General features: G+C 54.5%; 6 protein-coding genes, 4 long non-coding RNA genes and 1 pseudogene across 27 annotated transcripts; 6 read left to right on the forward strand and 5 right to left on the reverse strand.

Moving 5' to 3' along the window:
- Window positions 1–2,431: 2,431 nt before the first annotated feature.
- TINAGL1 (tubulointerstitial nephritis antigen like 1) lies at window positions 2,432–12,630 on the forward strand. 2 transcript variants are annotated; one of them, XM_042996657.1, is made up of 13 exons: window positions 2,433–2,709; window positions 2,837–2,888; window positions 3,391–3,714; window positions 4,721–4,784; window positions 8,431–8,523; window positions 8,717–8,831; window positions 9,952–10,075; window positions 10,169–10,319; window positions 10,446–10,635; window positions 10,737–10,782; window positions 11,053–11,176; window positions 11,950–11,995; window positions 12,093–12,630. In XM_042996657.1, the coding sequence occupies exons 1-13, from the start codon at window positions 2,656–2,658 to the stop codon at window positions 12,231–12,233; spliced, it is 1,524 nt and encodes a 507-aa protein (XP_042852591.1). In that variant the 5' UTR covers window positions 2,433–2,655; the 3' UTR covers window positions 12,234–12,630. The 2 variants fall into 2 exon arrangements, with proteins under 2 accessions (XP_042852592.1, XP_042852591.1); XM_042996658.1 differs by lacking the exon at window positions 3,391–3,714 and having other exon boundaries at window positions 2,432–2,709.
- Window positions 12,631–31,786: 19,156 nt separating this feature from the next.
- LOC102962674 lies at window positions 31,787–32,201 on the forward strand (annotated as a pseudogene).
- Window positions 32,202–42,058: 9,857 nt separating this feature from the next.
- On the forward strand, window positions 42,059–49,553 carry HCRTR1 (hypocretin receptor 1). Its single transcript, XM_007092400.3, has 7 exons — window positions 42,059–42,278; window positions 42,515–42,693; window positions 43,920–44,163; window positions 44,605–44,720; window positions 45,882–46,108; window positions 46,905–47,026; window positions 48,722–49,553. The coding sequence occupies exons 1-7, from the start codon at window positions 42,068–42,070 to the stop codon at window positions 48,910–48,912; spliced, it is 1,290 nt and encodes a 429-aa protein (XP_007092462.2). The 5' UTR covers window positions 42,059–42,067; the 3' UTR covers window positions 48,913–49,553.
- Window positions 49,554–51,791: 2,238 nt separating this feature from the next.
- Window positions 51,792–67,674, reverse strand: PEF1 (penta-EF-hand domain containing 1). Its single transcript, XM_007092399.3, has 5 exons — window positions 67,600–67,674; window positions 58,372–58,672; window positions 55,099–55,254; window positions 54,468–54,611; window positions 51,792–52,800 (listed from the first exon to the last, which is right to left on the reverse strand). Exons 1-5 carry the CDS (start codon window positions 67,621–67,623, stop codon window positions 52,571–52,573), a joined length of 855 nt encoding a protein of 284 aa, XP_007092461.2. The 5' UTR covers window positions 67,624–67,674; the 3' UTR covers window positions 51,792–52,570.
- A 91-nt stretch (window positions 67,675–67,765) lies between these two features.
- LOC122241136 lies at window positions 67,766–73,040 on the forward strand. Of its 2 annotated transcripts, none has more exons than XR_006221120.1 (3): window positions 67,766–68,142; window positions 70,326–70,649; window positions 72,058–73,040. It is a non-coding gene; the product is annotated as an uncharacterized LOC122241136 (long non-coding RNA). The 2 variants fall into 2 exon arrangements; XR_006221121.1 differs by having other exon boundaries at window positions 70,326–70,523.
- An 834-nt stretch (window positions 73,041–73,874) lies between these two features.
- COL16A1 (collagen type XVI alpha 1 chain) lies at window positions 73,875–123,365 on the reverse strand. 5 transcript variants are annotated; one of them, XM_042996248.1, is made up of 72 exons: window positions 123,095–123,365; window positions 121,395–121,501; window positions 119,353–119,427; window positions 119,126–119,243; window positions 118,143–118,266; window positions 117,553–117,819; window positions 116,849–116,929; window positions 116,556–116,681; window positions 115,712–115,765; window positions 115,385–115,411; window positions 114,815–114,850; window positions 113,766–113,792; window positions 112,584–112,646; window positions 112,300–112,341; window positions 112,148–112,192; window positions 112,014–112,049; window positions 111,556–111,618; window positions 111,157–111,201; window positions 110,976–111,071; window positions 110,757–110,795; window positions 110,233–110,277; window positions 110,036–110,071; window positions 109,440–109,550; window positions 108,997–109,032; window positions 108,734–108,769; window positions 108,546–108,656; window positions 108,141–108,185; window positions 106,328–106,363; window positions 106,123–106,167; window positions 105,690–105,821; window positions 104,877–104,912; window positions 104,567–104,674; window positions 104,124–104,246; window positions 103,963–104,016; window positions 103,724–103,765; window positions 103,362–103,397; window positions 103,217–103,270; window positions 102,977–103,045; window positions 100,848–100,892; window positions 100,730–100,756; window positions 100,237–100,296; window positions 100,004–100,051; window positions 99,818–99,871; window positions 96,456–96,509; window positions 96,183–96,215; window positions 94,146–94,262; window positions 94,020–94,061; window positions 93,842–93,928; window positions 93,006–93,050; window positions 92,071–92,115; window positions 90,285–90,338; window positions 89,654–89,707; window positions 89,074–89,127; window positions 87,413–87,457; window positions 87,245–87,298; window positions 86,872–86,907; window positions 86,462–86,524; window positions 84,100–84,171; window positions 83,940–83,993; window positions 83,277–83,321; window positions 83,016–83,060; window positions 82,640–82,693; window positions 82,159–82,212; window positions 80,006–80,056; window positions 79,609–79,698; window positions 78,081–78,116; window positions 77,654–77,698; window positions 76,530–76,718; window positions 76,080–76,146; window positions 75,203–75,379; window positions 74,947–75,024; window positions 73,875–74,248 (listed from the first exon to the last, which is right to left on the reverse strand). In XM_042996248.1, exons 2-72 carry the CDS (start codon window positions 121,465–121,467, stop codon window positions 74,046–74,048), a joined length of 4,869 nt encoding a protein of 1,622 aa, XP_042852182.1. In that variant the 5' UTR covers window positions 121,468–121,501; window positions 123,095–123,365; the 3' UTR covers window positions 73,875–74,045. The 5 variants fall into 5 exon arrangements, with proteins under 5 accessions (XP_042852182.1, XP_042852183.1, XP_042852185.1 ...); XM_042996249.1 differs by lacking the exon at window positions 103,362–103,397; XM_042996251.1 differs by lacking the exon at window positions 100,004–100,051.
- A 21,746-nt stretch (window positions 123,366–145,111) lies between these two features.
- On the reverse strand, window positions 145,112–181,393 carry ADGRB2 (adhesion G protein-coupled receptor B2). Of its 9 annotated transcripts, none has more exons than XM_042996742.1 (31): window positions 181,299–181,393; window positions 173,554–174,364; window positions 162,665–162,748; window positions 162,248–162,412; window positions 160,886–161,050; window positions 160,094–160,258; window positions 159,843–160,010; window positions 159,664–159,765; window positions 159,398–159,504; window positions 158,415–158,609; window positions 158,186–158,254; window positions 158,000–158,108; window positions 157,349–157,679; window positions 156,915–157,020; window positions 156,688–156,731; window positions 156,297–156,423; window positions 155,693–155,796; window positions 155,489–155,591; window positions 154,610–154,760; window positions 154,350–154,419; window positions 153,893–153,959; window positions 153,667–153,752; window positions 153,275–153,373; window positions 151,053–151,224; window positions 150,659–150,754; window positions 150,246–150,285; window positions 148,988–149,607; window positions 146,613–146,648; window positions 146,149–146,244; window positions 145,993–146,049; window positions 145,112–145,580 (listed from the first exon to the last, which is right to left on the reverse strand). In XM_042996742.1, exons 2-31 carry the CDS (start codon window positions 174,347–174,349, stop codon window positions 145,395–145,397), a joined length of 4,716 nt encoding a protein of 1,571 aa, XP_042852676.1. In that variant the 5' UTR covers window positions 174,350–174,364; window positions 181,299–181,393; the 3' UTR covers window positions 145,112–145,394. The 9 variants fall into 9 exon arrangements, with proteins under 9 accessions (XP_042852676.1, XP_042852672.1, XP_042852675.1 ...); XM_042996738.1 differs by having other exon boundaries at window positions 146,149–146,247; window positions 181,299–181,392; XM_042996741.1 differs by lacking the exon at window positions 181,299–181,393 and adding an exon at window positions 178,682–178,741 and having other exon boundaries at window positions 146,149–146,247.
- Window positions 181,394–204,573: 23,180 nt separating this feature from the next.
- Window positions 204,574–205,749, reverse strand: LOC122241141. Its single transcript, XR_006221128.1, has 3 exons — window positions 205,345–205,749; window positions 205,108–205,254; window positions 204,574–204,725 (listed from the first exon to the last, which is right to left on the reverse strand). It is a non-coding gene; the product is annotated as an uncharacterized LOC122241141 (long non-coding RNA).
- A 1,727-nt stretch (window positions 205,750–207,476) lies between these two features.
- Window positions 207,477–210,690, forward strand: LOC122241260. The gene is made up of 5 exons (XR_006221296.1): window positions 207,477–207,521; window positions 208,089–208,235; window positions 208,901–208,975; window positions 209,786–209,866; window positions 210,582–210,690. It is a non-coding gene; the product is annotated as an uncharacterized LOC122241260 (long non-coding RNA).
- SPOCD1 (SPOC domain containing 1) lies at window positions 207,515–230,442 on the reverse strand. 4 transcript variants are annotated; one of them, XM_042996778.1, is made up of 16 exons: window positions 230,372–230,442; window positions 228,420–229,799; window positions 218,427–218,468; window positions 217,486–217,662; window positions 216,764–216,805; window positions 216,580–216,640; window positions 216,216–216,306; window positions 215,315–215,474; window positions 215,077–215,193; window positions 213,416–213,541; window positions 211,192–211,324; window positions 210,812–210,962; window positions 210,369–210,504; window positions 209,645–209,734; window positions 209,173–209,359; window positions 207,515–208,200 (listed from the first exon to the last, which is right to left on the reverse strand). In XM_042996778.1, the coding sequence occupies exons 2-16, from the start codon at window positions 229,758–229,760 to the stop codon at window positions 207,536–207,538; spliced, it is 3,519 nt and encodes a 1,172-aa protein (XP_042852712.1). In that variant the 5' UTR covers window positions 229,761–229,799; window positions 230,372–230,442; the 3' UTR covers window positions 207,515–207,535. The 4 variants fall into 4 exon arrangements, with proteins under 4 accessions (XP_042852712.1, XP_042852710.1, XP_042852711.1 ...); XM_042996776.1 differs by lacking the exon at window positions 230,372–230,442 and having other exon boundaries at window positions 228,420–230,122; XM_042996777.1 differs by lacking the exons at window positions 218,427–218,468; window positions 230,372–230,442 and having other exon boundaries at window positions 228,420–230,122.
- LOC122241261 lies at window positions 225,872–229,212 on the forward strand. Its single transcript, XR_006221297.1, has 3 exons — window positions 225,872–226,179; window positions 228,135–228,267; window positions 229,142–229,212. It is a non-coding gene; the product is annotated as an uncharacterized LOC122241261 (long non-coding RNA).
- Window positions 230,443–264,236: the final 33,794 nt, after the last annotated feature.

Genomic DNA, 264,236 nt, shown 5'->3' on the forward strand with positions numbered 1-264,236 from the left:
ACCACAATGGGCCACAAGGGACCCCCCGGCCCTAGCCGGAGTGTCATTTGGGACCCAAACATCTGAGTCCCCAAGCCTCAAGGAGTGGGCCCTTGGCCACAGACCTGGGTTCAGTAGAGCACAATGGTCTTCTCAGGAGGTTCTGCTCAGCCTCTGGAGGAGAACGACCCATTCTGAGCACCCAGAGCAGCTGTGTGGTGGCAGCCGCGGTGCAGGGGGAGGTAAGCACTGGACTGGGGACAGGAGAGGAGGCTTGGGCCTCTGCCCTGCTGTGTGAGCTTAGGCACGTCACTGTCCCTTTTTACTTACACCTCCCTTTGTAGAAAGAGAAGAGCATGAAAGGGCCTCTAAGGAGCATTTGGGTCCAGATAGGAAACCAAGGCCGAGAAAAAGGGCAGTGTCTGCCCAGGATCATAAGTGAGGGAGGACAGAGTTATCATCAAGCCCAGGTGGCCTGCCTCCCAGAAGGCAGAAGGGCCCAGAGGGTAAGTCCTGCTGTGACTCCTCACAGCATCCCATGCCTATTGCTCTGCCCCAGTCCCTTGGACCAGAATAAGACAGACAATGAGTCCCCAGAAAGGAGGGGGGCCATGGAAAAGGAAAGTGGGGCTGGAGCCCCCACCCTAGCCCTGCCCTTTTCCTCTTCTCTTTGGCCAAGGAACCCACGGAGTCACAAGATTCCATTTGGGATGGGCTTAGTGCCAACATCAGTGATGACAAGGGACACCCCCCTCCCCAAGCCCTGTTCTTGACTCTGCGATCTTCCTTTGCTCTGTGCTCCCGCTTCCTATGCACAGACAGGCAAGAACAACAGGCAGAGAGCCAAAACTTGCAAACAGACACAGATACACAGACACTTAGCGAGACAGACACCTAGGAGATAGGCGGGCAGAGACAATGACAGTCACACAGTTATACATACAGACACACAAGCCAACAAACACACAGACACTGGCAAAGAATACACTGACCGACAGATAGCCACACACATGACCGGCACAGAGGTCACATCCAGACGGACACACAGACAACAGCACACAGGTAACAGAGAGACAAGCGGACGCAGAGACGTACTCAAGCAGAACACCCGACGAACACACACACACACACACACACACACAGCAAAGGCTCACACGGGGTGGGGGGGGACCTACAGGGGAGTGATTTGGAGCAGAGGACAAGCAGGTGCTCCAGGACCACGCCCCAGCCCCCAGCCCCAGAACCAAACTGAACTTGATCCACAAAGGTAGGCACTCGGGGTATGAGCTCTTCTGAAGGCAGCCTCCACCCCCACCCCGAGGATGTGGCCTTCACCAGTGCCTGCCGAGGGGCCTGCCTTGCAGTCAGATGAATGGAGGATAGACGGGAGAAGGGACTTCCCAACCAGGAGTGTGTCGGGACTTGTGGACAGTGACTAAGGGTGACTGGAGGGAAAGGGGTGAGGTGGTGACAGGTAGGGAGTCTGCATTCTGGCCGTGTGACCTCGGGCAGGTTTTCTTCTGAGCCTCAGTTTCCCACTAGGCTTTGGGAAACTGAGTCCCACTAGACTCCCAGGTCCCTGCAGGGAGCAGACAGGCCAGCTCCTGGTGTGTCCGTGCTAGTGCTGGGGCCCCAGGACATTGCTCCCTCCCCCCACCACCCCTGCAACATGGTGACTCGCTGCCCAGTGCCCCCTGGCAGGGGGTAACCCAGTCACAGATGGCCGTTGTCCTGGTCCCCCCACCCCCACCCCCAGGAGCTGGCCAGCTGAGGACATCCCCAGGCTGGGGGAGGGGTGTGGAGTGGTCAGAGAGAGGGCAAAGGGAATCCCCATGCCTGATGCTTCCCTCCCCCCGCCCCCTGCCCCAGGGGCTGGTGTGAGATGCCCGTCTGGGGGTGAAGAATCTGTCCAGGTGTAGTTTTTCATCTTTTCTGCTGTTGGAGTCCCCTGGCCCGGACCCAACTGGTTGGCAGAGGGGCTTGCGCAACAGAGAGGTAAAAGGTGAAGGCGGGCATGGCGGGACAGAAGCCCCATTGTTTGGGGCCCAGGCCGGCCCGGGCAAAGGAAGGGTTTATCCCCGGGCAGGAAGGGGGGCTCCGCGGGGGGGCACCAGCTGCCAGGGCTCTTGCCCTTGGGCCCCGGAGGGGGGCAGGTGCCAAGCAGGATGCCCTCGGGGTTGATAGAGGGGGCAGTGGTTGGCAAGGCGCCTGGGCAGCCTGGGGAGGGCAGGCCCAAAGAAGAATTGTGGGCAGGGAGGCGGCCCCCACACCACACCCACCCCACCCCCTGGAAGGATGAGCCTCCAAGGCCCCTAGAGCAGGGTCCTCAACCGTCCTCCTCTGGATTCCAATCATTCCTGGGAACGGAGGCGGCTTGGGGCGGTCCCAAGCCTGGGGGGCACGGGAGTGCATGGCTGTTTTTAATACTGAAGGGTCAGAGGGGTCTCAGAGATGTTTGCTGTCCCCACCCTCCCCATCATTTCCCAAAGTTGGGTCCAAAACTCGGAGCTCCGCTGCCCCCTCTCTCCCCTTCTTCGCGGCAGCCCCTCAGCCCTGCGGCGAGGCCCATTGGGAAGTCCTTACGGGTGTCAGACCAGGATCCTTTCTGCTTCGGTTGCAGTTCCGCCCCCGAAGGGCACGAACGGCTGCCGTCGGAGACCCGGCGAGGACAATCACATGCTCACCGTCCCTCTCACAGGTCCCCGCTCCCGAGTTACAGGGCTACTCCAGGTGCGGGGCCAGCCGGGGCCCCTCCCTCCCGCCTCCTGGGCCGGGGGGCGGCGCTGCGGGCGGGGCGGTGCAAAAAGCGGTCCCGCCCCGCACTCCTCGCTTGACTTTGAGTGTCCCGTGGTGGCAGGAGCCGGGAGGCCAGAGGCGCGTGGGGCAGCCCGGGCGCAGCCCGTCACCAGGTAGGGACGCTCCCCTGCGCTGGGGGCAGGGGGTGTGGGGTGTATTCAGAAGGAAGGAACAGAGAGGAGGGGGCAGGCGGAGGGACCGCGAGGGATGGCAGAGAAGGAGAGTGGAGGGGGGCACGGGGACGGACACAGAGGAACACAAGCTCAGGGGGTACCGGCGTCAGGAATGGAGGTTGAAAAGAGGGGCAGAGGGACCCCGATAGGAAAGGAGACCTCAGTCCGAGCTGTGGGTGTTGAGCCAGGGGCACCAAGAATGCCACAATCCCCACCTCCTGTCCTTGAAGGTTCCGGGGCAGGTCAGGGAGGGGCTCCATTTCTTGCCCTGTCCCCTTCCTTCCCGGGTCCTGCCTGAGGACGCAGGAATCAGGGTCTCTGACCCTGCTGAACCCCCTTGGACTCACAGCCCCAGGAAGCTGGGAGATCAGTCCCTGGGGTGCCAGGGAGTCTCTGCAGCCCGCCACCTCTGACCCCTGACATCTGCCCTCCCCGGGCCCAGGAGGCACCATGTGGCGATGTCCACTGGGGCTGCTGCTGTTTCTGCTGCTGGCCAGCGAGTTGACCCTGGGTGCCCGACGGGGTCGTGGGCGCGGGCGCCGGGAGCTAGCCCCGGGTCTGCACCTGCGGGGCATCCGGGATGCGGGCGGCCGGTACTGCGGGGGGCAGGACCTGTGCTGCCGGGGCCGTGCCGACGACTGCGCCCTGCCCTACCTGGGTGCCACCTGCTACTGTGACCTCTTCTGCAACCGCACCGTCTCCGACTGCTGCCCTGACTTCTGGGACTTCTGCCTCGGCGTGCCACCCCCCTTTCCCCCCATCCCAGGTGGGCACCAGACGGCCAGGAGGGTGGGTCGCCTTGTCAACCCCAGACTCAGCAAGGCTCAGGAGCGAGGCGGACGCACTGACATGTCCAGGGGAGGCTTTGTAGAATCTGGGAGAGCCCCCGCCCCGCTGTCTGTGGCTCTGGGACGTCCCCCTCTCCCCTCTGGTCTGACTTGAATCTCTCCAGCAAGACTGAAAGAGAGAAGATCCTTGGTCGGTGGGGTTCTAAGCTGGCCCAGGAGAAAGGCAGTCTCCTGCCCTTTCTCCCAGTCCTGTCTCCCTGCCAGATGTGGAAGGTGCTGGCCCCGCCTGCTGACTCACCCTCAGGCTGATAAAGCCTGGGGGTGGGGGGAGGTGGGGGGAGCTGGTCAGGCTCATCTCCGCCATTCCTCTGCCTTTGCTCAGGATGCCCTACCCTGAGATGGCTGGTCACACCTGGGAGGTGGGGCGAATGTCTTCCTTCCTTCAGCCCTGTCACCATCCTTTCCCACGCCCTTGCCCCTAGTCCCATAGGAGAATCACTTGAATCCCTTCCCCCAGTTCTGTGGGCCTGTGGGGGTGAGACCGAATACCTAGGTTGTCACATCCCGAAGTGCTGTGTTATCTTAGGGGAGTCGCTTGCCTTCTCTGGGCCTCGGTTTCCCCACGCCCCTCCCACTCCCCATCTCCAAGTTTCAACTCATGTAAATGGTAAAGGATCTAAGGAATGTGGTGGCTGGTATCCAAGTGAAGCAGGAGGGAGCCAAGCTGGGGGTCACTGAAGAACTTCCCAGGTAGCTGTTGGTATGTTACCCAGCAGGAGATGTCTTAGGAAGTTATAGTTTGACTTTAGTTTCAGTGAGGGCTGGGGTGTGTGTGTGTGTGTGCGTGTGTGTGTGTGTGTGTGTGTGTGCGTGTGTGTGTGTGTGTGGGAGGATTCCCAACACCTGACTTCTGAGGACCTGGCCACCCGAGCCCATAGTCTCTGGTCTTGATTCCACTTCTCTCCTCGTCTTCCCTCCCTCCAGGATGTACCCATGGGAGTCGCATCTATCCAATCTTAGGAACCTACTGGGACAACTGTAACCGTTGGTGAGTATGCGGAGCTTGAAGGGGGTTTGCCTTGTGGGCTCTATGGCCCGCAGACTTGGTTCAGACCCGATGCCTGTGGCTCCCGTGCCGGGGACAAGTCCTTTCCCTTCTCCGAGCCTCAGTTTCTTCGTCTGTAACATGAGAATTTTTACACCCATCCTATCAACTCCTAAAACAACACTCTAATAGCATTCCCCAGGGGTGGACAGCCATGGATGCCTGGCCCCAGGTGTGGCCCCTGAGCTGGGAGTGCTTCCCTGTCCCTGCTGGCTCGGGCTGGGCCACTCCCCTCCCAACCTTTCTCCATGTACGGGAGAATCTGGAGAAGGGGGCGTCAGGAAGGAAACCTCTGACTGTAGCATCCGCTGCCCTGGACGGGTTAGGATGAGGGTCAGGGACGGCTGAGCTGGTCGGCCGCCAACCTGCAGCAGGGCCTTCCCGGGAATGTGGCCCCTCCCCCGCCCTGCCTGTTCTGGTAGGAGGATGAAGGGTCAGGGGTGCTCCCCTACTCTAATCTGAGGCCTGAGGTGGGAAATGGGGAGGGGGTGGGTAGGAAGCCTTGAAGGCTTAATGGAAATGATGGGGACCCTGTGGCTCTGAGGAGGTGGCCCTGCACCCACGCCACACCACGCCCTCTTTGCCTGGGACTGCAGAGGCCCCAGGGAGGAGGACACTTTTTGGAATGCATTACGCATAAGCTGTTTCCATTGCCTCACTGGTGTGAGGGGTGCTGGGTCACAGGGGAGTGGGGACGAATAGGCTTCAGCATGTGTCCGCGTGAGAGAACGCGCGTGTGGGTATGGTGTGAGTGTGTGTGGACTGGGCGCGTGTGTTCAGAAACATGGAACGTGCCTGCGCGAGCCTGCCAGCTCCAGATAGGACGTCTCTGGGCATTGATGGGTTAACCTCTTTCCCACTCTTATCCCTGGGGCCTGGCCACCCTGGGCCCCTCTGGAATGCTGGGGCCTGCTGCCACCAGCCCAGTCTAGACCTGCTTGGGCAGCCCTGGGGGCAAAGAGGGAGGCGGCAGGAAAGGACTGACCAGCCCGAGGTCCCCTCACTGCACTTGGTGGCCCCCATTCCCTGTGCTCGGCACCTGAGTGAGGGTGTGGGGTCGTGTCTGCAGGCCTTCTAGGCTGTGTGAGCCCTCGAGGAATGCTTGGAGAGTCTGAGGAAGAAGAGAAGCCTGAGAGAGCCGCCTCCTACGCAGCCTCCTCCCTCTGTCCCGAAAGTGCCCCCGCCCCTCCCGGGGCCCAGGAGCCCAGCCATACTGGGTTTGTTCCCCTTGAGGCTCCTTAAAAGGCAACAGGGGAAGGAGGCAGTTCAGCCTCTTGTAATAGCAGAGTTATGAGCTTGTAAAAGCATTATAGAATTCATAGAATGCCCTGATCCGTCGACACCTATTTGTTAAAGACCTACTATGTGCCAGGCCCTGTGTCGGGCCAGGGAGGTGCAGCCAGATGTGGTAGACCGCCCTTGAGGTTGCACGGGAGCCTCCCGTCTAACAACGAAGGAGCCCACACACAAATAAACATATGACAGCCTGTGACAGGTGTGGCGGGGAAAGGGCATCATGGGGCGGAGGGGGGTCCTCGTGTAGAGTGGAGTAGGGGCAAGGGAAGATGGCTAGACAAGGAGGGAGCATGGGGGCCATAGCTCATGGGAGGCTAGGAGGTGGGACAGACCTCACTGCGGTTATGAGGTGGGGACAGAAGGCCCAAGGAGGTACAGGCCGCGCCCATGGGTCTCATAAGCCGTGCTGAGGGTTTTGTATTTTGTTCTAAGTGCCGGGGGAAGCCACTTGGAGGCACACAGCCTGATTTATGTCATTCAGAGATCTCTCGGGCTTCAGAGTGGCTAGGGAATGCACCATGGGGGTGGGTTGGGCGGGGGTGGGGGGTGTAGAGAGGCAGGGAGCCTGGGTAGGAAGGCATGGTCCGGGTGACAGGTGACAAGGGACTGGAGGAGGGTGGTAGCAGTGGAGGGGGGGGGGGGTGAGGGGCAGGTGAATTCAGAGCCGTCCACGATGTGCCATCCCAGGACCTGCTGATGCCGCCATCAGCAGGAAATGGGGGCATGCCATGGACCGCGGCGAGTTCTGGTTTGAACACCTGCGTGAATAAGGTGCCATTTCCTGAGCTGAGGATGTTAGGGAAGGAGCAGTTTCCGGGGAGGGCAGTGTGGGCCATTTTCAGTTTGAGATACACCCAGAGGAGATGTGAGGGGGCCAGGTGGATGGGAGTCTGAAACTCCAGAGACGGGGAGTCTAGGGTTCCTGGCCTGAGAACTAGAGTAGTAGGTAATGATTCTTGAGCACCTAAGATGGGCCAGGCCCTGTGCTAAATGCTTTATAAGCTTTACAAAACCCTGCCATTTAATTCCTGGAAGGTGGGACTAGTCATTTCCTCGTTTTATGGACAAAAACACTGAGGGAGAGAGTTCACCTGAGGTCACATGACTCGTCAGCCAGTTGGAACCCAAGACTTGAATTTCAGGACCCCTGCTCTTAGCCTCTTCACCACAGTGCCTCATTCACTCGTTCATCCAACAAATATTTATTGGGGGCCTACCATGTGCTAGGCTTTGGTTTCTAGGCTCTGAAGATCCCACACAATCCCTCCTCTCCAGGACCTGAGCGTCTGTGAGGAAGCAGGCATAAGCTGTACACATAACTCAAGATATAGCGTGCCAGATAGTGACGACGTGCTCAGGAGAAAATAAAACCTGGAAGCAGAATAGGAAGGTGGCCAGGGCAGGTGACGTGGGAATGGAGACTTGGAAGAAGTGAGAGTGAGCGTTGGGGATATGGGGAAAAGAGCAGCTCAAAGGCCCTGGGGCAGGAGCACGGCTGTCGTTGACCAATCAGTGGACCAGCCTGGCTGGAGCCCCAGGAGCCAGGACTCAGAGGAGGGGGTCACAGAGGAGACAGGAGGACAGATCACGCAGGGCCTTGTTAACACGGTCAGGACGCCGGCTCTTTCTCTGTGATGTCAAGCCAAGGGAGGGTTTTGGGCAGGGGGATGGCATGATACCACTTGGGTTGCACAGGGTCCTCTGGCAGCTGTAGTAAAAATATACCGAAGTGTGGGTGCAGGGCAGACATGGGGAGAACAGCGGAGAAGCTGCGGCAGAATCCAGGGGAAAGGTGATTGGCCCATGATGGCTGCAGGAGAGAACGAGACACGGTTTGGATCCCGAATGTGCTTTTAAGGGAAAGCCAACGGGATCTGCCAATGAATCAAATTAGCGTTGAGGGCAGGCATCAAGGGTGACTCCCAGGCTCCCGGCCTGAGGTTCGGGAAGGATGGAGTGGACGTTTTCCACAGACCGTGGGGCGAGCACGCATGGGAGTGGGAGGTCAGAAATTCGGCTTGGGATGTGTTCGGGTTGAGCTGCTGTTGGACACCCCAGTGGTGAGAGTGTGTCCTTGGATCTGGAGTTTAGGGAGAGATCCATCCAGGCAGCAGATACAAACCCGAGAGCTGTGCACTTGACGTTGACATCTGAAGCCACCAGGCTGAATGGGATCATCTAGGGATCTTCCCATCACTGCTGGCACAGAGCCTCAGGTCCACGTTGACTTCTGAGCCCCCCTCCCTTCGGAGGATGCCCAGCCCCCCCCCCCCCTTCATTTCTCCTCTTCTAGCACCTGCCAGGAGCAAGGGCGGTGGGAGTGTGACCAGGAGCCATGCCTGGTGGACGAAGACATGATCAACGCCATCAACCGGGGCAACTACGGGTGAGAGGCCCTGGAAATGCCCCCAGGTGGCACAGACACACATACGTTCCCCCCGAGATGTACGTGCTGCCAGGCACACCCAGATTTCACTCACGCGTAGGCTTGGCCAGGATGCGTCTCTCCTACCCATACGCACGGACCTCTAGGACCCTCAGCCCTGGCAGATCTGTGACTCCCACCCCTACTCTTTCAGATGGCGGGCTGGGAACCACAGTGCCTTCTGGGGCATGACCCTGGATGAAGGCATTCGCTACCGCCTGGGCACCATCCGCCCTTCTTCCTCTGTCACCAATATGAATGAGATTCACGTAAGTCCATCCTTGCCCACCATCCTGCCATCTCCCCATGGCCTGGGACCCCAGGAACCCTGGCACCCTGGGTCCTGTTCCTCCAAGGCCCTGGGCCTAGACCCCTCCAAGAGGCTGTGTGTCCCTGGACACACATCACTCCCCTTCTGCGGGTCTTCAGTTCCTGCCCATAACAAGATGTGCTGCCCAGAGAGAACTGATGCTCGGATTCTGAGTTCTGTGGTCCCAGCCCGAGTCCCTTCGTGGCCTGCCCAGCCTGGGAAAAATGCTATTCCTCCCAGTACAGCTGGGTCAGGGCCCAAGGGGCCAGGAGGTCACCTTGGTATTTTCGGAAGGGAGGGACAGATTGTCCTCTGGCTCCGGCTAGAGAGTAGGAATTCTCGGAAACAAATGCCGACTCAGTGGAACCCCGAGGGGGGAGGGGGCTTCTCCCCTCCTGCCAGTGGGACCCCCTCCGGGCAGAAGTGGGAACCATCCCCGGAATAGTCAAAGGGTGAGGAAGGGGAACCGCAGCAGGACGGGGCTGGGGCACATGCCACAGGATCTGTCCATCAGAGGCAGGCAAGGAGGAGGCAGTTTTGGCCAGAGTACCCCTCCCTGCAGAGGGACAGCAGCTCAAGGCTGGGGTGACCAGCCCCTGCCCCTGTCCTTACTCCCCTGGGCCTCTGCTATTTTCTGCCTCCTGCTGTTTGCTTTGGCAGCCTGCCTGGTCACAGGACCTTACTGCTTCTTCCCTCCCCTGCCCTTTAGGGCCCAAAGCCCAAGGTCCTGGTGGGAAGAAGGAAGTGTCAGATCAGAAGGTGCAGAGGAAGAATGAGGGAGTGGGGGTTGAGAAGGAAAAGTGGGTGACCCTGGCCTGGCCACTTCTCTGCTGGCCTCCATTCCCTCATCCGTAAAACAGGACTGGCCACCCCCACCTGACCCTGAGAACGCATCAAATGGTGCTTGGGTCTTCCCCTTGAGTCGATGTGGAGATTACTGGAATCGCTCGGCAGCAGGAATGCTCAAGATCGAACCGCAGAAGGCCCTAGACTCTTGGTGGCCCTTCAGTGCCAACGGGCCCCTGAAGTGTAGACGGGGGTAGAGGCAGGAGAAAGACGGAGTGACTTTTGCTTTGCAGACAGTTCTGGGCCCAGGGGAGGTGCTGCCCACAGCGTTCGAGGCCTCTGAGAAGTGGCCCAACCTGATCCATGGGCCTCTTGACCAGGGCAACTGTGCAGGCTCCTGGGCCTTCTCCACAGCAGGTATGTCCAAGGGTGGAGGCTGGGGCAGCAGGAAAGGAGGGCCAAGGCCTGAGCCCCCTGACGGCCCTTCTGCCTCCCCCCCTCCCCCACCAGCCGTGGCATCCGATCGCGTCTCAATCCATTCCCTGGGGCATATGGCACCTGTCCTGTCGCCCCAGAACCTGCTGTCTTGTAACACCCACAACCAGCAGGGTTGCCGTGGTGGGCGTCTCGATGGGGCCTGGTGGTTCCTGCGACGTCGAGGGTGAGCAGCAGAGGGCATGGGCAGGGAGGAGGATGTGAAGCGGGGGCCTCAGGAAGGCAACCCTCAGGAGGGGCCAGGGCCACACCCATCACATTCACCTCTCCTTGCTCCTTCCTCCTTCTCCAGGGTTGTGTCTGACCACTGCTACCCGTTCATGGGCAGTGAGCGGGACGAGGCTGGCCCCGCGCCCCGCTGTATGATGCACAGCCGGGCCATGGGTCGGGGCAAGCGCCAGGCCACTGCCCGATGCCCCAGTAGCCATGTCAATGCCAATGACATCTACCAGGTCACTCCTGCCTACCGCCTCGGCTCCAGCGTAAGTTTATACTTGGTTGAAGGGGCAGAGGCAGGAAGGCTGGCCAGAGGCTGGAGCCTCACGCCTGATCGACACTCTCCTCCCCACCCCCAACCCTCCAGGAGAAGGAGATCATGAAGGAACTGATGGAGAACGGCCCTGTCCAAGGTAAACGCCCCTCATCCTGCCCCCTGGTTCCAGAAGCTCGTGCCTGCTTGAGACTGAGCCCGGCATGGCAGCACAAGGGGCCTGTACAGCATTGGGTAGCAACTCCCCCTGGGGCTAGGAGTCAGTGGGACCTTGTCCCCTCCCCACGGGCAGCACCCTGGGCAGGGAGGGGGGTGGGGGGACACTTAGAGTCTTGGTATGGGTCTGGGCATGTGTCTCCAGACCTGTGCCGATGGGCTGAGCCGGGCCTACTTGGACCTCTGCCCACAGCTCTCATGGAGGTGCACGAGGACTTCTTCCTGTACCAGGGCGGCATTTACAGCCACACCCCAGTGAGCCTTGGGAGGCCAGAGCGATACCGCCGGCACGGGACCCACTCGGTCAAGATCACAGGGTGAGGGGCTTGGGGGGCAGAGAGGGGAGGGGGCCGCAGGGCTTGCACTGGGGGGCTCCGAGCCTACCTCGAATCCATCCCGTCTCTCTGCAAAGCCCCGCTTTGAAGAGGAGCAGACCAAGACATAAAAAGAGGAGAGGTTTGCCTCGCACCGAGAGTGGGGGCCTTTGAAGGTTTTCTAGGAACTGGTCCTCCCTTACACACTGTGATAAAATTCACTCCAGTGTAATACAGACAAGGATTCAAGGGTTGCTCAACCTCTCTCCATCTCAGCACCCACCCCAACTCTGCCTGACTCACGGACCCCCACCCCTGGTCTTCAGTTCCCCCACCTGATACACCCAAAGATGTTCGAGTCACTGATTTCAATTGTCCAACCAATGAAATGTACTTTGCAGTGGGAGTCTGGGGCCTCCAAGGAACCCCAACCTTGCGGTCCCTGGTACCCAACCCTCCCTGGCTTCCCAAGTGAGGAGAGAGGGCAGGCAGACCTGTGAAGTTGTGAGGTCCCAGGGACCTGGTCCCCAGGATGTGGGGCCCTGGAGGAGGGAGGCCCAAGTTCTCCCCCTTTCGGCTCACCCCTCCAGTTATTCCGCTGGTGCCCAACCCCACGTGGGCGTAGGCACACAGACTTTGAAAGGTGGGGACTGAGAGTAGAGAGAGGGTTAGAACCCCGCCCAAGCCTGGAAGGGAAAGTGCCCTGGGGTTCGAGCCCCTCAAGGCAGGTGGAATCAGCGCCCTCTCCCTCCCTGGCTCTGCCGCGCCCTCCTCAGGTGGGGACAGGAGACGCTGCCCGACGGAAGAACGCTCAAATACTGGGTGAGTCCCTGCGGGGGTGCCCTGCGGGCCGCTGCCTTCTCACCGCCCCCCACTCCCCCTGCCCGCCCCCCTCACCACCGCCCCTCCTCATCCCCAGACGGCGGCCAACTCGTGGGGCCCAGCCTGGGGCGAGAGGGGCCACTTCCGCATCGTGCGCGGCGCCAACGAGTGCGACATCGAGAGCTTCGTGCTGGGCGTCTGGGGCCGCGTGGGCATGGAGGACATGGCGCACCGCTGAGGCCCTGGCACCGCGCCGGGCTGGCCGGCGGAAGAGCCCCTGGGGGGGCGACGCTGCCCACCCCGCCCCGCCCGACGGAGCTCCGGGGGCGCAGGCGGGCGCCTGGGGTCTAATCCCCCTCGCGCAGGTTCCGCTGACGCAGCGCCCCGCCTGGGAGCCGCGGGCAGGCGAGGCTGGCGGAGCCCCCAGACCTCCCAGCGGGGACTGGGCAGGGCCTGGCCCGGGAGGAGCGGGCCTGCAGATCCCAGGCCCCGGGCACCCCCCCGGCTCAAGACCACGGAAGCCAGGACACCCCCAAGTCTCCAGCCCCACTACCCCATCCCACCCCTGTACTCTTATCCTCCAAAGATATTTATTTTTCTTCTCACGGTTTTAAAAATAAAAAGAGTACTGATAACTGGAGCACCTTGGAACTTTGGGGAGTGGAAAGCCAGGCAGGGGCTGGTGTGGCATACGGTCAGACAGCAGGAAGGAGGGCCTGAGGCCTTGCTGGTCGGCAGGGGTGGGGAGGCTAGAAATCTTAGTTGCCATTCGGCCCTATTTGTCAGTGGTCCTGGGCACGGACCCCTTGGAGGTGGGGCATGGATGGGATGGCCTCTGGCCCTCAGAGAGACATGGGCCCGTGGGAACCACCTTTCAGACGCTGAGTCAGCGCTGCCCGGTGGGGGGAGCCTGACCCACCAATCAGCAGAACTGGCGCCAGTGCCCAGCAGGCAAGGGGGGCACAGCCCCACAGAGGCTGGAGCCTCTGTCTCCGCAGATCAGCCTCTCCAAGCCACCCAGGCGAAGCCCCCCCCCCCCCCCACTGCCTCCTCCCCCTGCCCCTGGGCCACGCTGGACCTGCCTCTCTGAGTACTCTCCCTACCCCACCTCCCCAGGATCCCCGTATTTCTAGGCCAGGAGGACCCACTCCACCAGCCTCTTCACCAAAGCTTCTTCGGCCGGTGCCCAGGCTATTCCAGAGTCCTCACTGCCCCTCAGATGTCCTGTGCACAGGCAGAACCGTCAGGCATTTGCACATGCTGTGCCCCAGTCTAGATGCCCCTCCATTCCATCCTCCGCTTGTCCCTCTGCTGTTTCAAAGCCAACTCCACTGTACCCTCATTCAGGCAGTACCTGAAGGGGCTGCTGACGTGCCAGGTATTGTGCAAGGGACCCCAGCTTTCCCAAACCACCAACCCCACCCAGCATGGCCTAGACACCTCCTGCCTGGACTCATCTACACCCTGCCCTTTCACCCAGTATTTTCACTTCTCTGGGTGTCTACCTACCTCTTCTGTTATGCTGGAAGTTCCTTGAGAGCAGGAACTGGGTCGGGTTCATTGGGGGTCCTGGCACCCACACCTGTACCCTGGTATAAGGTGGCATTACGGTTTGTGGAATGGCTGAGTGGCGAGGCCCTGTTCTTTCTCCCTCCACTTGGCTCCCAAGACCCCCGCCCAGCCGGTCCCTCTGGGCGCTGGTGTCCCTTGCTTTCCAGGAGCCCAGGAGGGCTGCGCTTGGGGAGGGGGCTCCCGGAGGCAGCAATCGTCCTGGTCCCGACCGCAGCCGACCGAAAGGCAGGGGGAGCCTGAAGGGGGACAGCGGGAAGTCCTCCTCCGGGACAGGCAGCCCCTCGGGGCCGCGTCCCGGCATCACCTGAAAGGAATGCGGGGCTCCCGATAAGCGGCCGCCTTTGTCTCATTTCCTGTTTGCCAGGACGTCCCGAGCCGGCTCCCCTGGGCGGCCCGCCCGTCCGCAAGGAGCCAAAGCCGCCTTGGGGGGGTGGGGGGGGTGGCGGGCGGGGACGAGGGCGGGAGGGGAGTCCCGAGCGGGGCCCGAGGGGGCGCCCGCCCACCACCGCCTCCGCGGGGCCGGGACGCGCCCGGCTGCTCCCACCCCGCTGGAAAAACCCCCCGTCCAGCGCCCGCGCGGCCGGGCGAGGCTGGAATTTTCTGCAAGGACCTTTGGCGGAAGCAGAGCGGGGTGGGGAAGGGAGGGGAACAGGGGCGCGGCCGCGTCTCGGGCCTCCTCCGGCTGTGCCAACACGGGGTGGGCAGGCGATCTGCGGACCCGTGGCGGTCGGCCCAGCCCTTCCTCAGTTCTGTCCGCGGCCAGGGAGCCCCAGGGCCTCCCGGCCGCCCTGGAGCGGGAGAGGGTGCGGGTGCGGGTGGCGGAAGGGTGCTGGGGAGGGCTGAGCGAGTACCTCAGTAACCTCTGTCAGCCAGGGTGCCTGCCCTTGGGTAGTTCATAAAGAAATCCTGGCATCCCACTCCCTTGCTGTGTGTCGTCCTGAGGTTGGTCCCTTTCTCTCTCCGGGCCAAGGGCTTGGGTCTTGAGGCAGACCTGGGTTTGAACCCCTGCTCTGTTGGTTACACTCTCCATGCTTAATCTTGCCGTCTCAGAGCCTCTGGTTTTCTCTTTAGTGGGGATGATAGTATTCATCTCCTGGTGGTGTTGGTAGGATTACAGGAGACAAAACATGCCAAGCATGTAGCGCAATGCTTGGGACTTATGAAGGGCTCAACAAATGGTGACAGCTGTAATCATTTTAAGGGCATTGGACTTGATAATGCAGAGGCTTTTCATAATGAGCTAAGCATTTATTGAGTGCTTAACCACAGCTTTCTGCCAGCACATTGTTCTGAGTGCTTTACGTATACGATCTCATTTAATACTAGAAACAAACTCCTATTTCCTTACTTTGCAGATAAGGAACAGAAGCATAGAAGAATCTTGAAAGTTGGCCGATGCAGGATTCAAACCCAAGAGGGCTAAATCCTCCTACTAATCGGCTTGGCGTTAGTGGTACTGGCTGATTGGCAGTGATGGTCCGGTGTCCCTTCCCAGTCCTTTCCCTGCTTGGGAAACTCTTACCCGTCCTTAAAACCCCAGCTCAAACGCTCCTTTCCTGGCGTCCATGGTCTAGTCCACCATTCTCGGCACAGCCGGAGTACCTGTTGACAGCCTTTGCTCCTACACAGGAATGAGGCAGGACTATTTTTTTTTTTCTTAGTCCTGTCCTTTCCTATCCACTAAATGTTCTGCTTGGGCATTCATCCTGGTCTCCTGTGGGGCTCTGTGGGGTCCCGAGTCACCTGACTCTAGTCTCCCCGGAGCTGCTGACTTATATCGCTTCACGAGTACTGACGCCTCACATCTTCCTGGTGTCTTTGCCAAATCCTCATCCTTGCCTGGTGCCCATTAAGGGAAAGGAATCCATGCTTACCGAGCCTGCAGCAGGCCGGGCCTTGGGTTGGGCGCTTCACATGCTTTTAGCTCATTTGTTACTACGCACATCCCTGTGAGAAAGTATATCTTTAGAAATCGATGCCAACCGGAGAGGTGACTCTCAGAATGCAAGAGGGAGGCGAACTCCTAGATTGTGAGCAGAGCTGCTGGGCCGCAGCCCAAAACAGGGGCCCAGATACTGCTGGGTCTACCGACTGTCCCTCTCTCTCCTCTGCCTTTCCCTCTGCAGACGAACTGCCATGAGGAAGGACATGTGGCCAGTGATGATAGCTCCTGAGCTTTTCAGCCCACAGTGATTTTCTCAGTTTGGGTTCCAAACAAGACCGATGGAACAGGGAAGGCTTCTGATCAGCCTGGCTGTGGTCAGATGTCCACCTGTGGGCCAATCACTTGTGGCCAAGGGACAGGATCATAGGAGTGGGGACAGCCCTGGCTGAAACAGTGTTTGGAGCGGAGGAGATCCCCAAAAAAGGAGAGGGCTGCTGTTCCAGGGCAAGTGGGTGAAGCTGAGCAGATGGCAGAACAATGCCCACGGCAGCTAGGGACCACTGTTACTCCTACTTGACAGACAAGGAAGTCGAGGCTCAGGGAGGGGGGTGACTTGTAAGGTCACACAGCCGATAAATGGAGCTGGATACGGACCACACTGTCTTCCGGTGAATTTGTAGAGATCCTCTTTGCAGGTCAAAGAGTGAGGGATTCCTCCCACTGCCCACCCCCCCCAGCTTTTCCCCCACGACTCCCTGCTGAGCCCTGGGGGATTCCACCCACTTCCTGAAAATTCTGTGGTTCTGACCACAACCTGCAAGGCGGCCTCTTCCCAAGGTGAAGCAAGGCTGAGTCCAAGCAACCCTTGGAGGGTAGCATCCTCCTTCCTATTCCAAGGGTCGCAACAGGGTCCACCTCTCAATGCGACGACGAGATGGTTAACGGGAGTTTGCCACTTCATAGATCAGGGAGACGGCTGCCAAATGAGCCTTACTGGACATATGCGCTATAGGATGGTTATTACCCGCCCCCCCCCGCCCCCTCCCCCCTGTTTTACGGGGAGGAAACGCTGGGGGAAGGGAAGGGAAAGTGAAGTGTCCTCCCCAAGGACGCATTGCTAGGAACTGGTAGAGAACTTCAACTGTCAGTCTCCAAAGCCTGGGTTTTCCCTGCCCTCTGTCCTTGTGCACATGCAGCCGCCCTTCATCTTGTACCCAAGCAGGCTCTGTGGCCTCTAACTCTGCAGGGATGACTAGGGCCTGAAGTTTGGGGGCTCACAGAAGCTGGTGGTCGCGGCGTGCCTGGAGGGAGGGGGAGTCATGTGGGTTATGAACACCCAGGACGGCTTGGCTTGGGGCTGCAAGGAGGTGTGAGAGTCTGCAGAGCAGGAGCAAATCACTGCTCATCCTGGAAAGTCAAGTTCAAAAGCCGCCTCCTCAGGGGTACCTGGGTGGCTCGGTCAGAGTCAGCTCAGGTCATGATCTCATGGTTCGTGAGTCTGAGCCCCAGAGCATGGTCTCTGTCGTCAGGGCAAAGTGTGTTTCAGATCCTGTTGCCCTCTCGCTCTGCTCTTCCCCACTTGTTCTCTCTGAAAAATAAACTTTTTTTTTTTTTTAATTGAAAGCCTCCTCCTCTGAGAAGCCTTCCTGACTCTGTATGGTCAGCTCAGTCCTCTGAGCTCCTACCCCCACCCCACTTTGTCCAGCATAGTATGCTTTCCTGACTAGGCTTCTCAAACAGGGCTGCGCCTTGCCCTCTGTGCTCTTGGCATCCCTCCAACCTCTACTGGGCACAGAAGGGACACAGGAGCTGCTTGTTGGAAGAGTGGAGGAATGACTGAAGGAACAGATGACCCTGGCGGGGCCCAGATGCTTGGTCACCCTTGGCAACAGGGCCCCCTGGTGGCTGAATCCGTAGGTCGCCCTACCGCAGCCCAGAGAGATGAGGAAGAGATCCAAGCTGACTGTGTACCAATGTTAGACATACATTCCCTCATAACTGCTCTTTGAGGCCGGAGACTGACCCAAGGGGATAAAGAAGGAAGGGGCAGAACTGGGGATGGCTCTCAGTCTGTTGGCCTTCAGAGGCTTGTGGTTGCTGTGGCCCCCACTCTGCACCTGTTACCCACATGTTGTGCCCCAGCCTGTCCGCGAGAGGTTTTGGCTTTGAGGTTTCTCTCACCTGTGGCATCATCCCCCCCTCCTGCCTCCACTCAGGCTGCCCTGTCCCCCCCCCCATCCCCTGCCAGCATGCACACACACACACACACACACACACACTTCCCTTGGAAAGCCTCTAACTCAGAGCCGGACAGACCCAGGTTCAAATTCCACCTCCTCTAAATAAATTCCCTGAATCTCACTCTCCACTCTGATCTTCAGTTTCCCAGTCTGTACAATGGGAACAGGGACCTCTGTGAGACCTAAACTGAGAACTTCCCTAAGAATGAGGATATGAGGGAAACAAGCTGGGCCCACTGAGAGTTGGACAGAAGAAATTGATATGTAATGAATCAGAGTAGAGATGTCCAAAGTCATCTCAAAGGGCCAGGCTAGTGTACTCCTGCGGAAGCTGACAGGCATTAAGTGAAAGTATTGACCCACCTAAAGTAATAAAGCATCCTCAGACAAAGGTGAGTCCCCGTGACCCCAAGATACTGAGTTTGGCCAAGGAGAGACAGCTCTGGCTATTGAACCAGTGGCCAAGCTGGACAGGTGTTGAAATGGACAAGATGGGTGTTACTGATGGCTTTGAGTACTCCCTCCCCCACCCCACCCGCCCCTGCGCTATGACTCTCTGGAGACCTGGAGGCTGTGACTCTCTTAGCCTGGGGTTATGAACCCAGGGTCTCCGTCTCAATGGTCTTTGAGACCAGGCAGATCCAAGAGCGAGCCAGGAGTGTGAAAACAGGGAGTGGTGGCGCCTGTGTCCAGCACATGTTAGAGAGTGCGCCCTTGCCTAAAGGCATCCAGAATCAATGACTTAAACACACGATGCCAGCCTGCATCACTCAGGGTCCCAACAGGAAACGGATGGCATACTTTGATTAGGGGAATTGGGGCAGCATTTATTTTTAAAAGGACTAATGACAAAGCAGGGCGTAGGGGAGTCACAAGAGAGAGTACAAGAGCCTGGGGCAGCATTAGCAGCAGCAGCAAAGCTTTCACCCTTAAGCCTGCAGGGTCAAAGCCAGGGAGAGGTGACCTGTACTCGGATGGAAAGGGCTTCTAGAGCAGAGGAGACCTCAGAGAGAAGGAGCTGGGAAATAAACACCCCGATTCCACTCTCTTCCTTCCATCTCATCTCCTGCTGGGATCCCCATTTACCAAACCCCACAGGATGCCCCAGCTGTGGACTTTGAAATGAACAAAAAATACACTTCTCTCTTATTTTAAGCACTGTTTTTAGAGTCTTTGTCACATTGGTCCAATCCTAAGCAATACAATCGTAGAGGAAAACACCTGCCAGGAAGTTAGAATAATCGCGAATTTATATGTATCGTGAACTTATATTTATTTTGGTGAGACATATAAAGCGAATCTGGCAGGACTGTAAAGAGAAAGTAACGTATCTATAAACAAAGTGGGAAGTGTTAATTAAACTTTTGTAAAACCAATGGCTCAAGTAGCAAAGCATGAGTGAGGATACAGAAGTTTGAAGAATATAATTAAGGAGCTTCATCTACTGGGTAAACATAAACTTCTATTACAGCCCCCCAACACAGAATACTCACTGTTTTCAAGCTCAAGTGGAACATTAAAAAAAAATCACATACGTGGCATGAAGAAAGTCTACAATTTTTTCAAAAAATCAATATCACTGCCAAGTTCTCTAATCCCAATGTAATAAAATCAGAAACCAACAATAAAAGGTTGGCCAAGGAAATCCAATATGCTTTGTAACTTAAAAACTCATTTCTAAATAAGTCATGGGATAAGGAGAACATTATCATGGAAATTACAAGATATTTAAAACTAAATCACAATAAAGCTAAAGTGGAACTTGAAGGAAAAATTCTAGCCTGAAACGCATTTATTAAAGACAGGAAGGATTGACAACAATGAATTAAGTGTCTGACTTGAGACGAGGAAAAGGCCATCAGAAAACCCAAAGAGAGCAGAAGAAAGGAAATAATAAAGCAGGAAGGAACGCTATGGAAACCAACAGAAAGTTGAATTCTTTTAAAAAGACTTAGTAAATTCTTTTAAAAAGCTTCAGCAAAATAAACAAATTATTTGCACAAAATATACCATATTAGGAACAAAAAGGATAGGACTAGAGACGCAGTCAAGCTTTTAAAAAATCACTTTAAAACACCATGGAGAGTTCTGACGAGATGTCAAATTAAGATAATAGATAAAACACAGGAAATAAACCCAGAAAGAAAAAGTAGCTTGCAAGAAATGGAAAGCAAAAACATGATTAAGCGTGGGAAATTCAAATAAGAGTGGACTTAAGAAAAATTCTACAGGGGCGCCTGGGTGGCTCAGTCGGGTGAGCATCCAACTCTTGATTTCGGCTCAGGTCACGATCCCGGGGTCATGGGATTGAGCCCCAAGTTGGGCTCTACACTGAGCATGGAGCCTGCTTAAGATTCTCTCTCTCTCTCCCTCTGCCCCTCTCTCCTACTCCCGCACACACGCACTCTCTCTCTCCAAAATAAAATGTTTTAAAAAATTAAAATTTTACAGACATTTGGGGAATAAAATAAAGAACGTAAGACCAAAAAAAAAAAAAAAAACTGGGAACAATCAAATTATAGGCAGGAAGCTAAGATCAGGGTTCAAAAGTATTCTGACTAAGGTCCTTGATTGTTCTAGAAGAGGACATTGATTAACTTTAGACTTTGTTAAGTTGAAGTGGGCATGTTAAAAAATTTTAAGGATGACTAATGAAAGAACAGAAATAGAATGTATTCTAAACCTGCAGAGAGGAAACAAAGGGAATGAAGACAGTCCAGTTCGTCCACCTCCAGGCAGGAAATGACAAATAAAAGAAGAAAAGGAAAAGCTTGGTGTGGCTGTCAGTTTCCAAGATGGCCCCAATGATCCTGCCTCTTGGGACCCACACCCATGTGGAGTCCCCTCCCATAAGGTGCAGGTGGGACTTAGTGACTTGTTCCTGTGTGGTAAAATATGATAGAAGTGATGGTATGTCACTTGCAAACAGGGTTGGCCGTCTTGGGAGTATAACCCACGTTCTGACAAAGGGCACTGTCCTCACTAGGGCTCCATGCTTGGTTTAGTGCTCTGCTCTCACTGACTTGAAATTCCTACAAATTTAACAAGGGACCCCACGAGTTATGTAGCCAGTTTTGCTTCCAAGGTCAGGTTATCAGTAAGGTTGCCAGATAAAATTCAGGAAGTCCAGTCAGATTTAAATTTCGAATAAGCAATGAGTAAGTATTTAGTATAAATATGGCCCGTGCGAATATTGAAATATTAACTGAAATTTAAATTTAACTGTGCATCCTGTATTTGTATTGGCTAAATCTGGCAACTCAAGTAGAAGAGACCCACAGCTTTCATCCTGTTGCTCTCTCTGTGTGCTCTTTGTCTCTTTCGGATCACTCACTCTGGGGAAGCCATGTTACAACCATGGAGAAGTTCATGTGGCAAGGAACGGAAGCTTCCTGTCTCTGGCCACGGGAATGAACTTGGAAGCATATCCCCAACAGACCCTTCAGATGGCTGTAGCCCTGGCCGACAGCTTGACTGCGACCTCACAGATAGCCTGAGCCAGGATCGCGTAGCTACGTGGTTCCCAGATTCCAGACCCTGAGAAATTAGGAGGGATAATAAATGTTTGTTGTTTTGAAATGCTCTTTTTGGGGGGTCGTTTGTTACATAGCAATAGAGAACTATTGATCATACACGTGGTAAATGGAAAACACAAAAGAGGATTTAAAAATAACATTCTAAATGCTAGTAATCACAAAAAATGTAAATGGACTGGTTTCGGCAGTTGCTAGATTATCGTAGTGCAAGAAAACACATAATCTAGCTAGATGCCGCTCCTGAGAGACATCTAAAACAAAGCTACAGAAATATTGGGTATAACTGCCCATTGTTTGAGCAACAGTGTACCCCAAACCTTTTGCCCTTTGACACTGAATCCTGATTTGCTTTTTCTCTCAGGGAGGAGGCAGAGATCTGTTGGTCCAGGAGGAGTGTCTGTCCACCAGCCTCAGTTTATTTCCTGTGATGCCAAAGTACCAGCTGCAAAGGATGAATCACGATTTGGTCTCAGCCGATCATGGAATCTCATTTCTCTTGGTTAGCGATTAAGGAAAAGACGCTCAAGTGCCCCAGTTCTGGAAACTGGGATGTAAAGAGAAATCTGGAAGTGTTTCTTTCCTTTTCTCTTCTCCTGCCTGGCCCGTGGACACCAGTGCCTCAGAGTGCTGCAGCCTTCGTGCAATCTTGATGTGCAAAGGCGTCCAGGCTAACGCTAAAGAGAAGGAAACACAGGGGCGCCTGGGTGGCTCAGTCGGTTAAGGCGTCCGACTTCAGCTCAGGTCACGATCTCACCGTCCATGAGTTCGAGCCCCGCGTCGGGCTCTGGGCTGATGGCTCAGAGCCTGGAGCCTGCTTCTGATTCTGTGTCTCCCTCTCTCTCTCTGCCCCTCCCCTGTTCATGCTCTGTCTCTCTCTGTCTCAAAAATAAATAAACGTTAAAAAAAAAATAAAAAAAAAAAGAGAAGGAAACACAGAGCAAGCCTGGGTACTGAGGAAAACATACATCAGTTTGCTTCAGCCACTGTTGTTGGGTTTTGTTACTTGCAGCTAAAAGCATTTTTTTAACGTTTATTTTCAGAGAGAGAGAGAGAGAGAGAGAGAGAGAGAGAGGATGAGTGGGGGAGGGGCAGAGAGAGAAGGAGACAGAATCTGAAGTAGGCTACAGGCTCTGAGCCATCAGCACAGAGCCCGACTCGGGGCTCAAACCCACGAACTGCAAGATCATGACTGAGCTGAAGTCAGACATTCAACCAACAGAGCCACCCAGGTAGCCCCTAAAAGCATTTCTAATAAGCACAGGAGGCAAATACTAAGCCAAAAAAAGCTGGTGTAGCTTTATAAATCTCAGATGTAATGGACTAAAGGCATCATTATGGATAAGAGAGTCATGGTATAATGATTAACAAGAAAAAATTTTTAAAGAAAAATTCACCAGGGAGATATAATTCTGAGTTTCTTTGAAGCTAACAGCCTAGCCCTCAGATTACATAAGGCAGAGTCAACACACTTTTCTTATAAAGGGACAGATAGTAAATATTTTAGACATTGTAGACCATACAGCCTCTGTCTCAACTACTCAACTTTGCCATTGTAGTAAGAAAAAAGCCATAGATCATACATAAACAAAGGAACATGGCTGTGTTCCAATAAAACTTTATTTAAAAAAAATAAGGAGTGGGCCAAATTTGGTCCACAGACCATAGTCTGATGACCACTGATAGAAAGTGAAACTTGAGACAATTCAGAGAAAGATGGATGAATCCCTAATCCTCCTGAGGATCTTATCTTTCCTTTCTCCATAGTTACGAAGCCAAGTGGCCATAAGATTCGTAAATATGTAGAATATTTGAATAACACAATTAAGAAGTTTGGTCACAAAAATTGGCATTCTTTTCATGCAGTATGAGAATGTTTACAAAAATTGTTCCCATACTAGGTCATGAAGCAAGTCTTCCCACAAAGTGAACTGATGTCTCATAGGCCATTTTCTATGACCACAATCCACTAAAATGAGAAAACTATAACAAAAAGGTAAATTTTCATTGGAAAATTAAAATCAAACCAAAGGCTCAATGGGACAAAGAAAAAATACAAAATATAAGAACGGGCTGATGATGAAAGCAATACATTTTGAAATTTAAGTGCAGCGAAAACAACCCTTGAGGGGATGTGTATCCTCTTAAATGCCTATATTAAAGATTGCACCTTGGGGCACCTGGGTGGTGCAGTCGGTTAAGCGTCTGACTCTTCAGTTCGGCTCAAGTCATGATTCCAGAACCATGGGATCGAGCTCTGTGTCGGGCTCCACGTTGAGCATGAAGCCTGCTTGAGATTCTCTCTCTCTCTCTGTCTCTCTCTTTCTCTCTCTTTCTTTCTTTCCCTCTGCCCCTCCCCTGTTCATGCTTTCTCTCTCTCTCTCTCCCAAAAAAAAAAAAAGATTGCACCTTAATAAAGATTTCCCATTAGTGACCTAAGCATTCCACTTAGGACACCAGAAAGAGACAACATAATCATGTCTCCCCCCCCCCCGCCCCCCTTCCCCCACGCCCGTAGCAGGAAATAATAAAGATAAGAAAAAAACCAATGAAACAGAAAGCAAAGAACCAGCACGGATGATCGCCAAAGCAAATGACTTATAAAATAGGTACATTTGTAGTAAGCGTGGTTAAGAAAAAAGAGAGAAAGCCCAAATGAATAATGAAAAGAGGGAGTTACCTAGACAAAGATTTTTGCTGACCACGAGAAACAACTGTGCATCTAAATCAGAAAATGACGACGCGGTGTGTCTTTAAAAGATAACTTATCAAGACTGACATAAGAAATGGAAATGAAGGGGCACCTGGGTGGCTTAGTCGGTTAGCATCCAACTTCAGCTCAGGTCATGATCTCACAGTCTGTGAGTTCGAGCCCCCCGTCGGGCTCTGTGCTGACAGCTCAGAGCCTGGAGCCTGCTTCGAATTCTGTGTCTCCCTCTCTCTCTGCCCCTCCCCTGCTCATGCTCTGTCTCTCTCTGTCTCAAAAATAAATAAAAACATTTAAAAAAAACTTAAAAAAAAAAAAGAAATGGAAATGAAAAAGAAAACGTCACGTTAAAGAGACAGTTGTGTAGACTGTTCTCTCAAATCTCCCCTGGATCTATAGTGATCACATCCTTTTCATTCTTAATATTTACTTATTTGTTCCTTTTTATATGCAAATCAGCCTCGGAGGTTTGAGTATTTTTTTAATCTTTTCAAAGAACTCACCTAATCCTCTCCGCTGTGCCTTTGTTTTCTATTTTACTCATTTTTGTTTGCTCTCATCTTCATCATTTCTTCGCCCTGCTTTCATGGGGTTTAGTCTCTGGTTCTTTTTTATTTTCTAAGTGAGAGAAAGAATTTTTCAGCATCCCTGCCGTCGTCTCAGAGGTAACCGCTATTCTCCTTCTGTCACTGTAGATTAATTCTGTCTGCTTTTGAGTTTCACGCAAATAGAGTTATGGAGTATTTACTTTTTCCGGCTTCTTTCACTCAACAGTCATTCTGCGAGTTTCCCCCGTGTCGCCTGTCACAATTGTTATGCACGTGTGCTTGTGTCCGATGCGTTTTGGGATGTGGCATCCCACTGTCCGAATCTACTGCAACCTATTTATCCATTCAACGGTTGATGAGCATTCGGGCTGTCTCCAAAAGCGTGTTTTTAAACTTCCAGACATGTGGGAATTATTTATTGTTACAGATTCTTAAGTGGATTTTGGTGGGAGAATATGGTGTGCGTGACTGGTGTGTGAGACTTGCTGTGAGGCCGAGAATGTGCTCAATGTTTGTTAAACGTTCCACGTGTGCTTGGGAAGAATGAGTCTCAGTGTTGGACTCTCTTTAGGTCGGTAAGCTGGGCTTGTTCAGTGTGCGGTTCAAATCGCCCATACTTTTCATCATTCTTTTTCTGATTAGAAACAGCAGTCAATTGGCTCAGGTCACGATCTCGAGCCCCACACCATGATGGCTCAGAACCTGGAGCCTGTTTTGGATTCTGTCTTTCCCTCTCTTTCTGTCCCTCCCCTGCCTGCACTCTGTCTTTCTCTCTCTCTCTCAAAAATAAATAAACATTAAAAAAATTAAAAAAAAAAAAAAAGAAACAGCAGTCAATAATAAAGAGAGGTGTTGGGGCGCCTGGGTGGCGCAGTCGGTTAAGCGTCCGACTTCAGCCAGGTCACGATCTCGCGGTCCGTGAGTTCGAGCCCCGCGTCAGGCTCTGGGCTGATGGCTCGGAGCCTGGAGCCTGTTTCCGATTCTGTGTCTCCCTCTCTCTCTGCCCCTCCCCCGTTCATGCTCTGTGTCTCTCTGTCCCAAAAATAAAAAAAAAAAAAAATAATAATAATAATAATAAAGAGAGGTGTTTTAAACTACCCCGCTTAGAACCCTATATTGCTGACGTATTATTATTACTAACTTATTTAGCTTGTCTCTATCCTGGTACCTTTTGCTTTCTCTTTGTCTCACCTTTGCTTTGCATTTCATTCTCCTTCCTTGCTTTTTTATTTATTTTTTATTTTTATTTTATTTAAAAAAAATGTTCATTTATTTTTGAAAGAGAGAGGGAGAATCCCAAGCAGGCTCTGTGCTGTCAAGCCTTGGGGCTTGATCCCATGAACCGTGAGATCATGACCTGAGCCGAAATCGAGAGTCAAACACTTAAACGACTGAGCCACCCAGGTGCCCCCTTCCTTGCCTTTCTAAAAGTAGACTGGGTTTTTGTTTTCTTATTCCTTTTTCTGTCTGCTGGTTTGGAAGTCATTGACCCCATTCCTATTCTTAGAGTGGTTCTCTTAACATTTTGACCTTGTACCCTTAACACGGCTTATATTTAATATCCCATCCCTCTTGCCAAGCAGTACAATCACCTAGGAACACTAACCCCAGTATCGTCCCTTCCACCTGCACCCAACTTGCATTTCGGCCTGTCCTTTTCTCAGCCCACAAATTTGCCTTCCTGCTCAATATATCGTACGACGTGTGTTTAGATCTACCTACGTGTTTATCACTGTTTTTTTTTCTCAACACTCCTTCATCTCTGACTCGTCTTCTTCAATCATTTTTCTGCTCTCCAAGGTACATACTTGGAAGCGCTTTTAATGTAGGTCTATTGGTGATTTAAAAACATTTTTGAGGGGGCACCTGGATGGCTCAGTCGGTTAAGCGTCCGACTTCGGCTCAGGTCATGATCTCGCGGTTCGTGAGTTTGAACCTTGCGTGGAGCTCTGTGCTGATAGCTTGGAGCCTAGAGCCTGCTTGGATTTCTGTGTCTCCCTCTCTCTCTGCTCCTTCCCCACTCTCACTCTGCCTGTCTCTCTCTCTGTCTCAAAATGAATAAACATTAAAGAAAAACTTAAAAAAATTTTTTTTTTAATTTTGATATAATTGTATGGCTGGGGAGGACGGTGAATCTGAAACCATTTGAAGGCACTTGCAGGGTCCCCGTTCAATGCAGGAATCTCAGGCTCAGTTTCCCCAGCTTGCTCCCGGCCCCATCAGCACTCCTGTGGTGTTGAGTAGGCATCTACCTTAGGTAACACCTCCTCTGACTATGCACCCCTCAGAGCCCTGGGCTCAGCTCACAATATTGGCTTTGTCTCTTTAGAGATTTCACTTCCTAGAAATCTACCAGTAAAATTTTAAATTACACTTTTTTTTTTTTTCTCCAGCATCTGATTCTTTGGGATTGGGAGGCCTTTCAGAGCGTACCTAGCCTGCCAGGCTGCCAGACGCAGGTGTCCTTTCCATGCAAGCTTGTATAATTTTGCTCCTACCGTACATATCCGTGAACAGTTGATAGTACTGATTTGGACACAGTTTGGACAAATTCGCTAAAGTGTCAACAAATGTGCGCGTGAGGTTTTCACCGTGTGGGATGGAGGCAGAGTGGGGAGAGGACAGAGATGGGCCCCGAGCCTTGCCCTGGGCCTCGGAAATGTTAGGGGTAGCCTGTCAATCAGTAGTATCTCTCCAGCGCGTTCACCTTCACCGTCTACTTTGTAGCTCTGACAAGGTTGACTTGTACATTACTCTGTTGTTTCCAATCTTTCACTCTACCGTGGTGTTGTAATGAACATTCTTGTGTTTGTCAAGAGTTGCGATTTATTTCCAGAACTAAAGGGCTAGGTCGGGGAGTATGGCGCAGACACGCTGCACTTCACTAGATTTTGCCAGATTGCTCTTCAAAGTGGTTATGACTTAAACCCTTTTTGGCATTAACAAGAGTTCCCCTGTTCCACCTGTTCCCCAACACTTAATAGAGTCAGGCTGGAAATGTTTGCGTTACCAACCTGGGGAGTGAAATTCCAACTCATTATTGTTTTCATTGGCATTCTAAAAATTACAAGTAGGGTTCAACATCGTTTCACATGTATTTGTATTGTTTGCTTATTTATGTCTTACCCTTGTTTTTCTGTTGAGTGGTTTGTAACCTTTTCATTGATCTATAGAACTTCCGTTGTTTTAATCTTTGTTCATTTTTACTTTTTAATTTTTTTTAATGTTTATTTATGTTTGAGAGAAGGAGAGAGACAGAGGCGTGAGTGGGGGAGGGGCAGAGAGAGAGGGAGACACGGAATCTGAAGCAGGCTCCAGGCTCTGAGCTGTCAGCACAGAGCCCGATGCAGGGCTCGAACTCACACACATTGAGATCATGACTTGAGGTTGAAGTCAGTCACTTAACCGATTGAGCCACCTAGGCACCCCAATCTATAGAACTTCTTTATGCAACCTGAATATTAATGCTTTGTTGTGTACATTATATGTGTATCTTCTCCCAGCCTTGTGGCTTGGATTTTAATTTTCTTTATCATGTTTTTGTTATACAATACTTTGGAATTTTAATGTAGTCAAATCTATCTGTGTTTTCTTTATTGTTTATGCTTCTTAAACTTATTTAAGAAATCTTCATACCGTGAGGTCTAGAAAAGATTTTTCAAATATTTTTTAAAATGTTTATTTCTTTCTTTGGGGTGAGGGGAGGGTCAGAGACAGAGACTGAGACAGAATCCCAAGCAAGCTCCAGACTGTTGGCGAGGAGCCCGACTTGGGGCTTGCTCTCACAAACCGTGAGATTATAACCTGAGCCGAAATCAAGAGTCGGATGCCTAATTGACTGAGCCACCCAAGCACCCTAGAAAAGTTTTTTCTTTAGAAGTGTTAGGTTTTTTTTTTTCACATTTAATATCCCTCAGCATTGACTTTGGTGATCACAGGGATATAGGAGTGCAATTCTCTTTTTTCCACATGGAAAACCAAATTTCACACCACAATATATTGGAAAGAACTGTTTTAACTATCTTTTTTTTTTTTTTAAGTAGGCTTCATGCCCAGCACAGACCCCAGTGCGGGGCTTGCGGGGCTTGAACTCACGACCCTGAGATCAAGACTGGGATGCACCACCCAGGTGCCCCTCTTTTTTTTTTTAAGTAAACACTACCCCTAACATGGGGCTTGAACCCATGACCCTGAGATCAAGAGTTGTATGTTCTACCAACTGAGCCAGCCAGGCACCTCATGAAAGGAACTGGTTGGAATGCCACCCCTGACATATGTCAAACCTCCAGTCTGCACACTTCTGTCTCTGAACCCTCAATCCTGCCCCATTTATTTATTTGTACATCCTTCTGCCAATATCTCCCTGTGTCAATTACTTTAGTTAGTTGTATAAGTCCTGACATCTAGAGGGTGATTCTCCTCACTGTGATCATTTTCTTCAAAGTTGCCTGGCTACCCTTAGCTGTCCTTTCAGATGACTTTAGGATAATGTTTCCAAAAACATTAATTTAAAAGCCCCTTTAGTTAATCCTTTGACAGTGAAATAAATGTATAGATTAATTTGGGGAGAATTGACATCTTTACAGTCGAGTCCCTCCTTCTACAGGCGAATTCTACCTCTCCATCTATCTGTATCTTTTGAATGACCATCAATCAAGTTTTCTAATTTTCTCCATAAAAATCTTGCACATCTCTTAGATTTATTTGTAGGCACTGAAGAGTGTTTTGTGCCTTTTTAAATGGTACCATTTATAAATAACACTTTATGTCTGTTGCTGGCATTCAAAAGTGAGATGGCTGAACCATCCATCAAGAATGTAAAGGATCTGGGATTTTACCCCATCAGACTCTTCGCTACCACAGCATCAGGGATGCCACAGAAGACACGAGACTTACAGGTCAGAGACAAAGGACTTCATTACTCATGGCTCAACAAGAAGCATGTGCCTCATGTTTGAGCCAGCAGCTCTGCTCCTCTGGTTCCCCAAGTCCCACAGGGATGTTGCACATGCACTCAGTGGGTTTGCATATTCACTGAGGAACCCTGAGCTCAGGGAACCCAACTGTCTGATCTTTGCTGCAGACGGAGACATTATCTTCACTACACTGGCTAATAAGCAAATCTGCCTTCTCCTCCGGAGGAAGAGATTTGCTCTATATTCCAAAGATGGTCGACAAACAAACATCTTTGAAGAGATTGTCCAAAAAAAACCCCAAAAAACAAAAACAAAAGTCCCAAACCAAAGGTCAGTTAGTGTCTCTGTTGCAAAGCATCCAGAAATGCAACCGACCCAAGGAAACTCTCAGTATGAATCTTCTCGATAATTTTATTTTATTTTATTTTTTTTTTTTTATTTTTTTTTTTCAACATTTATTTATTTTTGGGACAGAGAGAGACAGAGCATGAACGGGGGAGGGGCAGAGAGAGAGGGAGACACAGAATGGGAAACAGGCTCCAGGCTCTGAGCCATCAGCCCAGAGCCTGACGCGGGGCTCGAACTCACGGACTGCGAGATCGTGACCTGGCTGAAGTCGGACGCCCAACCGACTGCGCCACCCAGGCGCCCCTCGATAATTTTAATAGCTGGTCTGTAGAATCTCTTCCACTTTCTAGGTAAACAATCATATGATCTACAAATATATGATGACCATTTTGTTTCTTCCTAGCACGGGTTTGGGAATCCAGTATAGCTCTGAACAGAAGCTGAGGTAGTAAACATCCTTTTTAGGTTACTGACTTTAAAGGAAATGCCTTTAAGTTTTTACCATCAAGTGATACATTTACTGCAGGTTTTAGAAAGATACTCCTTATCAATGTATCACATTAAGGAAGTTCCCTCCTATTTCTAGTTTGCCAAGAATTTTTATAAACAGCTTAATTTTATCAAATGCACTTTCTCCCATCTGTTTCATGTGATTGTAGGATTTTTTATGTCTTTTAATCTGTTAATGTTGAGCCTTAAAATAATAATTTTCTAATGTTGAAATTATTCTTGCATTCCTGGAATAAACCCAACTTGGTCCTTATGCATTTTTAAATGTATTGCTGTATTTAGTTTGACAACCTTCTTTTTAGGATGTTTGAATCTATGTCCAGAATTCATTGATCTAAGATCTTCTTGTCTGAAACTTCCTAGTCTCGGTTTAATATTACGTTTTTACTAGCTGCACAAAACACAATGGGTAATTTTCACTCTTTTTCTACTTTTTAGAGCAATTTGGATAAGATATGGACTGTCTGCTCTCTAAATATGTACCTGAGCCCAAGATACTTGATTGTTCTATCCACATGCCACTAAGAGTGGCCAGGAGAGGCATGGCTGAGCCTGTGAGCCACTCCCTGTGAAAGGAGGGCTCAACCTGCTTCCCCAGGCAGGGATGGAGGCTCAGTTAACAGCCCTCGCCCTAAGCTAAGGCCTTTACAGCCATCACTTTACATCACCAATAACAAAAGTGATACTTTGCCTTCCATAATTACTCTTTTCCTTTATTTCCTGGCATGTCGGAAACAAGCCAAGGAGGAGAGGCACTATTGAAAGGAGACCTCTTTGGAGGGCCTTGGCAGGAATGCAAAGAAAGCTCAGGCAATTGATTAACGGGTAACCGACATGATTATTAATTAAAGAAGTATTTCCCAAAGTATGGTACATGCACCATTGCTGTGAATGCTATTTGGTGGTAAATAAAACTTTTGTTATTTTTTTAATGTTTATTTATTTTTGAGAGAGAGACAGAGTGACAGAGTACGAATGAGGGAGGGGCAGAGAGAGAGGGAGACACAGAATCCGAAGTGGGCTTCAGGCTCTGAGCTGTCAACACAGAGCCCAACGCAGGGCTCGAACTCACAAGCCATGAGATCATAACCTGAGCCAAAGTCAGATGTTTAACTGACTGAGCCACCCAGGTGCCCCTAAACTTCTGTTGTCTTAAGAACTGGGCGTATAGGGGGCATCTGGCTGTTAAGCAACCGACTTCAGCTCAGGTAATCATCTCCTGGTTCATGAGTTCAAGTCCTGCGTGGGGCTCTGTGCTGACAGCTCAGAGCCTGGAGCTTGCTTCAGATTCTATGTCTCCCTCTCTCTGCACCTCCCCCACTCACACTCTGTCTCTAAAAAAAACACACACACACATAAAAAAAAGCTAGGAATATAGATTAGAAAATACAACTATATAATTACAAACAAGAGATACAACTCTAACATGAAACATGCAATTTGATAGGTATAACTAGCAGAGTCAGTTTCAGCAAAAGTCATACCATAAGTAAATATTCTGTCTGCCGTTGGCTTGAGTGGCTGGTGTTGAGATGGACAAGTTTGTGTAACCTGAAAATGTTGGGCCGATCCTGGCTGGACGCTACTCCAGTCATCATGAAGAACATTGGTGACGGCACCTCAGACTGTCCCTACAGCCACACTCTGGTGGCTGGAATTGCCTGTGATCCCTGCAAAGTGACAGCTGCCATAAGCAAGAAGAAAATCACCAAGAGGTCAAAGATCAAGTGTTTTGTGAAAGTTTAGAACTACAGTCACTTCATGCCCACAAGGTACTCTGTGGCTATCCCCTGGGACAAAACTGTCATCAACAAGGATGTCTTCAGAGACCCTGCTCTTAAATGCAAAGCCTGACAAGGGACCAAGGTCAAGGAGGAGGTACGAGAGGTACAAGGAGAGGAGAGGTACAAGACCAGCAAGAACAAATGGTTCTTCCAGAAGCTGTAGTTTTAGATCTGTTTCATTTCAGTCATTAAAAACACCAAAAAAAGAGAGAGTAAATATTAATACAGGTAGTAAGAAGATATGGCAAAAATAGAGATGCTGTTATGAGAATCACCAAAATTAGAAAATAATTCAAAGAAAGGCCTGTTTAACGAATAACAAGCCAGCCTCGGCCACCAACAATCCCCTGCAAACACATACACATCAGGAACACACAGAGAGGGGGTAGATTAAACAGTGAGAGAGAACTCCTTTCTAAAGAAATTGAGCAATTTTTTTCAAATGGACCAGAATTCCTATTCAGAGTGTTGGCGATCTAGAATAAATCCCTCCTTATGTTGGCCCCGGGGTGAGAACCTGGGTGCCGGCTTGCCTGTCTGCCTCCTTTCCACATGCCCTAAAGCGAAGCCTGTGGGTTGATGGCCCCACTCAGTAAGAGAAAGGACAAATTTAAAACCTTTTTCAGACATGCAAAGCTTCAGAAGATTTTCCTTCCATGCACCCCCCCCTTTAAAAATGTTATTTGAAGATATCCTCCAGCAAAACAGAGGTAAACACCAAGTAAGAGGTAACAGATTCACCAAACAGTAGAATTAACCCACAAGTGCAACGAATAGAAATACCAGAGGTCCATAAAGCCATCAGTCAAAATTAGAACAGGAAGTCCGGGTTTGGAGGAAAAAGCCTTTAAGAAGAAAATGGGCTTCATTCAACAAATAATGTAATTAAGACGCTGGAAGATTTTAGTGACCTGATTAAAAAGGCATATGTTTCTTTTCTCGAGAAGAAAAGAGAAAAGCAATTAGAAATTCCAGGAGAACAAAAACTCGTATAAGAAAGTCATGGTCCAGATATGAAGTGAATTAAAATATAGCATGACTTTGAGTATCTGAGGGAGTATAGGAAAATACATTTGAACTTGAAGCCTGGAGCATTTGCCTTCAAGCAGCATTTAAATCATAAGATTACCGTTCCTTCCCTCTGGGTCCCCGGATGCTAGTTAGCTCTGCAGAGAATAATGTTTACATAATCACAATATTTTTTAAAAACACTTTATTGATTTTCAATTTTTGAAATTCAGAGACAGACAACACACAAAACCAGAACATTTTAATTATGGATACAGAACTAGATGCAAATGTAGTGGTTTAGCAAGAAGATTTAGGAAGAGGGAGGGCAGGTGTGATAAAGGATGTCTCATCTTACACAGTGGGGAGTCAAGAGATACTTCATGAAATGAATGGCATAAGAAAGAAAAGCTGGAAAATGTGTATCCAACCGAACTCTGGAGGGAAGTTACCTTTCTGAACTTCTCATCTTTCATAGTTGGGCATGGTGCCAGGCACTGTGAGTTCAGTAACCAGCTCCCCTCCTTCCCTTCACAGAACCCCTGCGTTTCCCTGGACACTTGGCTATCCAGAGAAACAGGATATTTCCCAGGCTTCCTTGCAGCGACCTGGGATCAGGTGACCAAATTCAGACCAACTGGATGCAAACAGAACTGATGTGCCTCTCCATTAGCTGGAATACGGATGTGACTGGCCATCTCTGACCCAGGCCAAGAGTTTTGGGGTAAATAATAATAGCTAACACTTAGACATATTCTAACTACGTTTTCTAACAGGTCTTTTTTTTTGTAATTAAAAATTTTTTTAATGTTTATTTATTTTTGAGAGAGAGAGGGACAGAGCGGGAGCAGGGGAAGGGCAGAGAATCCAAAGCAGGGTCCAGGCTCTGAGCTGTCAGCACAGAGCCCAACATGGGGCTTGAACTCACAAACCAGGAGATAGTGATCTGAGCTGAAGTCAGATGCTTAACCAACTGAGCCACCCAGGCACCCCCTAGTCATGGTGGTTTTCTAGGTGCTTTAACCTAATGAGGATGTGTATTCATTACCTTATAGCTGCTCTAACAAAATACCACACACTTGCTGGTTCAGAACAACACGGATTTTTTTTCCCTTACAGATCTGGAGTTCTGAAGTTTAAAATCAAAGTGTCGTCTAAACTGCTGCTTTCTGGAGACTCAGGGGAGAATTTGTTCCCTTGTCTTTTCAGCTTCTAGTGGGTCACCTGCATTCCTTGGCTCCCAAGTCCTTTCTCAGGTCACTATGGTCTCTCATTTCCATCATTGCATCTCGTATTACGATTTCCATTTCCTGCCCCCTTCCTTTAAGGACCCTCGTGATTGCACAGGGCCCACCAGAGCAGTCCGGGATAATATCCCCAACTCGAGAGTCTTAATCACTTCTGCCAAGTTTGTTTTTTGTTTTGTTTTTGTTTTGTTTTTTTGCCATATAAGATAACGTTCACAATTTCTAGGGATTAGGGCATAGACATCTTTGGCAAAACATTATGCTCCCTCCCTCAGATTCGTAGATAGTATCCCCATTTTACGGATGGCGAAACCCAAGCACAAAGAAATTAAGTGGCACGCTCAGGGTGACACAGCAGCTCAGAAGTGGCAGACCCGTCACTTAAACTTGGACAGTCTGGCACCAGAACCTGTGCTCATGACCGTGACAACACTTCTACCCTGGCCGTACTCTGGCTTCCCGAAGACTGCAGAACCGTCTAGCCAGCGCTGGATGGCCGCGGAGAAAAAGAAACTTCCATTTCCTAAGGCACTGTCATTTGGGAGTCTTCGTTACAGGGGCTGTATTCTAATACCAGAGTCAATAGCTACTGTAGGTAATTGAAGGTAATGATTTTCCTTGATCTCATTCCTAGTGATTTGAGCCTTTGATGAGAAAAATGGGCTTTGTATTCATTGCAAATGTGTTTAAGTTGGAGGGCCCCGGTGTGGATCAATTCACATCACAACCTTGCTTAAACCCTTCAGGGACCCCGCTGCCTTTGGGATGGAGCCCAAGCCCCTCAGCCTAGATTCAGGTCAGCTTTTCTTTCATCCATCTTTCTGTTTCTTGCTGCTTTTCTTTTAGGGAGAACCCTTGGACCCCACTGGCATTGACAGTGGACCCAGAACAGACCTTTGGCCGTGTCTACCCCTCACTTTTGCTCACCTTACCCCCTCTCCCTGGAATCCCATCTTTCTTTCTCTCCCCCTCCTTTTTATTTATTTTTTTAATGTTTATTTATTTTTGAAAGAGAGAGAGAGCAGGGGAGGGGCAGAAAGAGACAGACACAGAATCCGAAGCAGGCTCCAGGCTCTGTGCTGGTAGCACAGAACCTGACGCGGGGCTCGAACTCACAAGCTGTGAGGTCATGCTCACCGACTGAGCCACCCAGGCACCCCTTCCACTCCCCGTCCTGCTCAGCATGTCCTACTCAAAGCCCATCTGTGAACTCCTAGTCATCCCTCAAGACCCAGCCCAAGTTGCCTCTGGAATATTTTTCTGTTTATCTTGGTCTTTCTCCTGTTAAAGATTTTCCTCAACTGTCTGGCAGTTCAGATCATGGTTAAACAAAACAAAACAAAACAACTCAGTCTATACACACACACACACACACACACACACACACATATGTACACACACCCTCCCAGAAAGATCAGGCTTCTCCTTTTCTTTTCCTTGTGCGTTCCTGGGTCAAAATAACCACATCAGCACACATTTACCATGATCATTGTTTGTAACTGATATTATTTATAATTTTAGGATTTAAGATCACTAGGAGGGTCCTGCACCAGTATGTGACTCAAAATAAAAGCAATACCAAATGACAAGAGAGCCATAAGGACATCTGACAAAACCCTGATTTTTCCCATGATGACCACTCTGATTTTTTTAAAATATTAAACTATTTAAAAAAATTTTTTTAACATTTATTTATTGTTGAGAGCCAGAGAGAGACAGAGTGCGAGCAGGGGAGGGGCAGAGAGAGAGGGAGACCCAGAATCCAAAGTGGGCTCCAGGCTCTGAGCTGTCAGCACAAAGCCTGACATGGGGCTCGAACCCATGGACCTCAGGATCATGACCTGAGCCACAGTCGGACGCTTAACCAACTGAGCCACCCAGGTGCCCCGATATTAAATTATTTTTAGATACTGTGTGTATGGAAGTATGAGTCTCTGTCTTGCCCGGCCACGGCTGCTCTGCCCCCTGCCTGTCCGCAGTGAATCCTTATGTGACTCTATATGGAAAACCTTCCTGTTTTTGCCCTTAGAACCCGTGAAACGAGGCCCAGAGAAGCAGCATTAGTTTCCTGGGGCTGCTATAACAGATTACTGCCGACCGAGCGGCTTAAAACAACACAGCTTTTTTTCTTGCCACATTTCTTTCTGGGGGCGAGAAGTCCAAATTGGGTCTAATGGGGCTAAAAGTAAGGGCTGAATTCCTTCTGGAGGCTCTAGGGGAGAATCTGTTCCTTGCCTTTGCCAGCTTCCAGAGGCCGCCTGCCTTCCTCGGCTTGCGGCCCCTCCCAGTGCTGGTATCACCCCAACCTCTGTTCTGTCACCACATCTGCTCCTTCTAACCCTCCCGCCTCCTATTACAAGGACACTTGTTATTCTCTTGGGCCCACCTGGATAACCCAGGCTAATTTCCCCATCTCAAGATCCTGAATTTAGTCCCATCTGGAAAGTCCCTTTTGCCTTGTAATGTGTCACAGGTGCCTGGGATCAGGATGCGGACATCTTTGGGGGCCACTACCCAGCCTGTCATAGAAGTGAAGTGACTAGTCCCGGATCACACAGCAGTAAGCAGCAGAGCTAGGAGTCTGACCCAAGTCTTTCTGGCCCAGCCCCTTCCCTCTTTGCCCCTGCCCTAACCTGAAGATGCTCTGTAGCTTGTGAAGTCACCAAGGATGCCTGGCTCTGGGTGGGCCTTGGGGCTCCTGCTCTCTCAGTGGATGTCCACCCCCTTCAAGCCATCCAAACCCTGAAGGAGGGCCAGCCCTTCCTGTGAAGAAGGGGCACAACTGAGCATCTGGCCTGGAGACATGAGCTCCCTGGGTCCTTCCCGTTGGCATGGCACTTTGCCAGGAGCTCCCAGAGGCCAGTGCTGTTGGGCCCGAGGACCGAACCCCACAGCCTCCTTAGTGGCCTGCCAGGCTCAGCGCTCAGAATCCCCCACTTGGGACCCACGGCCCCGCCCCTGCTGGCCCACCCCTCATCCCTGCACACACCTCTGCCTGTTTTCTGATTTCTGGTCTCCTAAGAGGCACCTCTGCCCTGCCCTGAGTGTTCCCATGCACAACCCAGGCCTCTGGCAGCATCAGCAAGTCAAAAACCCAATTACATTCCGATTATTCTAGTCCTAGCCCGACAGAGGTTACTGTAAGTCACGCTGGAATTGAGAGGGACGGGGAGGCAGACCTGGGGCCGGTGCCCGGGGATAGCACTTAAAGATGGATGTGACAGGGACCTGTGGCTCAGAGGTTCGGGATTAGATCAACAAGGCCGGGGATGGCTGGTTCCAGGAAAGAGGTCATGTGGCCGCCAGTTTGACAGACAGCTCAGGCAAAGCAAAGGCTTCAGGCCGGTCCTTCCTGGTCAGAGCGGGTGCCAGGGCTGAGTGCCCAGCCTGGAGATGGAGGGCATGAGGTCCCTGGATGCCTCCCCTGGGCACTGGTGCTTGGCCAGGAGTTGCCAGAGGCCAGTGCTATTGGGCCCGAGGACCAAAGCACCACAGCCCCTTGTGGGTCCTCCAGAGCGTCACTGGCCCCTCTGGGTATCGCAGGATTTTCTCTGAGCATCTGCCCAGGGGTCTCTCCCTCGTGCCCACCTTGGCCAAACAACTGGCCTCTCTCCTCAGGCCATGGCTGAAGGAGCCAGACTCAGGACCAGAGGGACCTGGGGGCTCAAAGCCTCCTCCCTGACCAGGGTCTGATAGGGAGAAATATTGTTGCCTGGGGGGTCAGCTTCACTTCTCCTCCTGTTCTGGGGAGGTGAAGGTCACTGACCTGTCCCCTGTGTTCCTCCAGCTCCCTTCCCACACACTCCTGATCCTTCCTCCTGGAAAGCAGCCATCTCTGGGGTCCCCAAGGAGGAACAGAGGATTGGCCTTTGGGATCCCTTTTAAGGGGAGCTGAGACTGGCTCTGTGAAGCTGAATTCTCAGCCACGAGTCCTTCCCCACGCCGACACGTGCACCCCATGTATAATGGTTTGGGGCACCTGGGGAGCCCCGTGCTCACTCCAGCCCAGGGGGTATGGGAGGTCCCGGACTATGGCATCCCAAGCTCTGGGCTGGGCTCTAAGCCTGGGCCGTGCTGGACTCCGCTGGGGCCCACTGCCTGGGTGGGTGTCTGCATGGGTCTCTACCTGTCGCATTACCAGCTGCACCTTGTCGTTGCTGCTGGTGTTTGAGTGTCCCCGCACGATCTGGCTCCCACCCCACGTCGTAGCCCCTCCCCAGTCCTTCCACAGCAAGCAATCACAGCTCTAGATGGGCGGGGGGGTGGGTAGCGTGGGGGATGAGATGAGTCATCGCTGTGGGGGCAGACATACCAAGCCCCACAAACACACAGTCGCGGTGCTGCGGACACAAAGGCATGTGCACACTCACGTTCCCACGCTCACAGGGGCACATGCCGGGAGGCCCGTGCTCCTCAGAGCCACAACTGCACATTCAGACACACAGAGAGACAGACACCCCCTCCACACACACACACACACACACACACACACACATTCCTTATGGACACAACTGCACAAAGTGAAGCCCCATACAGAAACATCCCACCCAGGTGACCCCCACGTCACCACCCCAGAGCCTGTTCTCCACTCACGCACACACTCAGAGACACAAACACACACACAGTCACATGTCAGGTTCTTCAGACACACACTCACAGCCCCAACTTCTAAATACAGAAACACACACACACATACACAGGCGCACACGCAGTCACACACACACACACACACACACACACGCGTGTGCACTTGCACCAGGCACTTCTGTCTCGAGTCCCCTCATCCATTCCCCTGACTCTGCCAGCACCCCAGGAAGGCAGGACAGAGCGCCAGAACCATAGGGATGCTATGACCCGGCACCCATCCTGCCCAGGGACAGTGCTGTGCCATGGGGTCAGCTTCACTTCTCCTCCTGTTCTGGGGAGGTGAAGGTCACTGACCTGTCCCCTGTGTTCCTCCAGCTCCCCTCTCACACACTCTGGGCCCTAATGGTCCATCTCTAGCTCCTCTGAGAAAGGACTTTGGCTGCCACAGGGAAGATGGAGGTTACATCTCAGGAATCATCTCCAGGGAGCGAAGGAGTGTGAGTCTCCTAAGGTGACAGAGAATGGTGGGATCTGATGTGTTAGGAAGGTCCTGTCCTGATGCAGGCACAGCCAAGGTGGCTGCCTGATGCCCAGGGGGTCACCCGTGGCCTACCTGTGGTTCCTGAAACGCCCAACCTCCATACATTTGCACCTGCTGTTTCCTCTACCTGGAACCCTCTCTGGGGCCACCACAATCCCCCTTGCAAGGCTACCTTCTCATTTTTCAGGTCCCCGTGTTCTCGCTCCAGGAAGTCTGTCCTGATACCCTGGCTGAAGCAGTCTGTCCTTCTGGGTCTCCTCACAGCAATCCTCGTGCGATAGCATATTTGCTGGCTTGGGAGCCTCCCACCCCCAGCCCGCCTGAGCGCCTCTGTCCGGCAAGGAGGTGGGTAAACCCAGAGAGAATCACAGGCCTGAACCCCACCTCTGCCTCTGCTGTGTGGCCTCGAGCAAGTCACTGAACCCAGTGAGTCCAGTGTCCTCATCCGGAAAATGGGGACAATAGCAACTACCTCCCCGGATTGGCCTGAAGAATAAGTGAGATCACGCATGGTGGGGCCCATGCAAGTGGCAGCTGTGTTTTTCTAGCTCATTGGCTGGCACACAGCTTAGTCCATGTTTGTTGAATTAGTCAGCCCCTCTGGCTTTCCTCTTCCTGCCCCCACCTACCATCCATCCATTTTGGGAGGGGGTTAAAGTAGGTACCAAGGAAAAGGATGGAGGGGGGCAGACAGAACGGGGCGGGGGGGGGGGCGCGCTGGGAGATGGACGAGGAGGGCGCTCACTGCAGCAGCTGCAGCCGGAGCCTGGCCGGGGGCGGTGCAGGCACCGACTCTCACTCCTGTGACCCACCTGTGCCATCATCCTCGCGAGCTAGCTGAGGCCGCGAGGAGAGTTGGCGCTGTGGCCCTCCGAAGCTGCCCAGGGCCCGCCAGCACACAGTAGGTGCGCTCTGAACGCCCAGGGACCGGAGGCGTAAATGCCGACTGAACGCGAACGTATGAATGAACGGACGGACGCGTGAATGGAGGTGGGATGGAAGCAAGAAGTGGCAGACGAGGAGGAACGAGCGTCTCCCCCGCCCTCCCAGTCTCGGGCTGAGCGACGTGAAGCCGAGACCGGCTGGGGGCTCCCCTCCCCGCCGGCCCCTCCCGCCCGGCCGCCCCCCCCCTCCCCGCGGCGCGCAGCCCGGCGGAGCCCGCGCCCAGCCAGAGCCCGCGTTGGAGCAGCGGCTCGCACCCAGCAGAGCGAGCCCAGGCAGCGCAGCCTTGGGAGGGGGCTTCCCCGGACCCCTCCCCCGGCCCGGGCCCCTGGAGCCCGACCTTCCGGGCAGGGAGGCGGAGTCCCCGGTGCAAAGTCCGGGGACCAGCAGCCGAGGACGCCAGGGTCCCGGAGCCAACAGGTGCGGGGCTTGGGGGATCCCCAGGCCCGGGGTGGGGGTTCCAAAGGACCCTCGGCGGGAGCCAGGAGTCTCGGGGCAAAACCTGGGTGCTGGGAGGCGGGGTCCCCAGTAGGCAGTGCCCTCCTCCCGGCAGGCTTCTGCAGAACCCTTAGCGCCCTCGCTCCCCCACCTACTCCCCGCAGCCTCCCACAGCGCCCGAGGTGCAGGGAGGTCCCGCTGAGGGAGTGGGCTCGCCGGCGCTGGGAGGGGGTACGAAGGAGCCCCCCCTCGCCCTCCCCCCAGCGGTCACCGGGGCCCGGCAACCCTCCCACACACGTCCGGGGTCGTCCCTGCCCAGCCTTGGGAAGGAGGGGTCTGAGCGAAAGAGGAGGGGCGGGGAGCGAGGCCCGATTTATGAATGGAGAGAGCGGCCTGCGCGCCGGCCCAGCGACCCCTGGCGGCCGTCGGGGCGCATCGCGGCCCCGGGGGTCTGAGGGGCCTGGCCGCTGAGCCTGGGGCTCTTCTCTGGCTTCCAGGGAGGTGGTCGGTTCCTCCCTACACCTCTCCCGTGTGTGTGTGTGTGTGTGTGTGTGTGTGTGTGTGTGTTTCCTAGCCGGGAGGGTCCAGGTCTGGCGGGCGGGGGGGCGGGCCCTGGGTCTCTAACGCGTCCCTTGACCATTTTTTCAACCAAAAAATTCAGGCCTGTGAACTGACTCAGGAGAGAACATTTGCCATCGGGATGGCTTCCCCTCACAAATCTATGGTGTTTGGTGGATTCAGACAGACCTGGCATAGTAGCTTGGTGACCTTGAGCAAGGGGCTCAACCCCTCTGAGCTGCTTCTGCAAAACAGGGTTCTCTAATGGTAGCCCCAGGCGACCCTGAAGCTGGCTCTCCCCGCCCCCCCCCCCCAGTGGGTAAAGCACTAGACATGCTCACCGTGGCCCTGTGAGGCAGGTGGTTATTACTCCTTTGGATAGATGGGGAAACCGAGGCTGAAAAGGGCGACGTAAGTTACCCAAGAGCAACTTGCATGGAATTGAGATGCGAGCCACATCTGTCTTTCTCCATCTATTTCGGGCTCACTGTAACCTAACAGCACTGTGAGAATTAAGAGGGAGCTTGTATGCTAATTGCCTGGCACACTCCTAATGTTCTTTCTTCTTTCCTCCCCTCCTTCCTTCAGGAGGTTTGGGGCTGGGACCCCAGAGACCTAGCTGCAAGGGAAGTGGGCTGAGGCCAGGCCAGGGCTCCCCTCCCTCTGCAGAGCCCAGGATGCCCCTCGGCTGCAGCAGCTTCTGAGCTCATGGAGCCCTCAGCCACCCCAGGGGCCCAGACGGGGACCCCCACTGGTGGTGGGGAACCTTCACCGTCACCGTCACCGGTGCCTCCTGACTACGAAGACGAGTTCCTGCGCTATCTGTGGCGCGATTACCTGTACCCGAAGCAGTACGAGTGGGTCCTCATCGCTGCCTACGTGGCTGTGTTCCTTGTGGCCCTGGTGGGCAACACGCTGGGTAGGTGTTTAGGTTCCTGTGGTGCTGCGGATTTCCCTTGGGGACTGGAAGGGGTCCTGGGCCTCACTTCTCTCTCTCCCCCTCCCCTACCTTCCCTTGGCTGGGTAGTGTGGGGGATGGTTTGGGTAGCGTGAGGCGGGGGGGTTGGTGGGGGAGAGACACTGGCTAGGATGGGCGTGGCTCTGCCCCTGGCTTCACCTCCTCCTCTTCTTCCCACCTCCCCACCTGCCCTGCAGTCTGCCTGGCCGTGTGGAGGAACCACCACATGAGGACGGTCACCAACTACTTCATTGTCAACCTGTCCCTGGCTGACGTGCTGGTGACAGCCATCTGCCTGCCAGCCAGCCTGCTGGTGGACATCACTGAGTCCTGGCTCTTCGGTCATGCCCTCTGCAAGGTCATCCCCTATCTCCAGGTGAGCTCTGCCCGGGTGCTGCTCGTCACCCCTCTGTCATCCCAAGTCCAGAAACCACGGCCTTGCCTAGACCTCAGTGACCCTCAGACTTGCCTTTCAGACAGGACACGGTGGCTCGGTTCCCCTGCACTGTCATTCTCTATTATCAGCAGGGACAGGCCATGAGGCCTGACACTTGAGGACACAGACACAGCCCCACACACTCCCCCTGCAGAGATCCCTTCCTGGTCACACCCGCAGACCCCCCCCCCCCACACACACAGCCACGTGTGGACACATGTACAGTCACCTCCAGGCGCCTGGGACACAGTGGAGGAAAGAGGCACAAGCCCGTGGTGACAGACGCAGATGCACGCTGAGCCTGTTCTTTGATTTCAAGGGGGCTGGTTTGCGGGGGTCGCTGGAAAGTATCCCCCCTCCCCTACCATCCCCGGCCAGGGCCTTCCCTCCCCCAGAGGTGGGAATCAGGATGTCCAGATGGGGTTGGTGGGGTGGAAAGAGGGCTGACCAGAGGCCAGAATGGCCCCTCAGCTGCACCCCTCGACCCTCTCCTCATACCCCAGAGGGCAGGGGGGTGCTCTCCTGGAGGCAGTGCCCACCTTCACCTCTGGCCTAGGCTTGTGTCTGCGTCCCAGGATGAGGCTCTTTCCTAACGGCCCGGGGAAGGGATGGCATCCTGGGCAGAGAGAAATGCCTCTCGGATTTCCATCGTTTTCAGGTCTTCTGCTCAATGGATTAACCCCGGCAACCCTGAGACTAAAGACAGGGTGGGGGGTGGGGGGAGCGGTGAGGACATTCACCTCAGGCAAATTATTTAACCTTTCTGTGCCTCAGTGTCGTCATCTGTGACACGGGGGTGCGAGTACACATCACGGGGTTGTGGTGAGGATAAAGAGAACAGTGGCATGGAGTAGTTTCCATGAGCGTAAGTTATTATTCATCGTAGAGGAGCACCCAGTAGGGGCCAGGTCTCGACCTGGACGTTTTCCATCCATGATTTCATGGATTCTCATAAGAATCCCTCCAGGTGGCTGACACGGTCCTGTCCTGCAGATGAGGCTCAGGGAGGGTGAGTGATCTACCCACATGCGCCCAGCCAGTGAGTGGCGCGGTCAGGACACGCACCACCCCTGGCTGCCTGGTATTTCGGGGCTCGGAGCCCCGTCCCTCACCCCGCGTCTGTGGGTGGCCCCCCAGAAGGCTGACATCCTGTCCCCATGGGGCAGGCCGTGTCTGTGTCAGTGGCAGTGCTGACTCTCAGCTTCATCGCCCTGGACCGCTGGTATGCCATCTGCCACCCGCTGTTGTTCAAGAGCACCGCCCGGCGTGCCCGTGGCTCCATCCTGGGTATCTGGGCTGTGTCACTGGCTGTCATGGTGCCCCAGGCCGCCGTCATGGAATGCCGCAGCGTGCTCCCCGAGCTAGCCAACCGCACCCGGCTCTTCTCGGTCTGTGATGAACACTGGGCAGGTAACGGCGGGAGCCTTGAGCAGGCATCGCTGAAGTGGGCACCTCTGGGGCACATACCCCTAGGGCAGGTGTCTGTCCGTGTACTTCTGGGGTGGGCTCCCCCAGGGTGGGTGTCTCCCAAAAGGACACCCTGGAGTAGCCTTCTACCGGCTACCCTCCCAGGGTGGGTATAACCCCTTCATGGATGCCATAGAACGGCCACCTACCAGGGATACCTCCAGGGTGGGTACCTCCTCGAGTCTAGACATCTGCTAGGAGTCCCTCCAGAATGGACACCCCCAGGCCGGGCAGCTGCGGGGTCTCTCTGCCACGGTGTCTGTATCAGGCCCTGCCACTTGCTTGGGCTCCATGGCTCTAGTTGGGGGAGGGTGGCATTGCTAAGCACGACAAGCTGGACGCTCCCACAGTGGGTCCAGCCCTTTTATCTCTTGACCCCTACAGATGACCTCTATCCCAAGATCTACCACAGTTGCTTCTTCATTGTCACCTACCTGGCCCCGCTGGGCCTCATGGCCATGGCCTATTTCCAGATCTTCCGCAAGCTCTGGGGCCGCCAGGTGAGGCCCACGCTGGTGTCACTGTCCGGGCTGGGAGGGGAAGGGGGTACTGGTCTAAGGGAATAGACAGTCCTGTGCTTTCGGGACATGCCATCCTGGCTGCAACCAGAGAGAGGCAAGGCCTAGGGACATGGCAAGGTCAAGGCCAAAGTGCTAGTGCCTCCCCTGGAACTGGATAGTGACTAATATCAGTTTCAGTATCTAATAGCTAATCATCGTTCTAGTAGCAGGAATGTCTTCACAACCATCTCAACTGACCAACAGCAGGTTCTGTCTGGGGTGGAGTGTGGGGGAGAGAATTGCTCAGAAGTTCCTGGCACCAGCAGGACCAAGTTCTGGGTCCCGTGCTTGGGCAATGAGAGGATACAGACCAGAACGTGACCAGCCCGCAGTCTGCCAGCACTTAACCATCCACCCCTAACAGCTTCCCAGTGAGGATGGCGAGAGTCACTGTGCTCATCTAATGGATGAGAAAACTGAGGCTCAGAGAAGGAAAGCGAGTCGATCGAGGAAGGTCACGTAACTCGCGGGTGGCTGAGCTGGCCCTAGACCCCCAGTTTCCTGAGCTGTAGCCCCGCGCCCCTCTGGTGGGGGGTGATCTAGGTGTCCAGTGGTATGAGACTTCAAGGGTATCTATGGCTGCTCCGGGAGCCTGCAACCCTCGTAGGCTTCCGGGCACTGACCTAGGCAGGGACTGTGCTCTGAGGTCCAGGCCATTCCGAGCTGCCCACCTGCTCACCCCTTGCCCAGGCCTCCCCACAGTCAGGCACAGGCCAGGGGGAGGCACAACTCACCCCCCGCCCTTACCCCCACAACAGGAGCTGATGATCTAGAGTCTTCTGCCTCTCTGAGTTTCAGTTGCGTCATTTTTACCTAAGGGCCAGTGACACCTTCCCAGAAGACACGTTGTGGGTGGGCTCACAACGAACTAATGGAAAGTGAAAGTGCATTGTTCACCCTCCAGTCCGGAGTGTCGGTCTTCGTCATGAATATTAGGTTTCTTCGCATGGCGGCGAGAGCATTTGTTCCCTTCGCCCACCTGCACCCTGCCCCAGGGTCCGCCCCGGGGGGGCGGGGGGGTGGGGTGCGGGACCCAGCAAAGGGGAAGGACTCTCCCCGGGAGCTCCGCCCACCGCCACCATGTCTGTGTGTGCTGGACAGATCCCTGGCACCACCTCGGCCCTGGTGAGGAACTGGAAGCGGCCCTCAGACCAGTCGGAGGACCAGGGACAGGGCCCCAGCACAGAGCCCCCGCCTCGGGCCCGGGCCTTCCTGGCCGAGGTGAAGCAGGTGCGAGCTCGCAGGAAGACGGCCAAGATGCTGATGGTGGTGCTGCTGGTGTTTGCCCTCTGCTACCTGCCCATCAGTGTCCTCAATGTCCTCAAGAGGTGAGAGCACAAGGGGGGGTGGGGGTGGGCCCGGAGGAAGGGGCTCTCTCTGCTTTGCCGGAAGACCGGCTCGGGCACTCACCCACGGTGTGGCCTTGGGGTGGGTCATCTCTCTTCTCCGAGCCTCCGAACCTCAAGTTCTCACCTGTATAACGTGAATAATAACAGTCCTGGCCTGCTAGGGCTATTGTGAAGATTCTTCCGTCTAGTCACCCAACCATCTGATCGCAGGGGCTGGGAACAGTGACCACAGGACAAAGTCCCTGCCCTCGTGGAGGCTACATCTAGCGGGAGAGAGAAATAAGTCTCTATTGTACTGGCAGGCAGTGAGACTACTATGAAGACAAATAAAATAGGGAAAGAGGATAGCGATGGTGACAGGAGTTGGTGCGCTTGTGTGTGTGTGTGTGTGTGTGTGTTTTAAGATATGATCTTTAAAAAAAAAAAAAAGCTCATCTGAGGAAATGACATCTGGCAGAGATCTGAAGGAAGGGAGAGACCGAGGGACGAGGCCCCACAGGCGTCTGGAGGGACAGGGCTCGAAGCGGAGGGAAGATGGGGCTTGGCACGTGAGGGGCCGCAGGGTGCAGGGAAGGAGCGCGGGCTGCTCGTCAGGAGCCGATCTCGGTACGAGTTTGTGCTTGGCGGCTTCCGGGCTGTGTGACCTTGGGCAAATCACTTTCCCTTTCTGAGCCTTGGTTTTCCTGTCTTTTAGATGAGGGTAGCGACTCCTGCCCCACCTGCACACATGCACACACATCTACCCCATTTCTGACTGTGGTCCCCTCGGCCCTAGGGTGTTTGGGATGTTCCGCCAAGCCAGTGACCGAGAGGCCGTCTACGCCTGCTTCACCTTCTCCCACTGGCTGGTCTATGCCAACAGCGCAGCCAATCCCATCATCTACAACTTCCTCAGTGGTGAGTGGGCTGGGGAGGCGGGGCGACCGAGGGTGGCAGCGGTGCCCAGGACAACAGGCTGCTAACCCCCAATCCAGGCTGAATAAAGGGATGGCCCCTGCTCCCTCCTGGGGATCGTCGTGAGCTTGCTCTGGGAACCCGCATCAGGAAAGACTCGGCCCTGCCCAGGAGCCCTGGTCTGAGTGGAAGGCGGGACTCACTCCCACCGGGGGCCCAGATCCAGTTGTACAGATTATGCAGAGCAGTGAGGGGGTGGGAAAGGCAGGGGCTAGGCCAGCTCACCTCCACCCCCGCCTGGTGCCTGCACAGCGGGACCTCCAGTCGGCTGGTCTGGCCAACACAGGCTCCAGAAGGAGCCAGGCCTGTGGGAAGAGGTGCCGGGAGTGCCTGCCTGGGAGGGTGACTGTGTAACCGAGTCATCGGGGGAAGGGAGGGTCACCAGCAGAGACGGCCCAGGGCCAGGAAAGGGTTTCCCTATGCCCAGCTAGACAGGTACAGGTAGAGTGGCCAGAATACAGAGGGGTTTTCCCTGGATCCACCTGCCCCCAAGACCAGCCACTTGTCCCCTCTGGAAGTCCCGGCGTCTCCACTCCCCCAGCCGTACCCCAGGCCACTCCCCTCTGCTGTCCTGCCCTCTGCACCCCTCGCTCGACCTCCCAGTCCCAGGATGGTAACACCTCCACCCTCGGACCCACCTGGGTTCAGCAGAAGAGTGGCTCACAAGACATCTGGCCCCAGAACTAGGCCTAACAAACTGGTCCAGATGGCTGTTCAAGCCTGGGCACAAGTAATCTTTGAGAAAAGGGTGAAAGGCTGAAGAAGGAGGGGTCAGGGGTCCGTACCACAACCCTCATTGAGATTGAAGAAGTATTCCCTGAGCTCAGAGGGGAGAACAGAAGAGATAAGGGCTGCGGCAGAGGCGGCAGCAGACTTCTTGCTGGGCATTTCCTGTCTGGGTTGCATTAACTGAGCACCTACTGTGTGCCCAGCCCTCCACTGGGGCCCCACAGAAGCATGGTCAAGGAGGTTTCTGCTCCGGACATAGTCTATTTCCCTGGTGTCCCTTGGCTGACCGAGGTGGCTGAGGTAGTCCCTCCTTCCCTACTCCGTCCTCCCCTTGAAGCGAAGGGCTCTGGAATGAGAACCAGGCCTGAACTCTGGCTGGGTGACCTCGGGCAAGTCTCTGCACCTCTATGCACCTCCCCTGTGAGGTCAGGATAAAAGCTGCCAGCCTCTCAGGGTGCTGGGATGAGAGGGGGGCGGCGGGGGAGGCAGGGGTGCCCGGCACCGTGCTTTGCGCAGGCTGCTGCTGTTCTTTCCATCACCATGGGGCACAGGTAGGGAAAGCCTAGCCCCGGCTGGGGGGCCTGAGCCCCTCCACCTACTCGCCAAGGAGGGCGGAGGTGGCCCCAGGCCCCCGAGCCAGACACCACGTTTTGAGCCCGGCTCAGAGCCAGAGCGCAGTCAAGGAATCAGATGAAAATTGCATTTCTCCTTGGGAACTGCTCCAGGGCCTCTGTCCTCACTCTCCCTGGCAGTGACGAGGTCGCCTTCGGGCTTTCTCCATCCCAGCTCAGCTCCGCCCTCCCGCCCCCTCACAGGCAGCTTGGCTGGAGCTGCGTGGGTGTCCCTGGGCCCAAGGCCCTTCCTGCTTCGTCCATCTCCTTATGGCTGTGTCTTCTGTCTCCAACCAAGGCAAATTCCGGGAGCAGTTTAAGGCCGCCTTCTCCTGCTGCCTGCCTGGCCTGGGTCCCTGCGGCTCTCCGAAGGCCCCCAGCCCCCGCTCCTCTGCCAGCCACAAGTCCTTTTCCTTGCACAGCCGGTGCTCCGTCTCCAAAGTCCCTGAGCACGTGGTGCTCACCAGTGTCACCACGGTGCTGCCCTGAGCGAGGGCTGCCCTGGTGGCGGCAGGGTGTGCAAGCCTTGGGCTTGCTCCTCTGGCTCCTGGGGGACCCACCTCCTCGTGGAGACTGCTGGATGCAGGGAGGAGGCTGGGGCTCCAGACCTGGTTTTCTGCCTGTTTAACTCTGGGCAAGTGACTTCCCTTCTCTGAACCCTGTCTCCTAAGCAGGATTGATGGGAGGATTAAGCATTCTCGAGAAAGCGGAAAGCCTTTTGTAGACTGGGAAGTGTCATGGATAGGATTATCATATTCCTCTCGAGTGGCTGTGCCCCACGGTACCATCCATCCCCATCGTCCTTCCGCAGCCTGGCCTTCCTCCCAAAGATCCCCCTCCCACCCAATCACAGGCCTTCCCTGGAGTCTGCTGTAAGGGTCCCGGCAGGCATTCCCATCTGGCCGAGTGGCTCCGGCTAAAGCCCAGTTGTTCTGAGGCCCGTGCGAACTAATCTGGGTCCATCCAGCCTTCTCCCAGCGGGAACAGAGCCCCGTCCTCACCAGGCGCCCGGTGCACACACCATAGACCGGACTCCGTTGGCTTTCTGGTGTGATAGAACACTCTCCATGTGGCCATTTGGCATGGAGGCCAGCAGCCTGAAGCAATTGTAATTAAAAGCCTGGCACTGAATGTTCCCTTTCCTTGTCATTGCACAAAATCTGTGCTGCCTAGGTGAGGAGAGAGAAGGTGGGGAAGCTTGGGGGAGGGGAGCAGACAGGCATTACTGGAATGCTAGTATCTGCTGACCGCTCCCACCCCCCACCCCCAACACACCGGATCCCAGAGGGGCTCCTAGCCAGGATTCGGAGCGCACGCGGTGCCGCCCCCTCAGGCGGTGCCAACCCTCCAGTGCCCAGGACCTGGATCCTTGACACATCTGTCTGCTTCTGGGCCTGGCGGCCTCTGGGAGGTAAGGGAGATGGCGGCAGCAGTGTGCGGGGCGGGGAGCGGTGGGCAGACAGCAGGGTTCACAGACTGATTTACTGCTACCTTCCCCTTCTTGGAAATCGGGCTCGCATTTACTTTCTCTGAACTCACAGGATAAAAAGAGAAAGCCGCAGACATGCTCCGTCTGCCACCAGGATGATTAGAGGGCTGCCAGAGGCCCCGATCCCCGTTGCCAGAGCAGGAAGTGGAGTGCGGTCTGAAGCACCGCTCTGCTGAGAGGGCGGGAGGCATCTGGCAGGGGCCGGCTCGGCCGTGCGCACCGCCGGCTCTGCTTAACTTGATTAATGGAGCTTCGGGCTCCCTCTGACCTCACCCGTCAAGAAATGGGGCGAAGGCACGGTCCTGCCAGGGGCCCAGCCCGGGAATGCTTTCGCACCCCTCCTCTTAGACATCACGCTTTCCAAGAGCAGGTGGAAGGTACGGCCTAAGTATGTCATCCACCCCTTGGATGACTCACCAACCTGGCGCTCGTGGCCATTTTCACAGATGTGCGGTCATTGCCAGGTGGGACGGGCTGCCCTCTCCTTCCGCACTCCCGCTGGCCTCAGGATCCAAAGCTGTGTGTGGAGTTTCGTGTAGCCGGGCTCGGAGGTCCAGTGGGCAGAGTGAGGTGTGAGGGCTGGACCCGAGCTCGGAACCACTTACCCACAGGGACCAACCCACGGGGACGAACCCAGGCCTGGGGCTCCTCGGCCCTGGCCTAGCACAAGGCTGACACTATGATTGGCACCATTCTAGAGGCAGGTTTCGGTAGACACTTGGCTCAGTGGGAGCAAAGAAACAACAGAAGCTTCCCCTAATGGCCTCATTTCTACTCTACCCTGCTGGCTGAACTCAGTCCCCTGGTGGGCCCGAGGCCTCCCTTTGGGGGGATTCGGATGAGCTGGAGAAAATTCAGAGGACCAGGATACCCAGGTGAGAGCTGCTGAAGCACCCGGGACCACCCAGCCCAGGGAAGGAAGGCCCGGGGAACACATGATGGCACGTTCCAGGTATCTAGAAGCTTGGCATGCAGAAAGGGGTGATACAGGTTCTGGGTGACCCAAGACAGAAAACCATAGTCATGGGTGGTGTTTTCAAGGTGGCAGGATTTGGAATCCCATCAGGAAGAAGTGCTGCTTGTCGAAGAGGAAGCTTGTTTCCTGGAAGGGCACTGAGCTGTCCCCGGAGGATGGCAAGCAGAGGCGGGACTCAGGGTGGGGCAACGGGGGATCTAGCCCCGGGTGGAGGCTGGTCTGGTGCCAGGATTCTAGCACATGGCAGCCCAGGGGACAACAGGGCTGAACTGGCTGAGCCCGGCAAACCTACTGGGCTCACTGAGCTGCTTCCCCCAAGCACCCAGTGCAGGGACAAGAGCTTTCTTATCTTCATCACCCAAAGCAAAAGGATTATCACACTGGTGCCCGTGATAAAGTCCCCCAACAAACCAGAATGTCTGGTGTCTTAGCTTTTGATTGAAATTCTGTCAGATCACTACAGACATTTGGTGTAGACTGGTTATCATGCTGATCTAAGGATCTAGCTGGCAAGCACAGATGTCTGTGCTTAATAAAAATGGGGGGAAAGTTATGACTTAATAAATGCAGTTTGTCTGCAAGATAAAACTAAGGCTTGAGATAATGAAAAAGCCATGCTGTGAAAAGTTTAGGGCGGCTGCCCGTAGCCTACCACGCCAGCCCTAAAACTGTTATCAAACACAGCTGGCTTCTTGAAGTGAACCCGGCCAGTCCCTACATTTCAACTTCACCCTGGCAAATGGCACCAGCCCCACGTGGGCCATGTCCCCCCGAGACACTTCTTTCTGCATGGTGTGGCCTACGCTATGTACTTACATATGCGGTGAACGAGGCAGAGACGAGTGGCTGAATGGGCACGCACACGGGGGTGTGAACTGGAGCCAGGAAGTGTGACGGAAAACGTGGAACTCCAGAGTTCTGTCCTTTTATTGAGCTTACAGTTTCACTGAACTTTTGGCCCCGAAAGAAAAAACACACAACTTAAAAAAACAGCATTGGCAGTGGGAGGTGACAACTGTCCCCTGGGGATTGAAGCCGAGCAGAGAATGGCAGGCAAGTGAGGGGTCCGAGCTGCAGAGGGGTAGCCTGGCCAAGGGTGCCCAGAGAGCAGGCGGTCCAAGCCCCCGAGCAGGGCCAGCAGCCAGGCAGCTACAAGACAACACACGTGGATTTGGGGGCACGGGGGTGGTGGGATCCAAGCCACTTGGTCCCGCGGACAAACCTCCCTCGTGCTTGGTCAGCTTCCACTTCGGAGAAACTGGGTTCATCTGACAAGACGGTATGGGTGAAGGGACTCAGGTGCCAATGGCATGAGGCTGATGATCACTTACCCCTGGTGTCAGGGCGGAGAAGTGACAGCTAGAGGCTAGAGCCCAGCGGACTGGACACTAACTGGCATCTTCTGCTCCTGGCACGAGGCTGGGCCATTGAAATACTCAGGGCTCCAAGGGCATTCAACGTCCAGTCCTCTCTTTGGCCACCTCCTGTGTGGCCTCAGCCTAGGTCCCCACTATTTGGTGACTGACACAAGACTCCCAGCCCTCTTCGGGAACAGCGCTGCATCAGGCAAGGGAGAATCTTTTTCTAGGAGGGACAGGAAAAGCGGAGAGGCCCGCATGCCTCTCCCGCTCTAAGGGGCCAGGAAAGGCCCCTGGTACACTCCACTCTACAGATGGGCTGGGTCATAGCATCCGAGAAGCTGTCATGGTGACGAAGTCCTCGAAGCTGAGCCGAATGGTGCCCTGTACAGCTGTGTCCTTCTCCCGGAAAGCCTCGGTCAGCACCTGCAGCTGGGTGCACACCTGGATGAAGCGGTCTAGCTGCATGGTGGGGTTGGCAGAGCGCGGGCAATAGCGGGAGACCAGGAGCTGGGTGAACTGGGGGCTCAGGTTGTAGCCCATTTGGGACAGAGCTGCAGGGGAGGGAGGGGCACAAAGAGCAGACACAAAACCTTACCACGAGCACCACCATCCACCAGCTCCGTGGAGCACGGCAGTGCAGGGGACTTGGAGGAGATGAGCGCCAAAACGGAGAGGACAGAGGTCCCTAGGGTCTGTCCAAGATGGTGGGAGCACAAAAGGGGCTCTAGCTGGATGGTGCCCTTAGCTGGAAAGCTCCCATCCCTTTCTCCAAATCTCCACTACTGTCTGTTCAGTCGGGCCCACGGGGTCCCAGAAGGACACGGGGCTAGCTCTTCTGTGACTCATGTGCATTACAGAAGGAAGCCCGTGCCCCCGGGACCAACCTTTCCGGGGCGGACATCAGAGGCGGTACGACAGAGTAGACCTGACAAAGGCCTGCTCCGTAGTCGAGACAGCCCTTCAGCAAGTTGCTTACCCTTGCTAAGCCCCTGTCTTATCATCCCTAAAATGGGAATAATACTTACCTTGTAGGTTCTAGTAAGGATTAAAGGAGGTGATCCTATAAAGCACTTGTCGCGGTGCCTGACACATAACAACGCATTGTTATTTGTTAAAAATAATCAAATCGTCTTCCTCTCCCCAGGCGAGGCTGCTGGGCAGTTCCAAGGTCACGGCCTGCGTGCCGCTCTCTGTCCCTCCACCTGGGAGGCTTCCTTTTTTCCTCTCTGCACATCTACCAGCCCAGGCTAAAAGCTCCCCTTTTGCTATGTGGCCCTTGGGGAAGTTGCCTAAACTAAGCCTCAGTTTTCTCACCTGTAAAGGGGCAATGATAAGAGATTCCTCACCTAAGAGTGGGGAACAATAAACAGTAGCTATTGCACAGGCAGAACAAGTGATGTAACATATCAGAAGCGCTTCATACAGTGCCTGGCACACAGCAAGCGCTCCAGAAGTACCGATTTTGGTGGAAACGTCACCCTCGCCAATATCCGTGACAGGACCCGGCATGATCAGTATAGGTCATCTCTGGTTCCTTCAACCAGGGCACAGACATGGTGAGCTCACCCCCACCCAGAGCTCCTCAGTCTGACTGAAATCCACAGTCAAGCAAGGAGGGGACCAGGTTCTCAGGAAGCCCTTTCCCCCTCCCAGGTGGCAAAGCTCCCTGTCAGATTCTTATCACCCCACTAACCACCCATCTTGTAGAGTCAGAAATGGAACCAGACCTGGAGCTACGGCCTCAGGCCATCTTACCCGAATGCAACTTTTAGCGTGGTCTGGATCCCAGGGTTGGGAAGGAAACTGCCTTCTAGCAGAGCTGGTAACAAAAACCACCTTTCTGAGTCCTTATACAGGGCTCTTTCCATTCTGCATGCTAGAAACTAGAGAGGAAAGAGCCACACAGGCCACACACACTGGTCTCAAAGTGACCTGGGCCACCGAGCTCCCATCCCCGAGGCTCCCTGCTGGCTGGTCTCTCTCATCTAGTGGTGCCAGGAGTCCAGCCCCGATCCCGGAACCAGGTGCCCTCTTGCCCTGGATCTTGGCTCAGTGTCCCAGCCTGATCACAGAAGGGATGGGGAAGGGACCCGTGCTGAGTTTTAGAGTGTAGGTGGACATGTGGGAGTCAGAGGCTAGAGAAAACCCCCTTCCCTGCATAGGGAGTAAATGGAAAAGTCTAGCTCTGCCTGTGCAGAGTCCCCACCGTGGCCCTCACCTTGCTGCAGCTCGGTGTAGCTGATGGAGCCCGAGCGGTCCCGGTCATACTGCTGGAAGAGGTTCTTCCACTGCTGGATGAACTTCCACAGAGCCGAGAAACCATAGATGTCGATGCGGCCTGACTTCGTCTTGTCAAACATGTCTTGGGTGGAGACGGGGTGGAGGGAAGAAAAGCTTCAAGACTGAGGGCCGAGGGTCCGCGGGTACAACCCAGGCCGGAGTAGGAGACTCCACAGAGCCACGGGCCCGAGGCCCAGATGCTTGCACCTGAGACATACTCTCATCAAGTGTTGACCAGCCCCTACCCTTGGCCACCCTCAGCTCTAGCCCTTCCAGAACTGCATATTCTCTGTACGCTTGGCAGCTGACCCCCTCTGTGCCATCTGCTACCAGGGCAGGGGGTCCCACTCTGCAGAACGGAAAACGGCATGTGACTCAGCAGGGTCCGGAACTTGAGAAAAGATCTCAGGGAAGGAGCTCTCAGTCTAGAGGATCTCACCTTGAACCCAACTTCCTGCCTGAAATCCTCCCTGGCAGGAAGATTTCTCCTCAGAATGGCTGCCCAGCCACCATCAGGTCTCAGGTGGCAATGCCCCAGCTCGAGCCCACGGGGAAGGGCTAGGACTCACTTATCATCATGAGGCACGTCTCGTCGTTGAACGAGGACCAGTTGGAGTTGACCAGAGCCTGCTTCAGCTCCTTGATGGAGATGTAGCCACTGTGATCAGAGTCTACGGACTGGAACCAGGAGTAAGCCTCAGGATCCACGTTGGGAGGAACACCACCTGCGGGAAGGGGTGCAAGCCAGAGGAATTAGTCACAGGTCTCAAGGCCAGTGTGAAGAAATACTGGGGAGGGCCGGCCTCGGTGCCTCGCTGGTGATGGGTTTTCCTTACCCACAAAGCCTCACAGGTCCACCGACCCCGTCTCCCCTTAAGCCAACAGCCTTGTTCTCATGGAAGAGGACCTTCGGTGCAGACTCAACGAGTATTTGCAGCCGGCTTCTACTCTGTGAACCTGCTGGGCTTTTCCTACAGTGTTCCAGTCATTTCTCTCTTTGATCTTAAGTTTCTAAGGAACAGGGACTTTCCGGCTGACTGAGAATTCTCTGCAAAGAAGGATTATCTCTTCCCCAAAGACCGGCAACCCAAAAACATTTGCTGAGCAGCTACCGGGCACAGCCCAGGGATGAATATTTTGACAGTCACAGCAGCAAGGGGCCCTCTGGTGTGGGAATCAGGTCCGATCCAGGTCTGATCTTCCTGGCACGGTGACAGCTGACATATTCTATCAGGAGTCACCAGAGTGTGCGTGGCCACAGAACTCTACCTCTTCTTGTTCCCCATCACCTCCAACGCGAGGACCCATCCCCAAACCTCCCTGGAGACATCTCTGACACCTCCTCACCCCCACACACCCAGAGAGAGCTGCCCGGTTCTGAGAGATCCACACACAGGTGCCTCCTCCCCGTTCCGACGCACCTGCACTGGTTCAGACACCTCTCACGTGGATTGTTGTAACAAACCAAAATGCCTAACCAACCCATCCTTACAGCTACTCTCTGCCACCCTGTCCCTTTACAGTAATCTCCAAAATTAACTCAGTTCTAACCCATTACCCCTCGCCTCAACTCAAACCTCTTTCAAGGCTCCCCACCGCCTGCAAAATAAAGTCCAGCATCCTTAACACAGCATGCCAGGCCCTCCCGCAACGTGGTCCATTCTTGCCTACCTCTCGCACTCTATCCCCCTCGCAGCTCTGTTCCAGCCCAGATGGAGCATTATATACTCACTCTTAGCCACCCCTGCTCATTCCCACAGCGGAGGCTTTGCTGCTCCCCGCCGTGTAACCCTCTCTCCCTCGTCTCTCTGCATCCATTTCCTGTCTCCCTGCAACACCCAAATAAAATGCCGTTCCTTCCATAAAGCCTTCCCTGTTCTTCCAACTCTGGACCGGCTTCCTTCCCCTCTCCTTTGTACTCCTTCTCTCTTGTTTTATTTTATTAGTTTTTAAAAACTTTATTTTTTTGAGAGACAGAGTGTGCACGAGTGGGAGAGGGACAGGGAGAGAGGGAGACAGAATCCCAAGCAGGCTCCGCACCATCAGCACAGAAGCTTGGATGCATGAACCGTGAGGTCATGACCTGAGCCAAAACCAAGAGTCGGATGCTTAACCGGCTGAGCCACCCAGGCGCCCCTGGATCAGGCTTTAGGAAGCGCTGTTCCAGGGAGTCACTAGCCGCACTGGAAAGGAGACAAAGGTGGCCACACGAGGGGAAGCCGCAGATGGTGAGCAGCGAAAGGTATGAGGCACATGTCTCCTCTCTCTGTGGCCCTAGAGATGATCTCTGGCCTCAGGCCCTATGGGGATAAGCCTCCCAGAGAGGGGCTCCTTCCCCTGCAGTGACCTCATGTGGGCTCACAGACGAGATTTCAAAAGGACGAGGGACTCCGCCATGAAGCTGCTGGGCTGAAAGCAAACAGCCAGAAGCTCTGAGCTCTGACAAGATAAATGCCACTGCCTCGGTGTTTAGAACCCCCAAGGTGTGAGCATCTCCCTCGGGGCCGCCCGCCTGGGAACGAGCGCGAAGATGCTGCAGCCGCCCAGCGGGGCCGCTCCCTGGAGGCCGTGCAGGTGTGCCAGGGCGGTTCTAGATGCCGTGCTGCTGGCTTGGTCTCCCGGGGGTAAGCGTTCTGTGAAGAGGCTGAGTCCGTGAGGACACAGGGACCCAGGCACTCCCCCTCCCTGACCCCCTGTCTGCGGCCACTTGGAAATTTGCACTGAGCCTGAGGCCGCCCACCAGGATTCTCTGCTTCCACTGGATCTCCAAGCCCCCCTCCCCCCGCCGCCCACCTTGTCCAGTACCTCACCTTCACTATCTTTGATCTTTATTCTCCCTGCGGCATTCTCCTGCCTGTCTCAGTACCTCCCAGTGGTAAGGCCCTCGTCACACGTGCTACCCCATTACATGCGGAATACCTCCTTGCTGAGATGTCCCCGAACGAGTCCTGTCACAGCACAGTGGGTACTAAGGCCTTCCCGCCGTGCCCAGCGTTCACCTGCACCTTCTCATCGAATCCTCATTAGTAATCTCGTCAGGTCGTGGCATTCACCCATTTTACGCGTGTGGACAAGGAGGCACAAACTTCACAATGAGGTGAAGTGATCTGGTCAGGTCAGTACGTGGTCTGGTATCAAAAGCCCGGGTTTTCAACTACTTCACTACCTTGCCTTTCTACACATAAGGGCCAATCTCCCTCCCCCAGAAATGGGTCCTCCCCGCGGTGCACTGCCTCCAGTTGTTTGGCGACTCCCCCGCCCCTCCCCTGTAAGAGTGCCGTACGCCCTCTCCACTGCCTGGTGGCTTGTGGAGCCCCTCCAGGAGAGGACTATCCGTTCCCATCCTACAGATGGTAGGTCAGGCTTGACCAGGGGCTGTGGTGGGGCCAACAGAACGCGGGTGGAAGAAGATGTGAAGAACTTCAGCGCAGGAACTTTAAGGGGCACTGTGCTTTCCTGCCAGCCCTCCCCATCTTTCCTGCCACATCCGCAACATATCTCAGGGGCTGCTCCTTCAGCCTGGACGTGGAAAGCACAGACATGTGGCTCAGAACCTCGGCAGCCAAATCCTCAGCCGCTGACACGTAAGCAAGAGTAAGTGAGTGCGAGCGAGCGATAGAAATACACGTCTCCTGTTGTCAGCCGAAGTGATTTTGGAGTTGTTGTTACCACAGCAAGTTAACTGACACGTTCCTTGTTCTGCTGTTGCAAGCTGGAGCCAGAAGCAAGATGCTAGGGAGCCAGAGACGAGACTGCCCGCACACCCACAGGAAGGGCAAGGACGGGCCCCAGATAACTCAGAACAAGGTCAGAGGCACCTGGAGTCCAAGATCCCTACTCACCTGGAGGAGGTCCCTGTCCGTAAGGCCCGGGATGCTGGGCACCGTAGGAATTCGGAGGAGGCTGGCCATAGGGACCCCCCGGGGCCGCACTACCATATAGTCCTCCTGGAGTCCCAGGATTGGGGTGTCCATAGGGCCCTCCACCAGCCGGCGGTCCATAAGGCCCCCCGGGGGCAGGACCCCCGCCGTAACTGCCACCAGGGGGTACCCCACCGCCATACTGCCCTCCACCGTGGGGGGGTCCGGGGTAGTAGCTACCCGGAGGGGCTCCGGGCGCTTGTCCTCCAGCTCCTGGGCAGCCCTGTAACAAGAGCAAAATATCCATCAGAATGATAAGGCCGGAAACCAGCCACAGTCTGGCACTTTACAGTTACAACGCACTGCCAATGCCATCGCCCTCTTGCAGCTGACCCCATAGGCAGGGCTGGAATCATGATCTCGCTGCTCAGACGGGCAACCTGAGGCTTCCAGAGAAGATAAAACTTAGCCAAGATCGTACTGTCCACGACCTGTGAAGTCAGGGCTTGCCCTCCTGGCTCCCCTTCCTATCACGCCGAGGGGCTCCGTGGGGGCTGGGATCGTGTCTGGTTTGCCACTCGTATCCCCAGCCCCCAGTGCCGAATGGATGGATGCTCGGTAAATATTTACTGAGCAAATGAGGAGGTGAATGAATCAAAATCCCAAATCCTCATCCTGTGCTACCTCCAGCCCTATGTGGCGAATTCACGGCGCAAATGTGATTTGCACCACACACCCCGACCCTCTTCGATCACAGACGCTGTATCGGCAGCATGGCTTCCTTATTCTAGAAGAGCCTGAGACACAAAAGCATCTCACTCGTGACTCTGGGAGACAGGCAGGGGAGACCCTACTCCTCAGGCACCATAGTGCGATCGGTAAGAGGCAAAAAAGACCAGTCTGACTTCAGGCTCTGCCATTTATGAACTGGACTCATGACTTACCCTCTCTAAGCCTCAATATCCTCTGCTCTAAGTGGAAATAAAAATAGCGCCTATCCCAGGTTGGTATGTGAACGAAATGACACCGATCATGTGAAGTGCCCGACACAGGCCCTGGCACTCAAAACACATTAACTATTAATAACAGCACCGTGCTAGGCAGGAGGAAAGCCAGGTCCAGAAAAATCACGCATAGACCACGTGGAGGGGCTGGGACCAGGACCTGGGTCTCCTGGCTGTTGAGCCCAGGCCACGTGTATGGTAGCACACATACAAGGGGGCGCTCCCTCTCTTGGCCACGTCCCCACACCACTAGCCAGGGACCCGCAAACTCCGAGTGTTCAGCTACAACTCCCTAAATGACAGAGGGCAGCCCCAGCACATCTGCAGACAGGCTGGGCTCAAAGGCATAGGGAGCGGCTGGGCCCAGCTCTGACGAGGGTACCATCTGGACGTGTTCTAGATAAACCTGTAACGCACACCAGTGGACTAGCTGCTGAGAGCCTGGACTTCCTCTTTTTACTGTGTTTGGTAGCTTCTGGGGCACCTTTCCTCAAGGCTAAGGCCAAATTCACACTTCATCTAAAGGAGGTCGGACTGCTCAAGGAAGGGAGGCTTCTTGAGGGAGGGCAGGAAGAGGTCCTTCCACCTTCCCCACTCGGCGTCGTGGGGGCTTTTCCACCCTGGAAACTGCCAGAGCTAGCAGCAAGGCTCCTTCACGGTGAAGTCACAGACCAATCTCAATTCCAAACTCTGCACTCACCAGCTGAGTTCTCACCGTGGGCCACTGGCTTAATCTCCCCGTGCCTGTTTCCTCACAAGTAAAATATAATAATCTCTCCCTCACTGGAAGGTTCTGCTGATTACAAGAAATACATGCAGCAGAATTTTGTCAGTTTAACTCTTAGCTAAAGACTCTTCTGATAAAATGTAATTTTAACAGATAAAAGAAAGTTGCTTTGGTAGAAGCGAGGTGGGGATTTCAGAGCCCCGACCATGCTGGCCCCCTCTCTTGTCAGATCCTGAGGGAGCTCTGTAGAAACCTTATGGTGACTCGAAAGACAGTCTGAAAACCACTAAAGGGGGGCGCATGGGTGGCTCAGTCGTTTGAGCGTCCAACTTTGGCTTAGGTCTCACGGTTCAAGGGTTCGAGCCCCGCACCAGGCTCTATGCTGACAGCTCAGAGCCTTCGGATTCTGCGTCTCCCTCTCTCTCTGTCCCTCCCCTGCTCTCACTCTGTCTCTCTCTCTCTCTCTCTCTCAAAACTAAACATTAAAAAAAAGAAAAAAAGAAAAAAAAGAAAACCACCAATGTAAGAAAAAAAGTTCTCACAATAGTGCCTGGCAAAAGCAAACGATCTATAAATCTTGGCTGTTGTTATTATTATATTAATTATCATCGGCAAAGCCCTGGACCAGATAAATTCTTGGGGGGCGTGTATAAAGAAGCAGAACAGTCTGAAGGAGCAGTTAACTGAACAGTTAACTGAAGAGGCATGGAAACATTCTCCAACATCTAACAAAACAGCAGAAGGAAACGGGTGCTGCGAATGGATGCATAAGCCATGCGTCATGGGACCAGAAAGGAAAGAGGGTGAGATCAGGGGAGTTTCCAGGAGAAAGCCGCATTCGAGCTGTGACAAAAAGAAGGGAGTTGGAGCAGTGTGATGGCAGGGGTGCCAGGAGGTGGTCATCTAACCTAACCCCTTCAGTTTACAGATGGGGTAACTAAGGAGAGGGGAAGGGAACCGCTCGAATCACACAAATCACAAGGAGCTGGAGGCAGAGGTGGAGGCAGACCACTCCCCACCACACTCGTGCCCAGTGACTCCCAATGCCTCCTGCTACAGTGCTCTTTCCTTAAACAATAGGGCACAGGATTCCGGCGTAGGATGAGAAAAGGGGTGGGGGCCCTGCAGAGACTGGGCGCACCCAAAGAACAGGCCAGACCAAGGCAGGAAGTAGCTGCTCCGCAACAAGCCCTGTGAGCAAAGCCATAAACTGGACCTGGCCTAGGGCACCTGAGGCACAGGCCTTCCCCCTGGGAAATGCCCCCAGACCGCCAAAGCAGGTGTCGCCAGGCAGGTCTTCTGACCCTCCTGCTGTCACATTTCAGGGGCCTGCTGGGTCTGGTGCAGTCTGGCAGCAGCTAAACCCTTTCTGGTCTGCCCTGTGTTAGAGCCTTTACCTGCGCAGTTTACAGAGCACTTTGAGAGAGAGAGAGAGAGAGAGAGAGAGAGACACACACACACACACACACACACACACACACGAGTGCTCCTGGAAGAATCCTGCCAACAGTCCTCCAACAGAAAAAGGAAGATTTTTCACACCTGTGAAATGACTTCATTCAGCAAGTATTTATAGAGTGACCACGCCGTACTAGGTACGGGGCGGGGCAAAACTAAATAGGGCCTATCCCACTGTGGCCCCTAGTGGTTATGATACAGTTTGATCCGTGCCATCAGAAAAGTCTACTTAACTGCTATCAAGGAGACATAAACAGAGTAATTTGTTCTGTTCATTGAATGACGGATGAGCAATCAAATGAAGAAATGCATGAAGTGGATCAAGGAAGGCTTCCTGGAGGAGGCAGGAGTGATACTGGAGGCGGCCTTGAAGGATGCACGCGCATTCCCTAAAAGGAAAGCAGGAAAGGACATTCCAGACAGGAGGGAGAAGTTTGATGAAGGCACACATCTATGAGTGAGCACAGAGAGGTGGGGGAATGGCCTGAAAAGCAGGGGCGGGGACAAGAATGCAAGGTGAACTCAGAAAGGCTGGCTCTTTGCACGCTCCTTGACCAAGCTCCCCTCCTGCTGCATTTCTGTTAGCTGGTGAGTTACTGGTGTCTTAAGGTATTTTCTGTCTGTCTCTGCCTCCTCCATGCAACAGTGGGCTCCCCAAGGCCAGACACTGGGCCTCATTCATCATGGTACCCAGGGTCCAGCACAGTGCCTGGCACCTGCAAGCCTCCATAAATATTTGAACAGATGAATACCACTCTAAAGAGTTTGGGCTCTATGCCTGAGGAAACAGAGCGCCACAGAAGGGTTTCCAATGGAGGAGGAACGTGATCAGAGCGTTGTTTAGAGAATTAACCAGCAGCGGGGTGGAGGATGAGCTAGCGGGGGAGGCAGCAGCCCAGGTGCTAGGCAGGCAGGGCTTGAACCAGACAGCGGACTTAGACATGGAGCGAGCAGGATGGATTCCGAAGCTATTTCGGAGATAGGCTAGACATGACTTGACGACTAATTCGATTAGGGAGTAGATGGAGGGGGAAGGAAAGGGAAGTGTTTAGAATGACTCAGGTTTCCAGCGTGTACCCACGAAGGAACTGGAGCCTCCAGGCTGCGGAGGAAGTTTGGGGAAGATGGTTTCCAGGGTCACGGAGTTGTTAGTGAAGGTCTGAACCAGACATGAAAACCGGAGTCCCTGACTCCCTGTTCTTTTATGCTACTCCATGCTGCCAACCCTTTTGAGGCTTTTTCCGAGAGCATTTCATGCTGATCAACACAAGACTGTGAAAGAAAGAAAAAGACGGGAGAAGTCCTGCAACCACGGTTCCCAAAGCATCACAGAAAACTATCCCTAGGTCTTTACTAAATGCAAATAAACATTTGATATACTGGGGCAGGGAAGGGGCAATTCACATTGTACTGAGGTTCTGCTAGGTGCTTCCAGTTCAACTGACCCTCACTGATCCTCAGTCCTGTGAGGAAGGGCTATTGCCCCCATTTTACAGATGAGAAAATTAAGGTACAGAGTTCACTAATGTGCCTGGGACAAACAACTAGAACAGATGAGCTGGGATTCAAAACGGGGCCTCTACTCTACCACCCTCTGCTGTGTTCACTCAATTGTGACTGAACAGGGACTGTCCTCAATGTAGCTGTCAAATATGAGGGATTTCTACAGTGGACAGGGCTGAAGCGGGAAGGTGGACTGGGTGATCTTTCAGACGCTTCAAGCCCGGAAATCAGGACTCAGAAGAATCTTACTCTTTTTCCAGCCCAGTGCCCAGACCTGATTTGAGAAGCACGGGACTGTAAGAGACCCCAAAGGCCCTCCAGTCCAACCTCTCGGTAGGTGATGGAATCTCTGCTGCACCATCTTGAACCTCTGTTTGCATTCATGCAAGTGGTGGGGAGCTCAGCTCCCCCTACAGGACCTACTCAAGAAGCTCTGTGTTTTCCTTCGGCTCTGAGCATTCATTCATTCTTCTACCCCCAAGACCCTCGTGGAGTTCAGAGATATCAAAGGCGGGTGCGTGCCGAGTCCTGAGGGGGAAGGGAGTAGGCAGGCTGCCTTGCAAACGGAGGCCTGTGCTCTGGGGCTGTCCCTCAAGTGTCTGCTGGAGGAGGCGACAGCCCATTCTAAGGGGTTAAACAATCAAGAAGACAGGAGTGGTCTGGGCATTCACCAGCAGAGCCTCCTAAAATACTTAAAAGGCCAGAAACCTGCAGCCAATAGACAGTGGGCCAAGAACTGTCCCAAGGCTTCAATTACCGCCTCGGTGCTGACACTCCAAAATCGTCTGTCCAGGTCCATCTCTCCTGAGCTGCAGACCCACACATCCAACAACCTCCTGGATCTTCTCTCCAAATGTATCCCTCCCTCTGTGTCCCCGTCTCAGCGAACAGTACCTCCCACCCAGTCACCCAAACCTGAAACCTGAGACCCCAGTGCCCTCCTGGGCACCTCCTCTTTCCTCCCCTCCATCACCCCAATTAGGCACTGAGTTTTCTCAATTCTACCTCCCAAAGGCTTCTCAAATCCATTTCCACCAGGTCGCTGTTCTCTGTAATCAAGTTTACTTCAACAACTTTGAAACTGGTCTCCCTGCCTCGTCTCTCCTGCTTCAGTCCATTTTCACAGTGCCCCATGGTGCCAGCTCCAAAGCACAAAGGAGAGAAGACTCTTCAACAGCTCCCCTCATTAGTCAGGATGAAGTCCGCACTCCCTCGAAAGGCATACAAAGTCCTTTAGGATCTGGTCCTTGCTTACCTTTCTGGTCTCATTTCTTAGCCGTTCCCCCCTCTTCACTACATATCGATCTCCTGAAATTCCTCCAAGATATCGGGCTCTCTTTTCCCGACCTTTGTGCACGCTAGTCCCTTCGTTTTCTTCACTCAGCTAATGCCGATTGGTGATTCAGCTTTTGGCTTAAATGTCACCCCCTCTAAGATTTCCTCACCCCCAGACTTACTTAGATGTCCCTCCTGTGCTGTCCTAGTGCCTTACACTTACTCCCATTTAATATTTATCACACCGATTCTACAATTTATCCATCTGTATCACTCTTTCCTTGGAGTATTTATTACATGCCAAACACGACGCCAAGCACTTTACGTGGATTATCTCCTTTAATCTCTACAGTATCTCTTGAGGTAGGCTCTCTTATGACCCCATTTTAAAGAAGGGAAAACTGAGCCTTGGACTTTTTGCAAGAAACTTCTGCAAGGAAATGGCAGAGCAGGGATGTGCAGCCAAATCTCTCAGCCTCAGAGACCAAGCTCTCACCAAAACCCATCAAGGCTGCCCCCCTCCCACCCAGGACCAAAGAAAGCGTACTTGATTTTATGATTTTATGACTCCCAACACCCAGTCCATGCTTGAGGACCCCACGGCTGGAGGCAGTGGAAAATGAGAGGAGTTTTGACTCCCAACAATAGGATGGAATCCTCCAGGGCCATGTACTTTTACTGGGTGAAGCGGGGCTGGTGTTAACTAAGCCTTTGGATGCTCTAAAACAACCAGGCACTTTCTTGGAATACCCTGGACCAGGAGGGACAGGCAGAGAAGGGTATAATGGGGGGATAAAAGCATTTCTTCTTCTATTCTAGACACATTTCTCTTCGGGCTCTTCAGTATTTCACTCTGAGCATAAGCCCAAGCAGCATGGTAACAGCAACTGCGGGAGCAAGAGCCATCACCAGGCCCTGCACACCCTTGGTATCAGCAACGTGCCAAGCTCCCTGCAGGCTTCATCGTATTTTGTCTTGATTTCAGCCCTATGAAGGCAGAATCCTCCCTTTTATCATTCCTCCCTTTCTAAAGGTGAGGAAACTGAGGCTCAGAGCCCTCAGATGGTTTGTCCAAAGGCACATAACTGTTAAGTGCTAGAATTAGGATTCTAGCCCAGTTGTATCTAACCTGGAAGTTCAGGCTCTTAATTTCTATGTCATTGCCTCTAGGATGCATACAAATGAACTCCAGATGCTTATTAAGATGTAGATTCTTGGTTCCTTCCTGGGCACAGAATAGGTCTGAGGTGGAACCCAAAGGTGTGCTTTTTAAACAAGCTCCTAGGTGATCGTGACACAAACCATCCACCGAGAAACAAGGCGTGATGGCAATGTTTTCTCAAACTGTGTTTCTCCAGAATACTAGTGTTACCAAAAAAAAAAAAAAGACCAGACATTCAAAAAGCGGCCAGTTGAGGTGGGGGGGTGGTGGTGGCAGGGAGCTCCATGGTTAAGTAAGTTTAAGAAATACTGCATATTCTGGGGCGCCTGGGTGGCTCAGTTGTGTCGAGCATCTGACTTCAGCTCAGGTCATGATCTCACAGCTTGTGAGTTCGAGCCCCGCATCGGGCTCTGTGCTAACAGCTCAGAGCCTGGGTCTCCCTCTCCCTCTACCCTTCCTCCACTCATGCTCGGTCTCTGTCTCAAAAATAAATAAACATTAAAAAAAAAATACTGCATATCCCAGTCCTCTCTGGCAGATTTACAAAGCATATTAACAAATTAAGAATTCAGAGATGCCCCATGTTGAATAAACTTATTCAGTTGTATTTAACAGACTATTTCCCAAACCTACCTAAACCACAGAATCTTCCTCTATTAGCAATACCTATTAACATTTCATAAGATCCAACAAATGGAATGGAACTTCAGAAACCCTGCTAGGTTATACTTCCTCCTGACCTCGGCCCATGCCAGCCTTTTTTTTTTTTTCTACCTCTGCTAGATACGCAATGAAAGGAGTTCTAAGTTCTAGCCCTCACTTGCTACATGTGACCTTGAGCAAGCCACTTAACTTCTTTGGGCTCCTTCCTCAGCTATAAATTGGGGATAATAATCTCTGCTAGAGATTCGGCCTACAGGACCTTCATCACTGAGATAATAAAGGTCCAAATACTGTGTACAAAAGCCACAGAGTGCCGCACTTCCTCGCCACTCTTTTGGCACGTGACTATACCCAGCGGAGTGCTAATATCCCATATATTTGTTTTCCAATTTTCCCTGCATGGGTTTTATCTCCTAAATTAGTACGACCTTGGGCAACTCGAGAGCCCTCCCTGGGCTTCGGTTTCTTAAAATGAAGGTATTTGAGGAACCCCGCCCCACCACTGACTTTCTAGGAGTGTAGAAAAAAATCAAAATAGTTACACTTTTAGAAGTACCAAATGCTTTACAAGCATGACTTCATTACTCTTCCTAGCAGCTCTATGAAGTAGACCCTATTACTGGGCCCTATTTTACTAAGGGGGAAACAGGCTCACAAAGGCAATACACCCTTGCCTAGCTGCTCAAAACTATTTACGTGATGGAGCCAAGATGTGAGCTTTCCTCTGACTCCAAGCTGAACTTTAACCACTCTACCAATCTGTCGTCCAACAAAGGATTCTGGCGACAGAATCCCCTTGCTGTGATGTTCCTGGCTGGATCAAAATGGGCTGGAGGTGGGCAAGGGCATGTTGCTGAGGCTTCCGGGTTCTGCTGCCTGCCTAGAGACTTCAGACGAGTTCTGCCTTCTCTGGGATTCACTTTTCCTATGCGTGAAACGGAAGTGTTAGACTAAGTAAGCAAGGTCACTCGTGGAACCCGCGAAAACCACAGATTCTCCTGATTGTTCGCATGCAGTATGTCAGGGTGTGCTTTTCTCCGACGCCCCCAACGATGCCGACGAAACCAGTGCTCTCAATGTTCTGTTGGCGTTGGTGAGGCCGCAGGGAGCCCCCGCGGGACTCCTGAGAAGGTGTGGGGCCCAAGCGGAGCCCAGCCTGATTACGTGGGGTCCAAGGTCCCCAAATCCTCGCCGGCGCGACGTCAGAGGGGGCGCGACGCGACCTCCCAGACCTGTAGCACTGCGTGACGTGAGACGGGCGCGACCGACCAGCCCTTTTGCCTTCTCTCCCGCGCGAGACCTCACTGAAGCCAGCTTCAGCGTGGGAAGGGCGCGGAGAAAGCCGGGAGAAAGCCAAGCAGGGCCGGGGCCTGGATTCGGCGAGGCCCCTCCTGGAATCGCCCGCCCCCGACACTCACCTGCCCGTACGGATAGCTGGCCATGGCGACTCGACGTCACACGCCGGCGGTGGGCGGAGCTTCCCGGTCCTAAACCTGCCCCGCCTGGGCCTGGGGGCGGGCACGCTTCTAATTGGGTGCCCGTCGCTGTCTATCTTGGGCGCACGGGCCGTCGGGAGTGACGCTACAGGGCGATGGTCGGGTGCCTCGCGGAGAGGCCCGAGGAGCTAAGGGCTGGGTAGAGGTTTCCGGAAATCTTGTTCGCTGTGTTCGCGGTGCTGTTGCTCCCTTTCCTGACCTAGCCTAGGCCCCAGGGCTGCTCAGACCCGGGTATTTGGTGAGAAGCTTGGGTCGGTTGTTGCAGTGGTGGCCATGTTTTAACCTGGCAAATGGGACGCGTGATAGTGGTGTAGTTTCAGTTGTCAGTCACTCTTAAGTTTCCGCCCGCCGGAGGAGGGCCCAGGCGGTTGCCGTGACAACGGGAAACAGCCCCAGGCCTCCTGGAAAGGATGGAGGCAACAGCGAAGTACTTCGCTCTAATGTCAGGACAGCATGTGCCAATTAGTAGGTTTGGAGTGAGATTTGTGGTCTTTGGAGAGGAAAATCCCCCGCTGTCAGAGGAGGAAAATTAGATCACGTAGGGTCTCTTCTTTCCTAAAATGGGGATCCTAAGGCCCAGAGAGACAGTGACTTGCCCTAGTTCACAGTAGGTTGGGGCAGAGGTGGCCTAGAACTGGTGTCCATGGATGCCCATTTCTCAGCAGGGAAGCCTTGACTGGTCCACAAAGTCAAATCCTGGTTACTAAGTGACCGCATATAGTTGTACTTACTCGGTCTTGGTGGTTTAGGCTCTACACTTGTTTGCGTGCTTATTTGACTCATTTGTTAAGTTCTTCCATGTGAGCATGGATTTTGTGTGGTTTTGCTTGTCATAGCTCCTGTACCTAGTACAGTGCCTGGCACTGTAGTTTTTAAAAACTCAATAAAGGAAGTGTTACGAAGTGCTATCCATTCCAGCCCACCTATCTAACCATCTAGCCAGGCATTTTCCAAAATCATTGTGCTGATCATGCTGTTTGCCCACTGGGCAGCCTACAATGGTTCCTCTTCATCTGCACCTACAAAAAAGGCCCAGCCTCTTCATTCTGGCACCCCAGGCCCTTCACAATGTGACCCAGTCTCATTGGCACTTGGTCTCACTGTCACTGTGCTGTAGTCCAGCCTGTCTCATGTAAGAGTTCTCTTTGATGTTTTCCCCCAAAACTCATTCCTCTCATTCATCTCAGAAAATTCACCCAGACTCCCAGGCCAGAAACCTAGGATTGTTCTAGTGTGGCCTCTGTTTCTCCACGTATTTTCCCATTTCCATTTGCTCTACTTCCAAAGTAGACCCACATCTACTCTTTTCTCCCTGTTTGCACTATCACTTTAATCCAAGACTCCGTCATCTGTGGCCTGCGTCACTGCAGTAGCCTCATGGTCAATGTCCTTGCTTTCACTCTTTCCCCACACTCTATTCTTCGCGGAGCAGCCACAGTGTTTATCTTATATGTAAATTAGATCGTGTTATTCCTGGGCTTACATTCCTCCAGAGGCTTCCCATACCTCTTAAAATCTAAACACAGCCTTATGAACTTCATGGCCCCATGTGACCAACACCTTGCCTGTGTCTCCAGCCTCACTTCCTGCTCCTGCTGTCCCCCTCTGTTCCAGCCATGCTGACCTGGTCTTCACCCATGGAACTGAGCTCATTCCTACCTCCGGATTTTTGGATTAGCTCTTCCCTCTGTCTGGAATGCTCCTGCCTTGACTCTTCACGGGCTGGCCCCTACCTTGCCATCCAGGTTTCAGTTCAAATATCCCCTTGTGGGGATAGGGACATTCCTTGACACCACATCTAAAGTAGCACTGTTCCCCCACATTCTAGTCATCTGTCCTCTCACACTGTTTTAGTTTTTCATACCACTTGTCACTGTTTGAATGTCCTATTTAAAGTTTACATGCATATTGCAGGATTGTTCTTTTCTTATTCACTCCTGTATCCCCAGTGCCTAGAATAGTGCCTGGCATGAATTTAATAAATGTTATTAGACATCACCATCATCACCGTCATCCTGTATTGAATGCTAACTATGTGCCCATTGTTGTGCTAAGTACAATGTGTTGTTTTATTTCCACTACGGCACTTTGAGACAGATATTTCTGCTCATTTATAATGAGGAACTGAGGCTGAAAAGAGGCTACGTGACTTCCTTACTATCAAAAAGATAAATGGAGAGGTCAGGATTTAAACCCAGGTGCACATCTTTTAACCACTCAGTACTTAGTAGTCTTGTCTTAATCTTATAAACCTCCTCCCTTTCACCCAGTCCCCCCAAAAATGGGTAGAATCGAATTGCAAAATCTCAGAAAGGAAGAAGTCCTGCAGTGTGGGCTGAAGGTCAAGGGGTATTTGCTGGGAGAGAAAATAGGTGATACCTGGGCGGCAAGATGCACACTCATTTCATTCCACAAAAATATTAAACCTATTGCATTCCCACCCCTTGCCAGGCTCTGTTCTAGGTGCTGAGGATTAAATGCCTATGAAAATCTCAAACCCCTAACCCCCTCTGCCCGGCAAAGTGTTCCTAGGAGAACATTCTGCTGGCTGTCTTTGCTTTTTAGGTTCCTAGGAGAACGTTCTGTTGGATGTCTGTGCTTTTTAGGTTCCTAGGAGAACGTTCTGTTGGATGTCTGTGCTTTTTTAGGGGCAAGAGTATCCAAGTTCTCTCTCAGGTACTGAGACCAGCCAACGCCAACATCCAGGGCTGTGCCTCGGAGGACGTGGGGCAGGCCCAGGTGTGTTTATTTTGGAGCACGCTGGATAAAAGGGGGATCAGGATCTTCCAAAGACCGAAAAACAATCAGCTCATTTCCAAAACCTCAACTACCTGAGGCAGACAGAGGTGGGTGGGGAAGTTCCTGTTATTGTTTCAGCTTCAGCCAAAGGGGAACACTTGGATTCCAGTTCTTTTGTAAAGCACGGAGCACTTTGCTGAGTTCGTGGGAGCTCTGTGGTTGACCAGTTAGAGGTGAGGCAGAGCTTGGTAATGGAAGGGCCATCCGCTGGAAAATATCACCTCCTCTAGGGACACATCATCCGCCCCCCACCCCCGCCCCCTGGCATCCTGGCTCAGCTCCAAGCTCCAGTATTGCTTACTGAGAAGGAATACCGACGGTCACCTAAATATTGTGGAATTAATTCTCTTTGATTCCAACGAGAGCCAGTCCTGAAATTTAAATTGCAGTCGGATGCTGTGGAGGAGAGGTTGATATGCAGCTTTCCGCAGAACCAACAGAAAAATGAGAACAGCAGACGTGGCATTTTGGCCACACTTCTTTTCCATTATGGGATCATATAGAGACTACATTGATATATTCTATTCCCGTAAATTATTCAGGACAACAACAAAAAAGCTAGTCTCGTAATGGGGCTCACAGACCACATGTGAAGAAAGCGTCTAGATTCTCTTGAATTCTGGTGACAGGGGAAACTATTAATGACAAAAAAGGAAGGTTTAAATTCCAGAAGGCATCAAATTGGGGATTTTTCTCTGCGGAAAGAGTGTGCAGCAGCCTTTTCTCCCTCTCGCAGAGCGGAGCGTTTCTCACATTCTCACTTTTCAATTTGCTGCCAGTGAAGTCCCCAGCAGGCAAACCTGACCCAGCGGCCCCCTGCATAAAACCCTTGTCTCCCACTGCCTGTGCTGCCCACCATCCGCATTCCAACCACAAGACACGGTCCCCCTGTCACTCAGCACGCTGTGCTTAGCCACCTCTGGACCTTGGCGCATGGTGTTCCCTCTGCTTGAGGTCCCTCAGCCCTGCGCTCCCCTGGCGCCTGGTACTGCCCCACCCTTCCACTTTGTTGTAATTGCTTGTTTTCCGTGGGTGCGGGGGCCACATCTCTCCTGTTTGCCCCGGACTCCCTGTGACAGTTCCTGGCACAAAGTAGTGAGAGAAAACAGGCTCACCAAGTTAGATGTTACCAATTTGAATGATCTGTATGCTGCCTTTATTTTTTTTTTTTAAGTTTATTTATTTATTTTGAGAGAGAGAGAGAGAGTGCATGTGAGCAGGGGAGTGGCAGAGAGAGGGGGAGGGAGAGAATCCCAAGCAGGGTCCCTGCTGTCGGTGCAGAGTCTGACATGGGGCTGGATCCTACAAACCCGTGAGATCATGACCTGAGCCAAAATCAAAAGTCAGACACTTTACCCACTGAGCCACCCAGGCGTCTCTGTATGCTGCCTTTAAAGCCTGGAATATCCTGAGAAATGAAGACCATAGAATAACAGGGCAGGAATGTGAGAGAGCCACCTAAAAGGAGTGGAAATCTTACGCCCCTCCTTCCTTTCTCTTCAGCTTACCCAGCTCCCAAACTTATGAGCAAAATCCATGGATTTTTTTTTTTTTTTTTTTTTTTTTTTTTGCTGACCACAGTAACAGAAGAGACTATAAAATCCAGCTTTCCATCTGGTTCTTCATGGTCCAAGAAAATAGAGCAATTCCAAACTCCAGGGAGACAAGCACTCAAATCACGACAGCTTAAACCAGCCTGTTATGGACTCCCCTAAAGAGTAGCATGAATTTGACTCTGGAAGAAAAGGAAAGAAAGCCTCATTTACTATGTAAGGATGGATTCCCTGGGGGCCCTCAAAGGGGGATGCGTGTGATGTTTCTCCATAGTAATATTCCCCTCTGGCCTTCAAAGCCAATGCGCTCAACCCAACAGCTGGTCCTGCTTTTCTCTCTCTACTCACGCCAATGTCCTTATCACGAGGCCAGTCATCAGTTAGCGCTGCGCAGACTGGGCCGAAAGTGGAAGCGGGCCTTCCAATGGGAACGCTTTAACATCTGTCCTCATCCACTGTCCAATGCTGGCTGCTACTTCAATGCAAATATGATGCGTTTGCTTTTTCATGTTTTATGTTAGAACCAGGGTTAGCTGGGAATTGCTGATGAGGGACGAAGTAAGAATCGGCACCTCGTTAATCTAAAAGCATCATGGGAGACACCGAGGCGTGCTCCAGAGCCTGCCTGATATCATTCCCCTGGCCACGGGCACACCTCTGCTCCTGGCAGGAGGAAAATAGGGCAAAGGTTCAGAAAAGCCATCAGTGGGCTTGTCTCCCGGCATTTGGGGCCCTACTGGAGGAGGGAGTTTTCAGAACTATGCTGGACATGCCAGCTCCGGAGAGATGACAGCCAGTTTGAAGGCTTCAGGCAGTTTGGATAAGCATCTAGACTCTGGGTGCATTTCTGAGCCTGCTCTGTGATCCCTTTGAAGTCTATCCAACTTAAATAAACCCTCCAGAAAGCTGGGACCAGTAAAAAGGCTTTCTTTAGAAGTCCCTCTGGACGTGCCCTGTTGCTTTCTCACAGGGCAGTCAGCCCATCAGCACAAGAGATGTGAAAAAGACAGAAGGAAGAGGCTTGAGATGGAATGTTTCCATAATATTCAACTTGCTCTCTCTCTCTCTCTCTCTTTTTTTTTTTTTTTGGTCTTCTTTTCTTCCTGGCCTTTTTATATATTGAGAAGGAGACGGCAGATAGATCACCAAATTCCCAGCAGACTTTGAAGACCCTGCGCTTAGATCTGATCATGGCTTGCCCATGACCCCTGTGCCCTTTCCGCCGATGCAGCCTGTTTCTGAAGGCCTCGGCTGAGACGTGTGGGAAAAGCACCACACGCGTTAGATGAACAAGGTTTAACAAAAGATGCCATTTGGGGTCCAGGAGAGCTGGTGACAGGGCCATGCACCGGTATAGGCAGAAGGTTCCATTTCATTTCCCGGAGAAGCGGTCCCTGGTTGCCTAGGCCGGGCGCTGAAGCCTAGCTTTCCTCGCTGGGTGGCATTTCCCCAGGGGCAACGTGGATTGGCTCTGGGCCGCGCTCAAGAAGTCAGAAGGGTGGGCAGAGGGTGGGTGGGGAACTGAGCACTGGTTTCTCTCGGAAGCAAACAGGGAGGGGCCTTTATGAGCTGTAAGTTGGGCCTTTTGTCTCATTGGTGAGGACAGGCTGAGTGATGCCCCCACTCTGACTTTGAGAGGCGCGCCACGAAGGGCAGGACCCGAAGTCCACAGAGGACCGAAGCATGACTCGAAGCATCTAGAGAGGAGAGCTGAGCTGGGGGCACCCTATACAGCAGCATCCCACAACTCCACGACCCCACTGGTTGGCCACAGACACGTGGGAGATGCCCTTTTTTGACCCCGGGACCACACGACAGAAGGCGGATGACAGAGAGGCAGGGGCAGCACCAGAGAACCCCACTGGAAGTGGGGTTGCATGTAGTTTTATTTATTTATTGGTAAAAAAATATTAATAGCAATTAAGAAACACAAAACATTCACAACCCATCACAGAGTCCTGTACGTGTCGGCCATTTATTCCCAATGGAATCCTTCATCTGACGGAGGCCGTGATTTCAGCCGAAAGGCCCCTTCATGTTTTTCATGGGCGGGTACTGCTGCTCCATCGGCATGGCCCCAAAGCAGTCAGAGGGGTTACAGTGGCCAGCCTTGCCTGGCTGGCCCATGGGACCCGGAGGGCCAGGGATGCCCGGAATGCCTTGCTGGCCCATGGGTCCGGTCGCGCCCATCTTACCATACCCTGGAGGGCCTTGAGGACCTAGGGAGGGAAGAGTCAGAGAGGGGAGGTCAGGAGACCCAGGCGACAAAGAAGAAATCATGGTCACGGTCCCTAACACCTTACGTCTTTGTCAGGCTGTAACAGGTTTTCACGGACACCTGATCTGATCCTTCCATTAATTTAACAGTAACAACATCACTGGCTGGTTTTATTGGGAGCTTCCACGTGCCAGGCACCAGGCGAGTGCTTCTGATGCATAATTCGATGAATCTTCACGACCATTCCGTGAGAAAGAAACGATTACCTCATTTTGTAGATGAGGACACAGGCTCAGAGAGATTGCACACTCGGGAGTTCGAGTGTTCAGTGAGGCCGGGTCTCAGAGCCAGGCCGTCGGGCTTTGGTCACTTCTCTTTTAGGCTATGCAGCCTGACTTAGCGACCTTCTCAAGGTTCGACAGCCAGCGTGGCGCCGAGCAGGACATGAACTCTCATTCGCTGGCCCCACCATATCTGGCTGTCTTCCCCTGTGTCCTGCTAGCCCAGTTTAGGACCTGGGGACGGGCCCTGGGCCTTCTGCTCCACCCCCCCCCCCGCCCCTGGCACACACTGGCATTACCGTGATAGACCTGTAGTTATTTGAGGTTCTACACAACTATATTGTGCTGTAGAAGGAACATAAGGAAAGCAGATACCAGCTGCTTGAGATTCATGCTCTCAGATTCTGGCTCTTCCTACCTGGGGGGCCGGGGAGACCATTTTCGCCAGCCATGCCAATACCAATGTCCCCCTTTTCACCTTTGGTACCGGGCAATCCTGAGACAAAAGGAATAAAATAAGTCCTATTCCTGAGCGGAGAAATGACACCCCAGTGAGATTATTTGAAACACACACATACACACAAATATCTTATTCGCAATGGACCTCATGCAATGCTCTTGTCTGCCCCAAAGAGTCACATGTGCACCTCGGGGGCACCGGAGGGCAGAGCTACCTCTCATTCCTGGCACACCCTGGCGTCCTTCTCTGCCGATCTGACCAGGAAGTCCTGGTGATCCCGGAGCGCCTGGCCGGCCCGGAGCCCCATCCTTTCCTGGGGGTCCTGGTCGTCCCGGAGCTGCGGCCATCTCCATGGGGAACTGCATCCTGGAGGTGTAATAAGCCATCCTCTCTGTAAGAAAGCACAGGGACAGGTCCCAGGGTGTCCCAGGGACTCAGACGGATGCAGACGGGCCACCAGCATGGAGTCCAAAGCCGCCTTTCTTCAAAGGGCAGTCAGAGCAAGGAACATGCCTCCCGTGCCCTCGCCTTCACCATCCTTTGCACGCTGGTCTTTCGACAGCACGGACCTGATCAGGGCCTCCCTCTTCTCCAACACCCTCATTAGTCTACCGCTGGCTTCACAAGAAGGTCCGGACTCCTTGCTTTGCATTCAAGGTCTGCTTCCCAAGCAAGATGGCTAGCACCATCAGGACAGGGGCCACGTTCTCCCCAGGCCCTAGCACGGCCCTGCCGGATGAACAAGTGCACGGGAAAAAAGCGTAGAAGCGAAACCACACCAGCTAGCTTATGGCTGCTGCTTGCCCCTCTATTTAGAGCTCGCTTCATGCAGACTCGTTTGATTTCAGCTTCCCTGTCTGTCTCCTCTGCTGCAGTGGGGGCTCGGGGAGGGCAGGGAGATTCATTGTATTTCAGGGCAGAGCAGGTGATAAGGAAGGTCTGAAGTCTGATTGAACATATGCCTGTAAGTGGGCGAGGAGGGGTCTGGGGCGGAGGATTGGGCTCTAAAGGAAAAGGAGGCCAAGGCAGGGCAGAGAAACAGTGGGGAAAAGCCAGCAGCACCCACTGCCGCCCAGCCAGCTGCCAATTACCATCAAACATTTTAATGATCTCTTGTCTGATGAACCTCTTGATTTCATCATAATTCACCATGTCTCCCTGAGGAAAAAAAAAAAAGAAAAGAAAAGAAAACCTGCCTCAATTATCCTTCCAAGCCTGATACTCTCCCCCTGGGAATAGACTTTGTGGAAAGAAAGGATAAGGAAGGGAACAAAGCTTCTAGGAGCGTCCCACAGATACTTAATCCAAGGTCCTAACCACCACCACCCCCCCCCGCCCCGAATTGGTGCATGACATCTTGTGGATCAGTGCATTTTCCTGGGGAGAGGGTTCCCACACCTCCCAGCTCTCCCAAGCAAGGTTAAGAACCACCTATGTGGGAGTCATGCTCTTTCCCTCGAGGGCTTCTACAATGGTCTCTGCTCCACCCTGGATGCCTGCTCTGTGCGGCGGTGCCCCTGGCTGCCAGCCGTTCCCCTTACCATGGAGCCAGGCACCCCAGGCAATCCAGGGCTCCCCGCAGGCCCCGGAGATCCAGGGTGGCCTCTCTCTCCTGAAGGACCCGGTGGCCCAACGGGCCCCATGGAGCCACTCTTGCCGGGCCCACCAGGCATGCCAGCTCTTCCCTTCTCTCCTGCCTGGCCCTTCTGTCCGGAAGGTCCCGGATCACCCTACAAGGACAGGAAAGCCATAACCAGCATTGCCAAGGACTATCAAGTCCACCTTATTATGTCTCAGCAATCAGCCTCTCTCTCTGTCTCTCACCCTCTCTCTCTCTCTCTCTCCCCATCCCCCCCACCCGGCCCCTGGCATCTTCTTCTGACTGTGGTCACAGCATCCTACAAGCTTGCCTGGCCTCACAGCTCCCAGAGCAGTCCGGGTCCTTTGAAAAGACAGTTCTTCATGCTGTTACTCCCTGTTTAGAAATTCTGATGCCTCCCAGCTGCCTTCAGGCTAAAGAGTTGATTCCTTGGCCAGGCATTCAAGATCATTCACGATGTGGTTCCCATCACCTCTTTTCCAGGTTCATCTCCCTGCCCTCGAACCTACAGCCATGCCTCATTGCTTATAAGTCTCTGCTTCAGCCACGCTGTCTTAGCCTTCCTTGCGTGGAATGCCCTCTCCCTCCTTCTACCCGGCTCACTCCTCCTGCTCAGCTGAAATACTCCTGTCCTATGCACAGCCTCCCCGACTCCCCGGGCTGACTTGGGTGCTGTGTCTAATCTTCTGTAAAGCTTGCCATGCCCTAGCATAAGTGTGGCTGGACGAAGTGAGTGGCTACTGTTCAGAGACTTCTGTTTAGCCAAAGCTGGGACAGAGGACCTGGAACATGAGAGGGAGCAGGTGCCAGCAGCATGAATGAATCAATCAACTGGTCAATGAGTGAATGAACTTGAGATTTCCACCCTCCCAATCGTAGCTAAGAACTAGGCCCCCGTGAGAAACTTTCAGAGATGAGGTTGCTGCAAATTCTGAGTTCTGCCCACTTTTTTCTTCCTGCCCGCTGGCCTTCCTGTGTCTCCTCTCCATGGCTAAAGTCATAGCTTGGAGCTGGCCTTAATCACTCGTGAGTTTTTCATCTCAAAACCAGCCAGTGCCCACTCACCTTTGGACCGGGGGGTCCATAAAGTCCCTGTTTTCCAGGGGGTCCCTAGAGAAAACCAAAAGTCAGGGGTCAAGTCTAGGCAGCATCTCTGAGCCGTCCTGGGGAGGCAGGTGTCATGAAAGGACCACCTTCCACAACCCTAGGGCCCGGGCTGTGTCCAGCTGGGCTCTGGGTGAGGAAGGGCGACAGCCTCCCTTCTGTTGGCTGACAGCTAGAAGGTAGAATGATGTCCCCTAGGGCATCATCGTGTTGGTTGGGTCCCTTGTCACAGACAAAAAGAGGTGAGAAGTCAGAATGAAAGGGCCAGCGCATGGCATATTGGACGGCGTTCAGGGAGTGATTACTGAGCGAAGGAAGCAGGGTGGGGGCAAGGCGAGGGGCAAGCAGCAGCATCCCCAAGGGAAGGAGAAACCCAACACAACAGTACCTCTTTGCCAGCTGCACCGTCCGCACCAGGCTCACCCTGTGGAGTAGAGAGTGGTAAAAAGCCATCAGCACCACCCCAGCATGGCATCTGGCTCCCCTTACCCGCTACGCGTGCCCAGCCCCTGTGCCACGAAGGAACCATGATCCTCTAGCCCTCACCCTCAGCCGCTCTGGACACAGGCCATGGAAACTTAGAACCCCACCCCACACTCCAGCCTGTCCCGGAGCCCCACGCTGGCAGCCCGGGCCGCCTCCCTGACTGCGCTATGCAAGGGACAAGCAGACTGCGCCTGCCTGGCTCCTGGCTTGAGGTCCCAGCATCTCGCGGGATCCCTAGCTGTGAGTTTCTGTTACATGTTTGCCAAACAAAGGCAGTAATTGTGAACCTCTGTCCTCAGTGGGGTCCCGGAGACAGGCCAGGGTGGCCTGAGCCTGCTCCCTCCCCAGGACAGGACAGGCCACACACCCTGGGCCCAGCCTGCTTCTGGAATGATTGTGGGGAAGAGGAATCTGGGATCGCAAGGCAACTGGCAGATTCAGCTAGGGACCCTGGAGGCTCCTGAGCCTACAGGCAGGGAGGGACAGAGGCTTGGAGGGACCCGCCTGCCCCAGGGCCCTGGCGAGAATCCGAGTGAGTAGGTGAGACTCGGCCCTCTTGGCGGATGCACCAACCATCACCCCCGCACGGGCAGGAGTCGTCCACCCCATTGAGGCCACCAGCTCCAGGGTCATGGCCACTGCTCCCAGAAGAAAATCCCCCGACCCGGGGGCTAGGAGACCTGGGCTCCTGCCTCAATTTCCCCAGGAGAGTTCATCCCTGAGACTGGCAATCCATCCACCTGATGTGGGTCAATTGTCTGGAACCTTGGAAAGAGGGAGTATTGTAGAGTGGCTAAGGACGACGAAAGTTCAGGAATCTGGCAGGCTTTTCCACTCGCTAGCTATGTGACGGTGGGCAACCTATTTAACCTTGCTGAGCTTTGGTTTTCTCATCTGTAAAATGGGAACGATTAGACCTACTAAACGGGATTGCGGTACGGATTAAATGACAAAATGTCAAGCACTTAGCTCACCATTCAGTGCGTTGTCAGTGACCAATATGTCATAGGTCTTAGTACTAAACACTAGCTGAGACCAAGGACCAGTTTGCGAGTTGCCAAGAGGGCTGTGGTAACGGCTCTGCATTTCTGGCTCCTGACATTCACAGATTCTCTGTGGTTACCGGAGAGCTCCCCCAGGGAGGGGGCAGGGCAGGGGCAGAACAGGCGCCAAGTGTCCCCTGCCTGACCCCTAGGGTGGTGCATGGTCAGAGGCAGCAGCCTGGAGTGCGCTTGGCAAGCGCTGGCTTGCAGAACTTGTCCTTTCTTCCAGATGCGATGTGATCTCGTCGGGCACAAGTTCCACGCTGCCATCTTCCCTGCTAACCGCCTCTCCTCCCCTGGAGACCCCAGATGCGTGGGGCTGTGCTCGACTGACAAAGCCAAATGTCCCTTTCCCTCGGGGCTGTGCAGTAAGATGTGGGGTCTTACCGGGGGGCCAGGGTGTCCGGGGGTCCCAGGCTGGCCTGGAAGGCCTAGCAGGCCCCTTTCTCCAGGGGCTCCCCGGTCTCCTTTTAGGCCCTGGAGAGAAGGGAGGTGGGTGGTGAGAGGGGACGGGAGAGACAGCAGTGAACCCCACAGAACAGAGAGGCAGGCCCTGTGGGGCAGGGTGGCGTGGCCTGAACCTGAGGCCGGGGCCTGTGATGGCCTCCAGCCCTCTCCAAAGGCCTTTACTGAATGCCACCTGGGGAGACCCAGGAGGTGGGAGAGGCTGAAGGCAGGGAAGGAGGGGGACAGGCACAAATTGTTCTCACCACCCCCCTCTGTGAAAGAAGCCCCAGCCAGAGTCCTGGGAGGGAGGGAGGGACGAGGGGAGTAGATCACTCACCACTGCAGAGATCCCAGCTGGGCCCGGCTGGCCTGGAGGTCCCGGTGGCCCCTAAAGAAACATGAAGACAGGGGGATGGAAAGAGTCTCCAATAATAAGGGCCCCCCAGGAGGCAGCAAGGGACCAAAGGCAGGAACAGGCCCAGAACTTCAGCAACTCCATCCCTCTTCCCTCAACCCTCCTTCCCTTCTGGTCTCGCACTTGAGCTTCTCCCAAAAAACTTGTGCCAGAGCTGACACCCAGGGGGGGTCCCCGAGCTCACAGGACCTTCACGCCTGCCGTGCACTGAATGGTTCATCTTGGGCTGTGCCAAAGGGATGATCTGGAAACCACAGCCAGAGCCGAGGGCAGGGGGCAAAGGCCTGAAGGTTAACTACGTGGGCCTGGGGACTTCTGAGGCCCTCCTAGCTCCTCTCCTCCTGTTCTGTAGGAGAAGCAGGGGCTCAACTCGAACCCCAGAGACCCAGTGGATAAGCCTGGCCTCAGGCCTTGGGTCTCCCACTCTGCTGTCCCTGGAGAGCGGTGGGACTCAACACACAGAGTGCTGTCACCCTCCTGGGCTGGGGCGGGGCTGGAATGCCATCCCCATCTCTGAGTCAAGTTCAAGTTCAAGTCGAGTTGAGCTCTGAGTCAGCTCAAGTGCCAGCTCCCTGGCCAGAGCTACCCCTCTGAAGCCCAGGGCACAGGTCTCTCTCCCAGCATGTCCCGCCACACTCCCAGATGGAAAGTTCTGGAGGCACGGACTCTGTTCCGCTCATCACAAGTCTTCTGGGGGCGGGAATGCCTGGCACTGGGACTGGCACGGAGCAGGGGCTGAAGCTGGGCAGACGGAGGTGAGAGGAGGAAACTTGTGCCCCCTCCCCCCAGCCCCCCGATGAGTCCTCAATGGGATCACAAATCAGTGTGTGGCTCCTTTCATCTGCAGTGTGAACAGGGACTGGGCTGGACCTGGGGTCCCTAATCCGGGGCCGCTAGACCCCTTGAGATCCATACACGCACTGATGAGGACCCGAGAGTTCCTCTTTTTGATCATGAGCTATTTTTAACACTTCCAGAAGCCTCCTGGAAACTGTACATCTGCCACAACAGGGCTGCAATCAAACGCCAGAGTGTTTCCTTTGCTCAGGAACCCCATCAGCTCTAGCTGTCACACTGATCAAAGGCGCCCATAGGCAGCCATCTATGTTACTGAGGAGTAAATTCAGATGGGAAACTCATTATTGCTTAATAACTGTCCTCTCCAAGTCGTCTTACCTTTGTAAGTGCACCACCCATGCACCCAGCCGCCCACCCACGCGCAGGAGTCATCCCTGGTTCCTCTCCCTCCACCGCTCCCCGCCCCCCCCCCCCATCCAAGTCGGCAGCAAGTACTCCAAACACAGCCCATCTGCCACCCCAGCTCCACCCGACCATCCACCATCCAGGGACACCTCGGCTGCCACCCGTGCCCCTCGCCTCCTGAGGTCCTCCAAGGTCCGAGGTCGTCACCAGCTCCTCTGGAAGCATAGCTTTCTGGCTCCCACTCACGCCTTTCTCAAACTCCATTCCAGCCATGCTGACCTTGGAGCTCCCCGGACACACGGGGCCCCTCCCTGCCTCGGGCTCCTTGCGTCAGCTGCTCTCCCCGCCCCTGCCCCCCGACTCCTGCCTGGACGTTCTCCCCCCAGACTGCTGGACAGATGGCTCCTTCTTGTCATTCAGGCCTCGGCTCAAATGCCACTTCTGCAGTAAAGGTTCCTCTAAAGGCGCCTCCCAGGCCCTCCCGGTGACATCACATGGCTGCCTGAAGCTTTCGCATTAATTTGTTTGTTTGTTGGGCCTGCGTGGAAGCTCTGGGATCAGGGGACCTTGTCTGTCTCGCTCCCTGCCACAGCCCAATGCTTGGAACAGTGCCTGGCATGGAGCAGGTGCTCAATTATTGTTCGTCGAATAACTGAATGATCTCTGTTTGATCAGTAAGCTCAAATGTGCCCAGAAAATAAGAAAATGGCAGAAAGCCTGGGGACCACTGGATTAGGTGAGCCCAAGGCCCCTTATTGCTCTGTAGGGCTGCCCCTGTGGTCAGTTCTTTCAGGCCATCACCGGCTTGCCCACCCCAGCCCCAAGAGGATCCTAACTCTAATAGAGGCAGAGGCAAAAATGGTTTAACTCACAATATGGCCAGGGGGGCCGGGTCTTCCCTGAGGTCCCATGGCACCAGGCTCACCCTATAGGAGCCAGGAAAAAAAAAAAAAAAGCAATACAGAAACAGACTTACACACATGGGGTGGTTAGTGGGAAGGAGGCTGAGCAGAGCAGGTAGGACACCGATAGAGGAGCTGAGCTGAGTCCTGGCCTCCAGGCCCATGCTTTCTGGGGCCTGAGAGACCAGCCCTGCCCATGAGTATTGTTGGAGACAGATGTCAGAGCCCCCAGCCTGAGAAGGCCAGGCCTTGCTTTTTAGGTGAGTGATCCAACAACCTGCAGGGAGGGGAACCAGTTGCAGGAGGAAGGAGGAGGTGAAGGTGTGTATCTTGGGGCAACACCTCCCCCAGAAGGCCCAGGAGAGAAGGCAGCCCCTTGGCCAGTAAGTCTTGGACTCAGCAGAGCCCCAAAGGCTGCCTGAAGGTAGCACGCATGGACCTCAGCCCTTACCTCTGCTCCTGGCCGGCCACTGCTGCCTGGGGGCCCTGGTTTCCCACAGTCACCCTGCAAGAGAGAGGGCCAGCTGGAACTCGACAGACCTCTATTTGGCTCCCCCAGCCCCAAGGCGACCCCACATCCGAGGAGTCCTGCCCCCTGCCCAGACTCTGGCCAGCAGCCCTCGGATGCTCTCGGGCTGGTGGACGGCAGAGCCTGACCCGATCCGCTAGGCCCCGGTGGTCTCAGGAGGCTTGGATGCTGGGACGGTGTCTCAGCCAAGCCTCAGGTGGCACGTCCACTGGTGCCAGGCTGCCATGTCTGTCTGGGGTCAGGCCTTGGGTATGGCCGAGAAAACCTGCTTGGCAGAAGTCGCCAGGCCCTTCCTTACCTTTGGTCCTGGGAGGCCAGGGTGTCCCGTTTTTCCCTTGAAGCCCTGGAAGGAAAAGTGGGAGGCTGCCTCGGGCCCTCGCCTCAAGCAGAGGTGACTTCCCTTGCCTCCTTCCTCAGGTTGAAGGAATCAGACCCATCCAAAGTCACAACCTGGTCCTCAGCGGATCTGGATTCGGGCTGCCCACCCTCTAAGGCAGAGCCCGCACCCGTCAGCTTTGGGACCTCCCCGCTCCCGACTCCTTCCTGCAGCTCAACTTACCGGGGGTCCCATGAGTCCAGGAGGGCCAGCGGGGCCAGGGTCCCCCTGTGGAAGAGACCAGGGGCATTGAGACAGGATGAGCACTCATTTCCCACTGTCTTCCCTCTCGGCAGCCCCTCCCCCGGCTATCCCAGGATGGAGGGAATGTCATGGGAGGCAGAGGGAAGAATCCAAGCTGGGCTTGGTCTCTGACTGGCTGTGGACGCTGAGTGAATCCCAGCCCTCTCTGAGCCCCAATTTTCCTTCTTTTGGGTACAGAAGGGGGTTGACTCTGATGCTCTGCCCTTTGCCATGTCGCATCCCTTTCACATTCCCCAGCAGCACCAGACCCAGGGATCCGGGGCTGCTCAGGTCCTGCCAGGTCTGCGGCCTGTTTTTCTGACACCCGGCCTAGTATCTTTAGTATCCTGAATTTCTGGATATAAATCCACCCCCTTCACTGCCTGCCTTTGGTGAGACCCGGCTCATCCAACCTGGTTAAGGCTACCAGAAGAACCAAGGAACCAAGGCCTCCGGTGCCATCAGAGAAGGGGGTGTGTGGCCAGGAGCAGGTGGAGGGAAGGCAGGGGTGTGGGGGAGGGGATTCCGTTTCCTTCATCGGGGTTCCATTGGCTTTGGCTCTTGGAGGAGGAAAGAGAAGGGAAAGGGTGCCCATCCTCTCACCCTCAAGCCAGGCTTGCCGTCCTTCCCATCCAGACCATCCAGGCCAGCAGGGCCCTAGAAACAGGAAAAAGGAATGTGTGCATGCCTGCCGGAGCCCCAGCACACGTACGCACGCATGCACACTGCACGTACCTGGCAGGCTAAGAGGACACACACTCACCTGGATCCCAGGCGATCCTGGTGGCCCAGGGGGACCAGGCATGCCTGGTGGGCCTCGGATGCCTTCACTGCCCTGGAAAGGAGCCGACCCCCACAACACAGTCAGCAGGGCCTTGCCCACCACCACCCCCCCAAGCCCCCACCCCCAGGGGATGAGGCCCTAGGCGCCGGGTTCTGATGATTACTGGAAGTCAGGACCGCTGGTTTCCAGCCCCAGTTCTGCTGGATGTATTCCACACCACTCCCCCAGAAGGATCTGTCTTTGTCTGCAAAGCATCCCTCTTTCTGCACTGTGATATGAGGAAGGGACAGAGCCTGTTCGGTCTAGCACCTTCTTCAGGGTTGACCCAGGGACTGGCACAGTGGGTGTGCAGGAACATGTACTGACTGAAGGCATACATTCAGCACGTGTCGGTCCCCACAAAGTGCCAAGCACTATATAGCCTCTGATTCTTCCCTGTCCTCAAGGAGCTCACGGTCCAGCTCGGAAGAGGGGGCCGCTCACTCTGGCCAGGGGTCAGGGAGAGTGTCACAGAAGCGTCACCAGATGCTAGACTCTGAAGGATAGGTGGGATTCAGGCAAGTGGACAAGTAGAAAAGAGCCTGCCGGAGGGAACTTCAGAGAACGATACAGATTTGGAAGTGGTCACATGCCTGGCCTGGCCAGCATGTCTGGGGAGCCAGTGTGACAGGAGGGGTGGGAGGCAAGCCTGGAGGCTCTAGGTAGAGCCCGACGGGGGGTGTGCCCGGAACACCGTGCTAGAGTCTATCCAACAGACCAGTGCTTTTCCCACTGTACTCCTCAGAGCCCTGGGGGTTCCTGGAGGAGCGTCAGAGATGGGGGCACAAAGTGGGAGCCCAGAGGGTGGGACCCAAGACCCTTGCTCCCGCCTCAGTCAGAGCAGCTCCACTCATATCTGATTGAGAGTTCACGGGAGCTTCTGTGTGATGACAGGGCTCAGGAACTTCAACATAAAGTCTGGGAACCACTGAGACAGGCACTGGGGAGCCACTGATGGTTCAAAGCAAGGGAGTGATGAGAACCAAGGTGTGAGCTAGAATGTTCACCGGAGAAGGGAGGAGGCAAGCAGCTTGGTGTGGAGGGCTGCTGGGTACCCCAGGGGAGAGAGGGTAGCTGCCCTGGGGCAGTGGCTGTGGAGCTGGCCAAGGGGAAATGATCTAGCTAGAGACACCCCTCACCCTCCCATGGGGGGGTGGGGAGGAAAGCCCCCCGTGGCATTGCAATGCCATCAGCTACCAGGAGGGGTCAGCACAGCCCCAGAAAATGTCAGTCCCACAGGGAGTCGGGACAGAGAACCACTGGCCAGAGGTTTGGGATACTCTGCAGTGACCAGCCTAAGGAGAGCAGGCAGTGCTGGGGGTACAGAGCCAGCACGGAGGGCTCTGGCAGGGGCTCCCACTGAGAAGGGAGGTGACACCCACCACCACCTCAGCCGCGCTGGCTCTGGGGAGGCAGGGAGGCGCCTGGGGGCTCACCTGGGCTGGGAGAGAAGTCTCAGCTCTGTTGCTATTTTGCTGTGTGCCCCTGGGACGCCCCTAACCTCTCTGAGCCTCGTTTCCTCACCGGGACAGTGAGAAGTTAGACCAAGGTGGCCCTTTCAGCAGTCCCTTCTAGCTCTGAGAGCTGTGCGGCGTGTGTTTTCAGAGGAAAGAGGCTCTGTCCGAGGTTGTAGGCCTCTTGCCTCTCCCTTTGGGTCATAAACGCCCCCTCCCACCCCAAGCTTACAAGTCAATTTGGGGCCTCATTACACTACCCAGCCATCACATTTGGGGAGCCCAAGGGTTGGGAAGAGACAGGAGTGACAGCCCCCAGACCACGGCAGAGCTAGTCTCCAAACCCAGGGCAGCCAGCGCAGGGGCTTCCCAGGCTGCTGTCCTTCTGACCCTTGTCATCAGCTCATAGGCCATGCCTGCCCCCCTTGGGCCCCTGGGGACAATCTGAGCACGCTTCCTTCCTGCTGTTGTCAGACCCAGAAGGCAAATGGCCACGCTGCTCTGGCTTCAGGACTGTAGGGTTTCCAGTCTGGATGTGCTCCCCTCCTTCGCTCAGCTCCTCCCTCTCCCCCTTGAGTCCCCGCCTCTGACTACGCCCCCTGCCTCATCCCCACCAGGCGGGGACTCTGGCAGCACAAAGGCCAGCGGGTATCCTGGGCTTGGGGGCCACTGGTCTGTTGCCCAGAGGCAGTTGATGAGCCAAGGCTGGAGATCTCTCTCCCCACCCTTGACGTAACTGAGCCACTCCTCGAATTTCCAAAGGGCTGGTAGTGGGGGTGGATCGGGGTGTGGGAACTGCATGGCTCAGATCTGCGGCTGCGGCCACCTCACCTTGGGGTCCTGCTCACCTTCTCCGCTTGTGGGCCGGGGGGGCCAGGTGCTCCAGCTTTGCCCGGGAATCCAGGAGGACCCTGTATCAACAAAGGAGCAGGCGAGGATGAGAGCGGGGCCTGGGGGGGAGCTCTCCTTCCTTCTTCCACCTGGGTCTGCTTCACTGTGGTTAATGCGATGCATTCTGACTTCCTAGAAACACCACCCAGGAGCATTACTGCTGGCTGGCCTGCTGGTCCGGGGCCCACCCAGGAGGCTCTGCCCTCCAGGTCCCGGCTCCTGGAATCAGGCCTGGCCACCCAGGCCGTTCCTCCCGTGCCTCTTCCCTCCCCTCCCCAGGCCCATCCTCGCCCAGCCTGGCCTGGTCAGGCCTACCCCTCCCAAACAGGATCACATCAGACAGAACTGGCTTTGTGTCTCCACTCACCGGTGGGCCGGGAAAGCCTGGCTGGCCTTGAAATCCCTAGAGGAAGAAGCGAGGGACAGTTTGCTGAGCCGCCCACTCCCTCCCGCCTGGCTGCCCAAATGGAAAGAGTGACAGGGTGAGGCTGCCTCGAGCCATGGGGCCTTGCCCTCCACTCTGCCCAAGATGACCAGCAGGTGAAACTCGAGCCATGAGCTGGGAGGTTGCAACACAAGGGCGGGTGAGGGCTGGAGGCTAGAGCTGGTCACCCCTCCACACATGAGGGTGGCCATCAGGGAGAGGACCCAGCCTCTGGGACCCCTTCCCTGTGCCCACCCCCACGCCCCAAGCCATCCCTCATGGTCAGGACAGCCAGCCAGGTCCTGTGGTCACTCACCTGGTCGCCCTTCTCTCCCGAATTCCCTTGGGGTCCTCGCTCTCCTCGGGGACCCTGTCGCCACAGAGAACAATGAAGCTAGAACCCAATCTTTCTGCCCTTAGACCCCAGGGCTGGACCAGGACCAGGGGGCCCCATGTCCACTCTCTCATCTCCTCCTTTACTCACTGCTGGGCCTGGGGGACCTGGGAGGCCTTCAGATCCTGGTGGGCCCTGGGGACACAAAGGAGCAGAATCAGTCACTCTGACTAAGGTAAGTGGGAGATCAGGGGACGGGGCAGGGGACAGGGCAGAGAGTAGATGCAGGGGATGTGGTGGGAGGCCCCTCCAAGCTGTCAGGACACTTCCCCCTGGTTCGCCCCGACTTCCTTTCTCTTGCCTGAGCTATTGAACCAGCCTTCTAACTAGTCCTGCCACCTCCTGGCTCATGTCAATCCAGCCAGCAACTGGCTGCCATCTTTTCTTCTCCAACATAGTTCTGATTATAACACTCTTCTTGCTCCAAAACCTTCCATGGCTCCCCTCTGTCCCACTGAATGAAGTGCCCAATTTCCACCAGTGCTGGGTTTTGAGGCATCCCGTGATCTGGCACCAACCACCCTTTCCTGCTTCACTTCCCTCTCCTTGTCTTATTTTCTGCCTTGCTTGGTCAGACCGCTGTGCTCTAAGCATACTCTATACATTCATACCCCTGGGCCTTTGCACAGCTGTCTCCTCTACCTAGAATGCCTACCATTACCCCCATCCTTTCCAGGGCCCTTAAAACCTTACCCAGGGATTAGATGGCTCCAATCTCTTTCCAACGTGCCCCCACCCAGGGCCTCCCACTGTGGGATTCTCCGGGACAGATAGCCACGTGTCTTCCCCGCCCTCAACTCTATTCAGGGCTCCGCTCAAACACCACCTCCTCAGACAGATCTCCCAATCCTCTGCCTACTGGCACCCCATACACCAGTCCAGCCCCTTGCCCTGCTCTATCTTCTCTATTGTTTTCTCATAATTTATGTGTATTGGCTTATTCACCGGTTATCTGCCTCCCTCGCTGGAATGTGAGCTCCCTGCGGTGAAGGGACACAAGTCCCTGTTTTGTTCATGGCAGCACCCTCACAGCAGAGCCTAGCACCCAGGAGGCCCATGAGAAATGTCCGTTATTGCATAAATGCACGTGGGGTTTGCTGTATCCCACCGGGGCCCGATGTGTGAACAGAAGACAAGACTAAGGTTTGGCAGGTTGGCCACAAACAGACTTGGGTTCCAGTCCAGGCTCTGCCCTAACTCCCTAACTAGCTGCAGCATGCTGGGTGAGCCATGCCACTTCCTGAGCCTCAGGGATAACCTCACGGATGTGATGTCCTCGCCTGATAACAGCCCCAGCTCCTGCCCTCACCCAGGCTGGGAAGGGTCGCTCAGGGCTTGTGGGGTCAGGCTAGGCTCCACGCTGGATCTAGGGTTCCAGGCCTGCCTCTCCCCAGGCTGTCCTGCCCGCCTGCCTGCCTTTGCGGGGCGGGGCGGGGTGGGGGGGAAGGAGATTCTCCTGCCCACCGACTCCAGGCTCCCTGCCCCTTCCTTGGCAGCTGGGGCCAGCCAGCCCCCAGCCCGTCTCCGCGAAACCTGCTGGGATCGTCCTTCCAGCCTCCCCTCCGCCTCCGCAGCAACCAGCCTGCGCTGCCTGCTTGAGCTGCAGCTGGAGGGACTCAGGGGGGCAGGGAAGCAGGGGTCCTGCCTCCCCCTTCACAGGCTGCTGGGAAAGTCTCCTCCGGGTGGAGGTGGAGGCGGGGCAGGGACTGCTCCCTTTGGATCCCTTCCTCCTGCCCTGAGCTGAGACTCACCGATTCTCCTTTCTCTCCCGGGGGCCCGACGTAGCCCCGCTCCCCCTTGATGCCCTGACAAGCAAGCAGAGAGAGAGCTGAATTAGCCCTGTGGCCCGCCCATCATGGCGCTAATGCGAGGGGTGGAGACTGCAGCTGGCACAGGCTGGCACTTACAGGCAGATGGCACCAATGATGACGGCAGGGGGAGGAGGAGGGGGGCTGCTTCCCACCCGCCGCTGTGGCCCCCAGTGGAAAGCGGGACCCGCCCACCCAGCAGCCTCCTGCATGGGTTTGGCCTCCCCAGCTCTCCTGCCCCACCCCCCGCCCCCCCCAGGGGCAGATCTCAGGGCTGGGGTCTGTGTGCTCTGAGAATCTGGCCTTCTGTGTGCGACGGCTGCAGCAGACTCGCAAAGTGGAGGGGCAGGGCCAAGCTGCACTACCAAAGGGACTTTGGGGACCTCTGCAGGGACAGCCTGGCAGGGGGACAGGCTGGTATGCTTGGAAGGGAGGGAGCTGCTGGGGGATGCCCCAGCCTGGTCCTGTCCTGACCACCATCCCCAGGCTCTGCTACCTCTAGAGCCAGCATCCCCTTACTCACAGGCAGTCCTGGGGGGCCCATGGCACCTGGGTAACCAGGCTGCCCTGGAGGACCCTACAAAGAAAGGTAGACATTATGAACCCCTCCCCGGGCAAAAAGCGTAGCCGCAGCCGGGATGCCTGATCTGCCGATTCGGGAGGCACACACACCCACCCCAGGACAGCCACCACCTCGGACCAGTTCCCAAAGGCCCAGGTTTCTTTGGTCGAGACCGCCACTGCAAGGCTGGGGCTGGATGACAGGTGCCAGCCTGGCCAGGACCCTGGGAGCTGAGGCAGAGGAAAAGGCCCAGAGAAGGGAGGATGAGGACAGGGTGGTGGGGGGGAGGGGGGGAGTAGGGTGTGGAAGGAGCAGCTAAATGCTGCAGGAGGAGGGAGGGAGAAGAGCCCCCAGGATGCTGCTAGAAGCCAGGGGGCAAGTCTGTTTGCCCCTTCCGGGGGGAGTCAAGGTACATGGAGATCAGCCTCCTTTGATCCTGGGGTGGGGGGTGTGAAAACCCCCCAATCTGAGGGATCAGGGGCAGAGAGTTTCAAAAGGAGCCCCCTCCCATCTTCCACTCATCCCTGGGGGCCCAACTTCTGTCTCCCCAGGGTTCCTGATCCGTCTCCTTCCCCTGCCAGCCCCCTCTTACCGGTTCCCCCTTCTCTCCTGTCAGGCCCCTGAGGCCTCGCTCTCCTTGAAGACCCTTGGGGAGAAAAATCATGAGAACCTACAGGGGAGGGCGGTCCCCACCCAGCCCCCGACTCCTTCTCCTTGCCCTGCAGCCTTCTGTCCCCGGTCCGGGCAGAGTTGGGCTTTCCTGATGCCCTTCCTAGGGTCCCTGGCAAGGTGACCATGGGGTGTACCCCAGAAGGGTAATTGTGAGATGTGTAAACTCCCACCTAGGGGTGCCTCTCAAGAGCATACCCCCAAGACAGGTAACTACAGAGATATGCCCCCCCCCAGGTAGGTGACCCTCAGAGGGTACCTGTCAGGCAGGTGACTGTCATCGGTGTGCCCTATTTTGGTAACTGGCTGGGGTGTACCTTTAGGAGGCTGACACGTGTGTGCTCCCCGTGAGGGGCAGCTGTCAGGAGTGGCGTTCCTCTGCCAAAATGTATCACTGCATGCCCAACACTTACCTGTACGCCCCCCAGCCCCCGCCCCAAATCACCTTCTTTGAGGGGTACAGGGGAGAGGCACGGGAAGGCCCCCCGAGCACACTGCTCCCTCCAGAGCAGTCCCTGTCACTTTTTAGGGTGGAAAGGGATGTCACTTTCAGTCAAAGCCAGAGCCCCCACCCCGACCCTTGTGGGTTCGCCACAGCATTAAGGGGCTGCGTCTGCCCCTTCTCCCTCACGCCCTCGAGAGACGGTGCCCAAACCTTTCCACAACACAAGACAGATGGCTAGACGGACAGATGGCCCCTTCACCCAAGCAAGCAGAAACAGACAAGGTCCGGCCAGGATGAGGACATGGGGACAGATGGAGCTGTGACAGGAGGGGCCCCGCTCCCTGAGCCTCCATCACCAGGCCTGGGAGGAGAGGAGCCAGGCCCCAGGAACACCAAATCTGACAAACAGGAGGTTAGTTTCCGTGACCCAGGAGGGAGCAACAGTGACGATGGGGACGATTTAAACACACTCGTGACGATGACGGAGGCAGGGCAATTAACGACACCTGGCGGGAGGGGCAGGCCAACGCACCGGGCACAGAGGGGCAGGGCCCCACGACACCCAGAAACCCAACCGGCTGGCGTCACCTGCCCAGCCTTGGAGCAGACCGGCCCGGAGCCAAGGGAGAGGAAAGGAAGAGGAGGAAGCTGAGAGTTTCCTCTAGGACGCTGGGCGAGGTGCGAGCGTGGCTGCCTTCGGATCCCCGGGGCGCCTCTGGACGGCCCTGCCAAGCAGCGGGGTGGCAACCTGTGCCAGCCTGCGATGTGAAGCCCTAAAGCTTTGGCATCTCTGCCGGGCTCTGTGCCAGGCGCCTGGCAGGGCCCCAAGAACTACTTCCAGCAAATCTTCAGCCAACAGCAAAGGTGGGAGAAGCAGGAGGCAGAAGTGGGAAGGGAGGCGTAAAGAGGCCCCTGGAGGCACCGGCTTCAAATAAGAAGGTAAAGCAGGCCTGGGGGTGGGGGGTGGGGGGGCAGTGACGTGGGACTAAGGGAGAGAAAACGGAGACTGCAGGGGAGGCGGGTGGAAGAGAGAAGATGAAAGAAAGCAGGAGCAGGGGGAGAAGGGAAGAGGGAAAGGAGTCAGAGACTTGGGAGGATGTCCAAGCCGCTGGGACCTCGGGGGGAACCTGTGTCGTTATGTGCCTGCAGGGGACGGAGACAAACATGGAGGAGGGGCAAGGGCTCAACAGGAAGGGACACAAGCAAAAGCCACAGAGACCTGGCTGGCGGGGGAAGGGGAGGTCGAGCAGCGCTAGGTTCTTACAGGCAATCCGGGGGAGCCAACAGCACCAGGAAAACCTGGGGGGCCCTGGTGGGAGAAACAGGCAGGTCACAACTCACAAGCACGGTAACCCTGGACATAGTCGGGGGCAGGGGGTCATGAGGAGAGGAGGTCACAGGAATATTTCCAAGGCAGCTGGAAAAGAGACTCAGTGAAGGCAGCCGCTCCTCCCCTCGGCTCCAGGAAGAATGGCTCCGCCATCGGCAGAGATGAGAAACAGCCCCCAGAGTCCCCCCGAGTCTAGCTGGACACCCTTGCTGGAGAGCAAGCCCATCATGCCTTCCACCTGACCTCCATAGGCCCCCGGCTGGGTGGCTCCCTGGTTCTAAGGTGGCTCCCACCAGCCACTTGTTCTCCAAAGAAAGCATTTTCAGTTCTTCCAGACTTTTCCTGGTCACTTCTATTTTCCTGCCATAGCGACACCAGACATCCCTGGTCTGGCCTTCGTAGACCTGTCCTAGAGATGGCCCCACAGAGCAATGCAGCGATGCTGGCCCCTGTAGTGACCGGTGTCACGGAGGCATGAAGAGATCTGGCCAGGTTGCCATATACTTTCCTGGCAGCCGAGACCAGGAGCCAGAAGCCTAGGCCTTCCTGCCAGGGCAGCCTGGGTCTGTGGTGCAGGACACTGCGGGGACGGGGACAGGGAGACAAGAGTGTGCCCTTGAGGGCCTCCCCTAAGCAGGACACAGCCAAAGTGGGACGGAGCAGGCCAGTTCCAGGGGATTCGATGGTGGTGGGGGGGGGCGGCACAGTCCCCACAGATGCTCTGATGAGGGAAAGGAGTGGGCAGCAGAATCCCCCTCTTTCTGCCCTGCCCAGTCCAGTTTCCTGGATACAAGGCAGTAGAATGGTGTCTGGGCGTTGTGACCCCTTTGAGAGCTTCTCAAGTGGGCCAGGAAACCACGGATACTTACAATAGGGCCTGGAGGACCCGGGGAGCCCCTCATGCCAGGCGGACCCTGCAAAGGAAGCCAAGGGAAATGGATGGAGAGGCCCGGGCCCCACAGAGCCCCAGGGTCTCTGCAGCCTTCCTCCCAGCTCACCACGGCCAGAGTCAACAGAGGCTGGTAGATTTCAAAGTGGGCCCATTCAGCTGACGTTAAACCTTTCGTTCAGTTCATTCAATCATCCAACAAACACTTATTGAGCAGCTATTATGTCCCAGGCACTAGTCCAGGTGCTGGGGACACAGCAATAAAAGGAACATAAAAATCCCTGCCTTGTGGCACTGACAACTCCAGGGGAGAGGTAGGCAAGAACAAATAGAACAGGGGCTGACTCGTGCTCAGTGGATACGTGTGGACTGTTCCTAAACGAATGAAATACACGGTATTCCGAGGGTGACACGCGCACTGCATGAAGGGGACTAGGGTTTCTAGGGACGGTGTGGGGCATGGTCAGCTTTTTGAGAGGGTGGTCAGGGAAGGTCTCCCTGCGAAAGTGATAGTTGAGCAGAGGGGGTCGGGGGGGGGGGAAGGGACGAGCCCTGGAGAAGAGCTGCGGGCACAGGAAGCGGCTGGCAGGGGCGGAAGGGTGTCCTACGGGCCAAGAGCAGCCAGTGTGCCACCAGGGCCAGGGGCTCAGAGCTGCAAGAGGCACCGGATGACCTGACGCTGAGACCCCTGAAGGATCCACCGGAGGGCCCAGGAGGACATCTGGCAGGAATGAAACTGCCCCTAGGAACTGAGGGCCACTTACATGGAGACGCCAGCCCCCTTGGGGCCCTGCCCAGATGAGGGCCTGGTCCTACCTCTTCTCCTCTCTGGCCGGGCAGTCCTGGAGGACCGGGCAGGCCAGGACTTCCAGCACAGCCAGGATCCCCCTCGCCGTTGTCTCCCTGGAGTGGGATGGGGACGGTGAGCTGAGCGGCCAGGGCCCTCCCTGTGGGGCCCGGGGCCCGGGCAGGAAGCGGGCACGGGTGCACTCACCCGGGCCTCCTCGGCTCTGGGGCGCTCCCGCTCTGTGAAGCACTGAGGACAACAGGAAACCCTCCGTCAGGTGAGGTGGCCGGGCGCTCTCCCCTCACCAGGCCGCCCCTGAACCCGGCCTCCTACCCGGGCACAGCTGTCCAGGCCTGGCACGCCGGGAATGCCCTGGTCTCCCTTCTCCCCTTTTTCCAGGAGCGCCACCGGGTGGGCCGTCCGCCCCTGGACACAGTCCCCGCAGAGGCTCTGACAAGAGAGAGGAGAGGGCAGTGGGGCGTGGGTCCCAGAAGGCCAGGGCGGGCCGAACGGGGGAACCCCACCCTGAACTCAGCCAAGGCACCCTGCCCGGCAGTCGTCCCCCCACCCCCCCGCCCCGCCCACACTCTCTCTTTCCCCAGCCACATCCCTGTGGCGGCTGTGTTCCATCCTCAGGGGACCCAATCCCAACACTGGCTTTGAGTTTTCTCCAGGAAGCAGCTCTGTGGGGCCAAGCCAAAGCCACTTTCCAGACAGGCGTGTGGGAGGAGGCGGAGGGGCCCGCAGAGGGACCATCTGTCCCGGCTGTTCCTGCAACCTGCACCCACTGTGAGGACACGCCGTGAGGATTCAGGCTGAAAAGGCCGGCCCCAAACACCAGCCTCTCTGCCCAAGGGAGCAAAGGAGCGGCTGCAGGAGCCAGGCCCTCTGCAGACGCCCCGCGGGATGGGGTCTGCCCTCCTGCCCCAGCAGATCCCGACTGGCACGGGCTCCCCAGTTCGCCCACCCCTGGGGGGGGTGTCCCTGGACCCGTCGTCAGGAGCCCCCCGCTCCACCTTCACTGTTCGCTGCAAAGCCCAGGGATAATGGTTGTCACTGACTCAGCGCCCGTGATGCCAGCCATCGAAATAGGCCTGTGCACATTATCACATTCAACCCTGACAGTGCAATGAGGCAGGTAATCTTATAAGCATTCCGGAGATGAGGAAGCCGACGCTCAAAGAGACAGTGTGACTTGTCTCAGGTAAGTGGGAGCCTGTACTGGGCACTGCTGTGCTGAGGCCAGAGCTGGCACTCTGTCCACGGGCCCGGGTTTCCTCCGGGGTGGCATCTGAGCACCTTCTCCAGACCACACGCGGTTCCGGTTTGGGGTCCTCCACAGAGCACGTTGACTAAGAAGCCGTCAGGTGACATGTTACACAGAGTCGTGCAATCACTTGCCCGGGGGCAGGACTCGGGGGAACCCTGGGCTTGCCAGGAGCCTAAGGGAGAAGAACTGGGGTTTCGGTGCCACACTCCGCTGTGATCAACCTATAGCTGCTGTCAGGAGGTTAACCTGAGTTAACCTGTCAGGAGGTTAACTGCAAGCTGCTTCTGGAGACATCTGCTGTCCAGAGCAAGGGCCGGCCAGGCAGTCCTCATGCTGTGGTCTGACCAGGACCCACGGGGGGAAGTGGGAGGTCCAGGGCACTGGGTAGTCAGTGCTAGAAGGGAGGGGCCCCAGAAGTTGCTGGGCTGGAGGAGAAAAGAGACCAGCCCTCATCTCCGAAGGTGACTAAGCGAGGGAGGCCCGCGTCACCCTTGGTCCAGCCCAGCTTGGGAGGCCAGGCCAGAGCCCCCAGTGAGATCTTGATGGCCTGGCACAGGCCAACCCTGCCAAGACCCCAAGTCCCCTCTCTTGTGCCACTGGAATTGTTCCTGAAATCCCATCACCTCCCTGAATTCTTTCTGCATTGACCAGAGGACAGCTGAAGCCTTCTTCCAGGCCCTCAACCCAGTCCCATCCAAACATATGCGACCTTTGCAGCTCGCTGCCTGATGACCCTTATAACTGCACTTGCACCCTCCTGCTGTGCTCTAGAAGCTGCTGGACCCTGCCCCGGTATGACCAGGGTGGCACAGGGCCTCACTGGTGGCTCCTGTGGGCAGGCTTTGGGGCAGGAACTACCCACAACATCCCTCACGTGGGTACCTTCGTGGGATTCCTTCATGCACTCATCCAGCAAATAAAATGGAGGGTCTGGCAGCAGCCAGGCGCCGTGCTAGGCCCTCGGAGACGGGTGCTTGGAATGCACATTCCCTACAAACAGCTCCGTCTGTAGCTCCCCTGTGCTGTGCTGAGACTTCCTACGATAATCCCCTCAGGAGACTTCCCTGCCAATTCCTACCCCTCCCCGCCTACCCTCTTACCTTAAGGAGGTGCTGTTCAATTGGTAAGGATCCCTGCAAGAGAGGAGACAGGAGGGCTCCAGGGCTCAGGCAGGTGTGGGGAAGGGGGATGGACACTTATGGGATCAGGTAGAACCTTGGGAAGCCCCGTACCACCCCGGCTTCTCCCTGCCTTGCACAAGGGAGAGAAGAGGGTCCCCCTGCATCTAAGGGAGCTGGCATGACAAGTCAGCCCCAGGAGGGGCAGGGAAGGGCAGGGAGGGGGCTGCCCAGTGACGCCTGGCTGGTACCTACCAGTTCGGCCGTTAGCCCAGGCTGTCCGGGCAAACCGGTGTTTCCAGGCACTCCCTGCAGCCAAGAAGAGACACGAGTGAGCGGGCTCTTCTTTTGAGCCCGAAGGCCACCCTGCTTCGTGACCGCCACCCCCACTGCCTCTTCTCTTCCTGCAGAACCGGGGGCCTGGCTGGCATAAGGCTGGCACCCATTCTTAGCTCAAAACCTCCAGACTGTTTGCAGGGAGAGCCGAGGAGGCCCAGAAGGGTGACCCCCAAAACCAGTCCGATGGGAGTTTTTCCTACATGTTAGAGGGGCATCAGAAATCAGGCAAAGGGGCTTCTGCACAGTAAGTAACGACGTTTCTTTCTTTCTTGCACACGTGTCCTCTGTATTCTCTTTAATCACGGTCTTCCTGGCCAGCTAGGTGCTATCACCTCCAACTTGAAACCAGAGCAGCGAATTCAGAGAGGGCAAGTAACTTGCCAAAGGCCACAAGACGAGCAAAATGCAGAGGTGAGGCTCAGAGTCAGGACCACTGGCCTCAACCCCTCCCTTAACCGTGATTCCAGCACCTTCCTCAAAAGACATTCCCTGGAACACAGCAAGGTGGAGGCTCGGGAGCCAGTTGGTGTGAACCCCAACTACCTGGGTAATTTCTGGAGGGCTACTTGGAAGAAAGAAATCTCTGTGCCTCAGTTTCCTTATCTGTGACACAGGGACAGTTTATGGTGAGGCATAAAGAAGCTCACACAAGAGGTTTGCCGCCCAGACTCCCTGTCGCCCCTGCAGGCTCGCGGTGCACATTTGCATATTAAATACCCCGTGGAGGCCAGGAGAATGTTCCCTTTTCAATCCCCAGTGCCCGGCACAGAGGAGGCATGCATTAAATACGTGTCGAGTGAACGCACTGCTGCTCGCCCTGCTCTCCCCACACCGGGATTTCCTTGGCCCGTCCTGAGAGCTGGCCTGTCTTCAAGTCCCGGCTTCCGGTGACAGAATGCACCGCCTTCCCCGGCGAGCCCGCCCTATTTCAGCCCAGGCTCTAGCGAGGCCCGAGGCAGACTGGGGTCGGCCTACCTCCGGCAACCCCTGTGCCACTCGTTCTGCTTCCTGAGTGAGTTACCAGGGTCATGTGCTTAGGACAGGGCCTGGCGCGGGGAAAACACCTCGAACCCATTCGTGATCATTATGCACCTAAATCATTCACCCCTGCTCCCCTCCCCACTGCCCGTGTGTTACTTCAAGCCGGATACTTGGTGATTTTCTTTCCTTGCCCTCCTGGAACCAAATGTCCCACCTGTTGTCCTAGTGTTAGAAGCCAGAAGCTATGCACTCACTAGCTACTAACTGTATGGCCTCGGGCACATTGCTTGACCTCCCTGCCTCAGTTTCCCCCGCTGGGAAACGGATGGGGATTACGTGGGATTACATTACTTGGGCAAATACATGCTGTCTATCTCTGGGCCTGCTTCTGAGCCTGAAGACAGGAGCTGCCGGGCCTCCCTTCCCTGAAAGGGCTGCAGGGCCAACCTGGCCAGGAAGACTTGCACCTTGCCTGGCACGGGGCAGGTGCCTATTAGTGGCAGCTTGGCTTGGTCTACGGCACTGGCACCAGACGAGGACTCCAGTGCCTGGGACCAGACTCTGCAGTCACTCTTTCTGCCTTGTTCCCCCAGCGTGGCTTGGCAGGGTTCACACTCCATCAGCGTGTTAATGGGTCACTTTGAAATGACTCTCATGCTTCCCCAAGCAAACTGCAAAAGACCCCTGCAGACAGATTCCTGTCTCCTGGTGGTGCGGCAGGATGCTGGGACACTTGGCAAATGTGTGGCTGGCCCATGGGGGACTGAGAGTTGGCTCTGGTGCTGAGCTCTTGATGAGACAGAGAAAATTGGATCCCGGCAGAGACTCCCATCAGCCATGGGGACTCACCAGAACAGATTCTCACCCCAGGGTGGCAGCGGGGGATGTATAAAATCTCCAGGGCAGGGGGAGTCGTTTGTAAGAAGCTTCCATGGGATTCTGCTCTGCTTCCTCAGGAGCTGGGGGCCAGACCAGCAGAAGCCTAGGACTTTCAGGAAATGTGACCTGGTGTGCAAACCCTTGGGGAACCGTCCTGCGGGGCAGCGGCAGGGGGAAGCAAATGTTCTGTCCTGGGAAGCCCTGTCCAGTGCGGCCGGTTCCTAGCTGGATGACCTCAGACAAGATATTTCACCTCTTGGAACCTGTTTGCCTCGCTGTGACTTGGGGATAACACCACCTGCCTGTTGGAGTTGATGTAAGACTCAAACGAACGAGAGTACGGACATAAAATAATAATAGAAGTCATGGTCCTAATGATGGCTAATGCCTTCTAAGCATTTACTATGTGCTAGGACATATGGTCCCACACATTTCGCGTGCATTAACTTGCTTCACATTCACAAAAGCCCCATGAGGTACTTGCTGTAATTATCTCCACTTAACAGATGAAGGAACCGAGACACAGAGAGGGTAAGGAATTTGCCCAGCATCACACCACAACTAGCACAGAGCAGGGCTGGCTTTCAAGGTCAGGTTCATTGGCTCTGGAATGCACGCTCTCATCACAGTGCCACACGGATCTCCACTCCCACTGCTCTCCCCTCACTGTCTCTGGCCTCCACGCGATTGTCAGGCACAGTCCCGCCTCCGAGCCTTTGCACCTGCTGCTCTCCGCTGTCAGGAACACTCTCCCTCGCTCATTTCCGCTCAGTCTGGATGCCTTCCAACACGCCTCTCCAACATCTTCCTTGCCCTCCTCCCATTTTCTGACCCCACTCCCTGCTTTATCTTTCTCCTTAGCACACACCGCTTTTTAACATGCTATGTTGTGCTTTATTTTTATCTTGCTTACTGTCTGTGTCTCTTACTAGAATGCACACTCTAAAAGGGGAGGGGTTTTTATTTTTGCCCACTGCTGTAGCACCAGCACCTAAAATAGTGTCTGGAAAACAGCAGAGGTGCAAAAAAGATTTGTTGCATGAATGAATGTTGGACACCGTTCCAAAACAGGGGAGCTTCACACGGTGTACGGAACTATTTGACCCAGATCCTGGGTTCCTGACAGCTGACCAAGGCCTGAGGTTGGCCCGGGTGTCCATAGGGTGTCTGGGCCAGCACACAGCAGGGTATTCCCTGCTCAAGGAAGGTCCAGGACTGCCCACAGCCCGTGCTAAGGGCTCAGAGCCTCACCCCCACCCCCCACCCCATGCTGCACTGGGAAACAGGAACACAGGAGCGAGGATGGCACACGTCGGTGTTGGGCGGAGATGCGGCCCACTCAGGGGCCCACACAGACCCCGAGCCCTGCCACCCTGCCACCGCGCCTCCCAAACTCCCATTCTCTTCTCCCCCTTTACCTGCAGCCCCGGCATTCCAGGGGGTCCAGGGGGTCCAGGAACACCCGGGGGACCCTGAGGGAGAGGAGAAGCAATCAGACCCAAAAGAAAGCTCTGCCCCACCGCTGGGGGCAGCGGCATCAGGGTGGGCAAGCCACAGGGCGCTGGCGGACAAGTGGAGACACAGAGGAGACAAGCGACACACACCTGCGGGCCCGGCTGCCAGGAGCTGCCCATCCAAAGTCCCGGAGCACCCTGGGTGGGAGTGGGGGTCGCAAAAGAAGGGAGAGGTTATAGGCAACGTTCACACCAAGCGCAGGGCTGCATGGGGAGGCAGCTGGCTGGGGCGCAAAGCCCTGCGGGGCCCTCGCATGTTGAGCCAACACAGGAAGCCAGGCCTCTCCCCCCCGGCCGGGGGGAGAGCTCTCAGCACCACTTACCGGCATGCCAGAGAAGACGGGGTCCCCTCGAGAAGGGCAGGAGCACTCCCCTGGCTCGCCCTGAAAAGATAAGAGCCTTTGTCAAAGGGGGGCAAGGATGGGGGACCTTTTGGAAACCAACATCCGGGAGGCAGCACAGGCTCTAAGATGGAGAGGCCAGGGTTTAAATCCAGAATCTGCCTCTTACGACTGTGCCCTTGGGCACCCTGTTCAACCTCTCAAGCCTCAGTCTCCTCATCTGTAAAATGGGCAGCATAGCACCAAACGCATAGGCCATCAGGAGGATGGAATGGATGAACCCATACAGAGTTCCTGCCCCACGGAAAGCACTCAGCCCTCAAGTTCTAAGCGCTACTGTTATTCCTGTTGGAATAGCAGCAAGGAGGCCAGAATGACTCCTCCAGTGTGCATACATTCCCCCGGGGGTGAGGGGGTGGGGCTATAGGGGTTGTTTATTTCTCCACGGTATTGGCCACAGGGCCTGGGGACTTACCTTCTCTCCCTGAGGTCCCTTTTCACCCTGCAGGGAAGAAACACAGTGAGGTGAGTAGATAGGGGTGTGGAGGCGAGACCTGCTGGGGCTTCCTGCCGCCCTGAGGCACTGTACTCACTGGAATCCCTCTGGCTCCTGGAAGTCCTTGCTGCCCATCAGGGCCCTGAGGGGAGAGAGCCCATGGTCAGTGGCGAGCCAGGACAGCAGCCGGCCATGTGGCCCACCGGCAGGGGAGGGCAATGGGACAAGCAGAAGCCTGCACCCCAGTGCCTGTGTCCTAGAGGAGGGGACTCTGGCGTAGGAGACAAGGAGAGAAAGAAGGAGAAAGACTGGCATTTCCTGAGCACCTTCGGGGGGTCAGACACGGGGCCCAGCACCGGTCGGGGAACAGAGTGCGATCCCCACTCCCATCCCTGCAGGACGGTACCGTTCTGTTTTCCAGGTGAGAAAACTGAGGTTTAAAGAAACTTTGTAATAGACCCACCCAGAATCACTGCACCCAGCTATATGCGGCCCAAAGTCCCTGCTGACGCCCTCTCTCTCCCCCTTTAGTGCTCGCCACACGTTCCATCACCAAGGTCATCTCAGATGACTTAGCAGGAGATGGGAATTTCTGCCCTTAGTTTATCACCAAGGATTTGAAGACTCTGAAAGGCTGTCACTGGCCTAAGGTCACACAACTTGCACGGTGTGTGGGGCTGGGACGGGGGGGGCCTCCCGGCTGGGGTTCAGCCCGAGGGAAGAAGATCTGGAGAAGTCTGCCTGGCTGTTCAGGGGCATTCTGATGGCTGCCTTCCTGTGGGACATGCCACCTTCACACACGGGACTCGCAACTCCACGAGAATCGGGACTGCCTTCACTTTCACCTCCGCCTTTACCCAGGGGCTCCCTGGAACAGCCAGGGACCCTGTGTCTGGGCGACACAGACTGGTTGCACGGATGTGGGCGAGTCCCTGGCCCCTCTGGGCTTCAGGGCACCCTCAAGAGGACCCCATCAGTGATATTGCCAAACCGGAACTGGAATTTCTCTGGGGATCCATAAACATAGAAGAGATATCTTTCACTGGGCTGTTTTCAACATTCCCAGAGACCCAAGAGAAATTACACATTTGCCCACGACCTGGCATGGCACAGCCTGGCTGAAAGGTAGCACTGCTTTGATTTAGGCTAGAATTATACCATCTCGTAAAATTCTAGTGGGTTCACGTGGAGTAGACGCTGACTATTATACAGGTATTTGATGAATGAAAATAAGGAAAGGCATTTATTATTACTTAATCTGTGCAATTTGTTCAATAGGCACATCTTTTAAAACATGGGAATGAGGGGCGCCTGGGTGGCTCAGTCAGTTAAGCGTCCGACTTCGGCTCAGGTCGTGATCTCATGGTTCGTGAGTTCGAGCCCCGCGTGGGGCTCTGGGCTGACAGCTCGGAGCCTGGATCCTGCCTCGAATTCTGTGTCTCCCTCTTTCTCTGCCCCTCCCCTGCTCACACTCTGTCTCTCTCTCTCTCTCTCAGAAATAAATAAGCATTAAAAAAATAAATAAATAAAACATGGGAATCCTGGGTGGGACAGAAATAAAGAGAGGTCTTTGAGGGTAATGAGGTTGGTCTAGACAGATCTGTGCTGGCCAGTATGGTAGCCAATAGCCACATGTGCTTATTTAAAATTTAAATGAATTGAAATGAAATGAAATGTAAAATTTAACTCTTCGGTCACACTAGCCACATTTCGAGCACTTGAAAACCACGTGGCTACCGGCTACCCTCTCAGGCAGTGCAGAATAGAACATTTCTATCATTGTGGACAGCTCAGTGGGGCAGCACCCATTTAGATGAGCCCCCAAGGACCAGGCTTTGAAGTGGGGTGGGTGAGTTAACATATGGGCTTTGAGTCAGACAGACCTGGGTTCAAGTCCTGACTCTGCCTGCTCATTCTCTGGCCTTCCGGGGGACAATGATAGCCAGTCCCTCATAGGGCTGTTGTGAGGTTTAAGTGAATCTCTCTTGCTTTAGAGCTCAGCACAAGGCCTCAGCGCAGTCACTGCTCCAGAAATGGTGGTGATCAGTGATGTCATTCAGGTGCCCTCCCCTCTAGACAGTGTGGTTTTCCTTCTCGGAGGCTGGGCCTCTCTCCTCCCCTTCCCCACGCTGTGGGGCCCGGTCAGTCAGCCCTGTGCCCTCTTCCCAGCAGCACCAGCCCGGCCCCAACAGGGCCTCCAGCACAGAGCACAGACAGGACCCTTACCCGAGGCCCAGAGACACTGGCACCAGGGGGCCCCATCGGCCCGGCAGCTCCTTTCAGCCCTGGAGACCCCTGCAGAAGAGAGAGCACAGAGGCTAACAGCGGCAATCGGGCAGGTGAGACGCATCAGACCAGGTGTTGGGTGGCCCACCGTTGGGCATCACTCACTCCCATGTCCCCGTCCCCCCTGCCAGGGCACTCAGAAGCACCACAGGTCTAGCGCCCTACGAAGCAGAGGCTCACCTTGGCACCTTTCTCTCCGGTGGGGCCAGGTGGTCCCCGAGGTCCCGGAAGCCCCTGCAGACAGAGGGAAGCACAGTTCCTTAACCCCTGGCCCGAAGTGGCCCCTTTCCCCGGCCAGACTCCTCTAGGCCAAAAGCAGACGTACCTGAATGCCAGGCAAACCCTGGACTCCAGGTTCCCCCTGCAATTTAGAAAAGACAGACTGGGCCACTGGCCCTTCCCCACTGGCAGACCTGGTCTGGGGTGGGGTATCTGCCAGCCCAAATTCAAGAGAGCTCCCCGGCAAGACTGTGAGGGTCAGAGAGGCGGGGGTCAAAGCCAAGGTCCCCCGCAGGAGTGATGACAGGCCAGGGCTACAGCCCAGTTCTTCTTCCCAAAGCTGTGCCCTTGAGCACTGGAGGCCAGGCAGAGCCTCATAGTTTGGGGGACAGATAGGAGTGGGCAGATGGTTAATAGAAGTGTTGGGAGGCTGGGGGCAGGCAGGCCAAGGGAAGGCTAGAGACTCACCTGCGGCCCCTGGATTCCCCTTCCCGGGGGTCCAGGCTCTCCCTGAAGAGACAAGGACAAACCCTGGCTTGGGATTCCCCACTCACCGAATAGCCTCTTCCCCAGCCTCTTCTCCTTTACCCCCGCACCTCCACCTTCTCCCTTCTCTGGGGCTGATCTTCCCCACTCCAGGCCCATGCCACACCCCCCAGCCCTCACCACACATACCTGCAGCCCAGGCTCCCCGTACACACACCTACCTGGGTGCCCTTCAGTCCTGGGGGCCCTTGAACTCCAGGTAGACCGGGCTGGCCCTAAAAGATACAGGTGGCCCATGGGTCCCACAGGGAAAAGGGTGCAGGTGGGAGAGAAGGCAAAGCTCAGGCAGGGAAAGACCAGAGGGCAGGTAGCCGGAACTCACCGGTTTCCCAGGCCGGCCCACACCTTCTGGGCCCGGCTCTCCTTTGGGGCCGGGCTTCCCAGGCAGTGCTGCCGTGCTCGGCACCGCCCCCTGCAGGCTGGGGCAGGCAGTGCAGCCATCACCCTGGTCAGAGAGAGGCGCCCCCAGCAGTCCTTGAGCCAGGGCTGACAGGCAGGCCAGAAAGAGGCACCGGAAAGAGGGGGGGTCCCTGCGCCCCTCTGAGAGCTCTGCCCCCCCACTGCCCCCACCTCGGTCTGGGAAATCAAAACACGCCCCGACCCTCCCTGCTCTTCCCCTCCCTGCCTTGCAGAAGAGCTGAGGCATCACCCAGCGATTCCGGTACCCCGCTAGGCTCGCAGCCTGACTCCGCAGTCCTTCACCTCATTAGCTCTCAGCCCCATTTCTTTTTGTCCGGGCAACAAAGCCCCCCCTACCCGACTGACCTTTTCTCCTTTCGGGCCCATGGGGCCCCGCACGCCAGGTTCTCCCGACAGTCCCGGCCGCCCCGTGGTGCCTGGCACTCCAGGATCTCCAGGGTTCCCAGCATCACCCTGTAAGGAGTCGGCTTCAAGGAGGGCAGAGGTGGCCCAGCTGGGGGCAGACTGCCTCTTGGGAACTAAAGGCACTCAGAGCCCTTTGCTGGCGCCTGGGGGCTGCCCAGGGAGTGGAGAGCGGGCACAGGGCGATCAGGAAAAGGAGGTGGAAAGCGCCTCAGAGAGGTGGTGCCCACCCGTGCCCACGAGGCTCTCTCACCTTGTTCCCCTTCGGTCCACGCTCTCCAGCCTTGCCCTGGGGAGAAAGCATTTCTAGTACCCACTCACTCATAGCGGACACCCCTAAGCGTCTGGCACCGTGTTAGACCCAGGGAACTCAACAGGGCACAAAACAGTCCCAAATCTCCTCTCTCGTCCTAGCGAAGCAATGCTGGATAGATTAAGAGAGGAGCCGAGCCAGAGTCCTGTCTGGGTGACCCCCGGCGAGCTGCCTAGCCTCTCTGTGACTCGGTTTCCTTACCTGTCAATGGGAAATGCTAAGAATGGCGTTGGCTTCTACCCTGTAGAGTCCTTGTGACATTAGATGAGCTAACGTGTGTGAAGCAGTGTGTGGCACCCAGCATACGCTATGGCAGTGCTCGCTGTGACCAGTAGAGCGAGGACAATAATAATCAGTCCCGTGGTAGCCATGGGTCATCCTGAACACCTATCGTATGCCGCAAAGTGCTTCACACACGCGATTCCTAGGCCCTAGGTGTTGGTGATTGCAACACCACCACGCAGAGGAAACAGAGGCACAGAGAGGAGAACAGTAACTTGTTCAAGTCAAAGCGTGAGTGAAAGGCAGAGCTAGAATCTGAACCCAGGCCCTCCTGGTCCCAAGTTGGTGCTCTTTCTTTCGTACGCCCTGCCAGGCCGGGTCCCAGGATGAAGGGCTGAGGCATCCTCTGGGGACAGAAGCACCGACCCTTCCATCGACTCCCACCTACTCCCCACCATCCAGGGAGCCAAAAGACCCGGGCAGGGTTCGTCCCTTCCTTTGCGCCTCTCCTGCAGCAACCTGGGAGCTCACCTGTTTCCCTGGCAAGCCAAAGCCCGGGGGCCCAGGCTCTCCCTTCTCTCCAGGAGGGCCAGGCAAGGCCACCGCGTAGCTGTCCCCATCCTGAGGCTCGGACAGGGCTGGGCATGGCTCACAAGGCTCCCCCTGCCAAGTGAGGACACAGGGTTGGGGGACACCAGGCCGGGCCTGGAATCGGGGGCTGGGGAACGGAGCCGGGCCTGACACAGCGTCCCTGCTGGGCGAGGGATATCTCGGGAGAGATCGCGGGAGGACAGGCAAGAAATGAAGGTGGGGCCAAGTCATCAAGGGTCTTGAATGCCATGCTAAGGAGTAAGATGTTACCCTCAGGCAGTGGGGAGCCTTGTGGGGATTGAATTAGAGCAAGATAAGTGTGTGTTTAGGAAGTTCACCCTGGCTGCAGAGGGGAGAGTGTCGCCAGACTCACCTTCTCCCCTTTGATGCCTGTGGATCCCACTGGCCCTGGTGGACCCTGTGTGATTAAAAAAAAAAAAAAAAAGAGGCCATGTGTGAGGCCCAGCACCTGCCTGGGCTATGCTGGGGCACAGTCCAGGTCTGTCGTCCCCCCCAGTAGTAGGTAGCACCTCCCGTCTTGCCCTTTTCCCAAGAGCCGTTGTATCTAGAGCACTTACCGGCCGGCCAGCTGGCCCTGCCTCCCCAAAATTACCCTGTGCAAAGCAGAGAGCAAAGGGTCAAAGAGAGGGTGCTGGGTCAGTCCCCAGCCACAAACCACAAAAGTTGCCTCTTAGGACCTCTAGACTACCCCTCTCATCTCCTGGCTAGGGAAACTGAGGCCAGGGATTTCCCCAAGGTCCCCAGGAGAGTCTGTGGCATGCTCCCCAGGCTCACTTCACAGAATCCTAGCCCCGCACGCAGCCCTCACCCAGCACACGAAGATCATTAGCTCATTCATTTGTTCACTGGATGCCTACACGGCTGTGCCCCGGGCAAGGTGCTGGTGGGTCGCAGTGAACAGCACGCCCAAACACCTTGTGCAATTTACACACTTGTGGGGGACAAAAAGTAGTTTTTGAGTCACAGTAAGTGTAAACAGCCAGGAGGGCTATGAAGGGCACAGACACAAGGGAGGCCATTTTGGACAGGGTGGTCGGAGAAGTGTTGACCACAATTATTATCAGAAAGACGAGAAGAAGGCCATCCAGTGAAAGAATAGGGGGAGGGGGGAAGAGAGGGAGAACGTACGAGAGTACAGAATCTAAGAGGTGGGGACATTCCTGATTCCAGAGCGGAAGGAGGCCAGCACATCCACAGCCCTGGAAACGGAGGAGAGGAGAGCCGGAAGAACCGGAAAGGCAGGCAGGGTCCGGCCAGGGTCTTGTTAAGCATAGCAGGACTTTGCTACAGAGTCAATCATGAAGGATTTTAAGCAGGGAAATAATGAAACCCGAGTTCTTTTTGCAAGGGCACGTTATGTTAGCTGCTGGGTGGCAAACGGGCTGTGGATGAGCTACGGTGGCCACAGGCAGGCCAGACTGGGGGACTGCCGCCAGAGTCCGGGTGAGACTGGTCGGGACTCAGATGGCGGTGGCGCTCACAGAGGTGGAGAGGAGCGGGGGAAGCTGACAGAGATGCCTGTTGGCAGGACTGGGGGAGATGATGTGGGGGAAGGCAGGGATCCAGGCTGCTGCAGGTTTGGGATCTGAGGAGCTGGGGACGTGTCATTTACTGGGACAGAGAAATCTAGAAGAGGAGGCAGCTGTGAAGTGAGGGTACAGGGGCCCCGTCTTGAGAAATGACGGGTGTGGTTTGCCTGACAGAGCAGAGTCCGAACATATATTTTGGTATTTCTCGCGCTTGGACACGCATCCACCCGTGGAAGCCCTCATTTGGGTAACACTGCATTATAAGTTCAACGCTGTCATTTGTCCCCAATGCAATCATAAATACAAATGTGAACACGGGCACTGAAATCGAGTAACCCAGCCGAGCAGCGAAGATTACAGACTCTGGAGCCAGATTCCTAGGCTCGGATCCCAGTTCTACACCCGAACACCCATGTGACCTTGGGTAACTGACTTGGTCTTCTATGCCTCTGATTCTTCATCCGTAAAATGACAATAATGGAGTAGCTCCCCCGAAAGGTTTTAGGGGGATGAAACAAGTTAATACGTGCCTAAGCACTTGGAACGGTGCCCGGCACATCGTAAGTGGTAAAGGAGAGGCAAATATTGTTATTTTATTAAAAGGTAGTCTTAAACGTGCTTAATTGTTTTAGATTATCAATAAAATAAACACACAGCACTAAGGAGTTCTCTTGGAGAAGGCAAGGGCTCTTCCAAATAAGTTCATTGGCTCCAGTCTGCAAAGCACGGATGAATTTATTTCACTGTGGGTTTACAGTTTGATCTCTCGTCTGTATCGTCCCTATTCCTTGCCTCCCTGCCAAGAAACCGTGGCGTCACTGACAGCTAACCCAGGGCTCACCTTCTCTCCTTTCAGCCCTGTTGGCCCTGGAGCCCCAACTTTCCCCTGAAAAACAACCAAGTCACAGTTAGAGCACCTTCCCACTCCCACCCCTGCAAAACCCCATGGTTCCAGTGTCCCCCCAGAAAGAGAAAGGCCAGCTTGGAATTACGAATGCCACAACTCCACCGGTAGCTGGGCAGTTACTTCTGTTATGCAGCCGGGCACTTGGAGATTCTAAGAGGGAACTCCGGGGCAAGCAACCTGGGGCGGCATAGGGGTGGAGGGAGAGACCAGGCTGCAGGCCTGGGACACCTGCCTCAGGGCCTCCTTCCTGGTCTCTGCCTTGAGACTCGGGGCCTGTGGAGCCAGGGAAGCCACCAGTGTGGCAAAGATGGGCTGGACTGAGCTGGGCTGGTCACTCACCGGAAGGCCGGGCAAACCGAAGCCAGGGAGGCCCATGTCTCCTTTGGCCCCTGTAGGGGGCCCAAGATGCTGGGCCCCTACCGCTAAGCTGCAGGACAAGCAGGAGTCCCCCTGGGGAAGGAAGTGAAAGAATTGGAAAGGTTCCCAGGAGTCAGAGGGGGGCAGCCAGAGGACCAGTGTTCCTTTACCTTCTCTCCTTTGGGACCTTGGATGCCAGGGTCTCCCTGCAGGGGAAAAAAGGTTTATTGGCTGAGACTGGGCACGTCGGGGCACCCCAAACTTCCTAGCCATATGCGAGGACAGCAATGGTACATACCACAAACCCTTCAAATACCCAGGGGTCCTATGGGGTTCAAGATTAACATCCAGAGCCGGGGCTCATCAACCCATGTAATAGATGGAGGAAATCAGGCCAGGCTAAGCTACCTCACTGGAAAGTTCCTGTACCTACCCTATCACCTTTCCATCCAGCAGATCTCAGGCCCTCCTGAAAGAAAGTGTGAGGGAGTGGGGTGGGGAGTCAAGGCCAGGACCCGAACCCGCCCCAGCCCACTCCCTTCCTCCACCCCCAACCAATCCCCAATCGCCAGGAGGAGGGCCAGCCTCACTCACTATAAGGGTGGGCTCCACCCCAGCTTGCCCAAAGGGCATCTTAGAGCCTCCTCAAGAACCCTAGGAGGTAGCTGTGGAGACGTGGGTGACCTTCTAGCCCAGCCCTAAACTCTATGGTTCAGCCCCCCTCCCCTCAAGCTAAGAGCAGGGACCCTCTGCCCACAATCTCTCTATGGCCAAGAGATGTACCCAGTCCCTCTGCCAAGTACCCAACTCCTCTTCATAACCACGCCTGCAGGTTTTTGTGGTGCCCCTCAATGGTGCCCCTCCTTGGGCACTCACCTTGGCTGGTGCAGGATCACCTGGTTCCCCCTTGGGCCCTGGTTTTCCAGGGAGCCCTACGAAACTCTGAAACCCTTCAGGCAGCGTTGGGCACACTTCACAGGGGTCACCCTAACAGAAGGGAGAGACCGTGAGCAGACAAGTTGAGGCCGAGACCCCGAGGAAGACAAGGAGCCCTAGACATTGGATGTGCCGGCACCCTACCCCCAACATCAAGGTGGACAGTGGGATCACTGGAGGGGCCTTCTGTTCAACTGACTCATTCACTCCACTTACGGTTCCTGGACATCACAAAACGATATCCTCACAATAAGCCACGAGAAGCCACTGTGTCCCATTTACAGATGTGGAAACTTAGGCGCAGAGGAGCTAATTGACTTGCCACATTCATAAACCATGTGAGCGGCCGAGGCAGGATTCAAACCCTGCTGTCTAACTCCCAAGCCAGGCTCTTGATTTAGTAATTATGCACACACCATAGGAACAAAGATGGGGTCTGCTAGAGAAGGTCTAGTACCCCTGATGCTCAGAGTGTCGCCTTCAGAGAGGAGATCCCTCTCCCACCATACCCTGGTGCAACCCGGCCTGGGACTCACCTTCTCTCCCTTCAGCCCTGGCACCCCTGGCTTCCCCTGTTGGAGAAGAAGCAATGAACATCAGTGCTGGGCAGAGGGACGGATAGGCCAAGAGAGGGCCCAAGGACCTAGCTCCCCTCTCTCTGGAGGCCTTTGTAGAGCAGCCCTGGGCATGGTGGGCAACAGCACCCCTTCCCCACCGGACTGGGCTTACTTACAGGTTTCCCACCGGGACCTTCCTTTCCTGGCACCCCCGCGCTGCCCTGCGGTCAGAAGAAGTATTAAGGGGGAGGCTCCTGGCCATGACCTCAGCCCATTCACCCCTCCCCCACTTAGTCCTTTCTCAGACTCCCTCTGTATACCCCTGTATACCCCTTCACTGGTACAGCAGGTCAAGAGGAATCTAGGTGACGCCAGAGGAACCATAGCAGACAAGACAGTCAGACATTTCCAGGGCACAAGATCCTAAAATAAGCCCGGGCCCTCTAGTTAAGGCCTCTCTGGTCATTACTAGACTTAGGCCTATCTGTCCCCATGTCTGGAACCCAGGCCAGGGCTCCCATGTCAGCAAGCACTGGGATGGGGACACTCCCCACCGAGGGGCCTGGCTGAGTTGAGCCAGCCTCAGCTGAACGCCTGGCTCCTGCCCTCCATGGATGCCTGCTGCCCCTGGACCACTCTCCTCTCTCCTTCCATCATGCAGGGAGCTCCCCCAAGCACCCCTGACCCTGCCTGTGCTTACCTTGTCTCCCTTAGGGCCTGGCGGGCCACCCGGGTCCCCCTGAGGGCAGAAAGAGCATCAGCCAGAGGCTTCCTAGGGAGCCCCCACATCACAGTAAGACCAACTCTAGCCCCCTCCTTTCAACCAGGACCCCCAGACCGAGCCTTATCTCCCCAGCCCTGGCCAGGCAGCAGAAGGGTCTCCGAGGAAAGAATAGCAGAAGGGGCAGGAAGTACTCACCGGGGTCCCAGGAAGTCCTATCCCAGGGGCCCCAGGGAGGCCAGGGGGCCCAGGCTCTCCTGCCAGTCCCTCAGGCCCAACAAAGCCAGGGTCTCCCTGGCACAGACACAAGGCAGGTATGAGAGAGCCGCCGCCCCAGCCCCACCTCCCACTCTCCATCCCACAGATACCCACAACTCACCTTCTGCCCTTTGGGCCCCATGACGCAGATCTCCCCTGGCCGGCCCTGTGGGGTCGGGGAAGGTGGAAGAAAAGCCTGAGGCCCTGAGGCAGCAGCCCTACTGAGAAGAGGCCACACCTACCTGCCCACCCTCAGTGTCCCTCTCCAAAGCCAGACTCCATCCCTGTGTCCCAAGGTCATCAGAGGTCAACCTCTGGGCATTAGAGATCAGGGGCTCTTAGGCTGGGAGTCAGGGCGCCTGGGTTCAGGTCCTTTTCTGTCCCCTCTTTGCTCTGCTTCCTGGGGCACAGCCTCCCCCTTTCTGGGGAGCAAGGCTAGCAGGCTGGGTTCTGATGGCAAAATCCAGCATTTCACTGAGAGACACGGGGTTGTGGTGAGGAAGGGTCCCCAGCATCGTACATCTCGGCCTGGCTTTCCCGGCGAGCCCTTAACGCCTCCGTCTCCCTTCTCGCCTTTCTGGCCCTAGGGAAGGAAAAGGCAAAGTGACTGGGGTTGAAAGAAGGGTCCAGAAGAACCAGAGCAGCTCTAGCTGGAGGAAGGACAGTTGCCTTCTAGACCCCTGGTCTCTGCCTCCCCTGAGACGGAATGGCTTCAGTCACTGCAGGAAAGTAGACGACAGAAAGAACTTTCGAACCAGCCAGGCCACTCTCGGGGAGTCTATGGCATTGCCCTCTGGGTCTGGTGGGAACTTGGACAGGACAGGGTGACTGGGAGGGAGAGTGAGTAGTGCCAGCTCTGTGCCTTCCATAGGGATGGTGCCCTCCCTCCTCTGAGAAGATTCCAGACATCTCTTTCCTCAAGTCTACAAGGCCCATGCACCTCCCTGCCACCCACCCCTCCAAATCCATGCCTATTACCTTCTGGCCTGTAGAGCCCGGAAGTCCTGAGGGTCCCTGAGATAAGGCGGGGACACAAAAGAACAGGTGAGGGAAGGCAGGTGAAGCTGGGCCAGAACCCCACTGCCCTGCCCTATCCCTGGTCCCACACTCACCAAGGCTCCTGACTCTCCCTTCTCTCCCTTCGGGCCTTCTGCACACTGAGCAGGGAGATAAGGTGTTGAGAGGGTCCCAGGGTCACCCTGTGGCCTTCCCCGGGGGCTGACCCCATAGTGGTCTTGAAGTAGGCCTTGCCTCCAGGTCTTACCTGAAGCGGGGCATCCGGGGAGATCCGGACACAGTCACTGCCCTGTGGGTAGGGAACAAGGGATCAGGGGTGGGACCCTGTTCTGAGAAGGATGGGCTCAAGAATCCCGCAGTCCCAGCAGTCATTTTCTAAAGACCCCTAAAAACTAGACGTTTCCGCATACTAACTCCTAGAAAGACCCTACCCCTCAGTCCCCGTGTGGGCTGGGCTGCAGGGTTTTTTGGCTGAGCCGTTGGGACGGTTCACACGCCAGCCCAGCCTCAGGGCCCGGCTGGGGCACTTACCCGGGCTCCCTTCTCTCCCTTGGGGCCTGATGGGCCAGGAAGGCCTCGCTCACCTCTCCCTCCCTGTGGACGAGATCAAATCGGGGGCTGGGACCAGAGGGACCACACGGGAGACTTGAGGAAGCTCTCCCAGTCTGAATTCTCTACACATCGACCACACAAGGGTGTGTAAGTGAGCACACTACCCCCCAACCCCCAACCGTGCACGCAGCATATGGATTCCATATGCATTCGTCCATATGGCCCTCCCACCCCAAGAGGCTATATTTGGCAAATCTAGAGTCTCACACAGAGGGTACTCCCCCCACGCCCCTACTCAAGCACGCAAGCTCGCACGCAGCCCGCCCGGGGCCACGTGGACGCATGTGCGTGGACACGCACACGTAGAGTGACAGAGCCGGTGATGGCGAGAGTCAGGCCCCCTCGGTTCAAGTCCTGCCCCCGCCACCTGCTGGCACGTGACTCAGGGCAAGTCGCAAGTCACCTCTCTGAGCCTTAGGGTCTTTAACGACAAAAAGGGATTCAGGGGGCCGTGGCAAGGACGGAACATGACACCACAGGCCAGGTGCTCAGCGCGGGGCCTGGCACTCACTGGGCCCTCACACGAAGGCGGCCCCCGGAAGTTGTGCGACATACTCTCCGGCTCGCACCAGCACGCTGTCGCACCTTCACGCGTGCACGGCCTGTCCCGTCGCTCACAAGCCGCACAGGGCTGTCGGGCCCACGGGCACACGGGCTCACTCTCCCCATCACAGCGGGCCACGCACAGGAGAACATGTGTCCCAGGAAGCACGTCGCCAGACCCCCACACGATCACCCTGACACCCCCAGTCCCACACAGGGGCACAGCTGGGTCTCACTCAGTGTTTTCTGAAGCAAAATGACAGGACCTGTCCCCACTGGATGCTTGAGGAGGCAGGGAGGCAACGTGTGCACAAGTGAGGCCCAAAGCCTGATGCCAGGAGGAGCCAGAAAAGGGGAGCTCATCACATCCTTACACACGTGCACAACCCCCTACTCTCTCCAACACACACACACACACACACACACACACACTCACCTCCCACACACATAGGGTTGGGTAGCCCTAATATAAACACACAGCCACAGGGTCACATGCTGTGAGACAGGCTGGGACCGCCAAAGAGGGCAAGAGTGTCCTGTTCTCCATCTTGGACTCACCTTGGGTCCAGAAGGACCAGTTGTGACCTGGATGGGGGGTGGGGAGGCAAAGAGAACATTATACCGCAGCGATGGAAAGAAGACCGAGGGCACAGAGAAGGCAAGCAATGAAGCGAGGGCCACAGAGCATTGAGGCTGGACGAACAACAGCCTGAATTCCAGCCCCTGCTCTGCCTCCCAGGCCAAGCACCATGCCGACTTTATATCCCAAGGCTGTCAGACTTGCAGAGGGGTCTAACCTACCTTCTCTAAACTGCCTGACTTTGGCTAGCTCCACCCCCTAGTTGTTAGGATTGCACAGCTGCGCGGTTGCCATGGTAACTCCTGCATACCTGGGGACCATCAGCCTCACCAGATTTGGTGGGGGGCTAGATGGAAAGAAGGCCAGGCAGCAGAGGGGGTACTTCCTGAGGTCCCCCGAGGTCAGGGGGCTTGGAGCCAAGGGCAGCCGGGATTATGCCATTCATGGACCAACGTGGTACGTCAATTCAGGATGTCAGGCCGTGGGAAAGTAATGACTCACGCTACCCACAGAGGAAGCACAGTTGGGTACCAGCTGTGCTCTCACTGAGCCCCTCTCCCTTGTCTTTCTAGACCCCCAGAGGGAGGCTGGACCAGAGCCAGCTAGAGAGGGATAGGAGGGGGGTCCGGAGTCAACATGTGTTTGGGCACCAGTGCTGGGCTGTGTCACCCTGAGTCAGCCTTCCCCTTCTCCAGGCCTCCAAGGTGATGTGGGAAGCCTTCAAGCAGAATGGCCCTGAGTCCTCGTGGGGGAACGGAAAGCTGGGATCATCAACCAAGGTCCTGATCCCACCAGTCACCACCCTGTCCCCAGTGCATTGCCCAGATCACAAGCCGTGAGGCTTCCTTCCGTGCAGCCCTTGGTGGGGCTGGGGTGGGCGTCAAGGCCAGCTCTGGGGGATGGGCAGGGAGGCGGTGTGATAAGAGCACAAAGACCCCCTTGTGCTTAACCAGGAAGCTACCAGGCCAACCTCTAACCCACTCCCGGCCCCCGCCCACCCCACCCTGCACACGCTCTATTCACTCACATTGCTCTCCCGGGTACCATGGACACAGGGTGGGCACTGCAAGGGAAGAATGGGCCAGGAGGTCAGTTCTGAGAGCCTGGGACCAGCCCTCACCACCCCATTCCCTTGCTTACACACAGCAAGCACACAGAACATCACGTGTGTCCTGTGTGAAGTCCAAGGGAGCAGGAAGATGGGAATCCTACCAAACAAGCCTCATCTCCCAACTCCCAGCAACCCAGAGCCATTTCTCACTGTAGCCCAGAGAGGAAGAGCAGTGCGATCTGGGTCACACCACGTGTGGGGGGCAGGGTGAGGCCCAGATCTGGGGTCCCGTAGCCAAGGCCCGGACTCTTCCCGTGATGCATATGGCCACTTGCTGCCCACACAGCAGGAGTGTCCAGGACTAAGCCCACCCCCCACCCAAGGAGAGAGGCAGCAGGCGGACAGGGCCCAGCATTGAGCCCCGAAGGAATGCTGGGAGCTATGTAGTCCTCCCAAACCCCTACGCCCAGCCTCCAGTGCCCCAGCGCCTTGTCCAAAGCGTTCATGCTGGCACCTCCTCTTTGCCAGTCTAGATGGGAGGCTTACCTCATCGGCCTCTGTCTCCTGACGGGCCTGGGAAGAGGGAGGGCATGGTAATGGGCAGGAAGCAGAGGGTACGAAGCACTGCTTCCAACACTCCTACCCAAGAACTGCCAGGAGCGGGTGCCCTACACAGTGCCAGTTACTGTCTGTCTCGCCCCCAGTCATCCTTCCTTCCCAGAGCTGGCTCCTATACATCCTAAGCTCTGTCCAGGAGTGGGGGCAGGTGGAAAGAATGTGGGAGTAGAGTGGCTTAGTCAAGGGGTTTACAGAGGGCGCGGAGAGCAGACCGAGGACACCGTGAACTCCTCCCCCTATACCCACTGTCTCTACCTTTGTTCCCCTTTCTGCCTTCTGGCTGATGCTTCCTGTCAGCTGGGCATCCACCTGGGCAGAGAGAACAAACAGGAACTGTCGAAGAGGGGGCAGCGCAGGGGCCCATGCTGGAAAGGGGCACCCAGGTAGGGGCATGGGCCCCAGGTACCCCCTCAGCGGGCACGTCCCAAGGCATCAAGAGCCTGCTCAGGCCCCTGGCACTCCCACAGGCACCCCCCCTCCTTTTCCCCCCACCCACGTGATGTCGGAGAAAACAAGACCATGAATCAATGGGATCCTGTGTTCCTGCAGCCAAAGGCTGGGCACGATGCCCAGCGGGCAGGGAGGCTGCCCAGCCTGGGGGTGGGGCTAAGGGAGGAACTGGGCTTCCCTGCCACCCTAAAGAACCTGAGAGTGGTAGGGCAGCTGGCCATGGTGCTGGGGTGTAGAACCAGCCTGGCAGTGGCTGGGGCTGGGCCCAGGACAGCGAGCAAGCCCCGAGGGAAGCAGTATGGCCGGGCCTCTGATCCCGGGTACCCCTGTCCTGGAGAAACTGCCTCTGGGTGCAAGCCTGGTCCTGACCTCACCAGGAGGGTCTGGGGTGGCATCAGTGAGGGGTTGGGTAGTGGCAGAGCTAGATGGATACATCCCTCAATGCCAAAAGGCAGGTAGGCACAGGTTCACGCAGTGGGCTCTCTGCTTCCTTGAATCCTATAGGGGTAGTTCATAGATAGGCGGGACTTCCGGTGCCCTCCCTACCCTGGGAACAACTGAACCCAGTGCTGGACCTCAGTCAGGTCAGGGGAGGAGAGTCCCACTTGTACCTACCTGTGGTAGGTGCCACAGGTACCTGTCCACCTACCTTGCTGTTTTGAGGCTCCTCCAGGCAGAAGCAGCGAGTGTAGACCTTGCCTTCGGTCTGTGGATTGATCTCAATGAGCTCATTGCTCTGGGTATCCCGGCGGGCCTTGGAGGTCTCTGGGGGACACTGTCCAGCACAGGGGAAGGGCTGGGGTCAGTACAGAAGTCAGATTGCCCCTCACCCTCTCATCCTAAGATTTCAACGCATCCCCTCCCTGGTTCCCCATCTGTAGCACACTAGCCCCTGGGAAGTGCCCCAAACCCTCCCAGCTGGGCTGGAGCTGGGCCACTCACCCCTCCGGGTAAAATCTCACAGCATCCCTCCTCCAGCACAAGCTCTGGGTCGCAGTAGATGTGTGCCTGCTGAAGGTCAAACTGCAGGGGACACACAAGTCAGTTTCACTTCATTTTACCAAATAGCTCAGTGTCCTGGCTGCCAGGGAGGCACAGAGATGGCTCCACCCCAGGATTAGCCCTCAGAGACCTTCCGGTCTCACCTGGGGAGACCATCAAGAATATGGCGGTCACCAAAAGCAAAACGGAACCACACACGCAGGGAAGAGGGAGAGGAAGGAGGAAAGTTCACTTTGGCCCAGAGGAACAAGGCGGAGGAGGTTCCATTTAAGCTGGGCCTTGAAGGGCCAGTAGATATTCCGCAGATGGGTCTGCACGGAAAAGCATTCCGGGGGGAGGTGACAGCAAAGACAAAGATGTGGGGGTGGGAAAGTAATAGGTGAGATGTCCAGCTAGGAAGGAACTGACCAGAGCAAACAGTATGGAGAGATGTAAAGGAAGATAATACCATAGACATTTCTAGTGACCAGATCATGAAGGGCCTTGCATGCGAGGTTAATATGTTTAGGCTGCATCTGGAGGGCAGTGGGGAACCACGAGAGGATTCTGAGCAAGGGAAGGACCTGGTCAGATGCGGATTCCCGGGAGCTCACTCAGGCTCCCAGAAGGCAGGAGCAGAGGCCAGAGCCCGACCTCGCACTCACCGAAATGGGTTTCCCCTGCTCGGCATCCAAGCCCAGAAAGACATGGCCCACAGGCCGCATGGGTCGCCGGGGCCCCAGAGGCCGAGAGGAGGCTGAGGTGCAGTCCACATGCACGGAGGCCACGCGTCCAGCTACACTCAGCACCAGCTTGTGCCAGCGCAGGTCAAAGAGCTGGGGCACCGGGAAGATGCAGGACACAAAGTCACCATCTTGGCCGCGGGCCCGGAGCTCCAGGCTCCGCTCTTGGCTGTTGACTTCCAGGGAAATCTGTGCATAATTGAACAAGGAAAGGACAGAGAATCAGAGCCCCAGAGCCCCCAGTATGGCAAAGTTCGGGGCCCTCAAGGTCATTTCACAGGAGGGGAAACTGAAGCCCAGAGAGAGAAGGAAGCTGGTGGGGGTCACAGAGCAGTTCGCCCTGAAAGAAAGGCATAGGTGTCGCTGGGGCAGGGCTAGCCTGGAGGGTGGGTGCCGGGATGGAGCAGAGAGGCCCCAGAATTCACAAGCTGGGTCAGAGGCTGGGCCGGACTGGCATGCTAGATGCCCCAAGATCCATGGGGGGGGGGGGCGGGGTGGGGGGTCCGGCTCACCTGTGGGTACCCGTCTCCATCGGTCACTTGAAATAAATACCACGTGTTCTGGCGGGTGTGTTTCTTCAGCAATAGTGTCAGCACCAGGGCAAACTCATCAGGGAGGCCCCGAGGGAATACTCGTCTGGGGGTAGAGCAGGGAGGGGACCCTGAGGCTCAGGTGAGAGGCCAGCTGCTGCCCACCCTGGGCCCTCAGGACCGCGGAACCTGTGTGGGACACGCACCGGCCCCCTCCTCCAAACCGACACAGCCATGGGCATGTCACTCTACCGACAGCTATTGGGTGCCTACTATGTGCCAGGTGGGTCTGGCTGCCGGGGATAACAGTGGTGAAAACACAGAGAAGGTGCCTGCCCTCGCGGAGCCTTCAAGTCTGATGACGGGGTGGGGAGAGGTAGGGCCCTAAACACAGACTCCCCAGGATGGCCATGTCACCATTTCATTACAGTTGTACTTAAGTTCTTCCAAAGAATCCAGGATGCCCTGGAATCCAGAATAACCGGGGCTGGCCTAGGAGAAGAGGTTTTGGAGAAAGCTAAAAAGCATGCAGCCCGACGAGAGCAGGAAGAAAGAAAGAGGGCCATTTTGGAAGATAAGGCTGGAGAGGGAAGGAGGGGCCAGACCTCCCTGAGACTTGTAGGAATTTGAACTTCACATGTGGGCACATGTAGGTGTGTGTGGGCACACACACACACACACAGCTCTTGCCAGGTTCCCACACACATCCTGGAGTCCTCACAGTGCCCTTAGGGTACAGACCTGTCCCCCGACTGCTAGCCAGAAAGAGGGGAGGGACAGAGGAGAGGGTGGGCCTGCCAGGCATCTCCTCTGTGCCTATCTTGTAAGCCCCCGGGGGGTGGAGACCAGGTCGACCCCTGGCAAAGGGTGGGATAAAATGACCCACAGGGGCCTCTGGGTTCAGGCCCCCACGTCCAGAGTTGCTGGGGAGCATTGATTCCCAGTGGTCACACTGGGGCCTTTACCGCATGGGCTGGGTGAGGGGGGCTGCCCCCAGTCGCAGGATGAGGGGCCCCTTGGGGTTGCGGATCTTCTTGATGGCAGATGTTTTCATGAGGTTGAGTCGGCGGATGAGATTAAAGCCTTTGGGGGGAGACACCAGATGAAGAGCTCAGCTGGGCAGGTGAGGAAGGGGTAACAGCCACTCCAGGAAGACGTAGAGGAGGGACGGCTGAACGAGATGGGCACTCACCAGTCACGTTGGTCGATACATGGCTTCTGTGTTCTAACCTGAGTCCTTCCTGGTATGAAGGTGGGCACTGCTCACCTGGAAGACAGTTGGCAGTGGGGCACTCATCAAGCTCTGGCTGGGGTGGCTGTACAGCCAGGCCCTTGGGAAAGCTGGAGACAAGCAAGTTTTTATTCCCCATTCTGGACCTTTAACCAGGCCCTGCCTCGGGGCTGTTTTTACCTCTTGCCTTCTGACCCTGGCTATCCCGGGAGCCAGGAGGACCCCCAGTATACAGATGGGAAGACCGAGGCCCAGAGATTGAGGCTGCGCTCAGGGCCACTGATTTCACAGCAGAGCAGGACGAGAACTCCCGGAACCCAAACCCCCGAGATTTCAGGAGGCAGGTCAGCAAGAGAAAGAGCAAAAGAAGCTCGGGGCAGCCCTAGAACTCAGACGGAATGGGGGCTGGATATATACATGTGCTCCCTCCTTGATACACCCTAGTCTGTGTGCGTGGAGGGGGGGGTGCAGAGAAACACTTCGGGGGTAAAGAAAGCTCACATTATGCATGCCTGTGTTATATACAAGTACATTTGCATGTCTGCACACGTGTGACTTGGGGATACCCGTGCCACCAGAGATGCCACATGCAGCTGGTACACGTGTTGTCAGCAATGGCTGGGGTTTGCTTCCTACATCTAAAGCAGAAAGGCAGGCCAGACAGAAGACTTGAGTCAACAGAATGACTTTTCACCTAGAGAACTACCTTATGAAACAGTAAGAAGAGACTGAGGGCCTCAAGAGACCACAAGCTAAAGGGAACCACTAGGACCTTGGGGGTCCAGACGGGGTATGGTAAGTGGGTAGAGGCTCCTAGAGAAGGAGATAGCTTAATTAGGGTCTTCAGAACCCTGAAGGGACAGATGGGCAACGATGGGGCTGCCTCCTCTCCAGGCTGACTGAGCAAAATGTTAAGAAAGGTGCTATAACAGGAGTTAGAGGCGAGACTCCAAAAGGCCTTCCCATCAGTGCAGTTGCGGTAGCTGGGACAGGATAATGAGGACAACTCCTAGAAGCTGGGCACTGGACTCCCTGGCTGCCTAACTGGAGGAAGGAATCCTGGATCTCTAGGCCCAGTGACCCCACTGGAGTCTCCCTCCCCCAGGTCTGGCCAGAAAGACTATCACTGTCTTCAGCATCGGCAGCAGCAATGGGTGACTCACCCTTGGCCATGGGCCCAGATTCCTTACAGATGTTGAAACTCTCTGCCCCATCCCCCAGGCGACCCGGTAAGGGAGAGAGCAAGGCACTCGCGCATACATGCAGGAACACACATGTACGCACACAGCCCTGCAGGCAGTCACATGCACCCTGGGGGCACACCCCTCTCACGTCTGCACCTTGGTTTTTCTGCCGCCCTCAGCTAGATGAGGGTTCTAGGAGTTCTATTTCTGCTCAGCGAGGCAGCTAAGCTACGAAGCCCAGAGGGCACCCAGCAGGGCAGGGCAAGTTGCCCGGTCAACTTCCTCTGGCTTTGGGCCCTGGAAAGCTGCACCCTCTGTCCCATCCAGCGTCTGGGCCTTGAGGCGGGCTCTTTATCCAGGATCCGGGGCCAGCCGTGTGGAGGAGGAACACGTGGGCTGGAGGATGGATTCTCCTCCATGAAACAGACTGGAAGGGCTTGGGCCTCTCTCAAGATGCAGCTTCCTTCTGCAGGAACCTCACCGGCCCTGCCAACACTCTGTGCACACGGTGAGTTTACGTGCCGGGAGGAGAGTTGTTCTCTCGTACACGGAGACAGAGGGATATGTACAGATGCACAGAGAGACTCTGCGATGCTCAGAGATACACAAACATGCAGACAGAAACACACATACATACATTCTAGCTCACACCGCACAGGCTCACGGGTACAAACACCTCAGACCACCCTGAGCCCAGCCTGGGACGCTTATAAATGCCCACGTGATTGAGGCACGGGGTCACATATGTACACAGGGCTCCTGTATCTCAAGGAGCCGGTCATAGGCCTATGGCACCCTGAGCCTCCTGTGTCATCTCACCTGTATCTGCCCCATGGCTGCAGGCGGCCCAGAGACTGAGCAGCCACAAGCCAGAAACCCAAGGTGCCCACATCCTGATCCAGAGAGGTCGGCCACAGCTGCAGCACCTGAAAACCACAGAGACTGTGAACACGGATTCCTGAGTTCACGCAGCATCATACATAGGCGAGTAGCAGCCGGCCCATGGGGCCCAGGCCCTAGTACTGGGGTGGCAGGAGGTCTGGCCAGGCATCCGTCCCTCTCAGAGGCCCGACCACAGGCCTTGGGCTAGGATTTTCGCCAGGGTGATATTCAAAATATTTAACCACCGGTATGGCACGGACACCGACCAGCCAGAGCAGAATGCTGGCGGGAGCATTGAGACTGGGTCCAGGCGGTATCTGATGGCGCCAGTGGATAGTTGCTGCATGAAGGAGAAATCTAGAGGGTCCTAGAAGGCCAGGTGAGTTGGGATAGGGAGGGGCCTCGAGACAGAGACTATTTGCCAAGACACTCGGAAGTATTTCAAGATCTTAACCGCCTGTGCATTGTCTCGGTGTATACTAGCCTGGTACCTGGCTAGCTGCACCCAGCTCAGCCTGGCAGCCCTGCCAGGCACCCACAAGGTCAGAGGCCAAGTCTCCTGGCAGGTATCACAGAGTTGTGTGCGGGCCAAGGAAGCTTCCCCCCTGGGTACAGTGGGTGGGAGAGCAGGTCGCCGGGCTCAGGACCTTGTTGCCAACCTCCCCTGCTGATGGATGCTTGTCTTTTAGTTTTATTAAACCCTGATGGATGGGCCCAGATAAATCAATGCAGGCTCAGCGAGCGGCCAGGAGAGCCATACATCATCCGGCCTCCCCTGAGACGGGCAGCTCGCGCGGGCACACCCGGAGTCATTCGTGTGTCAGCATGACACATGCCGGCACACGGGCACGCACACACACACACACACACACACACACACACACACACATCTGTGCCAGTGCATGCATGCATCCAAACCTACCTGCACACCGGCATCCTCCCCGAGACACATGTTCACAGATACACCCTGACATACGCACGTGCCCATAGCCAGCCTGTGACCGTCCCTCCGGTCGGCCCTCCTGCCGGGAAGTTCTTGTGCAAGTCTGACCTCGTTCCCCACCCCCCCAGCTGTTACGGAATTCTATCACCCTTCCTGAATAGGGAGTGAGCACGGGAAGAACCCCTCACCTCAATACTTTTGGAGATAGGACCCCAGACCCCTTGTTCCTGGGGCAGAACTGTTTCTCCGCCCTACTCATCCTTCCTCCTAGTGGGGTGCACATCCCATCACTGAACCCTGTTCCGGCCTCCTAGTCGCGCCAGTCAGTGGAAGAGCTACCAACCGCGGGAGGCATGTGGACGCATGTGGAGGCGGGAATATCAGTGTGCCTGTGTCCCCTTCCGACTCCTCCTCTCTAGCCTCCACTCCCCTGGGCCCCAGCCACGGCAGGGGCTGCGAGGACAGGAGAGAAGCTTCCTGAGGATGTGATCCCATCCCAATACAGAGGCGCAGGTTTGGGGGCAGGGAGCGAGCAAGCGAATGCGGACCTGGGATGGAGTTTAGAGCTCCCCTACAGAGAAGGCAGGACTGAGGTCCAGAGAGGGGATGGCATTTGGCCCAGGTCACACAGCACGTTGGGGGCCGCCGAGTCCCCAGCCCCCCACCGGAGGCAGCCCACTCCACCCCCACTTACCGTGGCTGGGGATCCCCCACCTCACTGAGTAATGCAGGCAGCCCAGGGCAGCCAGCCAGGGGAAAAAGGGCCTGGGATCCTCAGGCCCGCTGCGAGGGTCCTCGGTCACTTCTGGCGGCGCGGGGCCCCAGCTTCCCAGGTCGCAAGCTCCTGGGGCTGAAGGCTGCCCCGCGAGCCAGCGCGCGCCTGTCTGCCGGGGACCGCCGGCCACTCCGGGTGGGGGAAGAGGGGCGGTTCCAGGGGGCTGGGGACTTGCCAGGGCCGCTAATGGAACACAGCTGGACCCGCCCGCCGCGCGGGAGGCGGGAGGGAGGCCGGGAGGGGGCTCCGGCGGTGGCAGAGGCGGCCGGCGGGACGCAGAGCCCCGCTCCCGGCCTGGCCCCGCGCCCAGGCCCGCCCCGCCCGCCTCCCCGCCAGGTGAGCGAGCGAGCCAGCGAGCGAGCGGGGCGGGGACCCTGCGTGCCCGGAGCTGCCCGGCGAGGGGGGCTCCGCAGCTGGCGGGGGCTGGCGGGTGGGCGGGGAGTCCGGCCCTTTAAGGGCCCGGCTGGACGTGAAGGTCCTCCCCGGTGCCACCCCCTTCGCCTCTCCTGGCCGGGCCTTCAGAAGGCTGGGGCGGGCGGGCGGGGGGGGGGGGGGGGCGGGGGGAGGGGAGGAGTGTTGCGGGAGGTGGGGGTGTTGGAGACCCTCCTCCCCAGTTCCGTGGCAGCGGTGACGTGGCTGCTGCCCATGCCTCCTCGGTCAGCTGTTTCCAGCTTCTCAGCCTCACAGTCCCAGTTAGTCGGTTTCTCTCGGTTGGAACTGGGGGGAGGGCCCCTTCGGGTGTGGGAGTGGGCGCTTCATTAACCCCTTCTGCTCTAGCCTCGTCCCCGTCCCCGGGGAGGTGGGACCCAGCCAGCTCCCTTATTCTTCCTGACTCCGTGAGGTTAGAAGGGCTCCAGTCTCTGTCCTCAGCTCTAGCTTTGTGGCTTGGAACTTACTATTTGACTCCCTTTTTTCGTCTGTATGATGAGATAATGATCCGTATACCGTTAGTCTGTAAAAGTGCTTATACAGGGTCTGGCACAAAAGAGCCCAGTATAGGGCGCCTGGCTGGCTGCGTCGGTGGAGCATGGGACTCTTGATCTTGGGGTGGTGAGTTCGAGCCCCACCTTGGGGGTAGAGTTTACTTAAAAATAATAAAAAAATAAACAAACATGCAAGAATAGCTATAAACCCCCCCAAAAAGAAGAGCTATAAGAAACTAGGTTTGTCAGGTAATAAAATGGTATCATACAAAAAAAAAAAAAAAAAAAAAAGAGGAACTCAATAAATAATTCACTGTTATTATGACTGTGAACACCAGCCAGGGGTGGGGGTAGCAGGAGAGAAGGAGGTCGGGATTCAAGCATCTACACAAGCGATGGGACTTCTGAGCAGAAAGGAGCAGGTACAGTGTCCCTTTCCATCCAGAGGCAGGGATGATCAAACCCTCCCAAGGGTCCCCTGCCCAAGGCAGCAACCAAATTTCTGGGCACCAAGGCTGAGGAACTACCCAGAATTGGGTTCAAAAGACTCATGAGTGGGGCACCTGGGTGGCTCAGTTGGTTATGGCCAGCTCTTGATTTTGGCTCAAGTCATGATCTCACGGTTTGTAAGGTCGAGCCCCCGCATCGGGCTCTTGGGCTCCGTGCTGACAGTGCAAAGCCTGCTTGGGATTCTGTCTCCCCCTCTCTCTGCCCCTCCCCAGCTTGCCCTCTCAAATAAATAAATAAATTGGTTCCCGAGTCCTAGGAATGGATATGGGAGGAGGAGGGAGCAACTGGGGTGTCCTGACCAGGGGAGACTTCCTGCAGACACAACATGGTTGAATGGTAGCCCTGTGGCCCCATCTAACCCGGGAGAGCGGGGAGCAGGCCTGGGATTTCCCGCCTTAAGAGCCAGAGGCGCTGAGTCAGCGGAAACCCCAACCAAGGCCACAAGAGGAGCCCCACTGTGGTCCCAGCCCAGGGAGCCGTCCCAGATGTGGCTACGACAGTGGTGGGGCCTGGGAAATGCTGAGCTCAGCAGGCGGGAAGTGGAGGGGTGGGGCTTTCTGGGCACTCCCCGCCTGAGGGGTGGGTAAAGCTCTGGCTCTGCCTCGGGGTAGGGTGCTGTCCCAGAGGGGGGCACTTGGGAACTGACAGGCAACGCAAATAGGTCAGGGTCTGTGCCAACTGAGCTTCACAGAGGCTAACTCCTTGACCCCTCACAACCACCCCAGGAGGGAGAATTCTATTCTTGTTTTTATTTTTTTAAATGTTTTCAAGTTTATTTATGGGGCGCCTGGGTGGCTCAGTGGGTTGGGTGTCCGACTTCAGCCTAGGTCATGATCTCGCCGTTCCGGAGTTCCAGCCCCGCACTGGGCTCTGTGCTGACAGCTCAGAGCCCGGAGCCTGTTTCAGATTCTGTCTCGCTCTCTCTCCCTGCCCCTTCTCCACTCACGCTCTGTCTCTCTCAAAAATAAACATTAAAAATAAATAAATAAAGTTTATTTATTATGAGAGAGGGGGGTAGGGGAGAGGCAGAGAAAGAAAGAGAGAGAGAGAGAGCAAGTCCCAAGCAGGCTCCGGGGCGGCCAGCGCAGAGCCTGACATGGGGCTTGACCTCACGAAACCGTGAGATCACGACCTGAGCCTAAATGAAGGGGCGGATGCCTAACTGACTGAGCCCGCAGGTGCCCCGGGGGGAATTCTATTCTTATCCCCATGTTACAGATGGGGAAACCTGAAGCATAGGAACAGCACAACTTGCCCAAGATCACATGGCTAGTAGGTGGTGGAACGGGGACCCACACCCAGCTAGTCTGGACTCCCAGCACACGTTCTTAACTACCGTGCCATCCCGGGCAACTCCCACCTTTCCCCCATTCGTAGTCGACTCTCCCAGGCAGGAAGAGAGGGCTGGACCCAGATCAGCCAGAGCTGGAGGAACCAGAGAAGGTGGAATGCAGATAACCCCTCGTGGCACCCCAAGGCACTCGCAAGAACAGCCAAGCCTGGAGATACTGCAGGCACAGTCTGGAAACGTACCTATGCCCCTTCCTCCCTCTGACACGTACGTGCACGTATCCAGGAACATACAGATACCCTCTCTCACAACACACGTGTAGACGTCGCACGCAGATGTGGGCACTTATGTTTACACAGCCACATGCACACACATACTCCACATAAACAGACACACAGAGACGCGTACGTGAGCACGTACGAACCCACAGAAATGTATCCCTGGACTTACTCAAGCACAGGTGCGTGCGCACGGCCCTGTATGTACTTGAACGTACAGATACACGCAGGTACGCACAGATATGTATGCACATACACAGAGAAACACACACCTGTGCCCACAGGTATCACGACTCACATATGCAAGCAGAGAAGCCCGAGGATCTACGGTGCACACACACATGTGCACACAGACACGGGCAGCTCCCACAGAAACCCCCCACTCACACACGGACACATGTACACACATACAGGCACACAAGCGTTGCTGACACATTTATATGCTTCAGCCCCAGAAAGCTCTACACGCCAGCAAGCAGGGTATCCTGTGGGGCTGGGCTCAGTGCCCTCACCCCAGATGGCATCGCCACGAGATAATCAACGCTGCTAATCGCCACCAGCTGCCCTGGAGCCTGCCTGCCGCTGCCGGGTGGGGCTACCAAGGCCTCCTGGGCCCCGGGTAGGATGCCCAGATGTCAGCTTGTGCCCAAGGGCCACCCATCCCACTGTCCCAGCTGGCCGTTGGGGAATCCCCATCTGGCAGGGGCAGTACATGAAGCCGGAGGAAAGTGAGAAGCCAAGATGGGGCCTGGTCCCAGGACAGGCCCCAGAGGCTCCCACAGCCAAGCAGAGGTGGTCTGAGCGACACATGCACAGGTGCACACACATGCACGCACACATGGCCACAACAGACCAAGCCACGCGCTCTTCTGCCTGGACTGTTGCGGGAGACTCCCAACCCCTACTTCCCACCCAGCAGCCATCCAGGCCGTTCCAGATCTGTACCTGTTGGGTTGACGCTCCCGCTCCAATTTTCGGGTTCTCATTTCACCTAGAGTAAAACCCCAGACCTTTTCCTTAGCCTCACCCCAGAAGCTGTGGACCCCACTGGCTTCCGTTCTCAGTCTTGAATTCGCCAGGTTGATTTTCCCTTGTACCAACCCCTCCCTCTGCCTGGGTTTGCCCCTGATCTTTACTGGGCTGGCTCTTTGACAGGCCTCACCTCGAAGTCACCTCCTAGAATGGCCTTCCCCGTCCACCAGATCCAGAGGAATCCCAAGGCGTTCTTAATCCTGAGTCTGTTTCAAATCTCTGCGTAGCTGCGGTATTTGTGTGTGTGTGTGTGTGTGTGTGTGCGTGTGTGTGTACCGTCTTTCTCTACTAATAAGCAAGAAGCTCCACGACGGGTCATATCCACTGGTACCCTTCACCGACAGCTGAGCCTGGCACCCCAGAGGCATCCACTGGGGAAGTAGCGGGTAAATGCACACGGGCACCCTCCAGGCACTCAGACACAGACACGCGCCCACAGGAGGTATCCCCCACAAGCGTAGGCAGGCAGGTACACGTGTGCAGAAATACCCACACGCACGCAGCTTCTGGGCCGTAGAGGAGAAACTGAGACCAGAGCGCCAAGGTCACTCTCTGCCTCCCTTGGTTTCTCTGGGTGTCTCTGTCCCATCTCCTTATGACCCTGGCTGTCTCCCCCTCTCTCTGTCCTCTTTTCTCTGTGTCTCTGTCAACCTCTGGTTCTCTAGCCCGCCTTCTTCCCTGTGACTCTGGCCCTTCTGTGGCTCTCTGGCTCTCTCTTCTTGCCTTTGCCTCGCTGCTTCTAACTGTCCTGTGTCCCTCTGTTTGGGGAGCTGCCTCCCTAACTCCGAATCTCTGTCTCTCTGTGTCTCTGGTCTCTGTCCTTTTCCTTACACTTTCTGTATCTTTATGTCCCTCTCTCCTGTCTCTCTTTATCTCAGAGTTGCCCTGTTCTCTGCTTCTCTTCACCCGGCTGCTGTCTCTGTCTCTCCCTGTCTCTATCTACCTGCGTCTCTGTTTCTGGCTCTGTATCTCTGACTCTCTGACTCTGGTTTTCGTTCTCCCTCCCTCCATCTTAAATCAACCCTGCCTCCACATCTCCACGGCTGTCCACATCCCTGTGGCAGAGAGACCCATCTTTCACCTCTGGTGGCAGCTTTATGGTCCCAGCGGCTGGGCCAGTGCTCTACTCTGCCGATGCCCACCTCCCCTGCAGGGCCGCGGCAACCTCCACACAGACAGCCCTGGCCCTGGCAGCATTTACAGATGCCCAACCAGGGGGCCTTATTTCAATAGCGCATAGCACCAGGCACCTGCTTGGTCTGACCACCCTGGAGCTTCTGGAGAGGTAACACAGGTACTGACGGGCACTGATGCAGATGTGGCAACGGCCAGGCAGGTGGACACCTGAGGGAGGAAGGGAGAACATGCCAGGCAATCCTGGGCCCCAACTTGGTTGCCCTCTGGGCTCAGCCCACCTGTTCTGAGGGATCTTTGGGGAGGCAACAGGCACACAAGAGCCCTGGATTCCGGTCCTACCTTTACCCAGACCCTAGGCTCCTGCCTCCCCAGCGTAGCACTGTAGGATCCCCCATCAACCCACCTAACCTGGTGTGCGACAGCACCTCAAAGCACCTCGCCTGACTACTCTACCTCAGTCGTTCTCTACCGAGCCAATTTTGCTCCCCAATTTTGCCATGTCTGGAGACGTTTTTGGTGGTCACAACTTGGGGTCGTAGAGGCCAGGGATGCCGCTGAACATCCTACAAACACGCAGGGCGGTCCCTTCGTAATAAGAGAATTATCCGGCCAGAATGTCAGCAGTGCCGAGGTGGAGGACCTCTGCTCTACGCCACGGGGAAAATTCTGCTTCTCAGAATTCCTGCACTCTCTGACCGCCCGCGAACTCTTCGTGCTCTGACCAGGGGTGGGGGCCGTTAGATGACGCCAGCGTTGATCCCGGCTCGGCCTTTAGTAGCGGCAGCTAAGATTTATTGAGCCTTTCTAAAGCACTGGGTGGCACCAAACAGGAGAAACTCATCTCAGTCTCACAATCATCCACAGGAGGCCCGGGCACTATTGCGATGCCCGTTCTAAGTGTGGGGACGCAGGCAGAGAGCAGTGAGTCATCAGCTCAAGGTCACATAGCTGGCAAGGATAGAGATGTATTCGAACTGGTCATTTGGGGACAGACCCACAGGACAGAGCCCTCGCTGGGAACACTCCTGGGCAAGTCCTTTTCCATCTCTGAGCCTCCCCTCCGTTCTTTTTCCACCAAGCACGTGGGATCGACTCTCTCATTTAACCCAGCCAGCAGCCGTTGCAGGAGGTAAGGCACTGTCCTTACCTCTTCGTGGGCTAGAAAGCCAAGGGTTCGAGATTGAAATCTCAAGGTCCTAGGGCTGGGAAGTGGTGGAGCAGAGATTTGAACTCAGCTCTGCCTGACCCCAGGGCTCCTGATCCTAATCAGTCACCTGCAATCGCCCCAGGGCTACAAAGCGGGAGGGCAGAGGTCCTCAAGCTTGGAGGACTTGTCAAAGACAGCAGCCCCCCAGGGTTTCTGATTCAGTGGAGTTTGCTTTTTTGAGTAAGTTCCCAGGCCATGCAGATGCTGCTGGCCCAGAAACCGTATAGAGAACTCCTGCAGGAGAGCCTGGGATTAGATCTCCTGTCCCTGGGTTCAAATCCTGGCTCTGGCTGTTGCTTGCTTTGTAACCAGGGGATGTCGCCTAACCTCTTCCTCTGCAAAGCAGAGATAACGGCTATATCTATCACTTAGAGTTTGCTGAAAGGATTAAGGGAGATAATGACAAAGAGAAAGGCACTTTTATGGTGCCGGCTATCTAGTAAATGCTCATAGATGTTCACTGGTAAAAGGGTCCCCAAGCCAGGCAACTCCCCGCCTCCCCAGACTGGAAACTCCCAGAAGGTGAAGGACACTTCTTCTCCTGACTACCAGCCACCGCCCCAGCCTGCGTGGAGGGGACATTTCAGAACAAGCACCGAAGGAGCAGTAGACGTAGCTTTCATTGATCAAGGCACCCCAGGGGCACCTGGGTGGCTCAGTTGGTTAAGCGTCCGACTTTGACTCAGGTCGTGATCTCGCGGCTCGAGATGCGAGTTCGAGCCCCATGTCGAGCCCCATGTCGAGCCCCACGTCGAGCCCCATGTCGAGCCCCACGTCGAGCCCCACTTCGAGCTCCACTTCGAGCCCCACGTCGAGCTCTGTGCTGACAGCTCAGAGCCTGGAGCCTGCTTTCCGATTCTGTGTCTCCCTCTCTCTCTGCCCCTCCCCCACTTGTGCTCTGTTTGCCTCTCGCAAAAATAAACAAACATTTAAAAAAAATTTTTTTAAACAAAGAAAAGGCACCCCAAAGGGCCTCTACCCCACAGCACAGGGCCTCCAGGAACATGGTGAGGATAGGGCACAGGCAACATTGAGGACCCCCAGGCCCACCTGGCCCCCAGCCTTCCTCCAAGCTCTGCCCCACCCCCAGTAATCCCTTTCAGGGGGGGGGGGGGAGAGAGTTGGCTTCCCAAGACCCTGGTGGGAGACAGTTTGGACCAGTACCCGAGCCTCCCTTTGGCCACCAACCAAGGCAAGTCAATCATGCTGTGCTGTGTGACTCTTAGCCAATCCCTAGTCCCCTCTGGATCTTAGTTTCTTCACTTAAAAATCAAACAAGAACTCAGCATAGTAGGTGAGGATGGGGTCTCCAGCCCCAGAATAATTGGGCTCAAACCCCGCCTCACCACTTACTTACCAGACTTGTGGCAAATCACCTCACCCCTTGCGGGGACCTTCTGTTTCCTTGTCGGTAAAACAGAATTGTTGGCAGCTCTCAAGGGGGCACTGAAGGCTACGTGAGACGACACGTCGAAAGTGCCGAGCTCAGTTCCCGGACCTCCGTAGATGGCAGCTATTCTGTACACACGATGAGAAACGGTAACCCTCACCACCACGACACACGCGAGCTCTTGGCAGGCTCTCCCCCCACCCCGCCCCCCAGCCCTCTACACTCTTCTTGAGACTGTCTTCACCTTCTTGCCCGCTCTGGGGTGGGGGCCAGTCTTTCAGAAGAGGCACATCTCAACAGAAGCTTGGAAGAGGGAGCGGTGTCATCAGTTATCCGCCACTGATTTATCTGAGTGTCTTTGTGCCCTTCGAGACTATAAGCCATACAAAGAGCTGCTTTTGCTACCATTTTATCCCCCAGAGCCTATGACAGACTAAGCCGCCTTATAAATATTTGCCGCATGAATGAAAGAAGGGGCCAGCCCCTCTAAAGGACAAACTCCCCGCCCTGGAGGGCAGGCCAAGGAGTCTCCTGGGGGAGGTGCGGTGAGGAGGAGAGCATCCAGGGACTCCCAGATTCTTCCTTTCCATGCAAAAGCCTCAGACATTTGGACTCATAAATTCCTTGAATCCTGGAATCTCTGGGTGGAGAGAAGCTTTGCTGTTTTCCAGCCCCACCTCCTTCCAGTGGTGCCCAGGGCTGGGCTGGGGGGGGCCAGGAGGGGGGCGGCGCCTGTCAACCCTGGCAACTGGGCCAGGAAGGGAACCTAAGGGATTGGGCAGGGGAAGGGGAAGTTCAGGGTGAAAATTCAACTTTTTCATCAAGGCAGAAAATAAAATCAAAGGTTGGAGAGGGTTTGATCCTGACTCTGCTACTTCCTGGCTTTGTTCTCTTAGGCAAATTCCTTCACCTCTCTGAGCCCTTGGTTTCCATATTTATGAAATGGGGTTTTAATGATCACCCTAACCACATGGAATTGGGGAGCGGATTAAATACGCGCATGTGAAACTAAGCCAAGCCCATAGTAAACACTCACAAATGTTCATTGTTAACATTATTATTATTGGGGAGTGTTAATAATTCATTCCTGCCCTGTAGCTCACATCCATGTTCATATCTGACCCCCACCCTGGCCCCTTCACTATTTACATGGCTGATTTCATGTCATCTTGAGAGGTCAGTGACATTTCTGACCGATATAAGTCAGGTTCCCCCCGCCCCCGCCCCCTCTCCCCCGCCGCCTCGAAGCGGCCTAAATAACAAGTAATATATAAAGAAATAAAACCAACTGGAGGGCTGTCAGCCTTGACCATTCAGAGAAGGCCTGACAAAGAGGACAGGTGGCTGGAAGTAGGTGGATTCTTCCAGAGAGCCTAAGATTGTGGACCAGGGTTCAAGGCCAGGGCTTCCTCAATGCAGGGGGGGGTGGGGCGGGGGGGGGGGAGGTGTCCCTACCCTTTGGCAACGAGGTAAAACTGAACTTGGGAACTCTTGAGCCCGTTCATGCCCCCAAGTCTGCAGGTTTTAAACCTGGATTGACCCAAATATTCCCCCTCGTCAGATCTGGAAACAGGGTCGGGTGAGCCAGACCTGTGCAAAGCCCAAGATGCAATGCCGCCTCCCCTTCCCCCCTCCCCACTCAGAGCCAAGTTTTGCACGTCCATCCCAGCGTCCCTGTGACCATGCCCACACCACCTTAGCTGAGTGGCTCCAAGGAGGGGAGATCCCCCACGCATCCGCCTCTGCACATCCAGAGGGGAGAAATATAGGTGCCAGTGATGGCAACGAACTTGCTGGGCTGGGGTTGAACCCAAGTGAAACTCCCAATACGCCTCGGCTGCTTTCTAAAAAGTAATTTTAATCACCAGGACAATCCTACATATCTATCATCTATTCATCCTCAGCTTGAGCACTTTACAGTAAGGAAACAGTGGCTTGCTAAGAGGCAGAACTGGATTTGAATCCAGGGCTCTTACAGTACAGTCTGCTCTGTGATAGACTCCTTCCCCTCTTTGGGACTCAGTTTCCTCATCTGTAGAATGGGGTGGTAGCTCCAGAATCTCTAAGATCCACATTGAGACTTTTTGCAGCTCTGAGCTCAGGTCCCCGCCCAGAAGCCTAGAACAGCCCAGAGGGCCTGGGCGGGAGAGAAGGGCAGGTGTAGACCTGACTGTCCCGCCAGGGAGGTGGGGGAGCACCGTCGCCAGACGCACAAAAACAACTAAATAAATCAGGGCCGAGAACTTCTAATCCTTCCCGGCTGTGGCTGCTACCGCTACGCCCAGCCTGGCCTGCCATCGCCTGGCCAGTTCCCGGGGCCTGGGAGGGGGACAAGGCACAGCCAAGAGCGCAGAGTGCAGCCAACAGAGTCGGAGTGATGCCCGGCCATCAAGCTGGCCTCGGCTCCCAGAGATGAGGGGAGGCCCTGTCGGCAGGGTGACTCAGGCATCCCAGACCCCCTCCTGGGTGGGCACGTTAGGCGCCTAGGTCTATTTTTAGAGCCGGCTCCAGGCCTGAGCTCGGAGGGGCAGGAAAGGGGGGCCTCGTAGGGGCGCAGGGGCCTGACCAACTCCTCCCCGCTCCCGGCTCAAGCCCCAGGCCCTCCAGCGGCCTATCTAGAAAAGAATGGAAACACGGCGTGGGGGGGAAGTTGCAGGGATTTCGGCGCAGGCCCGAGAATGCAATCCCCCGTCCACCCTCCTCCCTGCAAGGCCTGGCAGTTCCAGGGAGCTGGGCGCGGCCTCCCGAGAAATGACCTCTGCTAAGCAGGGCCAGGAGCCTCCCGACGGCGGGTCTGTCTGGCTATTGGACTGGGGGCCAGGGCGGGCGGGGCTCCCGGGCGAGCCAAGAGGCTAGGGAAAGAGAGGAAGAAGCTTCCAAGTTCGGGGGATCCCGAACACACCCCCACTCCCGCCAGCCGCGCCTCCGGACCACTCAGGCCACGCCCCTCAGGCCACACCCACGGTCGACTCCACCCTAGGCCCCGCCTCCTATTTGGCTCTGCCTGGCCCTGGCCAACCTTGCATCACGTCTGCAAGGTCCAGAAAGGCCCAGATGCCGGACACCTGACGGCCTGGGACTGGACGTAGGCCTGCCTCTGGGGGCCGGGACGTAAGTGAGAGGAACGGGTGCCTCCTCCCTCAGCGTGGGGTCGGGGAGAAGGAGAGCGTCGCGGGGTGGGGGTCAACCACGGCGCCCTTGCCAAGAAGGTCTCTAAGCTGAGGGCGTATCTGTGGGAGCCCGCCGGTTTTTGAGGCCCCTCGGAACACGGAAACACTGCTGTATTCGCGGGCACACGGCGGTATGCCGAGGAGGCTGGGGCAGAGGTCACTGGGCTGATACCCCCACTACTGGACCGTAGACGTTGAGGCCACGGTCCTGGGGAGCGGGGGGCAGCTGAGGGCCCCAAATACTTGAGCTCTCGTGGCGAGTTCAGGGACGCGGGGTTTGGGGAGGCCCAAGTGAAGGCCCATCCCTCCCAGGGTGAGGTGCAGAGGATGGGAGGGGAGCCGGTCTCTTAGCACCAGTCCTCCATCTAGCGGGAAGTTTGGGAATCGCAGGGGGGATGCCGAGGTGGGGTGGGGGGAGGGGTCCATGGCACCCCAAATCCTTCTTCTCCCTGGGTGTCCTGCTGGCACCTACATCCCAACCCAATCTGCTCCATCTCAGGGACTGGCCCCAGATAGTCATTCGAAGGCCTGTCCTCCCCTAATCCCAACCCCCAGCTCCAGGTCCCGCCCTTTCTTCGTAATGACCTGTGGATGGTGTCTTCTTCTGCCATCCCTCAAGGCCACTGCCCCAGGTTCAGGCAGCCACTGTCCTTGGATCTCTGCAGCTCCTGCCAGCCGCTGCCCCTGCCTCCAATTTTACCCCTTCCCCCATCCATTCTCTACTGCCAGCAACGTGGTGTTTTGTATCAGAAATCTGGTCTTGTCACTCCCTTGGTAAATATCTTTCAAAGGCTTTTTAGGGTCAAGAACTCCAAACCTCCGCTTTTCACCACCTAGCCCCACCTCCTTCACGAAGGCCAACGGTCAGTTCTTCACACCCCTGCTGGCTCTCACCAAGAGGCCTTCCCACCTGCTGTTCCTTTCTCCTGGAACACTTTTCCTCACCATCTTCAGGGCTCAGTCTGGCAGAAACTCTGCTCCTTGGGAGGAGACCCCCTAGGAATGAGTCCGGTGCCCCTTGTCTGAGCTCCCTCCTGTCCCTGGTGTGTCCCTTCAGTCCCGGAGCCCATCTCAGAGCGTCATTGCTACCGTCACTAACCTACTCCCGAGACAGGATAATGTATTGATATGTTAATTGTTTTGCTCCTCTCCCCGTTCCAGGCTGGTAGCCCAGCCCTTTGGTTTTCCTAGCCCCAGGGAACAGTGTGGGGCTGCTCACAAAAGCTGTTTGAAGTCTGATGGCTCATCCTGACTTTGGAAAAAGCTAACCTTCTGAAAGTGACTGTGCTAGGTGTTCCCACGTGGAGAGAAGAGGGTGGGAGCCGACGGGGGAGGGGGAGGGGGGAGAGAATGGAGACAGAGCAGCTAGCTGCAGAGTGGGCAGAAGGGGGGGTCCTGGGAGTGGTGGGGACATGTGTCCAGCAGCCCCACCCCTGACTGGTGGTGGGAGTTGTGGAAGATGGTGCACCTGGGGAGGCTGGAGTCCAGGTGGGGGAGGGGGGAAGGTCTAGCCTCAGTAACAGAGGAACAGCTAAATAGCTGGAAACTTCAGCGACCACGTAAACTAAGACAATGGGCGTCTCTGTGTGATCAAAGACAGGTGACCCCTCCTCCATGCTTAGGCCCAAGTGAGACAGCAGGTCCTTGCACGAGACTCTGGAGAAGGTGGCAGGGGACCCCGGTGATGGTGGAGATTGCATTTTCTGCCAACTCGTAGGAAAGGGCTTAGCGTGAGTCAGACTGGAGCTGACTTCACAAGAATAGAGAATTGGAGTATTTCTGGAGTTTGTGCACCAGGATCTCTACCTGCCACACCTGTCTGTTGTCGCACCGCGGGGCCGGGACTGGGCACCTCACTCCACATTGAATCATCAGGACCTAGCGGGGTGCCTGGCACATAGTAAGTGCTCAAAATGTATACATCGAATTCACTTTTCCTCTGTAGCTACAGAAATCTTTCCAAAACCCAGGTCTGCTTCCGTGATTCCCCAGCAACCCTCAGAATAAAATCCAAACCCCTAACATGGCCCTTCGAGGCCCACTGTGATCAGAACCTGCCTCCCTCGTGGCCTCATGTCTGCAGCCCAACCCCCTCCTCTCCTCTCCTCTCCTCTCCTCTCCCCTCCCCTCTCTCCTCCCCTCTCCTCCCCTCCCTTTCCCTCCCCTCCAGCCAAACCACATGATTCACAGGGTTTCCCAGACTTGCCAGGTTGTTTCATGCCTCCATGCTTCCTTTGCTTACATGGCACCCTCCTCCTGGAGTGCCCCTTCCCCTTTCTCTGCCTGCTAAGCTTTCAGTTTGTCTTCAAAGCTCAGCACATGTGCTTCCTTTCTTTAAGAAGCCTTCCTGGATACCCTCCCCACAAAGGCAGAGGAGACCTCTCCCGCTCTGGAGCCTACTGCTTACGTCCATGTCTGACTCCCTCTTCCCCTAGCCCCAGCTCCCAAATTGCGGCTTCTCTAGTGTGGGGAGTCCCCAGTGTCCCGCACAATGCCAGGTATACCAGAGGTTTTCCATAAATGCTCACTATTCACTCAACATTAGCCCTGACCCTCCATGGACTCATGATGTGACCTCAAGCAACCTCTCTCCCTTCTGTGGGCCTTACTTGTCCTCTCTGCACAATGCAGGGGAGGGAGGAGGGAGTGGAACGCAATGGTCTCTAAGGGCCCTTCCTTCTCTCGGTTGAGCTTGGAAGGGATGACATGTAAAACGCCATCCACCTGTGTGCACCGCAGGCCAGCTAAGGGCAGGGCATGCTCGGACACGCAGCTGCACACGTAGCACCCATACATGGCCACCTGGGAACAAGCCCCTGCCTATATTGCCACAGGTGACACCCTCGCCCCAAGGTGTATGTGGTCTTCTGGACATCCATACTCTGTCCACCCAAACCCCACCCCCAATCAACCCCGGCCCTGACCGTGAAAAGCTCAGCAGGAGCCAGAGCAGCTGGTCTGGCAGCAAGTTAATATGCAAGGAAGGAGCCTCCTGCAATATGCATGCCCTGAGGCTGGTGTCCTGTGGGGCTTTCTCCTTTCCAGGCTTGCGCATACAATACCCTCCCCCCACCCCCAGGTCCAGACACAGACACAGACACAGTCAGCCTGTGGCAGAGCAGGAAGGGCCAGAGCTTTAGCTCCAGGTCCCCCACTTCTTGCTGTCCTATGGGAACCTTCAATTCCACATCCATTCAGCAATATCTATTAAGTTCACATCATGTGCCAGGCAATGGTATGTATGTCAATGAATCTCACCCTGTGCTGTGCTCAGAGGTTCACAGTCTAGTTGTGAACTCTGGGGGGGGGGGGGGGGGGGGGGAGGGGTGGAGACAGATAATAAACAGGTGCTGTAATTTCCTACGGGGGCGGGGGGGGGTGGGGAACGGTGCTATGGAAGGATTAGGCTGTAATATAAAATGTGATACAAAACGTGATGTGATACAAAGGGACTCGGAGGGGCGAAGGGTATGGAAGGAAGGCCTTTCTGAGGAGATGGCTTCAATCAGAAAATGAGGAGCCAGCAAAGCAAATCACTGGGAAAGAGCCTTTCAAGTAGAGGGTGTAGCACGCGCAGAGGCCCTCGTCTAGGAGAGAGCATGAAATGTGTTTGAGGAGCAGAAAGGAGGCCACATAGCTGGAGCTCCATCAGTGAGGAGAGAGTGGCAGGGGACACATTAGAGCTGCGGACGGGGACCAGATCAGTCCCCACCTCTCGGGCCACAGTGGGAAGGCTTAGCTTTATTCTGAGAGCAGAAGAAGGCCCCTCGGAGGTTTTGGGCAGAGGAAACAAAATCCGTCCTGCTTCCCTCCTCCTTGGTATCCTTCCTAGGGACGTTGTCTTCCTCACCTTCGCACTGTCAATGCCCAGCTTGGGCCTGGCATGAGCTGGCAGTGGATGTTTACTAACCATGTGAACGACCACTTCAGGCTCTCCTGACTCCAGGCTTGACTGAGCGGCTCAGAGTGGATGAGCTGGGCCACTGAGGCATCCTTGGGCAGCTCCGGATGGGAGTCACCTGGGCCAGATTAAGATATTCAAGTGCCCTGCCTACTGAGAAGAGTCTGGCATTTTTCATACATAACTCATAATAGAAATAATGCTATTCTGTGAAGCATAATACGCATATGCTGAAACGGAAACAACTTCTTTTCCAATTTTTCAACCGCGAGATTCTGGATAAGCTTATTGAAGCAGAATTTCTTTCTGAACGTGTGTGTATGTGTGTGCATATGTGTCTTGCTGTCACCTTCTGGTGCCCCAAGCCGGACCGTTCAGTCAACCAGTGCTAGAAGGCAGGCCTGGCCCAACTATCCCCTCAGCGATGTGGTCTCAGCTTGCGGGCTCTGGCTAATGAGGAGTGCCAAGGTACCACGGTGGCCCAGGCCTAACTGATAGCAAGTGGCCCGTAGCAGCATTTGCTGGCAGCTTCTCAAGGCTGCACCAGAGTTGGCAGGTGTTTAGCGTGAGAAGGCTGGTAACGCCCCCTGGGCCACTGCGGCTTGCCCCTGCCCATTTCTGACCCTCTGAAAACTGTACAGTGACCAAGGGCCTAAGAGACTTCTCAGAGGAAGAATCTAGGGCTCAGAAAGTTTTCTTAACTTGCCCGAGCCCATTGGGCAAGTATCAAGCTGCAATTTAAGCATGAGCCTGGCCCCCAAGCCAACTCCATTCCCCTCCTGAGAGTGGGTAGCCCAGGCTGGGCAAGAGTGCCAAGGGGCACAGCCCATCTGCCTGGATCTGGATCCCCAGAGGTGACAAGAACAAACTGTGGAGCAAACCCCAGCACAGCCTTGAGGTGAGCCTTGCCCTCCCCTCGGCCTCTTTTGCTGCCCAGCTGAGCTCTAAGCTCAAAGCACTCCCAAGCCCCTCCTTGGGCCTAGAGCTGGATCCTCATCTCAAGGTCTCCATGTGGGTCCCACAGCATTATACAGGCACAGTGCTAGGCACCCAGAGGGGTTCCAGAAGCTCGAATGGAATAGCCCTTGGGCCCTGGGTCCTAGGATTCCCTTCTCACTTCTCTCCCACAGTGGTGTACTTCGCAGGTTCTATCTACCATTCAATTCCAACCACATCCGCTCTGCTTGTGGACCCTACAGGGAATTAGACACAGTCCCCACCAGGGAGGAAGGTCGACTTGTCTTCTCTCTTCCCCCACCTCAGTGCACTCCCTGGGGCCAGGGCTCAGGAAACTCAAACAAAGCAGATCAGAGATTCTCAGGCAGAACGGAAAGCAAGGTGGCTCAGGGCAGCACCCTCATGTGCAAGCCAGTTTTCTCAAGCCAACCTCAGAGTGAGCTCTGCCTCTTCTGCGCTCCAGCACACTCCACCCCCGCAGCCCCCAGTAGGTGGGAAGTGACAAATGAGCCTGAGGAAGCGGAGAAGGGGAGGCAGCAATCGATAGCATTAACATGATGCCCAAATTAAATATTGACTTTCTTGGTGGACTCTAGGGAGGCCTGGATTGATGGCTGGGGCTGTGCCATGCACCACAGGGGATGGGGACATACCAGCCTGGAGCAGGCCCAGTGGGGAGGATTGTGGGGAGGGCTTGCCCCTGCTCCTGCCTGGTCAGGAGCAGCAGGGGCAACGACTGCTGAGAGCCCAGGACACGTGCCTTTATCTTGTACCCTGGGAACTTCCCCAGGGAGTCCAAAGCTTCCTCCTCCCAGAGGTCCTAGAGCTGAGGTCTTGTTGTGAGCCCACCTCTACCTTCCATCCCCTCTTCAGGAAGTGTGGCTGGCCTGCAGCCCAGCAGATGAGCAGAATCAATCTCCGTGATGATATCCATTTTTCCAGGTCCCAGGACCCTGCCTCCCAGAATGGCAGAGCTGGTTATTTTTGGTCTGTCGTTATGTAGGATCTTGAGGAGGGGGATAGGATGACCTCTTCCTTGCTGGAAACATTCCATCAATCATCCTTGCTGGCTAATTCATCTTTAGAGCCTACAGTGGGCCCTGAACTTCTTCTCCCTTTTCATAGCCCCACTGCAAGAACTGTCTATACTGTCTTCATTTCGTCACCTCCTGCTCACTCTACGAGCAGGCCCACTCCAATACGGCCTCCTGCCACACCAATGACTCTGACCCAGCTTTGTGTTCCAGTCCTGTGCATCTAACCACCTACTTCCTATGTGAAATTCCCCTTTGACCATCTCCAAGGTATTTCCAGGTTAACACACTCAAAGCCAAAGTCATAATCATGTTCCCCAAAGCTGGTTCTCTTCCAGTGCCCCAAATCTAATGGCACAGTCATCCACTGAGGTGTGTAAGACGGAAGGCCATGAATCATCCTTGGCTCCTTTCCATACTGTCCATATCAGGGGCTGACAACTCCACCCACTACACACATATAACTTCCATGCCCCTTCCACTAAAATTTCCCTTCATGGATGGTCTCTTCACTGGTCTCTCTGTATCCACCCTTACTCTTCATTAATTACCCGCCCCCATCCATTTCCCTCCACCCAGAGCAATCTTGTTAATATATAATCTGATCACACCAGTCCTCCGTTTGACACCCTTCCTGACTTTCCACTGGCCTGAAATGCCAAAGCCCTATTGGAGGCTCCTCTGCCCTGATATTTAACATGTATGTTGAGGGCCTAAGAGGGTAGGGGTCTTCCTGGGGTTGGTGGCCTTGGAGAAGTGCAGGGAGGAATAATGGAGGCTGCTGGGGACTGCCCCTAAAAAGCCCCAACTGTGGGCCCCATGAACTTCCAGGGTGGGCAAGAAGCCTTGAGGGAAGTAAGTCCAGAGAGGCAGAAGTTGGCAGTATCCTGCACCCAAGGTCTCCCTTAGGCCTCCTTGGTCACCTAATTTCCTTTTAATTGGTGCCTAATGGAAGTGAATTATTGAGTTTTAATGTGTCTGTTCAAGTGCCAGTCTTAACCTGCCTCCCTTTTCCCAGGGGTCCGTGGCTGCAGGTGGAAAGAAGGAAGACAGGCTGTTGAGGGTGGGGAGGAGTGTGCACCCTTCCCCCAGCCCTGCTGAGGTAGGCCTGATAGTCCACAGGTCTCCCTGGGACCTTCTCTACATCCCCAACACCCCCTCCCTGTCCACCTGCATCCCCTGAATACCTAGGTTCCAGCATCACTGACTTAGGACCTACTTTGTGCTGGCACTGTGCTGAGAATTTTCCCTGCATCACTTTCTTGAACCCCCATCAGAACCCAGTGAGGCAAGTAGTACTTGTACCCCCTTTCCACAAATGACTCTGAACTGACATGTCCAAGGCCACTGCCTTTATTCTATCTAGAGCTGTGCCCTAGATATGGTAGTCTCTAGCCACACTTGACTACTGAGCACTTAGAATGTCACCAGGCTGAACTGAGATGTGCTGTATGTGTAAAACAAACACTGGACTTCAAGACTTAGTAAGAAAAGAGAATGTTGGTAATTTCCTTTAGTGATTATGTGTTGAAATTATTTTTTGATATGTTGGGCTAAATATATTATTAAAATAAATCTCACCTATTTTTCTTTTTAGTTTTTAAAGTTTATTTATTTTGAGAGAGAGCACGTGAGCAGGGGAGAGGCAGAGAGAGAGAGGGAGAGAGAATCCCAAACAGGCTCCGTGCCATCAGCCCAGAGCCTGACACAGGGCTCGAACCCACAAACTGTGAGATCATGACCTGAACCAAAGTCAAGAGTTGGACGCGTAACTGACTGAGCTACCTAGGCACCCTTATTTCCTTTTTAAAAATGGCTACTAGAGAATTTGACATTTAAAATTACATATGTAGTTTTCGGTTTTTTGTTGGGCATTTTCCCAGGGTCTGGGCTTACACACATAGGGCTGGTCTGCTCACCCATGACCCTGCCATGGCCTGGAAGGCAGGAGAAGCTGCAACCAAGCTTGGGTGAGCCCCTAAGGCTGTCTCACCTCTTGGGAGGGCTGCGGGTCCCTTTCAGCACCCTGGACAGCATCCAGGGCTGTCTTCACCTTGGGTCCTTGGATCGCGCCAAGGCCCAGGAAGGAATAACCGAGACAGGGGCAGGTATCACCTGCAAAATGCTCCCCATGAATAATAATATCAGTGAGGAGGGCTGGGTAAGAATTATCTATATCCCCATTCTGCAGATGAGGAAACCAATGTTGTTTTGTGCATTCCGTCTGTCCACTCTAAATAAAGATCCACTGATGCCTGCTCTGTGTGGAGCCAACTGAACATACAAACCTGACCAGATCAACATAAATGACAACAATTCTGTGAGCAGTTTGACAGTGAAAGTGTGTGCCAGGACTTTGGGAGCCCAGTGGGTGCCAACTCCTGAGACAGGGAGTTCAGGAATGACTTCACAGAGGGGCCACTTGGGCCAGATCTAGAAGGATGAAGGGGGTTGCCAGGAGGGAGTCCCAAACAGAAGAAATGACATGTGCCTAGGCACAGAGGGCAGAGAGACAGGCCAGGAGAGTTAGGCAAGGGTCACATCACCAAGGGCCTAGATTCTAGGCTACTTCTAGGATCCTTAGGAGGCTTCTGAGCAGGGCAGCGGCCAGGCCATGTCTGCATTTTGAAAAGATCACACTTGGGCCAGGTGGACCAAGAACTGGAGATAGGAGGCAGAGAGAATAAGGAAGACAACAAGGTGAAAAATTCAAGTCCAGGAAATGACGAGTTAGCTATTAGCCCTAATGGAAGAGCTCTCAGGCCTACAGATAAGGAAACCCAAGCCAAGGGCCCAGCAGCCTGTCCAAAGTCACACCCCAAGTCAGGGCTTGGGGGAGTGAGGACTGAGGGGCAGAGGGATGGGGTCCTGAGCCCAGGAAAGCTCTGCCACGGAAGCGGCGAGCCTCCAGCCTGTTTGAGCAGAACCAACAAGGTGAATATTAAACTGCCCCAAACCAGATGTACAGCAAGAAACCACAAGAGGGGAGGGGAAAGCACATGGCAGCTCAGCCCCAGAGATCCCAGCGGTGGCCAGTAGAGCCCAGGGCCAGGAAGAAAGGAGACAGGACTACAGGAAAGGCACGAAGAAGGCTTTAGGTGGTAGCTCAGAGAAAAGCCTGGCCTGCACCATGGTGGGGGCCCAAGGTCAGGGCCAGAGGCTTTTTTTGGTGCCAATAATGTCCAACCTCCGCACCCCAACCTCCGCCTGGGGCCAATCACACCCCTCCTTGGGGAGTTTCTGATTAGAATTCAGGAGAAAGTTTCTTCCTCTCTGGGGGCAAAGCAAGTGCTGGGCACTGGGAGAAGGAAACCCAGTGCCGGGGGTGAGGAAGCTTGCCTGGAAGAATGAAACGGACACAGAGCAGCTGTGAGGAGCAGAATGCCCCGTGGCACTCTGACCCTGGGTCCCCTCACCCAAGGCCAGCCACACATGCCCACCACTGTCCTTGCTGCAGCTTGCAACTGCTGAGTGAACAAAGTTCCCTTTTACCTGGGCTGGCTGGTATCGAGATCCTGCCATTCACAGCCCCAAGTCCCAGTAAAGCCACTGACAAGCTGTGCGAGTTTGCGAAAGTCATGTCCCTTCTCTGAGCCCTGACTTTCTCATCTGTAAAGTGGGGGAGTCACAATAACCTACCTTGAAGACTCAAATCAAGTCGTGCCTGAGAGAGCACCGTATGCAGTAAGTGCCCGGTGTGCCCAAGGGGAGGCGGCCTGGAAGGTTCAAAGGAACTCAGGGGCCTAGAAAAGCCCAGGGCCTAGGGGCACAGGCCTGAGGACTCTGCTCCCGCTCCCCTGACCAGGCCCACAGCAGGCAGAATTCAGAGAAGACTGAGGGAGCCTGTACCTGCATGGCCATCCCTCTTCCAGCTCCTTCAGGAGGCTGTTAGCTGTCACCCCTGCTGCAGCAGCCAGTCCCTTCCCCCACTCTCTCATCCAGGCTCCCACAGCACCTAACCCCTCCCTCTGATGTGTCAGCCATCCCCGGAGACTGAGTCCCTGGGGAGTGGCCCAGGGGTGCCCACGCTGCTGAATGGCCAGGCCAGCAGCTGCACCTGTGGCCCCCACTCCCAATGCTGCCTGACCACAGAAGCACACTACTGCACAGACTGCAAGCTATTTTTACATGCTGAGCCTGTGCCCCCTTTTCCTGGGTGCCTGGGAACTGAGCAAGGGTCCATCCACTCAGGCATGTGAAGCATACACCCCAGCAATGAGCCTCCCGGCCCGGCCCTCTGGCACCAAGGCAGCCTGGTCCCCCCACTCCACACCCGCACTAAGCCCTGAACCCCGAGGCTCCACTGCCACCCAGCACCCTGTCGCTCCCCTGCAGCCATGAAGCTCAGGTGCCGAGAGGTGAGTTGAAGCTTCCTGTCCTATCAGGGGGAGGCTGATAAAAGGTGTACGAGGGTGGGCTCCACTGTCCACCAAGCCTGGGTTTGAAATCCCAGCTCTGACTCTGACAATGGCCTTGAGCAAGTCACTTTCCATTTCCGGCCTTGTGCTCCTATCCACAAGCCTAAAACCTTCCAGCAAGGTTATTCTGAGGAATCAGTGGTTGTGTGTGCAAAGCTCCTAGCACAGAGCGCAGCATGAGACCAAGTGCCAAGTGATGATAGCTAAGACTTGAGAAGCGGCTTCTGTGCCAGGCACTCGCTAAGCCCTTTGCATATATTAATGTCTCATCCTCTTAGCCACCCTATGAGGTAGGTACTATCACCATCCCTATTTCACAGAAACTGAGGTCGCTAAGCACTGCCTTGGCTCCGGCCTAGGCAGCCTGGCCTCTGAGTCCCAGTGAACAGCAGCCATGACCATCATGGCCACGGGGGAAGGCCAGCTGCAAGGAGTCCCATATCACACGCCCAGTCTGCTTACCCACCCAGGCCCTGACGGGAGACAGGATGTGTCCGAGGTCATCCAGGAAATCGGGGGCAAAGATGGAGTCAGAGCCCAGGTGTCCCCTCCCAGTCAGGGCTGGCCTGACCCCATTATGCAATTTGCTGAGACCAAGTGAGGTGAACCAAGGAGACGGAACAAAGCTGGGGTCCCAGGGCTGGGCCTTCACCTGGGGGAAGCAAACAGCTCAGCAGCAAAATCCACAGAGTGAAGTTTATTCCCGACAAAGTTCCCCTCCCCCCTCCCCAGCCCAGGACAGGGACAGACAGCCTGGGGTGAAGATGGGGGGGCCTCTGAGAAACAGGGAAGGGCCCTGGTCCCCCAGGCCATGCCGTGTCTGGCTTCCCCAGCCCGGCCGAGTCCACTGCGCCTCCCTGCCCAGCCCTCGGGAAAGGGGAGGGGGCGCCGGCTCCTGGGTGGTTCCAAAGTGGAGTGTGAAAATAGAGAGATATATATATTTATACGCAGTGGGCAGTCCGGTGTGGCACTCACACCTCTGTCTGGAAGTCGCCATCAGGTGGTTCTGTGGGCTCCCAGGCTGCTGCTCGGTGCAGAGCCAGCCGTTCTCGGGGCTTGGGGGGCAGCGAGCCCAATGTCATAGACTTGAAGGTGCTCCAGCTCTGATGTCTCCGCTGTTGGGACAAGCTGGGGTGCTCCCCAGGGCTGGGCTTCTCCTGTGGGGGCAGTGGGAAGGAACCCATGGAGATGGGCCAATACCCTCTCACTCGTTGTACAGGACAAACCGAGGAGGCCCAGAGAGGGCTGGTGAAGCCCAAAGTCACCCAGCAACCAGGTGCCTGAGCAGAACCGAAACCCAGATCCGCCTGGTTCCGTAGTTGGGTTCCTGAGCCCGATGCTCTGAGAGGCCCCTGGTATCATGTCTTCTGTGTGCCCCCCCCCCCTTCAAGACCCTGCTGGAGTCTCTGGCAATGCTCCCCATCCCCAGAGCAGCCTCACAACTGTCACTTATGCCATGGGTGGACCCTCAGTGAGCTAGGCTGAGGTTGCCCAGGAAGGGGAGGAGGGCTGGGAGGGAATGAGCCCCTCGGAGCCCACCTGACCCCAACCCAGCTCAGGGGCACTTACGCCGGTCACGCTCCGTTCGGCCGTCCCACCCGAGGACACACTCCACCGCTTCTCCCTCTGCAACGGGGGCCACGGGTCAGGGTCCAACCCCAGGGGGCCCTGTGTCAGGTTGGGCCCCGAGCTTTGGGCAGGGAAAACCGCGAGAGTAGCCCTCACCTTGGCTGCGGACTGGCTGCGGTAGCGGTCGAAAGTGTGGAATTTCTGGTTGAGCTCGTGGTAGAGTTCCGAGTGCCGTTTCCGGGTGTGCATCACCTTCTGGGAGCCACAGGGTGTGAGAGAGGAGGTGCTCCGCACTGGGGTGGCACTGTGAGCCACCCCCCACCCCTGTCCCCTGGCTCCCCACATCCCTGCCTGCTGTTGGCCCTCTGGGACAAGGCCTGGGTCTCCCTCTACCCCGGAGTGATGCTTGGGCTGGGATCGGGGGATGGTGGGAAGCCCCCGTGGAAACCACGGGTTCAGGGTCCTTGGGTCAGACTCTGCAATGGGGCTTTGGCTAATTTTAGGAGTGGGCCCTCCAGGGACAGACACCACCCACGGATGCCCCCCAACGCACATGCGCATACATGCGCACACACACACACACACACACACACACACACACACACACACCCCCCACTTACCTCAAAGTCCAGGTCTGAATATCGTAACTTCTTTCGCTGGGAGGGAGCACCAAGGAAACAGTGAAGGAGAAAAAAGCTTTTTACCACATGCAGTGGCTTTAGAGACAAGAGACCTGGTACCCAACATCTGCACCTACCCCTGTAACCTTCCTACAGCACAGACCCAGGAGCTAGGAATACTTCAGGGCAGCCCTTGGGGTTGTGGGAACAGGACGGAGGTCTGGGGGATGAGGAGCTGAGGCATGACCCGGCCACAGGGCTGCAGCTCAGGCCCCAGGCCCACACCCCTGCTGCTCCCACACATGACTGAGCCTGCAGGCAGACACTCACAGGGAGACCGCACACACAGACACACAACAGACGTGCGACCACACACAGACATGGGTGCCCACATGGGATCAAAGAGCAGACACTCCTTCCTCTGTGCCCCGGACTCTACCCCTCTGCCCCATCTCTCCCCACTCTCTCTGCCAGCTACAAGCTCCCCTCTCCTTGGAGCTCTCCACTTGTCCTACAAACACGAGGACTCAGGTTTTCAAGTCCTTCCTTTGACCCTGCCTTGCCCCTTTCCCTGGTCTCTGCACCACTCCAGGCCCTTTCCAGCCCCTCACTTGCCCAAGAGCATTCAAGGCCCCGGTGACCTACGCAGCATCCATAGCTATTCGAGGAGGAGGCCTTAGAATCTTAGAATGTTGGCACCAGGAGCACTCATGAGACCAAAGTCAACTGTCCCAGGTTACACTGGGGAAACTGAGGTCCAGAGAGGAGAAGGGACTTACCCCAAGGCCCTCAGGGATGATGCTAAGACCGCCATCTAAGATTTCCCAAGTCCTAGGCCCAGCAGACATGGTCATCACCACTGGCCTCTATGACACCACTCTCTCCTGGTCCTTCCACCTCTCTGCCTGCCCCTTCTCCACCGTCCACCCTGGCGTCCCCAACACTGGGCCCTCCGCGCTGTGCCCTGGACCTTCTCCTGCCCTTCCCTATGCACATGGGTGACACATGGGTGTCCTCTCTGTTCTGGCCACCTCTCTCTTTCTGGAGGCAGTGGGATATCTCTTCCTGTCCCCAGGCACCACACACACAGCTGTGCCCAACTAAAAAAACTCAGAATTCCCCGCCCCAAACCCGCTCCTCCGCCTCCACTCCATTGCGGTTGCCTGCACCAGAATTCTGGACGTCATCCTTGACCCCTCAAGATACTGCCACATTTATTGCTGCCTCCCACACAAGGAGCCTGAAACTGGCCCCGCCTCAGTGGCCCAACCCTGGGCAGGTGTCCACAGAACAAAACCTGCCATGATGCTGAACGCACTCCTCCCCAGTGCCGGTGTCGTTTTGTCTTTGTTATGCCTTCCGGTTTTTGCCATCTGCAGCGGGAGCAGGCACCAAATGTTCAAGAAACATTTTGGGAGAGAAACTCAACTTGCAAACCTCTAGCTGCTAACTTAATTTCCTTTGTGCGGAGGATGGGGAGAGGTTTCTGAGGCCAAACATGAGCAGCCAACAGTGTCTGAGCCGTGACTCCTGCCCCTGTCCTTATCCACATTTCCACCATTCCTCCCAGAGTTCCAGAATGTTCTGGAGTTCTACAGTGGACCACTATCACCTGCTTGTTCCCAGCAATTCCCTGACGTGGCCAGAGGGAGGGTGGAGCCTCCAGAAAACACACAGGTAGGGAGAGAAAGGGGTTTGTGTTTTCTCAGGAAAAGAGGGCCAATGACCACAGGCCCATGGGCAGTGTCTGAGGCTGATTCCAGGGATGTTAACAGCAGCAATTCCCAATTATCTAGCACTTACTACCTGTTCCACACAGAGACGAACGTTTTATACCACTCAATTCATCCTCGGAACAACTCTACAAAGAGTCTCCCTGCTTTACAAGTGAGGAAACTGAGGCTCAGAGAGAGATTCGCTAAAGATCTCACGGCTGATCAGTAGCGCCCAGATCCAAACTCAGACCTGCCAGACTCAAGAGACCCAGGCTCCCAGGGCCTGGTGTGGCTTCCCTAACAACACAGCACTTAGCCTGAGCCACAGGCCCCTCAAAGGAAGACCCATCCTAACCAGTTACCTCAAAGAGACACTGAAACAGGCAGGAATGCACTGAGAAGTGTGCTCTCAGCACACCGAGTCCAAGCCCATTTCAGGGGTTCAGAGAAGCCAGGGTTCCCTTGTGTCCGTAAGCACAGACGGAGGAAGAAATGCACAGTGTCCACGCTCCCAGCCACTTTATACAAAGGTGCCGCCCTGGGGAGGGGGGAGGTGCGCTGCTGGCTGTCCCTTCCCTGCAGCTGCCCGCGACTCAGACACAGTTTCAGGCACACAGGGGCAGGCCTCCCACGCCCACCCCATGCCCTCCAGCCCCTCACCTCCAGGGAGCCCAGCTTCATGGTGGAGCCCGGCACAGTGCGGGGCATGGTCCGGCTGCGCTCCCCCGGCTCAGATACCTGGCGGGCGCTGGGTGTCGGTGGTGGTGGCTGGAAGGTCATCCCATAGGGGTTCTGTAGAGACCCATAGGCGGGGCCCAGCCCCAGGCCCGAGTGGTCCACAGACAGGAAGCTGGGGTAGCCTTCGGCAGCATGGGGCACTGTCTTGGCAGCCCGTCTAGGGGTGCCCTCGGGCCGGGCCCTCGGGGGATCTTCACCACCTCCGCCCCCGCTGCCAGGCTGCAGGCTCAGAGTCCGCCGGGGCAGCACCATGTAGTCCCCCTCGGAGCCCGGCTCGGGCCGGAGCCATGTGAGGTCCAGCTGCCGCAAGCCACCTTCCCCACACACGTACACGGGGTTGGCCTCCTGCGGGGGCGGTGGCTCCCCCAGGCCTGGCGAGGCTGCCATGGGCACCAGGATATTCCCAGGCAGAGGTGAGAAGCTGAGGCCGCCCTCAGGACCCACGAGGCAGGACTTGGGCTCCTCGTCCTCATCCAGGGACAGGCGGGACAGTGTGCCCGTGATGGTAGACGGGTTGCAAGTGTTGACCTCCTTGAACAGAACTGGGGGCGGGAGTGGGAGAGAGGTAAGTCCTGGGGAGGAGGAGGCCCTGATGCCCTTGCCCAGGCTGGGGAGGTATACCAAGCCCCTGGGCTTGGACGGAGGAGGGAACTGAGTCTTGGAGAGGTGGCTACGGGGTAGATACTCTCTCACACACCGGGCATGTTAAGAAGAAGAGTGTTCAGACTGGCCCAGAGGCCCACAGCAAGGCAGGGCAGGGCAGGAGCTCCCATAGGTCAGTTCCCGGTGCAGGTCCTGAGCTCTGACCCCCCACAGCTACAAGGCTGTCAAAATGGCCTTGCTCCTCCCCGTTCCCTGGCAGCTCCTCCCCAGGAGCCAGAACTGGAGATTCTGATAAGAGGCATGGGAATCATATAATAAGGTAACGGCCACTAGATGCCCTGCACCCTGCTAAGCATTTGACGTCCCCTCACTTATTTAAGGCTCAGAGAACTAAGCTGTTCGCCCAAAGTCACACATTAAGTGGTGTTCACAACCTTGACTCCAACTTAGGGCTGTCTGACTCTACAACTAAACAGCACGACCAGACTGTTAGCAGGGCCTCCCACGATGGGGCCGGAGGCCCTCCCTTCTTACCCACCCCTGGGGGCCGTTCTCGGCTCCGCACCGGCAGACTCACCTGTCTGACAAGCCAGATCCACATCCTTTTCAAAATCTGACTATAGGCAGAGAGGGACAGAGCAGGTGGGCAGAGAGAGGATCCATGTATCAGGGTGGGGGGACAGGGCTCAGGCCCCTCCCTAGCCACCCAGAGGGGCTGCCCTTGGCACACTGCCCAACAGAGCCCAGAAGAGCCTGAGACATAGTCTTCTCCAGCCTCGCCAGATAGGTGGGAAAACCGAAAGGGGAAAAGACTTGCCCAATGCCACCAAGCGGTCAGTGGCTGGGCCTGAATCAAACCCAATCTCGGTCCCCTCCCTGTCTCCCATCCCCTCCACGGATGGGGAAGATGAACGTGGGGCGGGGGGACGGGGGAGGGGTGGGGAGCACACTCAGAACCCACCCTCACCCTGCCTAGGCCACCTCACTCACCAGGATCTGCAGCTGTCCATTCTTACATGAGTCGGGCGAGTCTTCACTCTCATCGGCCCGGCACACACCCATCTGGCACTTCACCACGTCCTGGACCTGGGGGCAGCGGGTGTCTGCTGGGCCTGAGGCCACCACAGGGCCCCTGGCCACAGCTGGCTGTGCCTCCCACCCCAGGCGCCCAGGCGGGTATGGAAGGAAAGAGGCGCATCCAGTGTAGGGGAAGGTCAGAGGGGAGAAGGAGCCCTGGGAGGCCAGGAGTCCAAGGACAAGGCTGTCCCAGGCTACCAGCTTCTAATACCAAGGGCTGCCCAGCTGGGGGCCCGGTTGGGGCTTGGATCCTCCCAGTCTGCACAGGTGAGGTGGATGGGAGGGGGCAGGAGACGCCCAGCCCCACCTCTCGGCGCAGGAAGCAGTGCACAGCAGTGATGACAAAGCCCTGCGCCGAGTTGAAGACAGCGAAGAGAGCCTGGAAGAGGACTGAGCGGCGGTCTGTCATGGCCAGGACGGCTGACATCCAGGTGAGCGCCAGCAGGGGCAGCACCACGCAGGAGCTCCAGAGCGAGGCCCTGAGGACAGCAGCAGAGGGTCCATCAGGGTGACGCTCCAGGGACGGTGTGGGGGGCTGAGTCCAGGCCTCCACTCGGCCTGGGGTCCTTAAGCTGCCCAAGACTGGCAGGGCCCCAAACTCTAAGACCTCAGCGATGTCCCCAAGCAGACAGAGGCTGAGGAGCCCGAGGCAGAGAAACAGAGAACAGAGACAGAGGCAGAGAACGGTGGGGGCCAGAGCAGGGACCAGGAGAGGTGGAAGGGGCTGACACAGTGGACCTGAGCCACAGTCAGAGGCAGCATCAGGGGACAGAGACGGGGAAGGTGGAAAGAGCCGGTGGGAGAGAAAAGGAAGAGGGAGGCAGACGCAGATGCTGTGAGTTTCAGCCCCAGTCTGCACGGAATCACGGGCCTGGGCTGCACCCCCCTGAGATTCCAGGAGAGGAGGCAGGAGGCTAGACGAGGAGAAACAGCGGCCAGGGAGAGAGAGCGTGGAATAAGCAGACACACAGAAAGATTCAACAGCGCGAGCGCATGGAGGACGTCAGAGCGCAGATCTTTGGGGATGGGGTCCGGCCCAGTGAAGCACAGGCTCTTCCCTCTCAGGTCCCCAAGGAGGCGGTGCCAGGCTCCCAGAGGCTGCTCAGAGCCCTGGGCAGAAAGATTACAGCTGGGGCTGGCCGTACAAGCTGGGGTCATGACCAAACCCACACATCCGCCACCTCCTTGTCCAGGGTGGGAAAAGGCAGATGGGGTCCTGGCATCCAGGCACAGGAGCCAGCCCGCCCTCCCTGGCTACTGCCCACATGGGCACAGTGGGGCAGGCTTGCCACGCCCAGCCTACTCTGCCTCGTGAACACCTGGGTTGGAGAGTCAGGCAGCGGTGGGAACAGCTCTGCACCAGGCAGAAAGATGGGCAGGGGGCCAAGACCTGTCCTAGGAAGAGAAGTTCAGGGCTATTCAGCCTGGCAGGGGGCGGGCCCAGTGGTCTCCACAGCCCCCGGAGGCAGAGCCAAGACTCCGAAAGGGCCTAATCACAGTCATAAGAGCTACCATTGATTAGCCACCAATCCTCTGCCAGGCCCTACACTGAACAATTTACATACATTAGTTCGCACTGTGATCAAAACAACTCCAATAAACAGGCATGGGGATTATTATCCCAATTTACAGATGAGGAAACTGGAGTGTGCCCAACTAGGAGAGAGAGACAGAGCTGGGATGCAAACCCAGCTTGGCTGCCTCTAGAGCCCCAGCCTTTAACCGCTAGTTCTGAGAGACTGGGTCAGAGAGGCAGATGGCAGCCTGAGCGAGAGGGAGCTTTCTACGATGCACAGCTTCCCAGAGATGGTGCCAGCCGCCTCCAGAGGCGGTGAGCCTCCTGACCCTAGAGGTGTGTAAGATAAAGCTGGACCCCCACTGGTCAGGGAGGCTCAGATGGATTTCTGGCCCTGGGTGGGAGGCTGGGCCCCAGGCTCCTATAGATTCATTCATTCATCCTACTCGCGCATGGCTGCGATTTTAAGATTGTCACCTTCCAGAGGTATCTCCTCGAAATAATTCTCTAAGATTCTCTGCCCCCCAATTGATTGTGAGATTCAATGCCTCTGAAATTCTAAATCTCAGATTCTATGACAAATGATAAGACTATGATTCACTCATTCTAACATTCTTAGCTTGTGATTGTCTTATTCTAAGATTCTATCGCTCTAAGGTTCTATGGGCTCACAAATTCTAAGGGCCTCACATTCTAAGAGCCTCTGTAGGTTGGGAGTGTAAGGAGGGCTCCGCAGCTGTGCCTGGATAAAACATAAGCTGGGAGTGGGGGCAGGGGTGGGAGCAAGGGGTGGGCACAGGAACCCAGCATTTTCCCAGAGGCACAGACATTCACTCCCCGTTGCCCTTTGCCAACGTCGATGCCAAGCCCTTGAGAGTGTGTGGAAGTCGGCAGGGCAGGGCAAGCTTTCCGGGGCGCTGGGCTGATTCCCTCCTCCCCCCAACCATGGGCACTGCCCCCCATTCTTTTGCCCCCGCCCGCCCCCACCCCGCCCCCCGGGGGGCACAACTAACATGGCGTTCCTGGCCGAGGCTGAGCTGAGCAGGGGGCTGGGGACCGCTCCGCACGCTGAGCAGGGGAGGAGCAGGCTGGCCCAGGGGCACCGCTCCGACCTCGGGGGCGGCACAGACACGGGAGAGGGGGGGAGACACATGGGAAGCGGGAGGAGATGGGGCAGCACGAGCCCCAAGTGGGGGGGGGAGGGGGAGGGCAGACGAGAGAGAAAGAGGTGGGTTAGGGTGGGCGAGGGGCTGCAGCAGAGCACTCCGGGTGCCCACCTTGCCTGCACCCTTGATGCACCAAGGTCAGGGAGCCCCGGTTGGCATCGTCAAGCCCTGAGTCTCCAAGAGGCCCGGCCCTCCCTCCCTGGACCTTTTCCTACAAGGCCAAGTCACAGCCCGCTTACCCGGCCCTCTGCTTCTTGGACTTGTCCGAGATGCCATCACGTGCCATGAGTTTGTTGAAGACGATGATCCCAATGAGCATATTCACCTGGGGGCCCAGCGGGCAGGGGGACACAGGATCAACAGGCGCCCGCCTGGCAGGGAAACCCCCAACTGGGAGCTAGGGTACAGGGAGATGGTAGAGCCCCTGTGGCCACATCCCTCCCAGGATGCTAAAGGGGCACATACCAGGACAATGACGGCTGCGGGGCCCACAAAGGCATAGAGCAGGCCGCCCTCCAGGGAGAGCCAGCAGCTGGGGTGGAGGGAAAAGAGGGGGCATCAGACACCCGGGAGGCCTGCCCCTTGAACACCACCGCTCGGTGTCCCCTGGACTGCCGATGGGGCAGGGCCTCCAGCTGGGTTACAGTGAGCCCTGGGCTCCTGCTCAGCTTCAGTTTCCCCTCTAACAAAGACCCAGCCCCAGCCCACCGTGGGGATCAAAGGCTGATCCGTGAGCTAAATAGTTTTTAGAGATTACCTCCAATCCCAGCACGTGCTTTTACAGTCAGGGAAACAGAGGCTTGGAGACAGGGAAGAATTTGCCCAAAGCACTACAGGCATGGGCCTGAGAAGGCCCAATGGCCAGTCTGATGCCCTAACAGGTCCAGTAACCCCCGCTGCCCACCAAGGGAGGCCAACGTACTAGCTGGATGTACCGTATCCTTTGGTGCGAGTAAAGCCGACAGACACAGCCACCACCAGGGCTGGCAGACCTGGAGGAGGTTGGGGGGGGGGGGGGGTGGCCACAGTGAGACGGCTGTCAGTCCTCAATGTCCCCTCTCCTCCCAGACCCAGCGCGGCTGGCCCCTGGCCCAGACAGTGGGGCCAGGGCCAAAGCTGACCCTATCCTCCTTCCCCTGCCCCCAAGGCCCAGTGACAGAGTCCGGCACGGGCCCTGCTCACCCCAGCCCAGGCAGAGGAAGCGTTTGCGAACGAGGCGGGTACGCATCCGTCCGATGACAGCCAGGTAGGACTGCCAGGCCTCAGTGAGCACCCAGCAAAAGGAAGAGAGGAAGAAAAAGTGCAAGAAGGCGGCAGTCATGGTGCATACACCCTGCAGAGAGAGGGATGGGAGGGAGTGGCCCTGAGCAGGCACCGGGGTGGGTGGGGCCAGGCTTCCCACACCCGCTGCTGGGCGCGGCCATGGCCGCCCACCCGAGCTCGGCCCCCCACAGAGCCCTGTCAGGCACCCTCGCCTTTATGCACCCACACACGGCACGACACAGGCCCAGTGACACGCACGCAGAACTCGACATCCGGGAGGCGGGCAGGCAGGCCACCCACGTGCAGACGGGGCTGGCGGGGGTGGGGGCTGGGGGAAAGACAGGAGCACCTGCCACATCATGGTCCGGCGGGCCCCACGCCTGGCACTCGCGGTGCTGGCACCACAGAGAAAGCCAAGGGGGCCTAAAGGACAACCGGCACGGGTCATCCGTAGGCAGGTGGCACAAGAGGCCTCACTTGGGCTCTCACAGACACGGGGAGGCCCAGGCTCCACAGATGCCACCTGCCTGACACATGTGCCCAGCTCACGTACGTGTTCACAGATGCACATGTTCACCACTCGAGTGCACACACGCCCCTCTCCAACGCCATCACGTCCACTCCACTCACACACGCTACTTCCCCCCCCACACACACACACACATACACACCCCCAACGCACGGCTCTGAGGGATACGAACACCTGTCACTTGGGCAGGTATGTGCAAACACGCGCGCTGGCACCTGCAAACGCTCGCTCACTCCACTCTCACCCTGGCGCCCACCACCTGCACCTGCCTTGCTCAGCACCCGTGACTGGCCCACGAGGATCAGGACATTGGACGCCAGGATGGACAGGCAGAAGTTCAACAAGATGATGGAGCGCTCGGATTTTATGAACCTGAGAGGGCACAGCGGGCAGGAACAGAGGCGCTAGCTGGCCCCACTCAACCCGGGGTGGCCGGCCACCTCCTGCCCCAGCCTGCCCGGCCTCCCACCTACCTCCAGAAGGCCGCGTAGATAGCAAGAAGGGTGAGCAGTGCCATGCAGGACACAGCACAGCCGATCACGAGGGGGACCGAGGGGGAGCCTGCCAGCTCCAGGGTCTAGGGAAGATGAGCCGGTGGTGTACCGGGTCACCAGGAGAGGCAGCTGTGGGGGGGCCCTCCCCTCTCCCCCCTCCCCTCTCCCCCCTCCCCTCCCTCCCCTCCCCTCCTCCTCCCCATTCCCTGTCTAGCCCAGACTGGCACCCGCACCTTCCTCACACTCACAGGGAAGGAACTCGCTGCTGTATCCACGTGTGCACAGGGCAGACCCAGTCACACACGTGGGTGTGTATTTATGCTCAGTCACCCATGCTTCTCTACACACAACCACACACGCACGTGTACACGCACACGACTGCCACCGCCACACATCCCCAGGTACGTCATCCCCACGAGCACCATCCCAGCGGCACAGACTTCCATGGCGCGATCCCACAAGTGCACCTGCTCAGATGCACGTACGGGATCACCCAGGTCTCTGCCAACACCGTCACAGATGGCCACTGGCAACCCGGGAGCAGCCCTCCCTCCCCAGGCCCAGGCGCTTCCCTCCCGCTCACCAGGTCCTTGGGCGGCTGGGCCAGCACAGCAAACGTGGACAGATGCTGGCACTGGCAGCGGGTGTGGGCTGCCTGGGTCTCCAGGGTCTGGCAGCTCTCAGTGTCCCAGTCCCCTGAGCTGGCATCTCTTGGGTGAGGGAAGAGGTGGAGTGATACCCAGCCCAACTCCGTGGCCCCACTCCCAGCGCTGGCCACTGCCCCAGGACGAGTGAAATCAGAGCAAGACCACACCCGAGAGGCAAGTGGCTGGGGCGCCCCGGGATGTGCCCTTGACACCTCGAGCCCGAGGATGGCCCTGAGGAACGTTTTGTCCTTCCAGGTTAAGACAGCCCTCCTGACAGAGAAGTGCTAGGGCTGTACCCCCACCACACTGCGCCCCCGCCCCACTCACGCTCTGGAGTAGTCCCAACTGGCGCAGTGGGGGTCCGTGGTGCCCTGGGGAACAGAAGTCACGAGTGTGGTGTGGGGTGGGGAGCTCACCACCAGGACAGCTACCCATCCTGCCGTGGCAGGCCCCACACGGGACCCACTATCGGGGCAGACCGCCTCCCCATCAGACAAGCCTTTGGTTGCTCACGTTGGGGTATCCCCAGTGTTCCTGTCCGGGCCCCAACTCACGTTGATGATGTAGGAGAGCTCCACTGTGATAAGGGGCTCAGCTGGTGGCTGGGTGGGGGGCCGCACAGTCACTGTCATCACCCTGGATGTGACGGCCAGCGGGGGCCTGGGGACGGGTACTGAGGTCAGCTCCTACCACCGCTGCCCAGACCCAGTCTGGGACCTCAAAGGTGCTCTGGATCAGTGGTAGGGGGCTATCAGGGAGCCAAGACCAATTAAAGGCCAAGAGTCCCATGGGGCCCAGGACTTCAGGTGAGGTCCGCAGCTTAGCCTCTGGGAGCCACACAGACATCTTTGAGAGGCACCTATGTCCAGAGTCAGACAAGGGTGCCCAAGGCCGCAGGAGGCTGCAGAAGGAGCTCCCTGTGACCAGCACAGCCTCAGTCCTCTTGGTCTCACCTGGGCGGCCCCAAGCACCCCTCCTGGGGACTCACCTGGGAGGTGGCAGGATGAGGCCGAGCGTGCGGTAGAGCACAGCACCGATCACAAAGTAGGAGGAGGACTCCTCAGGGTCTGCCGGCAGGAGGCGCTGGTGGGAGTGGCCTGGGCCAGGGGGCACGGTTCCCGGGCCCCTCCCCTTGCCAGGGTTGCCCGAGGTGCCAGATGCCCCTGGCTTCCCCGGGGAGGAGAGGCTGAGCACCTCCTTGGGTAGGAAGAGGCGGTCCTCTGAATGTCGCACCCAGTCCTTCATGCCCCTGCGGCCGCGCATGGGGAATGTGATGTCACTGGACACGGCGGAGACTGGTTCCCGCTGAATGCTGATCACTGCAACCCGTGCCCGAGACAGAGGGACAGAGGCAGAGGGGAGAGTCACAGGGGAAGAAGCCGATACAGAAGAGACAGACACCAGGACGCAGATATCGAGGTTGGTACAAACACACAGGTGGGGCACACATACACACAGAAACAACACAGAGGTGGAGGAGGAGAAGACACGGAGAGAGATACAAAGAAGGGGTTAAACGAGGGAACTACAGGCCCCAGAGAGAGAGAAAAATAGGAGGAGCCCTCAGAAACCACCCCACTCCCACAGCAGCCTGGGTTCTGCCATGTCCAGCCCCGCCTCCCTAGCCTGCCTCCTGTACCCAAGTTGTCTGTGACAATCAGAGAGCTCTGGAAGGCCTTGAGGGCATCGCCCACCAGGTGAATGAAGTCCTCCACGACACGAAGCAGGTGCACAGAGCCAGGGGACACCTGGAGACAGAGAGTGTATAAGGGTCCGAGGCAGGGGTGGGTCATGGGGGGCAAAGCCTGGAAGCCCAGCCCCTCACCTGCTGAGCATCATCCCACTTGTCCTTGTTCTCCGCATCCACCATGAAGCTCACCACCTGGAAGAAGCGCTGGGGCAAGAGCAGTGGGTGTCAGGAGGTCCCAGCCCCAGGGACGGAAGCTTCCCCATCAGAGCCACAGGTGCTACCCCCAGCAGACTCTGCCACAGGGGCCCAACCTCCTGCTTCAGTCTAGGGTGCCCTCCTTCCTTCTGGCGGGGCAGGGCAGTACCTGCACATCATCAGCTGAGGGCACGTAGGTGGCCCTCTTGAAGGTGTCAGTGACATTCCTTAGAATGTCCACGGAGAAGAGCAGGTCCCCACTGTAGTAAGTGCGCCGGGCCAGCAGCTCCTGCAGGCTGCGCACGACCTGTGACATGCCCTCGCCCGCCAGCATGCGCTGCCCCTTGGCCAGGTGCTCCCGAAGCTGCAGGGGACAGGCAGGCTGCTGTCACCAGAGTGTCAGGAGCTGGGACCGGCCGCTGGCCCATCCCACTCCAGTCCACCCTCTGCTTGCATCCAGAGGGAGGGGGAGGCTGAAAAGGTCAGAGAGAGATGCTCAAAGGGGCTCATAGGAGACAGAGTCCAAGAAAAAGACCTAAAGATACTTTAAAAAGACTGAAATAGAAACAGCTAGAGGAGGAAGGTGCTCAGATGTACATATAAAAGATGACAAGCACGGCACAGGGACAAGGCACCTCCCCATCCCAGAGGGGTCATGCCCACTCTGGAGCGTAATGCACTCTCTCACTCTCCCTTCCAAATACAAGCTCCAAGTGCACACACGCAAGTACCAATTACAGCCAGACGAACACAGGCCACGTTCACTGCCAACATTCTTACCCCATGACAGGCCCTGGGTGGGGCACTGGGGTCACAGAAATCAATTCGACTTTGTCCCTGCCTTTAAGGAGCGCATAGTCTTAACAGGACACAGACATCTCGATGAGCATCCACAACACCTAATGACTTTGGGAAGCTCAGGGGACAACAGGAGCACAGAAATAGGCACCAGGAATAGGGAGAGACACTTGAGAGTCAGGTCTTGAGGTATGAATAGGAGCCTGCCAGACACAGAGAGGCGCAGCCAGGCAGAAGTGGGCACAGCAGACGTATGCCAAGGCACATGGGCAAGAGCAAGAAACGAGCTCCCCCACCCCCTCCCAGAGTCTGGGACAGATCCTGGGTCGCCCCAGCCCGGCAGGGCACACTCACTGACAGGTACAGGTAGCGGTACTCGTGGGAGATGCAGCGGGCGAAGCTGGGCAGACCCCAGTATGCCACGCCCTGGGCACTGAGGAGACAGCGGCGGCTGGCAGACCCTGCAGGCAGACAGGACACAGGGCTGGGTGTGGGGCCCGGCTCTCATCCACTTCACTCCGCGCCTCAGGCTGGAGGCTCCAACAGGCTGGGGGCCCGGAGCGGAGACGGCAAGAATGGCAGGGGTGGGGCCCGAGGGGAGAGCCACCTCCCCCCCTCACCTGAGGCGTTGGGGGGGCACTTGTTGTAGATGATCTCGCCAGCAGCCGCCTTCTTCCACGTCATCAGCATCACGTACTCATCCCTGCACATCTCATGGAAGGCTGCAGGGGGACAGTGGAGGGGCTCAGCCAGTCCCCACGGGCGTGTCCCTCAACCCCCAGGGTCCTGCCGCCGATACCTGGACACCTCTTCTCGCTGCAAGGCTTCACCTCCTCTCCAGTGCCCTCGCAGGGGTAGCCCTGCGCACCCGTGGCCTGGCACATGCGGAAGCGGCGCTGCCAGCCCGTGTCACACGTCTTGGAGCACAGGCTCCACGCGTTCCACGGCCCCCACTTGCCATCTGTGGCTGCAGGAGAAGCGGGGTGTGAGTGGCCCCGAGTGCCCCCAGGGCCAGGGCTGCCACCTGCCACCCGTGTGCCGAGCACTCACCCGGGCACTCAAGGTTGCTGCACTCGCGGGTGTCCGTGAGGGCACCTGTGCACGTGGCCCAGGCCGGCCCCGCCACACTGCACTTCCGGCTGCGCTGCTGGGTCCCGTTGGCACAGGATGTGGAGCACGGGCCCCAGGGACCCCATTCTAGCCACTGGCCTTCCACTGCATGGGAGACACAAGCAGGGGTGGCCATTGAGCAAGAGGTGTGAGGTCTCGTGGGGGCAGAGCACCGCAGGGAGATGGCAGAGCCTGCCAGGCATTCAGACTTGAGCCAGGCCAGACCCACTGGAGAGGGGTGGATGAAGGGGGGGGGCTGTAGCGAGCAGGTGGTGCCTGGGCCTGGGCCTGCCTGCCTGCCACCAGCTCCAGGAACACAGGATACCTCTCCACACTCAGCCCCGAGGTGGCACATGCTCTCTTTTGGTTAGGGAAATGGGCCCCAGGGGCACCTTTGGATTTTTGCGGACGCTTAAGCCCAGATCTATGTCCCCTCACAGCCCAGCTGGCCATGAGCACCCAAGGGCAACGGACAGCAAGGGTATTCCAGGGCTTAGGGGAAGGGGCAGTCTTCTTTTGATGGACCTGCAGTGTGCCAACTCCAAGTCTGGGCGGGGCCACATCACCTCCCACGCCGGCAGGTACACTTCGCCAGTCCCCCCCACCCCCCACGCTTGGTTAAAGTTCGTGGGCCCCCAGGGTCAGGGCACTGGACCTGACTACCTCCCCTGGGTCTCCCAACCCCCACCCGGCTGGGCAGCGCCCGCCTGGAAGCCCACGGGCGCTACTGACCCGGGCAGGCCGCCATACTGCAGAGCTTAGTCTGCAGCTCGGGACCCTCGCAGGCTTTGCCGCCGTGCTGGGGGGGCACGCAGGTCCGCATCCGGCTCCGGGACCCCCGCCCGCAGCTGCGGGAGCACAGGCTCCAGGACCCCCACTCCTCCCACACGCCGTGCACTGCAAGGAAGCACGTGGCCGGTGGCAGGGCGGCACCCTGGCCCCGCCCACTGCCCATCCGCCCACCAATCAGGAGCTCCGGCAGCTCTGCTACCGCTCCTCATTGGCTCTGCACTGGGCCCCAGGACTCCACCCCTTGGGGGAAGACACAGGAGTCTAGTCCCAACTCGCACAGGATGCCTCCTGTGGCCACCAGGATAGGGAGACTAGGACCCACCCGGGAGGGGAGCCAGGGCTCCTCCTCTCCTGGGAGCACAGGGAAAGCCCAGGAAAGGACTCAAGATTTGCCCCAGCCCATCCCCCCTCCCTTCAGCCCTCCCCATCCCCAGACCCGAAGCAAGAATCCAACGTGGCAGACCTGGGGCAGGAGAAGCGCCCCTCCCCACCCCAAGCGCATGGACACACAAAGAGACACGAACCTCTACATGGACACTGACACAGAGAGCTCACACTCTGGAACACAGCTTTGCCCCAGCCCTGTGCAAGCTCTTGCCACACCCCCAGGTACCAAGACCCCTTCCCACATAGCCTTGCTCTAAATCCACAGCCAGGAGCTGGTTATGGCCTAGGCACCACTTCACTCTCTCAGGGCCCGAGGAGCAGGACTGGCTGAAGCTGGCCCCCCACCATGGTGGACCACCTGTCCCAGGCAGGCACATGCACATTCTCAACACTCCATGCTGGACTGAGGAGGCTCTTTGGGGACTGGGATGGGGAGTCAGAGGAGGGAGGGAACGGTCAGGCAAGGTTTCATTTAAAAAAAAAAAAAAAAAAAAGTGGCATTGGCATTGGTCTTAGACCTTGAAGGTCAGACTGAATTGTAACAGCCAAGGTGGAGGGGTGGGGGGTGGACAGGATAAGAATAAGCAAATGCAGGGAGGTGGGAAAGTGCATGAGGCGCTGGTATGGCCAGAGCAAAGGGAATACAGAGGGCGCTGAGGGTAAAAAGATGAGCCTTGATTACCAGGACGTAGGCAACAGGGGAGTGGTGGGCCCAGAACCGAGCCCGCTGCTGTGGGCCCTGGTCTGATTCATCTGTGTCCCCAGTGCCCTGTGTGGGGCTAGGCACAGTGTGGGGGACAGTCAAGTTGGATGAATGAAAAAAGGAGGCAACCAACCATCTTTGGAAACTGAACCTGCCCGAGTCCCAGGCAGGACCTAACCCTGCAGGCAGACCAGGCGGGAGGGTGGGCATACCTGGGCAGGTGGCCGAATTGTTGCAGGGCCGGGTCTCCCGCAGGGGCCCGCTGCACAGGGTCCCATAGGGGGAGGACACACAGGAGCGGGTCCGCACCTGCAGACCCTGCCCACACGTCAGGGAACACACGCTCCACGGGGACCACTCCTCAGCCGCCGGGTCGCCTACGAGAGAGGGACAGCGTCGGCGGCAGGGGGCACCTCCCAAGCACTCAGCCTCATAGGGATCCTCCTACCCTGACCCCAAGTGACAGGCTCTTAAGGAGGCCACCCAGCCCTGCCCACAGGCCTCACGTGGCAGAGATGTGACTGAGCTCTAGGACATAGACACAGACGGGCACACGCCAAGCACACATGCCACCAGACGCCACACAGTCGGGCCCCCGCCACAGAGGAAGGGAGGCGGGCCCGGGTTACCTGTCTGCGCCATGTATAGCCCAGGCTCATCTGCAGACCTTGGCCACTGGGTTTTCACCTTCGGTTCCTCTTCCGGCTCCTCACCTGGAACACGGAGGTGGTGGCAGGGGCTCAGCCAAGGCCAGCTCTGTCCTGCCAGAATGGCGCAGAGAGGGCAGCCTTGCTCGCCCTCAGCCTGAGGGCCTGGAACCAACTGCAGGCAATGCTGAGTGAGGCTCAAGTCCTTGCCTCTGCCCCACCACCACCATTTCACAGATAAGGAAACTGAGGCTCAGGAGGCCACACAGGACTTGCCCACGGCCTCACAACCGTCTTTTCCTTTTCCTCCTCTTGCCTCAGCCAGCCTGGGGGAGACTGAAGAGGAGTGGCCGCTCACATCAACGAGCTCCGGGAGGCTTCTGTGCCCACGTGCTCTCCATACCTATCTCCTTTAATCCTCCTCTGGGAGGTAGGGACCAACGTCTCTGTTTAAAGATGAAGACACTGAGGACCAGAGAGGAAAAGTGACTTGTCCAAGGCCACACAGCTTGGCGAGCCTGAAGCCCAGGCTCTTTGCCTTCACAGGACGGACTCCTAAGGCTGATGAACAGACCACCCCCCAGGCCTGCCTCTGGGACACGATTCATGCCAAGCCAGGGGCTGAGTCTCAGGTCCAGAAATCTGCTCCCCATGCAGCACTAGACTGTGGCCTGGAGGTCAGAATGAGGTGCCTCTGAGACCCAGGGGCCTAGGGTGGGTGCCTACAACCTGCAGACCGTCGTCTCCGCTGCCCCTGCAGCTGGGAGAGCAGCTGATGCTCCCAGAGGCCGCTGCTGCTGCGGCCCCAGCCCCACCGGGCTCTTGGCTCATCACTCTGATTTATGTGTCTGGTCTAGGCCTTGGAAGCACCACCCATGCTGGAGGAGGGGTGGGGAACGCCCATTCTCCAAAGCTGCTCAGACATGAGCTCAGCCAGGCCCTCTCCCACAGGCTGGGTAGCCTAGATGGGGGCTGACACGAGTGTGAGGGGAAAGACCCAGCCCGTGGAGAGACTGCTGGGCAGGTGGGAATAGCCTCTGGGACACGGCTCAGCCCATGCTGTCCCCGGACTAGAAGGGACTGCTCTCCCCCACCCCCACCCCCCACCCCAGGCCCTCTCCTATTTCTGATAAGCCAGGTCAGCACCTAATAGGCACTCTGGGTTTGAAGGAACCGGAGAGGACTGTGCTCTTCCTGCCCCCTGCTGCCCAGTCCGGTCTCTGCGTCCGTCCAAGAGAAAGCTCTTTCTGACCAGGCATGAAGACGGCCACCTGGAGCAAACCCGCCGGACAGGGGGCCCTGAAGTGCCACTCAGCCTAGCTTATGGTCTCATCAACTCTGGGGCCCTTCCCTCCACTGTGGCCACTGGTCCCAGAGCTCAATCTACGTTCTCCCCAAAACTTCTCCACCGTCTCGCAAACCTGGATCCCCAGGAGAGCGTTGGAGTCCAACAATCCTAGATCCCAACTGGGACACGGCCACTGACCAGCTGTGTGACCTTGGGCAAGTGTCTTTGCCTCTCTGCCCCTGTTTTCGCCTCTGTAGAACAAGACTCGAACACCCCCTACCTTGAGGGCTGACTCTTGGACTCCCTGACAGGAGGCCATGAAGCCCTTGGCACCCTGCTTGGCATGTGGTGAGTGCTCAGAAAGCAGGAACTGTGGGTTTACTTTTACCATCCCCCCTCCCCTCACAACCTGCACCTCTTCCGCACCCTCCCCTGCCACCCTTCAGGCCCCTGGGCCTCCCTTCAAATAGCATCTGCCTCTGTCAGGTCCCTGACTCTATCGGGACCGCAGAGAAGGTGCTGGTGCCGTGCCTGCCGACTCCTGAATCCCCTCACCCAGCCCTCCACCCCACCCGCTCAGCCAGTCCCCAGCCCCGGAGCCTTGTGACAAGCCGCCTTCTCCACGCCCACCCCCAGGCTGCTGAAGAAATCCACAGCTGTGCCAACTGGCACCACTACAGACTCAGGGCTGCGTATCCGCTGGGCGCCCGGGGTTTCTCGGCAGCACTCCCCGGCTCCCCCACTCCCCACCTTGGCTGGCTGTGCCAGACCTTGACCTCTCTCCTTGAGCTCATCTCTGCCCCTCTCTCTCTCTGCAATGAGCTCCTCTATAAAGAAAGCAGCGTGGGATCCTCCCCGCCCCCGACACACACTTCTTGCCCCACCCCTCCAACTCCCAAATTCCCTGCATCTACTCCCAGGCCCAGCCCTGCATCTACTCCCCGCTGCCCCCTGCCACTTCCAGGAGGGCTCCATTGGAGCCATGCGTCAACCCTCTGGCTCAGCATTTGGTCGGCACTGTCTTTTCACGGCAGCCCAAGAATGGACCTCCATTCTGGGGGGAGCCCCTCTTTGAACCTCCTTCCTCCTCCAGCCACTGCCCTCAGCCTCCTCCTCCCCAGCACTAAGTGGTCCACAGCTGGCGCTCTAGTTTCCCACCTGCCACTCACATCCTGGCTCAAATGTCACCTCGCCTGGTAATCCACTGCAGTCTGGCTTCTGACCACATCTTACTGCTGAAACCGTTCTTGACAAAGTCATCAACGCCCTCCTTATCACTAAATCCTACGGACACTCTGCAGCTTTGTCCCACTTGACCCCTGGGTAGCACGGGGCCCTGCTGACTGTTCCTGCCTTGAAACACTCCCCTCCCTGGCTCTCCAGGTTTCCTCCTACCTGTCTGGCTCCTCTGTCCCAGTCTCCTTGGCTGGTCTGTCTTCCTGCCCCTTCCCCTATCGGGCCTCCACACTTCGCTCCACACTCCCCTCCCCAAGGTTCAAGTAGCCCCTCTGTGGCTGCTCCAGAGTCATCACCCCCAGCGCCCCACTCGGGGCTTCACTCCTGGGTGGCCTCCTGCCTTCTGGACAGGTCTGCTGACGAGGGGCCCTCAAATTCAGCACGCCTAAGACAAGATTACCCCTTCTTCTCAAATCTCCACCTGCTCGTTCATCACCTCCTTCACCTGGGAAACTCCTACCTGATTTTCAAAATCCACCTCACATGGCTTCTCATTTGTGGGGTCTTCCTCATCCCCCACTCCTCAGGCAGAAGTGGCTGACCCCTCCTCTGTGTGCCCCGTCGTCCCAGAGGATGCCATCTTCCGACCATCTGAACCTCCCCACGCCCATTGGCCCTTTGAAGGCAGGCTGTGCACGCCATCTCCCCGACCCCAGTGAACACCGGCCCAGAGGAACGCCAGCAAACAGCAATGAACACACTGCTCCTAGCTTTCCCTGCCACCCCACGGGGGTCACTGGGAATTAGCACTTGTCATCCTGAGTAGCGGCTCTGCCCAGCAGCCCTCCACCTACAGCAGCCCCAGGCCTGACACCCATTTCTTAATAAACATTCTGCAGATGCTGTTCGACCTATCACAAATCCAGCTGAGGATCCCGTCATCCGGTTCCTGCTTTGGCGTCTTGACCATCATCGTGTCTGTGGCATCCACCAGCCTGGCGTCCGGTAAAGTCAGGGAACACGGACATGCGAGACAGCAGTCTGACCCCCTCGCTGCTTCCCATGGTCCCCACATCCTCTACAAACCGTGCACCAGCGCTTTGCGGGCCAGCCCCCACGACACAACCAGAGGTGATGGAGGTGGTTTCTAGGATCCACCCTATTTGAAAATCAGAACGAACGTGTCCCAGGCCCAGCTCTTGAGTCCCTCTCCCGGCCTCCTGGGCTGGGCCAGAGAGGGGAGGGAACAAGCCCGAGGCTACCCAGCAGGAGCCTGCACTGACTGCCCTCCCTTGTACCCCCACCCCACTTCCCTCAGAAGGGAGGCTAGCAGTCTATTTCCCCCACGTGTGAAAGCTAGTTCTACCCGAAAGGGAGGAACACCAGGGGGGTCACCCACTCAAACAATGTTTCAGCTCAGCATATGCCATGAGGCAGGCCACAGCCAGCTCTGGGCCCACAGCTGAGGGAGTCTAAGAGGCAGCTGAGCCAACAGGACAAGAAGGGGTCCAGGAAAAGGCAGCTTGTAGGACCCGGATCCTCACAAGTTCTGCAATCTGCCTTCCCACCTGCGAGCCCGCCCTGGTGTGGACAGACCCGCTTCCCCAGGACACGCTACCCTGCTCTACCCCTGAGGACCTCCTCACTGTTCCGTTTTGTTTTGAATGAGGTAACACTCACTACACAACCCCCTATTGCCAGTCACCGTGCACCTCGTTTAATCCTAATGAGGATGGGTTCTCCCATGTTACTGATGAGGAAGGAGGCTCCAGGGTCGCACGCTGGAGACAGGCTGAGTGGCATTCGAAGCCAGGCTTGCCTGACTCCTCTGGAGCCCGTGCTCTTTCTACTGAGCTGCGCTGGCTCTAACAAAATGCAGTTGGAACCTCCTGAGAGATGGCTTTCTTAATTCCCATAGGACCCTGAGTCACTCCCTCGTCCCGCCAAAGCCCCTCACACTTGCTACTGTTATCCTGTTTTCACACCACCTTCTTATTGTTCCTTTGCACATCCACTCCCCCACTGCCCCCCCGCCCCAGGTGAGCCTGATTCTCTTCTGCAGCCTCCAAAGTGATCCTCTGGGAGCCCAGCGCAAAGCGCACGAACTCCCCTGCTGAGGAACCTTCAGTGGCTTCCCACTGCTACCAGTGTAAGCCTCTGAGCCTGGCATGTGCCGGCCTCTGATGCCATGTCCAGTCCTGTTTTCCTCTCCCCACCAGGCAGCCAAGCACACTGCAAGGTCATGTGGACCAGTGGGAAGGACATGGATTAGAGAACCAGAGACAGAAGCAGATTTGATTCTCAATTCTGCCAGTCTTGCTGTGTGCCCTTGGGCAAGTCGCCTCACCTCTCTGAGCTTAAAAATCTTCAACTGAAAATAAAGAGGACACGTCCTACCACAGGTTCAGAATTAAATGAAACAAGAGATATGGACCGCCTGGAATACAATAAGCTCTCTGTGCAAAGGGACTGCCCCCCTCTCTTGTTATCCACCTGCTTTCCTCCCTGAGATTGGTGTTCCCTCCCCCTTGGAATGCCCTCCTCTACCTCCATCTGCCAAAATCTTCTCCATGTCAAATACTGCCTCCTCCAGGAAGCCCTCCCAGGCTGACCACACAGGGGTTTTGGTATGCTGGCCCCTTCTCCTGTGGCTGAGACCCTAGATTGTCTTCCACTGCAGCTGAGAGTAACCTAGGCTCATCCCTCTTGTGGGCACTAAGGGAGGGTCTCAATCTCCCTCACTCCTCTTGCACAGAGGGCCCAGCTCTGAGCAGCCAGACACAAGACAGGCATTCAGCAGACATGAGCCAGATATCCCTGAGGGTTCCTCCACCCCAATCACCCAGGGGCCACTCTTGTTCCCCCCTTGCACCGGCAGGCTGGGTGGGCACAGGGGCTCTCTGCCATCTGAGCAGGACGGTAGGCACCTGCTCCACCATGCTCTGCAGACCCTGCCCCCCAAACTCCACACAGTCCAGCCCCCTCAGCCTCCTTTGTCATGAATATGTTAAAAATAACCACGATAATCATCACTTCCACGGGGAGAGCAGTGCAGATTTACAAAGCAGCCAGCCCTCCCAGGGCTCTCTACATCCTCCCTGAGGCTGGCCCTGGAGCCCTGAGTAGGCACCAACAGATCCCCTTGAAACATGGTTCTGTCATGTCCCTCCATGGCTTCCCACCCCCAGCAGTGCTTCGTGAACCCTACAGTGCCTTAAAAAAAAAAAAAAAAAAAAAAAAAAAAAAAAAAAACCAGGGTGGGGGGAGAGGGAGGGCAGGGGCAGAGAGAGAGATGGCTTTTGAAAATTCCAAGCTCTACCTCTGCAGTCCAATGCAACTGGGTATCCCTGTGAGACCAGATACTCAGCCAGAATGCCAGTTCCCCCCCAATGACTCCCTCCCCCGAGCTGCTGACCTATCTGCCCAGCCTCTGGACAGAGCTAGCTGGGTCCCTGCCACCTCCCCCCACACAGCCAGGAGCTCCTCGAGAGCGGGGACCACAACTGACTCATCCCACCTCCCCCACGATGCCCAACTTCTTGCTGGCTTGAGGCCTTTGGTCAATGGAGGTGGGGGTCCCAGTGTCTGGGGGTGGCAGTCAGAACCTTGGGCCACCAAGGGGGCTCACACTTCCATGTCCTTGCACGGGCTGCTTCCTCCTGCCAGGTTTCCCAAAGCGTGTGGCAGGAAATGAGTTGGGGTGGCTCACCAATGTGCCCTTAAAAAACCCTGCATCATGGACTGGGGCAGTTACCCCTCTAGGTCTCTTTTAATTAGGGTGACTTCCTGCCAATATGCCTGGGGTCACCGGGTTTGTGCCTGCTGCCATGACATAATTAATAGGACCCCTTCCCCTGCTTTAAAAACCTCAAAAATGTCCCAGTTTAGATGATAAATTATATGGTTGCCTTACTTTTAATCCTTGCAAATGCATGCAAGATAAAGTCTCTGTGTAGTCTGAGACTTTCACACACCGCCAGCACGTGCTCATTTCTCTTTCTAACAAATGGACAAGAAGGACGAACGTCTAGCTAGAATTTGCTAACATCGCTTTGTTTTCACTGGGGCTATTTCTTCTGTTATCTTTTGCTTCAGATAAGTGATACTCTTTTTTCCAGGTAGGATGTGAAATTTCTTCCTAATGTATTAAATTTTAGAAGTGATTCGATGTAAAGAAAAATTCCATGGGTAGTGAATTCCTATTCACTCCTCAAAACCCAACTCAGAATCACCTTCTTTAGACTGCCTTCCCACCCCTCTGTGGTTGAACCCCTCACTCTTCCTCCTCCCTTGACATCTGGCCCAGGTACATCAAACCTATGGCACTAAATTATGACAACACGCAGCTATTTATTAGGGATTTACCATGTGCCAGGCACTGTACTAAGCGCTGACCTATATTCTCTTCTTTCATCTTTATCATCACTCTGTGAACAGCCCAACTATCCCGACTTTACAGGTAATGAAATGGCAGGTGAAGAAACCTGCCCACGGTCGCAGAGCTTAGTCAGTGGTGGGGCTGGGAATTGAATCCAGGGCCAGGAAACTTCAGCCTGTGGCTTTGACCACCACTGTATACCTAGTGGTCGCTCTCCCCGATCAGAGGGCAGGAGGTACATCTGGTGCACCTGGGATCTCATTCACCCAGAGCCAACCCAAGGCCCGGCACAAACTCCGCTCCAATAAAGACACGGAGATGTGTGTGATGGGTGGGTGGGGACTCAGTCCCTGCTGAGATATCTGGGGGAAACTAGGTCCCACTCCCCATCCTGTGACGGAGCACACAGAGCTCCAGAAGCACAGATCTCGGCTGGAAGGACCTTCTAGGAAATGTACTGAATGTGCAAGGTGCCCCCTCCTCCCACCATGAGAGAGGCCTGGCCTCCCCGGTGTCTGAGCACCAAACAGGCAGGTAAGGCTGCACTTCCCACCAGGGGACCAGGCTGGCCGAAAGAGGACAGCAGGGCCTGAGCACCGGGAGGAGAAAGACCAATCTAGGACTAGGTTGGGCAGGTACAAGGAGCTTCCTAGTGGAAACGGGTTGAGCAGCCCTGGGAAAAATGGGAAGTTGTGGAAAACCAAGGCCAAAGGGCATTCCAGGTGAGGGAAAGGCCCAAGCAAAAGCAGGGAGTCCAGAAAGCAGGGGCTCAGGGGCCAGTGAGAAGCCCTGGTCAAAGGTAGGACGGAACTAGAGGGAAGGCTGAACAGCAGGTGGCAGCTGGGTCTGGGGTGGGGCTGGAATGCCAGGCTGAAGAGTCTGTGCCACGATGGAGAGTATGGGGGCTGGATCTGGGAAGTGATGCACAGATTACTGGAGGCCCCGAGGCCCCCGTGGGGCAGCCCATCGTCCAAGTCACCCAGCAGCAGTGGCAGAGTGGGGATTTGAACTCTGGCCTCCGGAATGGGGCCTGGGTGATGGGGAGGTGGGTGAGCAGCAGCCAGCCAGCCAAGGATGGGACAGCACCTCTGAGGAAGGCAGGGAGTGCGGGAGAGGAGAGAGGAGGTTCCCCAGGTGTCAGTCTGCACAGCCATCCCCACTGGCCAGTGTCTCGTCAGGACCGGGGAGGGGTCGGCAGGCAGGAAACGCAGGGTGGCAGCACCACGTCTTCACCGTCTTCACCGTGATTCCTGCTCCCTGCCCCCCACCCCGGCCTCAGCCAGCATCCGCTGGGCTCCTTCCTGCCTGCCTTCCCTTTCTTCCTCTCTCCCCACTTAACAGATTGCGGCAGCAAGATGGCACAAATTTATGGCTCAACTCACCAAAAATAACAAGAGATCTATCAAAGGCAGTTTGCGTGAAATTAACAGGCGCCTGTACCCTCTTGTCAAACGCACTGGGCTCTGAGGCGGGCCCAGGCACTCCACCCAGGCACTGTCCCCCAGTGCCACTCTTCCAGCATGGACCCAGTCCCACTCCACCTGGCCTTGCCTTCGATTGATTCTATGCAGAGTGTCCCAGAGAAGGGAAACACAGCTCCCCTGCCACAGGGCCTGGCAGAGGGGCTAGGACGAGGGTCTTACTCTTCCTGTTCCCCACCTTGCCCACCAATCTCGTCTCAATCTGGCAGTTCCACATGTGAGCCGGTTCTCCCACAGCTGGTACATGTGTCCAGCTGGCCCAGTGGGGAGGAGGGGGTCCTGCCAACCAGGCACAAAGGGCCCTGAGTCCTGACAGTGCCCTGTCCCTCAGATGCCCACTGCCACATGGAACAAATTGAGACATATGCCCACTGTCTCTTGCCCCTAAGAGACTGGGCAGAAGGAAGGAGATGGCAGAGAGGAAAAGTAAAAGTCTCTTGCCTGCCAGGGGAGAGGAAGGGGCTCTGGGCACCAGTGTGCTGGACAAGATCACTTAGGATGACCAATGCCACATCACCCCCTGTAACTCCCCACAAGGGCCCTCCCTGCAGGCAACCCCATGGAGCAGCCTGAAAACATGCCAAGCAGGACAAGGAGCATGAGCAGAGGTCAGGTGTGGAACAGCTGGGAGCCTGGGACTCCCAGCTCAGAGATAATACTAGGCCTCATGCCCAGGTACAGTCAGCACCCAATCTCCACCCATGCTCAGTCCCAGAGGCCCCCGCAGAGGCTGTGATGATGGGGACAATGGTGGCCTTCCCATCACCAGCCCTCTCTGACCCCCAAAGTCACTCCGACTACCAACCAACTCCTGTTTCCGGCTTCACCAAGCCCAGCTGGCTGCTCCTGGCTCTGTGCTCCACATGGCAGCCTGCCCAGATGGTGCCCGCCCATGAGGGCAGAGCCTTGCTCCGTCCACTGGAGACCACTGGGCCAATGGACCGCAGGGAAAGCCAGACAAAAGAGCCTGCCCTCTGCTGAGCGCGATGGGGGAGGCCCCCACAGAGTGACGGGCAGTGGCCGCCAGGCAGGAAGAGTCATAAACCTCCTGATATACGCCTGGCACTCTCCGCCAATGTTCGACAAAGAAGCGAAATTCAATTTCTTCCTGCAGGCACTAAATCCCAGGCCAGCCTCCAGGGCCTGTAACCTGCCCACGGCCTGGCTGTCACTCGGACGGCTTCATCGACCGATGTTAGAGGCCAAGCTGGCCAGGGGGAGAGGCCAGAGCAAGGCCACTGGGCACTTGCCATGGATAGGCATGGTGCCAGATGTCTCACAGGGGAGGTTGAGAAGTGCCTCCCCACTGCATTGGGAGAGGCCACTGTCATGATAACTGGCCCTCTAATTAACTCAGAGATATCTCCCCATTTTACAGATGAAGAAACTGACGCCAAAAAGATGGAATCCACTCAAGGTGATAATAGTCAAGGGCAGTGCTCAACTCCTGAGCTCTGGCCTTCAAAGCAGGGGTGGGGACAGATCATACTCCTCCAATACTCCTAGCAGCCCTCACACAAGACCCCCTGTGTCCCTGTAAATCCTCTCAGGCCGATTTCCATGGCTCTTTTGACTTCCATCCCTGCGTGACATCCTCATGATGGGAGGCCAGCACCTGTTATCCCAAATGGGGAAACTGAGGCCAGGAGAGGGAAGGGAACTCCCTTTTAGTCCCAGAGCTGGGGACCAGATCCCAGCTCTGCCTCCCTCCCACCCCCACCCCTTGGCCAGTCACTGGCCTGGCTCTGTTCGGCGGGCACACAGGATCCAGATGAGGGCCTGGGGGCTTTGTAGCTGCAGGAAGGAGGGTCGGCAGAAAGTGGCTGTGGTGAGGGAGCTGGGGTGGGAGCGGGAGCAGGCAGGGCTCAAGGGCTCGCAGAGCTTTTGCCCAGTCAGCAGGAAGCTCTAGCAGCTGTGGCAGCCTCGGTCCCAGAAGACATGGGCCCAGAGGGGGAGACAGGGGATGCTGGGAGCGGAGCCAGCCCAGCCCTCCAAGGCAGCCTCGAAGCCCAGTCCTCTTCACCCAGGCCCATTCTTCTGCACCTCCCTCTGCCCTGACCCTGGGGCCACTGCCAAAAATCGCCGACCCGTGTGGGCAGGAACATGTCCCTGCTCCCTGCCTACTCTCCAGCCTCTAGGCAAACTTGTCGACTTGGCACGCACTGCTCCCTCTGCCCGGAGCGCCCTCACCACTTCTTTGGCTTGGCTGGCTTCCACGTGTCCTTCAGATCTCTGCTTGCACCTGTATCACTTCCTTCAGGAAGCCTTCCTTGATTGCCTAGTGGGAGGGTCCTCTCCCTGGGTTCACCACACTGCATTGTCTCATCTCTGCCCCCCATTCACCTACCCAGACTACAAACAAGAGTTTGGGGTTAGTGGGGTCTAACCCCAATCCATTTCGGGGACCCCAGCACCCGGAGAAGGCTGGACACAGAGGGGACACGGGCGAAGAACTATGCAAATGGCCTGGAGATCTGCCAAGACGGGGACCAGAGCGTACCCTCAGCCCTGGGCACGCCCACCCCACCGGGGCCCTGCTCTGACTCACCATATCTCATCTCGGTTGTGAACAGGTCATTGCTGCTCCCTGAATGCAAATCGGCCTCAGCAGGTGGGACCGGGCCCCCAGGCACCAGGGCATTGGACAGGGTGTGGGCAGCAGGCGGGCCCGGAGGCGCGGTGGTGGCCGAACCAGCCCCCGCCTCCCCGGGGCAGCTGCAGCCTGGCTGGGCGAAGCCACAGGCCCTGCCAGCAGTGCGGCCGCACTCCTCACTCCAGCGGCACAGCACGCCACAGGTGAACTGGCTGGAGTTGTTGTTGTTGATGAGCAAGACCTCGACGAAGCGGAAGGCCAGGGCAGCGGGCGCCAGCAGGCGCGGGGCCTCCGAGGGCTCCGCCGACAGGCACAGCTGCACGAAGTTCTTGTCGAAGTGCAGGAAGGTAAAGGGGCCCGAGCCACCACACAGTTCCAGCCCCGCTGCCTCCTCCTCCTCTTCTGGCCGCCCCGCCTCTGCCTCCGCCTGGGCCACGGCTTCCTCTGGGCTAGACCGCAGGCAGGTAAAGTTGACCAGGTAGTGGTCCAGGGGCAGCAGACGGGGGGCAAAGTGGGCGCACACCTGCTCCTGGCGGTTGAAGCGCAGGTAGAGGGAGTACTTGGTGGGGTCAGGGTTCTCCAGGGTCCAGGAGCAGCCTGAGGCGATGGTAGGAAAGAGGTCCTGCAGTGAGAAGGCCCCGTAGAGCACGCCCGAGGCCAGGGCGGAGCAGGCGCTGGGGGCAGGGTCGAAGGCGGCGGCCAGGCGCAGGGACAGAATCACAGATAGTAAGAGGGGACAGGCTGGGGTCATCCTATGTCCCTTGCCCTGTGGAGAGAGACAGTGGTCAGCAGCCCCAGGAGCTGCCAGCGTGGGCTCTGAGTCTCCTGTGGCGAGCTGCAGGAGAGGGCCTCGCGGTTAAGACTCTGGAGTCGCCCACGTCCACCTGTGTGATCTTAGACAAGGGATGTGACTTCTCGGAGCCTCAGTCGCCTTACCTGTAAAATGAAGGCACGTGGGAGAGTGTCTGGAAGTCTGTAAGCCCTTAAGAAACATCAGTTGTTGCCTCTGTTATCCTATGATTCCTCAGTCAATCTCATCAGCCACTGGCATCTTGGCCCGACACTTGGATCTCGCCTCATCCCCACCACCCAACTTAAATTCTCCAGAACTGTTGCTCTCAGTCGCAGCGTATCGTGATCAGTTGTGAGCCATGTCACGCATAATCCAGCGGTAATTGTCAAAGGAACAGTGTTTGACAACGATTTGCTTTTTTATAAATCAGAGCAATTCAAGGTTATTCCCAGAACAATGTCATTCTCACTCACTTGCTTTGCTGAGTGGGAGAGAAAGGGGAGGAGTTACCACTGGGGTGCCAGGGACTGCGCACAACCCAAGCCATGCCCATGGAGGGCATCACAAGTATGAGCGTCATGAGTATCACTGCTGTGGATTTCCTGGTGGAAACAAGGGGAGAGGTATCTGCAAAATGGGTGCAGTATTCCCCTTAACCCCTTTTCCCTTCCTGCCATGGGTTATCCTCCAAGGCCTGGCTCAGGGTCTGCTACCTGCCCCCCCCCCCCACCTCCGGAGGCCACCAAGCCATCACCCAGCTCTCAGCTCCCACAGCCCTTTCCTGAAAGCCCATGCCCCCCAATCATCACCTCTGTTCCCTGCTGTCTCCCCAGGGCTAGCTCACTCATCTCAGGAGTGGAGACCAGAGTTCACTGATTTCTCCCTCCCCACAAAGTGTTACACTAAACCAAACTCCCAGCAGGCTGCAAAATTCAGCAGGTGTGAATGTACTCTCCATGCGTGGGCAGGCAACCAGGACCCAGGCCATGCCCCCAACAGACACTCGGGACGGTCAGGGCCGAGTGGACAGAAGCTGGCGGGCAGGGCACCTGCAAGTGCCTTCCCACCCACCAAGCCAGGACAGAGCCACTGCCCACAGCCTGTCCAAAGCGCTGTCCGGAAACCAGAGCCTGGCACCTGGACTGGCTCAACCCTGCTCCCGGCCCTGCCCCCGAAGTGATCCATGCTGCCTCCCTCCTCCATGCCGGCAGCATAGCTCACAGCACTGGATGGGCCCCTAGAGCCTGGTTGCTCCACATTAAAGGAGAAAGGATGAGGCTCCAAGAGGGGAGGCAACATGCTTAAGATCACACAGAGTGGTCCAGCTGGGACTGGAGCCCGGGACCTGAGGCCCCAGCCTGGGGTTCCCTCTCATCCACCAATAGCCTCTTGCTCTGTCCCCTTCCTTGCTCAGGCTGCACGCACAATGGAGAAGCCATTGGCTCTGGGAACAGAATCACAAACATAGGATAACTCACAGGTGTGGCTAGATTTTCCCAAGACGTAGCTGCTCCCCAGGCACAGATTTCCCCTTAGCTTTTTAGGAGCCTCAATAGTGGTTGGAGGTGGGGGTGGTGAGAGGGCAGGAATTAGAACCCCAGAATTCCAGCCTCTGTGCAGCAACCATGGAACTCCTCACTCCCCCAGATCCCGCACTTGCCCCTCCCCAGCCATAGGGGGAAGGAGGGGTGGGGGCTCAAGCTCCAGGCAGGCTCATTTATTGGGGAGGAGCAGCCCCACCCTCCCCCAAAGACCCGCCTGGAGTTATCCAACAAAAGTCAGAACAGGCTGTGTCTCCACTGCTCCTGCCAGAACTGCAAAAGGGACACAAGACCCCTGGCCTCCCCCGCCCCCACATCATGCCTGTCCCAAACTGTTCAGCCCGCCCAGCCTGCTGCGGCACCAGCGAAGCCAGTGGCTGATGATGACTGACATCCAATCCCCCCGCTGCCCCCAATTATTTTTAAGCAGGCTGCAAAATTCAGGCCATAGCTGTAGCTCAGCATAGGGGAGGTGGGGGCTCATTATAACTGGCCTCACCTCCCCCACTTAGAGCAAGGTGAGGAACACACACACACACACACACACACACACACACACACAGGCTTGAACATTGCTGTGCCGTGCAACGTGCACACAAAAGCAGGTATGCACGGATGCATGTATAGACAGGTGTTCACAGGCATTCAGCATGCACACAGATCAGTGAAGCCACAGATGAGTGAATTCACGTGCACACTAGGGTACAGGCACTCACATGTACAAGGTATAAAAGAGCCAGACACTCGTACACATGGAGAGAGATGGAAATATACTCTCTAGTGTGAATATACACAGGCATTTGGTTCTTTGAGGCTTAGCATATGACAGCTAAGTGGCAGGTGGGGTCTGACTTGCTGTTCCTTCCTTTGTGTGTTCCTGAAGCTGGGGGCTCAGACCACCCCCCCCCAACCCCACCTCCTGGGCCTCAGCTCCTCCCTCCTCCATAGCACCAATCCATCAAGAAGCACTAGGTCCACATCCTCAGAGCCACAGCCTGGCTTCTCCAGAATTGAGCCGCCTCTAAACCCTGACCAAGCCCCCTCCTCCAGACAGCCCCTTCACACCAACTTGGGAATTTCACCCTGGGTACGTATTACCCTCGTGGTTCCTGCTGTGACATAAGACCTTTGGGGGCCCTTTTTAAATCTCACTCCACATCCACAAAATAAGGCAAAAAGCCCAATTCCAAGTCAGAGAGACCCTCTCGTGGGAGGGGACCTGGAAGGATCCTTGCCTCCCAGGCAGCCGAAGCGGTTATTAGCCATGTTCAACCTCCCTGAACGGAGTCAAGTTCCCCGCTCTGTGGAATGGAGACCATGATCCCTGCCCCCAGGATTACACACACTTTCTTGTTCAGCGTCCCAGTGAATTCCCAGCACAGAGCCTGGCACAGACAGGGTATGCACACCTTCCCTTCCCCCCTCCCACACGGAACCTCACAAACTCTCCCGGCTTTCCTGCTGAGCTCCACCGCTATCTCTGGGAAGGCCCTTTGGGTTGAGCCATGTGAATGGCTTGGCCACCTCCAAACCCAAACAGCAAGATCACATACATGCACAAGAGCTAGAGACGATAGGTATGGAGCTCAGCTCTGAGGAAGAACTTCCCGCGTCAGGAGGTTAATGGAGAGGATAATCTAAAAGCCTCCTCCCTCAGGACCTCACTGGGCTGAGATGGGTGAGTTGCCCATTGGCATAATCTCAGTCTTAGGGACCCCCTCCTCCAGCTACCTCCACCGCATGCCTGCCGCCCACCAGCAAACTTGAGAATGCCACCCACCCTGTGTCCTAGCACACTGAGACCCCCTTCCTCCCAGACCCCGCAGGCCTGCTCAGCCTCCGGCTTCCCTTCTGCACTAATGAGGGAATAGGAGGCTTTTGCAGCAGCTGTAAGGGAAAAGACTGGGGGCTGAGGGGGAGGGGGGCGGGGGCACCTCAGGGCAAGGCCTGGGTCTCGGGGATCCCGGGGATCGACCCCCTTGCGCCCTGCCGGCTGGGAGCAGCGCGGCGCTGGGTGACCGGGCGCTCGGAGCCCGGGGCCGCGGTCGGGGGAGGGGCGGCGGGTGGGGGAGGGGGCGCAGCAGTGCGCACGTCGGTCGCGTTTATCCACCTGGCAGCTCCAATTCGCCCGCCCGTCACTCACCCTCCGCCTCCCGGGCGCTCGCTGCCGGGCCGAGCCCAGGCCGACACGCGGGCGGGGACCCCCCACTCGGGGCCTTCGGGTCCCCTGCCCCTGCACTGGCCGGCTGGCAGGGTCCCCAAGGACCCCTCTCCCGGAGCTCTGGTACCCAGGAGGGCGCACATTTCCATCCAGCCTCAGGAGCTGGTGGGCAGGACCGAGGGTAGGGGGGTTCCCCCCCCACCCAGTGCGGCCCCGCCTTCTCCACCTGGCGGAGCCGGCCGCTCCTCCTCTTTCTCAAGGGCCTTTCGGTCTGGGGAGGGGGACTTCCGCCCACCAAGAGAAGGGAGACCGGGGTCGGGGGTGGGGGTGGTGCCTCGAGGGCGGCGGGGGAGGGGGCGGTGACTCAGCCGCCCTCCGCCCGCCTCCCCGGAACTTTGCAGCAGCTGGAGCCGCCGTTGCTACAGGAACCGAAAGCTTTTGTTCCCCAATGTCAGGGCTACCCGGGCAGACTGGAGGCTGAGAGGCTGCCACTCCCCGGTGGGACCCAGGCCCAGCCACACTGCCCAGAGGACTTCCGGCCCAGCAGAACGCCGTGGATTCAAGCCCTCTCTCTTCTCTCCCTCTTACCTGCCCTTCACCAAGCCACTCACGCCAAAGCCAGGTTTCTTCAAACTCTTGGGTCCTCAGCCTGGGTCGCCCCCTAACTCTAATCTGGAGCACTAACTGTCCTGGAAAGTTCCCGATGGCGTCTGACCTCCTGGGGAGAGGTAAGAGGCTCCTCTGTGCACCATGTTCTCCTCTGTGGCTGATTTCCCACGTGCCCCCCCCCCCCCATTAGGCAAGCCTGCCTTTGGGGACCTTGACCTGGGTTTCTTCCCTGCATTTATCCTACCTCCCCAGTCTCCACACTGGAGCCAGGACCTCAGAGACCTTGGCCTGGCTTTCACTGATGCCCCTCTGGCCAGAGCTGATCCCAGAGCAGTCCAGTGGGATGGTGAAAGATGGGTGAGGGAGGGAAGAGACTGATAGTCACAGGCTCCCTGGACCCACTCTGGGGAGCTAAAGGTGTTTTCTGGCTTTATTATCCGGGGGATAGAGTGAAGTCACTAGAACCTGTTCTGCACTTCTCCTCTGGGAATAGTAGAGTGGCAAGGGGCCTGACCTTGGCCTTGAAGACGAACGCCCAATAAGCCAATCATTGTTGAGCACCACTAGATGCCAGACACTATACAATCTAATTTCATTCTCCCAGAAACTATATGAGGCATTTATCACTGACCCATTTTATAGAGGGCCAACTGAGGCTCAGAAGGGTTATGTAGCCTGCCCAGGTCATACATCTTTTGAACCCAGGTCATCTGACCAAAAGCTGAGTTACTAACTACTTACTCAGCTCCATTACCTGGGGGTTGGGAGGGAGAGAAGAGGGCAGAGACCAGCTGGAACCTTATTTGGGGACACAGAAATGCCTACCACACACAGCCACCCCAGGCTAGACCTATCCCTTTCTGAAGAGTGATGGGGGAAGGGAGAAGAGAAGAGAAGAGAAGAGAAGAGAAGAGAAGAGAAGAGAAGAGAAGAGAAGAGAAGAGAAAATCTGTCAATCTTGGTCCAGGGAAGACCCTCCCTCAAGCCTCACCACCACCACCATCAGGGCATACCCAGTACAGAGTCCATACTGACCCCTGTGGCAGCCAGGGAGACACTCCCCAGGTGCCTGTTCTGCCCCAGGGCCAGGTGGACTCTCCCCCACCGTCTACACCATGCCCAAAGTAGACCAAGCCCACCTTTGCCCCCACCCTTCACCTAGTGGAGACTGCCATGGGGTACACAGAGGCTCTCTGGGGACACCCGCCCTAGCCCAAACAAACCCATCCAGACCATCTCAAATCCAGGGGCTAGTCTTCCTAGTCTGTCCCTGATAGATCAAAGGGCTCCGGAATTACCGCTGGGATGAGCCCTCCACCCCACCCCACCCTACCCCACCCCACCCCACCCCAGAGCATATGGCCTGATAACCAGGATTGTTCCCGCAAGGCTAGCACGAGGGGGCACCCGGCCTCGCCCGCCAACCTCCTCTTCCCCAGGGACTTCCCACTGCCAGTCCCGCAGCCACCGCTGCTGCTCCGGCTGCGGAAACCTGGGGTTACCCGCGGGAGGAAAAGGAGCGGCGGGTCCAGGGCTGCGGGCAGGGGGCGCCAGAGGACGCCCAGGGGCCCGGCCGGCAGCTGGCGAGGCGGGCAGGCGGGCAGTATCTCTGGCCCGGGAGCCCCTCCCCCCGCGGGCACCAGACCCTTCGCCCGCTCTGCACCCGCCGCGGCGCAGAGGACTTCCCTCGGACCGAGCTGACTGCGGGAGTGGCCGCCAACTTCACAACCTACAACCCGCCCCCCCCCCCACCGCCGCCCCAACACGCCAGCCCCCAGGGCTGCAGGAGGGTGCGTGTGGTGCCCGGCTCTATGCCCCAGGGGTGGGAAGAGAGGGATGGGGGATGGACAGACTCTGACCAAAGATGGACACGGGAGTCAGGGATGCAGGGCCAGCCGAGATCCCGGCCGGAGAGGAGGGGGCTCAGATCAGACACGGGGGACACGGCCCCAAGTCCTGGGTGAGGGGGAGGAGACTTGCAGCAGAGATTGGCGAGGGATAGAGAGACTCCGGGCAGATATGGGGGAGGAGGCAATCGGGACAGAAATAAGAAGGGAAGCATGGTCGGGGTACTGGCGCGGGGAAAGGCAGTAACTGTGGGCAGACAGGGATAGGGACGGGTAGGACTCTGGGCAGAAATGAAGTGAGTGGAGGAGCAGGGTCCGGCATCCAGCCGAGGTGGGGGGGGGGGTGGATTAAGGTGGAAGACACAGTCGAGCTGCAGGTTGGAGAAAGGGGCTCTAATCAAGGTGGGGGGCGCACTGCCAGGATCCAGGCTAAGATACGGAGAGACTCGAGACAGCAATGGGGGTAAGGTCTGGGTCAGGATTGTGGGGGAGGGCTTTAGCAGAAATGGGGAAGGGGATGGGGGTGGAAAAGGGACTCACCAGCGATGAAGGGGGCCTCGGCCCCAGGCTTCGAAGTTCCCAAAGAGACAGGAATGGGTAGATGCTGAACGAACACAGTTCGGGAGGGGGAAGATTCGACCGAGATGAGCTAGGGGAGCGCCCCGAGTCCGGACCGGTGCGGAAACTCGGGACCGCGCCGGGAGGTTCTCGGTGCGGGGCCGGGTCAGGGTCTGGGACCGAACACTCACCTGGGCGCCGTCAGCAGCAGGAGCGGGGGCCGGCGCTGGCGGAGGCAGCCACGGGGCGCAAGTTTGCCATCCCTAAGGCGGGGGCCTGGCCGGGCGCGGGGCAGCTCGCGGCAGCGGCGCGGAGGGCCGAGGCTCCCGCTCCGCGGAGCCGCGGGTGCAGAAAAGGCGCCGCGGAGCAGCGCGGGGCGGGCGGGCGCCGGGCCGGGCGCGGGCTCCTGCCGCCGCCTCCTCGCCGCGCCGCCCCCCCCCCCCGCTCCCCGCTCCCCCGCCCCGAGCACCGCCCGCGCCGCGCGCCGCCTCCTATTCGCGGGTGGCGGCCGCAGCCCCGGGCTCCAAAAGCCGGCGCCGCATCCTCGGTCTCAGAGCGCCGCCGCCGCCGTCACTGCCGCCGCCGCCGCCGCCGAACCCGGTTCCTCCGGCCGTTCCGGCCGCTGCCCGCAGAGCGCGCCGGGCCGAGTGACGGCCGAGGCGGGACGCGGCGCCTGCGCGGGCTGGGCCCGGGAGGGGGCGCGCGCCAGGCCGGGCGCGAGGAGCCGCGGGAGAAGGGGCGGGGGGCGGGGGCGACGCGCGCCGCCTCCTGTTAAAGGGGGAGCAGCGCCAGCCGAGCCGAGCGCACCCTCCTCCTCCCCGCCCTGGGCCCCAGGCGCCGGCGCGGGAGAAGCCCCGGGTAAGCCCCTGCCCCGCCCGCGGCCTCCTGGACCGCAGGATGCGGCGATCCGCGACGCCCCTCCAGAGATCCCCCGGGCCCGGAGGCAGCTCTCGCAGCCAGGGTCTCTGGGGCCCTGGGGGCTGAAACATTTGCCCCACCCTCCCCCGTATGCATTGCAAATCGCATATCCCTGTGCATGCAGGTGCCACTCCTGTGCGCTGAACTTTGCATATGCTTATGCACACAGGTGCCCTACGTGTGCGCTGCAATGTTGCCTGGCTCCGTGCATGCAGTTGCTACACACATACACAGCGTGTTAACATGTGTTCAGGTCTTGAACGCATGTTGCTTGTTCCTGTGTGTAGAGATGCTATATGTGTGCAAGCTTACAAGTGCCACATATGTGCTGAGTGCTGTGGGTCACCTGTATGTAGGAGCCACATATGTACACGCTGCAGTGTGGCATGTTTGGTGCATACTCTAGCGTAAACTGCAATGTTGCATGTCCCTAGGCACGGGGATGCTACACGTGTGCAGTGTGTTACATGTTTTCCTGAGTGCCTGTCTATTCCCACAAGTGCCTTTTCCTGTGCCAGGGGCGCCCCCATGTTGCATCTGTTTGTGTAGAAGCAGCCGGAATGTACAGACCTGCCCCCTCCCCATCCTGGCACTGTGCAGTTGGGTGGGGCCAGAGCCCACATGGTGAAGGTGGTTCCCAGGGAGATGCCCATGGCTCAGGGCCCTGGTCTGGTGGTTTTGTGGCCTGGGCATGTTGCCACCAGGAAGGTGGGCAGACCGGGGACACGCCACTTCGGCCAGAGACAAGTAGGTTAATCAGATGGCTCTGGTCAGAGGAGGAGCCAGCAGGGGGCAGCTTTGCAGGGAGCATTTGGATGGTTTCAGGAACCCTACTTTTTAAAGGTGCCCTGGCCAGGAGGGGGCTGAGCCTGGGAGGCAAGGAAGTCCCCAGTCCGTCCAACCCCAACCCCACCTCTCCACTGAAGCCCCTTGAGTTGTGTCACCCTGAGGACTAGGACAAGAAGACTCCTCGTCCCCCAGGAACGTCCTGCCAGGAAGAGGCAGAGAGAAAAACCCCTGATCTCTCCCTCGGTCTCTCTCTCTCTCCCCCCTCCAGCAGTCTCGATGACATTTGTTGTGAGTGATTGTGAGAGATTATCGACTTTAATGGAAGGAGGTAATAAGGGGCGATGAAGGAATCTCACCCGTCACCTTAAGGGAATTTATGAGGCTGTGTGAGACAGGGAGGAGGCTGGCACCTTTCCTTTCCCAGCGGGAGCCCAGGGAGGCCTATGCCTTACACTTAGCACTGGCAGGCAGGGCTCCTGGGTTCTTGCCGGGCACTCTCAAACACCCCAGGTCTCTGGGTTTGGAGACTCAGCCGCTACTGTGAAAGCCAAGCCAGGCAGAACTTGCCATCTACAGAGCGTGTCAAGAGCCACCCCAAGGGCAGCAGGAGATCCCAGGTCTCCCTACGTGGGGCATTTCGAAGGGCAATGGCGTGGCCAAAGTGGATGCCTTAAGGAGGTGGGCAAAGGTGGAGAGAGTGAGTGAGTGGTCAGATATGAGGTGTGCACAAAGCTATAAGGACAGGTCCTCAGAAGCTCCCAGGACCCTGTACTCCAGGGCTCCAGCCCCTTCCACTCCCACAGGGAGCCTGCCTCCCTCTTTATGAATATTCACTGAATTAGCATCCTAGAGACCCAGAGCCCAAAGACACACAGGCAGGTCTCTTGCAGATGTAACGCAGCTGGATCCCTGAGGCCCTCCCTTTCCCCCCCACCCAGGATCCAGCTGGGTACAGGGTAATGGGAGGGGCTGGAGAGACAGCAGCATTTTGTCTGTTTCGTGTTCCTTGGTAGCCCTCTGACTTCTCAACCCCGTTCTTTCAGGGTGGAAAGTCTTTCAGACTGAGGGAGAGACTGACAGAGACGGTACCCCATACCTGGGGGCTCAAGGCGTAGGGTGGCGAGGTCAGCAAGGCAGCAAGGGCTGTGGGAGCTGGGTGGAGAGAACAGACCTCCCAGGGGGTGTGCGGAAGCAGGCTAGATTAGGGCCAACCTCCGGAAGGCTCTCCCGGAGGTGCCTCCCGGCTTCGGGGCTTCCCCACCTCCTTTCCCAGGAGCCCCTGCCCTTCCAGACTCACTCTGGTGATAATGCCACCCGGGAGGACTTGGAGTAATTACAAATCGTTTCCATATTCAAATCCAGCTGGTTGAAGAGAAATTACTTCTCTGACAGCCCAGGCGGGGGTGGGAAGAACAAGTCTAAGCCCCAGGAGGGGCCTCTGGGGAGCCTAGGGCAGAGACTGGGCAAGGGAAGGGGCACCAGTCAGAGCTTGAGCACAGAGGGTTTAAGCAGAAGAAATGGATACTTCCCGCCTACCCCTCTCCCCAAAAGAAAAACTGGGCAACAGACAATGACCCCAGTCCTTTGGAGCTCCCTCTGGAATCTCTGATGGCATGGAGAGGACCAATCCTACAAGGACAACTAGAAGTCAGGCTCTCTACCAGGCTCTCATCCTGCCTCCCTAGGCGACCTTGAGAAAGTCCCTCCAGCTTTCTGAGCCTCTGTTTCCTTACCTGTGAAATGGTATAAAGGGTGGCACCCAGCTCCAATGAGGTAAAAGATGTGCATTACCAAGAGCTAGGCTCCTGAAAGGGGCCTTTTTAAATAATTGTCTTAGGGGCACCTGGGTGGCTCAGTCGGTTAAGCGGCCGACTTCGGCTCAGGTCATGATCTCGCGGTCCGTGAGTTCAAGCCCCGCGTCGGGCTCTGGGCTGACAGCTCAGAGCCTTGAGCCCGTTTCAGATTCTGTGTCTCCCTCTCTCTGACCCTGCCCCGTTCATGCTCTGTCTCAAAAATAAATAAACATTAAAAAAAATTTTTTTTAATAAATAATTAATTGTCTTATTACCAATTAATTCATCTTTTGGTTAACAATAACAACCACCAGTGGCCCATTCCGGAAGCAGCGCAGCCCTCAGTGGGGCAGCTTAGGAGAGGATAGTGGGTGATGAGGGCACGCATAACCCCGGCCTCACAGGCCTGGCCTCACCCGCCTGGCCTCAGCCCTGCCTCCCACTGGGCCAGCCACTGCTATGCTTCGTTGCCCTTGAAACAGATGAGAAAATGCTCTTCTTCTCTTCCCAATGATTTATTTGGCCCAGAGCCTGGTCAGGTTTCCTTCTAGCCGGTGGGATCTAAGAGTGCCCCTCCCTCAGCCCCTACCCTCCACTGACACTCAGCCAGGCGCCCACAGCAGCCCAAAGCTCTGAGTACCAAGGTCCCCCTTGAGTCCCCAAGCCCACCCCAGATACCCATCAGGAGCTCCTAGCATGTTCCCAAAGACACCCAAATCCATGTGACAGTCTTCTATCAGGGTCTGTCCCAGAGCTCATGGGATACATACCTCATTGCTTTGGATGTCATGGATTCAGGAGGGGTATCCTGGAAAAGGTGGACTGGCCCTCTCTGTCTGTGGGAAGTCCTGCATGTCTAATTTCCAGCCTTCCTGCTGCAGATGCCAAATGGGTTAGGAGCCTGGGGCAACCCAGGTCGGGTGTGTGTCATTTTCTCGGTGCTATAGATCAAGGAGAGGAGGGAGGATTAGCAGCATTGGAGCCAGATCCTCCCAGAAGGTCAGTGCCGGGTTTGCGTGCACCCCTCTGGGCAGTGCCTGCATTCTCTGGCCCCTGGGGCAGTGGGTGGAGAAGACCTTTAGGATCTTGGGTGATCTTCACACAAGTCTTACACTGGAGGATGCGCACAAGAGCCTGGCACCGAGAAGGTGCCTTTGCTCACCCATTCAACAAATCTTTATTGAGTGTTTACTATGTTCTAGACGCTGGGATCCAGGCCATCAGCAAGTTCCGTTGCTTCTACCTTCCAAAACATCCCATCGATTCCCTCTTGACATCCCCAATGCCAACACCAGAATCCAAGCCACCATCATCCGGTGCCTGGACCTCCCTTATTTGACCTCCATGCTCCCACATCTACCTCCCCCTCCTCCACTCCATTCTCCCGGAACCCACTGAGTCATCTCTCTAACTTGTAAATCAGAGCACCTCTTCTTAAACCCTCCCATGGTTTCCTACTGCGCTTAGCACCATGACCTTCCAAGCCCTGCATGACCCGGCACTTACCAACCTCTCCAGAGCCATCTCTCCTACCCCCCACTTTCGCCCCATCCCAACACAGTGGGGGACTTTGACAAAGTCCAAATCCTTCTTCCACTAGTACTTGCCGTGGCTGACTCCACTTGCCAGGAAGGTCTCAGTACCAACATCACCTCCTCTAGGAGGCCTCCCCTGATTACGCTTCTAAAGCAGCCCTACCCACCGATCCCCGATCGTTCCATCCCATGGCTTTGCACTTCCTTCACAGCATCATTACCTGAAAATATGTTCTCTGTTTACACACAAGTCATCGGTTTCCCTCACTGGACTAGGAATTCTGTAAAGGCAGAGACCTTGTCCATCCATTCATGTTTGTAACCCTGGCACAAAGCACCATGCCAAGCATGTGATAGGTACTTGTCAAGGGAAGGAATGGCGAAAGGGCAAGTAAAGACCCTGCCCTCCCAGAGCTTCCAGTTTGTGGTCCTTGATCAATGTCCAATAAAACACTGTTTCACCGTTTCCCACGTGATGGACTAGAAAGGACTTCTGCCTCTGTCCCTCACTGGCTGTGTGACCTGGGACAGGTCATGCATGCTGTCCAGGCCTTGGTTTTCTCTTCTGTAAAATGGAAACAACCTAGCAGAGCTGATGTGAGTCCCCGTGAAATGATAAAGATGAAGCGCCCCACACAGTGGCAGACCCAGGGACGTGTCATCTGCATGAATATGGCCCCCTTTCAGACTTATTCAGGGCCGCAGCTGTTCTGCGTTCTGAAGACATGGAGAAGACTCCGAATGGGGCCCTGACCTTGAGGCCTTCCCGGTGCCCCCTCCCTCCCACCTAGGGAGAGAGGAGTTCTTATCTGCTGAGATCCTTGCTGTGAAAGAGGCCACCTGTGTAATCAGGACGGTCGCACCGGTGAGTGGGTGATCACTGCAGAGAAACTGAGTCTGGATCCACTTCTCCGCGGTACCTCCTCTCCTTATGTCGAAGCCCCTCTTCGTTTTCCGCCTTCCTTGTCTGTGTAAACACATGCACACACACACGGATGCATGTACAGACAAACCCATATCCACACACTTACACAATCACCGGCCAGCAGACATATACACTTGACTAGGAAACACAGGTGTATACATAACCACACACACACAGCCCCCCTCCACTTTTCTGGCCCAGTGGGGACCTGTCAGACTCATCTATCAGTCCTGTTGCCTCCTGCTCTAGGCTAGGGTTAGGCACAACCCCTGCAGGTTAACAGGAGGCAGCGTGGGTACTCCCCTTGGTAAGTTCTCCTTGAGGTCTAATCCCACTCTCGCCTGCTGCAGACCTTAAGGACTAGGAACCCTGGAAACCACTCCGGACACCCAGAAATGACAGCGCCATCCCTTGTGCCCACACCCACAGGCTGGTGGACATGTAGAGGGTGGAGGTGCCTGAGAAGAGCTGCTCCCAGCTTCCTGCCCCGGGGGGGAAAGGGAAGGGGAATCCCTCAAGGAGGGTCTGGGGCACTTGGCAGGCATGGGGCACACCAGCAGTGGGGGGCCAGTGTGTTCCCACCATCTGGGATGCCCCATGTTCTCTCCCCCGGGCTCTTTGCCACCTGGATCCAGCTGGACTGGGCTTGTGCCAAGCAGGACACATTGAGCATAGCGGGCAGGGGTGGGGGTGACCTAGAGGTCTAGAGGGACCAGCTCATCCTGTCGAGCCCCTCTGTGGGCCTAACACTGTGCCAGCTGCTTTTAACTAATTGTCACAACAAACCCTTACCCCGGCAGGGTCACCCCCCATTTCCCAGATGAGGAACATGGCTTAGAGGGAGGCAGAGAGGGAACCAGAGCTCCCCCCCCACTTCATTCAGTAGGGCCCTGCCTAGTCTCGCCTCTCCTTGTCCTCCTTGCCACCCTCCAAAGGACAGACCAAGCGCCAACTGTGGAAAACAACTTCTTTCAGGATTGGAGCTGATCTTCCAGAGAGAACTAGCTCTCTCAGGGTGAGAGATGTGAAGGGACCTGACTCCCAGGGCCTGGCCCGTAAGAGGCTGAAGCCGGACACCCAGATTTGGGGGAGGCGAGCAGAGTTGCTGAGGGTGCTGGGAAGGACCTCTCACAGGATCTGCTGAGACGGACGCACCTTGCTGGCAGACACAGCCACACTCCCCGCCGACACACCCCAGGAGGACAACCCTCTTGCTGGAACACACACTGCCTCGTGCTGTAAAGCAGTAAAGCGGTCACTGCCGAGTGAGCGAGAGGGTGGGCCTCCCATCTCATTCAAACCTGGCACAACTCTGACCTCTCTGGGTCCCAGGCTTGGGGGCCGGGGGCCCGTGGGGGAGAAGGCTCTGAGTGCCATGGTTGGAGAGGAGGAGCCCTGGGGTGCATCGCCAGCCAGCGTTCTGCATGTCAGAGTGGGAGTGAGTGGGGCTGAGCTCGGGTACACGTGTGGGTGGCTGTGTGCGTCAATGCGTGGGGGGAGAGTCTGTGTGTGTGTATATGATGTGCCTGTGCGCAGGTTTTGTGTGTGTCTGCCTAGGCCTTGTACGTCAGAAGCCCGGGCCTGGCTCTGGGATCTCTGCTGTGTGTGCATGCGTGTGTGTGTCTTTGTATGCAGGCTGTGTGGTGTTTCTCGTGCGTTTATTTTTCTGTTTGTGTACATGTGTGGCGTATAATGCACACAAGTGTCTGACGCTGGGGTTTGTGTCTCCACTCGGTGTCTAGGTGAATGTGGGGCGTGTTGACAGGGCTGGGTTTACTGCTGGAGTCTGTGTGCCACCAGTGTGTGGGGTTTCTTTGTAGTTCGTGCCCGAGCCTGTGTGTGCGCATGCGCGCACGTGTGTGTGTGTGTGTGTGTGTGTGTGTGTGTGTGTGTGTAGGGGAAGTGTTTCCAGGCCTGTGTCTGGGCCTTTAGGTTCAGTGTGAGTCAGGGCATATGGCATTTGCAGGCCTGTATGTGACTGTGTCTGTGTCAGTGTTTGGTAGGTGTCCGTGCCAGCCTGTCATGTGTTTCCCTGTGTGTACTTGGGGGTTGTGGGCAGGCCTTCAATTCGGGGGATGGGGGGGTGGGCATTGTGTGTAATACTATTTGGTGTGTGACTCTCGGTGGTTGTGACCCTGGATGTCCTATACGTGTGTCTAGATGTGGGGTGTGGATTAGTGTGTAGTGTGTATCCGCAGAGCTGTACGTGTGACATTGTTATTCTTGTCTTTGGGGACTTTTTAAGCTAATGCTTCCCAGGAAGTCTCCTCCTCCCCCAAAGGCTGAGATCTCGGCCATGCTCTGCACTCCCAGGCATCTTGGCCATCTCTGTGTTTGCCTTGGGGGGGGGGGTAGGCGGGGCGTGCTAAGAGAACCCTGAAACTGCCGGCCAGGGGTCAAGGTCGCATGTCAGGAAGCACAGGGCTCTTTCTCCTAGGGCGCCCCAGGACGCCCTCCTTTCCCCTCCTCACTCACAAAGGGCCCTACGGGTGAGGCCACCGCATGCCCCCCCCCCCTCCCGCCCTGCCCAGGTCTCCCCTGAAATGAATTTTAATTTCCGCTCTGGGCAGGCGGCCGTAATGAGGCTTGAACCAGCAGGGCGGCGGCGGAGGTGTGGGGGCTCGGGTTGCCAGCTGAGGAAGGGAGGCGCGGATTTGAATTTCAAAGGCAGCTGGGGCCCAAGTGCGTCTGCGTCGTGCGATTGTGTGTGTGGCGCTGGTGGGTCCGCCAAGGCGCGCCTGCGTGTGCGGCGTGTGTCTGGGTGAGCGTGTTTAGTGAGTGTGCCTCTGAAAGGCGTGTTCGAGGCCCCGCGTGGTCTGCGAGTGCGAGTGCCTGAGCCTCCGGGGGTCTCTGCCACCGTGAGAACGGCCACGGCAGCGTGTCCGCGTGTCTGTGCGTGTGCTTGTGGGCAGATGCTTGCATCTGGGAGTGTGTATTTTTAGGACGGGTCGGCACCACCGTGTGTGCGTGTGTGTCCGTGCTCCGGGCCCTGCGTGTGGCTGCGAGGGTGGCCACAGTTTTGGGCGCTGGTGCCTGTGTCACCGCGTGGACGTCCGCAGGGGTGTGAGGGTGTGTCCGTGTGTCTGTGCCACGTGTGAACGCGCGTTTGCACCTGTGAGTCCGTGTGGGCATCTGTCTATAGGAACGCGTGTCTGAGAGTCCCCGCGTCCCAGCGTTGAGTCTGCGAGTGTGCCCGTGCTTCTGCGCGCCGGGGGTCTGTGTCACCGTGTGTCTGGAAGCGCTGGCGCCGGCGAGAGTGGGTGTCTGCGCGAGCACGCAGCGGGGCCGGCGCCGGGGTGGGGGAAGCGGGGAAGGGGAGCCCGGGGAGAGCGGGGCGCCCCTTCCCCCGCCAGCGCGCCGCGCCCCCACAGCGGGAAGGGGGGAAGGGGGACCCGCTCACCGACCCGCGGGTACTCAACGGGCTCTCCGGAGGCAATGGCCGGAGAGGATGGGCCATTAGCCGGAGGGGCGGAGCGGCACCCGTTTCACGCTCGCTCTTCCGAGGGCCAGGGCGTGGGGGCAGCTCATCTGTCTCAGGGAAACGGGCCTGCGCCGCGGAGAGATCGCCACCGCCTTGTGGCTGCACTGGGGACTCAAGCTACAGAGCAGGAAGGGCCGCAGGGGCCCCAACAAGGTACCATCTCCTAAGAGGCACCCATGGACACTAACTCAGATACACCGGGGCACATTCCCAGGCACACCTGACACACACAAGAGCGTGGGCCAGGCTGCTGTCACCCAGCTCAGGGGTCAGGCCCACTGGTGCGCACCCGGGAATGCATGCATGTGAACTGAGCATGTGCGCATGCACACACACACACACACACACACACACACACATCCAGAGACACAGGTAAGTTCATGTGCACATCTCACACTCACTGGAACAAACTCACCCCTCCCTGGGTTTTGGGCCCTGTGGGGCGAAGAGGGCTAAAGCTCAGAAGTCCTAGAGAAAAGGGGTAGCCGGAGTCACTTCATGTTGCCTTTACTCTGTCAGGCCCTGGGTTGGACCCTGACAGGGATGCCTCACCCTGCATCATATCTCCCAGAAGCTGGGGCGGAGGTGGGGGCACAAAGACCCCAAATACAGTTATTCCTGGTCATTGCTGTAAGGTGCCCGCAGCCAGAGGCAGGTGAGAGCCAGGGGCTGCCTTCTCATGGGAGGTCCCCCAGGGTCCTGGCTGGAACAGGCAGGCGCTGTCAGGATACCCAGAGGACAACAAATTAGGAACTAGGGATGGGATGATGGTTTTAGTCCTCCTTCTCTGCAAGAATGACAGCATTTTGAGAAGGGGTAGGGACTGACTCCTCTCAGTAAGGCTCAGCCAGGGGCCTGGCACCAAGGGGCTACTCCAAAAACACTACTGACTGAATAAAGAAAAGAAATAAATGAGTTAGAGAATGTAGAGGACCACCTAAGGGCTGAGGGAGCAGCATACAGAGGCAGAAATAGTATATCTGCATGGCTCTCTGCATGGCCATGTGTGTGTGTGTGTGTGTGTGTGTGTGTGTGTGTGTGTGTTTCAGGGGAGAATATGGGAAGCTGGAGGTTAGGCTGGAAAGACATCACCGTGGGCCTGGTAAGCTAAACCAGACGTAGATTTTATTCTCAAAACAACAGAGTCCTCTGGAGGGTTTTGGACGGGAAAGAACCACAGTCAAATTTGTTTGGGAGAAATAGCTGGGCCACTGGAAGGTGGATTTGAGGAAGCCAGGACTGGAGAAGGGGGCTAAGCTCATTCATTTGTTCATTTATTCATTCAACAAGTATTTACTGAGAGCTTACTATAAGGGTCTAGCCGTGGGGTGCCCAGGTGGCTCTGTCGGTCGAGCCTGTGACTCTTGATCTCAGGGCCATGACCTCAGGCCCCACGTTGGTGGCGGAGCCTACTTAAAAATAAATACATAAAAGTGTGTGGCGCTGAGGGAGTGAAACGGATACAATCTAGGACCTCAAGGAATTGCTAGAACCTGACCATATAACTACTGAGCTTATGTGGAGTTTACCTTCTAGTGGGGGAGGGGAGGCAGACACAAAGGCATAAATATGTGGAATGTTAGTGTTGGGGAGTGCAAAGAAGGAAAATAGTGTTGGGTAAGGAGGCAGGAGTGGTAGAGGAGAACAGGGGGCGATTTTAGGTAAACTCTTCTCTGAGACGGTAGCATCCGAGCAGAGACCTGAAGGAGGGGAGGAATGCGTGGAGAAGAGCAGCCCGAATGGGGAAAAGTGTAAGTGCACAAGGTCCTGAGGGGGCGTGTGCCATTTACTCAGATGGGGAAAGACTTGTGGGAAAGTGGATGATTTCTATTTTGGACGTGCTGCATCGAGGTGCCTTCAGGACATCCAGGGACAGTGACCAGGAAATAGGAGAGATGTGGGTAAAGATCGAGACTGGAGAGAAGGGAAGCTTGGGTGCTGCTGCAGTAGGAGAGATTAAGTGTAGCCGGCAGGGAGGAGAATGGGGAGGCAGCCCAAGGTGTGAGAGTCGGTTCTGGGGAGAATGGCTGCTAGGGTGGGGAGCAGGGATGTGGAGCATGTGACCAAAATGGCACCCCTAGAATGGTCCTGGTCCTAGCTTCCCCTCCTTCCCATCCCCCTGGGGCCACAGCCTCTCCGCCCTTGCCAGTCTACCCTGCTGCCTGGGAGAGAGCCAGGGTAACAGGCTAGGTTGCAGACAGGAGCCCCTTTCTACAAGGAAGTCCCCTGAGCTCCCTCTGCCCCTGTCCTGGCCATCAGAGCCAACCTGTCCCCCTTTAGTGCTTCTTTCCTCTCATCCTCAAGTAACTCTGCAGCCCCCAGAGCAGGAATTAGTCCTGAGGAACAGGGGAATCTGGACTGAGAGTCTGGAGGACCACAGACTTCCTAGATGGCCTCTGAGCTTCCATTTCCCCCTGCGTGGGATCTGGAGGGACAACATCCTAGCAGGACCTTTCCAGCCCCAACAGGATCAGAATTTCTGAGGCTCTTTCATCACGTTTCCGATGATGTTGTCCGTGTGTTATTAACTGTTTCACAGCTGGCTCTGGGGAGGAAGTGGGGAGGCACAGCCTTGATCTGTAGCAGTTGCCAATTTCGCTGGCGTAAATCCTCCCGCGATGGCCAATTTAGACAACCAACGTGAAGTCAATTGGCTGGCAGATTCCTGAACATGTAACAATCGGCTCTCATAAACTGGTATGAACTGGTTCCAGCACCTTTGCCAGACACTTTCTGGAGAGATGGAAAAGAGGCACAAAGTCTGGGAGAACTTTTGGGGGGGGGGATCTGCTAGTAGGAGACAAGTCAGGATTTCTAGCCACCCCCATCTTTCCTCTCAACACCCAGGTCATTCCCCAGGGAGGGGCCAGAGCCTCTTGTCTGCCATTGCTCCTCTGACTTTAACCATGTGACATCCTTCCTAGGCCTCTACCCACTGGGTCTCCTACTCAAAAGGTAGACCGGTATCCACAGCCTCACTCACTTTCCACCCCCCACCCCCCGCAAAGGGGCACTTTTTTTTTTTTTTTTTTTTTAAATAGAGGCCAGACAGCATGGGCAATGCCATCCTGACCCACAGCCAGGCTACAGCTGTGGTCAGTGTAGACGGGTGACCTGGATATCTGGTCCAGCTCTGCCACCAGCTCCCAGGAGTTTCCTCTCCCAACCTGTCCTCAGTTTCCCCATCTGTAAGATAGGCAGCAAGTGCTGGCCTCTCCAAAGGCCCTTTCAACTGTGAGATCCTGCGATTTCTATCAGTCGTTATCTCAGCCCTGGTGGCAACCCAGGGCCTCCTCTCTCAGAACATTTCCCCAGCCTCCTAGACCCCCCTGGCTCCAGCGGCCCCCCACCGCCTCTGGCTCCCCAGGCTCCCCGATAAGGGGCCCAACTAATTACATTAGGATTTCATGCCAATTAGCAAACAATTACACGGGCAAATTGGTGCCTAATTTGGAGCAATAACGACAGCTCCATTGGCCGAGGCAAGATAGCTGCAGACGAGACCGTTCACCGGGCCTGGTCCTGTCGAGCCCCTAGAGGATGGGAGCTGCCAGCTCCGCCCTGACCCGGCGAAGTCTGCAGTTCTCTAATTTAAGGATCTTTAAGCGCTGTTTAGCTGTTTGTGCTGATGACATGGTCCGTCCAGGCCTTTAAACGAAGGATATAGAGGAAGGGGAGGAAAGGTGGATAGTGGGGACAGGGGAGCTGAGGCAGGCGGGGCCGCCTTCACTGAAGAGGTGGGAGGATTGGGGGACAGTAATTAACCGTTTAAAGGCTTGGATGTTTGAGTGGTTCATGTGAGCTCAGGACCAACGGAGACACCAGTTAGGCTAGAGCACAGGCGCACGTAGCGGGGTAGGAGGGCTGAGGCCATAGAGGTGGGTAAGGCCACGCAGAGAGCACCATTACAGCAAACTGAGGCATGCTCCCAGAGGCCTGGGAGCCCCTGGGGCCTCAGGGTGGGAGGAGGAGACTGTGCCTGGACTCATCCTGGGTCCTGACCTTGGGTCACCAGCAACCACGCATCCCACCTACAGCCGCCCCTGTGAGGTCGCCTCCAGTCTCCCCTCTGAACACGGCTAGAAGCCACTGCTCTTGTCCGGGACCACAGAGCTGCCAGCTCTGCCCCTCATCCCCTGTCCATATTTTCCCCAAGTGATCATTCTAATGAGCAAAGCAAACCAGATTCCTCATTTGTTTAAACCCTCAATGGTTCCCCAGTGCTCTCGGGATAAGATCAAGCACTCTGCATTCCCTGCCTGTTACCATCTGGCCACTGTGGACCTCCCAGGTTTCCTTCCCTTTCCGCTTGCACAGCCACCCAGTGTCCTGGGAACCAGACCCCAGTTTCTGATTGTGCCAGCCTCTCTCCCACCTCCCGGCCTTTGGCTATGCTGTTCCCTCTGTCTGGATTGCTGTCCTAACACCCCTTCCTTGTTACCCAGGAAGGTCCTTCCAGGGCCCCCTCCTCTGCCTCCCAGATAACTCCAGGAAGCCCCAATTCTTCTCTCTCCTCTGGGCTCCCTTTGTCACCTGCTTCCGTGGCACTGTTCACTCCACACTGGAGCTGGTGGTATCAGTGCCTGCCTGCTGCTCATGGGCAGGGCCCAGAGCTGATTTACTCTGTGTCATCTTCGTCCGGCATAGAAAGCACATGAATAGAGAAGACAAAGGGAGGAGATTAAAAAAAAAAAAAAAATCCCCTGAGGATGGTGGAGAAACTGAGGCAGAGACCCAGAGAAATATTTATGAATCTGGTGGATGCTTCACTTATGGAAGGAAAGCTGGGTCAGATTTCAGCCCTCTGTTCACTGGAGCCACGCCCTGACCCCATCCCTCCAGGTTTTCTTCCTGAACACCTTCACAAAGCTTGGAGGACCCCCTCCAACCCATTCTTACCCAGCTGTTTTCAGCTCCGCTTTCAACAAATGAGATACAGAAATCCCCACTAAGCTAAGGATGCCCCTCCCCAATAAAGGCAGCTCTCACGAGGGCGATGGCACAGCAAATGGAACTGCAACACGAAGGACGATGGGCAGACTCAAGGAGGAACCTCCTGACCACCAGGGCTCAGCCCCATCCCTAAAGGAATGGGCAATGGGGAGGGGGGAGGGGGCCTTGGCCTACCTAAAGGAGACTGAGCGGAGGCCAAGGGTGGAATACAGACCTTCCTGGAGGCAGGGGGAAGACCCAGCTGACTTTCCTGAGAGCTTGGTTCTCCCTTGGGGGGCTGCCACTCCATCTCAAGGCCCATCACTCACGTTAATTACCAAGAAAAAGCCGATTTCTCCTCATTTCCAGACTCCGAATGACAGTATCATTAGGCTTGTAATGTGCAGAGAAATTGTGCGTGTCTGTCTTGGAACATGTCCTGAGCCAGAGTGGGTGAGGGCGCCCCCAGCTAGGGTTTGTCTCCAAGACGTTCCCTACGGCAGAGGGCCAATCTCAGGAAGCGATGCTGTGCCACCAGGACAAAGGCACTCTCCCTCTCTGTTTAGTGGGCACTAGTGGTGGTGATTACACATACTGGGCAATGGCGTGGGTCACAACACACAACACACGACACACAAACCCTGCCAGATGCAAACAAAGCCAGCAGTTCCCTTCTCAGAATTAGACAAGGGCACAAACCCCCTTGTCCCAATCGAACTTGAACTTAGGCCTGCCTGCTGTCATAGCCCATCCCAGTCTTGCCCAGAACCTTTACTCTGACCCATCTCTGGACCACCAGGGCATCTGGGTACCATCTCATCTCTGGGAGCGGGGAGTTGACTATTCTTGAGCCTTCCTTCCTGTCTCAGCAAAGCCAACATCCTAAACATGAGCAGACCTCAAACAACAGCCACTGCCCACAGCCCTTTACACACCTCTTCACACTCTTCACTGTGTTTCATCCTCACTCAAATCCACTTAACATGTGAGGAAACTGAGGCCCCCACAAGCAAAGTGATTTGCCCAGGTCCACCTCTCAGAGGTAAGCTTGACCCCAGGTCTGCCCGATGTCAAAGCTCAGGCTGAAGACAAGCGTCTTCGATCCATCTAGTACTCTGGGAACACGTCCTCAGTTGGTCCCTGCTCCTGATACAGAGAATTGGCCCCAAATAGGCTCTGCCCTCAAGAGCCGAGGTTGGTGAAGGAGAGGCAGGCTGTAAAAATATAATTATAGCTCAGTGCGTTCTGTGCATGACACGAAAGAGAAAATGCAAAAGGTTTATCCTCAACGGTAATCAAAGACATGCAAATTAAGACAACAATATGATGTGGTTTTACCTATTGAAATTAATACAGTTTGTTTTTTTTTTTTTTCTCTAAAGACAGCGTTGATGTGAACTGAAATCTGGGGCACTCTCAGACTCTGCTGATGGAAGAGTAAATGAGAACAACTTTTCTTACATTTTTTTAAAAGTAGGCTCTACACTCAACGTGGGGCTCGAACTCACAACCCTGAGATCAAGAGTCACCTGCCTTACCAACCGAGCCAGCCAGCCTTCCCCTAGAATAGTGTTTCTAGAAGGCCATTGGGCCATGCTGCCAGGAGTTTTAAAAACACACCCCTTGATCTTGTTAATCTACTTTTAGGAATCCAATCCAAGAAATAACCAGATACTGAAAAAAAGAACCATGTATCAGGAATGTTTATTGCCATTATCTATAACTGAAAAATCACAACCAACGTAAATGTCTAGCAGTTGAGGGTTGGTTAAATAAGTTACAATACATCCACATATAAGAATATTATGCAACCATTAAAAGTCATGTTCTTGAAGAATTTTTAATAACCTGGGAAAATGCTCACTCTATAATAAGTTAAACAAAACCACACATATAGGATGCTCTTCACTTCATAAAAAAAAAATCAATTCGTTTAAATAAAGTCTGGAAGGAAATAAACCAAGAGTTAATCTGAGAGGGTTTGGGGTGATTTTTTTGGTTTCAGTTGGTACTTTTTTGTTTTTTCTAAGTCTCCTCCAAATCTGTGGGAAAAAGTCAAAAAATGCAAGCAATGTAGGGGGGTCGGGTGCAGCCCAGGATGTCATGAGAACACAGAGGTCCCTAATCCTAGTCAGGGAAGGCTTCCTGGTAGAGGTGATGCCTGTACTAACTCTCAGAACACATAACCTTTATTTATCATTCCAAGAGTCAGAAGACTGGTTCTAGGCTAGGAAACCATGTGCAGAGGCATAGAGGCAAGAGAGATCCCGATCTCTTCTGGAAACTCTTAGTTGCTCGTGGGGCTGGGTGAAGGGGCAACAGGTAAACCCCAGGCGGTGAGCAGAGACCAGACTGGGGAAAGCCTAGAAGACCAAGCTGAGGAGCTGGTGCTTTGCCCTGAGAACAAAGATCCAAGCAGGGGGTGTAACAGAATCTGAGTTGTGTTTTAAAGGATCGTCATTGTGGCCACTGAATGGAGGAGAGGATAGGGGCACAGGAGAGAGGGCGAGGCTCGACCTGGAGTCTGGAAGGTAGGGAGCGCTGATAGGAGGCTGTTGCATTGCCTGGGTGAGGGAGGGGTCTGGCCCGGGCTGGGTGCAGGTGGCAGAGAGGAAGAGAGGAGGAGCGAGAGCTAGCTAGAGCAGTGATGATGAGGAGATTTGACAGGACTTGGTGATTAATTGGAGAGGGGAGGCCGGGTGGGGGAGGGGAGGCTCTGCCTCTGACAGGGACTACAGCACACACACATACAGGCACACACTCAGAAATTTAGATCACACGGTTTCAGGAGTGAATTGCACCCCCAACCCCCCCCTCAGCCCCCCACCCCGCCCAGAGGGTCAGATTTGAGCCTTATTTGATATTTACTTGCAGACCCTAGAAGAGGCTGAACTTGGCCCAGTCACCACACTTGACCTCTGGCTCACCCCGGGCACCCATGTGCCTCTGTACTCCCAGCCTGCACCCCCAGAAAGTGGAGGCGGGCAGGGTGAAGGGAAAGCCCACAGGGAGTGGGGGTGGGCACAGGCAGGAGCAGACAGCCAGATCTTCCCTTGGGACATAATACCGTCACACACATAGACCCAGATCCACAGAGAGAGAGCACAGTCACCCACGGGGACTCTCAGAGTCAAGTCACAGGCAGAGATGTACACAGAGACAGCCTGACGCAGGCTGTTAGACGCAGGCCTGTCGCACACACAGTCACACACCCACCATCAGACAAGCCTCCGACACAGTCCCAGACGGGTCTCACACTCAGGCCCTCGGGCTCAGCTAGAGTCCCCAGGTCCTCCGACCGTTCCACCCCCCCGCCCCACAGCCGTCCTCCCTCCCCAGGAGGACAGACAGAGGGCTGGCAGAGGGGCCAGCAGAGGGGACTGGCACAGGGACCAGCAGCCAAACGGGGCAGCCCAGCCGGGAGGGAGGCCTCTGAGAAGGGGTTGCCAAGGCAACAGGCTCCTGTACAACCAACCAGGAGCTTAGATTCTCGGCTCTTATTTTTAGAAGTTGGGCCTGGGCTGGTTGGGCCGGCCAGCGGGCCTGGCTCCCTTGGGCAGGGCCTGAAGACATAGACACCAGCCTCAGCCCCCCCCGGGGGGTTCTGGTGGGCACTGCCCATGCCAGACTTCTTCCACACACCCCCAGCCTCCTTCCCCAGGGTCATGCCCTGGATAGGATCTTCTACTCCCTTCTGTCTTCACACAGACCCGGGGTCCCACCTGCTGTACCCTCTAACCTCCAGGGCCCAGGAATGGGGGACACAGCCTACCCTCCCACTGCAGTGTGTTGATGTCTGTGGCTTAATTTACAGTGTGTTGAGGGAAGAAGGAGAGGGTGGACCTTGGCCAGATTCGTGAGGTGGTGTATGGGGTATATGTGTGTGCATCTTAGGGGTAACTCCCAGGTCAACTCTGTGTGCGTGTGTGCGTGTCTGTGTGTGTGTGTGTGTGTGTGTGTGAGAGAGAGAGAGAATATTCCCCTTTCCACAGAGGGAAAACAGAGTTCTCCCTCTCTCCCAGCCCCACTCACCACCCCTACCCCTAACCTCCACCCATGCCTGGATCTCTTAAAAATGGGGGGAGAACAGAGATCTCAAACTGGAAAGGTGGTAGAGAGTCTGTGCCTTGGTGTCCCCCCTTTTCCAGACCCCCCCTAAGTTTGAGCAGTTAGCTCCTGAGCAGGGCAGGAGAGCGGTGGCAAGGACAGGGAGGGACCAGACAGATCCAGGTGGACGGAGGCTGGATAAGGGGGTTTGGGGAAAGCTTGCTCCAGCGAGTTGACTTTTCGGTGACTCCTCCAGCTGCTGGGGATTTCTCTGTTAATCTGGGCCGGCTCTGTTTGCATCTCATTTGCCTATATTTGCATAACAAGGGTCTAGCTGGCACCGGAGATCAAAATTCCTAGCCTGAGTAATTGTGTGAAAAAGCCTCTGGAGAGGGAGCCGGTGATTTGGGGGCCAGGGAAACAGAGGCAGGGAGCTGGGTGCCCTGGTGTGGCTGGTCCAGGTCCACATTTAATCTGGGAGCCTCCGTATCTTCCTTAATGCCAGGGCCAGAGGGGTGGGGATGTCAGTGGGGGTGCGGTTGGAGGGGCAACAAGATTGAGTCAATCTCAAAGCTGGGCACAGAGCAGTCAGTCCCCTTGGGGGAAACGGCCTGAATTTGGTAAGAGCAGAACTGGCAGTAGGGGTGGGGAAGTTAACACTCAGCTAGTTTTGCCCCTCCTGTCAGCCCCCTGGCCCCTCAGCCCCTACCAGTCTAGTTAAGAGCTGAACTAGCCAGAGTGCCTGGGATGGTACCCTGGACCACCGCTTACCAGCTCCAATACTCTCAGACCTGGGCAATGGAGGCCCCTGCCCTCCCCCTCTACTTCGGACGACACTCTTCTGCATGGGATGAAGAATTTCAAGGTCCGAAGGCCCACAGGGTTGTCCCCACCTGGTGCTCCAGCCCGCTGCTAGACCATACCCCGACACAGGACCCTAGAATTCCCTGCCCCCAGAGCCCTAAGCCAGCTGCCAAGGCCTGGGTGGCGTCTTCTCCACATCTGTCTCCTCAAGCCCGAAGGGTGGCTATTTACCGGGAACGTGGAACAAGCAGGGACTCTAGTGTTGGGGCATCCGCAGGCCTGCACGCGAAGCCCCTCACACTGCTGCCTGGAGCCCAGAGACGGAAGAGGAGAGGGGCGGGGGTGGAGGTCTAGGGGTCTCCTGTTATACTCTTGCCCTAGGCTTTGTAAACATTCGGGTGGCTCTGAGAAGCTGTTTGATCTTGGGCAAGTTACTTAACCTCCCTACACTCCCAAGTGGGGTTAATAATAGTACTTGCCTCATGCAGCTGTTAGGAGGAAGAACTGAGTTAATTCATGTAAAGCACTTAGAGCAGCGCCTGGCACAGAGTAAGGGCTTGTAAGTGTTCACTATTATTATCTATATTATCCCGGGATTTGGCTTTTTTCCCTCCAGCTGCAAAAGAAGCACCTTTTCTTTCACTTTGAGAGACTGAGAAAGTAAGGGATGGGGACATCCCTTCCACTCCCTGCCCCCATCCCTCTGAGCCCAGACTCCCCCCTTGTTTCCCTCCCCAGCTACCATACCCCCGGGCCAGGATGCCAGGATGCCAGATGCTAGGAGGACAGCCAGGTCACTGGACTGAATATAATGGTTTGTTTAATGTCCTTATGGGCCGAATGAATGAGTGAACACTGGTTGAGTGAATGAATGAAAAACAAAAATCGAATGACTAATCGTCAAAAGAAGGCTGGATTCACTGACAGAAGGACAGAGCTACAGCAGATGTTTTGGCTTTGGGGGCCCACAGATCCGTTTCTTGTTTGCTTTCATTAGATGGTAGGAGGCAGAGGGGGGCTAGGGGCCTGGCCAGGCTTTCTGCAAAGTCAGCCCTGGCGTTGGTGAGTGGCTGCTGCCTGGGGACGGGGTAGCTGTACCTGTGGGTGCGAGAGGAGGTGCCTGCCTGCGTCTGGGTCCTTCTGTGCCCTGTGGAAGCCTGAGTGTGTGGGAGTGGCTCTGTATGAATCCACGCATCTCTGTGCCTGTGCATCCCTGCTCGGAAGTTCCTCCCTGCCCAACAACGAAAGGCCCTGGGGCAGGCACCATCCAGGTCTGGGGTGCGGGGTGTGGAGGGTGCTGGCGAGCTTCATTACCTCCTTATTTCCACCCCTGCCCCTCTCTGGCCGGGCCAGGCCTCAGCGCGCCCGCCTGTCAACTGGCGGGTTAGCAGTGATAGAGAGCTCTCCTGGGGCCCCGGCAGCCTCCACCATCTGGCCAGGCTGGTATTGAAGGAGATGGGGGGACCTGTCGCAGGACGCCCCCTGGGCCCTCCAGCTTGGCACTGGGCTCATCTCAGAGAGTAATGGGCGTAGGGGCATGTGGGAGTGCAGGTGTGTGTGTGTGTGTATGTATGTGATTTCCTGTGTGGTGACACTGTGTGTGGGCGGCTAGGTTGACCGTGGGTAGAATTTTACGTTTGCATTCATGACTGTCTATGTTTGTATGGCCACATGATTGGATCCTTGGGGGCTGGGGTTTCTGTGTATGACGACGTATGTCCCAGAATATGGGCAAAGCGTTTGGGTCTTGGCTCTGTAGGTTTTCCATTGGAAGTTCCCAGGCAGAGATGAGAGAGGGGAGGGTCAGGTCTGATGGGGACAGGCGCAATGGCCTTGAGAGAAAGGTACCCATTCCTAGCTTTCAGTCCAGAGAAATTAACCTCCAGGTCCATTTCTTTAGAAACGATTCTCATTTCTCTTCCTCGACCTGGGTGGCCCAGTGGTGCTGAATCCCACTAGATGGGCTGGAAGTCCCTCTCGGGAAAACCAAGTGGGCCCTAGGAGTCCTAAAGCCCTGTTTCCTAGAGGTGGGCCCCAGTTTCAGGTGCCATCAGAGCTCCCAGGCTCCCTGGGGAGCATCCCATGGGGACCCCCCCTCACCTGCCACAGCACAGAGGCAGGACACACGTAAAGCCACTCTCAAGTAGTGACACACGGCGACCCAGACATGAACACTGGCACAGGGTCACTTGTGAACCAGAAGCCCACATGACAGTCACAGATCCACTGGACACAAGCACATGTACATACACCCATGCGTACATTTTGACACACAAACATTCACACAGGCACACAGATGTAAGGTGCATGCCTATTTACACACGAGAACATGCCCATGAGCTGCAAGGACACACATGCTTATTACATGCTTGCAGACACGCTTGCATGTGTGTGTTCACACACATTCTGTCCCTTCCCGCCCTTGTTCCGTGCTCAGTCCGATTCCCTACTGCAGCTCTCTTGTAGAGGACCCTTTGCAAGGTGGGCATCAAAGGAGGGCCACATGTATAGGGGACTCCATGAGTAGATAGCTGTGTGTATCTACGTGTGCAAATTTGTACTCGTGTCACTGTGTGTCTTGTAGTCTATGTGGCTCTAGCTCTGTGCAAAACACGCAAGTGTCCCTTTGCGGGTCTTTTTCTGGATCTCTGCGTATTTCTGGCAGAACTTACGTGTACCTCTGTGTACACATTTTTGTGAGTGTGGATGACAGTAGGGGACTTGTGTATCATGTGCCTGTATCTTGTGGACCATCTCTCCACAGACGTATACCTGTATATGTCCGTGTGCGTGTTTGCATATATGTGCATTTCTCATGTGTATATGGCTCTGGGGTCTGGAGTTCACAGGCTGGCTGGGCTGGCTCCCCTCCCTTCCGAAGCTGTGGCCTGGGGTGGGGCTGGGCAGGACTGCTCTGAATCCCTCAGCCATTGACAGTCGTATTTACAGAGCTCCGAGTAGGACGTAATTGGTTCTATTAATCTTTCTCTGGTTGTTAATTGCTCACTTATCGGGTTGTGTATTATGCCGACTGTTGCTCTTAATTCGCCTCCGTAGCTGCAGGTGTTTGCTGCCTTATTAACTGTTAATCGGCACGGCTAGGGATGGAGACTTAATTGGCCCCCAGAGTGGGACACAAGCGGGCCAGCCGGGCACTGCCAGGCTCTCAGCCCGTCCCTGGAACCCTTACCTGTGGAGCGCAGGTGGCTACAAGGGAAGGAGTTGGCCCGCTGCCATCCGCAGGCAGACAGCAGTCTTGTATACAGTGGTCAGAGTGACAACTGTAGGGTATTAGCCCCCATGTAATCCTAACTCCTCCAGGAAGCCAAACAACCAATCAGAATCCAGCTCCTACACTCCCTCTCCAACACCAACAAACTTCATCTACCCAGGAGAGGAGCCAGCCTCATTTATCTTAATTATCCGAACCTAATTGAGAACTAAGAGACCAACACAGAGTGGAACTGGTTCTCCTCCTTTAACACCTCCTCTGCCTCCCCTCTGACCCTGGCAGTCAAGGCTGTTAAGGTCACAGAGACTCTGGGAGAAAGGAAGGCAAGAAGGCCAGAGGAGGAAAGGCTGAATACAGACCCGGGGAGGACTTTCCAGCTTTCGAAGAGGCTATACGGAGCAACTAGCGTCCAAACAAGAACAAGATATTCTAGAAGGAGATCTGCTGCTCCCTCCCAGCCGTGCTCTCAGTCCTGCTCAGCCCCTGCTTTCAAAGCCCCAACAACAAGGAACTCACTGCCTCCATGGCATGACTACACAACTACATCAGTGAGGGTTCTTCACCCTGAACTGACCTCTGCCTTTTTTTTTTTTTTTTTTTTTGCCCCATGTCTCAGCAGAGGAGTCCCAATTGTCCACAGTGGGGACCCTGAGCCCCAGAAAGGGCAAGGGAGTGGCTCCAGGGTTTCCCAGTCCGCCCTTGTAAAGGCTCAGATGTTTGACTCTCCAAAGTTTCTGCCGTCAGCCTCTGGCCAGACCCTGATCCACCCTAGACATCTCACTCCTGTAAGGGACCTTCTTGGTCACCACCTCCCTAGCTCCGGTTTTTAAGCCTCTCAAACTCAGCTGCCACTGCTGCAGAGGTCCTGGGCTCCAGCACATTTGAGACAGAAATGCAAGGTGTCTGGAAACAACTGGTCCCTGAGAGGGAAAGGGGTGTAAGGATGTGCATGTGTGTGTGGTGTTGGTGATGGGTGGGAGATAGGGGTCCCATGCTTCACTAACCTGGCCTCCAGCCTCCAAGGACAAACAGGCAAACCAATAGTCCTCATCCTTTGCCTCGAATCCTGACATCTGGAAGTTCTTCCTGGTGTTTAGTTGTCAAGTCTTGAGCTGCAGAGGATGTTGATTTGCTTTGGTTGGGTCCTGAGAGGAGCTGGGCTCTATGGAAGGAGGGTGGAAGCTACCAGTAAGGGCTTGCTGTGTGCCAGAAGCAGCATAAGTGTATGTGAAAAGTGACATCTCATTGAAGAGTCACATCACCTGATAAATTAGGGATTAAGATCCTATTTACAAAGAAAGAAACTGAGCCATAGAGAGGGGAACTAAACTTGCCCAAGGCCACACAGACAGGAAAGGGCAGACTGGGATTCCAACCAGGGCCTGGCATTGCCTGGGGGTGCTGGTAAAGGTCTTTGGTCAAGGGTACCTGGATGAATTCATACTAATGGTTCAGTAAGGTGACCGGGGGCCAGAACCAGGAGTCAGTATTACAGTTCACCCACCCACCCCGATTCTGGGAACATTAACAAGAAAAACACTCACGCATGCGCTGCCCACGTGCCCTTCAGGCGGGATGAGAGAGGAAGCAAAGGGAACTGTCCAGGGATAGTTGCCCAAACAAGTTCCGGCCCCGCCTCTATGTTAATGACATGCAGATATATGTAAATTTGTAGACGCTACCGCTCAAACCTTTGGAAGAAATGGGATGACACAGGAACAGTTGCTATGGAAACCCAAATGCGACCCCCCCTCTCCCCCCTACCGCACAAGCGAGCGTACAGACACGTGCACAAAGACCCAGGGTTCCTCGCTCCATAGCCCAGAGGATCACGGAGTCTCGGAGGGTGTGAACCGGAAGGACCCTCAGAAACTGCGTCCAGCCTGAGGGAAGCTGAGACCCGGAGAAAGTCGCGAGAGAGCAGCTTCGTGGGGCGCCCTCCACTGAAGCCGAGGGGAGCTGGGTGGCCATTCCGGTCCCTGGGGACTCCTACTCGGGCCTAGCAACGTGAGCCCCGCCCAGCGTTGCTCAGCAACGTCCCTTGAGCCCAGCAACCGCCGACCACGCCCCCTAGCAACAGCTAGCCTAATCCTTGCTCCTGGCCGCCTCGGCCAAAAGAAAGGCGAGGGAAGGGGCTTGTGGACTAGGGCCAAAACGTGGGTGGAGGTCGTGTTGTCCGGTCCCCGGCCTCAAAGCAGCCTGCAGGATTTCGCTGTCCACCTCTAGCCCTCTTCGCTGGGTGAGGTGCTATAGGGCCGCGTCATCACGCCCATTTGCAGGGGGCGAAACTGACTCTCCGAAAGGAAGTTCCAGCCGACAGTCCAGAGGTTATTCTTCCCTGAGTGACCTGAGGAGGCAGCAAATGCTCTCCTGTCTCCCTGGAAGGGAGCCCTGGGCCTGGGGGGAAGGAGTTCACAGCCATCTTCCCCTTGACCTGCCCCAACTGTGTTAGGAAGATGACCCAAGTTCCCGACTCAGAATCAAGCTGCAGGTTGCATAGTAATTTGTGTCATTTACATATAGCCCGGAGGCTGTGGCGCTCACAAGCCCGTCGGAGCCCGTAAAGTTACCGAAGGAGCCCCGCCCCCTCCCCCGGTTCACAAGTCTGGTCTCCTTTCCTCTCTCCGCACCTCCCGCTCCTCCCCCCGCACCCTCTTCCAGTCCCTCGGGCTAAAATTCCATACCTCGCCCCGCCCCCAGCTCGTCCTCCGGTCCAGCTAGCCCCGACCTCCATCCCTAGGCCGAGGGCCCCCTCTGCTGTCGGCCGCGGGTAGGGCAGCAGCGAGCTCATGGGGCCAGAGAAGAGGGGAGCCCCCAAACAACCAACGCCCCCATCCTTCCCAGTCCAGCCCGGCCCTGAGCGAGGCTGATGCATGAGTAGACTTTCAGAGGGATGGACGGGGTACACCCCTTAAGGACTGGAGAAGGGGTCGAGGACGACGGAGGGGTCCTCCCAGAAGTTCTCTCCCCAAAGCCAGGCCCTGCCTCTTTGCACTGGGCTAAGCAGCCAGAGGGCAGCTAGTTCCCAGATAGGTCCCCAGACTCGTTCTCCCAGAGATGCGTTACAATTGTAGCTACTGTTAGGAGCTCATTCCAGGCCCCAGGCAAAGCAGCACCATCCAGCCCTCACACCAGCCTCCAACCCCACCCTGAATGCCCAACCCCCTCCACTCCCAGGCCAAGACCCTCTTTCTCCTGTACCAGTCTCTGGGGGGTTGGCAAGAGGCACAGTGAAGAGTCATCCTATATGGATCTCCCAACTTACCCAACAGAGACACACAGACATGCAATCAGACATACATACACGCAGGTGCACCCAGATGCTCACAGGCACATGCACACATAGAGACATTCACAGAGGCACACAGACACAGACACATGGGGAATATGATGGTACCCGACTATCCAAATGAAAAAAAAAATCCTGGTAACTGAAAAAAATATATTTTTTTTTGGTAACTACAAAATTTACATTGCAACTTGCTCTCCTTTTTCTTCCTATCTCTAAATGCCTATGCCCCTTCAAAAGCCTCATTTCTCTCTCCCCCATCCTAGTCCTGCCTTCTCTCCCATCACTTCTTCCTCCTAGTTCGGAATACTTCCCAGAACCCACCATGGCAACAGCTGTGCCCAGGGGCACAGTGATGGTTCAGGATCTCAAGACAAGCAGCTGACAAAGCTGCCCTCTCCCTCCCCAGCACTTTAGCTCTGCTACATCTGTGTACAGAAACTCAGACACACCTGTCCCGACCCACACCAGGTCAGGCCCAGGGTCCCTCCTGACCAGCCAGAAGATGCAACCTGACCTTTGCCAAACTCTTTATTGAACCAAAAATCAACACCAAGCAGACTGCAGAACAGAAAGCTCCAAACAGCTGACCCTCCCTTTCTTCTGCCCCTCTCTCCCTGGAACAGCTCCAGATTCAGCACTGGGGAAGGAATCAAAGACTCTCTTCTGGTGGGTAATGAGGGTCAGGTCTCTCTGGGGAAGGAACACTCAGAGCCAGCTCCATCTGTAGGACCCAAAGAGTCAGGAGCTGGGTTTCGGGGCTCTGGAGCTGCAGGGGGCTGACCGAGTAGGCCGAGAATTCCAGGGGCTGCAGGGGACAGGGCAGGAGTTGGGGCAAGGATCTCCTGGCCTGGGGACCTCATTGAGGCTTGGAGCTGACGGCTCATGGACACCAGGGATTCAAGATGTTGCAGCAGGGCCTGGTGGGGACAGGAGGCTCTGTGGAGGTGCCGGCCATGGCCAAATGGTACTGCTGAATAGGGGTGCCTGGATTGGCACCGGCCTGGCTTGGGGGGCCACTGCCCTCGCCCAGGACTCTGCCAGGTCTCAGGCTCTTCCCACAGTCTCCCCCTGCCTCTGGGTGGCCTCTCCCAAGCACAAATTCCCCTTGGAGCCAGGCTGCTATTGCCCTGGTTCTGCTGCAGAGTATCCCTTGGGGGATGGGACCCCTTTGGGGCCACATCGGGACTCCTATGCTCGGACTGGTAGCATCTCATCTCCACTTTCCTGTTGAAGGAGACCATCTTTTGAACCTTCCGCCACAGAGGTCTGGACTCTGCTGTGTCTGGAAGCCCTGCCTTGGGGAGCAGCACAGCCAGCACCAGGCTTGAGTGAGCAGCTTCCAGGCCTGGGGAAAGAGGAAGCAGAGAGACTCAAGGCCTGGTAGGAGAGAACACACCATCCCTAGAAGCTGCATTGTGAGTGCAGCAGTAAGTCTATGGTTAGGTGCCAGGAAGAGCTTTCCAGCAGCGAGATGGGGGTCCCTGTAAGATGGGGGTCCAGTGAGGAGGAGGCTGAGCCCGTCTCAGGAGAGTCACTTTCAGCACGGGAAAGGGCTCACCTGCCTGCGAGTGGGGCAGTGAACCACACTCTCGCCAGGAAAGGCAGCCCAGAAAGGCCAAGTGCTCTGCCTGGGAATGGGTACAGCGTACCCATTGACACCCCACCCCCACCCGAGGTGCTTTACTGGAGCCATGCCCTGGAGATACCCTCCTGGGCACAAAGGCCAACCTTGGCCTAGGGTAGCGGTGATGAAAACATCCCTCCTTCCAGTCTTAGGTGATGTTTTGGTGGTGAAAACATCCTTCCTTCCCGTCCTTAGACGAAGCTTTCAGTCGACTGTTTGTGGGTCCTGCCTCTGTCCCGCTGTGTTTGCATGAAAGTGGCTGTCCCACGAGTTTCTATTCAGGACGCCTAGTTGAAGGGTCAGTAGGTGTTGTGTTCAAGAGCCCTGTTTCTGCAGCCAGGCTGCCTGGGTGTGAAGCCTGGCTCTGCTCCTCACTGGCTGAGTGACTCTGGACAAGTCATTTGCTTTCTCCCTACCTCAGTTTCCTCATGTGTGAAATCAAGAAACTGACAGTTACCATTCTGATGGGGTTACTTTGAGGACCAAATGAACTAGCGTAAGTAAAGCTTTTAGAACACTGTCTGCCACACAGTAAGCAATATATACCTATCATTGTTGCCCCGCATGCCCATCTCAAGAGTTCCCTTCTGAGATGTGCCCTGCCTCCATGGCCACAGAGGTGACTGTCAACAATGCCCCATCTGGTCCCAGATGAGGGGAGGCAGGGACCGGCACGGGCATCAGGGCACTCACCGGGGCCTCCCAGAGAGCGCAGTCTGGCGGGCAGGGGCTGGAAGGCAGGCAAGGGCAGCAGGACCATCCCCACGTGTTCCACGGCTGCCAGGCCATGGCGCTGCTTATTGTTGAGGTAGGAGTAGAGCAGGCGGCAGTTCTGGGTGTCCCGAGCCCCGTGTGGGCACAGCCTGACCACGCAGATGTCCTATAGTTGCAGGAAGGGGAATGGCTTTTGCAGCTGCCATCTTTTCCCCCTGAGAACACCCCTGGTCTCATCCAAGCCCCCGAGAACCCCGTGAGGATGTGTGTCCCCACTTTCCAGAGGAGGAACCAGAGAGACTTGCCCAGGGTCACAGAGCGTCTACAGTTATAGTGGGAACTAGACCCAGACACCCAAACCAGGCCCCTGCCCAAGAGGAAGAGAGAGGGGAAGCACAGGCCTAAAGGTCCCGGGCCAGAAGGCAAGGGGGTGCCCAAGGATGGCAGTTACCTTGGCCTCGGCTGGGCAGATGTTGGCCAAAAGATCCCAGACAGTATTGGAGGGAATGCAGCCTGCTGAACGGATCACTTCGGGCAGGGCCTGGGGGCAGGTAGGATGGCCAGTCAGCCCCCTAGCTTCTCACCCACTTAGGGTACACTCAACACCAGCCACCACGAAGCCACAGCCTTCAGTGAAGAGGACGGACAGGCAGTACGCCAGGACCCCAAGAAGGTCAGTGACTGCCCAGGAAGCCCCGATTGCCCCTGAGGCCTACAGCCTATCCTGGCCAGGCTCCTACAGCTCCTCAGAAGCCCCTTCCTCCCTTCTTGAACCTCCCACCCACGTCCAGTGGTTCAGCTGATCATTCAGTCACTCAACAATCACTCCTAAAGCTCTCCCCTGGATCAGGGAGGCACCAGACTGACTCCTCTCCCAGGGCCCTCTTGCATTATGCCTTGGGTTACAGGGAGTCCTTGACTCATGTGTGTGTCTGCAGGAGTGGGGCTGGCGTCTCATTTGCCCCATGCCTAGTACAGTGCCAGGCACAGAGAGGGTCCCAATGCCTTGTTTTAGAATGAGGGAAAGAAAGAAAGAAAAGAAGAAAAGAAGAAAAGAAAGAAAGAAAGAAAGAAAGAAAGAAAGAAAGAAAGAAAGAAAGAAAGAAAGGGGTTGTGGGTAGCTGACCGGGCTGGCCAGGGTGGGAGGGAGACCCTGGAGAGCAGGGCTGGGGTACCATGAGGAGCCGACAGCTGTTTCCAGAGACCAGCTGGGCCTTGGCCCTGAACCGCTTGATGGAGAACATGTCCAGCGCTCCCTCCCAGGGCGGCTGGCTGGGCAGGGCCTTTGTGGGCCCGGCAGGCATCTGGAGCCTAAAAAGAGGGACAGAGAGACAGGGCCAGGCAGAGCAGGTTATCAGGACCTCCCTCAGCATCTCCCTACTTTTCAGAGAAGGTCCTGTGTTCCCGGTGTGTATGCTGAAACACTAGTCCAAGCCCGGCCCGGTGAGGGGGAACCGGCAGACTGCAGCGACTGGTTCCAACGTACCGATGAGGAAACTGAGCCCCACAGCAGAAGCAGGATTTGCCCAAGGCCATAGACAAAGAAAAGTCCACGCTGTGTCTGCCTCCCCAGCAGGTGGCCTCCCCCACTGACCCTCTCCCACCCCCCGCCCCACACCTGTCCTGGAGCTGTGTGGGAGGCTTCTCCCTGGTTTGGGGCATCGCTGGAGAGGACACCAGGGTTGGGCTTGGGGTTCTCTGGAAGACACTGTCCCCTATCCTCCCAGTGGCTTTGAAGGAGGCTGGCAGTTCACACGAGGGCTTCCAGTCTACAAAGAACAGAGGCAGAAGCTGAAACAGGAGCAGGCAGCTAGATGAAGCCAGGCCAGGGCTTTAGAACCAGGCTTTGACCCAGGTTCTCTTCGAGGTGACCTGGGACACAGATATGCCCACCCTGCCACCTTCTCCCCAGGCCATGAATCCCTGCTGCTGCTGAGCCCCACACTCAGCCCCAGCCTGCCCACCACCCCTGCACCCATCCCGTGCCCCCGCCCCAACCCATGCAGATGCGGCAGCTGGGGTCCAGGAAATGGTGCTCATGCTGCTCCGTGGTGTCCTCGTACTGCTCCGTGGTGTCCTTTGACGTGGCAGGCAGGGCCAGTGGGCTACTGTCTACGGACACCATGGGTCCCTAGGAGGCACAGCGGGAGAGAAGGGTGGGCTGGGAAGGCGCTAAGGAAGTCAGCAGCTCTCCAGGACCAGGGAACCTCAGGGATAGGGTTTCATTTTTCCAAATAAGACGTTCTTTTACCATAAAGGTACTAAGAACTTGTTAAAGAAAATATAGAAAATTTGAAAATTACCAAAAAAATAAAAAATAAAAATCACCTCTTGTCCCACTTGTCAATGACAGTAATTGGTATTCTGGGTATTCCTTGTAACAGTTTTTCTATACCCAGGGCTTTGGGGGTTCTTTGACTAAAATAGCTGGGATCAAATATTCAGCCTGTATTCCCACTGTGTCCACGAATGATCGCACACGGACCATACACACTGTGGACCGTCGTGTACACATCTCCTTTATCGCTGGATGGTGGGATCATTCCCAGATCCTCACCATTACAAACAGTACTGAGAACATCCTTATGCAGAAAGTATTTTCCTAAACTTTCAACTATGTCCTCAGGACAAGATTTTAGAAGCAGAGGACAGAATCAGGGAGAATAAACATTTTAAAGGCTTTCAATGCTCACTGCCGAATCACCTTTGTCCCTCATAATAGAAATGGCTTTTTAAAAAAAACATTGCTTTGGGGGCACCTGGGTGGCTCAGTCACTTCAGCGGCCGACTTCAGCTCAGGTCATGATCTCATGGTTGGTGGGTTCGAGCCCCCGTCTGAGCTGTCTGTGCTGACAGCTCAGAGCCTGGAGCTTGCTTCAGATTCTCTCTCTCTCTCTCTCTCTCTCTCTCTGCCCTTTCCCTGCTCACTATCTCTCAAAAAAATGAATAAACATTAAAAAAAATTTTTTAAAGCACAAATATTGCTTTAGGAAGATTTTTAAAGATTTTTTTAAACTATTCTTGCCTTATAAACCACCTCCAGAGTTGTACCAAGGCACAGGCTTTGGAGTCGGGCAGCTTCAGATCACAGCCCCCCATGACCAACTAGAGTGACCCCATGACCAACTAAGTGACCCTGGGCAAAGGGCTTCAGGGTCCTCATCCAGGAAACTGGCATCACCTACCTTGTGGGTCACTGTGAGATCTGAATGAGGCTCTGTTTGTAAAACGGGCACTTAGCAGGTGCTCGATAAGGAGTAAGATGTGATTCTGTGTTATTCTCCCCACCCCTTCTCTGCCTCTGTCTCCCTATCGAGCACTTCTTTCTTTCAGTTCCTACCTCTATGCTTGGGTTCAATTTATTCAGAAAACACAGGCTGGTTTGGGTTGGGGACTCCTTCCTGCACAGGCCGCAGTTCTGGAGGCTGGCCTGGTTATCGGTTTGCAGCGGGTGGGGGAGCGGGAGTTTTCATCTGTCATGTTCACTGCCATTTCCCCCATGAACAAGGCTCAAGGGGCCTGCGCTGTCCATCCTGGACACGTAGCTGATTAGAGTCGGGTGAACATCTGACCCACCGAACACCCAAGCAGAGCCACAGGGGCCTCCCGAGAGTGACTGAACTAAGCCAGGGGGGCGTTCTGATCATCTGCGGGAGCTGAGCTGATGAGTTCACTGATTTCAGGGCTGCCGAGCCACCATGTCGGGCCCCATGCAAGACGGAGGGGCAGAGGGGAGGAAGGACAGGATGGACACGAGGACGGAGCGGATCCCCGGCGACAAGAGGGGCTCCAGATGGGTCTCTGCCTGCCCGGAGCACCGCTAAGCCCTGCCACACCACCGGAGAGAGCAGGGCTCTGTCCTCCGAGAACAGTCCCAGAACAGCCACTGCCTCAGGGTAGCCCTCCTGTTTCCCAACCAGAGATCTGGCGGGAATGGCTGAGGATGGGAGAAGCTGCAGTGTTAAGACTTAACCACCACTCGCGTGGGGCGCCCTGGCGTTAGGCCGGAAGGAGGGGACCGGCGCCGAGAAGGCCCGGACAGGCCACGCCAACAGGTCAGTTCCACCCCGCGGAACTGCGGTAGCGACCATCTCCTCGCTCACCAAGCGGACCCTGGGCCTCACGGTCATCAGGTGACTTGCTCAAGGCCACCCAGCTGCTGAGGTGAGCAGTGGGACCCTGGGCACGAGCCCCATCAGTGCCAGGTCAGGCTGTCGCTTACCATCAGATCCTCCAGGGTCAGCGTCTGGTCCCCGTCCCGCAGGATCTCGACTTCACCCTTGTGGGTCAGTTTGAACGCCGGGAGGCTGCACGGCTTCTTCTGTTGCTGCTCAATGATCTCCAGGCCCTGGCGGGGGCCAAGTCACCCTCACTCAGCCAGGTGAGGAGGTCTCAGGCCCCCAAGGTATTCATACTCCTCCCACATGGCCCCTCTTCTGTGGGTCTCCTTCCTCTCCCTTCACAGTTCTGCTTCCACCATCCCCCTTCCCTAACAAGCCCTCCACCCTCAGCCCTACTGCTCCCATATTCCACTCAGCCACCCTCCAAACTCAAGCCCTGCGTCCTCCAGCAAGCCTTCCTGAACTTCACTTCCTCCTACAAGTCAGTTCTGCCTCCCACCGGACCCCAGCTTCTGTCCTGGGAAGAGTACAGTGCAGTCCAAGAGTGCAGGCTCTAGAGCACCAGCTGGGTCGTTACTAGAAACCCTCAAGGCAATGTGGTGCTGGGCAAGCACTTCACTGCTCTGAGCCTCGACGTCTCTGTTTTCTAGGAATTAAATTAAGAGCATTAGGTTAAACAGTGTATGCAGAATGCTCGGCTGGAGCCGAGCTCACAGTAAATGCTGCCTGTCATTCTTATTGCTGATCAATGTCATTCTATCTGAAATGTTTCCTGGAAGCCTGGAGGAGGTCTCATCCTCCCTGGCAGGGCTGGTTTCATGGGCGAGGGCTCCATGCCATTGCACACGGTGCTGCACTTCATTGGGGTCCCATACGTCATGCGGCCGCCATCTTGAAATTCTTAATAGTTGTTGAGCAAAAGGCCACATGCTTTTGTTTTGGACTGTACCCTACAAGTTACGGAGCTGTTCTGCTCCTGGTCCCCCACAGGCTCCTGCACAGAAGCTCAGCCTACAGTGGACAGAGTCACCTAGTGGATTCTAGGTGAATCTAATCAGCCCAGTGTCTTCCAGAACAGGGGCCTCAGCACCCCACTCCACCCCACTGGCCTACTCCCTAGATCAGCCCCCTCTCTTTCATGGGCCACCAGCAAGCATTGTGCAAACATTCCCCAAAGCCGGCTCAGTGCCCACACCTTCCAGGTCCCTGAGCAGCCCCCAGGAAGGAAGAGAGACACAGACACAGGGTATACGGGGACATGACTGTGAAGCGTGAGGGCTGGGGGGTCCCTCGCCCAGCCTGAGGCACCAGGAAGACTTCCAGCCTTTTCGAGGGCTTCTGAGGCTGAGATGGAAACAGAGGAACCCCAGGGGGTCTACCCCCATCTATGGTGGATGACAATCCTGGATTCCAGACTTCAGACCATCATCCCCAGTACCCCCACCCCTGCCCCCAGCTCCACAGAAAAGCAAGTGGAAGATGACACCTCTCAGGGTGTCACCTCTCTCAAAGCTTTCCACCCCTAACCCGTTTCCATTTCTGCCTCTTTTCCTTTTTTTTTTTTTTTTTTTTCGGTGGACAGAGTCTCTTTGACTTTCTCCCTGCTGCCCGCTCTTTCTTTCCACTTCCTCCTTTCTGTTTCTGTCTGTCTCGTGCTCCCCGTATCTCATTCACTGTCCACCTCCTCACTGTCTCTGTCCTGCTACATCCTCTCCCCGTGTCCCTCCCACATCGCCTACCCTGACTTGACCCAGAGGCTCACCCTTTTCTCCTCCTGGTCCCGCCAGCGGGCCAGCTCTTGGGGGGCCAGCTGGGTTGAGCTCATCCGCACCAGGCCGTGGGGGGTGACATCGCCCTGAAGCACTTTGAGAAACAGGTCCTGCAGGGGCAGGTGGGGGGGGGGGGCTGCACCACACTGCTCCGGAAGCCCCCACCCCAACATCCCGCCAGGGCTTCCAGCCTCCGAGGGAGGGTGTGGCCTAGCCCAAAGTGCAGCTCACCGGATTGCGGGGGTCACGCAGGTTGAACAGCAGGCTGCGGTACTTGGTCTTGTAGCGGCAGTTGGCGGCTTGTGTCAGGTCGAAGAGGGCTGCCTCAATGTCAGCAGCGATGCCCCCCACTGCCTCCTCACTCAGCACCAGGTCTGGGAGCTCCCGGAGGCTGCGGGAGGGCAAGGGTGGGGCCACGACTCTGAGCCGGTGAGGAGAGTATGGACCAGGGTCTGGACCGACTGCGCTTTCTATCCTGGGCATTTTCCTATATATACACACATTTATTCTCACCCCAGCTTCGTGAGGAAGCAGTGTTATCATTCTGCACTTACAGATGGGGCGAGTGAGTCTCAGAGAACATAAGCGGCTTGCCCAAGGCCACACGATCAGTGGCAAAGCAAGATCGGACTGCTCAGCCCGCGCTCCATCGTTGGCCAGTGGAACTGGGATGGAGAAAGCCTGGGGAGAAGGGTAGAGCCTCAGGCAGGCAGGGGACAGAGCCCTGGCCCTGAATATAACACGGACTCTGCCACTGACTTGCTGTGTGGCCTTGGCAAAGTTCTACCCTCTCGGAGCCTTGGTCTCACCGTTGTAAGTGAGAGCTCTGGGCTCAGATCTGAGATGCTCCCAACAAAGGCTCACCGCGTCTGGAAGCATTTGCTGTGGGTGACAAGCACCAGGACATGAGCAGCAGCAGTGGTTTCATGGGAGAGCATGACCCTGAAGCCAGAGAGACTCGGGTTCAAATGTCAGCTCTCCACCGGCTCGCTGTGTGGGCAAGCGACCTCACGGCTACAAAAGGGGGTTAGTCATACATTCAGAAGCCCTGACAACATGGCATGGAACCTGGGAGGTGAGGACAGCTGCGAGGATATCATGGAAGTCAGGGGAGCGGGGAGCGAGGCCTTACCGACTCCACAGCACCTCCCGCATGGCGTGGACCACAGCGCCCCGTACCCCGATATCCAGGGATAGCTTCTCCTGTTGGGGCTGAAGCTGAGCTGTGGGGAAAGAGAGTCACGAACTCCCGTGGGATTCTTAGGAGCAAGGGGAGGGAGCGACTCGATGCTCAGTCTCAGGGACCTGAGATGTCTGGGATCCAGCCCCAGGCAGCCAGTCCTCTGGTGAAGGACTCAGGTTGATGGGAGCAGGGGCAGGGATGACAGGGACAAGTTCTAGCAGGGGCTGGGGCCAGAAGCTGGGCATGAGGCCCCGCCACACCCCAGCAGGTCCCTAAAAGACCAGCTGCTGCTAAGGCCTCCATGGCCCCTCACCTGAGTCCTCCCTCCAGTCTGGTTCAACAGGCTCCTCCTCTTCGGGCTCCCCTGGGCCGCCCTGGAGGGGAGGGGAGAGGAACTAAGGCCACACTCTGGGAGCAGCCTCCCGGCACCAGGGGGCCACTGCTCCCCCAGCCACCTCCCCACCTTCTCCCCAGTGGGCAGGAGAAGCAGCACTCACCCCAGGCCATTCAGCACAGGCCTCCTGAACAGGAGCCCCTTCCTGCAAGAGAAAGAGGATATGGAGAAGTGGGGGGGGGGGGCCCTGAGGGGAAAGGAACGACTCCTCAGATGGCAGAAGAGGTCAGAGGCCACCAGAAGCCCATGCTGTCCCTCCTGAGGGTGGGGGCTAGAAGACCTTACCCGCCTGTCGGCCAGGAACAAAGGTCAGTGACTGCCCCCTCTCCAGATGCCCTGGAGGCTCAGCCCCCACCCCTGCTCCCGTCAAGGTCCTGAATTCAGCTGTGCAGGAGAAAGCGCGCACAGGCCCCACTAGCCAGCCAAGTGAGGGTCTCACCTGTCTCTGGCTAGTATGTTCTGTGTGACACAAGCAAGTCACCCCATGTGTGTGGGAGGCAGTGACATCTCTGTGAAGCAGGGAGAAAAATCTCAGCAGGGAGTAGGTAGCATTGCCTGTGTAAAGAACCTGTTCTGGGGCGCCCGGGGGGCTCAGTCGGTTAAGCGTCTGACTTCAGCTCAGGTCACCACCTCGCATGTTCGTGAGCTCGAGCCCCACGTCCGGCTCTGTGCTGACAGCTCGGAGCCTGGAGCCTGCTTCGGATCCTCTGTCTCCCTCTCTCTCTGCCCCTAACCCACTCATATTCTGTCTCTCAAAAATAAAAAAACGTTAAGAAAAAGAAAAAGAAAAAGAAAAAGAGAAAGAAAAAAGAACCTGTTCTGTACCTGGCATCCAGTGGGGCCCTGGGCCACGGGCCTTTCCTTCCTTCTGGACCTCTGGACAGGTGATACAGAGCTGGCCTCCATCATGTTCTCCAGAACCTCCAGCTTTGGATGTTGTGGCTCCCCTGCCGGGCCACAGCTGATGGCCCCCAGGAGGTGGACCACTGCCCCGGATCCAAGCTGCAGGGGAGGAAAAGCACTTCAGAACTGAGCAGCGCAGGCCCTTCGGAGGGCCCGTTTCACACTGTCACTCTCCCCTATGGCACCGTAAGCCAACATGAGGACAGAGAATATGTATGTCCTGGGCCCGATGCCTAGAAAAGGCCTGACACAAAGTAGCATTCAAGAAATGTCTTGCTGACTGCATGGCCTCTGTCCCAGGAGAGGAGCCTGTCTTCATTCTTATCCTTTCACCTTCCCTCCTCAGCCCCAGCCCTTTATGAGTATCTCAAGGTGCAAAATGGATTTGGGGCTTCTTATGAGCTGTAGAATCTATCCTGTTCCCCTTTTTACTTTGGCTGCCAGGAAGCTCAGCATTAACTTTGGGTCCAGCAGTTGTACCTTTCCGGGACTGGTAGAGAATAGAGGTTGTCATACCAAGATTTCTCCTTCTCTTTCCCCTTTTCTTTCTTACTTTAGGCTTTTATTCCATTACAAGTATGTTTGATTTCTTCTAATCTATTGCAAACCACGGAGAACTATCGTAAAAGCAGAGGTGTCTGAAATCTAATCTTTGAATGAATTATCACGAATGGTCAGGTTCCAAAGTGTGGGGAAACCGGAAGTCCGAGGTTCAGCATCGTAGGGAAAGGGGGGTGCTACAAGGCTCTGGAGGACAGCAGGCCAGGGGGGCTGGGATTGCCTCTAGTGTGGACGATCCCTCCCACCCCACCGAATGTGAGGAGAGGGAGGAGGAAGAGCAGTAATAAAAAGCAAAAACCTACGTAACACACACGCTTCACCCCATGGGGCATTTTCATTTCCTCCTTGGAGAGAAAGGATGCAGAGATTAGGATTCAGAGGACCAGTGCCCCCACTGCAGATAATTCACAAGAAGACACTCACACAAAGGTGTGAAAGATGTTCAGTGTTCGCCGGATTAGCAAAAAACAAACAAAAACCCCGAATGAGTGCCCTCCAATGTCCGTCAAAGGGGGAATGGTTAAGAAACCGTGATACAGCATACTATGGATTCGAAGTGGCCATTACAAAAAGTGAGTCATGGGCGCCCGGATGGCTCAGTCGGTTAAGCATCCGACTTCAGCTCAAATCATGATCTCATGGTTCGTGAGTTCAAGCCTGGCATCATGCTCTCTGCTGTACAGAGCCTGCTTCGGATCCTCTGACCCCCTCTCTCTCTGCCCCTCCCCTTGTGCACACGCTCTCTCTCTCTCTCCCAAAAATAAACATTAAAGGGGCGCCTGAGTGGCTCGGTTGGTTAAGGGTCCGACTTCGGCTCAGGTCATCATCTCACAGTTCGTGGGTTCGAGCCCAGTGTTGGGCTCTGTGCTGAAGGCTGGGAGCCTGGAGCCTGCTTCGGATTCTGTGTCTCCTTCTCTCTCTCCCCCTCTCCCACTTGCACTGTCTCTCTCTGTCTCTCTCAAAAATAAACAAACATTAAAAAAATTAAAACATAAAAAATCAACATTAAAAAAAAAGAATGAGTCATAATAAAAACTTCTAGTTTTTCGTCAGAGGCTTATAAAGTAGCTGCCCCTGAAGAAAGCACATCACACATGATCTTATTAAGGTCTCAGATCAACACCATGAGGTATGTACTATTTCCATCCCCATTTTACAGATGAGGAAAACTGAGGGTCAGAGAGGATACGAAAAGTCCCACAACTACTAAGCAGCACAGCGAGGGATTAGAGCCTGTGTCTGTCTAACTCAAGCCCAGGCACTGGACAGCACTGACAGATGTGGAAAGATTCGTGGAAAGATGTCAAGGCATAGAATTTGGAGGAAAAAAAAAAATAGGTTACAGAGCAGTATCTGTTGCATAAGCCCATTTATGTAAATACATATTTATAGACGCATAATGGAGGTTATCTCTGGGGAACGAAATTCCAGAGGGACTTTCACTTTCTGCTTGTAGACACTTGGGTATTTATGTGACTCCAAATGAGCACGTATTTCTTTTATAATCAGAAACATATTTTTTAAATATAAAAGCAAGTTTAGAACAATGCGTGTAGTGTGCTACCATTTGCGTTAAAAGCGAAAGAATTTTTAAATTTGTGTTTGCTTGAATCTGCATAAAATATCTCTGGAAGTATCCACAAACCTAAAAACAGAGGCTGCCGGTAGGAAAGGGACAGGGAGCTGAAAAGGAGACTTTCCACTTTTTTTTTTTTTTTTTAACCATGGGAATGAATCAGCCTTTCAAAAAAGTAAATTAGAAAAAGGGGGAGGGGGGGAAACGGGACATCTGGGAAGGAAAGCAGGAAAGATATTGAGAACAGTCCTCCCTGGCTTAAAACTTTTGGACTGGCCCCTGTCTCAGGGGTCCGTATACCCGCATACTAGGCTCCAGAACAACAGGCAGCTGAATCCGACCAGCAAAGAACTTTAGATACTGGATTTATCAGACTAGAATACAAAATACATGTAATATGTTTAACCAAAGAAAAGGAGGAGTCAAATATATGAGTGAAGGGTAAAACAATATTAAACAATAACCAAGCAGATTTGGTTGGAAACCAAACACAACTTCTGGAAATAAAAACATAATAACCGTCAGAATTTAAGACTCAGTATCTAGATGGGGCGCCTGGGTGGCTCAGTCGGTTAAGTGTCTGACTCTTGATTTCAGCTGAGGTCATGATCTCACGGTTCGTGGGTTTGAGCCCCATTGGGCTTTGTGCTGACAGCCTGGAGCCTGCTTGGGATTCTCTCTCTCCCTCTCCCTCTGCCCCTGCCCCACTTAAGTGCGCTCTCTCTCTCTCTCTCTCTCTCAAAATAAATAAACATTTTTTAAAAACCCAACTCATGGGGCGCCTGGGTGACTGAGTCAGTTAAGTGTCCAACTCTTGGTTTCAGCTCAGGTCAAGGTCTCATAGCTCCATGGGTTCGAGCTCTGCATCAGGCTCTGCACTGACACCGTGAAGTCTGCTTGGAATGCTCTCTCTCCCTCTCTCTCTGCCCCTCCCCCACTCGCGCTCTCTCTCAAAGTAAATGCATAAACTTAAAAAAAATTTTAGGGGCGCTCGGGTGGCTCAGTCGGTTGAGCATCCAACTTCGGCTCAGGTCATGATCCCGCCGTTCGTGTGCTGACAGCTCAGAGCCTGGAGCCTGCTTCAGATTCTGTGTCTTCCTCTCTCTCTGCCCCTCCCCTGCTCACACACACCCACTCTCTCTCTCTCTCTCTGAAATAAATAAACATTAAAAAAAAATTTTTTTTAACCCAAGTCATTAAGCTCACTACAGTAATAGATTAGAGAATAAAAATCGTATGATTATCTCAAAAAATGCCGAAAACATATTTGGTCAAATGTATTGTCTATTCAGAATAATGAGCAAACCAGCAATAGAAGGGAGCTTCCTTAACTTGATAAAGGGCATGTTATATAAACACATGGCAAACATACTCTGGTGAGACGACCACATTTCCTGGAAAGTCCAGAACAACACAAGGGTCCCTATTAGCATCACTTCTTCCCAACATTACATTTCTTCTTGAAAAGATTTTTATTTTGTAATTTTTTTTTTACCATTTTATTTTTAAGGAACCTCTACACCCAACGTGGGGCTGGAACTTACAACCCCGAGATCAAGAGCTACACACTCCACCAACTGAGCCAGCCAGGCACCCCTAAAAAAATTTTTTTTAATACATCACAAGTGAAATAATAGATAAATTAGAAAATTAAGAATTTCTCCAGAAATTCTATCTCCCTTCAATCCCACTTTGATTCAACTGCCACTTCTCAGCAGAGTAGACACAGAAGAATTGAAAGCACAGACTTGAACAGATATTTGTTCCGAGCAGCATTATTCACAATAGCTGTAAGGTAGAAACCATCCAAGTGTCCACGGACAGATAAACAGATAAACAAAATGTACTCCAGGCAATACAACGGAATATTATTCAGCCTTAGGAAGGGATAGAACTCTGATACATGCTTACAGCATGAAGCTTGAAGACATTACGCTAAGTGAAATAAACCAGTCACAAAAGGACAAGTATTGTGCAATTCCATTTATACGAGGTACCAAGAATAGCCAAATTCATAGAGACGGAAAGTAGGACAGTGGTTATCAGGGGCTGGGGGAAGAAGGGAATGGGGAGTTATTACTTAACGGAATTTCAGTTTGGGAAGATGAAAAAAGTTCCAGGGATGGATGGTGGTACTGACAGCACAACAGTGTGAATGTAACTCAAAGCCACTGCGCTGTATATGTAGATATGGTTAAAATGGTACATTTTACTAAAATGAAAAAAATTTTAAATAATGAAGAATTTCTGCCCATCAACAGATACTATAAGGCAAGCAAAATGTGAGCAATATTTTGGAAGGATACAAAACATAGAACTGACAAAAGGATAGTATCCAAAATATATCAAGAACTCCTACCGATCAAAAAGGAAAAGTTAGGGGCGCCTGGGGGGCTCAAGTCGGTTGAGCGTCCGACTTCAGCTCAGGTCATGGTCTCACAGTTTGTGAGTTCGAGTCCCGTGTCGGGCTCTGTGCTCACAGCTCAGAGCCTGGAGCCTGCTTCAGATTCTGAGTGTGTGTGTGTGTCTCTCTCTCTCTGCCCCTTCCCCACATGTGCTGTGTCTCTCTCTGTCTCTCAAAAATAAATTTAAAAAAATTTAAAGAAATTTTTTTATAGACGAAGTATGGAAACAGCCCAAATGTCCATTGATGGATGAATGGATAAAGAAGATGTGTATTACTCGGCAATCAAAAAGAATGAAATCTTGCCATTTGCAACTACGTGGAAGGAACTGGAGGGTATTATGCTAAGTGAAATTAGTCAGTCTGAGAAAAGACAAAAATCATATGACTTCACTCATATGAGGACTTTAAGACACAGAACAGATGAACACAAGGGAAGGGAAGCAAAAATAATATAAAAACAGGGAGGGAGACAAAAGAGAAGAGACTCATAAATATGGAGAACAAACAGAGGGTTGTGGGAGGGGGGATGGGCTAAATGGGGAAGGGCATTAAGGAATCTACTCCTGAAATCATTGTTGCACTATATGCTAATTAATTTGGAGGTAAATTCAAAAAATAAAATTAAAATAAAAAAATAGAATCACAGAGATATAAGTACAGAGATTGTATCAGAGAATAAAAAGAGAAGAGGCAAGGAGGATACATTGGAGGCAATAGTAGAAAGGGGACAAGTGACTTTTACCAGGTGTCTGATGGGAATTTGGGATACCATGGTTCGTCTTGATGGAATTATCCAGGGGATCTGTGGCTCTTGGGATCTGTCTGGGCTAGACTTAAAGATTTAGGGGCAATGCATTCTCCCAATTAGAGCACTCAAGTAAAAGTTCTACCATAATAGAGTTTGACAGAGTTAAGAAGTATAATCCCACCATATGTTACCAAGAAATCTTATTGGACCTCACTGTTCTATCTTTATTCTTCTTTTCCTTCTTCCTTTTATTTTTTCTTTTAACAAATCACTTTGAGGGGCACCCGAGTGACTCAGTCAGTTAAGCGTTTAACTTCAGCTCAGGTCACGATCTCACGGGTTGTGGGTTCAAGCCCCGCGTCGGGCTCTGTGCTGACAGCTTCGGAGCCTGGAGCCTGCTTCAGACTCTCTGTGTGTGTCTCTCTCCCTCCCCTGCTTGTGCTCTCTATCTCAAAAATAAATAAATATTAAAAAAATTTTTTTTTAATTTTTTATGAAGGAAAAGTTAAACAACCAAAACAAAAAAAACTTTGGCAAAAGACTTAAGAGGAATGCCAAAATGTATGCAAAGATTCTCCTTAATATAGGGAAATGAAAATAAAAATCGAAACAACATTGAGACACTAGAGCATATTCCCACGGTGGCAAAAATTCAAGTCTGATGATATCAGGCGTTGGTGCAGATTTGGAGCCACTGGAATTTATACACTGCTGGTAGGAGTATAAACCGTTTTAACCACTTTAAAAAACATCTGGCATTGTTTAAGGAAAGCTGAAGACGTGTATACCTTATAACCTAGCAATTCCACTCCCAGGAATATTCCACGGAGATACTCTTGCTCGTACGTACCCAGAAACATACACAGAACTGTTCATCATAGCAGCACTAGATGGAACAGCAAAAAAATTCAAACAACCCAAATGTCCATATGGAGTCAATAAATAAGTCATAGCAATCTTCATGCAGTGGGACACTTGCTGCCAACATCTAGGATCTGTATAATCTCGGGGAAATTGCTTAATCTCTCTGTGGTTCAGTTTTCTTATCGGTAAAACAGGGATAATACCAGTTATCTACTTCACAGGGTTGATGCAAGGTTCTTAGAACAGGGCCTGGAACACAGCACGCTGTCTCTGTCGATGCTGATGTTAAGATTCCCTACGGGCGCCTGGGTGGCTCAGTCGGTTAAGCGTCCGGCTTCAGCTCAGGTCACGATCTCACGGCCTGTGAGTTCGAGCCCCGCGTCGGGCTCTGGGCTGACGGCTCAGAGCCTGGAGCCTGCTTCCGATTCTGTGTCTCCCTCTCTCTCTGCCCCTCCCCCGTTCATGCTCTGTCTCTCTCTGTCTCAAAAATAAATAAATGTTAAAATAAATAAATAAATAAAGATTCCTTGGCTCATGCCCTGAGAGATCCCTTCCGGGTACTCGACCACACTTAAGCTCTCCACTTCCACTCAAGCACTGTTGTCCTTGCTGATCTCCCCACCTCACTCCTCCCCTCGAGACACGACCCCATCTACTGCTCTACTCCCGTAACACTCCAAGCTGCCTCCTGCCTCTGTACTTTTGCCCATGCTCTGCCCTCTTCCTGATATGTCCTTCTTACCCTTCTCTGCCTGCTGAACACTTACTTCCTTTGCCCAGACCCAACTCAGGCAGCCCCCTCCTCCACCCTACCCTACCTCAAACCCTCCCACCCACCATTCCCCAAGGTAGACTCAATTGCCCTCTGGGTATCTAAGGTCTGCCGGGCCTCAGTCCCTACCTCTGGTTACTTGTTCACCACCCCCCATTGGACCATGAGATCCCTGGAGGAGCCCCTCTGCTTGTTAAACAAATTATAATAAAGTCCCATAAAAATCCAAACCCCATAGCCTGGCTCAGAGCACAGGCTCTGGAATCCCACGGGCCTGGATTCAAATACTGGCTTCACCACTTACTTGCTGTGTGACCTTGACTGAGTCACTTAACTTCTCTGAATCCCGAACAGGAGTATTAACACTCATATTTATTTATTTATTTATATTTACTTATTTTTGTTTTTATTTTTTTAAAGGAAACTGGTTTTGGTTTTTTGTTTGTTTGTTTTGTTTTAAGGTTGACTTATTTTTGTGTGAGAGAGAGAGAGAGAGACAGAGCATGAGTAAGGGAGGGGCAGAGACAGAGAGAGACACAGAATCTGAAGCAGGCTCCAGGCTCTGAGCTATCCGCATAGAGCCTGACGCAGGTCTCGAACCCACAAACTGCAAGATGGTGCCCTGAGCCAAAGTCAGACACTCAGCCGACTGAGCCACCCAGGCGCCCCTTAACACTAACTTTTAATGCTGCTGGGAGGATTAAATATGAGATGGTAACGTCATGTGAAGTTCCTGGTATGCAGTAAGCACTCAGTAAAAAAAAGAGCTGTTCTTAGGCTACCACCTGCTAGAAAGACACGCTCCTCTCGCACACGTCCCGACACTTGGAAGCTGCAGACAGCGCACCTGAGCCTGGACACCTGGGTGGGGCCAGAGGTACCTCCCCGGTTCTGGCGAGCAGAGCAGGGGGGCCCTGGCAGAGCTGCCCTCCCCACATCACCTGCTATTCCATCTGCAAAGCGGCTCCAGACCTCACTGGCCAGGAGCTCAGGACAGAGCCCCTACATTTCACACCAGAAGAACACAACACAGCCAGCCTCTCATACCTGATTCCCGTTTCATAGAGGAAGCCACCATGACTCAGAGAACAGACATCTCCCATCGCAAGTGACCCTGTAGTGCGAAGCAGAGACTAATCTCGAACCCACCTGTCAGCCCCCAGCGCGAGCCAGGCTGCCTCCAGCAGAAGGTGCTAGGTCACTGCAAGGGTCCCAGACTCTCTGCCCACGCTTGCCCGCACCCCACTCAGCCCTGACCTCGGCCACCCATCCGTCCCTGTCACAGCCCCCTCTCAATTCTTGGCCTGAAGCTGGGAACCAGTTGCCATAGCAACGGGTTGTTTGGGAAGCTGTCCGGCTGAGTCAAGGATGGGGCCCGGAGGGGGAGGCAGCTGTGGGCTGCTTCCAGTCAAGGCAGGTGGGCACCTGGCGCCACCACAGAGCTCAAGCAAGCCCCTCAAAACGCCTCAGGCCCCGGAATCCTAATTCTGGGCATCTGGCCCAAATAAATCACCTGAAATGGGGAGAAACCAGATGCACAGGGACGTTCACCCCAGCGTGGCTTAGAACAGCACAGCACTGTATATGTCAATGATAGGTACCACTCTGGAGTGTTTACCTTGTACCAGACACTGTGCTAAATGCCAAACACGTGTCACCTCATTTGCTCCTCACCGCCACCCTATCAGGTAAGTACTTTTAACACCCCCTCTTTTGCGGATGAGGAAATAATGCTCAGAGAGGTGAAGCCACTTGCCTAGCTCGTTCGGACAGTGGCAAAGCCAGGACCGGACGCCAGCCTGTCAGCATCCAGGCTTCGTACTCTTAACTACACGACGGCAGTCGGAAATGAGAAAAGGAAGTCCCAGCCCATCCTCTGGTCACACCAGCGCCTGTGGCTGTGACAAATATGTCTGCAGCCTGCTAGGATACAGGGCTCAGGGAAAGCACAGATTCAACAGAACAATACGTACCGACTTGGAAAGATCTCCAAACGCTATAATGCTTGAAAAATAAACAAAGCACAAATCCCAGAACAATGAAGCATAGTATGAGCTTATTTATATGTGTGTAATAGATAGATGTAGATGTTCATAAAAGGACACTGTGGGGGGGGGGGGGGGGGACTCTAACCGTTAACAGCGATTATCCCCAGACGAAGGGCAATGAGGCCTGAAAGCATTCAAAGGGACTTCCTCTTTCTGTGTTAACAAATTAATTGCGGAAAAAAATTTTTTTTTCTTTAAGTAAGCTCTACACCCAACGTGGGGCTTGGACTCACGACCCCAAGATCAAGAGTCGCCTGCTCTACCAACCGAGCCAACGAGGCAGCCCCACTGTGAACATTTTTTTTAAATACCAAAAAAGCCGAGTTATACATCGGACGTGTGATCCCGTTTCTAGGTAAAGAAAAGATATGTATGCACAGGAAAAAGACGAGAGGAAGGACATCGCAAAAAGTTGGCATCGTGTTTTTTTTTTTCTTATCTTCTGTGATAAACACATGCGTTTTTTTATTAAAAATTGTTTTTGAGCGATGTTTACAAAAACAAGGTAATAGCATTCTAGTGCAGTTGTAATACCAAATAGTGGTATATCACACAGCAGCTCGTGTGCTCCTATCCCAGTTTTCCTAATTTGCTGTTTGGCCCTGAACTAGTCATTTCACCTCTCTGAGCCTCGGTGTCCACATCAATAAAATGGGTATACATCAACAGCCCCTACCTCATAGCATTGTTAAGAAGATAAAGTGCTTAAAAAAAAAAAAAGACGACGACGATAAAGTGCTTACCAGCACATGGTAAGCAGGCCAGATACCATGATCAACAGGGAAGCCAACAGGCAAGCTGCACAAACAGGCAGTATGGTGAGCTCTCAGGGTTTATACACTGGCTACGTCAATTACCAGAGGTGTGATCTTGGGCCAGTTACCTTACCTCTCTAGGCATCATGGGAATATTAAATCAAAAGTACCTAGAACACATAATACATATTCAATGAATGTGATAAAACTTCCACTATGTAAGAAATATACACCAAAAGCAGGAGCGTCACCTTCTGCCTTTGGTGTAGAAACATGTTAGCTATGATTATTAATAAAATAACGATTATTCTAATTAAAGAGCAATGGAGAGAGAAGTAGTGAATACGGGGGAAAATGGCTGGGCATCGACTCTCTCACTGTGTGAGATTGGAGGAGTTTGTTAACTGCCCCGAGCCTCAGTTTCCCCATCTGGAAACATGTAGCTAATGCCCATCTTTTAGGGTTATTAACACTAAAGCAAACACAAATTTAACCTACATTAAGTAATTTACTTTGTGCCTTACGCTGTGCTAGGCGCATTATTTTACACCATCATCTCACGTAATTCTTAGAACAACCCCTATTAAATTGGAACTACTGGGGCACCTGGGTGGCTCAATCAGTTGAGCATCCGACTTCAACCCAAGTCATGATCTCCTGGTCTGTGAGTTCGAGCCCCGTGTCGGGCTCTGTGCTGACAGCTCAGAGCCTGGAGCCTGCTTCCGATTCTGTGTCTCCCCCTCTCTCTGCCCCTCCACCACTCATGCTCTGTCTGTCTCTCTCAAAAACTAAACATAAAAAAAAATACATTTAATTAGAACTACTATCCCCTTTTTACAGATGAGGAATCTTCAGCTAAAAAATATTCCAAGGCTACTCAGCTAGGAAGTGGACAGAGGCAAGATTTAAACCCAGGACTCACCAACTCCAAAAGATGTCGGCAAATGTAGTTCATCTTCTCTTTCCTGACACGGTGGGTCTCAGTTTACTCATATATAAAATGGGCGTGAAGGATAATGTCCATTAAGAACCTCTGTAGCTTACCTCTATTAAACTCCACCGCCAAGCATGGTGTGTTAAGACTGGCCAAGCCCTTCCTATCCCAACCTCTCAGACTCAACTTACCAGTTTGGGGAAGCTTCCTGGGCTGGATTCCTCTGGCTGGTCCCAGCTGGAGTTGTCTGTGCCCTGGTGCTGGGCATGGGGCGTTGGGCCCCTCCTCAACCTCCTAGCACACTTGGATCTTCTCTGCCCCACGGATGGGCCTGAGCGAGCTTTGCTGGCTGCAGGCTCCAGGGAGCTGGCGGGGGCGTCGGCGGGAGCAGGGAGTCCTCGCCCCAGCCTCCCTCTGGACTCTGGCTGAGCCTTGACATCTAGCTCCTCCTGGTTGTGCGAGACAGCAGGCCCGTCATCACAGCCGGCCCCGACTACGCGCTCAGCTTCTTGCCACTCTGTGAGAGCCTTTCCAGGCACTTCCAGGCATAGCACAGAGCTCTGTGGAGGATCCCGGGCAGCTGGCCCGAGGGACAATCCTCCGTCCAGCAGTGGGACCCCGACAGGGTCGTAGGGGCTCACTGGCTGGGCCCCATTCCCCGCAGTGGGCAAATGTTCAAACTTCTCAGTCCCCGAGACACATCCCACACAACTGCCACCTGGATCTCCAGGCCCAGACCCAGTGTCCTTGGGAGAGAGAGGACTGCAAAGGTCTCCCAGGGACTCCCAGTCAGCACCTGGTGGGGGGCCTCCCACACACTGGGGGTTGTCCCCACCAGGGGACCACAAGAAGCCCCCCTCCCCACCCTCTGAGTGGGCCTCACACTTCCTGTTTTCCTTTCTTGCTCCCACAGGGGCTGGGCCTGGTGAGGATGGCAGGCTCCTTTTGGGGGGCTCCTCTTTGTTGAGGGTGGGGCTTCTCTCATCACGCCCTGGAGAACTCCCACCTCCTCTGGCCTCTCCTGGCTGGGGGCAGCTTGTCTCCTCCAGCCCCGCCAGCCTCTCCCTGCCAACCAAAGCTCTCTCTGGGAGACCCACAGACGTGCCATGAGGATTCCCGGGCCGACTTTCAGCTAAGATGTCGTGCAGAGAAACCTGGAGCCTCTTGGAGGCCCGAGTCCTCCCCTGAGCAGGCACTATGGGCAGCTGGAAGTGGAGCCCAGGGACAGGCACCAAACCCTGGCTTTGTCTCGTGGCTCGCAGCTCCAGGACCATCAAGTGGGCCTCCGCCTCCAGGCTGGCCCCAGGAGCACCCCCAGCCTGGGAGCCGGCACCTCGATGGGTCCTTCCCCTCAGGACCCTTTTCCTGCTGCCAGCCCAGACATGGGCCCCAGAGTTCACCCCTGGCAGGCGTGGCCTGGGGCCTGACATGGAGCTGGCTTCTTCCACATCCTCCTGGAAAAGCCCACGGCTGCTGAGACTGAGGGCAGGGTCCTCTGTGCTGGAGCCCTCTGCAGCCCCCTCCTGAGACATGTCTGTCCACCTACAGGGGCCCAAAGCAGAACGCAGGCCCTGTGAAGAGACAGAGGAGACCCCATCATGCAGTGTCTGGCCGCCAGCCCATTCAGGACACCAGGCCAGGGGGAACCTGGGGGACGGCCTCCCCTCCAGGTGGAGGCCCCGGGGGCCCTGCCGACTCTGAGGCCTGGCGGCCACAGGGAGACAGCACCCAGCGATATAAGCACCCCAGCAGGGCCTGGAGCCCCAGGTGAGGGAGGGGAGGCCCGCCATCAAACCGGGTCGAGCGACAGCGACGCTTCAGGGCTTCCCATCTCCGAGAGTTCACGCTTTTGCTTAACGGGGCTGGAGTAATAAAAGTGTCATTTCTTAATCACCTACTACGTGCCTAATTTCATTTCATGCCGGCGGCCACAGGTGAGGAAACTGAGACACGGGGACGTTTAGCGACTCACCAAAGGTCAGGACACGCAGATAGGGGAGGAAGAGCGGGGCTTCCCCCCCCCCCGCCCCCCCCCCCCCAAAGCCCAGCTCTAAACCACTGGGCAATGAGCAGTGAGGGGGAATAACTCCCTTCCCACCGATCCCGTTTCAGTAGATACGACTTCCAGATTCCCAGGCCTGACCTGGACGGTCCCCCACGGCCCAACGCGTCCAGAAGCTTTCACCTGGGCTCCGCGAGCTCCCCCTCCCCGGCTTCCACCCCCGGACTGGGCAGGAGCTGGGGTCACGTGAGGCGGGGAGCCCCGGGTGAGGGAGGGAGGCGGGGCCTCTGAAGACGCGCCGTGGACGCCACCCCAGGCGTGCTGGCGTCCTGGCACCGGCAGGGGGCGCGCTCTCCCTCTCGAGGGCTTCCCGGCGGAGGCGCCAATCCCTTGGGCTCCTGGGCGGGGACGGGTGGGCGCCTGAACCAGAGATCAGAATCGAAGGACCTTGAATCTGACAGTTTAAACTTGGTCCTAGGGCCATGGGGAGTTACCGAAAGTTCCTGAAGCCTGAGGGAAGTCAGAGTCACATTTCTGCCTAATTCTTTGTTATTTTAATCATCTCAAATGTAAAAGTATAATTCATATAGGTGAAAATGCACTTCCAAGCCCAACTGAAAGGTTAGAAATAAAAAGCTTAAACGTCCTCTCACATCCCGACTCTTGGGAGCCACCTTCCTTTCTTGTACCGTATTTGTTGTCGTTTTAGTTTTTTATTTATGCGACTTTCGTAGCCGTGAATAATATTCTCCTACTCTGTTGCTAGGCTTATTCATGTTAATAGTACCTATTGGACTGGGGCACCTGGGTGGCTCAGTTGGCTGAGCGTCCACCCTCAGCCCAGGTCATGATTTCCTGGGTCACAAGTTCGAGCCCAGCGTTGGGCTCTGTGCTGATAGCTCAGAGACCGAAGCCTGCTTCTGATTCTGTCTCCCTCTGTCCCTCCCCTGCTCACGCTCTCTTTCTCTCTCAAAAATAAGTTTTAAAAAACATTGAAAAAAAAAAAAAAGTATCCATTCACTCCCTGCTGTGTTGATTGTATTACCTGTGTTCCTTTCTCCCCCCGCCCCGCCAGTTTTTCTTTTTTGTATTTATTTTGTTATTGTTTCTATCGAACGCTATCACGGCTTTGAATAATAGTCTTAAATGTCCGTCTCTCCCTTAGTTTGCATCGCTTGACTCTCTGTGCGAAATGAATAGCGCCCCCTCCCGGCTGCTGCCCTTCCCCCAGCGTCTCACCTTTTACTTTTGCTTTAAGGTTTGTAGCACGTCCGCCCCAGCCTGTAAAGATAATTCAGTTTGCCATACTTTGCCTGTAGATTGATTCTTAACATTAAAACCATATGACATTTATGACATTACAGCTATGTAAATATTTTCACTGAGGAACTAGGGATTTGATAGACATCACCGAGAGGGAAATGGAATCGGCCAGCCCTAAACCTGCACCACGTGAGGCCAGGAGAAGCTTTCGGGTCAGTGGAATACTCCAGTGCAGTTGGAGTGAGCACGTTAGGTCTCTATATCAACATGGCTGTATCTCAGACACATAATGTTGAATTTAAAAATCAAGATAATGTTGGGGTGCCTGGGTGGCTCAGTTGGTTGAGCATCTGACTTGGGCTCAGGTCATGATCTCACACTCTGTGAGTTCAAGCCCCATGTTGGGCTCTGTGCTGACACCTCAGAGCCCGGAGCCAGCTTCAGATTCTGTGTCTCCCTCTCTCTCTGCCCCTCTCCTGCTCATGCTCTGTCTCTTTCAAAAATAAATAAACATTTTAAAAAAAAATTTAAAAAAAAATCAAGATAATGTTAATAGGAAGGAAACTGAGTGCCAGGCATATGAGAACTCTCTGTACTAATCTTCAATTTTTTTTTTCTATACATCTAAAACTCATAAAAAATAAGGTCTACTATTTTTGGACCTTAAATAAGGGGCACCTGGGTGGCTCAGGCTCGATTGGACGTGGGACTTCGGCTCAGGTCATGATCTCACTGTTCATGGGTTCGAGCCCGCAACGGGCTCTGTGCTGACAGCTCAGAGCCTGGAGGCTGCTTCAGATTCTGTGTCTTCCTCTCTCTCTGCCCCTCCCCCGTTCGTGCTCTGTCTCTCAAAAATGAATGAACATTAAAATTGAAAAAAAATTAAAATGTCAAAAATAAGGTCTACTACAAAAAAGAAAAGAAAAAAAAAAAAGAATGTGTCGTGTGATCCATATCGAAAACTGTCATGATCTGGCTGTTAGAGTCACAGACCATGTAGGAGTTGTGACTGGATGTCACTAATTACATCCGACTACCACTCAAAAAGAAATGATTTTTAAGTGAAAAGACCTCCCACTATGGAATGCTCCAGTCCTGATGGTAGAGACTTGACCTTGAAACAATGTAAAGTGTCGATTTAATGGCGTGAGCTCTCCTTGCCTCTTTCTTTACTATGTCAGCTTTTACCTCATGTTTTTCAAATCCACAGTGATCTATAATAACTTGAAACTATAGAGATCAGTATTCAGGGCAGAAAACAGAAACCACTCTTGGGATCTGAAGCATAAGGAGGCATTGGGTGTTTACCAGGTGGCTGGAGGGGTGGCAGGAGTGCACTCTGGGCTGGGCTCAGGGACACCACCACTAGAGCTGGCTAAAAATACAGCATGGTGGTAGCGAGCCAAGACTGGGACAGAGCACGGCAGCTGCTGCCACGGCCCCCCAACATTCGCAACACTAGAGGCCAGACATGGACACAGAAAAACCCAGCGGCTCTCCCGCTGAGCTTGTGAGCAGTAATGACCCAAGGAAGACGACAGTGGCCTCTGCCTGTCATCTGCCTTCCGGATCTTGCACAGTGGCAACCAGTGCTGGAAACTAATCCACACTTGGAGCACTGAGCTGTAAGGGATTCTGGGAAATAATTGTCAGCTTTCCTTCCTCTGCAGGATAAGAAGGCACACCGGCAGGTGGGAACAGATGCCGAGTGAATCAGTCCACTTTGTCCTCCACTGTATTTTTAATTATTTTTCACCTACTTGATCTGCTTCTAAGCGGTGTGTTTCTAAATCTCACGCTGTTATCGTGGACTTGTAGATTTCTCCTCTACTTCAGTGAGTTCCTGCTTTATATATCGCAAACGCTTAATTAGGTATGTACACGTTCATTTATTTTTACATCTTTTTGGTAGATTAGGATTTTCATCAGTGCCAAATGTTCTTTCTTGTGATCGGTGTTCTGTTGCTTTAATTCGTTTATTAGTTCGTTCATCTATTGGAAGTAATAAATTCTTTATTATCATAATTATTCATTTACTATTTGCTTATGTTTATTAGTACCTTGTTTCTTTGTGGTCACTATTTGCTTGGTATAATTTTTCTATCCTTTTCTTTTTCTTTTTTTAATTTTTTAAAATTTACATCCAAGTTAGTTAGCATATAGTGCAATAATGATTTCAGGAGTAGTATAACACCCAGTGCTCATCCCAGCAAGTGTCCTCCCTAATGCCCGTTGCCCATTTAGCCCATCCCCCCCCGCCCAACACCCCTCTGGCAACCCTCAGTTTGTTCTCTGCATTTAAGAGTCTCTTATGTTTTGTCTCCTTCCTGTTTTTATATTATTTTTGCTTCCCTTCATTCCCTTATGTTCATCTGTCTTGTATCTTAAATTCTCTATCCTTTTATTTTCAACCTGTATGCGGTTTAGCTTTTCACCACACCTCTTGTGCATGACATAGCTAGTCTTTAGAATTCCAATCAGAGTGTCTCTGTCTTTCATCGATGTGTTTAATCTAATTATATTCTTGGGATTACTAATATAGTTGGTCTTATTTCGGCCGCTGCTTTCTATACTTTCTTATCAAAAATTCTCTGCTTCCTTTGTATTCCTCTTCGTCTTATTTAGGATTTTATTTTATTTATTTTTAACGTTTATTTATTTTTGAGAAAGAGAGAGACAGAGTGTGAGCGGGGGAGGGGCAGAAAGAGAGGAAGACAGAATCGGAAGCAGGCTCCAGGCTCTGAGCTGTCAGCACAGAGCCTGACGCGGGGCTCGAACCCACAGACCACGAGATCATGACCTGAGCCAAAGTCGGACACTTAACTGACTGAGCCACCCCAGGCGCCCTAGGATTTATCAAATCATATTTACCCCCTTTATTTTCCTCAAAAGAAAAAAAACGTCCTATTTCTAATCTTCAACAGTGACCCTTAAACTTATAACGTGTATACTTTAGTTTCTTCCAGTCCAGTTTGCTAGGCCTCTGCCAGAGCCCTGCCGGGACACCCCTAGATGTGGCTGCACCTCTAAGACCTGGTTGTTGCTGAAGTTACTAGATTTCCCGTGCCCCTGGGCTCCCAGCAGCTCAGGCCACGTCCAGGCCATGTCCTCATTCCCATCCTGCCGGGTTGTGGACAGACAGCCAGGAATGGACCCGAGCTGTGGCTACTGCAGGCAAGTACGCTTGTGTTTATGAAAAGCAGAACTTTTTCAAGGCTGCCAGGGGCCCCTGGCACCCTGACCAAGGCTGCTGATGGACACACATCAGATCGATGTGACTTATCGCTGTTGATGTTGACTCTGATCATCTGGCTGGGTCATGTTTGCCAGGTTTCTCCTCTGAAAAGGCCACTCTGCCCCCCAGCTGTACTCTTAGGAAGGAAGTCACTGTGTGCAGCCCACGCTCAAGCAGTGGGGAGCTGGGCACCATTTCCCTGAGGGTGGAATTTCTACATAAATTATTTGGGATTCTGCATGGGAGATTTGTCTCTTCGATATCATTTATTTATATCATTTATCCAATCATTTATTTATATCAGTATGGACTCATGGATATTTATTTTATACTTGGGTTACAACCCAATGCTGCCTTTTTTTTTTTTTTTTTTAATTTTAAGGAGAGAGAGAGCACGAGTGGGGAGAGAAGCAGAGGGAGAGAGAGAATCCCAAGCAGGCTCCACCCTCAACACACAGTCTGACACAGGGCTTGATCCTATGACCCTGGGATCATGACCTGAGCCAAAAAGCAAAAGTTGGACACTCAACCGCCTGAGCAACCCAGGTGCCTCCAGTGCTGCTTTATTTATTTTGTTGTTCAAACTGTTCCGCTGTGGCCACTGGGAGTTCTTCTAGTTGGGTCCTGCGTCTCATAACATTTTGACATATCTCTATTATTGTGTGTGGCGGGCGGGGGGTGGAGGGAGGTATATTTCCCACCTCTTTGGAGACTTTGCAACCCTACTGATGTCAGATGTCAGATGCAGCTGGGACCCAGACTGACCCCTTCCTTCACTCACCCCCGCTGCTTGCTATCGGGCCTTCGAACCCTGAGCCCTGGCTGCACCTCTGATTGTGCCACTGGACACACTGAACTTGAGACCCTGCCTTTTCTTCCTTCTCCTAGCCACTGCCCTGAGAAACAATGCCCTCTCCCTTGGCTGAGTCTTTCTGCCAGTTCCGGCCCCAGAAAAGCTTTGTAACCTTAGTAACATAAATGCTATCCTCAATGTGTGAGAATAAACTTATTTAAAGGACAGAATAAAACAAAAAAATCTTCGTCTCTGTTATCTTTGAAACCTACCTTACCGTCTCTGTTCCTGAGACTTCAGACAAATGTCCTTTTGCCTGAGACTGTTACACACCCTCCTCTCTGGCCAGTGTAGCACCAAGGTCTCTGGAGATTCCAATCCTAGTGGCCCTGAGCAGTCACTTGACCTCACAAAACCTCTGTTTCCTCTTCTGTAAAAGAGGGATAATGAAAGCCTTCCAATGGCCACCACTATGTTTATTAGGTGATAACTTAGGAAAAGCACCTACTATGGGGCCTAACACACATAGCAGGTGTTCAGCAAATGGCAGCTATTGTCACTACCAGCAGTGAGAATAGCCATTTGTCTCCCTCTCCCACGTCTCTTTCTCAAGTCCACCCCCTGCTCTGAAGCTCAGACATGACAAAGCCACTCTTCCACTCACGATCCCTCCAGAATCCAGAATATCGAAATTTCCCGGGATTGAAGATCTTACGGAATCTTGCCCTGCTCCAAGACTGGCCTCGTCTTCCTTCTCTGCCCAAATCCCACCAGACTGTTCACTGTGCCCTGAACAGGCCTCACTTTATACCTCCTTGCCTTTGCCTATGCTATTCCTTCTGCCCACAAGGCTCTTCCAGCCTTTCTCCCTCTGGAGACGCTCAGGTCGGGTTTCTGTTCTCAGTGACAGAAACCAACCAACCATTGGAGCTTGTGGCTCCTTCCTGCCTCACAACACCTCCTGGTACCTTGATTGCTGCTGCCGCCTCTGCCCCCCACCCCCAGGGTGGGCAAACAGGGGCCTGTTTTATTGGACCGAGTGGTAAGGAGGAAAGCACGTGGGCTCAGAATCCCACAAACCTGGGTCTGACCTGCATTTGGATCCTGGCTCTGCAGTTTATCAGCTGCGTGGCCTCAAGCAAGTCCCCTAACCTCTTTGCGCCTTACTTTCCTTATTTATAAAATGATCATAATAGTAGTTATTCCATAGGAATGTTGTAAGATTTAAGTAGATAATCCATGTTAAGCAGTTTGCATAATGCCCAGCACACAGAAAGCGCTTAATAAATGGTCCCGTTCTCTCATCTTATTAATATCAGGCAGCCAGGAGTCGCCTGCTCTGCCAGGCTCCATTTATTGATGGATTCAAGGCTAAAAATAGAGCTGCAGCTTTGGGGAGTAGGTCCTTCCAGAGCCAGGAATTGATGCCCTTGCTACTGCAGATGGGGAAGGAGCCTGCTTCTCCCTCCAGGGGCTCTCAGAGGAATATACATCTTGATGCCTTTCTCCCATTGATTCCAGGGCAGGCATGCAGAGGTCAGCCCAGTCCAGGCTGATGAGCTCTCCTAGCAGGGGGCTCTGTGATCCAACAGGCCGGCTTCTAGCTCCAGCCCCGCCATTCACTGGCTCTGTGACCTTGGGCAAGCAATGTTCCCTCTCTGAGGGTCATGATTCCTCTGTAGCCCGGAAAATAGACAATGGTAATAACAGAACTTGGAAGAACCAACAGCTTACATGCACAGAGGCCCTGGGACTCTGCCTCATGATGTCCCCTCCCTGGGCCTCGGTTTTCCTATCTCTGAAATAGACACGGTAGCCCTCACCTTAGAAGGCTGTTGTGAGTACCTAGAGAGGTCACGGACAGCAGTCACTGACAGGAGTAACACCTGATGGGAACCAGAGTTATCTAATGGCCCAACATCTCCCTGTCACAGGGTACGGAGAGCAAAGACAGAAATTTATTTCAGCTGTGTGTAGCTATTGATCCACCAGCCTTGGAAAATGCAAAGAAATGCATCCAACAGAAAAACACCTCTCACCTTGCGCTGCTAACAGACTGGCCCTGCCAGTGCACAAAGCACTTCGGTGCCACTCACTTCCCCTGCCATCAGTTCAGTGCTCTTGGCGAGTCGTTTTGTCTCCCAGGACAAGACACTGATTTAATTAAAGCAGAGCCTGAATTGTGGGCAGGACCCCCATTTTCCCTTCTGCAGCTAATCTTAATGGTGACGTCAGAGGGCGTAAATCTGGCTTCTGGGGACACTGAGCCAGCCTCCTTCACATAGATATGCAGGGCCTGGAGGGCCCACAACCCCAAGGCCACACACCCTGGATTGTTTCTTTCCTTCTTCCCTTCCTGAGACAGGTCCAGTCAGGCTTTAGCCCCTTGCTTATTTCTGACCACGAGACGGGTACATAATTGTATGACAATACCATTAATCTGGGGCGCCTGGCTGGCTCAGTGGGAAGAGCAGGCGACTCTTGACCTCAGGGTTGTGAGTTCGAGCCCCACACTGGGTGTAGAGATTACATAGAAATAAAATCCTTTAAAAAATAAAAAGCAGATTAAAAATAAAAATACACAATCCCATCCCAGTACGTATCATCTCACAGTCCTCACAGAGGAGGACAGTATAGTACTCCCTACAAGAGATCAAGAGCCTTTGGCCAGGGCACCAGGTACAAAGGCTCTCATCCCAGTCTCCTATAATCTGTGCACCCGACAAAGAGGGAGGAGGTCTTAGTTTCCTCAGTGTGCGTATTTACTTCTTTGCACATTCACAGTATTCTTGCTTGCACACAGCAGAGTCCATTCTGGCCAGTTTAAGTAGAAAGGGAATTTACTCAGGGATGTTAGCTTATCGGATGGTGAAGAAACAGACTCTAGATGCAGTTTTCAGGAGCATGTCCAAGAAGCACACAACAGAATCGGACCGATGTGGGAGCTGCTGCTGTCGTCACTGACTCCAGAGCCATACCGCCTTGGCCACCACCCAGGCTAGCATGCAGCTGGACCCACACAGAGCTCACTGCCCCCCCACCCCGCACCCCGCCATTGGTATCTCAGATCGATCGGTGAGTCCGATTGGAGGGAAGTAGGTCACATGCCTGCACCTTTGCTTCAAGAGAGGCAGGCTTCTGCTTTGGGAAGGAGGAACTCAAGATATCCGGAATAATCAAAATGTAGAAAGAAATTTTAAAGGTCATTGGGCGAAGAGCAAATATTCAGTATAGCTTCTTTTTTGTCTATTTCCCCCACCTGGAACATACACTCCATGGGGCAGATGTCTTGAATGTCTCGTTCGCGTTCACCTCTCTGTCCCCAGCACCTTACATGGAGCCTGTGGGGAATGAACAGACAAATAAAACGTGGGTCAGGAAAGAACCACCTGCACCTTGAGGCTATCGGCCAACTTGCAGTCTCTCAGGGGGCTGTAGCTCCATGCCTGGGGGAAATCTGCTCCTTCTTAAACCATACGATTCATGGATTCAGCAGGCTGCAATGGGATGCCCATTCCTTCATAGCCTCTTGCCTGATGGTGAAATTGTCTTCACCTTTCATTTCTCAGTTTTGACTCACCTCCTCCTGGAGGCTTTCCTCGATGTGCAACTCCATCACTTATCACTGCCATAGTCAACCACCATCACCACTTTGCCCCAGGAAACGGGTTTGGTATGGAGGTTACAGTCTAAAAGGCTGACTTCAAATGCTGGCTTAGGCTCTTACTAGGTGTCAGAGCTTGAATAAGTCATGTTAGCCTTCTGAGAATTGTTCTCCTCATCTGTGAAGATCCTGAGGATCACTCTCCTTGTCTAAGTCACAGAGTTGTTGTGAGGTTTAAGCGAGATATTGTATGCAAGCTCTTTCACGAGGGGGGTGGGGGGCTGGGTGCGAGAGAGCTAGCTCGGTTTGCCATTTCGGCTGCTGCCTTTGCAATCCTTATTATTCTAGCACTTACTGAGGCAACGCTATGGTTGTTTTCATGTCTGCACCCCCAACTTACCTGGAAATCAGGAACTGGGGTGTCCATTACTCCCCCGCTCCCCATCTCCCCATGTACCTGTCCTATGGATGGGGTGCTCACACAGTGCTTGTTGTATAAACAATTAGCTAAGTCAAAGAAATCACAAATGCAGAGACTTATAGACAAAACACCGAAATTCCATATATTAGAAAAATAACTATAATTTAAATGTCACCCAGGAGTGGGGAAAATGGCAAGTGGTTAACGTCTACCTTATGTAAGGGTTTCATACACACCGATGAAAAATGCCTGAGTTGCTAAGAGATACATCTGGACAAAGGTCACAAGCAAGTAATTCGAGCAAGGAAATAGAAGCAGTAAGTAAACATGGAAGAATATGCAACCTTCAACAGGAAATAGGAAATAAAAGTGAGATGCAAATGAAAACAACAATAATATAGAATATATATTTCAATAGGAAATTGTGACACCGCAAAATGTCCAGTGGCAGAAGGGTCACATAAATAATGATACATTGATTCAATGGCATGATGTTCCGCCATTAAATAATTACAAGACCATGGACACAAGTGCTTATAATATAGTAAGTCTACAAGCAGACTGCAAAATTAGATTTAAAGCATGATCACAAGGGTGCAAGATATTCATCTTGACTTGATGAAAACCTGGCAGAAAATACTAGAAAATGAAAACAGTCACCTTGATAAAAAAAAAAGAGAGAGAGAGAGAATGCCCGCCATACACCAGACACTATGCCAAGGGCTTATTTCTACTAAACAAGAGTACAGAAAAGAGATCGAAGACCTCACAGAAACAAAAGCAAAACAACCGAAGGAAATACAACAAGCTGTCAGGATTCAGGAAAATGGTATCGTAGAAATAAAAGTCAATGCGAAAGTAGCACCGAAGAAAACAGACTCTTCTGAAATACCACTAGGGACAGAGTGGTTAGAAATGAGGAATGTGAGGGGCGCCTTGGTGGCTCAGTCGGTTGAGCGTCCGACTGCAGCTCAGGGCATGATCTCGTGGTTCACGAGTTCGAGCCCTGCATCGGGCTCTGTGCTGACAGCTCGGAGCCTGGAGCCTGCTGCAGATTCTGTGTCTCCTCCCTCTCTCTCTCCCCCTCCCCTGCTCACACACACACTCTCACTCTCAAAAATAATAAACATTAAGAAAAAATTTAAAAAAAAAAAAAAGAAATGAGGAGTGTGAGAAAGACAAAATGGAAAGATTTTTCTTAAGCTTAAATGATGAGAGAACATGACAGAGACCATATACACATAACAGAAAAAATTAAAAAAAAAAACAGCATCAAACAAATATCCTAAGATATAAGAAAATGTTTTTTAAAAAAAGGAGACAGTGAAAAGTTAATGAGACCCAGGAAAATGGATTCATAATGATCAATACCAAGTATGTCCTAATAAGGGTATTAGATCTCAAAGTTATAAATAATCATCATCATCATCATCATCATCATCCTTTGGGCAACTTGACAAAAGGCAACTAGTCACTTACAAGTGGGGGCATATCAGGCTGGCCTCTGACTTCTTCATGGCAGCATCCAGCATTAGAACTCAATAGAGCACCACCTACAAAGTCAGCAAGGAAAGAAAGTGTGACTCAAGAATTTTATTTTGAGCCAAACTGCTGATCAAGTATAAAGCAGAAGACAACATTTTTGAACATGTGTGGGAGTTTGGAGGCTGAAGCAAAAGCACAGTCTGGATTTATTGGAAGAACAGGACTTTTTTTTTTTTTTTTTTTTTTTTCCTTTTGGTGACCTAAAGGCTTAGTCATAGTTTCATTTATTTGTTTATTCAACAGATACTTACAGACCCTCGTATGTGTTGGGACCTGTGTCCCAGACTATAAACGAATCTTGTATCAAGGGCGAGAGAGGGTGGAAGGAAAATTTCCTTGAAGAGGTGAGTTGGCCTTTGAAAGATAAGTGGGAGTACATAAAGGAAAGGGTATTCCAGGCAAGGAGACGAGCCGGCAGGATTGAGGAATGGAACAGATATTCTAAGACAGACTTTAAGATCTCATCAAAACTGTGTTCTGGAATGTCCAGACATCTGGAATGGGATCAGTGGGTAAATCCTAAAGACTCGGGATTGGGAAAGAGTAAGAGGCCTTGAATGCTAGGCTTTTCAAAGGCTTAAACTTCATCCCATAGGGACTGTGGAATCTTGGAATGGTTGAAGCATGAAAACCACTGTTTAGTCGCAGAAGAAGAAGATCAGAGGTTCCACGAGGATTCAGATTTCACTATTCCCACAGCTGCTTAAGCTAGCATGCATACTTGATGATACACATTCGAGCCATTCCCTTGAAAGTCAGGAACAAAGCAAGGTTGCCCACTAACACCACTTTTGCTCACTGTCGCATTGGAAGTTCTGGCCGGCACAGAAAGACACAAAAAAGAAATTAAAAGGGTAAGGATTACTGTACTGTATCTAAATACCGTTCATCGTTGAGTCAAGGAGTATGCTTGTATATTTCCTTCCTTCTGCATCTTTATGTTTTTCCTGGAGTTTTAAGTGGTCTTTCCTTCGCTCTCACACTATTTGCCTTTATTACTGAGGGCAGAATCTTTCCAACAACTTGGTAAGGTCGGTTTTCTTATCCCCATTTTATAGATGGAGAAGGAGGCTGTGAGGAGTTGACAAATACCACACAGCACATAGCACACAGCACACAGTGGAGATGGGACTCTTATCTGTCTGGGCTGGATGACCCTGTCAGCCCTAGGCTGGCCCTATATGAAGAGACACAGTATGTGCCTGGGAGACGGTGGTGTAGTGAGGGTATGTCTCCATTATTTGAACTTCACAAAGTTCCGAAAGGGGAGGACAGTGTAGAAAATCCCAAGAGGCATCTAATTAATGAAAAGTCTATGAAATGATGCTCAGAGGGCTAGTCAGTTTTGTCAATATTCAACTCCCCAAAGAGGCTAAGCAACCTGTCCCCTGAGGCAGGACTTTCGCACGTTCTATCCAACATCCAAGCGTATTCCAGATACACCTCTTGTGTCTGGCTCTTCCTCACCCTTCAGGTCACCCCGTTCTTTCCCCTCCTCAGAAAGCACCCACGCACACACCAGATACTCTTCATCTCTGCTTCCCTGGATTGCTCAAGGTTTTTGTTACCAAGTCAGGCTCCTTCCTCCCTGAGTGAGGATGCTTCTTGAAGGCTCCCTCAGCCCTGGGGTGCCCATCCCACCAGATCATCAGATTACCCCATTCCTAGTAACTGTAGAATGAAGGAAAATAAAGCACTTGAGGGGAGGCACGTGGGTGGCTTAGTCGGTTGAGGGTCCAACTCTTAATTTTGGCTCGGGTCGTAGTCCTAGGTTCATGGGATTGAGCCCCCCATCCAGCTCTGCAGTGAGCACGGAGTCTGCTTAAGATTCTCTGTCTCTGGGGCGCCTGGGTGGCTCAGTCGGTTAAGCCTCCGACTTCAGCTCAGGTCATGATCTCACAGTCCGTGAGTTCGAGCCCCGCATCGGGCTCTGGGCTGATGGCTCAGAGCCTGGAGCCTGCTTCCAGTTCTGTGTCTCCCTCTCTCTCTGCCCCTCCCCCGTTCATGCTCTGTCTCTCTCTGTCTCAAAAATAAACGTTAAAAAAAAAAAATTAAAAAAAAAAAAGATTCTCTGTCTCTCCCTCTGCCTCTCTCCTCTTCTCTCACTCTCTCTCAAATAAAATAAAAGAGAAAAATAAAATAAAATAAAATAAAATAAAATGCACCTGGAATATTCCATATTATTTTGCACCTGGAAGCAGAGGACTTCCTTTTGAGCACAAGTGAGAACCCCTCAGCGGCTCCCTCATCTTCTAAGCCCCCACACCTAATCATCTACTTATTCAGTACATTTCTTGAGCACTTCTCATGTGCCAGGCCTGGGCCAAGCACCGGGGATACAGCCCAAACAGGTCACTCACTACACGAAGGCCCACCAGCTGACAGACAAGTGGGGCCAAGATCCAGCCCATGGACCAACCACCAGACTGTGGGCTCACAAAGCTGTGTCTGCTCAACAGGGTGCCTTTTCCTACTTCCTTCAAAAGCAATGGATGTACCTGAAGCAGCCCCGCACATCACCGAGTTAGATCGATATGATGCCCGTCCACGTGCAGTTACGGTTCAGGGGTGGGGGACAGACAAATAATTAAACAACTAAATATGTAATTAGAATTCACTCCTATTTTGCTGGTGAGGACACCGGGTTCCTGAGAAGTAAAGTCAGTGGCCCAAGGCCACTCCACTAGTGAATGACAGAGAAGGGTTCAAACGCCTGGCTCCTGGCTCCAGGGCCACAATCTGCCCAGCAGGATGAAAGAGGCATTTGGGATACATCGGCATTCATGGGGAGCATCAGCCCTAACCTTTATCATCTCAGCTTCTCCCTCTTCCTGACCACACAGGTGATAAAACTGGCTTTCTCTGATCCTGAAGGGCCCTCCTCTTGACCTTGCCAGCCTTTTCGGCTCTGCTCACTTGGATACACCTGCTCCCTATTGCAGAGGGTTGTAATGAAAAGACATTTTTTACTTCCTGACTCATGTGTCTTTTGGACCTAGTCATTCGTCCCAGGGGCTGGGCTAGGGACAGACCTGAGTGACAGCCCCTGTGCTCTACTCATGATTCCGTTCACAGCGGCAACTAAAGCCATAATATAGCTAGGAATAAGCTGATATGAATAAAATTATAAAACTTTACTGAAGGACATAAAAAAAAAAAAAAAAAAGATCTGAATAAATGGAGAGCCACACCATGTTCCCGGATGGAAAAGCTCAGGGTTATAAAGATGTCGGTTCTCCCCAAAGTAATCTATAAATTGAACGCAATTTCAATCAAAATATCAAAGGTACCTTGTATAGAATTTGACAATCTGATTCTTGAGTCTAACAGGAAGAAAAAATACACAAGAATAGAATATCCAAAAAAAATTTTTTTAGAATTTTTTATTGTAGTAAAATATACATAACATGAAATTTACCATTTTAACCGTTTGTAAGTATACAGCTCAGTGGCACTGAGTACACTCAGAGCTGCGCCCCCAACACCACCATCCATCTCCACGACTCTTTCATCTTCCCAAACTGAAACTCTGTCCCCATTAACACTAACTCCCTGGGGCACCTGCGTGGCTCAGTCAGTTGAGCGTCCAACTTCCGCTCAGGTCACGGTCTCATGGTTCGTGAGTTCGAACCCCGAGTCGGGCTCTGTGCTGTCGGCTGGGAGCCTGGAACCTGCTTCAGATTCTGTGTGTCTCTCTCTCTGCCCCTCCCCCTCATGCGCGCGCGTTCTCTCTCTCTATCTCTCTCTCAAAAATAAATAAACATTTAAAAAACAAACCAAAACCCCACTAACTCCGCATTCCCTCTTTCTCCACAGGAAAAACTAATTTTAATGAATAAAAATGAGGGGGGACTATCAAGCCTGAAATAAAAATACTTACAAAAGAAGAGTTTTATTTCTTTATTTCCTTCCTTCTCTCCTTCTTTATCTGTGTATCCATCTATCTATATTATGTGTAGCATTTCAAATCCGCGAAGAAAATATAGGCGATTTAATTAATGGCACTAGGACAAATGACTCTCCGATTTGAAAGATGGAAAATTTGAACTCTGCCTTACACCAGACACACATACAAAGTACCTTTGATTTCAAGAGCTGAATGTAAAAAAACAAAACCCCATAAAAGCTTTAGAAGACATGTAGGAAAGGTGGAAAGATTTGACTACATTTCGCTTCAGAATGACAGAGACTGCATGAGCCAAGTTAAAAGACAAGTAACAGACCCGGGGAAACAAATCCGCCATAGACAGGCAGGAATGCAGCTAGCACATGTCTCAAAATAACAATTTTGCTTTTATTTTTTCGACTTCCTTATGTCAATCAAAGGTTCCACTCTACCCCCAGGAGAATTAGTGCTTTCATAGCAGGAACATAAAGAAAGAGAAACAGCCTGCGTTCAGATGTCATTGTTTTTGAACTTCCCAGATCATCAGAAACCACACTTTGGAAGGCAGAGGCTTTCGTTTGCAAGAGGCTGCTTTTGCCAAAGAAAAGTGCTTTCGAAAATCAAAAAAGGTAGATCCTGAAGGAAGCCGAAGATAGAGTTTATACCTTAGCTATAGATTGAAAGAGGACAGAAAAGACCCAGACCATGTGCCGCCTGGGGAAGTCAGTGGGGTCACTGGGATGGGAGAAAGAAAGGGAGTGGGATCAGACAGGGCCTCGGAAGAGGTCAAGGGGGACTGAGATGAAGGAACCAGACCCGTGGGGCCACAAGGAGGGGAAAACAGTCAGTGCCCAGAGACCGCTAAGCCCTCCGTCATTACTACCAGGGAGCTTCGTGGGGGGGGCTGGGCCTTCACCGGCAGATCCTCTGTGGTCACTTAGGTGGGTGCCCCAGACCACTTTGGCCACTGGGCTCTTCACTGTCCAGCCGGGGCCTTCACTGACAGTTGTCTGGAGTGCTCAAAAGGAGCGATGCCCAGCCCTGTCCTGAGACTTTGCTGAGGAGCTCCATCCACACTCATCCATATCAATGTCACCCCTTTCTAAATGGCCTAGGACTCTTATCAGCCTCCTAAACCAGAGGGTGGGATCTTTGACACCCATAGAAGAGTGCAGACCCCTTGCAACCTGTACTTGCTAGAACTAGATAACGGTAAAATCTGCTTTGGCTAAAGAGATCCACAATACATAAAGAACTCTTATAAATCAATAAAAAATAGACCGATAATGCAATACAAAAAATGGGCAAAGAATGTGAAAAATAAAATGCACAGAAGACATACAAACCTCTAACAAAGTGTATGAAAAGAAAAATACGGGTTTTTGTTTTTGTTAGTTTATTTATTTATTTTGAGAGAGAGAGCATGGGGGAGAGGAGAGAATCCCACACAGCCTCCGGGCTGGCAGCTGGAAGCCCAGCTCGGGGCTTGAACTCAGCAACTGTGAGATCACAGCCGAAATCAAGAGTGGGAGGCTTCACTCACTGAGCCAACCAGGCGCCCCTCCATAGAAATGTTAAATATGCACACCTTTAAGCCCAGCAATTCTCCTTCAACCAAAATGTCCCTCCAGGCAATGAGAGAATCTTGGGTAAAGGGTGTCTGCCCAACAGGAGTGCAGTAGGGTTGTTTCCCAACATTGCGGTTAGAGTGAAAAATTGGGTAATAGACTGGGAGTGCAGCTGGGGGGTGCTGCCTTTTAGGGAAGGCGGACATGATAGGCTTGACTGACACAGCCTTAAAGAAGGGGAGAAGCCATCCATGCGGACTTGGGAGAAGACATTCTAGGCACCAGGAATAGCTGATGTGAAGGCCCCCGAGCTGCATCTGCGGGAAAGGGAAGCTGCCATTGTGGCTGGAGCAGAGAGATGGGCAGACGGGAGAGGTCTCTTGAAGGAGGGCACACCGGGCACCCGTGGGAGGTGGCATGGGTAGGCAGGTCATGTAGGGCCTTGTAGGCCGCTGTAAAGGTGCTCTGATACTTGCTCTGAGATTGGAAACCACTGGAGGGATTTGTCGTTAAGATAAAAAAAAAAAAAAAAAAAAAGAGCGGAATATAAGCTCAAAGTATAGCATGAGAGGTTTAAAAACTCATTTTAAAATTACTAAAAGGAGGGGCACCTGGGTGGCTCAGTCGGTTGAGCATCGGACTCTTGATTTGCGGCTCAGGTCGGGATCTCACGGTTGGTGGGGTTGAGCCCAGATGGGGCTTTGCGCTGACAGCACAGAGCCTGCTTGGGATTTTGTCTCCTTCTCTCTCTGCCCCCTCCACAGCCTCCCTTCCCCACCTCCACCCCTACTGTCTATCTCTGTCTCAAAAATAAATAAATAAACATTAAAAACAAAACTGAAAGGAAATAACCAAACTTGACCACAGCTGCTGCTGAGTTAGAGTGACAGGGTTATTCTTTTTTTTTCCCCCCTCTCCAACTTTTAATGTCTCCTTATAGCATGTTTGTAAGAAAAAACCTTTTTCTAAGAGCTGTTTTTGTAAACCGGCTCTCGATGGGGAAACTACGAAGGAGGAGGAAGGACACAGAGAGCTGTGAAAGGTTGGCGGTGTTTCCAGGCCAAGATAGAGGCAGACCTGGAGGGAACGGGGTGGGGGGGGGGGGGCTGAGGCTGAAGCGGGAGGGAGACAGGCCCGGGAAGGAGAGAGGGGACACTGAGGCAGATGGAGAGATGAGAGGTGGCCGCCAGGATGGCCCCGCCAGCCTCCTCCCCGCCAGGCCCCCCACCCCGCGCCTGACCCAGGCAGCTGAGCCCGAGCCGCATTCCAGCATCTCAGGAAGCCCCACGGCTGCCTGGACCGGATGGTCCTCAGCAGGGAAACAACATGATGGAACTTGAGCGCCCGCGGGGGCCCACGTCTGGGAGGGGGACCGGCCCAGCACAAACCCGCAGAGAAGCACGGCTGGGGCTGCCCGGCGCTTTCACGCCACACTCACGCATCGCACAGCATGTCTGTTACAGCCTGCACGCACAAATTCCGGCGCCTGCCTGCCGAGGGCTGGCGGGGGGGGGGGGGGGGGGGTGCCGGGGGCACCCAGGAGGGCAGCAGCCGCACCCGGCAGCAGGAATTCTTTGGGAGCCCCTGTAGGAATCCCCCAAAACGCCTTCGGGGACTGGGGATGCCCCTCCCACTTCCCCTCGCCCCCTCCCCCAACTCGAAGCAGCTGGGGAGACAGTTCGGTGCCCTTCCCCCTCCCCGCAGCAAAGGTTGCCTGTGTTTCGCTGGGTAAAGCCGCTCAGCCCTCCAGCTGGGAACAATTTAGAAATGCAGGAAGCTGATGCCCGTGGGGCAACCCTTAACGGGGGAGGAGAGGAGAGGGGGGCTGGAATCTCGGAAAAACACCTCGGCTGTCAGGCCCCAAGTGGAACAATTCCGAGGCCACGGCTCGTGGGTCCTCAGAGCGGCCCAGACGGAGCCCGGTTGCCCACAGTGGTAACCAACTCCGAGAACATCCTTGTGAAAGAAATCGTTTGTCCTGGAGAAGGTTTCCCCCCCACCCCCCCTCCATTCTGGGTTTCTCTAGGTACTCCATTATTCACCTTGTTCCTCGTTACCCCCTGTATTTTCTAGAAATAGAAGTCAGCCCTAAGTTCAACTCTTCTGGCATGGCACCACCGCGGGGGGTCTTGATGCTTCACCAAATCCTCTTGGCTAATCCTGATAGCCACCTCCAGACACCCCAGACCAATGCCCTTTTGAGGCTTGCACCCTGAGGGCGTCCTCTGGTCTGGAGAGTGGCTGGGGAGCTCATGCCCCTGGAGCAGTCTTTGACCAGTGCCCGGTGGGAGCTGGTGGCTCCAGCCTCCTTGCCTCTGAGAGGGGGGTTCCTGACACCTGTTTTGCAGTCTTTCAGAGGATCCCCAAAGGACCTGGGCCCCCTGGTGTGTGAGTGGTGGCCCCCTGCTCATCGATTCACTGTTCAGCGGTTTTCTTCTTTCCCTGCCTCGTTTCTCCACTCTCTTAAAGGTACTTTCTGGGATCATCTCTCAAGTGAACCACTGGCACCCAAATCTTTTTCCTAGGGTGCGCTTTTGAGGGAATCCAAACTATGGCAGCCACTTCACGGGTGAGGCTGTGCACGTCATATGACATCACATCAGGAGACACACAGCAATCGCAAAGATGGACCTGTGGGCTCAGGCAGGGACAACCTGATTCCCTCCGTTATAAAATTCCCCATCAACTTTTCATATAATAATTTCATCCATCGGTGATTATTGCCTAAATCCATTATTTTATTAGTGATTGTAAAAAAAAAAAAAAGGTAATTTTCTAATCCTATCAATCCCTCTATATTTATTAGTTGGAATTTTTTTTTTTATAAGAAACTACCATTCATAAATGACAGCTTTTAGGTTGAGATGAAATAGAAGAATGACAGGAGAAGGGCCTGATTCTCTCCTTGTCACTGCTAATTCTCAGGATGAGAACTGGCCTGGTTACCGCCAATGGTGTTTAATAATATTTGGGTGATTTGAGGCTTTCTCTCTCTTTCTCGGAATGTCAATATGGACAGATGATTGCTTATATATTCAGTGTGATCCCATTACTCTGTGACAGTGTCCTTGCTTGCTGGCCCATCAAGATGCCCCAGACTTGTATTGTCTATTTCCTGCCCCAGCTCTGGAATCAGCTGCTTTTCCAAGGAGCCCTGATTCTTGGTGGTTGGAAAACACAATCCGGGCACTAGGCATGCTCACTGATGGTGGATTATCACTGCTTCCAAATTTTTCAGTGGACAGAGCTGGAAAATACATACTTTTGAGCAGAAAAATAGAAGGATTATGGGAGTGCCTGGGTGGCTGTCTCGGTTAAGCATCCAGCTTCTGCTCAGGTCATGATCTCACAGGTCATGGGTTTGAATCTCCCAATCGCGCTCTGTGCTGACAGCTCAGAGCCTGGGGCCTGCTTCAGATTCTGTGTCTCCCCCTCTCTCTGCCCCTCCCTGCTCATGCTCTCTCTCCCTCTCAAAAATAAATAAACATTAAAAAAACAACAACAGGATTATGAGTTCCTGCTAATATTTCCAATTCAAATGTACCATTTCAGGGTTTTTACTTAACTTCTTTGGTTTTATCCTTATATCTCATACTCTGAAGATCTCAGATTCTAGTATTAACATAATTACTTATTTGCATTATGCAATGATTTATATAAAATAGTTACAAAAACAACGCCAATATTTGTACTAACAGTAAGACTTCCAAATGAAGTTTTAAAATTTCTTGGGGCGCCTGGGTGGCTCAGTCGGTTAAGCAGCCGACTTCAGCTCAGGTCATGATCTCGCGGTCCGTGAGGGCTGTGAGTTCGAGCCCCGCGTCGGGCTCTGTGCTGACAGCTCAGAGCCTAGAGCCTGTTTCAGATTCTGTGTCTCCCTCTCTCTGACCCTCCCCTGTTCATGCTCTGTCTCTCTGTGTCTCAAAAATAAATAAATGTTAAAAAAAAAAAATTTTAATAAATAAAAAATAAAATTTCTTTGCAGCTCTTTTTATCCTTAGGAAATATTTTTTTAAGCATGTACCATTGATATATTGTGTTGTAAAGCCACTTCAGGTAATTATTTTCATTGAGTGGTTATATCACCAACTTAATATACACTTAAGGTCCTTCATTTCAGATTGTTTTTCAAATTTTAGACATTGCCTTTATTTCTCTTTTCCTTTTGATTTAATATTATTTTTGAATGTGTGAAATATTAATCTGATTCCAAAGCCAAAACCATATAACAATACGTATTTAGAAAATTTCGCTTCCATCACTGTCCTCCCACCATGTTCTTTCCTCCCTCAGCAATCGTTTTTATTATTGTTGGGTGGTGGGTTGTTTGTTTTTGTTTTGTTTTTTGGTTTATTCTTCCAGTGTCTCTTTTTGCAAATATAGACAATTTGTATACATATTTATACCCCTTCCCATCCCATTGTTACACAAAAGGTAGCATGCTAGATACTCAGCTCCACACCTTGCATTTTTCATTTAGCAGCGTATCCTGGAGATCATTCCACTGTAGTGCATCTTCCACATTTCTTTTTACAGCTGGATGGCACCCTTTGGTTCCTTGGTGTGAATGTACCACAGCTTATTCAGCCAGTCTCCCTAATGATAGACATTTGGATTGTTTCCAATCTTTTCTTATCTCAAATAATGCCACAACGAATAACCTTGTGCATTAATCATTTTAACCTTTTTTCCAGGGTATCATTAGGCTAGAGTCCTGGAAGTGGAAACGTTGGGCCAAAGGGGAAATGCATAAGTCATCAGGGATTTTTTTTTTTTTCTTTAGGTATTGCCAAGGTCACCGCCTAAAGAGTTGTACTATTTTGCATTCTCCCTGATTAACTATTTTTCAGTCATTCATTCAATAAGAAGATATTGAAACAGTGATAAAGATCAATACAGTCCCTGAGCTCAGGAGCTTCTGGTCTGGTAAGGAACGAGAAGGAACAGATCATCACACAAAGAATCGTTCTAATGTGTATCAGAAGTATCAACTCTGTAAGAGTTTACAGCTAAAAGCCCTAACCTGATTGGGAGGGTCAGGAAGCCTTCCCTGAGGAATAACATCTAAGCTGAAAATGGATGAACAAGTAGGAATTTGCCAGGAAGAGTGGGTGGAGGAAAATACCTGAGAAAAGAGGAAATAAAAATAGAAATCACAATGATCAAACTAGGGAAAATTTGTATCACAATCTATGGAGTCCAGTAATCTTCATTTACAAGATAATTTATCATTTAAAATTACGTAGTTAAAAAAAATGCTGGGGTGCCTGAGTGGCTCAGTTGATTAAATGTCCTGCTCTTGATTTTGGCTCAGGTCATGATCTCACAGTTCTTGGGACCAAGCCCTGAGCCGCACTGACAGCATGGAACCTGCTTAGGATTTTCCCTCTTTGCCCCTCCCCTACTCCCCTCTCCCCGCCCCCCTCAAAATAAATAAACATTTTTAAATTTTTTTATTAAAAATTTTTTTTAAATGTTTATTTATTTTCGAAAGAGAGAGAGACAGAGTGCAAGCAGGGGAGGGACAGAGAGAGAGGGAGACACAGAATCCACAGCAGGCTCCAGGCTCTGAGCTGTCAGCACGGAGCCCGACTCGGGGCTCGAACTCACGCACTGCGAGATCATGACCTGAGCCAAAGCTGGATGCTTAACCAACTGAGCCACCCAGGTGCCCCAATAAATATTTTCTTTAAATGTTGAAAAAGGGGTGGCTGGGTGGCTCAATCTGACTCTAATTTCAGCTTAGATTGTGGTCTCCTCGTTCTTGGATTCGAGCCCCACGTCGGGCTCTGCGCTCACAGCACAGTGCCTGCTTGGGATTCTCTCTCTCCTTCTCTCTCTCTGCCCCTCCTCCACTCATGCACGTGCACTCTCTCTCTTTTAAAATAAATATTTTTTTTAAATTAAAATAAGGGGCGCCTGGGTGGCTCAGTCGGTTAAGCGTACGACTTCGGCTCAGGTCATGATCTCACGGTCCGTGAGTTCGAGCCCCGCGTCGGGCTCTGTGCTGACGGCTCAGAGCCTGGAGCCTGTTTCAGATTCTGTGTCTCCCCCTCTCTCTGACCGTCCCCCGTTCATGCTCTGTCTCTCTCTGTCTCAAAAATAAATAAAAACGTTAAAAAATTTTTTTTAATTAAAATAAAAAAGGCTGGAAAGGAATGAACTCAATGTGTATGCAGCTTAAGACCTAGAAAAAGGACAAAATAAAGAAAAGTAAAAGAAAATTAATAAAAAGGAGGCAAATTCATGAAATAGAAAAGAAATAAAACGCAGCGAAGGGAGCGAATTAAAACTGGCTCTTTGCAAATATTTTGTAAAGTCCAAAATCACTAGCGAGCCTAATTAAGAGAAACAGGTGTGGCACTTTTAGATACAAATACAGATCGTGAGAAAGGAGATTTAACTGTAGGTGCAGATGGGGCTAAAGGAATTTAATGAGATTATGACAGCAAATCCACAGGAGGATGACACTCTATCAAAAATAGAAATTACCAAAATTGACTCAAGAAGTAAAGAAGCTGCGCAGACTAATAAACAAAGAAAAGATTTCAAAGGCTATTAAAGAGCGACCGGTGGGGTGCCTGGGTGGCTCAGTCGGTTAAGCGGCCGACTTCAGCTCAGGTCATGATCTCGCGGTCCGTGAGGGCTTTGAGTTCGAGCCCCGCGTAGGGCTCTGTGCTGACAGCTCAGAGCCTGGAGCCTGTTTCAGATTCTGTGTCTCCCTCTCTCTGACCCTCCCCCGTTCATGCCCTGTCTCTCTCTGTCTCAAAAATAAATAAACGTTAAAAAAAAAAAAAAAAAGAGTGACCAGTGAAACAAGGCATAGGTCCCTCTCCCTCCCTCTCAACTTTCTACCTTTATTTGTATGTTGGCCCCACACCCTCGTGTCACACGGTCTCTTTGTGACCGATGAGAGACCCACTGGCAATTTCACTGACAGCCTATACCTCATCCCCTTGTGACACCAGAAAGAGTACCAGCCATGCTGTTAAGTATAATAGTGACAATAGTAACGGTAATAAAACCTCCTGCCTGATCGCCCAGCTTGAGCTACAGCATCGATCAATCACAGGACTGGCCTGTGAATCACGACCCCCCTGCCCCCACCGCCATGGCTGTGGTGTTGGGGCACCATGACAGCTCCACCCAGCTCACACAGGCCTGAGGGGGTAGTTCCCAAGAAGCCATAAGCCAGTGGAGGACCACAGTCCACTGTAGCAGTCTAGCACTTTCAGACAATGAAGCAGGAAGCAACCAAGTAGAGCGTGCAATAGATCGGAGACTGGCTAACGAATGGTGACCTCGAGTCAGACAAAGCCACGTGATGTGGCTAAAATTTAACTAGGTGCTACCCCAGATAGTATTCACTCCACAGTTAACATCTGTGGGGCACCAGCCTTGCTCCAGACACGGCTCTACGAATCAGTAAAGAACAAAAGAGACAGAGTATCTGAGAACACCTGTCCTCGTGGAGCTTGGGTTCTGTCCTTCGAGCTGGGTGACCCTAAAAGCACGACGGAATTTTTTTTTTTTAATGTTTATTTATTTTTGAGACAGAGAGAGACAGAGCATGAACAGGGGAGGGGCAGAGAGAGAGGGAGACACAGAATCTGAAACAGGCTCCAGGCTCCGAGCTGTCAGCACAGAGCCCGACGCGGGGCTCAGACTCACGGACCGTGAGATCATGACCTGAGCCGAAGTCAGACGCTTAACCGACCAAGCCACTCAGGCGCCCCAAGCACGACGGAATTTAAGAGCCTATCCGGCTCAAAAGTCTTTACTGTAAAATGGAGAAACATGTTTACATATCTTAAGAGATAAAGAAATGCAAAATCCATCCCCCTCCTTGGGTGGGAGTGCAGCCTTCTTTGAGGAAAGAGAATTCGATGATATGAGTAACTGGAATCCAGAGCATAGCCTACAGGTTCTAGGTTTCAGAGAGGCAGTCTAGAAGAGTGATTAAGCACATGCATTCTCAGCCCAAATCCCAGTTCCACCACTCACTGGCGAGGTGACCCGAGACAAGTTCCTTATCTTCCCTGTGCCTCAGCCTCCTCATCTGTTGGTTGGAAATGAAAATTGTGTTGGGGCACCTGGGTGGTTCAGTAGGTTAAGCATCTGACTCTTGGTTTTGGCTCAGGTCACGATCTCACGGCCGGTGAATTCGAGCCCCGAGATGGGCTCTGTGCTGACAGGGCAGAGCCTGCTTGGGGTTCTCTCTCTCTCTCTCTCTCTCTCTCTCTCTCCCTTTCTCTGCCCCTCCCTGCTTGCTCTCTCTCTCTCTCTCTCTCAAAATAAACAGACTTTAGGGGTGCCTGGGTGGCTCAGTCGGTTAAGCATCCGACATCAACTCAGGTCATGATCCTGCAGTTTTTGAGTTTGAGCCTTGCACTGGTGGTGCAGAGACTGCTTGGGATTCTCTCTCTCTCCCTCTCTCTCTCTGTCCCTTCCTCACTTGTGCTTTCTCTCACTCTCAGAATAAATAAATAAACTTAAAATTTTTTAAATAAATAAACAAACTTAAAAAAAAATTGTACTTTTCTAATGTGACTGCTCATATAAAACATATTTAATGGGGGGCCTACCAAATGCCAGGCATTATTGTAGGCATTTAGGAGAGAGACATCAGGGAATAAAACCAAAGTCCTGGCCTCTAGCAGGAGAGATAAACAATGAACACAATAGGTAAGTAAATGATACGTCTTTTCTCCAGAGATGGTTAAGTGTTGTGGGAATAAAAAGCAGAGTAGGGGGAAGGGAACAGAGGAGGTGGGGCGGGGGGGGTGGTGCTGGCTGCCATATTGGTAGGGTGGTTGGAGTTGGCCTCCTAGAAATGGTGAGATTCAAGTGAGGACCTAAAGGAGGCAAAAGAGTGAGGGGAAGCAGGTATCCGGGGAAAGAGCTTTCCAGGCCCAGGGGGTAACTGCTATAAGGAACTTGCATGGGATGTTGGGGGAACAGGAGACCAGCGTGACTGGAGCTGATGAGGAGGGAAAGGAGTAGGACAAGGAATCGGATCGCAAGGCCCTGGAGGCCACGGCAAGGATTTTGGCTTTTATTCTCAATGAAATGGGAGTCATTGAAGGTTTTGAACAGCACAAAGACAAGATCTGATCCACATTTTAAAAAGATCCCTCTTGGGGCGCCTGGGTGGCTCAGTCGGTTAAGTGTCCGACTCTTGATTTCGGCTCAGGTCATGATCTCACGGTTCGTGAGCTGGACCGGGCTCTATGCTGACAGCATTGAGCCTGCTTGGGATTCTCTCTCCCTCTGTCTCTGCCCCTCCCCGGCTATCTCTCTCTCTCCCTCTCTCTCTCTCTCTCAAAACAAATAAATAAGCTTAAAAAATAAATAAATAAAAGGATCCCTTTGGATACTATGCTGAGAGTAGATGTAAATGGACAAGGCAGAAGGGACATCAGTTAGGAAGCTACTGTAATAATCCAAGTAAGACTCAGACAAGGGTGATAGCCGCTGAGGTGGTAACAAAGGCCAAATTCTGGATGCAGCTTTACGGCAGAGCCAACGGAATTTTGCACTTGGAATATGAGATGTAAGACAGAGAAAAACCCACAGATTTTGGTCTGAGCACCTGGAAGGATGCTCGTCAACTGAGGTGCAGACTTGGTGAGCAGGTGATTCAACCCCCTGGTGAGCAGACTTGGGGGTGGATGGAAGATCAGGGATTCCGCTGTGAATACGTTTGACTTGAGATGTCTACGCGACATGCCAATGGAGATGTCGAGCAGGTGGTTGGATACGTGAGCATGGAATTGAAAAGAGAGTTTTGGACTGATGATGTAAACTTGGGAAGGAGGGGCACACAGATAAGTGTATAAAGACCACAGGATGGGACGAGAGCGGAGCGCCAAGCGGGTGAGGGGGCATAGGGAGGAGACAAGCAGCATGTCCAACATGAAGAGAGAAGACAGAAGAGCAGAGAGAGGAACCGCAGAGTGGCCAGAGGTGGTATGACAGGGAGTTAGGAGGAAACCCCAGAAGGAATTACATCCTGGCCCCGGACATGGCTTCTCCAGGAAGAGAGAGTCATTAGCGGTCAGGCACTGCTGATGGTCAGGTAAGATGAACCAAGGTGACTTAGTGGGTGTGCTGGGGGTGGAGGGGGGCAGGGGAGAGGGACAACAATGCCTTTGAGGAGTTTTGCGGCAAAGGTGAGCTTTTTAAAAAAAATACACTTATTTATTTACTTACTTTTGAGAGAGAGGGAGATCGCGAGTGAGGGAGGGACAGAGACGGGGGGGGGGGGGGGGGGGGAAGAGAGAGAACCCCAAGCAGGCTCCACACTGTCAGTGCGGAGCCTGACTCGGGGCTTGAACTCACGAACCATGAGATCATGCGTGACCCGAGCCAAAATCAAGAGCTGGACGTTTAACTGACTGAGTCACCCAGGTGCCCCAAGGTGAGCCTTTTTTTTTAACGGGCTGATAGCTAGCAAGGAAAATCTAGCAAAAAAAAAAAAAAAAAAGTGGGAGAGACCACGTGTTTGCTGTGTAACAGGTCACTGGCTGAGATAGGGAGGTGTCGGGAGGTTGAGAAGTGGGCAGCATGTAGAAAATAATCACTTAAAAACATGTGAGCTTGAAGGGGTCTCATGGCATACAGTGTGGCTGCCAGGCAGCCCTCAGGGCTCACTTGAAGTTTGTGGTCAAGAGTTGGGACAATTAAATAAGCTAATACATAATATCTGAAAAGCACTTAGAACAGAGTCTGGCATATAGAAAATGCTCTCTTAGTTTTAGCTATTATTATTTTAAATTAAGTATAGAAAGGCCCAAGAGAATCAAAACTTCAGCATTAGAAATGTTGTGATAAGAAGTCTGGGGTGCCTGGGTGGCTCAGGCATTTTAGCGTCTGACTCTTGATTTGGGCTCAGGTCATGATCTCATGGTTTGTGCCTGTGTCCGGGCTCTGCACTGACGGCATGGAGCCTGCTTGGAATTCCTGCTCTCCCTCCCTTTCTCTGTCCTTCCCCTTCTCGTACTCTGTCTCTCTCCCCCTCCTTCTCAAAATAAATAAATAAGCTTAAAAAAAAAGAAGTCTCCTAATATTTGGTATTTTATGTAGTTGTAATATTTAAGAGCATTTGGTCGATTAGAATGACTACTGTGTGACTCCAATTTCAATGTGTAATTGAAAAAAAATTAAATGAAGTAACTAAAAAAATATTATTTTAATGTAAAAGAGGGGACACCTGGGTGGCTCAGTCAGTTAAGCATCCAACACCGGCAAAGGTCATGATCTCACAGCTCGAGGGTCCAAGCCCCCCATCAGGCTCTGCACTGACAGTGCGAACCTGCTTCGGAGTCTCTGTCTCCCTCTCTCTCTGCCCCTCCCCCACTCACACTCATTCTCTCTCTCTCCCAAAAATAAATAAATAAACATTAAAAAAAAAAAAGATTCTCTCTCTCTCCCTCTGACCCCTCCCCCTCTCTCAAAAAAATAAATTAAAAAAATGTGTAATTGAGACTTCTGATTGCAAGTTGAAATCTTACTAAAGTAATGCATAATATTGGAACATCTAAGTGAGTTTTGGGCTCACTGTATTTATTAATTTCCTATATTGATAGGAATTATGTTGTACTTAGCAAGATTCTGTTTAAGTGAGAAAATCTAAATACTTAAAAAGAAATCAAATATATTTAAATGTATTCGTGCAGGTTTACAATGTGAAGGTGTTTAACTGAGTTTGGAAATAGGACCAAACATTTAAAGTCTCCTTAAAAATTACTCCGAAGATGCATTAGGCTTATAAATAGAACAACAAGATTTGTAAGTTGAACATAAAAGCCTAAGAAGAACTAAGATTTTGGGATTTGTAATTTTAATAAATTGACTCCATTTTTAAAACCAAAAATAAACCTTAATAGTCTTCTCTGCAGACAGAAAGAATCCTCAAGGGCACCAAAGGACAGAACCAAAGAACTCCAGGGACAGCTGCTTCTTGTGGGAGAAGCAATCAGAACCCAGAACAAGCTATGTTGCTGGGAGGGGCATGTTGGGGGCTGGGCGCCGGGAGTGGGCACAGTGTGAGGCTGGGGGAGTAGTGTTGGGAATGGTGACTGGATAGAGGGAGGAGGTGGTCAGCCAGCTGGGGTGGGACTTGAGAGTGAAAGGCTGTGTCTTCAAAGCAGCTGGAAGGTGTGGGTAAGACACGACAGAGGAAAAGGAGGCAGCTTCAGTCGGGAGTGCCCTTCACTGAACTGCCTTTCACGCTGTTCGGGACCCACCAGGGAAAATGTGAATTGCTTTTCACTTTGGTCACTGAACAGTCTTTCTTCCAACACAATCCCAAGCCAGAGGGACCATGTGAGGCCTTGGTTTAGGAGAATGTGGGGTGTCCAGGAGGCAAGCTGACAGTTGAGAAGGTCCCTGCAGCTCTGTCCTGGCAAAGGGCAGGAAATCTGGAAGGCATATGGAGTGTGGGTGGTAGGAAGGGGGTGCTGCTCTGGGCAGAGATCATTTCTGAGGCTTTTCCTCAGCGTGAAAGGAGCCACCCTCAGGACTGCTCTTCTCTTTAGGCCTGATTCCTGTCCACCAAGTAGCCTGTGGTTTGTTTTGTTACATTCTGTTTTTCAGCTCCTGTCTATTTAGTGTTTACTCTGTGCCAGGCATTGTTCTCCGTTCTATACACAATCATCCTGTTAAATTCTCCCAAGAATTCAGGGTGGGGGTGGGTGTCCAGGGTCAGTTGGCTGGTTACTCCAGCCCTAGAGTCCAACTCAACCACGATTCTACACTGCCTTTCATTGGCAAAGTTTGCTTCCCAGAGACCTTGCTATTAGGCTTAACGATGGCAGTCCTAGCAGATTTCAGTCTCCTCAGGTATAACATGAGTATAATGCAGCCTACATATTGGGCAGTTACATCAAGTGACAGGAACAACTTGATAAAGAAGGAAATCGTTTCTTTAGGAAGACCCTGTTCCCTGAACCCAAGGGTAGTGCAGGAAAGGAAAAGAGTAGACCAACCTTGCTCATTCTATTGATGCAAAACTCCTGAATAAAATCATGGCAGAATATGAAACGTGATATTTCTTGTGCAACTGGGTTTATTAATAGACTGAGTTCGTGCTCTTTAAAAAATATTGGCAAAACAGGTCATGATCCCAGGGTCATGGAATCGAACTCTGGGTCAGGCTCCATGCTGAGCATGAAGCCTGCTTAAGATTCTCTCTCTCTCCCTCTGCCCTTCTCCCCTACTCTCTCTCTCTCAAATAAAAAAAAACATTTTTTAAAGATAAGCAAAGTGAGCCTAATAGTGTATTAGGAAAGAAATATGCCTTGATCAAGTGGTATTTATTATAAGAATGTTAAAACAGTTCAATATTAATAAATCTATTAATATAATTTATTATAGGAAATAGACTACAATAATCATTTAAAAGAAAAATATACCATGACCAAGTGTATTCTTTACAGAAATAAAAACATAGATCAATATGAGAAAATCTATTACTATAATTTATCTTATAATAAGGAGAAAAAGAAAGCCATACAATATTATTAAAAGATAGTGAAATTGCATTTCATAAATTTAATATCTATAACTAAATTTTACAAATCTTAGTAAAGTAAAAGTGATACTTTCATATGATTATTGCTTTCAAATGTCTTAAACCAACTTTAAGCTCATGCTTCACAATAAAACTCTAGAAATAGTTTCATTAGTAAAGAACAATCTTGGGGCGCCTGGGTGGTTCAGTTAGTTAAGTACCCAACTCTCGGTTTCTGCCCAGGCACACTTCGTGAGATCAAGCCCTGTATCAGGCTCTACACTGAGCGTGGACCCTGCTTGAGATTCTCTCTCACCGTCTCTCCCTCTTTCTCCCTCTGCCCCTCTTTCCTGCTCCTGTGCTCTAAGGTAAATTTTTTTTTAATTTTTACTTATTTTTGAGAGAGAGATACAGAGTGGGGGGTAGGGGGGCGGGTAGAAAGAGAGAGGGGAACATAGGATTTGAAACAGGTTCCAGGCTCTGAGCTGTCAGCACAGAGCCTGATGCGGGGCTTGGACTTGGGAATGGCAAGATCATGACCTGAGCCAAAGTCGGAGGCTTAACCAACTGAGCCACCCAGGCGCCCCATCTAAGATAAATGCTTTTAATTTAAAAAAAAAAAGAAAAAGAACAATCAAGGATCCCTACTACAGTGCTTAATTAACAGTTCTGAACATTCTAGTTGATGTAATTAGAGAAACACATTAAAGGGGTATAAATATTACAAAGAATGAGGCAAAATAATCATTATTTAAAGCTAATATGATTGTATATCTGGAAATCCTCCCCCAAATCCATTAACAATATAAAGTGGGTCCAAGAACGTGGCCAATTACAAAATCAATAGACAAAAATCAATAGCATTCCCATCAAACAATAAAAAGCAGAGGGGTCTAGTTTGGATATTGTGCTTGCGTAGAAAATATGTGTATTTGCTCAACCGGCTTGATGAGCTGATGAACATTCCAGAGAAGCGTTTCAGTTAGGAACCAATTCAAACAGCAGTTAGGACAGCTAACAGGGCCCTGAGTAAGGGGATTTTATTTTGGCTCCAGGGTCCTTATGGTGGCTTCTTGTGTCTCCCACTCTGCCATTCTGCTCCTCTGACGCCACAGTCACAATAAGGAAGATGGGGGAATGCATATAGAAAATGCCACTGGGGACACCTGGGTGGCTCAGTCGGTTAAGCGCCCGACTTCGGCTCAGGTCACGATTTTGTGGGTTCGTGAGTTCAAGCCCCACGTCCGGCTCTGTGCTGACGGCTCGGAGCCTGGAGCCCGCTTCGGATTTTGGGTCTCCCTCTCTCTCTCTGCCCCTCCCCCGCTCATGCTCTGTCTTTGTCTGTCTCAAAAATAAATGAACACTAAAAAAAAAATTTTTTTTTTAAGAAAATGCAACTGACAGAGTCTTCCACACAGGGGATAAAGTCGCCAAGCCACACTTCGGCACCACCACTATGGAGCCTTGATTTAAAAGAAAGAAAAAGGGTTAAGAGCTTTGAAAGCCAGCTGATTAGAGGAGAAGCAGAGGGAAGTTTGGAGAAACCCTGTATCTTCAAGGTTCCACTCCATGTCTGGATCTATGGGTGGGCAGCCCTCAACTTCACCCTTGGCTCCCAGACACTATAGGAACATTGGCCTTCGCCGGATGAGCAGGGCCAGTGGGCAGGATTTTCCAAGAGCCTTCACAGTGGAGCCTCATTCGGAGGGGAGACAATGCCCCCTAGAAACAGGAGTTTACTTGTCAGTTTGGGGACCCTTGTACTGGTAAACTGGCTCTAAATTTTTTTTAATTAAAAAAAAAAAAACGTTCTGATAGGTAGCATTCACTGATTTCCATTGTATAAATACTCCCAGTGTGGCCAATTTCAAGCCACCACGGTATAGCAACGAGCTCACAGAATTCCGGAATATTTAACAATCAGCTCTTAGCAGCCGGCACGTGCTAACTCTAGCATGCCATTCCTGGGAACCCTTCTCTGGGGACTCCCAGAAATAACTGGGGTCCCCTTGAGGAGAGGCTGAGGATTTGCCATCATGTGGATGGGGTGTTAAATCATCATAAGTTGAGTATGAAAAGGTAATCAGGCAATTAAACCCAACATTGTAGTAACAAGCTGATGAAGTTAGATACTTGGGCTACATTTGCATTAAAAGCTTTCGAGGCGTTGGGGCGCCTGGGTGGCGCAGGTGGTTAAGCGTCCGACTTCAGCCAGGTCACCATCTCGCGGTCCGTGAGTTCGAGCCCCGCGTCGGGCTCTGGGCTGATGGCTCGGAGCCTGGAGCCTGCTTCCGATTCTGTGTCTCCCTCTCTCTCTGCCCCTTCCCCCGTTCATGCTTTGTCTCTCTCTGTCCCAAAAATAAATAAACGTTGAAAAAAAAAATTAAAAAAAAAAAGCTTTCGAGGCGCCTGGGTGGCTCCATCGGTTGTGTCCTGACTCTTGGTTTTTGGCTCAGGTCACAATCTCACGTTTGTGGGCTCCAGCTCCTCGTTGGGCTCTATGCTGACACCACGGAGCCTGCTTGTGATTCTCTCTCTCCCTCTCTCTCCGCCCCTGCCCTGGTCGTGCGCGCATGCACACACTCTCCCTCTCTCTCAAAATAAACACATAAATAAGTAAACCTTAAGAGAAAAATCTTTTAATGCGCATCTCATTGCACAAGAGATAACCTTGCGGATCCATCCATTCGACGGGTATTTGTGGAAAACCTCCTCTTTGCTTGGGACGGTTTGAGACACTTAGGGATGAATAAAGTAAATAAAATAAAGTCCTTGTCCGGGGCGCCTGGGTGGCTCAGTCGGTTAAGCGGCCGACTTCAGCTCAGGTCATGATCTCGCGGTCCGTGAGGGCTGTGAGTTCGAGCCCCGCGTCGGGCTCTGTGCTGACAGCTCAGAGCCTGGAGCCTGTTTCAGATTCTGTGTCTCCCTCTCTCTGACCCTCCCCTGTTCATGCTCTGTCTCTCTGTGTCTCAAAAATAAATAAATGTTAAAAAAAAAAAAATTAAAAAAAAATAAATAAATAAAGTCCTTGTCCTCCTGGAGCTTACACTCTAGTACGTAGGACATGATGTCAGGTGGTTAACAGTTGTTACGAAGAACATTAGAGAAGGGAGTAGAGTGAGACGATCTTATTTTAGAAAAGGCTTTTGGGGAAGCCCTTGATGATTAATTAATATTTGAGCAGAGGTAGGAGTGAAGTGAGGGAGGGACTGAAGGGAGGGAGCCAGGCTCGGTCTAGGGGGAGCACTCCGGCAGAAGGAGCAGGGAGGCCCTGGGATGGAGGAGCAAGATCCCAGGGCAGCAGGTGGACAGGGTGGGGTGAAGTTAGACACACACAGAGAAGCCCCGTCGTATACACTGTGTGTGAAGTTTGCCCTACGAGGAAGACATTGGAGGGCTCTTAGCAGGGAAATAACCATATCTCCTTCGCGTTATAAAAGGATATTGTGTCACCATCATGTGGGTGGTAAGAGAGGAAGCAGAGGGCCCAATTAGGAAGTTATTGCTACAGTTTGGCGGGGAGATGATGGTGGTTTGAGCTAAATTAGTAGAAGTGGCGGAAGTAAGAAGCGGTTAGATCGAAACAGAGTTTACGAGGCTGCACACAGAACAGGATTTGAGATGATGGAAAAAAGAGATAAATCTCAGATAGCGCCAATATTTTGGTACTCCCTGTCCAAATTTGGGGTTTGCTAGGGAGCAGCAGGTTTGGGGTAGGAAGAACTAAGAGTTCAGTGGATGATGCTATGTCTTTACTGAGTCTTTGTTTTCGAAGGATATTTTTGATGGATGAGTTCTGAATTGACGGGGGTTTTTTTCATCATTTTAGACATGTGGGAGAAAAACAACCATAAAGGTGACATTTTCAGACAGAGAAAAGCTGAAACCGTTGCCACTAGTAGATCTAAAGACTCTAAAGACATTCTAAATATTTTATTTCAGACAGGAAACGATCCCAAGCAGAAAGTCTACGTGGATATTGAATGCAAATAATAACAGGAATAGTAGTCATAATAATAATAGCACATTGAAGTTTAACAACTGAATATTTCAGTCAAAAGGCAAATATTGCCAATTGGATAATAAAAATGCGATTATATATTTATTGTCTACAGAAAATACCTTTCAAGTACAAACATACAAAAAAAAGATTGAAAGCAAGAAGGTAGAAAGATCAT

Source organism: Panthera tigris, chromosome C1 (genome assembly GCF_018350195.1).
Source record: "Panthera tigris isolate Pti1 chromosome C1, P.tigris_Pti1_mat1.1, whole genome shotgun sequence".
NCBI classification, from domain to species: Eukaryota; Metazoa; Chordata; class Mammalia; order Carnivora; family Felidae; genus Panthera; species Panthera tigris.

Excerpts from the sequence above, each read along its gene's own strand:
- TINAGL1 (XM_042996657.1), top strand. The coding sequence starts at position 2,656 with ATGCTCACCGTCCCTCTCACAGGTCCCCGCTCCCGAGTTACAGGGCTA. Across the intron at positions 10,320-10,445 it reads TGGTTCCTGCGACGTCGAGG|GGTTGTGTCTGACCACTGCT; the intron begins GTGAGCAGCAGA and ends CTCCTTCTCCAG. Across the intron at positions 10,636-10,736 it reads CCTACCGCCTCGGCTCCAGC|GAGAAGGAGATCATGAAGGA; the intron begins GTAAGTTTATAC and ends CCAACCCTCCAG.
- HCRTR1 (XM_007092400.3), top strand. The coding sequence starts at position 42,068 with ATGGAGCCCTCAGCCACCCCAGGGGCCCAGACGGGGACCCCCACTGGT. Across the intron at positions 44,164-44,604 it reads CTGTGATGAACACTGGGCAG|ATGACCTCTATCCCAAGATC; the intron begins GTAACGGCGGGA and ends TGACCCCTACAG. Across the intron at positions 44,721-45,881 it reads GCAAGCTCTGGGGCCGCCAG|ATCCCTGGCACCACCTCGGC; the intron begins GTGAGGCCCACG and ends TGTGCTGGACAG.
- PEF1 (XM_007092399.3), bottom strand. The coding sequence starts at position 67,623 with ATGGCCAGCTATCCGTACGGGCAG. Across the intron at positions 58,673-67,599 it reads CCAGCTATCCGTACGGGCAG|GGCTGCCCAGGAGCTGGAGG; the intron begins GTGAGTGTCGGG and ends CTCTTGTTACAG. Across the intron at positions 55,255-58,371 it reads CGGACAGGGACCTCCTCCAG|GTGGTGTTCCTCCCAACGTG; the intron begins GTGAGTAGGGAT and ends CCCTTCCCGCAG.
- COL16A1 (XM_042996248.1), bottom strand. The coding sequence starts at position 121,467 with ATGTGGGCACCTTGGGTTTCTGGCTTGTGGCTGCTCAGTCTCTGGGCC. Across the intron at positions 115,412-115,711 it reads AGGCAGAAAGGGGAACAAAG|GCCCGTCAGGAGACAGAGGC; the intron begins GTAGAGACAGTG and ends CCCTCTTCCCAG. Across the intron at positions 82,213-82,639 it reads GTGGCCGGCCAGGAGCAGAG|GGTGAGCCTGGTGCCATGGG; the intron begins GTAAGGGCTGAG and ends TGGCTCCTATAG.
- ADGRB2 (XM_042996738.1), bottom strand. The coding sequence starts at position 174,349 with ATGACCCCAGCCTGTCCCCTCTTACTATCTGTGATTCTGTCCCTGCGC. Across the intron at positions 146,248-146,612 it reads ATTCAGACCTGGACTTTGAG|AAGGTGATGCACACCCGGAA; the intron begins GTAAGTGGGGGG and ends TGTGGCTCCCAG. Across the intron at positions 145,581-145,992 it reads CCGAACGGAGCGTGACCGGC|GAGAAGCCCAGCCCTGGGGA; the intron begins GTAAGTGCCCCT and ends CTGCCCCCACAG.
- SPOCD1 (XM_042996776.1), bottom strand. The coding sequence starts at position 230,018 with ATGGCGGGCCTCCCCTCCCTCACCTGGGGCTCCAGGCCCTGCTGGGGT. Across the intron at positions 218,469-228,419 it reads CAGGAAGCTTCCCCAAACTG|GAGGAAATGAAAATGCCCCA; the intron begins GTAAGTTGAGTC and ends TTTCTCTCCAAG. Across the intron at positions 211,325-213,415 it reads TGACCCTGGAGGATCTGATG|GGACCCATGGTGTCCGTAGA; the intron begins GTAAGCGACAGC and ends TGTGCCTCCTAG.